The sequence below is a fragment of the Balaenoptera physalus genome (genome assembly GCF_965194825.1).
Source record: "Balaenoptera physalus genome assembly, chromosome: 19".
Taxonomy (NCBI): Eukaryota; Metazoa; Chordata; class Mammalia; order Artiodactyla; family Balaenopteridae; genus Balaenoptera; species Balaenoptera physalus.
Genome location: NC_138900.1, coordinates 40,995,037 through 41,283,394, shown reverse-complemented (window position 1 = coordinate 41,283,394; position 288,358 = coordinate 40,995,037). Strand labels below are relative to the sequence as shown.

Here is a 288,358-nt window from a genome sequence, read left to right as displayed (position 1 = left end):
CATGAATTGGAAAAAAGATCAGTAGAAAATAACCAGACTAAATCATGGAGAGAAAATACAGAAAAGAGCCTAAGAGGCATATGGAATATGGTTAAAAAAAAAAAAAAAAGTCTAACATACATGTAATTTGAATCCCAGAAGGGGAGGAGGGATAGATTGAGGCAAAAGAAATATCTGGAGATAATGGCCACGAATTTTCCAAAATTAAAAGGAATATAAAATCACAGATTCAAGGAACATTATGAATACCAAGAAGAATAAATATTAATAAGACCTCAACGAGGCACATCTTACTCAAATTGCTGAAAGACAAAGACAGACAAAAGCAGCTGTTAGTGGAGGTGAGGAATATATTGCCTTTAAAGAAGAAACAATAAGAGTTAAAGCCGACTACAAAGTGCTGACAGAAAATAACTGCTTACTGAAATTCTATATAGAGTGAAAATATCCTTTAAAAGCAAAGGTGAGGGGCTTCCCTGGTGGCGCAGTGGTTGAGAGTCTGCCTGCTGATGCAGGGGACACGGGTTCGAGCCCTGGTCTGGGAAGATTCCACATGCCGCGGAGCAACTAGGCCCGTGCGCCACAACTACTGAGTCTGCGTGTCTGGAGCCTGTGCTCCGCAACAAGAGAGGCCGCGATAGTGAAGAGGCCCGCGCACCGCGATGAAGAGTGGCCCCCGCTTGCCGCAGCTGGAGAAAGCCCTCGCACAGAGGCGAAGACCCAACACAGCCAAAAATAAATATAAAAATAAAATAAATAAATAAAAGATTACTATATTAAAAAAAAAAAGCAAAGGGGAAATAAAGGCATTTCCAGACAGAAAGTGTGCACTAAAAAGTTAACACAGCAGCCTGAGACTGCTCTCCTTAGAAAGGCCTGCTTGTAAAGATGACCCTTGGTTGGTATCTGGGAATTTGCGTTTCAGGAGAGTTCCCACCATTCCTGGAACTGCGAAGAGTGCCTCAATGCGCCTACACTGTTTGTACAAACAATGTGGCTTATGCTGAACACCTGCTTTCCTTCTTGGAGTCTGGAATCTTTGTATGCGCTAGGTAGAGAGTGCCTATGTAAACTGCCCCCAGTAAAAACTTGGGTACTGAGTCTCTAATGAGCTTCCCTGGTAGCCAGTATTTCACACATGTTGTCACAGTTCATTATTGGAATTAAGTGTGTCCTGCATGACTCCACTGGGACCGGACTCTTGGAAACTTGTGTCTAGTTTCCTGCAAACTTCATCTCATGAACCCTTTCCCTTTGCTGATTTTGCTCTTATCCTTTTACTGTATTAAAATTTAAACATAAGCATGACTATCTGATGAGTCCTGTGGGTCCTCTTAGTGAATCATCGAACCCGGCGTTGGTCTTTAGGACCCCTTGTACAGACAGAAATGGAGAATCTATCACTAGAAGACCCAGAGTAAAGAAATCAAGAAGGGAGAATGAAAATGACCCCAGCAAGAAATATGGAAATGTAGGAAGGAAAAAAAAAGAGTAATAGAAAGAGTAAATAAGTGTGTAAATATAAAAATAACAATAAATGACAATAATGTTTTATAGGATTTAAAACGAGTCAAATTAAAATACATGACAACAATAACATAAAAGAAAGGAGGGAGAAAATGGAGTTAAAATGTTCTTAGATTCTAGCATGATTGTGAAGTGGTGAAAGTAGTAATTCATATAACATTCTTGGTAGTCAAAAATGATTGTGTAATATTTAAGGTAGCCACTAAAATAACAGAAAAATAAATAATAAAAAGGAAAATGGATAACAAAAATTTGATTAATACACAAGAAGTCAAAAAAGAAAAAGGAAACTAAAACAGATGGAACACAAAGAAAATAGTAGGAAGGTAAAAATAAACACAAATAAATCAATAATTAAATAAATGTAAATACATTAAATATACCAATTAAAAAATTGTCAAACCAAACAAAAAAACCCCAACTATATGCCACTTAAAAGAGTCATACCGTAAATATAAATATAAAGACATATAAAGGTTGAAAATAGAAGGATGGAAAAAAGTTATGCAAACAGTAATCAAAAGAAAGACGCATTACTAGAGATAAAGAGGGACATGTGACAATAATAAAAAGGTCATTAAACCCACAAGAAGAATACAAATACTATCTAAATTAACAGAATTAAAAAGAGCAACTGACAAACCTATAATCATTGTGGGAGATACTAACATATCTATTTAGATAAATGAGAAATAGCAAACACAAAAAAATCTGTAAGAATATAGACGATCTCAACAAAACAAATAACAAACTTGACCTAATTTACAGATATAAATTATGTATTGCAGACCATGACTTCACAATATAGAGCTTTTCAAGCATATATAGAAGGGTTAAATTGATTTAATGCTGGGGTTTAAAGCAAGCGTTAACTTCCAAAAAACTGAAATCATTCAGACTGTGTTCTCTGCCACTGTGGAACTAAGCCAGAAATCAAAACCCAAAAGTGTACATAGTAAAATCCCCAAATGTTTGGACCTAAGCACCGGTCTTATAAATAATCCATGAGTCAAAGAAGAATTCACAATGGAAATCAGAAAATCAAATTAAAACTTGTGAAATCTAGTTAAAGCTAGAGGAAATGCACAGCTAAAAATGTAAAAAGGAAAGTTGAAAAATCAATGACCTAGGTACCCATCTCAAAATGTGACTGGGTGGAAGAGAACAAAGAAAATCAAGTCTGAAGAAAGTAGAAGGAAAGAACCAGTTAAGATAAGAATTTAACGACCTAAAAAAAAAAGTACAAATGAGAAAGTTGACAGAGCCATTACTTAGTTCTTTGAAAAGACTAACACAAGTGATAAACTCCTAGTAAGACTAATTAAGAAAGAGATCATAATTTCTTGATATCAAGAATAAAAATCAGGGGACTTCCCTGGTGGCACAGTGGTTAAGAATCCGCCTGCCAATGCAGGGGACACGGGGTCGAGTCCTGGTCCGGTAAGATCCCACATGCCGTGAAGCAACTAAGCCCGTGCACCACAACTACTGAGCCTGCACACCACAGCTACTGAACCCTGCGCACCTAGAGCCTGCGCTCCTCAACAAGAGAAGCCACCGCAATAAGAAGCTCATGCACTGCAATGAGGAGTAGCCTCCACTCACCACAACTAGAGAAAGCTGGCGCGCAGCAACAAAGACCCAACACAGCCAAAATAAATAAATAAATTTACTTAAAAAAAAATAAAAGAATAAAAATCAGGACACAGCTATAATTGTAAAGAGGTTTAAAAGATAGTAAAAGGATATTTGAACAACATTATAACACTATATTTGAAAATTTAGATGAAATAGTCAAATTCCTAGGGGAAAAAAACAAGGTACCAAGAGTAAAACAAGAAAAGAAAATCTGATAGTCCTGTGTCTATGAATGAAATTAAATGTCATTAAAGACCTTCCTACACAAATCTCCCATGCAGAAGAATCCCAAATAATTTATGCAGACACTGTGCCCCCAAAGAAGTGGAGCACACCTCACCGCTCCGTAAGTATGGCTGCACATAGTGACTTCCTTCCAGAGAGAACAGTTTGGAAAGGTGGAAAAAAAGAGTAACTTTACAGAGAAAAATCCTGACAAACCCCACCTCGATCAAGTGATCAAGGTATCTATCAACATGATAAGTCATGCTGATGGCATGTACCCTTGATACGATGTGGTAAAAACGGCACTTTTACCTCTGTGGTCTTCCTCCTCAAAACACAGTCTAATCATAAGAAAACCATCAGACAAATCCCAAATGAGGAACATTCTCAACAAAGTACCTGGCCAGCACTCCACAAAATTCATGGTCATTAAAAACAAGGAAAGTCTGATGAACTGTCAAAGCCAAGAGGAGCCTAAGGACACATGATTACTCAATGCAATTTGGTGTCCTGGGTGGGATCCTGGAACAGAAAAAGGACATTAAGTAAAAACGAAGGAAATATGAATAAAATATGGACGATACCTCTGTATATCACTGTGTAAGAGAACTAAATCCTTAACTACTATAATGGAAAGTCAATAAATAATGTCTAAATTTGTTTTTAAATCAAGATAAATTTAAGAACATTATTTAGAAATACGGAGGTGAATTTTGAAGAAACTATGAAAAAGTAGACAGACCATGTGGAAATGGAAAGGGGCATGAGGGAAGCAAGGCAGGGCCTGCTACTTTTTGTTATAAATCTTTCGGTACCATTTGAGTTTTTAAACTCTGCATATGCCTTACTTTGATAAAAATTAACTCAAAACAGACCAAACAAAAGCACCCTTCTAAACAAAACTTAGGTTAAATAGGAAATCAAAAATAACCATTACAAGCCATGTTCCTGGGACAAACTCGAATTTGAAGTCCTGCAGTCCTAGGTTCGAATCCCAGCTCACCACTTACAATGAGACCCTGGCCCAAACTTTCTGGGCTTCAATTTCCTTATATGTAACAACACCTAACTATAGGGTTGTTGAAGGACTAAAGGGGTAATAGATGGAAAAGGATACTCCCCCCCCATCCCATCCGTGCCGGCACTAAAGCCCTCAGGAAATGGTTGCTGATACCGTCTTCATTACGCAGGAATGAATCTAGCAATTTGCGGTTCCCAGACATCATCTACTCTATACAACCCAAAACTGTTGTGTTCTAAGGCAAAAGTGATCAGAACCCTGGTCCTCAAGTATTCCGTAGGCGCCAATCCTTAAGCATCAACACACGTAGGGGTGAAAACACACTGCTGAATATGGATAGTTTCAAAAATGAAATCCGTGTTGCACGGAGCCTGACGACCCAGTATAAATTTAGTTTCCGTAGGGGTGGCGAAGGCTAGGTCGGCGGGGGACCAGCGGACAAGACTCCTTCACGCACGGCCTTGCCTCCCCATAAAACTACAGATCCCAGAGGGCAGCGCGCCCGGCCACGCGGCGCCCCAAGCCCGCAAGGCCTATCGGGAGTTATAGTCTTTCCGGGCCGGATCGCTTACCTGAGGGATCGCGTTGTCAGTCTCGGCCCCTCCGCTCCGGTCTAGGAAGAAAGTGCCGAGGCGCGGCATAGGGATCTCTGTGCGCACCGGGAGCTTCTCGTGGGACATCAGGATGTCGTCCAAGGAAAGAAAGTTCTCCTCAGGCCCCAGCGCACCCGACTCCACCCGGAAATAAGCCTCGGACATCGCGGCGGCTTGAGCTTCTCCGTTTCCACTCTTGTGCTTCGGGAGAGTCAGGGATGTAAAAGAAAGAGGAGGCGGCTGAGGCTGGTCAGGATTGTGAGGGTTGAGGATGTCGCTGCGGCCACCAGCCTGGATTCAAACGCTTTTACCGCGCCCGGGGACGGGCCAGGCAGGAGCAGTCGATCCAGGCGGGTCTGCCCAGGCAGAAGCAATCGACAAAGTCTGCGGATTTGGTTCAGCGCTACCCAGGGGAGGGGGAGCAGTAGGTGGATCCGCCCGAAGATTTTGTGCAGCTCTGTAGCCCAGTGTGAGAGCTTTAAAAAGCAGCTGGAAATGCCTTTGAAACTGCAAGATGCATTTGCTCTGGATTGTCTTTATGTGGTCCTTTAAACGTTTATATGAAATTGAAAACACTTTGCAACACGTTTGGGGGCTTAAAAAAAGATATCATTGCGCCCTCTCTCCCAGGCTTGACCCGTTCTAACCTGTTTACTACAGTTTGTCAATCTCTGTGAATATCTGTTAATCTTGGTACTTGAAAGAAACATTCAAAACAAAACAAAACTCTCGCACTAGCTCCAGATACTTATTATGGACTATTTGTAGTATTCTGGAGGAGGTGTAGAGTGGCAGGAAGGGTGGAGCACGAGCACACATGGCTTGCAAAGGTCCTGAGTCTACTTCAGGGCCTCCCAGTTCACCTTAACATCAAGTGGCAATCTCCTTTTGTGGCTTTTATTTTAAATCCTTAAAAGAGGAAATCTGATCGGCCCCGTTCATCTCTTTGAGGCAGGCACATTGGTCATAGGTGGCCAGCCACTCTGTAGATTGGGTGCCTGTGTCAGTGCCACAGGGACAGGGAAGGGGTCATGTTACAGGTACCAGACTTGGGGGCTCAGGGGCATGGGTGGTGGCAGAGTGTTGAGAGGCACTACAGAACTTATTTCATGAAGAAGGACATTTTCTGGGGCGACTAGAGCTGTGAGCAGAGGGTTCCTAGGAAAGGAATGTGTGTTAACCATGTTTTTTATTTTGTGTATTTTATGATGCTTTGACATCTTGGGGCCTTGCAGCCCCGGGGGAACTGTTCCTCCCAGGGTGAGCTAATTCCTAGAGTAACAAACAACTTGCTTATGAACCTGCCTGCCATGTACAAAGCAACTGATCCAAAGCCCGTATCCCAATCACTTCCTTTATCTAACTCCCACATACCAAGCCAATATTTCCCCTGCCCTAAATCACCCCAGGGCCAAGAACTGGACAACTAAGAGACCAACCTTATTCAAACTATCCAATCCTAAGTCTGTTCAGACTTGCCTACTCTGCCTCACCCATTTCTTCCCACAGAAACCACAGTAAAGGTTCTGGGCCATATTCTCCCCTTGCTCCTTGTGCCTCCTGACTGACCCTGGTACTTCCCTGTGTGGCCCTGCATGGCATGATGTGCCCCCTTCCCTTGGGAACTGTGAGCAATAAAGCTTCTTTCAGTGGCACTGACCACTCTGTGTCATCACTCAGTGACCAATATAAGTTAAATCCTGTGCATCGTCAAAACCAGAAGCAGTGGGGGAGTGGGCCACGTTATGGAAAGCCTTGGGTGCTATTCTAGGGAGTTAGACTATTCCATAGGAAATGGGAGAAAAAGTGTAAGGTTCTTGAGCAAGTAGTAACACATATCTGAGCTTTAAGAAGAGAATTCTGGCAGTGGGGTGAAGAAGGGAGAGATTAGATGCAGGGAAGTCGGTCTGGAAGCTGTTCCGTGGGCAGTACCTGGCAAGCAGTCGGATATAGGAAGGAAAGGACAGAGCGGGTCAGAGATGACTCAGGTTTTTAACTTGGTTGGCTAGGGGGATGGAGGTGTCACTAATTGCTGTACAGAGCACAGGAATATGGGCGGTTTGAGGCAAAATACATGTTCGATTTGGCACTCATGGAGTCCAGGAGCCGCTGAACAGGCAGGTGTGCCGCCCAGTGGAGAAACCAGCCCTGAACTTTCAGTTACCTATTTTGTGGTAGTTACATGAGAGTCTTTTTCTTTATCTTTTTTTTTTTTTTTCCCTGCAATGCTCGACTTGCGGGATCTTAGTTCCCCGACCAGGAACTGAACCCTCACCCTCGTAGTGAAAGCACAGAGTCCTAAGCATTGGACCGCCAGGGTTATCTATTTGTGGTAGTTACATGAGAGTCCTTTTCTTTATCATATTTTAAATGTTCAGTTTGCTACACAATCCAATACAAAAATAAACATAATTCATATCCAAAACTTACGATTTCTAGGATGAATGGATGTAGGGTACTGGATATAGTTTGGGATAAAAATATAAGTTAATTTGTCTAATTGAAGGCAATACAGGTTATTTGCTGACAAAGAGAGTAAGCTATTTTTTATGTTGAGACTGTTGAGGTGGATGCTTAATGATCTATCAGTGCCAAAGAAAGGCATTATTTTTGTACAGAGACTAGAATATTGGCTCTAAACTCAAATACCACAGTTATTTTGATACTAAGGTAACAATCCAGTGTTTAAGATGAAATCAGAGTACCTTGGTTTTCTTATTTAACGTCCTGGCTTATCCATGAAACTATTATTCATTTCTTGTATGTTTTTTCTCTATTTAGTCTGTTTTCTCCTTGAACTAGTAAGTGAATAAGCCAGAAAAAGTGAAATGAGTGAACGTTTGAGCTTATGATGCTAAACAATTACATTAATTCATTGACAAAAGGGGCACATAGTTTATCAAGTATAGATTTGTTTATAGCCTAAAGAGCCAGCAATGCTTTTTTTTTAAGAAAGCTTGTGTCCCTTAGTCCCCAGCCAACCAATCTACATACCAGAATTACACTGAACAGAATTTCAGTATATTTATAATATTCAGAGTATATTCAATATATTTACAATATATGGAATTTCTGTCTTCTGAAAGGTATCTGCTGGATCCCTGAAAAACAGAGTAATTTTCCCACTGTAATCATTTCAAGATTGCAGAATTGTAGAACTGTGTAGCATATACAGACTTTAGATAAAGCAAAACTACAAGCAGCATTAAATCTGTGTTTTTTTGAATACCAGTGCTTTCTAAATTTCTTCCATTGAGTGGGGAGGCTGTGATGCAAGTGACAGAAATCCAAATCCAGGGGTGGGGGCAGCGGAAGACCTACTGGGGGGCGGGGTAAGGAAAGAAACAAAGACATATATTGGACACCATCCTTCCAGTTGCTTGCTTAGCCAGAAGTTTTAGGATGTTCCTTGATTCCTCTTCCCTTACACCCTTAACTGGTCCATCAGCAAATGTTGGCTCTGCCTTCATAATATTTCCAGAATCTGACCATTGCTCATCACTCTGGTCCAGGCCACCATCATCCCTTGCCTGGATTTTTCAGTAGCTTCCTATTTAGTCTTGCTTCTGCCTATGACGTCCTTATTTATTATTATTATTTAAACATCTTTATTGGAGTATAATTGCTTTACAATGGTGTGTTAGTTTCTGCTTTATAACAAGTGAATCAGTTATACATATACATATGTTCCCATATCTCTTCCCTCTTGCATCTCCCTCCCTCCCACCCTCCCCATCCCACCCCTCTAGGTGTTCACAAAGCACCGAGCTGATCTCCCTGTGCTATGCGGCTGCTTCCCACTAGCTATCTATTTTACATTTGGTAGTGTATATATGTCCATGCCACTCTCTCACCCTGTCACATCTTACCCCTCCCACTCCCCATATCCTCAAGTCCATTCTCTAGTAGTTCTGTGTCTTTATTCCCGTCTTACCCTTAGGTTCTTCATGACCTTTTTTTTTTTCTTAGATTCCATATATATGTGTTAGCATACTGTATTTGTTTTTCTCTTTCTGACTTACTTCACTCTGTATGACAGACTCTAACTCCATCCACCTCACTACAAATACCTCCATTTCATTTCTTTTTATGGCTGAGTAATATTCCATTGTATACATGTGCCACATCTTCTTTATCCATTCATCTGTCGATGGACACTTAGGTTGCTTCCATGTCCTAGCTATTGTAAATAGAGCTGCAATGAACATTGTGGTACATGACTCTTTCTGAATTATGGTTTTCTCAGGGTATATGCCCAGTAGTGGGATTGCTGGGTCATATGGTAGTTCTATTTTTAGTTTTTTAAGGAACCTCCATACTGTTCTCCATAGTGGCTGTATCAATTTACATTCCCACCAACAGTGCAGGAGTGTTCCCTTTTCTCCACACCCTCTCCAGCATTTATTGTTTCTAGATTTTTTGATGATGGCCATTCTGACCGGTGTGAGATGATACCTCATTGTAGTTTTGATTTGCATTTCTCTAATGATTAATGATGTTGAGCATTCTTTCATGTGTCTGTTGGCCATCTGTATATCTTATTTGGAGAAATGTCTATTTAGGTCTTCTGCCCATTTTTGGATTGGGTGGTTTGTTTTTTTGTTATTGAGCTGCATGAGCTGCTTGTAAATCTTGGAGATTAATCCTTTGTCAGTTGCTTCATTTGCAAATATTTTCTCCCATTCTGAGGGTTGTCTTTTGGTCTTGTTTATGGTTTCCTTTGCTGTGCAAAAGCTTTTAAGTTTCATTAGGTCCCATTTGTTTATTTTTGTTTTGATATCCATTTCTCTAGGAGCTGGGTCAAAAAGGATCTTGCTGTGATTTATGTCATAGAGTGTTCTGCCTATGTTTTCCTCTAAGAGTTTGATAGTGTATGACGTCCTTATTGTTCCTTGAAAACCCCGGGCACACTCATTCCTCAGGGCTTGGCACTGTCTGTTCCTGCTCCCTAGATTGCCTTTCTCTTGGATTTCCACATGGCTGGTCCTGTTTAGTGTTTCCTCCAAAGTCACCTTGAGTAAATGAAGCTTTCTCAATGAGACCTTCCCTAGCCCCTCTATCTACAGTTTTAACTCTCCCCCACTGGCACCAAGTATGCCCTCCCCTTTTTCCCTCAGCCCTGACCATTCTCTAATGTCCTATGTATTTTACTTATTTATCTTGCTGATTGTCACCCCTACTGGAACATTAGCTCCGTGAGGGCAGGGATTCTTTTTGGTGTATCTTTCACTGCTGTATCCCCACTGCTTAGTGCATGGTAGCACTTCATAAATATTTATTGAATGAATTTGTGGTTCTTTATTTATAGTAATTATATTATTTTCCTTTAAAATGTGAAGTAAAAACAATGAATCAGTTTTAAGTAAATAATAGTACAAATGATGTACAGATATTACAACAGGCACAAAGGGTAACAGTGAAACATTGAAAACACTGGATTTAAGTGATTAAAAATACTTTGCCAAGGTACAGGTTCAGTCACATCTAACTTTCTACATCCATAAGCTCCAGTCAATAATAATGCCGTGATGAAAGCTCATTGACTGGACCCTGCTTAGTTAAATTTGTTAAAAGTTTGGTGCAACAGTATTGAATCTGACTTTTATACCAACTGTGAAAATGGAATGCTTAAGAGTCGACAAGATTTAAAATGGCTTAGTCTCCTACCTATGAAACATTTCCAGCAGCCATTTATACTCAATTGCTGTGTTACTTCTGGGATCTGACAGGCCTGGGTAGAGTCCAACTTCCAACACTTCAGGTGGCTCTGAGACCTCGGGTGAGTTATTGATTGGAAGCTTCTTCTCCTTTCTTTTTTTAAATTTGTTTTTGGCTACGTTGGGTCTTCGTTGCTGCGTGTGGGCTTTCTCTAGTTGCAGCGAGCGGGGGCTACTCTTCGTTGTGGTGCGTGGGCTTCTCATTGCGGTGGCTTCTCTTATTGCAGAGCACCGGCTCTAGGCGCGCAGGCTTCAGTAGTTGTGGCACACAGGCTCAGCAGTTGTGGCTCACGGGCTTCAGAGCACAGTCTCAGTAGCTGTGGCGCACGGGCTTAGTTGCTCCACGGCATGCGGGATCTTCCCAGACCAGGGCTTGAACCCGTGTCCCCTGCATTGGCAGGCGGATTCTTAACCACTGCGCCACCAGGGAAGTCCCAGGAAGCTTATTTTCTGCAACTGTAAAATGGGGATTATATGATAGTAGCTCAAGAGTTTTGGTGGAAGTGGAATGAATGAACCAGTCTACGCAGAGCGCTTAGCTCAGGGCCTGGCCTATAGTAAGGGCTCAATGAACATCCTCAGTATCATCATTATTCATACGCATTTGTTCACTGCTGTATCCTCAGCGTTCCAAATGATACTTGGCACGTAGCAAGCACTCAATAAACATTTGTTAAATAACTATCGTCATTCATTACTGTCATCATTGATAAAGGCTTGGCTACACTTGCCCGCCCCCCCCCCATTCAAGTTTCTAAATATACTCGAAGATGATAAATGATTATTCTTCAACTTTTCCCTGCAAACATTGTTAGAATTTATCTCTTATGAGTTCAAACTCTTAAAATTTTTTAATTTTGAAATTACAGTACTATGTTTGAAACCTTATTATGTAAGGTTAATGGATTTAAATCACTGGAGTTCATTTTTACATAATTTAAATGTTCTTTTGGTTGAGCTATTTCTTGAGCACTGCTTCAAAACGCCTTCAATGAGATCAAAATAAACTGATGGGCATTGCAACCTCATGTGTGGGTAGTGCCAATTTTAGATTCTTCCCACAGTCTTCAGCAGAAATTGTAAATCCATCTTATATATTCAGAGACTTTGTGTGTCACCCTCATAACTTGGCAAAGGAGCAGATATCGCATCAGCATAACAGAGGTAACTCATTTAATCCAACTTTTCTTTTTCTGTGTTCCCAGCCCATAAAAATACCCTTTCCTCCCATTCTTATATTTTTATCTTTTTCTGGTAATTTATTATATAATTGAATCCATGGTCTGAGAGCCAGAGTTTTTCTCAGTCCAAAGGAAGTGGAGTGGCAAGTAAATCCATTAGTTTGAGGAGAATATGGGGGAAGAACAAGCTGTCGCTTATTTATCAAGTTATTCAGATGGATCTGGCCGTCCAGGGGTTAAGACTCCGTGCTTCCACTGCAGGGGGCACGGGTTCAATCCCTGGTCAGGGAACTAAGATCCCACATGCCACATGCTACATGGTGTGGCCAAAAAAAAAAAGAGATGTTCAGACACCTATTAGACACCCTGGGGCTGCTGATGTGAATGTGTAGAACAATATGACGTGTTCTGGGCTATTGAGGAGATTGGTGCCCAGTGAAGGAAATAGTAACATGAGGTGATAAAAGCTATGACAGAGCCATGTCCAAAATGTTGTGGAAGTTCAGAAGGAGTGGGGAATTCTGACCTGGACAGCAGAGGGGTTTACAAAGTCTTTACAGAGGAAGGGGCATCAGAATGGTGCCTTCGAGAGTGAGTAGGACTTTTCCAGCAGGCCCACGAATGGGAGGAGGGGTCATCCCAGCCCCAAGGATCAACTTCAAGCAAAGATGTGGGATCATGGAAGTTCAGAACCAAACTTCTTGCCTTTCACACCAGTCCCTCCTTTTGCCTTGCATCTGCTGGTTAATGGCTTCTCCATCTGCCTGATTACCTGTATCTTCATATGGCAAGTAACAGGAGAATCCAACTCAAACCAGCTTAAGTGACAAGGGATTCTAGACTCCAAAACTTGAGTCCAAGGCTTCATGGTTGGTTAGTGCAACAGCCACCCAAGGCTGTCACTAGGAATGTAATCTTTGCTTTGCTCTGCACATAGTCATGTCCAGTTATGGCTCATTCCCCTGGGGGTCACAAGATGTTTGCCAATTAAGTCAGGTCTACAAGCATCTTTATTCTTGTCCAAACAAGGAGATCATTCGGTCCCAATAGAGAGTTCTAACGTTCATGCTCACTGACAGGTTTAGATCACATGCTCACTTCTGCACCCAAAGCTAGAGCCAGAGCAATGGAATGAGCTAATTAGTGTAAGTCACTCAAGGCCCACCTTGAAAGCTGGGATGGGGTCAGTTTCCCTAAAGCACATGGGCTGCACAACAGGGGAGATTGGAAGCCAATTCCTGCGTGACAACCTAGGTGCTTTTAGGAAAGCAGAAGCTGGGTAGAAAACAAATAAATGTCTACTGCAATCACTATCCAATTCAGGACCCTGGGAAGAATTCAATATTACTTCCTCTCTCACCTCCCCATATCCAACCTTTCAATAGATTCTGCTAATTCTACCTTTTTTTCATTCTTTTGTCCATAAAATTGCCTTTGTTCAAGCCCTCATCACTTCTCACCTGTACTCTCAAAATGCCTCCTGACCGGTTTTTCTCTGCCTCTGCTCTCTCCTTCTTCCAAAGTTCCCTTGCACTATTCCCATAGTGACCTTTCTGCCCCAAAGATCTGATCTTATTACTACCTGGCTTACAACCCAAATGGCTCCCCATGGGTTACAGAATAAATTCTAAACTCCTCGGTAAGTCATACATGTTTTCCGTGATCTGTGTATTAGTTTGCTAAGGCCACCATAACAAAATACTGCAGACTGGGTGACTTAAACAACAGAAAAGTTCTCACAGTTCTGGAGGCTGAAAGTCCAAGATCAAGGTGTCGGCAGGGTTTGTTTCTCCTGAGGCCTCTCTCCTTGGTTGCAGATGGCGCCTTCTTGCTGTGTTGTCACATGGCCTTTCCTCTGTGCGTGCACATCTCTGGTATTTCTTTCTTATAAGGACACCAGTCATATTGGAGTAGGGTCTCACCCTTATGAACTCATTTTTACCTTAATTACCTTTTTAAAGGCGCTAATTCCAAATATAGTCTTGTTGGAGGTTAGGGTTTCAATATATGAATTAGGGGGAGGGGCACAATCCAGTCTGTAATAATCTGGTTTCTATCTTCAGCCTCTGATAATTACTCATTGTTACCCAACAATACGGTTTCCCAAGAGCAAAGATTAGCTAGAGATGTCTGATTGAACACAACCACACACACACCGCCCTTCCCACTTCCTGCCTCACATGTCCTGAAACGACACCTTCTGTCTCTTTGTAGGTATTTTTGTCTATACATGAAACTCATAAAAACACAGGAAAGCAATAAAGAGTGCCACCAGAAGAGCAGATTATTCATGAATTCCTGTAAGATAGAAAGCAGATGGGATCAGATTGACAGAAAAACTGGAGCAAAGAAAAACACAGTTTAAACATGGATAGAAAAAAAAAAAAACCTACTACCTAGGAAACTAGAACAGTTTGGGGATATTCTAAGCTCAGTCAACAGACACCTAGAGCAGGAGGAGGTGCTGGGGCAAGAGATGGGATATCTGTATACATGAGAGCCAGGTCAGGGCTTGCTTCCACAGCACAGAGTAAAACTGGAAGAATGTCAGAAAAATTAGCATGGCCCCTGGCTCAAGGATGATGTGAACTTGTGAAGCATTCCATATTTTTGATAGTATCACCCCACAGATTACATGCTAATCACAAAGAAGAAAATGTACTTTTACAATGCAAGGATCTGATGGTCACCACCCAAAAGAAGTGATCCAACCTAACATATCAATGATGGGAAAACTTGATATTATGTGTCTATAGATGTCAGGCAGTATAATGTATGCTGAATCACCTATGAAGAATTCTTGCCAAAATAGTTAACCTGATTCCAGTCAAGCCTCTTGACTCAACTCTACAAGAAATGTGGGAGTGAGTGAGGGGGGTTTAAGAAAACGTTAAACGACACCAAGAAGAAACAAGTAGAAGAAATCAGAACGTGGAGCCTCCTAAGAGGGCCCCTAGTAAAATACTGTCTCAGGGAATCTGGTGTGTTGATTGTAAGACAGAAGTTCCTGACCTCAGAACGGCTTAAGATGATGCTTCATAACCCTCTCGGGTATACAGAAATCTCTCTAAGAATCAAGGGCCTGCCTCATTGCTCCTCTCAGCTAGACAGTAATGCTTCTAAGACTTCTAAGGGAGTGGTCTGATAGCAGCTTCACAGGGAACTCAAGATAAAAAAAAAAGACATCTCTCAAGATAAAAAAAAAGACATCAGCCTGATCCTGATGTCATAATGGGATGAGACTTTGGAGGACTCTTGGAAATGGTGTGTGTATTTTGCATGTGAGAGAAAGGCGAATGCAGACGGTCTTCAACTTGTGATGGTTCTACTTACAACTCTTCAACTTCACAATGGTGCAAAAGTGATAAGCATTCAATAGAAACCACACTTCAAATTTCAAATTTTGATCTTCTCCTGGGCTGGTGGTATGTGGTACAATACTCCCTCGTGATGCTGGCCAGTGGCAGCAAGCCCGCAGCTCTTGGTCAGCCAGGTGATCATGAGGGTAAACAATCAATACACTTACAAACACCCTGTACCCAGACAACCACTCTGTTTTTCACTTTCAGTACAGTATTCAATAAATTACATGAGACATTCAACACTTTGTTATAAAATAGGCTTTGTGTTAGATCATTTTGTCCAGCTGTAGGCTAATGTAAGTGTCCTGAGCATGTTTAAGGCAGGCAAGGGGAAGCTATGATGTTGGGTAGGTTAGGTGTATTTCATGCATTTTAAACTTGTGATATTTTCACTTTATGTTGGTTTATCAGGATGTACCCTCATCATCAATTGAGGAAGATCTGTAATTTGTGGCCAGAAGGCAGACCATGGCAGTTTTTAAAACATAGCTTCAAATTCTCTGAAACTGGGTGGGCTTTGTGACTACTTCAAACAATAGGGTATGATGGAAGGGATGCAGTGTGACTTCTGAGGCTAGGTCAGAAAAGGAATGCAAGTCCTATTCACCGAAACATTCCTTCTCAGAGCCATGAGCCATTATATAAGAAAACTGACTACTCTGAGGCCACCATGCTAGAGAAGCTCCACGCATATGCTCTGGTGGGCATTCCTAGCTGAGCCAGCCTTTCAGCCATCACAGCCAAGGTGTCAGACATGAGAGCAAAGGCATCTTGGATGCCCCAGCCAGTCCATCTGCCAACTGAATAGCACCACTGACTTTTTTCAATGTCGTGTGAAACAAAGAATCACTTGAATTTGTGGTCCACAAAATCGTGAGATATGAGATAGTTGTTTTAAGCCACTGAAGTTAAAATGTTCTTTATATAGACAACCAGGGCATAATTTGGCTCTTCAAAAAGTCAGTGTCATGGGGGTGGGGGAAGATGGTGTGTCAGTTTAAAGGGCTATGGCACCCAAATACAGTAAGTCAGCCTTGATTGGCTCCTGGTTCAAAAAACTAGATGACAAATACTTTGGGGACAAGTAGAGAGACTTGAACACAGACTAGTAGATAATATTTTTCAGGAAATTCTTGTAAATTTTGTTAGATATGAACATAGTAGTATGGTTGTACAGAAAAAATGTCTATTTCTAGGAGATACTTCCTGAAGTAATTATAGAGCAAGTGTCATTGTGATCACAACTTACTTTGCAATGGATCAGCAAAACGATCTCACACACACATGCACACATAAAGTAAATAGAGCAAAAGGTTACAGTTGTTTGAATCTAGGTACTAGGTATATGAGAGTCCATTATACAATTCTTTTAACTTTTCTGAATGTGAAAATTTTTGTAATAAAAAGTTGAGGGGAAAAAAAGATCAGGGAAAATTATGAAAACATTCCCAACTTCATTAGTCATCAAGGAAATGCAAATTAGAACCAAAATGCAATACCACCCACCGGAATGGCTAAAATGAAAAGGACAGAAAGTGTTGGCAAGACTGTGAAGCAAGTGGAATTCCTTCATAGACCACTGGTGGAAGCATAAATGGTACAACAATTTTGGAACACTGTTGGCAGTATCTACTAAAGCCCACGTATATCTACCCTATGATTCAGCAACGCCTCTCCCAAAAGAAATCCATATTCATGTTCATCAAAAGATATGTACAAACTCTATTGATAGAGGTCTCAAACTGAAAACTACCCAAATATACATCAACAGGAGAATGAGTAGATAAATATACATTCATAAACTGGAATGCTATACACCCACAAGAATGAACAAACCACAACCACACATGATACTGTGGACAAATCACACAAACGTGCTAAGTAAAAGAAGACAGACACCAAAGAGTACACACTATATGATTCCATTGCTTTCATAAAGATTGATTCTAACATTTTAATAAAGATAACACAAATCTACAGCAATAGAAGTCAGGATAGTTACCCTTGGAGGTGTAGTGACTGGAAGGGGACACAAGGGTCCAGGATGTTGGTAACATTCTCTTTCTTGATCTGGGTGCTGATTACAAGGGTGTGTTAACTTTGAGCAATTTCCTGTGTCCTCTGCCTGTCTCTCTAGAAATGCTGGGTTTCTGGTATGCTCCTCACTCTTCAAGTTCCCTCATGCCTCAATGTCTCTGCCATGCTGTTCCCTCTGCTTGCACCGCCTTTTCCACCTGTCTTCGCCTGGCTAGTCTCTACTCCTCCTTTACTTCTCAGCTCAGAAGTTCTCTCCTCCACAAAGCCTTCTCTAACCTCCAGATTCAGCTAAATTCCTTTTTTCCATCTGTCCTATACAGTAGTATCCACTCTAGACAGTTATACTAATACTGTATTACAGTGAAATTCTTTGGACTCCTCTGCTAGACCACAAGCTCCTTGAAGGCAGTAGTTTTATTCACTGACATAAACCCGTATTTGGTGACTGTTTGCTAAAGTGCCTCAACTAAATCTCCCTCAATATACGTGAAAGAAATGTGTCATGAGCCCTATATTGTTCTTATTTATTTATTTATTTTTAATAAATTTATTTATTTATTTATTTTCGACTGCATTGGGTCTTCGTTGCTGCACGTGGGCTTTCTCCAGTTGCTGTGAGCGGCGGCTACTCTTTGTTGCGGTGCGTGGGTTTCTCACTGTGGTGGCTTCTCTTGTTGCGGAGCACAGGCTCTAGGTGCATGGGCTTCAGTAGTTGTGGCACGTGGGCTCAGTAGTTGTGGCTCACGGGTTCTGGAGCGCAGGCTCGGTAGTTGTGGCGCATGGGCTTAGTTGCTCCATGGCATGTGAGATCTTCCCGGATCGTGGCTTGAACCTGTGTCCCCTGCACTGGCAGGCGGATTCTTAACCACTGCGCCACCAGGGAAGTCCCCCTATATTGTTTTCAAAATACAGCCTGGAGACCCGGATTGAATAAAAAATAGTGATATTATCCAACTTTGATATATGAAAAGATAATATAATACTTTTCTAATTTTTAGAGAGTCACTTTTTAGTTTTATAAATTTGATTTCATTTTAAGCAAAGTTTAAACTCCTCATCTTAAAATTCAGCAGCTGTAACAAAAGATACCCTTTTTTTCACCTATCAGATTGGCAAAGATTTTAAAAAATTGAGAACACACTGTATTAGACAGGACTATATATTGGTTTGACCTCTTTGGAGGGCAATTCAGCTACTATCAAAATATAAAGTGAACATATTTTTTATGTAGTAATCCTACTTCTAGAATTTTTCTATAATATCCTACACATGTGTGAAAAGATACATACAAGGACATTCACTGAAGCACTGTTCCTCATAGCAAAAGATTAGAATCAACTAAAGGCCTATCAATTGGATGCTGGTAAAACAAGGCCATTTTACTATGGAACACTACAAAGCCATTAAAAAGAAGGAGGCTGGACTTCCCTGGGGGCACAGTGGTTGAGCATCTGCCTGCCAATGCAGGGGACACAGGTTCCAGCCCTGGTCCAGGAAGATCCCGCATGCTGCAGAGCAACTAAGCCAGTGTGCCACAACTACTGAGCCTGAGCTCTAGAGCCCATGAGCCACAACTACTGAGCCCACGTGCTGCAACTACTGAAGCCTGAGCACGTAGAGCCCATGCTCCGCAACAAGAGAAGCCACCGCAATGAGAAGCCCTCGCACCGCATCGAAGAGTAGCCCCCGCTCGCTGCAACTAGAGAAAGCCTGCGCGCAGCAATGGAGACCCAACACAGCCAAAAATAAATAGATAAATATATTTTTTTTTAAAAAGAAAAGAGGCTGATTCATATTACTGATCTGATCTGATATCCGAGTTATATTCTTTTTTAAAAAAACTGTTGATTTTATTGATGAAGATAATTGATAAAGAATGCAAGTCAAAGGTACACATCTGAAAATATCAACTTTAAATCTGATTTACTCAGTATTAATTTTAGGTGATAGATTAAGTAAAATTAATGATACAAGCCAAATGATGCCTGCATCAAATTCAATGTGCATAATGCTCTTGACAGCATCAAAGGAATTAAATTGTTTGAGGAAAACCTGCGATTATGTTTATCAAACATCTGTCACTGATGCTAAACAAATTGCAGAATCTCGTGATTTTGACACCAATTTTTTCGCCCTTTAAAATAAACATGTAAAAGAGGGAGAAGATCTTCACTTGAAAATCTTATGATCAGAAAGTTACATTCTGTTTTTTTTAACATCTTTTTTTTTCCAACATCTTAAGTGGAGTATAATTGCTCTACAATGGTGTGTTAGCTTCTGCTGTATAACAAAGTGAATCAGCCATACGTATACACGTATCCCCATATCCCCTCCCGCTTGTGTCTCCCTCCCACCCTCCCCACCCCACCCCTCTAGGTGGTCACAAAGCACCAAGCTGTTCTCCCTGTGCTATGCGGCTGCTTCCCACTAGGTATCTATTTTACATTTGGTAGTGTATATATGTCCATGCCACTCTCTCACCTCATCCCAGCCCACTCCTCCCCCTTCCCGTGTCCTCAAGTCCACTCTCCATGTCTGCATCTTTATTCCTGTCCTGCCCCTAGGTTTTTTTTTTTTAGATTCCATATATATGCATTAGCATATGGTATTTGTTTTTCTCTTTCTGACTTACTTCACTCTGTATGACAGTCTCTAAGTCCATCCAACCTCACTACAAATAACTCAATTTCGTTTCCTTTTATGGCTGAGTAATATTCCATTGTATATATGTGCCACATCTTCTTTATCCATTCATCTGTCGATGGACACTTAGGTTGTTTCCATGTCCTGGCTATTGTAAATAGAGCTGCAATGAACATTGTGGTACATGACTCTTTTTGAATTATGGTTTTCTCAGGGTATATGCCCAGTAGTGGGATTGCTGGGTCATATGGTAGTTCTATTTTTAGCTTTTTAAGGAACCTCCATACTGTTTTCCATAGTGGTTGTATCAATTTACTTTCCCACCAACAGTGCAAGAGGGTTCCCTTTTCTCCACACCCTCTCCAGCATTTATTGTTTGTAGATTTTTTGATGATGGCCATTCTGACTGGTGTGAGGTGATACCCCACTGTAGTTTTGATTTGCATTTCTCTAATGATTAGTGATGTTGAGCATCCTTTCATGTGTTTGTTGGCAATCTGTATATCTTCTTTGGAGAAATGTCTATTTAGGTCTTCTGCCCATTTTTGGACTGGGTTGTTTGATTTTTTGATATGGAGCTGCATGAGCTGCTTGTAAATTTTGGAGATTAATCCTTTGTCAGTTGCTTCATTTGCAAATATTTTCTCCCATTCTGAGGGTTGTCTTTTGGTCTTGTTTATGGTTTCCTTTGCTGTGCAAAAGCTTTTAAGTTTCATTAGGTCCCATTTGTTTATTTGTGTTTTTATTTCCATTTCTCTAGGAGGTGGGTCAAAAAAGATCTTGCTGTGATTTATGTCATAGAGTGTTCTGCCTATGTTTTCCTCTAAGAGTTTTATAGTGTCTGGGCTTACATTTAGGTCTTTAATCCATTTTGTGTTTATTTTTGTGTATGGTGTTAGGAAGTGTTCTAATTTCATTCTTTTACATGTAGCTGTCCAGTTTTCCCAGAACCACTTATTGAAGAGGCTGTCTTTTCTCCATTGTATGTTCTTGCCTCCTTTGTCATAAATTAGGTGCCCTTATGTGCATGGGTTTATCTCTGGGCATTCTATCCTGTACCATTGATCTATATTTCTGTTTTTGTGCCAGTACCATACTGTCTTGATTACTGTAGCTTTGTGGTATAGTTTGAAGTCAGGGAGCCTGATTCCTCCAACTCTGTTTTTCTTTCTCAAAATTGCTTTGGCTATTCGGGGTCTTTTGTGTTTCCATATGAATTGTAAAATTTTTGTTCTAATTCTGTGAAGAATGCCATTGGTAGTTTCATAAGGATTGCATTGAATCTGTAGATTGCTTTGGGTAGTATAGTCATTTTCAAAATATTGATTCTTCCAATCCAAGAACATGGTATATTTCTCCACCTGTTTATGTCATCTTCGATTTCTTTCATCAGTGTTTTATAGTTTTCTGAGTACAAGTCTTTCACCTCCTTAGGCAGGTTTATTCCTAGGTATTTTATTCTTTGTGCTGCAGTGGTAAGTGGGAGTGTTTCCTTAATTTCTCTTTCTGATTTTTCAATGTTGGTCTATAGGAATGCCAGAGATTTCTGTGCATTAATTTTGTATCCTGCAACCTTACCAAATTCATTGATTAGTTCTAGCAGTTTTCTGGTGGCCTCTTTAGGATTTTCTATGTATAGTAGCATGTCGTCGGCAAACAGTGACAGTTTTACTTCTTCTTTTCCAGTTTGTATTCCTTTTATTTCTTTTTCTTCTCTGATTGCTGTGGCTAGGACTTCCAAAACTATGTTGAATAAGAGTGGTGAGAGTGGACATCCTTGTCTTGTTCCTGATCTTAGTGGAAATGCTTTCAGTTTTTCACCATTGAGTATGATGCTTGCTGTGGGTTTGTCATATATGGCCTTTATTATGTTGAGGTAGGTTCCCTCTATGCCCATTTTCTGGAGAGTTTTTACCGTAAATGGGTGTTGAAGTTTGTCAAAAGCTTTTTGTGCATCTATTGAGATGATCATATGGTTTTTATTCCTTAATTTGTTAATGTGGTGTATCACATTGATTGATTTGCGTATATTGAAGAATCCTTGCATCCCTGGGATAAATCTCACTTGATCATGGTGTATGATCCTTTTAATGTGCTGTTGGATTCTGTTTGCTAGTATTTTGTTCAGCATTTTTGCATCTATGTTCATCAGTGATATTGGTCCATAATTTTCTTTTTTTGTGATATCTTTTTCTGGTTTTGGTATCAGGGTGATGGTGGCTTCGTAGAATGAATTTGGGAGTGTTTCTCCCTCTGCAATTTTTTGGAAGAGTTTGAGAAAGGTCGGTGTTAGCTCTTCTCTAAATGTTTGATAGAATTTGCCTGTGAAGCCATCTGGTCCTGGACTTTTGTTTGTTGGAAGATTTTTAATTACGGTTTCAATTTCATTACTTGTGATAGGTCTGTTTATATTTTCTAACTCCTCCTGGTTCAGTCTTGGAAAATAGTACATTTCCAAGAATTTGTTCATTTCTTCGTGGTTGTCCATTTTATTGGCATATAGTTGTTTGTAGTAGTCTCTTATAATTCTTTGTATTTCTGCAGTGTCAGTTGTGACTTCTCCATTTTCCTTTCTAATTTTATTGATTGTGTCCTCTCCTTTTTTTTCTTGATGAGTCTGGTTAAGGGTTTATCAATTTTGTTTATCTTCTCAAAGAACCAGCTTTTAGTTTTATTGATCTTTGCTATTGTTTTCTTTGTTTCTATTTCATTTATTTCTGCTCTGATCTTTATGATTTCTTTCCTTCTACTGACTTTGGGTTTTCTTTGTTCTTCATTCTCTAGTTGTTTTAACTGTAGGGTTAGATTGTTTACTTGAGACTTTTCTTTTTTCTTGAGGTGAGATTGTATTGCTAAAAACTTCCCTCTTAGAACTGCTTTTGCTGCGTCCCATAGGTTTTGGGTCATCATGTTTTCATTGTCATTTGTTTCTATGTATTTTTTTATTTCTTCTTTGATTTCTTCAGTGATCTCTTGGTTATTTAGGAGCACACTGTTTAGCCTCCATATATTTGTATTTTTTACAGTTTTTTTCCTGTAATTGATTTCCAGTCTCATAGCGTTGTGGTCAGAAAAGATGCTTGATATGATTTCAATTTTCTTAAATTTTCCGAAGCTTGATTTTTGACCCAAGATGTGATCTATCCTGTAGAATGTTCCATGTGCACTTGAGAAGAAAGTGTATTCTGCCACTTTTCTCTGTATTATTTCTTGTAATTGCATGTGAACCTACAATTATCTTAAAAAGTTTAATTAAAAAAGCAAGATGCAGAACAATGTATGTAGCATGATACTATTTTTATAAAAAGTAGGACTATATTTATAGATATGCTTGTCTTAGCATATTAATAAAATATGCATATTAATGAAAATGATGACTGTTTTCCTCTAGGAAGGAGAACTAGGAGACTGAAGGAAGGAGGAGGGAGACTTACTTTCCATCATATAACCTTTTGCATGGTTTGATATTTTAAACCTGTGAATGTATACTTTCACATTAAAAACCCCAAGAAATTTAAAAACAAAGCAAATGTGAAATTTGAATAAATATTTTTTTAAGGAAAGTAAAGATGAGCACTTATAAACCATCACTTTATATACTATAAATATCCTATGCCCCTTTTAGTGGGGAAAATCAGGACTTTTACTGGGAGGAGGGGAAATGGATGCTTGGCAAGTGCCAGCAACCTGCACCCCCTTTGGAAGGCCACCTGTGCCTCCTAACTTATAAATCCTGGGTGGGGAAGGGTGTCACTGCACCCCATTTACCAACAGGGCACCATTTGCCAACATTCTGCTGCTGGCTGTGTAGACAGCCGTGACTCCACTCCAAGCCACCATAGCTCAGCCCCAGGGGAGGCTTTTATCTTCTGAAATATCATTACACATAATTTAAAATTTAAAATCAACGCTCAGACCCAGCCACGTAGGTGTTCTTATGTATTAACATGTTGCGTGCTGAAGATAAAGAAGGCCCACACTCCTGCTGGATCGGGAAATGCCCCCCCCAATTCTGATCCCTTGTGGTAAAGCTATTTACTTGGGGCTGTTGGACCTTTAGAAACAGACCCAGTTTATTTAGTTTAACACGATCAATATCATGTCATCATTACTGAGTTCTTTTAACTCGCTGACAGATGATCATGTTTCCCTAATATCTGTTGATGAAACCTCTTCTTAGGAGATAAAGAATTTTATTTAACAAAAAATAGAAAAATTAACTGAAGCACCTATAAAAATACACTTTAAAAATCCTGCATCCCACTCTAGCAGTAGACAAAAGACAGTATCACACAGTTGAAATTTAAAATGTGAGATTTAAAGTACAAAAAGTATAACTTGATTCCATGTTGAACAGATCAAGAACTTATTTTTTAAAAAATCTCTTTCCCTCCCCCATCTCCAATCAAAGATCTAAAATATTTCAGACCTGAAAGATGCTCAAATCTGTCAGTGCTTAGCAGTTGGGAAACCAATGCAAATAGAATATTACACTTCCCCAAAACTACTGTTCCTGTTCTTTCCACACAACAAGCCACGTTACAGACCGTGAAAAACATAAGCCTTGCTGGTTATACTGACAGTGATACCAAAAAACACGCTTAATGCCAGAAACTGAGCATTCAGTTTTCTTGCAAGCAATGCAGTGTGAAAAAATATATATAGAAAAGTGATAACTTTGGCAGCTAGCATGTTTAAGAAATAATGCACAAAAACACAAGGGAAGAAATGGATCTCAGATTTACGAAAATTCATGATCTTTAATGCTTGTAGGGGTTAGATCTTTGATACACTTTGGAAGGCCAGGCTTAGGCAAAGCCCAAGTATGTGAGAGATATCTTCAGTGCCCCCTTTGGGCATGGATTCTGTCACTGGGACTGGGCACTCCACTGGAGACCTCTGAGAGCCACCTCTCTTTAACCTGCTCAGTCCTCAGAGCCTGTGCAGGAAGGGCCACCTTTCCTGGAACACCAAAATCATGCATCACTGGTGGTAATGGCTTTGCCTGCTTGTGCTGGTGTTCTGGCTTCTAGTGCACTAGCTGACATGTCTAGGGTGATCAACTATCCTGGTTTGTCCGGGACAGAGGCGTTTCTTGGGACACAGGACTTTTAGTGTTAAAACTGACTTGATCCCAGATTAAAGACTTAAAACTATAAAACTCTTTGAAGAAAACATAAGGGAAAAGCTTCATGACACTGGGCTTGGCAATAATTTCATGGATATGACACCCAAAACTCGAGCAACAAAAGCAAAAAAAAAAAAAAGGTGCTCAACATTGCTAAACATCAGGGAAATGCAAATGAAAACCACAAATGAGATATCACATCACACCTATTAGAATGGCTATTATCAGAAAAACAAAGATAACAAGTGTTGGCAAGGATGTGGAGAAACTGAAACCATGTACACTGTTGGTGGGAATACAAAACGGTGCAGCCATTGCATGTATGTAGGTTCTTCAAAAAATTAAAAATAGAACTACATATGATCTAGAAATCCCACTCCTGGGTACATATCCAAAAGTACTGAAATCAGGATTTTGAAGAGATAATCTGCATCCCCATGTTCACTGAAGCATTATTTACAATTGCCAAGATATGGAAACAACCCAACCGTCCATCAACAGATGAATGGACAAAGAAAATATGGTGTATACATACAATGGAATATCATTCAGCCTTAAGAAAAGAAGGAAATCCTACCATTTGCAACAACATTTGTGGACCTGGAAGACATTATGCTAATGAAATAAGTCAGTCACAGAAGGACAACTACTGCATGATTCCACTTATATGAAGTATCTAAAATAGTCAAACTTATAGAAGTAGAAAATAGAATGGTGGTTGCCAGGGGATGGGGGAGAGGAGCATAGGGAATTGTTCAATGGGTATAAAGTTACAGCTATACAAGATGAATATGTTCTAGAGATCTACTGTATGACATAGTGCCTATAATTAACAATATGGTGTTTTGCACTTAAACCTCAAGAGGATAAATATGTTAAATGCTCTTAACACACACGCACGCACACACACACACACACACAAAGCAAAGGGGTACAAGGGAACTTCTGGAGGTGGTAGATATGTTTATTTCTTTATAGTGGTGATGAATCATGGATGTATGCATATATCCACACTCATCAAAATGTATACATCAGATATGTACAGTTTTTGTCTATCATTTATACTTCAATAAAGCTGTAAAATAAAAGAGGTAAGATACATAATTTTATGAATGTTTGGTCAGTGCCCTGCAGCAGATCTGAATAATCTTGATGATTTTGTCATGGCAATCTCAATTTAATGCTAAAATATAAATTCAAATTTGAAATGTTTAGTCCCCCATTTTAAGATTAAAATATTAGACTTTCTTAAAAATAAAAACAAGGACTTCCCTGGCGGTCCAGTGGTTAAGACTTCACCCTTCAATGCAGGGGGGGTGAGGGTTCGATCCCTGGTCGGGAGCTAAGATCCCATATGCCTAGTGGACAAAAAAACCAAAAAATAAAAATTTATTGTAACAAATTCAATAAAGACTTTAAAAATGGTCCACGTCAAAAAAAATCTTAAAAAAAATAAAAACAAACCCAACTGAGCCAGTCCCATCCTCAATAGCCAAAAGGTGGAAGCAACCCAAGCGTCCACTGACGAATAAATGGATAAACAAAATGGGGTCAACCCACACAATGGAATATTATTCAGCCTTCAAAAGGAAGGGAATTCTGACACATGCTGCCACATGGATGAAACTAGAGGACATTATGGGGAGTGAAATAAGCCAGTCACAAAAGGACAAATACCGTATGATCCACTTATATGTGGTCCCTAGAGTAGTCAGATTTAGGGACAGAAAGGAGAATGGTGACTGCCAGGAAATGGGGGGCAGGGGTGTTGTTTAATGGGTGCAGAGTTTCAGTTGGGGAAGATGAAAGTGTTCTTGAGATGGATGGTGGTGATGGTTGCACAACAATGTGAATGTACTTAATGCCATAGTATGTACTTAAGGTACACACTGTATACAGAATGTATGTAATGCCCCTGTGCACCTAAACTGGTTAAAATGGCAAATTTTGTTATATATTTTTTTACCACGATACCATTTTCGTAAATTTAAAAATTAAAAAATAAAACTGAGTCAGTGCTAGGCAAACCATGTCTTATACCTTGGTACTTTTTCCTCTCCTCCCTTTCATCACATGGTAGATGTTTTTTGATTCACCTGCTCATTCAAACCGAGGTCCCATAGGTGGAGAATTCCCTGTCACAGCCCCTGTTGTTGGAAATACAGGTTCTGAAGCACAGGATCTTACTTTCCCTCCAGCCCGGGATACAGCTGATTGGATGGGTAGACCCCTGATCCAAGCAGAGCATGACTCATGGGCTGGACCAATCAGATTCTTCCCTTGACTATTGCACTAATTGACACAAAGCGCAGCTACTGTCTGCACTGGACACCAGAGTGGAGAAACAGAGAAACCGAGCAAGAGGGAGAGGGGCTGAGAGGGACCCCTTCTTGGAGGCTTGCAGATTCAGCCTTCTTTGGATTACGTGAGGACTCTATTCTTACGATACCCTCCTTTCACTCAAGCTACTTGGACGGGGTTTTTCCCCCAGCTCCCCAAAGGCCAGTTGTACTCACTGAGAAACCTTCTGTAGTTAGAACCACTTGATAAAATTGGATTATATCTGCATGAATGTAATAAAAATAAACCCGGGGAAATCACATAGGCTATAGCAATGATTCTCAACAGGGGGCGACTTTGCTTCCCAAGGGATATTTGCTAACTTTTAGAGACATCTCTGGTTGTCAGAATAGGAAGGAGGAAGTAGGTAGGTCTACTGGCTTCTAGTGGGTAGAGGCCAGGGATGTCAGCCACAACAAGGAATTGTCTGTCTCAAAATGTGAGTAGTGACAAGCTTGAAAAACTCTGCTGCAGAGGATTGGAGCCTTGAAAAAAATATGCACAAGAATTTATTCAGACCCTTAATTTTCTATAAATTGAAAACATTTAAAAGTATTTTCAACCTCTGACACAGAGGCGATGGAGGACGTGAGTTGTTTTCGCTGGCTCAGAATCTGTTCACTGTTGATTTGTCCTTAGGAAACTGCCCTTCCCCACTCTCAGTCCATGTGGTTTCTGCCAAGTTGACCTGGGTGGTCATGGAACTCAGGCTGGCCAGTCAGAATATCAACACCTCCCTCCCTCCTATTCTCAATAGTGATGGGGTAAAGAGATGGGTATGTGACCAAACCAGACCCATCCTGGGATCAGGAGCATGCTCTTTGGGTAGGGGATGCTGTGAAGGTAACTCTGGCCACCTGGAGGGGAGCACCTAGCTAACCTGGCAGCCCGCAGAGACAGGTGAGCAGAGAGATGGGGCGAGTGAGACTGGGTCCTCTTTCAGGCATTGGATCTAGCTATGCCAGAGGCACCCCCTTCAGCTCTCATTGACATGAGCAGGTACCTTCCAATTTTGACTTAAGCCACCTGAAGTTGGGTTTCTGTCAATACTGAGAAGTGGAGTAGGTCAGATAATATCTCTGTCATAGGTTTAGCAAAGCACGGAAAGACACCTATGGTAACACGTGGTGTGTGTGTGTGTGTGTGTGTGTGTGTGTGTAAAATATCAATACTATGGAGTCTTGCTTTATTGTCTTTCCCAACATAAGATCCATACACCTTGCTCCCACCCTACCTACCTCGTTCCCTGTTGGTTTCCTCCCAATACTCTCTCCTCTGCCAGCCGAGTCACACAGTCCTTATTGCCTTCAGCCCTTTGTGCCTACACTTCTCTTTGTACCAGTGTCTACCTGCTGGTCCCAGAGAACTGAATGTCAGCTCATGCTTACTGAGCACCTACTAGGTGCCATACACTGTGCAAATACTGCATATGCATGGCCTTATTTGACCTGCAAAACCACTCTCTGTGTAGGAACTATAATTGTTCTCATTTTACAAATTAGGAATTTGCTCAAGATCTCTCAGCTCTCCAGAGGCTGACCTGGAATTCAAACTCAAGTTCATTGGGTTCCATTGCCTGCGATCTTAACCACTATACCACACTGCCATCTATTTTTTTTTAAAGACTAATTACTTGAGTCAGAAAAAAGTGTCTATGGAATTGAATCAATACATTTCTGAGTCATTTTTTTCCCTAAAGAGGCTTAAATATGAAGAAAGTTGCAACTTTTCAGTATTTATGGCTTAGCTTTCATAATCTCAAGGCATTTTTTAATAGAATACAGATTACCAAAGTTTCCACAAAAGGAAATGTAACTTCAATAGTTCTGGGCTGGTCTGCCAGCTGCACACCACTATGTAAACTTTTAAATCACTGTTTGACAATGCACAGGCAATGCTTAGTAATATATGATGCCACGTGGCTCTGTGTCAGCATTCCTGAGTCATGGCTGGGTACCTATAACAGCCAAGTGACATATGCTTTAACGGGGTCTGACTCACTTATGTAAGCCTCATTAACTTGACAGAGTTTGTTTTATAAAATTTAAGAGGATTCTCTGAACTTTGATTTTTTTCATCTCTCTATATAACAATGATATGAGTTCAAAATTATCCCCATAGCCTCGTGTGACTTCATCTTAGTCATTGCTCTCCTTTCATTTTGAGTGAAATTTCTTTAAAGCATAGTATTATCCTTGCTGTGCCCACCTTTTGCTCCATACTCACTTCTACACCTCTTACAGGCTGGCTCTCTGGCTTCTGCTCCCTCCATGTCACTGAACTTCTCCACAACCTCCTAGATCCAGTGGACCCTTTGCTGATCTTACCTGGTTTGGCTTCTCTGCAGCATACTATCTGCCACTCCATTCTTCCTGGTATTTTTTCCTCCTCTTGCATTTCAGGATAGAATTCTTCCTTGGTACTTCTCTTGTCTTTCAACACTAACTTTTAGCCTCTCTTGCTGGCTGCATTTTTTCTTCTTCTCTTTCCATTGAGATATTCTGTGTTTACTCCCTTTTTCCTTTCTAGTCTAAACGTTATTTTCCATGAATCTATCCTCCACCCCAACTGTCTTGAGGATCTCTCTCATGTAACCTGAATAAATCTTCGGGTTCCCAGTGCCCATCTCAGCTTGGTGTGACATTCAAAGAAACAAACCCTAGTGACCAAAGTTAATTAAAAATACTTCCAACATTCACTTCTACATCTTAAAGAACATCAAAAGGAGTCCTATTCTTAACCCTAGACACTACCTCCCCAAATCCTCTTTCCTTATTACGCAGTCATTTAAAAGAATAAAGTAAATTTACATGCACTGGCCTGAAAGCTAAAATGATTAGCATACTCTTCAGTAAAAAAACACAAGTTGCAAACAAAGATGTATACCACAATTCCATTCATGTTTTTCAAAGGGTATATGTGAAAGGTGGGGTGGAAGGGATGGACTGGGAGTTTAGGATTAACAGAGGCCAACGATTATATATAGAATGTAAACAACAAGGTCCTACTGTATAGCACAGGGAACCACATTCAGTATCCTGTAATAAACCATAACAGAAAAGAATATTAATATCTCTATCTGAATCACTTTGCTGTACACCAGAAACTAATACAACATTGTAAATCAACTAATTTTCAATAAAATAAATGTTTCAAAAGTATATGTGAGAATACAAAAATAAACTCAAAATGGATTAAATTCCTAAATGTAAGGTCAGACACTATCAAACTCTTAGAGGAAAACATAGGCAGAACACTCTATGACATAAATCACAGCAAGATCCTTTTTGACCCACCTCCTAGAGAAATGGAAATCAAAACAAAAATAAACAAATGGGACCTAATGAAACTTAAAAGCTTTTGCACAGCAAAGGAAACCATAAACAAGACGAAAAGACAGTCCTCAGAATGGGAGAAAATATTTGCAAATGAAGCAACTGACAAAGGATTAACCTCCAAAATTAACAAGCAGCTCATGCAGCTCAATATAAAAAAACAAACAACCCAATCCAAAAATGGCCAGAAGACCTAAACAGACATTTCTCCAAAGAAGATATACAGATAGCCAACAAACACATGAAAGGATGCTCAACATCACTAACCATTAGAGAAATGCAAATCAAAACTACAGTGGGGTATCACCTCACACCAGTCAGAATGGCCATCATCAAAAAGTCTACAAACAATAAATGCTGGAGAAGGTGTGGAGAAAAGGGAACACTCTTGCACTGTTGGTGGGCATGTAAAGTGATACAACCACTATGGAGAACAGTATGGAAGTTCCTTAAAAAACTAAAAATAGAACTACCATATGACCCAGCAATCCCACTACTGGGCATATACCCTGAGAAAACCATAATTCAGAAAGAGTCATGTACCACAATGTTCATTGCAGCTCTATTTACAATAGCTAGGACATGGAAGCAACCTAAGTGTCCATCGACAGATGAATGGATAAAGAAGATGTGGCACATGTATACAATGGAATATTACATCAGCCATAAAAAGAAACGAAATTGAGTTATTTGTAGTGAGGCGGATGGACCTAGAGTCTGTCATACAGAGTGAAGTAAGTCAGAAAGAGAAAAACAAACACTGTATGCTAACACATATATATGGAATCTAAAAAAAAAAAGCTTCTGAAGAACCTAGGGGCAGGACAGGAATAAAAACGCAGATGTAGAGAATGGACTTGAGGACACAGGGAGGGGGAAGGTTAAGCTGGGACGAAGTGAGAGACTGGCATTGACATATATACACTACCAAGTGTAAACTAGATAGCTAGTGGGAAGCAGCCGCATAGCACAGGGAGATCAGCTCGGTGTTTTGTGACCACCTAGAGGGGTGGGGTAGGGAGGGTGGGAGGGAGACGCAAGAGGGAGGAGATATGGGGATATATGTATATGTATAGCTGATTTACTTTGTCATAAAGCAGAAACTAACACACCATTGTAAAGCAATTATACTTCAATAAAGATGTTTTAAAAAAGTATATGTGAGCATATACAGGAAAAATTTAAGCATGAAACACACAAAGTTATTAACAGGTGGTGATCTCAGGGCAAGGTGATGGTGGAGGGAGAGAGAGATTAGAGGAATGGAGGGTTTTTATAGACAAACACACACATACACACACACAGGTATTATGGGTCATTTTAACTTTTTGTGTTGTTTAATATTTTCAAAGAAAAAAATTTTCTGAGAAACTAGAAGCTTTCCCACAAGGAACAGATGTCCCCTCTCACCACTCCTTTTCAGCATCATACTGGAAAGCCTAGCTAATGCAATAAGACAAAAGAAGTAAATAAAAGGTATACTAACTGGGAAGCAAGAAGTAAAACTGTCTCTGTTTGCACATGACATGACTTTCTATGTAGAGAATCCAAAAGAATGTATAAAAGAATCCTGGAACTAATAAGCAATTATCACAGGCTGTAGGATAAAGGCTAATATACAAAAGCCAATTGCTTTCTTATACACCAGCAATGAACAAGTAGAATCCAAAATTAAAAACACAATATCATTTATATTAGCATCTCTAAAAATTAAATACTTAGGTATAAATCTAACAAAATATGTATAAGATCTACATGAGAAAAACTACAAAACTCTGATGAAAGGAATCAAAGGAGATCTAAATAAATGGAGAGATATTTAATGTTCATGGTTAGGGAGCTCAATATTTTCAAGATGTCAGTTATTCCCAACTTGATCTATAGATTCAACACAATATCAATCAAAATGCCAGCAAGTGATTTTGTAGATCTCAACTGATCCTAAAGTTTGTATGGAGAGACAAAAGACCCAGAATAGCAAACACAATATTGAAGGAAAGGAATAAAGTCAGAAAACTGACATTACCTGATTTCAAGACTTACTATAAAGTTACAGTTATCAAGACAGTGTGGTGTTGGCAAAAGAATAGACAGATCAGTGGAACAGAATAGAGAATCTAGAAATAAATCCATATAAAGATAATCTACTGGTCTTTGACAAAGGAGCAAAGACAATACAATGGAGCAAAGATAGACTTTTTAACAAATGGTACTGGACTAACTGGACATTCACATGCAAAAAAACATGATGCTAGACACAGATCTGGCACCCTTCACAAAAATTAACTCAAAATGGATCACAGACCTAAATGCAAAACGTAAAACTACAAAACTCCTAGAAGATAATATAGGAGAAAAAATAAATGACCTTGGATATGGTGATAATTTTGGGAGATATAACAACAAGGGCATGATCCATGAAAGAAAGAATTGATAAGCTGGATTAATTAAAATAAAAACTTCTATTCTGTGAAAGACATGAGAATTAGAAGACAAACCACAGACTGGGAGAAGATATTTTCAAAAGACATATCTAATAAAGGTCTGTTATCCAAAATAAATAAAGAACTCTTAAAAATCAACAATAAAAAATAAACAACCCAATTAAAAATGGGCCAAAGACCTTATATCTCACCAAAGGAGATATGTGAATGGCAAACAAGTATATGAAAAGATGTTCAACATCATATATGATTAGGGAAATGCAAATTAAAACAAAAATGAGATACTACTACACTCCTGTTAGAATGGCCAAGATCCAGAACACTGACAACACCAAATGCTGGAGAGGATGTTGAGTGACAGGAACTCACATTCATTGCTCATGGGAATACAAAATGGTACAGTTGCTTTGGAAGACAGTTTGACAGTTTCTTCTAAAACTAAACATACTCTACCATATGACCCAGCAATTGCACTCTTTGGTATTTACCAGAAGGATTTGAAAACTTATGTCCACGTCAAAACCAGCACACAGGTGTTTATCACAACTTTTTTCATAATTGCCAAAACTTGGAAGCAACCAGATGCCCTTCAGTAGGTGAATGGATAAACCATGTTACATCCGGACAATGAAATACTACTGAGTGCTAAAAAGAAATTATCTATGAAGCCATGAAAAGATATGGAGGGAATTTAAATGCATGTTACTACGTGAAAGAAGCCAATCTGAAAAGGCCACACACTGTATAATTCCAACTCTACGACATTCTGGAAAAGGCAAAACTATGGAAACAGTAAAATGATCAGTGGTTGGTAGGGGTTCAAGGGAGGGAAGGATGAATAGACAAAGCACAGAGGATTTTTAGGTCAGTGAAACTACTCTGTATGATACTATAATGATGGGTACATGTCATTATACATTTGTCCAGACCTACAAAATATACAACACCAAGAATAAGCCCTAATGTAAATTATGCGCTTTGGGTGATAATAATGAGTCAACGTAGGTTCATCAATTATGACAAATGTACCATTATGGTGTAGGATTTTGATAGTTCGGGAGGTTATGCATGTGTGGGGCGAGTGGTATGGGGAATAACTGTACCTCCCGTTCAATTTTGCTATGAACATAAAACTGCTCTAAAAGTCAATTTTAAAAAACTCCCTGTGTACCATTCGTATCGTTCTCCACCAAAAATTTCCCCCTGCATCCCACTTGTAGGAGCTCCTCTCCAGTCTTCTCTTTCCACTTCTATTCTTTTGTTCTTTGTAAGTAAATTCCACATCTGTAAATCTCACCACTCTAATACTCTGATCTGGAGCATCAGCCCAGGAATGGGGTGAGGGAATGGGAAGGGAGCTGGGAACATTCCCACATCAACATTGCTGTCCTGGTTATACCAAAATATTGCTCCCTGATTTAAAGCCCTCCAGTGGCCACAGGAAAACACTCATGACATTCAAGGCCATCCTTGATCTCACCCCTCACCATCTAACTTTTTCTTTGGACCATGCTGCCATTATGCCAGGGTCCCAGAGCGTCTCTTCCCACCTTCTATATCCCATATGAAACTTTAACTTATGTGCCTCCTTCACTCAATGGTGAGCTCAGGGAGGGAGGGATTTCATCTTTCCATCTCTGCGCCATTGGTACCCAACACAGTGGCTGGAACACAGTACTTGGATGTTCTAAGGATAAGAGCTAACACGTGTTGAGGGCCTTCTGTATATGTGGGCTTTGAACTAGGTCAAGATGATACCTGTCGTAATTGCAGTCCTCCTCTCCTAAGACACAACTCTGCCCTAGTCCTGTGCAGAGGAAGCAGCCACAGGTGGCCACTTTCAACGCCATGAAACTCCATTCCTGGACCACAGGAATGCCCAAACCGGGCATAAGGAGTTGGCTCAGACCAGCCCACCCAAAGAGGATGGCAGCCTGTGAAGGGCCCAATTGAAAAGCTCTACCCAGTCACGATGATAGCGATTAGCTTTGCCCATCAGATTCTCTCCTGGGAATTTCAGCTGGGAACTACAAAGGGAGACTTGGTTAGCAGCAAGAGCAGAAGTTGAAAAGATGCATGGCAAGAGACCAACAGGCACTGATCCTGATGAATAAAGAGAAGCAACAGGTAGAGAAAAGGTGCAGAGTAAGGGCCTGGTGGTGGACTTGGGGCGGTGGAGTGACCTGATCAAGGGCACGGAGAGGGAGGAGCAGGTGATGCTGAGATGAAGGAACACCCACAGCAGAGGGGAGGCAAAATCATCTGGTGCCCAGAGCTGGGCTGTGTTCTTCCTACCATGAGCTACCTCGGTCTCCATCAGGCTGGCTGGTGGCTGTTTCTGTGGGGCACTGCAGCGGGGCAGTGCCTGGGTGAGAGTCTGATCTTCTCTGCTGCCAATGCCTTCATGATATGTCCCAATTACCTGCCTGCATCTGTGTTCTTCCAAAGCCTGCCTGATATGGATGCTCTACGTTGCTGCCTAGGGTAACTTTCACAAGGACACGGGGGCTCCTAGAGATGAACCAACTCCCCCCGCCCCCTTCAAGTGGTGGAGCTGAGTTATAAATTCAGGTCTGTGGACTTAAAGCTCATGGAGGTGCAGCTCTGTCCCGGGCATTCTAATGCCTGATGCCTTAACTGATAAGGCAATGAAGAAAGCCAACCATGTCAACCCCAGCCTCTTCCCAGGCTATGCAGTGCAGGCTCTTACTCAACATAGGCTTAGTTTTTATAAATCATGTTTCCCACTGCAGAAGCCCGCAACTCTTCATTAATCTTCATAATGACTGTACCAGATGGTATTCCAAGCCCTATGTGTAGGTAACCAGCTCGGTTTCAACTTGGTGACAGGGATAACAGGAGGGAACTAGGACAGAAAACACTAGATCATAGCTATGGTGGTTGAATATTGGACTCTTATTCAACAACCCAAGACCTTTGAACCTCCCTCCCCACCTTTTTCTGGAACTCGCTTCTCTGCCCACTCAGCCATATGGTTTGGATTAAAGGTGGCCACGAAAGATTCCACACCCTGGCTAGAGTTAATTGGGTCAGGGATGGATATCTGTTCTTTCCTGCTCTTCTACAGCCTGGGAAAATCATGTGCCCCCATCCTGTCATCCTTTGATTGGTCCGCACATGGGCATTTCCAAAGTCAGGCCGATCAAAGCCCTTCTGTGGGTTTATTAACCTGGGAAAACTATGAGGGAAGTTTAAAGTGTGGAGCATGTTCGCTCTCTCTCCACTACCAATGTGGTGAACTCTATAATTTTTTTTATTATGGTAAAATACACATAACAAACTTCACCATCTTAACCATTTTAGGTGTACAGTTCTGTGATGTTAAGTACATTCACATTGCTGTGTAACTCATCTCCAGAACTCTTTTCATCTTGCAAAAGGGAAACTCCTGTACTCATTAAACAATAACTCCCCATTTCCCCCTTCCCTCCGCCCCTGGCAACCACCCTCTGCTTCCTGTCTCTAGGTATTTGACTATTCTAGGTACCTCATATAAGTGGAATCATACAAACCCTATAGTTTTGTAGTTGTTGTTTACACTAAAATAATGATTTAAAGGAACTTCACTGAACTGAAATTGCTTACAGTTTATAAACACTCTATTATAGTTTCATTATTTAACCACTGTAAGACTATCAGCCCACATTTTACTTTTTGGAATTTCCCAAGTGGGCCACAGTAGGCGGCATCTTCATTAATCTTCATAATGACCATACCAGATGGTATCCCAAGCCTGCGTGTATGTAACCAGCTCAGTTTCAACCTGGTGACAGTTCTGCTTCAGTGGTTGAACCTGTATACCAGGGGTCCTACACCGGGGGTAGTTCATCCTCCCCCTAGACCATCTGGCAATGCCTGGAGACATTTTTGGTTGTCACACTGTGGGACAGGTACCCCTGCTATCTGGTGGGTAAAGGCCAGGGAGGCTGCTAAACATCCTCCAATGCACAGGACAGTCCTCCACGATACACCCACAATTATTGGCCCAAAATATCTGTAGTGTGGGAGTTGAGAAATCCTGATCTACACAGTGCTGGCATTTCCCTGCTCCACACAGATCACAATTTTCCAGTCAAGGAATCATAGTAGATGTAATGGAATGGAAAAATGCCTCCTTTCCCTGAAAGGAGTTCTAGGGAGGTCCTAACACTGTCAGTGTACTACCAGCAAAAATATTTCTGAAAAGTTATGTTAAATAAAGTTTCCCCTGTTTAGTGATTCCAAAACTTGACCTTATATGATGCTTTTCTTACCTCTTCCTATATCTTACTTTACACTTTTGGCTTTTTACAGTGAAAACCAAAAATTGTACCAATAGTCCAGCTTTTTGGAGAGGTGATGGTCAGGACCCCTTCTTTTAGATATTGTGCAAGAGCACGTTCAACTTTCAAGTGATTGAGAAAATGGATGTGATCCACAAATTTATTTCTATGCAGAAATGATTTCCACACTAATTCCATCATGCAGCAATTATTCTGAAATACATAAGGACTTACATAATTCTCTCCCCTTAGCAGCCAATATCCTATGATAGAAATTCTCCCAATCCGAAGTAATGGTATTTGCCTGATTGCTTGAGAGCATAAGAGGAAGTGAAACGAGGCACTTTAGACATTATTTACGAGTTCTAACTTGGAAGTAATCAAGACTAGCCCCAGAATCCATAGGCTAGTCGGTGAGTAAATGAATCTCTCAGTTTAAGTGTGTGATGTAGTTAACTTCCCCATGTGATGCTGTAAGGTACCAAGTTGTGTGTGAGCGTCTTACCGTGTGAGTGTCTCGTCAGTTAGAATTCTCGTTATTGTTTCAGAAGACCCAGCCCCAACTGGCTTCAACAAAATGAATGCACTGACATAACTGAGCAGCCCCTGGGGAGCTGGCTTTGGGACCTTCAAGTGAGGCACTCGGGCCTCCGTCTCTTGGTCGATTGGCTCTGTGCTCCTCTGGAACTGGCTTCCTTCTCAGGCTTCACGTTGAGGTGAGGTGGCCACAGCTCTCCCTCCCCCCATCCTTCCAGGTTCAAGTCCAGCAAGAAAAGAGAAGAAAGGACACTCATCTCTCCCCTAGAGCCCAGCCACAGCCACAGCACCCCTCACTGGGGCTTATGCCATCCCTTGGTGGGGAGGGTGGATCCAGTGCACCCAAGCGCAGGACTGAGAGTAATGAGGGGGCGGCTGGAGGGGCAAATTTGCTGTTAGGAGCAGAAGGGGAAGTTGATACGGGGCCACCAAAATAGCAAATGACCATCGCTAGTGTAAAAAATACATAACCAATAATGAAAGAAAGAAAAAGAAACCCTTGGGCCAGCTAACTTTAGCATTTAAAATTTTTCAAAGTGTGTTTATGATTGTTTCCTTGGCTGTCCCTAGCAATAGTCCCGTGACTTAGTTAAGGCAAGTACAGCCATACTCCCTCTCCCTGGGGGAGGAAACTAAAGCCCCACGTGGCTTGCATGATGTCCTTGGTCGCCCTGGGACAGTAGCCTGACTAGAAGCCAGGTTTTGGGCTCCTAAAAAGACTTTCTATTTATCCTGAGGACAGAAGTGCTCAGTTTAAGATTAATTTGTGTGATTTTTTTTAAATAAAAAAAGTGTTACAGTAGCATTGGCTAAGTTTCTACTTGAGGTAGGTGAAAGACTCTACCACCCAGGTACCTAGACGTGTTCATCGTCCTCATGATGCAACTAGAGTGCTCTAGGGAATCACTTTATTTCCAGAGTCTGGGCTGGAAGAGCTCAAAGAGTATGATGAAGATGTAAGTAACAGGGACTGGACTTTCAGGTTGCAAAGTCATAAAAGTCTCAGCAAATTGTAGAAAATATAAAAGTCTTTAAAAAGATGTGTACTCTCTCTGTCCTTGGTTTTAATCTGAGCTGTCATCCAAGGGCAGCCCTCTGTAGAGAAATGGCTTTGGACTCAGAGCATGGAGGTTGGGGGAAGTGAACAGCCACCAAGTCATCACTCTGGAAGTAGCTGTTTTCCTTGTATTCTTTTAGGGGTTAAAACCTTTCTGAAAGGTGCTGGGTGGATTGAGCCTTTGTGATTTGTTTGGTGGTGCTCTGAAAATTTCTTGTCTCTGTTCCTAATTTTAGAGCTAGCAGCTGTCACTGCTTTGTTCTAACAAGTCGGTAATTTTCCATCCCCCTTGCTTACTTGTATTCCCTTTTTATATCTAATCATTCACCCTGCAAAAACTTCTAACTTGGTCTTGTCCCTTTTTTCACCCCCAGGGAGGATGAGCACGTCATATAGTCTATCAATTAGTGTTTTGTCATTTCTGTAACTTAGTAATCACTTTTTTAAAAAATTAAAAGCTTTCCTCCTTCAAAGTATCACCTTTTATTTCACCTGCATACACTCTATGCATAATATAATGGAAACATTCTTACCTTATTTGACAGAGTTTTAGCCTGCCATGTTTTATAGGATATGACATTCAATGCTTTTCATCTTCCTAACAAGAAGGTTGCTTTTTGTTTGTTTCTTATTTGCCCACTTATTTTTTAGGATTTCATGGGTGTTAGTACAATTTCTTGGAAGTGTTTGACAGGTGGTATTATAACTTTATTTTTCTATTTTAATTTCATATGATCCAGGATTTGCTTCAAAATAATCCAGATGGTGGGGTAAGGGAATAGGGGCTCATGAAACAAGACTGGCCATGGTAATGGTTGAAGGGGTTGGTGGGAACATGGTGGTTCATTATACTACTCTCTCTACTTTTATGTATGCTTGAAATTCTCCAAAATAAAAAGTTTTAAAATTTTTTGCAAAAATATTACTTCTAATAATTTTCCTTTAATAAAGATGATGCTGATAGTACAGATACTGCCACCTATAGGTGGAAAATATATTACACTTATTTTTCTCTGATGGCTAGGTAGCAACATCACAAAGAAACATTTATTATAATCTTCATCTCCAACCTAGTAAGCAATAACTCTAAAATGTTATTGCCATTATTATTTTCTCAGAACTCTCCATAAATGTGAATTGCTAGGTACAACACACATAAATTTTATTTTCTTACAATCTCTCTTCTCAGTTAAACTAGTGTTTGAAAACGGTCAACTTACATTTCAATATTAAGACTCATGATTTTTAAAAATTTGAAAATACCAAACCAGAATATAATAAAAATGTGTTTTTGGCACTTCAAATGTTTTTGGTGACTTGAGAATAGTTTATATTTTAAGTTCTCATGTTCACGTGAACTCTTCATTTTCATGTGAGCCCACAAAAAAAAGTGCTTGCTTTCAAATTTGGGGAAAATGTAAGAGAAACTTCTCTAAATTATATAGAGTGGACATAAGTAACTTTATGGATACCATAAATGAGTGACAAAAATAAACACTTTTGGGGTTAAGCAGGATGTTTTGGAAATTGTGCTTGAAGCTTATGATAGTTCTGATATCAGGATAAGCACAAAGTTGCCATCAGCGCATATTTCAAGCCTCTCTCCCTCCTTCCTTTCTCCTGTGATTAGAGTTACATGTTCACTAATACTCCTTTGTTTTCTGAGGTATAATTTTATTCTATGTGGTTGTCTTGTATATGCCTTTCAGATAAAATTTATAATACCATTTGGCCTATAAAAATTTCAAGAGTAAAAATATTTCCTGAGATGGTCTTGCCTAACATTTTTCCTTTGTTAATTGTTTCTGTAGGACCATGTCTACATCCTTCTGCCCCTTACAAAGTATTCTGAGGACAGAGTTTCACCCAGTAATGAAAATATGTTACACTGATCCTGTAGACCAACAATCTCCCAAGATTTCTATTCCTTCCTAAGGAAGAAATAGAAAATATGAACAGGCCAATCACCAGTAATGAAATTGAATCAGTAATTAAAAAAAAAAAAAACTCCCAACAAACTAAAGTCCAAGACTAGACAGCTTCACAGATGAATTCTACCAAACATTTAGAGAAGAGTTAACACCTATCCTTCTCAAACTATTCCAAAAAATTGCAGAGGAAGGAATGCTTCTGAACTCATTCTACAAGGCCAGCATCATCCTGATACCAAAACCAAAGATATCACACAAAAAAATAAAAGTATAGGCCAATATCACTAATGAACATAGAGGCAAAATCCACAACAAAATATTAGCAATCCAAATTCAACAGTACATTAAAAGACTCATACACCACGATCAAGTGGGATTTATCCCAGGGATGCAAGGATGGTTCGATATCTGCAAATCAATCAATGTAATATATCACATAAACAAATCAAAGAATAAAAAACATATGATCATCTCAACAGATGCAGGAAAAGCTTTTGACAAAATTCAACATCCATTTATGATAAAAACTCTCAACAAAATGGGTAGAGAGGAAATATACTTCAACATAAAAAAGGCCATATATGACAAGGCCACAGCTAACATCATACTCAACGGTAAAAAGCTGAAAGCATTTCCTCTAAGGTTAGAAACAAGACAAGGATGCCCACTCTCATCACTTTTATTCAACATAGTATTGGAAGTCTTAGCCACAGCAATCAGACAAGAAATAAAAGGAATCCAAATTGTAAAAGAAAAAGTAAAACTGTCACTGTTTGCAGATCACATGATACTATTCATAGAAAATCCTAAAGACACCACCAAAAAACTACTAGAACTAATCAATGAATTTGGTAAATTTGCAGCTTACAAAATTAATATACAAATATCTGTTTTGTTTCTATATACTAACAATGAATTATCAGAAAGAGAAGTTAAGAAAACAATCCCATTTATAATTACATCAAAAAGAATAAAATACCTAGGACTAAATCTAACTAAGGAGGTAAAAGACATATACTTGAAAAACTATAGGACACTGATAAAAGAAATTGAAGACAACTCAAGCAAATGGAAAGATATTATGTACTCATGGTTTAGAAGAATTTATATTGTTAAAATATCCATACAACCCAAGGCAATCTACAGATTCAGTGCAATCCATATCAAAATACCAATGGCATTTTTCATACAACTAGAACAAATAATTCTAAAATCTGTATGGAAACACAAAAGATCCCAAATAGCCAAAACAATTTGAGAAAGAAGGACAAAGCTGGTGGTATCATGTTCCCTGATTTCAAACTACACTACAAAGCTACAGTAATGAAAAAGTATGGTACTGGCACAAAAACAAACACATAGATCAATGGAAAACAATAGAAAGACCATAAATAAACCCACGCTTACATGGTCAATTAATCTATGAAAAAAGGGCAAGAATATACAATGGGGAAAAGACAGCCTCTTCAATAAATGGTGTTGGGAAAACTGGACAGCTACACGCAAAAGAATCAAACTAGACAACTTACACCATACACAAAAATAAACTCAAAATAGATTAAAGATTTAAATATAAGACCTGAAACCATAAAACTTCTAGAAGAAGAAAACATAGGCAGTACACTTTTTGGCATCAGTCTCAGCAATATCTTTTTGGATTTGTCTCCTCAGACAAGGGAAACAAAAGCAAAAATAAACAAATGGGACTACATCAAATTAAAAAGTTTAAATTAGGAATTTGGGATTAACATATACACACTACTATATATGAAATAGATAAACAATGAGGGCCTACTGTATAGCACAGGGAACTATACTCAATATTTTGTAATAACCTATGTGGGAAAAGAATCTGAAAAAGAAAAAAAGAAAAAAATATATATAAATAACTGAATCACTTTGCTGTGCACCTGAAACTAACACAACATTGTAAATCAACTATACCTCCATAAAAATTTAAAAAAAATTTTTTTTAAAAAGCTTTTGCACGTAAAGGAAACTATCAATGTAACAAAAAGGCCACCTACTGAATGGGAAAATATATTTGCAAATGATATATCCAATAAAGGGTTATATCCAAAATACACAAAGAACTCATTTAACTCAACATCAAAAAAGCAAACAACTCAATTAAAAAATGGGCAGAGGACCTGAATAGACATTTTTCCAAAGGAGACAAACAGATGGCTAATAGGTAGATGAAAAGATACTCAACATTACTAATTATCAGGGAAATGTAAACCAAAACCACAATGAGATATCATCAATCTCACACCTGTCAGAATGGCTATTATAAAAAAGACAACAAATAACAAGTGTTGGCAAGGATGTGGAGAAAAGGAAAACTTCTCCACACTGTTGGTGGGAATGTAAATTGGTGCAGCCACTATGGAAAACAGTATTCCTCAAAAAATTAAAAATAAAACTACCATATAATCCAGCAATTTTCCAGGGTATTTATCTGAAGAAAATGAAAATACTTATTAAAAAAGATATATCCAACCCTATGTTCATTGCAACATTATTTACAACAGTCAAAGATGTGGAAGCAACCTAAATGCCTACTGACAGATGAATGGATAAAGAAGCTGTGGCATATATACACAATGAAATATTAACTCACCACAAAAAGAAGGAAATCTTGCCATTTGCGACAAAATGGGTGGACCTGGAGGGTATTATGCTAAGTGAAATAAGTCAGAGAAAGACAAATACAATATGATTTCACTTACATGTGGAATCTAAAAAACAAATGAACAAACATAACAAAATAGAAACCAAGTCATAGATACAGAGAACAAACATGTGGTTGCCAATGAGGAGGGGAGTGAAGGGAGAAGACGAATAGATGAGGGAGATTAAGTGGTACAAGCTCTCAGTTACAAAATAAATGAGTCACAGGTATTAAATATACAGTGTGGGGAATATAGTCAATAATTATGTGATATCTTTGTATGTGAGAGATGATAACTAGACTTACGGTGATCATTTTGAAATGTACAGAAATATTGAATCACTATGTTATATACCAGGAACTAACATGGTGTTGTAGGTTAATTATATTTCAAAAACAAACAAACTCATAGAAAAAGAGATCAGGTTTGTGGTTACCAGAGGTGGGGGGTGAAGGAAGGTAGAATTGAATGAACGTAGTCAAAAGGTACAAACTTTCAAAAAAAAAAAAAGTACAAACTTTCACTTATAAGATAAATAAGTACTAGCGATGTAATATACAACAGGATAAATATAATTAGCATTACTGTACATTATATATGAAAGTTGTGAAATCCTAAGAGTTCTCATCACAAGGGAAAACATTTTCTATTTAATTTTGTATCTATATGAGAAGGTGGATGTTCAGTAAACTTATTGTGGTCATCATTTTATGATGTATGTAAGTTAAAACATTATGCTGTGCACCTTAAACTTATACAGTGCTGTATGTCAACTATATCTCAGTAAAACTGGAAGGAAAAAAATGAGGAAGGATTAAAAAATAAAATAAAAAATAAAGAACTCCTACAGCTCAACAATAAAAAAAAATAACCCAATTAAAAGAATGGACAAAGGGGGCTTCCCTGGTGGCGCAGTGGTTAAGAATCCGCCTGCCAATTCAGAGGACACAGGTTCGAGTCCTGGTCCAGGAAGATCCCACATACCGCAGAGCAACTAAGCCTGTGCACCACAACTACTGAGCCTGCGCTCTAGAGCCCATGAGCCACAACTACTGAAGCCCGCATGCCTAGAGCCCGTGCTCCGCAACAAGAGAAGCCACTGCAATAAGCCCGCACACCGCAACGAAGAGTAGCCCCCACTCGTCGCAACTAGAGAAAGCCCGTGTGCAGCAACAAAGGCCCAACACAGCCATAAATAAATACATTTTTTAAAAAATGGGCAAAGGACTTGAATAAACATTTCTCCAAAGAAGATATAGAAATGACAGGTTAATACACAAAGATATGCTCAACATCACTAATCAGTAGGGAAATGCAAATCAAAAGCACAATGAGATACTACACACTCATTAGGATTGCCAATATACAAAACAAACAAACAAAAAACAACAGAAAATACAAGTGTTGGTGAGGATGTGAACTAATTAGGACCCTTGGGTACTGCTGGTGGGAATGTAAAATGGTGCAGCTGCTATGGAAAACAGTATGGTGGTTCCTTACAAAATTAAACATGGAATTACCGTATCATTCAGCAATTGCACTTCTGGGTATATAACCAAAAGAATTAAGAGCAGGGACTGGAACAGATATTTGTATACCTGTGTTCATGGTAGTATTAATCACAATAGCCAAGAGGTAGAAGCAATCCAAGTGTTCATCAACAGATAAATGGATAAACAAAATGCAGTACATACATACACCAGAATATTATTCAGCCTTAAAAAGGAAGGAAATTCTGACATATGTTACAACATGGATTAACCTTGAAGACGTTGCTAAGTGAAATAAACCAGTCCCCAAAAGAAAAACACTCTTCGATTCCACTAATATAAGGTAACTAGACTAGTCAAATTTGTAGAGACACAGAAAGTAGAAAGATGGTAGCCAGGAACTGGGAGAAGGGAGGGATGTGGAAATATTGTTTAATGGGGACAGAGTTTAGTTTTGCAAGATGAGAAAAGTTCTGGAGATGGAAGGTGGTGATGATTGCACAGCTGTTTGAATGTACTTAATGCCATCGTGCACTTAAAAATGGTTTAAATGGTAAATTTTATGTTATTTAAATTTTACCATGATGAAAAATAAAAATTTGAACAGAAGCTGCAAATTTTAAAAATTGTTAGGTTGTCAAAAAAGAATAATTTTTGAAAGAAATAGCTTTAAAAAATGCTATTTAAAAGCATCATGTTATTCTTACCATTTCTGAAACTGTTCTCTTCAATAGTGTTTTCAGAATTTCTCTCTGGACCCGGAACTGTACCAGATACTGACTGGATATTTCGCACACATAAAACATTAGCCTAGCCTTTGAGGAGAGGACAACATTGGTGGGAAAATAAAACGTATAAAGCAAGTAACAGGAAAAGACTGTATGAGATTAAACTTCAAATGAGTGATCCAGTGAATAAATTTAAGAGAGAAGAAAAAAATTTCAGGAGGCCTGGTCTAAGGGGGAAAAAAAGGCCTAAAAATGAGAAGTTTGAAAATCTTGACATTGCTGTGAATTTATGAATTGACATCTTCGCTTTGGAACCATCTCTATTCAATCAAGTAAAAAATACTTATTAAACACCAACTTTGAGTAAAAGAGGGGATTGCAGAATTTATTTTTATTTTATTTTCATTTATTTATTTATGGCTGTGTTGGGTCTTCGTTGCTGCATGTGGGCTTTCTCTAGTTGCGGTGAGCAGGGGCTACTCTTCCTTGCGGAGTACGGGCTCTAGGTGCGTGGGCTTCAGTAGTTGTGGCGTGTGGGCTCAGCAGCTGTGGCACACAGGCTTAGTTGCTCCGCGGCATGTGGGATCTTTCCAGACCAGGGATCGAACCCGTGTCCCCTGCATTGGCAGGCAGATTCTTAACCACTGTGCCACCAGGGAAGTCCAGAATTTATTTTTTTTAAAGCTCTTTTAATAAAACAAACAAACAAACCAGAATCTTCTGAAAACTCACCATTCCTTTGGTTTTCACATCATAGGAACTAAGTTCTATCAGTGGCCGAAAGAGAACTCTCTAGGGACTTGGTCATGAGACATTCCAAGGCAATTTCCGATGTACACAGTCCCACGGAGTTGGTCTGAGTCATTTGGGATGCAGTGGAAAAAACTCCTAACCGAACATCAGATCTGCTGCCTCTAGATCAGCTGTGCTACCCAAGGTGACCCAGGCAAGTCGCTAACTCCCACTTCTGTAAATTGAGGGAGCTGGCAATCTGAGTTCTGTCCTTTCCAATTCCAGCATTACCCATCATGGTCCTTTACCATTTGTCATCAGGGATAGAACAAAGAGTTTGTGGATTTCCTTGAGGCAACAACATGGAGCTCAATCAATGACTGAGGAAGACAGGGCAGGAAAGCAGGAGGCCCCCAGCAGTGGGGAGTTGCCCCCCCCTGCCAGCCAGGTGAGAACAGACTCTATCCCAGGAGAGAGGTCTGAACGAGACAAGCAGACGCTCCATCCACGAGTTTCCTCTTGCCCCTAACCTCATGGATGTTATACAATCCCATTTTCAGGTGTGCTCCTGGAAAATCTCCTCTGTGCTCTATGCAGGGATGCCCATTTCCATCTTCCCAAACAAAAGAGTTTAGAATACTTCTAACTTGTGCAAATCCAAAGGGATTATGTATTAGTCATCTTTTAAAAAATAATTTTGATTACAGCTTTCTGAAGCTTGAGTTTCTTGAACTTTCACTTACAATTCAAGCATACAAACACTGATTTTTGAGAATCTGTTCAAACTGACCATAACACAGTTTAAACATCATTTCTGTTGGGGTCTGTGTCTTTGCCAACCTCATTTATTTTTTGAGTCAAGAGAGTCAGAATGTAATCCCCAGCTGTCTCTCCATGCCACTTGACACCCCTGGGCCTTTGGGAAATGGTGGGTTTTGAGGGTGTTTTGTTGGTTGGTTTGTTTTGACAGCAACAGGGAATTTCATCAAATGGAGTCTTACCTTTTATCTCAATCACAAAAACAGGCGCTCCCATGAAGAGGTCCCTTCTCAGCTTCCTGGTTCATGGCGTGTCCCTAAGATGCTGCAAGGGAAATTGAGGAGCAACTGGAACCCCAAGTTTCTTTTTTTTTAATTTATTTAATTTATTTTATTTTTGGCTGCGTTGGGTCTTCATTGCTGCACGCAGGCTTTTCTCTGGTTGCGGCGAGCGGGAGCTACTCTTCGTTGTGGTGTGCAGGCTTCTCATTGTGGTGGTTTCTCTTGTTGTGGAGTGCGGGCTCTAGGCACGCGGGCTTCAGTAGTTGTGGCACACGGGCTCAGTAGTTGTGGCTCGTGGGCTCTAGAGCACAGGCTCAGTAGTTGTGGCGCACGGACTTAGCTGTTCTGCCGCACGTGGGATCTTCCCAGACCAGGGCTCGAACCCGTGTCTCCTGCATTGGCAGGCGGATTCTTAACCACTGCGCCACCAGGGAAGCCCCCTAAGTTTCTTTTGTTGAAGAAATAGCACTCTAACCACTGCCACCCAGGGCTGCAGACACTTTCCTGCAGCGCCAGTCAGCCTGGTCAGCCTCTGCTTTGAGTTCGTTTAAAAGAAAGTCCAGGTGCTAAGCAGCCTTGGAAAATGAGGCAAATGAAAAAGCCACCTGACACCAATGAAGAAAAAGAAAACACCAAAATTTAATTACAGTTTTAACACTTCCAATAAGTTGACAAAAGTAGGCAGCTTCCTTCCTTCCTTCCTTCCCTTCCTTCCTTCTTTCCTCCCTCCCTCCCTTCCTTCCTCCCTCCCTCCCACCCTTCCTCCCTCCCTTTTATTTTTCTTTTTAAAGCAGTTCCTTCTAAGACCAGTGATTAGACACCAGGTTTCCCGGTTTACTTTTGAGCACTTTTCTCTTGCTGTTTGCAAATAGCAGCTTCGCTGCCAAAGAATCCGCTTTACTCGTTTCTACAAGCATAGAAACCTCTTTACTCGTTAATTTTACTCGTTAATTTTCTTCCGTGCCACGTCTGGCTGCCCTTTTGAGAAACGTGAATGTATAATGTTGTGAGCAAGATCGCCCCCTAAGGGCCGGAATGATCATCGCCCGTAAGCGTGGGTGTGGCGTTTGGTTGGCGGCGCGACTTGGGGGATGAACACGAGTTCGCTGGCGGGACTTTTTTGGACAACGGATGGGTATAATGTTTATGTGAAAATAAATGTGAGCTCAAAACTTACCCAGTTGAGGAAAAAAAATGTTCCCATTTTTGTTGCAACTCTCCTGGAATCCACTAAGCCTCTGGAACAATTTGTGTTTCCCAAAATGAATAATGTTTTACAAACTCATTTTGTCAAAGAGAAGCTAAAAATATGGAATTTTATTGATTTATGAATTTTACATTTTCAAGATCAATCTAACCCATAAGTTCTTCACAAAACACGTTTGCTTTGAGGTCCATAGGAATAACTAGAACCCTCATTGTAAGTGGGGGGTAAGCAGTGACCAGTTTTCACCCAGCACTGCTGACACCCAGTACCGAAAAAGAATGTTCACCAGGTCCCTTGCCTCAGACTGCACAGCCTGGCAGCTCACATCATGTTCTGTTTTCCGAACATGCCCAGTGAATATCCTTTTTAGGTCCCTCTTACCACTCTGAGTGCAGGCAGCATCGGTGCAGATCAGTAGGTCATTCCTTTTCTGAAATGCGTTTTTCAAGCAAATATTTGTAATTTAGAGCACACACGTTGAGGTCAAACAGATCTGGGTCTGCATCCCAGCTCTACTACTTATACTGGCTGTGTGACCTTGGGCAAGTTGTGTAGCCTCTCTGGGCCTCAGTCACCTCACCTTTAAAATGTGGATAAGAAATCCTACCTCATATAGTTGTTGTAAAGATAAAATGAGATAATATGTGCTAACACCTTGAGGAGAGAGTTTGGCCTGTAGCAAAAATAAATGTTATCAGTATTTCTGTGTGTAGATTAAATGTATTAAACTGGCTTTGCTCCCTAACTTCTGGAGGCAAGAGTATTTCCAAAAGTTTCGCCTTTTACTGATTCAGCTTTTTGGAGCCACTTCGACCCCTCCTACTGAGGCCAACAAGTCTTATGCTTCCCTGGTTTTCCAGTTCTCAGGTGAGCAAAGAGGCTGCTGCACCCCTGAAAGAGGGCACACCACGGTGTCCTTGAATTTGACACTGGCGCCAGAGTCTATACAATTTTGGTTTATCTAAATAACTAGTGTTCATGAACTTTAATTGCTTTGAAACTGAGGAAGTGCCATTTGAAAACTGTTCGTGGTTTTCTATCTCTGGGGTTGAGTGATCACTTTTGGAACAGTTTCCTTCGCTGGGGGAAAATCACCAGGATGGGCCTTTTAGTCACACAAATATAAAAAGTTCGTGGTGGCAACCATGTGGTCGTTTGTAACTGAAATACCAATGCTTTAGACCAGGATGTGCTGTGGAGCCATGTGAATGGTGAATGCAGCTACAGCCCAACTATGTGCTTACATAGTTAGAGGGCATTGGGCCTTAAAGATCGATTCAGACTGCATCATCTCCACATGATTTGTTCCTGAGGGATATGAGAGCCCGAGAATCACCCACAGGAGATGGGGAGCAAAAGCCGGGCCAGGCAGGCAGGATCAGGAGCATCTTGGCCTCCCCTGGGGGGCACTCATAACGTCAGGTTATGAGGGCACTGGGGGACCCTGAGCTGGGGGAGTGAGGGACCTCTCTCGAGGGGAGGGGGCTGTTCCTGGGCTTGATGAGGGGTACACTGTCAGAGGCTCCTGAGGCTGACAGGAAGGCTGACCTGCCAACACAAAGGAAGCAGCACCGAGACAGAGAGGGGGCCATGGAGAGAGAGATTCCTCGAGCCACTAAATTAGATTGTCCAGAACCAAGGCCTGAAAATCTATTAAACCAGAACCACAGTTTGGGGACCATTGTTCCAGTTCAGCGGTTGGCAACCTTGGCTGCATGTGAGAATCACTGGGGGAGAGTTTAAAAATATATAGATGTCTAGTACATACCCAAAATAATTGAAAGCAGATGTTAAACAGACTACTGGTACTATTGTGACTACTGTACTAGTCACAATAACCCAAAGGTGGAAACAACCCACATGTCTATTGATGGATGATGAGTAAACACACTGAGGTATATCCATGTCATGGAGTATCATTCAGCCTTAAAGAGGAAGGAAGTACTGATACAGGCTCCAACATGGATGGACCTTGAAAACATTATGCTAAGTGAAAGGAGGCAGACACAAAAGGTCTCATCTCGTGTGATTCCTTTTTATATGAAATATCCTTTTAAATGAAATATCTAGTTAAATCTATAGAGATAGAAAGTAGATTTGCGGTTGCCAGGGGCTGGGGGAAGGGGAGCACGGGGAGCGACTGCTTAATGCATACAGGCTTTTATTCTAGGGCGATGAAGATGTTCTGGAACAAGAGATGGTGGCTGCAAGACACTGTGAATGTACTAAGTGCCACTTAATTGTTCACTTTAACATGGTTAATTTTATGTGATGTGCATTTCACCACAATAAAAAATAATGATATTTTAAAATATATATTATATAAATGCCCAGGCCCCATCGAAGACTAATTAAACCTGAGCCTCTGGGGTGTGACCAGACACGGACATGTTTAGAAGCTCCCAGGCCATTCCAGGGTGCAGCCCAGGCTGAAAACCACATCCACAGGGGACTCACTGCTGATTTTTCAAGAGTGCAGCACTTACCTCACACCTGGTCCTGCTCCAGATCTCAAGCAGGTGTCCTCTCCTTAGGAAGATGTCTTCAAAGGTGCTTCCTCCTCCGGTCCCTTCCCCTGAATGCTCCAGGACACACAGGATGTGCTTCTTCCCAAGCACTTCCTGCTCTCAGCTGCCAGACCGCGAGCTTCCTGGGGGCGGGCACCAGGCCTTGCTTCGTGCTCAGTTTCCCCAGGGCCCAGCCCAGGGTCTGGCACAGAGGGGAGCCTCAGAAATGTTGAGTGAATGCATGAGGGAGTGAGCAAAGGGAGGTGGGTGGGTGAGTGAATGAATGAACCATAGTTCACCTGTCCCTTGTGTGTCTTCCATCCACTCAGTTTGCCCCGAGCTTTCAGAAGAGAACCTCTGAAGGCTCCTTTGGGAGCGGGACTTTCATTCCTCCTACAGGCTTATTCCAGGAAAGTTGAGTAGCTTCAGTGCTGGCAGCTGGAAGGCGTTTCAAACTTCTTAACTGTCAAGCTTCTAACGCCATTACATCCAGCCTCCTCTGCAGGCTGTAATCACCTGGACAGCATTAAAGCACTGCTCGGGCTGGAGTCCCACGCCCAGCATCTGATTCAATTGGTCTGGGGGTGGGAGCAGGGTATAGAGGTTTTTAAAAGCCCCCAGGTGATTCTAATGTGCCAATATCACAAACTACTGTATGCATGCTTGGGTGCAGTATTCTTGACTCATTTGGTTTCTAAAAGTCCCTAACCATTCAGAAACGGACCTGAGTTTCCCTCACGTGGAAGCAGAAGGACGTTTAGCACAAACATGGTAGATGCTTTGAATATGCTCTAGAATTTGATGCCATTTCTTTGCGATCACCTTCAGGATCAGACGGCCTCTGGGGGAGATGATTTGCTCCCCTGTCCACAGGCTGAACCAGGCAGTCTCGAGGGGAGAGGGAAGGGCTTGGGCAGTGGTCAATGAAGAAATAGTCTGGGGACTTCCCTGGCGGTCCAGTGGTTAAGACTCCGCGCTTCCACTGCAGGGGGCACGGGTTCGATCCCTGGTTGGGGAACTGAGATCCTGCATGCTGTGTGGCACAGCCCAAAAAAAAAAAAAGTTCTGTGGATGTAGCCTAATGCTGTTCAAGAGAGAAATCTTTAGGGACTTGAAAAAGCTGGAGGGTTATATCTTTCTTTCCTGTAAATAAAGAGAAAGAGCAAGGTGAAGCCAGCCTCACCCTGACACTCCAAGGCTTTCACATTTACATGCATCATATTATCTATTAAAATGTAGCAACAGAGCATTTCATATTTTCAGTTAAAATGAAAGTCCATATATTTGTTTTGTTAAAATTATTATACCTTGCTGTTGAAGAAACAAAATGCCTACACCCCTTGTTTTTTTTTTTTTTTTTTTTTTTTTTTTTTTTAAAGGAATTCCTTTATTTTTATTATTTATTTATTTATTTTTGGCTGTGTTGGGTCTTCGTTTCTGTGCGAGGGCTTTCTCTAGTTGCGGCAAGCGGGTGCCACTCTTCATCGCGGTGCGCGGGCCTCTCACTATCGCGGCCTCTCTTGTTGCGGAGCACAAGCTCCAGATGCGCAGGCTCAGTAGTTGTGGCTCACGGGCCCAGTTGCTCCTTGGCATGTGGGATCTTCCCAGACCAGGGCTCGAACCCGTGTCCCCTGCATTAGCAGGCAGATTCTCAACCACTGCGCCACCAGGGAAGCCCCACCCCTTGTTTTAATTAAATAAGCTTAAATATTTGTTGTGTTGGGTGATATCTCACTGGTAATGTTTGTTGTTTTTCTTAATACAATGTGACAAAAATATTCACTTAAATGTTCATGACTAATTCTTAAGTTAGATATGATCCTGTCCAATGACTTCACAAATACTGGCTTCCCTTAGTTTGGATTTTTAAAAATTATTATGGTAAAGTACACATAATACAAAATTGACCATTTTAAGCATTTTAAAGTGTACACTGGCATTCAATAGATTTACAAGGCTGTCAACCATCTAGTTCCAGAATTTTTTCATCACTGCCAAATCCATTAAGCAGTCATTCTCTGTTCCCTCTCTCCCCATATATTTATTGTATGATTCCATTTTAATGAAATATCCAGAATAGACAAATCCACAGAGACAGAAAGCAGATTATTGGTTGCCTGGGGCTAGAGAGGAGTTGTTGGGGAGAAATAGGGAGTGACTGTCAATGGGCATGGATTTTTTTTTTTAGTGGTCATGAAAATGTTCTAAAATTGATTACAGTGGTGGGTGCATGAATTTGTGACTATACTAAAAGCCACTGAATTTTAAACTTTAGGTGGGTGAGTTGTATGGTATGTGAATTATATCTCAATATATGTTTTTAAGTAAACAACAAAACACTTAATATCTGAGCTCAGAATAAGCCTCAGAGTTGTGATAGTTACTGTTTAGAATTTTTTTAATTAAAAAAATTTTTTTATCGATATGCAATTGACATATAACATTGTGTAAGTTTGAAGTGTTCAACATGTTGGTTTGACCCTTGAACAACTCGGGGGTCAGTGGCTCCAATCCCGGCCCCACCACTCCCCACTTGCAATTGAAAATCCACAAATCCAAGTATAACTTTACAGTCGGCCCTTTGTATCCATGATTCTGTCCTTGGATTCAACCAACCTCGGATCCGAAGTATTTATTGAAAAAAATCCACATATAAAGGGACCTACGCAGTTCAAGCTCGTGTTGTTCAAGGGTCACCTGTACTAAGTTTATTCTTATGCTAACGGTGGGGAGTGGATACAGCATAGATACACTGGACAAGGGAATGCTTCACGCCCCGGGTGGGACGAGATTTCATCACGCTGCTCAGAATGGCGTCCAATTAAAAACTTAAGAATTGTTTATTTCCGGAATTTTCCATTTTCCAACCATGGTTGACCGAGGGTAACTGAAACCATGGAAAGCAAAACTGCAGATAAAGGGGGGGGGGGCGACTGTATTGTTTTCTTATTTAATCATTATTTTTATGATTAGGAAGAAAACAATTTTTTTTTTAAAGATAATTCAAATGCCCAAGTAATCACCTTCTTATGCTACCTTAGATCTCCAACTTTAGACCAATACATAAATGAAAAGCAATTGATTTGGGGGTGATCCTCCTCTTGCACCAGGCCCCAGAGGAGGCTGGGGCAGGTGACCTGGCTTCATTAACCGGCAGTTTTAACAGCAGGTTCTATTGCTTGTTTTCTCAGTAAATGGCTGAAATATCCCAAGAGGATGTGTTAAATTCACCTACTTTCTCGAATATTTATTTGGGGCTGTTGCTGGGACTAATGCAGTAGTTCTAGTTTGATGTTTAATCACAGCTCAGAAATTCCGTTGCCACAGATACAGAGGACCAGGATGATGTCATTGTTGCCATGTGCCTCATAAGCTGGTTAAAACTGACCTTTAAAACTTAAGCTTAATTATCTTTACTGTCAGAACAGGCCCGTAGGGAATATGCCTTAATGAATTCATATTTTGACAATCATTTCCTTCTTTCCTCATCATTAAAACTGATTTTCTGGGTCTGCCTCTGAATCCACACGGGGCCTCTCTGAACTGCACATTTTCCAAATCCACATTAAGGTAAAAATGCTTATGTGCACCTGCCTTCTCCCTGGAGAGGAAGGAGTGAAAGGAGATCCCAGGAGGAAGGTGACCTAATTCCTTCTCTTGGTCCCTCCATTCTCTCCTTCAATGGGATCACCTTTCAGGAGCAAAAGAATGGGGTGGGGTGGAGAGTGTGATGATCCAAGGCACCCCCCCTTCTTCCTGTCTCCCTCACTCAACACAGTGATATCTTGTTTTATAAACGCTCTAGAAAATAAATTCTATATTGAAACTCACTGTGATTTGCTTTAAAAAGAAGTATCCTCACAAATCGTGTGACGCATCAGCCATGCTCCCGCGCTGCATGCCCACGTGCGTGGCTGCCAGGCCCACAGCCCACGGCTTCGGCTGGTCCCACGCAGATGAACACACAGACATCTTCCTTCATTCGTTCTTTGAACAAATGTCCTAGAAATTGAGGAACCAGCAGTGAACAAAAGAGACAAGGAAATAGCCTCATGGAGCTACTTTAGGTGGGGAAGACTGAAATGAAACAAATACTCTGAGAAGGCACTCTAAAATCCCCTGGTGTCGGGTGCTGGGAGGGTGCTATGAGTGCCTATTTCTGATCTGTGGGGTGGGATGGGAGAGGGGAGGTTCAGGCAGAGTGTCCCCGAGGAAGTGACATTTAAACTAAGACCTAAACAACGGCACTCCAGATTTTCTGCATAGGGGGTGATTCAGGACAGTATTCAGCTTAGTGAAAACGACAACTGCTCATGTCAGAGAAGGGGAGGAGGTGATGGATTAGTCTCCTCTAAACACCCCTTTATCACCAATACTGGACATGATGAATGAGGGAGTCAGAGGGAGCAACTGCAAAGGCCCTGAGGTCAGTCTCCTCATGGGATAATCAGGTAAAAGATCTAAATACAAATTATCATTGTAAACAAGTGGTTCTCCAACTTTTTGGTCTCAGAAACCCTTTACTCTATAAAAATTATTGGAGAGTCCAAAGAGCTTTTGTTTATGCAGAATATAGCTACCAAAATAAATTATTAGAAATTAAAACATATAAAACTATTATTCAATTTTTAATTCTTTAAAAAATAATAAACCAATTACATGTTGACACAATACATTTTTTGTGAAAAATAACTATATTTTTCAGGACAAAGACAATTAGAAGAAGAGTTGCATTATTGTACATATTTGTAAATCTCTTTCCTATCTGTCTTGACAGAAGGCAGCTGAATTCTCATGTCTGCTTCTGCATTCAGTCTGTTGCAATATTATTTTAGTTGAAGTATACGAAGAAAATTTGGCCTCCTACAGATAGGTAGTTGAAAAAGTTAGGCTATTTTAATGGCCTTTTTAGATAGTTGTAGGTATCCTTCTTTGATACCATGTCAAAACTTGACAATTGATAGTTTTTCCTTAAAGGTTAGTTGCAGTGTGGAATCTGAAACTATAGCAATAAATTTTTTGTACTCGGTTATATTGAAATTCATTGGTTTGCCTTTGAATGGATCTCTTACCCATGCATAGATTTTTTAACATCATGTTTTGGTCATTTGGAAAATATTAGTTGTGTAGATTTTCCACATGTTTTCATTATGTAAAATTTTAAAATCATGTTTGTTAATATCACCACCAATCCCATCAGAAAAATATGTAAGTGTTGGAAAGCTCTCAAGTTCACAGTGGTCAATACAATTTTTCCAAATGCTAATTTTCACTTGAAAGCTCAAATTTCATCATTGCCAACAAATATTTCAGTTGTTTTCCTTGAAATGACAGTTTCACTTCATTTATTTTCAAGAAAATGCCTGCCAAATACTCAAGTCTGAATGACCATAGTTTGTAAGTCATACTTTCAAGTAAAAACGATGTTCCATAATAAATGGGGCTAGTTTTTCTGGCAACTCAATCACAAAGTGCTTTTCCTTGAGATAACCATTGTCCTTCAGTTTGCAGAAGAAATGTTTCATGCTTACTTCTGTTTCATTATGCAGAATACTTAAAAAGTATGTACTCAAAGGTCATGGTTTAATATAATTACCGATTTTAATGGCTTCATCAAAGACGTTATTAAGTGAAAATGGTTTTTTCCCCCTATGAGTGTGTGACAGTGAGGAACCAAGTCAAGTTCATTTCTAGAACTGTAAAGGCAAATGACACATACTCTCTCCCTTTGGAAATCTCACATTTCCATGCAGATGACACACATGTCCACAAACAATTCTCATGTGGCTCAGTGGATAAGAGCCCAGGACTTGGAGTGACAGAGACCTGGGTTCAGAGCCTCAGTCTTAAGCTTTCTGAGCCTCAGTTTCCTTGCCTGTAAAATGGCGATAATATTACCTACCCTCAAGTTTGTTGTGAGAATTAAATGAGCTAATAATACAATAATATGTCTCACATATTAATAGTAGCTGTTTTAAGTGGGGAAGGTGGACTTGAGTCTTAAGGACTATATGTATATAAAATGCAGAATTGATCAGAGTCAGGGACAGGGGGTGGGGACAGGGGGAGGGAGACCTTCCAGGAGGAGGGTAGATGGGACCATGCCTGGGGCACTGCTGACGTGGTGAGGTTTGGTGAGCTGGGTGCTCGAGAAGAGGGGGGTGAAGGGGTGAGGCTCAGGGGTTGGCAGTAGCCAGATGGCAGAGGGGTTTGTGGCCATGCTGGGGCTTCTTGTCTGTGGGAGAAGAGATCTAGGCAAAGCTGCCTGGAGTAAGGTGATTGGCAACAGGATGGGGTGGTGGATTAGAGGAGGCAGGGAGAGCAGGGAGGGGGCAGGACTCATAGGAGGCAGGGGAGGGGGGAGCAGCGGTTCGGAGCAGAGAAGGAGCCTGGGGAGAAGCCTGCCCTGGGGAGGACATCAAGGGCCATGCTGAGCACGTGGGCTACAGTCATGACACTCTTCTCGCTTTTTTTCCCATCTCACGCAACTGTCAGCTGTTTTTTTGCCCCAAATTTCCTGTCCCTCCTCTCTGTCTCAGTAAGCTGATGTGGATGAATCTAGGCTGTCTATTTCTGCAATGAGGCTGAATATCTTAACTGCCAGTCTGACAGATGGACCACCAGTCTCTTCAATTGTTATCTTATAGGGAGGAACACCTGGAATCCTTCCCTAATTAGCTGGCTGGTTTAGACACATCACATTTTATTCTAAAAAAAGAACTTCTCATTTTAACTCTTGCTCAACAAGTGCTTGTTGGCCGATAAATGTTAAAGATACGATGTATTTTTTGAAGTACAATAATCTTTGTTAATTATTTATAACAAAATGTTTTAAAGATTAACTCTGCTCCTTTGAGCTCCACAGGAGCGCCAGGACTGCAGCCTGCATCGGGTAGATGTTCCTTCCTATGTAACAGTGACAGGTGCTTATTCAAGAGAAGGTACACACAAGCCCAAAGCAAAAGATCCCCACCCTCTCCCCACCACCCTCACACTCTTAATCTATTCCTCCGGGGTGTCGATATGGTCTGTCACATGCTTTCTATGTCTATCTTTTCATAATGTACTTCAAACAAAAACAAAAACAAAAAACAAAGCCAGAGGTGAACTCACAGTCCACAGTCCGTTTTATAGCTTGCTTTTCTCCTTCAATAATAGACGACCAAGGCCTTGTGGAGGTCCCGGCATTGAGTGGCACCCCCTTCTATGCACTGGCTGAAGAGTCCTATCCACGCAGGATTTGTTCTTAAAGGCATCGGTAGCCTTGAGCACGGCCTTCTTCACTAGAAAATGCAGACTTGGAAGCCTCCAATGCAATCTGCAAGGGGATCCTTGGGAAAAGCGCAGCTTTTGTCCTTGAATAGTGCCAGCCTGTGGCTGGATGCCATGGCCTCAGAAACTCCAAACCTCCCAGACAGCAAGAGGGTCTTGGGTGGAACTGGGCAACGGCCAGACCTACAGAGAGCAGGAGGCGGAGGTAACACATGCGGGTTTGCTCCTGGAGCAGACTCTTGCTGTAAGGGACACCAGAGCCCCAACAAAACATGTTTAGGTCACATTTTCCATTTCCTTCAAGACTTTGGTCATTGACATTGAGAAATACAATGACAAGTTGATTTGTTTTGTGTCCAGGATAAGTTCCTCCCAGGAAAACTAATTGTTACATTGACTCAGCACAGTCAAGCAATGATGTTTCTTTAGTGCAATGGGTTACACAAAAAATCCTTTATACTTCCATATGGAGACCTGTACAAAAACACTTTCGGCAGGATTATTAATATTTTAAAAATTGGAAACAATTCAAATGCCCATCAGCATGAGAATGAATAAATAAATTGAGAAACATATTCATAGGATGGAATACTTGACAGCAAGTAAACTGAATGGAGTAGATCTTAAAGTTGAGTGAAAAAGCAAGCAGCAGAATAGTATATGTGGTGTGAGACTGTTTTAAAAACACACAAAATGCTGTGTTTTGTTTATGGATACGTGTGTGATTTGTAGTAACATGGTAGTGATGACCTTGGAAGGAAAGTCATCCCAAGGTCAGCGACCTTGGGAGGGAGGGGAAGAGACTGCCCAGTTGGGCCACATCAGGGACTTCCCTGGCCCCTGTAATGTTAATTTCTTTCTTTTTTATTGTAAAAAACATACCAAAGTTTACCATCTTAACCACTTCTAAGTGTACAGCTCAGAAGTGTTGTGTTAACATATTCACAACTTTGTGAAATAGACCTCCAGAACTTTTTCCTTTTGCAAAACTGAAACTCCCCATCTCCTCTCCCCAGCTCCTGGCAGCCACCCACTTTCTACTTAGATGAATGTGACTACTCTAGACACCTCATACAAGTGGAATCACACAGTAATTATTATTTTTTTGTGACTGGCTTATTTCACTTAACATAATGTACTCAAGTTTCATCCATGTTGTACCATGGGACAGGATTTCTTTTTAAGGCTGAATAATATTCCATTGCGTGGTGCAGTGGTTAAGAATCCGCCTGCCAATGCAGGCGACACGGGTTCAAGCCCTGGTCCGGGAAGATCCCACATGCTGCGGAGCAACTAAGCCCGTGCGCCACAACTACTGAGCCTGTGCTCTAGAGCCCGTGAGCCACAGCTACTGAAGCCTGCACGCCTAGAGCCCGTGCTCCGCAACAACAGAAGCCACCGCAATGAGAAGCCCGCGCACCACAACGAAGAGTAGCCCCCGCTCACCGCAACTAAAGAAAGCCCGTGCGCAGCAACGAAGACCCAACGCAGCCAAAAATAAATAAAATTTAAAAAATACTTAAAAAAAATAAAGCTTACTGTTTAAAAAAAAAAAAGTTGGTGGGAAGGCTTGAAAGTCAGACAGGTCTGGGTTAAAAGTCTGGGCACAAGGTACTTATCTCCTGAGTCTGTTTCCTCATTTATAAAATGGAGATAATAAAACTCACCTGGCAGGAGTGTTTCAAGAATTAAAATAATAGCCGGACAGCGACGGGCCTCGGGGAGGGCCCAGGGGCGCCACCGGCTGGGCCTCGAGTGGGCCTCGCAAAGGTCTCCGTGAGGGCCGGGCGCCCTGGGCCTCAGGCAGCTTCGGGCAGCCCAGGGTGAGCCCCAGGCGGCGGCGGGGCGTGGTGTGCGTCGCGAGGCGGCGGCGGGGCGGGGCGTGCGTCGCGAGGCCCGCCCGCCCGGATGCGAGGCATGCCGGGAACCGCGCTTCCTCCTGGCGGGGGTGGGGCCCGAGAAAAGTACAGGGCTCCGGGCCAGGGCCTGCTGCCCCTGCGGAGCTGGCAGGATGGCTGAGGGCAGGGCGAGCGGCGCCGCCGGCCTCTTCGCCAAGCAGGTGCAGAAGAAGTTCAGCAGGGCCCAGGAGAAGGTACTGCAGAAGTTGGGGAAAACTGTGGAAACCAAAGATGAACGGTTTGAACAAAATGCCAATAACTTCTACCAACAACAGGCGGAAGGCCACAAGCTACACAAGGACCTGAAGAACTTCCTCAGTGCAGTCAAAGTGATGCGTGAAAGTTCAAAGAGAGTGTCAGAAACCCTGCAGGAGATCTACAGCAGCAAGTGGGATGGTCCTGAGGAGCTGAAGGCCATCGTATCGAATAATGATCTCCTTTGGGAAGACTATGAAGAGAAACCAGCTGACCAGGCTTTGAGGATCATGGAAAACTGTGTAGCCCAATTCAGCGAGATTAAGGAAAGAATTGCCAAATGGGGCCGGAAACTTGTAGACTATGACAGTGCCCGACACCACCTGGAGGCGGTACAGAATGCCAAGAAGAAAGGTGAGGCCAAGACTGCCAAGGCAGAGGAAGAGTTCAACAAAGCCCAGGTTGTATTTGAAGATCTGAACCAGGAACTACTAGAGGAGCTGCCTGTTCTTTATAATAGTCGTATTGGCTGTTATGTGACCATCTTCCAAAACATTTCCAACTTGAGAGACGTCTTCTACAGGGAAATGAGCAAGCTGAACCACGATCTGTACGAGGTGATGAGCAAACTGGAGAAGCGACGTTCCGACCAAGTCTTTGTGGTGAAGGGACTCTCAAGCAGCAACAGACACTCTCTAGTCATCTCTCCCCCAGTTCAAACATCTACAGTCTCCAGCCCTCTTACCTCACCCACCAGTCCCTCTGGTGGAGGTGGTCCCTCCACCTCAGCAAGGGAGGAAGAGCTGGCATCTGATCCAGCCCAGGGAGAAGACAACTCCGAGATTAAAAAAGAGCCCTTAAAAGACAAGGAAATAGAGGAGGAGGCTGAAGCAAGCTCCTCTGAGGGGGAAGAGCCTCTGCTAGCCTTCAATGGCCCCTCCCAGGCCCAGCCCTCACCCACCGTTGAGGGTGGAGAGTCCCAGGAGGAAGTTCTCCCTTGCTCCCCAGCTCCATCACCAGGCAGAGCTCTGATCCCTTCAGAGCAGGCTTCATCTTTCCCAGAAGTAGTCCTCCGAACCTGCACCTCAAGTGAAGGATCTGAACAGCCAAAGAGAGCCTCTATGCAGAGGGCCTCGGCACCGCCTGATAGGCCTCCTCCACCCAGAGCCACTCCCAGCCCCAGGTCCTTCTTAGGGAACATGCCCTCCAGCCCTCCAGCCTCTGAACGGAGTTCACCCACCAGCCCTAGGGCCTCCCTGGGGGCTGAGACTCCAAGTCCTAGGGCCTCCTTAGAGGCCTCTCCTGATCCACAGCCACCAGAGAAGCCAGCAAGAACTCCTGAGGTCAGAGAAAAGGAAAACACTGGTAATCTGAACCCAGAAGAACTTTGTGCTGCCCCAACCTTGATGATCTGTCAGAACCAAGGTCTTCAGCTTCATGTCTCTGCGGTTCCAGAAGAGACCAGCGTCATAGCACCCAAGCCTCAAGAAGAGGTGTCTACCATTCAAAATGCACAACTCTGAAGAGGAACTGCCAAGACCTCCCCACACACACCTCCCCAGAAAAGCCCCTCAGCTAGAGGATATAAGTCAGAGGGACTTAAGATCCAGCATTAATTTCTGGTTTCTCAAACTATGAATGCTGGCGGTCTCTAAAGACCTAGCATTAATGGAGGCTGAGGAGCAGACTTCGGGGAGGGAGGGAGGCAGTCTTGGGAGAAGAGACTGTTAGACTCGGAATATTTAATTCAGGTTTTAGCATTGTTAGAATAATAAGACTTTATATACTAATGAAGTGGGGCTAAAATGACTATAAAAAGCAAAAGCATCTGTAGACATAGACATTTGTCCACCCACAGGCATATAACCACACATACTCAGAGAATAGTGAACAGATCTTTGATTTACCACTCATTTTGCAAGACTTAAAACCAAAAGAACAGATTTTCAGATTGTTAAAGTATTATTCTGATGAAAAAAAAGTTAAAATAATATACGTAACCACCAGAAAATACGTATAGCCCTGCTGTTCAATAAATGGTGATCATGATTTCATCAGTCATGATGATGGTTGGCAGACAGAGGAAGTCTTCTTAAGTCACTTGCTACCCTCCTGTAATACTGAAGCATCCATCCTACCTTACTCTTCTTCTTTTCCTCTCTTCTATTCCTCTTCTGCTTCCAGCCTCTGCCCCCATCTTCTCTTCCTGTTCCCCTTTGCTCCAAGGTCTGCCCACAGGCCTACCATAACATGGCAGGCTGGTGTAAGATAATAGGGAGTGGTGGGGCCTGTGGCAGTCTGAGAGCACAGCTGGTATGGAGGGGGCAGCCACCTCTGAGCTCTAAGTTGCTATGCTGGAATGTGGGCCCAATGTTACCAGATATTTTGGGTTGGTTTTTTTCTTTTTTTCTTTTGAGAGAAGTCAGAAATCCACTATTTTATGGGAAATCTTTGGATTTTTTTATTTGTTGGAAATAATTCCAGTTTTATTCACTACTACGGGGTCCAAACTGAATTCTCAGATGGGCCAGTTCCAATCTGCAGAGTTCCAGCCAGTCACCTCTGAGTGACAAAGAGGCCGTGTGCATGGTGGGAGGCGGTAGGAATGGGAGCTCTTCACGTGTGTACAGATGTGCAGGCCTGCATGTATGTGTGTGCATGTGCATTTTATGGTTGTCTCCAGTCCTAAGCAATGAGAGAAGAGTGGGTTTCCCTGGAACATTTGGTTTTCATCCTTCCCCTCCTCAGTGGCTGCTGAGGCATTGGTTATATGGGATCTGGACCACTAAAGATCTGTCACATGGGGTCACTGCCTCTGCTTTTGGCTGCTCAAAGCTGCATCGGAGACCCTGGTCTGGGAGGTCTCTAGGCCCAAAATTCCAAGATGAAGTCCAAACCTCCTAGTTCCCTCTGACCTACAAATCTTTGATGCCTGTGTGCACACAAACTCATGCCTCCCTTGGACTTTTCTGTCCTTCTAAATAGTAGGCAAGATTTTCTTTCTCATACAGACTGCAAACTGGTGGTTGCTGATGGAATCTGGCCATGGCTACCCCCTTAAAATAGGGTCCCTGTTCTCCAGCCCCACAGTTCCCACTGCTCCCGATTCAACTCCACTACAACTACAACGCTGACAAATATCAGTGGTGTTTTAGCATCACACCTGTCTTGTTGTTTTCTCATAGTCGTATAAGGAGGAACACGAAATAGTTTTTGTACCTAAGTCTCTATCAAAAATTAGGAAATGGAAGATCAATGGACAAGTTTGCATGTTTCATGAAAAGTGTGAGGGTGTTATTTCTTTGTGGAAGTGGTGAATATTCCTTTCTGTTTAATATGCAAATAAAATGTGTTTGTATCAGGAAAATGCAACTTATGATTGCATTACAAAGTAGGCCATAGTAAGAAGTACGATTGGCATCTATAGAAGATCAGTGATGAATTGATGAAAATAAAAGGGATTAAAATTTCAAAAAGGTTTGATGTTGAATGGAATGTGATATTGAATGGAATGGAAGTGATGCCGCGGTGCAACTGTTTTATAATGTGTGTCACCCAGTTATGGACTGCAGTGGGAGAATATCACTGCTTGTCAGTGACTGCTGTTGTTCTTACTGGGGCTTTTTGTTTGTTTTTTTGGCCCCGCTATGCAGCACGTGGGATCTTAGTTCCCCGACCAGGGATCAAACCTGCGCCCTGCATTGGAAGCACAGAGTCTTAACCACTGGACCACCAGGGAACTCCTCTGTTGTTCTATTGTTAAAGAGACCTTATTAGGCAATAGTCATTTACCAGACATGTAATAAAAATTCTTAGGCATAAAAGATACTCCTCCAAGCACAAGACCAGTAGATCAGTCAAGTTTTCTTTGGTCAGAAGCAACAGAAACTGCCTCTGAGTCTTACTCAGTAAAGAAGATTGCTGGTGGGATCTGAGTTAGTTTACAGAAGATCCGGATGTCCGGGAGGAACCCTCCATGTGGCAGCCGAGCCAGCAGGGCCTGCCCTTGGCCTGGCCCAGTGGCTCCAGCTGTTTTGGTCTTTCTGCCCTTTGGCTCAAGACTTGAGTTCCAGGGAGGGGAGGATCTGAGGGGCTTGCGTGGGGCCACAGATCCACCCCTGGGCCTGTGAGGATACCAGGCCTGTGTGGTGTTATAGCCCCAATTCACAAAAATGAGGGGATGGCTAAAAGAGGTTCTGTGAAGTATAAAAACAGTGATGAAAAATAGAAGTGTAAATACTGTAATTCAGAAAAGGAGTGGCTGGAACCCAAGTGTGATTACTTCTGCTGGGATAAATAATCTGAGAACATGATGAGTTTGAGAAAGCAGCCAAAAATCGAAGTGAAGAAAACCAAACAACAGCAACAAATAAATCCAAAAGCGAAATAGGAAGTACCACGATGACTACCTGGAAGTTACATTTTGCTCTACTAGGAGTCCGTGGGGCCAGTTTCTAACCTGTGGTCTGTGGTAAAGCTCAGGCCTTTTCGGTTTTGAGCATCACTGCTGATTGGGTGGTCTGAGGAGCCTCTCATTGCAAAACAGCGCAGAGGACACACCCTGTGACTGATCTTTGCTCCTACAAGCTTTAGGAGAAGATTTCAAGAAAAGTGAGAGTTCTCAGAGCTCCTGGTACGAGCTTCTTCCCTTGGGTGGATTCTTGGCTTTTCTCCCAGCATGGCCCCCAAACACCAGTCTTCACTTCCACCCCAAGCAAAGAAACCGAAGAAACCAAGACGGACTCCTGCCTCCAGGCCAGAGGAAACGTCTGCCTCTCCGAACTTGCCGAAGGAAGCAAAAGAACAGCAAGAAGCAATTGAACATATTGATGAAGTACAAAATGAAATAGACAGACTTAATGAACAAGCCAGTGAGGAGATTTTGAAAGTAGAACAGAAATATAACAAACTCCGCCAACCATTTTTTCAGAAGAGGTCAGAATTGATCGCCAAAATCCCAAATTTTTGGGTAACAACATTTGTTAACCATCCACAAGTGTCTGCACTGCTTGGGGAGGAGGATGAAGAGGTGCTGCATTATTTGACAAGAGTCGAAGTGACAGAATTTGAAGATATTAAATCCGGTTACAGAATAGATTTTTATTTTGATGAAAACCCTTACTTTGAAAATAAAGTTCTCTCCAAAGAATTTCATCTCAATGAGAGTGGTGATCCATCTTCAAAGTCCACTGAAATCAAATGGAAATCCGGAAAGGATTTGACAAAACGTTCAAGTCAAACGCAGAATAAAGCCAGCAGGAAGAGACAGCATGAGGAACCAGAAAGCTTCTTCACCTGGTTTACTGATCATTCTGATGCAGGTGCAGATGAGTTAGGAGAGGTCATCAAAGATGATATTTGGCCAAATCCATTACAGTACTACTTGGTTCCGGACATGGATGATGAGGAAGGGGAAGGAGAAGATGATGATGATGATGAAGAGGAAGAAGGGTTGGAAGATATTGATGAAGAAGGGGATGAGGATGAAGGTGAAGAAGATGAAGATGATGATGAGGGGGAGGAAGGAGAGGAAGATGAAGGAGAAGATGACTAATGGAACACTGATGGATTCCAACCATCCTTTTTAAATTTTCTCCAGTCCCTGGGAGCAAGTTGCAGTCTTTTTTTTTTTTTTTTCTCCTTCTCCTCTTGTGCTCAGTTGCCCTGTTTTTGAGGTCTCTTTTCTCCTTTATACCATGGCTCACAACTTATTTTGGGGGGAAATACCTTGAGCAGAATTCAGTGGGAAAAGAATCTCTACCCCTTTCTGTTCCAGATTCATTTTTATCCCTTCCTGTCTCAACAAAAACTTTATGGAATCAACACCACCATGCTCTGTGGGAAAAAAGAAAAACCTTCTGCTCCCTTAGCTCTGCTGGAAGCTGGAGGGTGCTAGGCCCCTGTGTAGTAGTGCATAGAATTCTAGCTTTTTTCCTCCTTTCTCTGTATATTGGGCTCAGAGATTACACTGTGTCTCTATGTGAATATGGACAGTTAGCATTTACCAACATGTATCTGTCTACTTTCTCTTGTTTAAAAAAAGAAAAAAAAAACTTAAAAAAATGGGGTTATAGAAGGTCAGCAAAGGGTGGGTTTGAGATGTTTGGGTGGGTTAAGTGGGCATTTTGACAACATGGCTTCTCCTTTGGCATGTTTAATTGTGATGTTTAATGGACATCCTTGCAGTTTAAGATGACACTTTTAAAATAAAATTGTTTCCTAATGATGACTTGAGCCCTGCCACTCGATGGGAGAATCAGCAGAACCTGTAGGATCTTATTTGCAATTGACATTCTCTATTGTAATTTTGTTCCTGTTTATTTTTAAATTTTTCTTTTTGTTTCACTGGAAAGGAAAGATGATGCTCAGTTTTAAACGTTAAAAGTGTACAAGTTGCTTTGTTACAATAAAACTAAATGTGTACACAAAGAAAAAAAAAAAGTGAGCTGAGGCCTGAGCTGTTAACGCAGTTGCTTTAGAGGCAGATGCTCTCAGCAGCACAGCTGTTAAAATACTTAACTGGCAGAGAGGGTGGGAAGCCAAGCCACAGTCCCTGGTAGTGGCGCCCTCTGGTGGCCAGAGGCAGAAAGAAACTCTCTGGAAGAAAGGGTCTCCAGTTTAGATCCAGAGGACACCCATAGATGATGAAGAAACTAACTCCCATCATTAGGAAGGCACTGGGAAGGCAAGCCACTTTGTCCAAGAGTTAGCTGATAACACAGAAAACATATTTAGAGTTCCTCCACCTCTCAAATAGCAGATCCTGGAATTGTCAGATACCAAATATAGAACAGATATACACGAAATGATTAAAGAAATAAAGGATGCAAATGACAAAGATGAGGACCAACAAGGTACAATGAGAAACAGAGACCTTAAAAATGGGTATGCACAGAACTAGAACAAAAAATTTCACAATTTGTATGGAAACACAAAAGACCCCGAATAGCCAAAGCAATTTTGAGAAAGAAAAACGGAGCTGGAGGAATCAGGCTCCCTGACTTCAGACTATACTACAAAGCTACAGTAATCAAGACAGTATGGTACTGGCACAAAACAGAAATATAGATCAATGGAAGAGGATAGAAAGCCCAGAGATAAACCCATGCACATATGGTCACCTTATCTTTGATAAAGGAGGCAAGAATATACAGTGGAGAAAAGACAGCCTCTTCAATAAGTGGTGCTGGGAAAACTGGACAGCTACATGTAAAAGAATGAAATTAGAACACTCCCTAACACCATACACAAAAATAAACTCAAAATGGATTAAAGACCTAAATGTAAGGCCAGACCATATAAAACTCTTAGAGGAAAACATAGGAAGAACACTCTATGACATAAATCACAGCAAGATCCTTTTTGACCCACCTCCTAGAGAAATGGAAATAAAAACAAAAATAAACAAATGGGACCTAATGAAACTTAAAAGCTTTTGTACAGCAAAGGAAACCATAAACAAGATGAAAAGACAACCCTCAGAATGGGAGAAAATATTTGCAAATGAAGCAACTGACAAAGGATTAATCTCCAAAATATACAAGCAGCCCATGCAGCTCAATATAAAAATAACAAACAACCCAATCCAAAAATGGGCAGAAGACCTAAATAGACATTTCTCCAAAGAAGATATACAGATTGCCAACAAACACATGAAAGAATGCTCAACATCATTAATCATTAGAGAAATGCAAATCAAAACTACAATGAGATATCATCTCACACCAGTCAGAATGGCCATCATCAAAAAATCTACAAACAATAAATGCTGGAGAGGGTGTGGAGAAAAGGGAACCGTCTTGCACTGTTGGTGGGAATGTAAATTGATACAGCCACTATGGAGAACAGTATGGAGGTTCCTTAAAAAACTAAAAATAGAACTACCATATGACCCAGCAATCCCACTACTGGGCATATATCCTGAGAAAACCATAATTCAAAGAGTCATGTATCAAAATGTTCATTGCTGCTCTATTTACAATAGCCAGGACATGGAAGCAACCTAAGTGTCCATCAACAGATGAATGGATAAAGAAGATGTGGCACATATATACAATGGAATATTACTCAGCCATAAAAAGAAACGAAATTGAGTTATTTGTAGTGAGGTGGATGGACCTAGAGTCTGTCATACAGAGTGAAGTAAGTCAGAAAGAGAAAAACAAATACTGTATGCTAACACATATATATGGAATCTAAGAAAAAAAAAAAAAGGTCATGAAGAACCTAGGGGCAAGATGGGAATAAAGACATAGACCTACTAGAGAATGGACTTGAGGATAAGGGGAGGGGGAAGGGTAAGCTGTGACAAAGTGAGAGAGTGGCATGGACATATATACACTACCAAACGTAAAATAGATAGCTAGTGGAAAGCAGCTGCATAGCACAGGGAGATCAGCTCGGTGGTTTGTGACCATCTAGAGGGGTGGGATAGGGAGGGTGGAGGGAGGGAGACGCAAGAGGGAAGAGATATGGGAACATATGTATATGTATAACTGATTCACTTTGTTATAAAGCAGAAACTAACATACCATTGTAAAGCAATTATACTCCAATAAAGATGTTTAAAAAAAATGGGTATTCAAAAAATAAAAATGTTTCTTTGTTGAACTGAAAAAACCTCAAGAGGATGGTTGAATAGTAAATTAGACACAGGTGAAGAGGGAATTAGTAAACTAGGATGTGTATCCACAGTAGTCACCCAGAATGCAGCACAGTGACCAAAAGATACAAATATAAACAAAGTGATAATAAGAGATGTGAAGGACAGAATAAGAAAGTCTAACATATGTCTACTTAGAGTCCCAGAAGTAAAGAATAGAGAGCCTGAAGAAGAGGCAATATTTGAAAAGATAATAGCTGAGCTCATTCCAGAATCTATAAGAAAACATAAAAACACAAAGCCAGGAAGTACAACATACGTCAAAAAGCATAAATAAAAAGAAATTCATGCTTCAACTCACCTTAGTGAAAGCATAGTACACTCAAAACAAGAAGGTCTTAAACAGGGCCAGAGGGCTTCCGTGGTGGCGCAGTGGTTGAGAATCTGCCTGCTAATGCAGGGGACACGGGTTCGAGCCCCGGTCTGGGAAGATCCCACATGTCGCAGAGCAATTAGGCCCGTGAGCCACAACTACTGATCCTGCGCGTCTGGAGCCTGTGCTCCGCAACAAGAGAGGCCACGATAGTGAGAGGCCTGCGCACCACGATGAAGAGTGGCCCCCGCTTGCCGCAACTAGAGAAAGCCCTCACACAGAAACGAAGACCCAACACAGCCAAAAATAAATAAATTAATTAATTAATTAAAGTTAATGGGTTATTAAAAAAAAAAAAAAAGGGCCAGAGAGAAAGGACAGATAATTTATAAAGAAACAACAATTAGGTTGAGGGGACCCTTCTCAAAGCAATGGAATCTAGAAAACAGGGAAAAAACACCTTCTGAGGGTCAAGGGAAATAACTCTCAACCTAGAATTGTGTGCCACCAAAACTGTTTTTCAAGAAAACAGATGTTTTCCTGAAATGCGCATTAAGAGACATTTACAGACCAGCAAAACCTGATAAATTTTTGTCATTAAGAAATCTGTACTAAAGAAACTTCTAAAAGATGTTCTTTGGGGAAGAGATACAAGATGTAGATATAAAGTCTAAGATACAAAAAGGAATAGTGAGCAAATAATATAATAAATATTACTTAAATGCAAACAATCATTGAATAAAATCACAATCATAATCATAATAATTTAAAAAGTATAATGTATGGGATTAAAGAAAAAGCTAAAATATAGAATGAGAATAGCATGTAAATCATAAGGGGGAGATTAAAATGGAAGCATTTTAAGGTGGCAGTATTATCATGGGGGAGCTAATATAAAAATTGTTAGAGGTGATGAAGGTAAATGTGCATGGTGAGGTAACTTGAGTGGTAGCCTCTACAAGATTAGAAATAGAGTGTAAAAATTTCAAACCAGTAGCAAGGAAATGTGGAATAGACAAAACAAAACATAAGCCAAAAAGGCAAGAAAGAAGGGGGGAAAGCACAGAAAAAGCAGAACAAACAAATTTTTTTAAAAAGGAAGATAGTAAAAAAATTCCAAATATATCAATAATCCCAATCAATATAAAAGGAGTATACATGCCAGTTAAAAAGATAGAGATTGCCAGATTGGATTCTTTTTTTAAAAAAATCCAACAATGTACCATTTATAAGGGATATATCTGAAGCATAAGGTTACAGAAAGTTTGAAAGTAAAAAAGTAAAAGCATGGAAAAAGAAACATCAACAGATAAAAAGCAGGCATAGTTATACTCATGTCAGATAAAATAAACTTTAAGATTAAAGGTATTGTTAGGGATAGAGATCATAAATATAGTCAAACATATTATTCATGAATTCTATATTTGCAAATTTACCTACTCATTGATCTTTATTTTAACCCTAAAATAAATACTTGCAGTGCTTTGCAGTCATTTTCAGGCAGGCACAGAGTGACAAAAAATTTGAGTCACTCAACACACACATTCCCAGCTGAGGGTGAACAAGGTCATGCTCTGCCCTCCTGTCTTAGCTCATACTGTAAACAAGTATCTTTTTTGTTGTCTATTTAGTGCCATGGTTTTTGTATTTTTGTGCTTTTTGTTGGTGATTTTGCTGTTTAAAATGGTCCCCAAGCATAATGCTGGTGTCTAGTGTTCCTCTGTGCAAGAAGGCTGTGGTGTGCCTTATTGAGAAAATGCATGGATTAGATAAGCTTCATTCAGGCATGAGTTATAGTGCTGTTGGCCACAAGTTCAATGTGGCCACAAGTTCAATGTTAATGAATAAACAATATATATTAAATAAGGTGCCTTTAGACAGAAGCACACATAAAACAAGATTAAGTATTGATTAGTTGATGAAAATGTTATAATGAGAGGTTCGCAGGAACCTAGCCTTATATTTCCCCTAAGAGCAATGGTTCAATATTCATTAATTCAGTGTTTACCGCAACTTTACAGACTATAGCTACAGAGAATAATGATAGAGAACTGTAGTTCAATTCACCAGGAAAATATGACAATTCTAAATGTGTATATCTAATAAAATAGCCTCAAAACGTATAAAGCAAAAACTGCTATAACTATAGGAAGAAATTGATAAAGTCACCATAACAGGAGGCACCTTTCTTAATTATTGATAGGTCAAGCAGACAGAAAATCAGAGATACAGAGGATTTGAAGAGAGCAATCAACAAGCTGAAGGTGAATTGATGGGTATAGACAGTTTACATTTTCCTCAAATAAACATGGAACAGTTAAAAAAAGTTTCTTGCTATATACTAGGCCACAGAGCAAGCCTCAGAGATTTTGAAGAATCGTTATTACACAGATATTCTCCAACCAATTGGGTTAGAAGTGGACGGTAAAAGTTAAATAAAACCAGTCATACATTTGGAAATTTGAAAACACACTTGGGCTTCCCTGGTGGCGCAGTGGTTAAGAATCTGCCTGCCAATGCAGGGAACACAGGTTCGCACCCTGGTCCGGGAAGATCCCACATGCTGCGGAGCAACTGAGCCTGTGTGCCACAGCTACTGAGCCTGTGCTCTAGAGCCCGCGAGCCACAACTACTGAAGCCCGTGCACCTAGAGCCCATGCTCTGCAACAAGAGAAGCCACCGCAATGAGAAGTCCATGCACCACAACAAGGAGTAGCCCCCGCTCGCTGCAACTAGAGAATGTCCACAAGCAGCAACGAAGACCCAACGCAGCCAAAAATATATAAATAAAATAAATTTTTAAAAATAAAAAAATAAAAAAACCCACACTTCTAAGTAGTTCAAGAGTCAAAAAAGAATCATAATGGAAATATAAAAATACTTAGAGATGAATGATAAGGAAAGCACAAGGTATCAAAACTTAAAACTTAAGAGATGCTAAGAAAGTAGAACTTAAAGGGAAATACGAAGTCTTAAATGCTTATTTTAGAGAATAGGGCAAAAAATTCATGAGCTGAATGTCCAGCCTGAAATTTTAGAAAAAGAAAACAAAATAAACCTAAGGAAGGTAGAAGAAAACAAATAATAAGTCTAAGGGTAGAGAATAATAAACTAGAAAACAAAGATACAAAGTAATAAACCAGTGCTAGTACTAAAAAAAGATGTTAGCAATAAGCTAAAAAACAAAGATACAAAGATACCAAAAAAAAAAGCAAAAAAACTCCAAAAACGAAAGACAAAGAGATCAACAAAGACAAAAATTTAGTCTGAAAACACAGGTAAACTGGAACTCTGGAGAAACTGATAAAGAATAGACAGAGGCATGAATAAACAATATTAGGAATGAAAAAAGAATGTTAACTTTTACAACAGAGATTTTAAAAGATAGTGAGTACTATAGTCCTTATGCCAATAATTTGAAAACTAACAAAATGGAAAAGTTCCTAGAAAAACATAACTTACCAAAGCTACGTCAAGATGTATAGTCCTAAGAGCACTAAAAAAAATTAATCAGCTTTAAAAATTTCCCTGCAAACACCAGAACGAGGTAGTTTTCAAACGAGTTCTGCAAAATTTCAGAGAACAGACCATTTCTATCTCCCAACTAATTCCACAGGGCCTTAAAACTGAGACAACAACAAGAAAGGAAAATTATAAGCCAATCTAACTCTCAAACACAGATGCCAGAAGTCCTGTATAAAACATTGGCAAATAGTAGTGTATAAAAAGAAAACATTAATCCTTGAAATTCAAGAGTGGTTTAATTTGAGAGATTCTGTACACTTTATTAATCACACTAACCAATTCAAGAAGAAAAACCATATGATTATCTTAATTGACACCAAAAAATTATTTGACAAAATTCAATCCCAGATTTTGATTAAAACAAAACAAAACCTAGAAATAAAAGGGGAGTTCCTTAACTAATTAAGTAAATCTATTTAGCAATCTATTATCATATATTATTCTAAACGAGGAAGTGTTAGAAACCTTCCCTTTGACCAAGACAAGGATGCCCGCTATTACTGATTCTATTCAACTTTGTACTGGAGGTCTTAGGCTGTAAGACAAGAAATGAAAGGCATAACAACTGTAAAGGAAGAAACAAAACTGTCATTATTTGCAGGTGATAAAATTCTTTACATGGAAAATCCGAAAGAATCTAAAGGTAAATTATTAGAAATAATGATGGTTTAGAGGGAAATGGTTAAAAAGAATAATAAAAGAAGACATCATTTAATTGCAACCAAAAAGTGTAAGATACCTAGGAATAAATTCTATCCAAAGATGTGCAAGACCTTTTTGCAGAAAATCATAAAATTGTACCTAAAAATCTTAAAGGAGATCTAATTAGATTGAGTGATACATTGTGCTCATGGATAAGAAGACTCAATATTGTAAAGATGTTATATTAGCCACAGATTGATCTATTGATGGAATGCAATTCTAATCCAAATCTTAGAAGGTGTTTTTTGTTTTCGTTTTTGCTTGTGTGTGTGGAAGTTGCCAAGTTGATTCTAAAAATACAAAAAGCCAAGAATAGTCAGGACATTCCTAAAGAAAAAGAACTAGGTGAGAGCACTTGCCTTACTAGATATAGGACTTGTACAAAGCTATATATATAGCTTTGTACAAAAATATATAATATATATTTTTTGGCCACGCCACGAGGCTTGCAGGATCTTAGTTCCCTGACCAGCAATCGAACCCGGGTCCTCGGCAGTGAGAGCTCAGAGTCCCAACTGCTGAACCGCCAGGGAATTCCCTATAATATTTCAATACTATAACACTATAATATGATATAATACTATAATAAAATTGTGTGGAATTGACACAGGGACATAGACAAAACGACCAGTGTAACAAAAGAGAGAGCTCAGAAACAGACCCAGGCACAAATGAAACGCTGATATATGTCTGAGGTCACACTGGAGACCTGTGGAGAAATAATGCTGGCACAACTGAGTATCCATGTGAGAAAAAGTGAATCTATACCATGCACAAAAAAATTCCAGACAGACTGAGGACTTAACGTGTGAAGAACAAAACTCGAAAGATTTGAGAAGATGATATAGTAGAATAGATCTCTGATGTTGACCTACGGAAGGGTTTCTTAAACAAGACAAAAGAGCCCTAACTGTAAATGTTCATACATTTGACTTTATTAAAACTAAAATTGAGACCTCTGTTTATTCAAAACACCACAAAGAAATCAAAAGTGAAAACAAAGGCCACAACTGGTAGAAGATATTCACCATACATACAGTGAACAATATTCAGAATGTATTAAGAATTCTTACATAGCAATAAGAACCCAACAGAAGGCAACCCAACAGAAAAAAAGGGCAGAAGACACAAGCATTAACTTGTGGAGGCAATAAACATGTGGGAAAGTATCCTCAACATTATAATTAGGGAAGTGCAAATTAGCAAGGAGGTATCATTTATACCTATTGGATTGGCCAAAAATTAAGGCTGACAGTGGCAAGTGTTGGAAAGGACATGGATTGGCAGGGACCCATATACACTGCTTGTACGAGTATAAATTGGTACAACCACCCTGGAAAACAGTCTAGCATTGTCTTCTAAAAACAGGTATATCCTAACATATCATCCTCTGACCTAGCAACCCTACGTCCAGTATACACAGCCTAGAGAAACTCTTGCCCATGTACTCAATATATAGTTTAAGCATATATACACATGGATAAACTTATTATAAAACAAAGAGCAAGAGAATGAAAGAGAGGGCAAATACAAGATAATGGTAATGTCCTAGCTCTTGTGTTGTGTGGTAAGTTTGACTTAAAGAAATATATCTGTTAAATGTTCCTTTTAAATTAAATGACTTAAAATTGAAGGTTTTCATTAGGGAAATTTACACTGACACAGCTACATGTGGTACAAATGTTCATTATCAGTCTGTCTCAAAGATTGTTGATTGGGTAATTTGATTTTCAGGGGCCAGTGGCTAATGAAATGTGTTTCATTTTGATAAAAATTGAAAGTCTTGCATACAAGTTCTCTATTTAGGAGTTAAGGACATGGTAAACCTGATATTCTATTTTAAACCTTTCTAGGAAGATTTAAAACATTCTATGGATGATCTCTTTCGTGAAAAACTTGCAAATCCAATACAGATATCTGAAAATAAAATTTCCAAATCATGGCATGACACCATTAAAATATTTTTGTCATTTTCAAACAAGCACAATGACCTCTTTGGTATATAAGTTATAGATTTTTTTTTTTCTAGAATGAGAGCATTATAATGCTTTCTTGAATTTAAAATTCCTGCTTTTTTTTTTTTTTCCTAAGCAGAGAAGATATCTAAATGGCCAAAGCCTGATTCAAAGTTATGCTCTTCATAGCAGACATCATACCATGATTGGGAAGCCTTCAGTGAGCGACATTAATGAAAAATAACTCAAAAAGAAGGCAGCATGAGCTAGCAACAAAATTCCTGTTCAAGAGACCTTGTAGGATGTTCTCTCGGTATAGTAGAAAAGTCACCCCAAGCAGGTGAGCAATAACTATGACATATTTGGGTGAGTAGATATTTTGCTTAACAATCCAACAAACCAGGGATGAGTAGGAAGCAATGCTTGGAAAATGGGTGGTACATAAATGAAGAAATGCTTGATATTTTTTGTCCTGTCAATTTCACAAGAGATTTCTGAAGTGTGGTGAAGCTCTTATTGGCATGTTTAAAAAACATTTTCCAAAGCTGCAATGGGACATGAAGAAATATCTTCCAGAGGGAAAAGAAACCAAGCGGACTAGAAATCCAACCATCACTATCTCTCAGAATGAAACTTTCAACTTTCCAGAAGAAAATTTCAACTCCCCAGGTTTTGAGCATGGTGGGCAGGCCCCTGAGCACCAGAGAACAGTCATCAGTGAAAAAAATCTCTCCGTGATTTTAGAGTCCACGTTCAATCTGAATACACTGAACTGAATAGCTGACGGAGCCCCCAGAACATGCTGCGATTTCAGACGTCCTTTGAGAGTTAGGATTTTCTAACTTAATGTAAATAAAGAGTAAAAATAGAAAGTGACAGGTTGAAAAACTACATATGTTTCATGCTGTCACTGTCCTGGATATGGAGCCCTTGGTGTAAGAGCGAAAATGAATTTCCTCTCAAAGATATAAAATAAAAATTTTATTATTATTAACCTTAAAGAATTAAATAATTATTTAAAACGTTGTGATGAAGTTTTTAAAAATTTACCTAAAGTTGGCAGTCTGTACTAAGTGGCCCAGAGAGGATGAAAATTTGAGGCCCACCGTCTGTAAGGTCTGCTGGGTCCCTGCAGGATTCTGAGCCTTTCTTATCGTGGGTTATGCTAGATCCTTCCTGTGAGGAGACAGAGTGTTTCTGGTGGTTTGCGCATGACATCTTTTCATGAAGAAATTTAAAGAGGAATCTGGAGAGAGTCAGGGTCTTGGGCACTAACCTCAGCATCTCCATTCTTAAAGAGCGGACTTTGACTTGGCCCCAATCACTGTTTCTACTTCCGTCCCCTATAAAGGTAGCACGTGGTCCAGGCTGAGAAATGCAGACTTGGAGATCGGTGACCCTGGAGTTGGAAGGATCTGGGTTGGAAACCTGCCCACGTTTTCCAGGTGTTCGGCTTTAGGGAAGTGACTTTCCCACCCTGAGGCACTCTGTTTCCAACTGGAAACTTGGGTAATTCCCTCATCCTGGCACAGTGATTGTGAATCCTGAATGAGAAAATGTGAAAGCTCTTTGAGACCTGCAATGTGGAGCATACTGAAGGATCAACAGCTCCCATCTCTCCCACTGCCAAAAATCTTACCGATTCCATTCTCCCAGCAGAAGCCAAGCCCTGCTCCGTGCTGGAGGTGATAGAGGCTGGCGAGGCACACACGGGATGGGCGTCAGGGAAACCGTGAGGGGAAGGAGATAGTGGCTCCTCTCGAGTCAGGCTTCGCTCTCAATCCAGCCATCCTTCACCCATCAGCCATTCATCTGTCTGTCCAATAAGTGCCATTTACGCACCTGCGCCAGCAGCCTGCGAGCCCTCTGGTTCCGTGGAGTTACATCTCACCACAACGTTCTCAACACTTTCCTAAAGTCCTGGCATTTGTGCTGAAGCCAGAGCTGTTCGTAGTGGCCAGAGTGCACATCCATCTGGCCTGGTGGTCTGGCAGGGCCCTTCTGGTAGCTCCACGTGGACCCACAAGCTGTGGCAGCTGAAGAAAACTGGGCTGAGCCTCCAGGAAACCACAGAGGGAGTGTAAGAATGTTGTCGGGGATTGGAAAAACCAAACCCACCCAAGTCGTGGGCTTCCTCCGTCCAGTCAGACAAACTCATGTAGACACAGGGCAGGTGCTGAGGAGGCAGACAGACCACGGCCACGACTGGACCGGGCTCTGTGATCTAGCGAAAGGGATGCCATCTCAGCCAGACTCGGGGAGAGCCAGGCTTCCAGAGTAGCCCTGCCAAGTTTAGGAAACAGGCAGGCTTTTCATCCCGGCTCCTCCCGCGTCCCCATGTCCAGACATTTGCTTGGTGACACCATGGTAACTATGATGCCACAATGGAACATTCTTCCCAAGGTGGTAGCAGGATCCCTCTGTTGAGCTCTGCGGTGTAAGGTCAGGGTGAGTTCGTTTCTCCTTTAGCAGGAGCAGTTCATGGAAGAACTCTGAGAACCATCCTGACGACAAGAAACACTTGGTGTCATGAGCAGAACATGGTGACTGAGGACGGCATGCACGGGTTCCTTGGGCTCTTGTGCATTGTCTGAGGCAAGGGTAGGCCTGGTGGTGGGGCTGGTGGAGGAGCGCGCCTGGGCTTTGAATTCCAGCTCCACCACTCGGCAGCTGTGTGACCTTGGGTGGGATTCTCAATGTCTCTGAGTATCAGTTTCTGAATCTGTAAAATGGGAATGATGATAGTGTCCACCTCACAGGGTGACTGTGTGAATGAACTGGGTGACATGCTGGGGCAGTTACTATGTAAAAGGATGAGCTGCCACCAATTAGAAGAAATTCTAGTAGAGTTTAGCAGGAGGGGCAAAATCAGGGAAGGCTTTCACGGAACACCTGCTTTTTGCTTTCAGCAGCATTTTATGGCTACAGAGTTAAGGCTAGGGTTGAATTCCACGAGTCAAAAGATGACCCTTTTCTGAGACCCGGCTCTGTGGGAAAGCCGGAGACCCTGGATTGTGGAGAAAACTGACCGGCGTGGCCACCTTCTTTCGCTGGGCCGTCTTACACGTTGCCGGCTGAATAGCGGGGCTGGGCAGCTGGTCCTTGCGTCTTTACTGCAGGGACCCAAAAAACAGGGATGTGACAGGTCTGTTTCCCATGTCCTGGAAGTTTTGTCAGTGGAAAGGAAAAGAGGCAGCGACTCTGATGCTGCAGTGAAATCACCACCCTGGGGAGGAGAGGAAAAGCCCATGCGTTTGCTGTTCTGTGTTCACAGCTGCCCATGGTGTCTGCTGCGGCTCTCTCTGGGGATGGCAGCGATGAGAGGGACGCTCTTGGTGCTGTTCTACGTCTCCCATGCTTCTGCCAGTGAGTGTGCTTCTCTCTTCCTTCCCAACTTTAGCTGATCGTGTGACATGGCAGGGGGAATCATCCCGGAAGAGGAAATGGTCCTTAATGTGCAGAGAGGGACTCAGGGGGGGTAGGTGACTCACGGCATTTTGCTCTGGGCAGCTTGCGTTGGTGGTGGGAACCAGGAAGAGAGTGGGACGTGGGGCGTGGACGTAGGAAACTGTGGCTTCAGCAGCCTGGTGTCAGGCCTAGTCCTTGGTGAGAGTACAGTTAGGGAGACAAGCCTTAGGCTATGGAGAGGCCCCCTGCGCAGACGGGGTTGGCGTGATGCCTGCCTCCCCACTCACAGCCCTGCCCTGCTCTTCCGGGGGCACATTCCCCGCGCTCCGTCAGGTGGCGGACATCCTTCCTGAGACGGGGTGGGGCCCCCGAGATGCGTCTTATGCACTTGGGAACCGGGCCTTCCCTGTGTTTCTACTTCAGTATTGTTCCGATGAAGCCCTTTATCCTTAAACCTTATTGTTACCTCTAAACTGACTCCCAATTGCAGGGCCCGGCCCAGGAACAGGGAGGTGCCTGAGAGGCTGCCTGGCCTCAGTTGGCAGAAGTGGCAGCTGCAGTCCCCTCCCCGACCCCCAGGTTGTCCAGGACTAAAATTCTGGCCTGGAAAGGGGAGATGGAGGGGGGCACCTGACTAAAGCAGGCTCTGCCCCACCTTCTGCCACCCCAGCTGGCTCTCTCCTGTCTTCCTGGAGTTAGATGGGGGACAGGAGAGAGCTTCCCATGCACGCACACACACACATGCACACGCCAAGAGGACCGCCCCACCTTCCAGGTCTCCTCCGTCTCCTTGCAGCCCAAGGAGACAAAACACAGATAGGGCCTCTCTCCACTCTTAAAAAGCCTCAGGCAAGGGACCCGGGGCAAACATTTCATCTCTGAGGCAGATTTCCTCATTATATCCTGGCTGTTCAAGAGTTTTATAAGGACAAATGAATCAGCCAGCTAGAGCTTTGAAAAAGCAAAAGTCATCACAAACCTGTAGGTTCTTCGTGGGGTAGGAAGAGTTGGTTAGTGCCTCGTTCACCACAGATTGCCAATGTCCTGTGAAAAAAAAATGGAATTCTTGTCTTTGGTGACCCTGAAGCACTTGGTGGCCTTACAGACATCATCTTGCTAACAACCAGCTCTTGTCACTGTTTCAGCAAAGACTCCAAGTGTCAACTCATAGAGATGTTTGATCACATGATGCCCTAGCATGGCGAGGTCTGCTGTGGTCCTTTAATGACTATACTGAATGTTCAGTCAACTTCAGCATCATGGTTTGGAAACTCTCTGTCACTGATGCTCACCTCAGAGGTCACCTCCTGGGGGAAGCCCTCCCAGACTTCATGTTCTGGGCAGAATCCATGCCCCCTCCTCTGTATACTCTGGGCACTGTCCCTTGTGTCACAAGTCTCTCTGAATGCTGCCACTCTCCAATGTGTCTGTCTCCCCTGTGCACTGTGACCTCCCCTGGGGCGGGGACAGGATCCTGAAATCCTTCCCTGCCAGCCCAGCCCCTAACTCAGCAGGGCTGCATGTGCAGTTGGATGAATGGCTGAAAAAGAAGCCACCAATGACCTGACTTTTTCAGCTGGTGCTACCCACCATGTGACACACAGAACCCAGGACCACCGATTTAGGAAAAAAGCACTGGGTACTCATGCAGTGGCTACCAGAGCAGTGGTTTACATGGGGAAAAAATGGAATTGTCCACTGGGCTTAGCATTATCAGTCATGGGGACACAACACTCCTCTTGTGACAGGCGTGTGTTACCCCACCTCTCATAAAAGGAAACTGAGGCCCAGACAGAGGAGTGGCTCTCCCCAAGTCTCAACACATAGGGGCCAACTGGACTTGGGACACTGTGTCCAGGGACTTCCTGAAACACTAGTGGTTCTCAACACCAAGTACACATTGGAATCTACCCTGGGGAGCTTTTGGAAAACATCAATGCCCAGGCCTCATCTCCAGGGGTCCGGGAGGGGCCGGGCAGCCGGCGGATGAAATGTTCAGTCAGCTTGAGAATCCCTATACTCCACTCTGCATAGGCGAGGATGAGAAGGGCACCCCTGGTCCACTAAGGAGGCCGGGCACGGGGACTCATCGGGACAGGGCTCATGGACTAGGGAGGGAGACCCACCAAGGGTCTTTTATGGGGAAGAAGACCCACTAGGAAAATAAACGTGGGTGGTAGAGTTAGTGGTGACCAAGACAGAGAGCCAGAAAAAGCGGGGAACCAGCAGAAGAGCGAGCGGGTCCTGGGGTCTGGTGCGGCGGCGGCAGCCCCAGGCCTCCAGCTCCTTGCCCCTGCACAACCCCCTGCAGCTTGCGGCATCCAGAAAAGCAACCCTGTGGAAACTTCCGAGGAGGGTCTGGTGGAAGACGAGGAGTTCCCGTGGGTGGTGTCGCTGCAGGATGTCCAGTACACACACCTGGCCTTCGGCAGCGTCCTCAGTGAGTTCTGGGTCCTCAGCATCGCATCCGCCTTTCAAAACAGGCCAGTACCCCTCCTTCGGAGTCTACGCGGCCCACCGAGGTGGAGTGGGGGGGTCCCTGTTTCCTGCTCAGCTTGGGGAGGCCTGGAAGGTCGATGCCCAGTGACAGGGTAACAGGGCTTTTTACCAGCGCAGCACTCGCTGTGAGTTTGGGGCTCCTGTGGTCACCAGTCGCCAAGGTTGGCGCAGTCTGTGTCTCCTCTGCTGTGAGGACTGCCAGCTGCACAAGTGCAAAGTGAAACGCTTGTTTCTCCATCTTCTACAGGAAGGATATTTGTTCCCATTTTATTACAATCAGAAAGGCACTAACTCTTTTTTTTTTTTTGACACTTTTTTTTTTTTTAATTTTTTTAAACATCTTTACTGGAGAGGCACTGACTCTTGATACTAGAGGTCCCTATTGCTTATCTTGTTAAGTGAATTGATAGGAGCCCTTACCTTAACACACTTACCTCGGGCCTTAACAATGTGACTGCCACAAATACATGCACGTAGAGAAAAGACTTGAAGGAAATACGCGAACACTTGAGGAGTGCCCATCTCTGGATGCTCAGAATGCATGTGATTTGTTTTCTTCTTTGAACTTCTCTGTATTCTCCAAATTTTTTACAATAAATGGGCATTCTCTTAAACCAGAAAAAGAAAAAAAACCTATACATGCTATTAAAGGAATAACTTTTTTTGGTAAAACATCTCACTTTCTGACCCAACGATTTCACTTTTGGGTATCAACATTAAGGAAATAATTTCAACCACTGGAAAAGTTTTATGCACAAAGTTGTTCATAGGATGATTAATTACACACAAAACACTGGAAGTGTAATGTCTGATTATCATGGATAAGTAAATTATGATATAGTTACTATTTTATAGTTTATAATACGTTATATATGATACATAGTATATAACTTCTATATATAATTACATATAGATCTATCTATTCAATATATTATATAGATATATATTATATGTGACATATACTATATATAGTATATATTATACAGTATATAATATATACTATATATAGTATACATACTATATTATATTATAATTTATAATTATAATTTATAAATATATAGTATATTATATAATTTATAGTATATATACTATATATTATATACTATTTATACATTATATATTATATATACACATATAGCGTATGGGGGGAGAGAATATAATTACTATAACTGGCCAAATACATTATAGTGTAAGCCCTTGATGAGATATTGTGCAATTGCTGAATTTTTTAACATATGACTTGTATTTTTTAATTAAAAATACATGTATTTAAATGAAAATACATGTAATACTGTGATGTTCATGAGGAACCAAAGGGTGTATAATGAAAATCAGCTCCTCCCCTTCCCTGCCCTTCAGTCATCATTTCCCTCCCTTGAGCCATTTCTGTCACCAGTTTCTTGGGTGTTCTTCCTGAAACACTCCATGCAGTCATGGATATCTATATACCTATAGGTCTATCTATATTGACTCATATCTATTGACAGAGAGAGAATTTTCTTTCTCCCCTGTATTAATCTGCTGGGGCTGCCACAATGAAATACTACAGACAGGGTGGCTTAGACAATAGAAATTTATTTCTTACCGTTCCAGAGGCCTGGAAGTCCAAGATCAAGGTGTCAGCAGGGTTGGTTTCTCCCGAGGACTCACCCCTTGGCGTGTGGGTGGCCACCTTCTCCTTGTGTTCTCCCATGGCCTTTCCTCTGTGTGCACACATTCTTGCTGTCTCTTCTTCTTATAAGGACACCAGTCCTGTTGGATTAGGGCCCCACCCTATGGACTCATTTAACCTTAATTACCTCCTTAAAGGCCCTATCTCCAAACACATTCACATTGGGGGTTAGGGCTTCACCTATGAATATGGGGGGACACAATTCAGTCCATACACCCGCCAATACAACTAGTAACACACCATATACATTATTCCACTCTTAGCTTTTTTCACTCTGTCATGAATGTTGGGTGATCCTTTCTTATCAATACATAGAAAGTTACCTCATTATATGCATCAGTTAGCTGCCCAGTATCCCATATGGATGTACCATAACTACACAGTCCTCTAATAATGGAAATTTGGGTTGTTTCCAATCTTCACTAGTAGCAAAAAATGCTGCAGTAGATACACTTGTACACACATTATTTCACATACATGGAAGTATATTGTTGCACGAATAACCTAAGAGTGGAAAAACTGGACTAAATCTTGATAGCTGTTGCCAACCAGCCCTCCAGAGAGGTTCTGTTTTCTATGTAGTGTTTTCATTACTGCTATTTTCTATCTGGTCTGCTGTTTTGGTTTTGATTTCCTCTCTGACTCTGGGTTTTATTAAAGACCATTTAAAAATATCCAGGTGATAGGGTGTTTTGTTTTGTATTTTAACATGATTTAAGTTTGAGTTAGACTGCATGGTGATCTATTAAGGAATTTGTTGATGTTATCTTTGTGGTCTACTATGTGGTCCATATGAATATTTTCCACAGGTAAATTAAAGAGCTCATTTTCTGTCCTTGGAGTACAATTTAATATATAAAATTGGGGCAGGGAGTCTACTTGATCTATCCTAGGCTGACTGAGGTGAATTACAAACTTCTGGCTTTTCCTCCTCCTATTTCCTGGAATTTAATTCATGAACATTGTATCACTTGCTGCAGATATTTATAAATGAACTCTTCACTGTAGACTGAATTCCTTATCATCACGAAAAGCCTTTCTTTGTCTTGTTGCACGCTCTTCTGCTCTGGTGTTCAGAATGAAGCTCCTGCTTTTTGTTTTTATTTTAGACTGTTCTGTTTTTATTGCTTCCTGTTCTTCTTTTCATTATATGGCTTTGTTTTGTATGTCTCTTCTGACAAATTTGGAAAGTTTGAACTTGTGTTCTCGTGGTCATCTTAGAATTATAATTTCATGGAAGACACACAAATCTTCTGTTTCTCTCTGGATAGTCCTCTCTAGATTCTACTGTGGCTGATGCCAGAATTCCTGTCTTTTCACTTCTTCCCTCATTCTTCATGACCACCCAATTTTAATAGGTTATTTATGTACTTTAATGTTTACCTTGATTCTTATATATATTTGTACACCCTTGTTATTTCATATATTAGCTATAAATAAATAATAGTTTAGACTCCCATAAAAGATGAGAAAATTGGTGTATACACCTACCTCTGCTGGTTTACACCACTATTCCAATCTATAACTTTAAAAGTTTCTCTTTTAATTTTAGACCCATATAATGAATTCCACACTTACTGATGGTCCCTTTGCTGGATTTTTTCCATTCAACACTGGAATTGGCTAAAATTTGTCTTCAAGTAGTTTCTTTTCTTTTTTTTTTTTTTTTTTTGGCCACGTTGCACAGCATGCGGGCTCTTAGTTCCCCGACCAGGAATCGACTGTGTGCCCCCTGCAGTGGAAGTGCAGAGTCCTAACTACTGGACTGCCAGGGAAGTCCCTCCAAGTAGTTTCTTAAAGGGCTCCCAAGAACCATATTTCCTTGAGTTTCACATATTCAGAAATGCTGTGCTGCCCTTAAACCTGAACGACCACTTAAGTGTAGAAGTCATGGATCATGCCTGCTGCCATTTGAAGACTTAACAGGCATTCTCACCCCCACCGCACCTCGGCTTCTGGTATTAAATCTTGCTGTGGAGAAGTCTGAAGCCATTCTGATTTTTTCCTCTATAGGTGGGAGATCACACATCCTAGTATTGCCCGGGAGAGGCCTGGTTTACACCTGTTATCCTATTGTTAGCATCTCCTTTCACTCTCACAAGTTCCCCAGCTTAGGCAATAAATTAGAGGACAAACTTAAGATGACTTAATCTGTTTTGTGTGGATGCCCAAGGATTCCTTCTTTGTCACTGAAGTCCAGCAACTTTACTAGCCATGCTGGATCTCTCCCATTTGCCCCTCCAGACCCACTCGCTACTCTTTTCCACTCTGCTGGGTCCCAGGAGGCTGACTTGTGTGGGTTACACCAATGGGCGCTCTTGCCTTCTGGGTTCCAGCTGGGTTTGGCCAAAGGGAGCACTGGCAAGAGATGAGAGGGAGGAAGGAAGTGAGGTCAGGTATTCCCCTGACAGGTACTGCAGACTGGATGCCTCCTCCAGCCAAGGGACCCACTCCCCATAGCTCTGTCTGACCACTCTCTCCCACCAACACCCTGTTGTTGCCTCAGCAGAAAGCTGCATATGCCACCCGGAACCCAGCATACTGCACTAGTCTCTGTGGTTTCCCTACATCCTGCGAGACCTTTGTAAAGAGTCCCTTTATTAAACTTTCCTCAGTTTACCTTATTTGAGTGTGTCATCTGTTTCCGGCTGGGAGCTGACAAGGGTACGTCTCAGTGTTGATCATTCTGTATTGATTTTTCCCTAGGATATGGAGTACGCTTCCACACTGTAGACACACGAGTCTTATTTCTGGAAAACTTTCTTGGCTTCTCAAGATTCCCTTGCTCTCTCTCCAGGAAGGACGCTGTTGCTATAGTTGGTATAGCTAAGATGGATGCAAAACTGATTGCTCACAAAGAATATCCAGTCAACACCATCATCATCCATGAGGACTTTGATAATAAAACAATGAAAAATAACATAGCCCTCCTGAAGACAGACACGGCGATGCAGTTCAACAACCTGGTCCGGCCCATCTGCTTCCTCGGCAGAAAGTTGCAGATGCCACCAGCCTTGCAGAACTGCTGGGTGGCAGGATGGAATCCCACATCTGCAGTTAATGCCTTCCTTCTCCTAGAGGGGGCTGTGTGTGTGCTAGCAGTGGGGGTCACTGGGATGAACCATTCTAGGGCTTAGCTCAGTAATTCAGGTGGCCTGAGGTTCTAGAGTTGGGCTGGAACCCTCACTTGATCCGTCAAGATTCCCAGCGCTTGCCCTCTTGAGACCATTCTTCATCTGGTCCTTTTTCTTCTATTCCTACACCAAAATTGGAAGTACATGGGCAGCAGGCAGCCTGAAATGAGTGCAAGGTTATCGAGGGGCCAGGGGACATTATTCCCTGAACCAGAGCTGACAGTCCTCTTGTCTGAGCCATCCTTGTTTTCTTTTATTTTTGGGAAACAAACAAGGAAATGCATTCATTCTCTGTAGATGTGGAGGACGGGTGAACATTTTCTCTGCCTATTTTCACATTCAAGTTCAAAGCAAAGGTAGTTTTCAGTAAAAACTGAGACACAGGTTCGGATTTCTGTGAGGAAAAGGGGGTTTATCAGAACATTTCCTACTCACTCCCATCTGGATATGTGAGTTGTAGTTGCGTTGACTCGGGGGATGTCTTCTTGTGAATAATTCTCGGGCTCTCTGTTGTCCAGACAGGAAATCACATGACGATGAGTATCCTGAGGAAAATCTCCGTGAAGGACATCGACTTGTGTCCCTTAAAAAAAATCGAGAAAACAGGATGTGGCAATCACATAGAGATGGAAACTGATGCCGTCTGCTTGGTAAGAACGTGCTGGAACAGAAGCTACAGGCTGAGAGTAAGCAGTGGTCACTTCATGGGGGGCCTCAGGACTCCCCCTCGCTGGATTGTGCGCTCCGTGAGGGCAGGGACTGTCACCTGGGATTCATGGACGTCTCCAGGGCGAACAGCACTTGGCAGGTAGCAAATGGTCGATAACAATCTGCCGAATGGACTAACCAGTCACCGTTTTCAGTGTGACATGACTAAGCATGGCTAAGTCACATGTTTTTTCATTAGCTAAAAGTTTGAAAGAGTGAGTCCAAACCACACCTGCAGATATACGCTGAGCACGCCTACAGCACAGGCTCGCTGTATTCGGCTTCTTTGGAACCCAGCCTGATGCTATTGTTCATCAGTTACCGGGTTTCTTTTTCCCTGTAAGAAGCCCTGCCCTCTACCTGAATGCGGGCTGTCCAGATGTGGCTGTCCTACTGCCTCAGGAAAATGTGCAGAATTCACAAACACCTGCTCAGGCCCCCTCATATCTGTATCTGGAAAAAGTGTGGCTTACCAGGGCCACACAGTTAATAAATCTTGAAGGCGAGAACTCAGGTCTGCCAGATTTCCAGGCAGAGTTTCCCTCCTCTACTCTAAAATTGTCTAAGACACTGATCAACCACTTTTGTCGAAGTAACCTTCAGGATTCCCTGATGGGGAAATTTTTTTTCCCAGAGGATCTAGGGAAAGTTTTTTAGAGAAAAGGGAAAAAATACATATGTGCGGACAATTCTTTCTCAAAGTCATTTTATTGCAAAAGCATGAGGGACTGCCTTTCATCAGGAAATAAGTTTGCCCTTCTAAAGCTGGTTCAACGTTTATCAAGTGTCTACATTGTACTGGCCTCTCTGCCAGGTGGAGGATTGTAGAAGCTTCTTAAATTACAGAATGTGTTAAAATACAGTAGAAGACGTAGCTACTTAACAAAATCCTGCCATCAGCCACTCCATCAACCTAGTGCCACACTTCATCAAACCCAGGATGCTGTCAGGTGCAGAATGCACCATTATTTTATGTAACACTGAGAAAGAAAAAATGCTGCCACTGAAACTCTGGAATCCACTGATTAAAAGACACATCCCATTTCAAAGATGCTAATTTTTAAGAGCATCTTAAATTCATTGGAATATGAATTTAATATAAATAGAATATCATTTACCCTCTAAATGATCACCTCTTTAAACCATCCACAAAGGTCAGATTGGTTTTTAACTGTAGCACTCCTGTAGACAGTCCTTTGTTTTTTAAGAGAATTGTGCTTGCAAAAAAAGAAAAAAAGGTGCCTTGTCTACCTAGGATCCTTCCTAGGAAATGTGTTCTAGTGTCCAGAGGCCCTCAAAGCCACACTTCTCACATGTAGAATAAGCTACCCAGGTTCAGTGTCTGCCCTAACGGGTCCTCAGAAACCCAACAAAATTAGAATCGCTCTGAACTCACCCCTCCTTTTTTCCCACAACTGTTAGGGCTTTTGCTGGATGTCAAGGTTGAGGATCACGCAATGAAAGGGGGTCGCTCCCCTGGGAGATGAGGTGGGGCTGGAGCGCCTGGTACTTTTTGTCTCCATTGCTTGAGCTTCAGAAGTCTCGGCCTTACACGTCATGGGGAAGAGAAACAGCAACTTGCAAAACCACACAATAGCCAGGGATGTTGACCGCACAGTCATTTGTCAAAACTATTTGTCCTGAATGGCATTCTTTTTCTTCCTCAAGCTGTAAAAGCACAGTTAAAACAAATTGGGAGTGGGACTGGTGAACGGAGGGGAGACCACTCCATCCTCAGCCAGAGAACCTCTGTGCCCCAGGCAGACACAATGAGGTGCAGATAAGAGCCTGTTCACCAGTCCTAGGAGGACCAGCCAGAGCTCAGGGATGAAATCTCCACCCTCTGCTGTTTGGCAGCATGGGATGCAAACAGTAGAATGTGAAAAACTGAAAACATCAAGAGTTCCACACTCAAGCACCCGCTTCCATCTAATGAGAAGCACACACAGAGCGAAGTCTGGAATGTCATCCTCGTGTGTGTGCAGCTGTGGGACAACCAGGGCATTATGGCAACCTTGCAGAGCATGCCTCCCGTGGCCCTGCTTGCAGAAGTGTTCTTTGCTTTTCCCATTTGCCTGCATTTCTGTTCTGGTGTGGCCTCCTCAGAAAAAGGAGGGTTCAGTGAAAGAGGTTGCATGTGTGTAGAAACCCAAGAAAGCTCAAACACCCAGGACTGGGAATGGGCAGGGGCTGAGGTGACCACTGTTTTGCCTCTTGAATTCTCACTGTTGGGTCTGTTCAGATTGTTTCCCATTGTCAGCTGCAAGCCCCCTCCCTCCATGCCTCAGTCCACACAGTGAGAGCAAACTGTGATCACCCAGCCTGTCTCGCCTGGCAGGTCACATAGATCAAAGGTAGCTGGCCAGCCTTTGATGATAAACTCCCTCTTGGACCAAGATGGACCACAGGCTGGTGCTGGGGGGCAGGTGTTCCTTTAAGAGGAGGCCTGGGGGCGGGGGGTAGGGTGGAGGACAGGTAAGGTAAATTATACCTAGTAGCTATCTTGTTGCTTTTCCCACATTTCTCAGTTTTTCACATAAAAATGATGGTCTTTTCTCCACACCAGGGTAATAGCAGCTAATTGTTTACTGAGGGCATCCCGTATGTCAGGCACTGTGCCAGGAGATCTGCCGGTGTTACAGGCACTAACCGTGTCCCCACATTAGCTCAGAGAATTAGCTAACCTGCTAGGGTCACATGTCCAGCCAAGTGTGCCGGGCTTCAACCCACTCACCTGAAGGGAGATAAGGTCTGTGTGGCAGAACTCCCGAGGCCCAGAGGACTGCTCCTGAGAGCCTGGGCCGGGGATGGGGGGCAGGGTACACTGGCAGGCAGCTGCCAGGATGGAAAAGCTGTGAACCCAGCCCGGCAGCGTGTGCTTCCTGGAAGTCTGACTGACCCTAGCAGGACTGTGGGTAGGTGCAAGCAGCTTAAATGAAGGATGGAAACAAAATAGGGAAGAGAAGGAACAACGGGAGCATTCCAGGCCAGAAAGGAACAAAATAACATTTGAGGAGTGAGAAACCAAAAGAGAGGGAGGATTTATTCAAAGTACTGGAAAGGGGCAAGAAAATGAAATGGGATCCAGGAAGCTACAGGCAAACTGCAGGAGCCTACAAATAATTTGTATAATGAAAGGAAAAGTCATCTTGTTGGAATTTGTGGTGGAGGTGGCCTAGATTGGAAATATTATCCTATAACTTACCCCATTTCCAGTGAGAGCCAGTGTAAGACTTTTCTAGAACAGATAGTAAGTTGCACAGGGACATATTAACAAAGAAAACAAGTTTTTCTAAGACCTGAAGCTTTCTGTCCTTTGTCACAGGGGGACCCAGGAAACCCAGTGATGTGTGAGCTGAAGGAACTGAGTCTGTGGGTACTGAGAGGAATCCTGTCTCAAGGTGGTGAGAAATGCCCTGGCCTGTTCCTCTACATCAAGGTGGAAGACTACAGCAACTGGATCACGTCCAAGACCAAGAAGACCAGCCCTCCCCTGTCTGCCTTCCACCACTGGGAAGACCCGATTCCTTTCCCCAGCCACTCATCACGTGATGTTGTGACACAGAAAAAACATGCTGGGCTGAGCCAGGTTGGACGGTCCCAACCACACTTCCAAGGACAAAAAAGGGCCACCGTGCATTCATGGTCACAAATGGCAAATGGCACTCCAGTGAGTCTAGACTTTAGGGAGAAGGGTCTGAGGGAGTCAGACAAGTCTGAGGTGGCCATCCAACCCATGTACTATGACTACTACGGTGGGGAGGTTGGGGAGGGCGGGTCTCTATCAGGCCAGAACAGGTTACATCAGCCCCAAGAAATTATCTTATTTTTCTCTGTGCTTGTTTTCTTTGGTAATGGTGTCTTAGTCTAGGAGCTAACCTTCCAAACGGAAGAGAAAGCTCAGAATGCTGAGTGCCAGGCATTCACCACGCTGTTTTGGTGTCTCTTTTTGAGAATTGCACAGCTGGGCTGCCACGGACAGGCCCACAGTACAGACTGGGCTGGCTCTCCCTCCTCTGTCCCACTCCCACATGCGGGAAGGTCATTTTCATGTGTGCTTGTGAACTAAATGTGGGCTAACAAGTGTCAAACCATTAGAGTGCCCTGTGGTTCTTTCAGTGTTTATGGTTCCCAGAGCCAGGCTGTGAAAACACTCCCCAGGGGGCCGATGTGGCCTGGGAGGTGACCAGCAGCCTGGCTGGAGAAGTGGGGACACCAGCCAGCACAGGGAACAGTGAGAGGACCCCATGACTAGAGAGGAGCTGATTACTTTAATGGATCACTTTTTGGTCGGCAGCCGTCGCCTCCCTCTGGCTATTTCCCAGCGGGGCAAATTGCCTGCAACTGCTCATTGGTGATTTTCATTTTATTCCAAGCCTTGCGGTAGCCTTTTAAGGACATCTGCAAAAAGGAGAAAGGGGGAGGAGGGAGAAGGTCATTTGGGACAAACGGATTGTGCCTATTCTACCTGCATCGAGCCCTGTGATGGTATGGATGACCTCGTATGTGGGGCAGTGTCTGCCTGCATGTGGTGGACACAGGCCACCTGGGGGCATCCGGAAGATTCTTCTAAAGAGCTTGTCTCTGTTCCATGAAGTGAGAAGTTGCAGGTTCCTTCTGTACTTCTTTGCCACTTCTTAGCCCCAGATGTGATGGGCCCAAGTATGGATCCTAATTTACTTTCCTGCTGCCGAGTGACCACTGGAAGGGCAGGTAAAAGCACTGTGGAAAATGAAGCTGGGGTCTAGATGTGAGAATGCCAAGCTTCCCAAGTGACCTGACTGGGTTTTTAAGCTACCCTAAGGATGTCTTAAGTGCTCTCAGTGTGCAACCTGGCCTGTGGCAGTCTTGGTGCTTTCCTTTTTTTTTTTTTTTAATGCCAGCATACCATTTGCACTTTTCCTTTTTCTCCTCCATGGCTTACAAGGGGCAAGGGTGCTTCTGTGCACACTGTACCGTATGAAAAGGCTACGGGGTTAGTCAGCATCGAAAAGACCCATGGCAAATATGTAAATGCATGGAATCAGGTTCTGAGTGATATTAAAATCCATTATTATCTCAATTTTTAAAAACCTGGCTTCTCCATGTATAAAATAGCAATCACTAAATTATCAATGGTGGGGGGAGGGATTCAGAAGCTTCCAGAGATCAATAAGAAAACAAGCAACTAAAAACACACCATTACTAGAGTCTCTTCCTGATAACCTGAAAAGACTGTCCCTAACAAGAAAAAGGAACTTTAAGGAAAAAAAAAAAAAAGCCATCCTTTATTTTGGTGTAAGAGTCGAAGCAACGGCTGAGATTTCTCACAGGTATTACGTGTCTAAAATCCTGTATTCTTACCTCAGAAAACAAAATCCTAAACAAAAATGTGAGGAGCATAAGATATCGCAGGTCTCGGGACTTCCTGTAACTCACCTCTGCAATCTCCACTTTCCTCTCCCACAACCTGATGGTCTTCTCCAGGTCCCTGTTTCGGATCTTCTCCCGGACGTACATCATCACCTGTGGCGCTCGGAACTCAGACAGCTGCTTCCGGAGCTGCTTGTTCAGAGCCATGGCCTTCGCCCGGTCCTGGGTTGGGAAGGACCAATTAAACATGGGGTTCCCTGGCAGTTCTAGCCTCCTGGGACTTACTGGCCCTGGCATCTCTCCCCAGTTTCAATGTAGTTCTAAAAATAACGTTTACATTTTCAAAGGAGTGGGTGAAATCACAAGATTCTTTTTCTTTACAGATCGTGACATTTTCGTCCAGTTTAGAAACATTAAGTACAGTCTAAAACAGTCTTTTCCCCTCCCTTCCTTCCTTTCTTCCTTCCTCCCTTCCTTCCTCTATTAAGGAATATGCTTTACTTTTGATTGCTTAGGGGCTTTTTTTGCTTTGGAAAAATTATGTATTTAAGTATACTTTGATTAGATCAATTTCAATTCATTTTCCTGTCTTTTTTTTTTTGGCAGAATACACATAACATAAATTTTCCCATTTTAACCGTTTTTAAGTGTATAGTTCTGTGGCATTCACAGAACAATTCACATTGTTTTGCAACCTTTATCACCAGCCATCTCCAGAATTTTTTCATCTGCCCCAACTGAACCTCTGTACCCATTAAACACTAACTCCCCAAACCCCCTCCCCACAGGCCCTGGCAACTACCATTCTATTTTCAGTCTCCATGAATGTGACTACTCTAGGTACCTCATATAAGTGGAATCATACAATATTTGTCCTTTTGTGACTGGCTAATTTCACTTAGCATAAATGTCTTCAGGGTTCATCCATGTTGTAGCATGTCAAAATTTCTTTCCTTTTTAAGGATGAATAATATTCATCCTTAAAATAATATAAATAAAATAATATATTCTATTATATGCATATACAGCTCACTTTGGTTATTCACTCATCTGTCGATGGACACTTGAGTTGCTTCTACATTTTGGCTATTGTAAATAATGCTGCTACAAACATGTGTGTACGAATACCTGTTGTTCAAGTTCATGCTTTCAATTATTTTGGGTATATACCTGGAAGACAACTTGCTGGATCATATGATTATTCAAATTTTTGAGGACTCTGTCTTTTTACATTTCATTTTTAAAAATTATTATACAGTAAAATTAACTAGTCTTTTTCTTTTGAGTGGCTTTTTGAATTAGCATTGTCCTTTTAACAATTGTTTTGAATAGGCAATACATTCAATTCAAATGGTATAAAAGTACACAGTGACAAGCTCCCAACCCACCCCTGTCCCCAGCCACACAGGTCCCCTTCCAAGAAGCATACACTATTTTTAGGTTTCATGCATCCTTCTAGAAATCTATATCCATACAAACATATATGTTTACTTTTTTGACCCAAAGAGTAGCCAATTCTATTCACTTTCATTCATCCAACTTTTTTTTCCACTCAATAAATCTTGAAGATTCTTCTGTACCAACACATAAAGAATTCACTCATTCTTTTTAACAGCTTCATAATTTTCCATTGTATGGATGTACCATACTTTAACAGGTCCCCACCAACAGTCACTTAGCTTCTCCATCTCTTGCTATTACAACAAGCAGTGCTGTGATTACAAATTTTCTGCGTATACATCATTTTGTAAAAATGCAAGTACAGTATATCAGTAGGATAAGCTACTGAAAGTGAAATTGCTTATTCTAAGGCAGTGGTTCTCAACCAGAAGCTATTTTGCCCCCAGGAGACATTTGGCAATGTCCGGAGACATTTTTGTTTGTCACAATTAGGGGAGTGCTACTGGCATAGGGTAGGTGGAGGCCAGGACGCTGCTAAACACCCTGCAATGCACAGGACGGCTCCCACAACGAAGAGTTATCTGACCCGAAATGTCAGTAGGGTCTAGGTTGAGAAACCCTGCCCTAAGCATATGTGTATGTACGGTAAATGGTGCTAACGTGCCTTCTATTATAATGATGAAGCCAATTATACTTCTGCAACAATGTTTGAGACTGCCTGTTTTCTCCATTCTCACGACACAATCTTACTTTTTCATCTTTGTCAATCTAACAGAGGGAAAATGGTACTTCATTATAGCTTTATTTTCTGTTCCTTATGAGCAAAGAGGAACATTTTTCATATGTTTGAGACTTTTTAGCTTTTCTGTAACTGTTTAAATCTTTGGCCCAGTTTTTTCCTATTTTTTGTTAGATTTTTCTTGTTGATTTATAAGACATTTATCTTTTAAGAAAATTAGCTCCTTGTGACATTAAATACAATATTTTTCCAGTTACTTACCTTTGGGCTTCGCTTATGATGGTTTTTGCCATGCAGAAAATTTTTTATTTTTATATAGCTGACGTTATTGATTTCATGGTTTATAGGTTTCACATTTTAAATGTCTTCCACATTCCAAGATTACAATAAAAATGTTCCCACTATATAAGTTCAGGACTTTAATGGTTTTATTGTTAACATTTAAATCTCTGATACGCCTGGATTAATTTTGCTATTACATATAGTTCCAAATTAATTTTTTCCTAAATGGCTACCCAGTCATTGCAAATCACTTATTGAATAATCTGTTGTCTCTCATTGCAATGTCACCTTTATCATAAACTAAATGTATCAATATCAAAACTATCAGAAACTTGATCATATACATATCATATATGGTCTGTATTGGAGTTCATCATATGGCTTACATTTTTTTCTTTTATCTTCCCGTCTATTCATGGACTTGTTTTAAATACTGTAACTTCATAACATGTTTCAGTATCTAGTAAGGCTAGTGTCCTCCTTATTAAGAATTTTGTGGATATTCTTATTTATTTTTCCAAAAGAATTTTTGAGTCAGTTTATTTAAGCCTTTAAAAAAATCTCCTTGTGGGACTTCCCTGTTGGTCCAGTGGGTAGGACTCCACGCTCCCAATGCAGGAGGCCTGGGTTCAATCCCTGGTCAGGGAACTAGATCCCACGTGCATTCTGCAACTAGGTGTTTGCGTGCCGCAACTGAGAGTCCACGTGCCGCAACCAAAAAGTCTGCATGCCGCAGCTAAGAAGTCCATGTGCCATGACTAAAAAGATCCCGCATGCCATGACTGAGGATCTCGCATGCTGCAACTAAGACCCGGTACAGCCAAAATAAGTAATAAACAAACAAATATTTTAAAAAAAATCTCCTTGTTATTTTAATTGGAATACTATTATTTCACAGATCAACTTAAACAGAACTAATGTTTTTTATGATGTTGAATCTTCCTAACCTAGTATTGTATTTTGATTCCTTGCTGTGACACTGGCATCACCTGGGAATTGGGTGAAAATGCAAAGCCTCAGGCCACCCATACATATCCAATCAGAATCTGCTTTTAACAATATCCCCAGGTGACTGGTTGTCACCTTCTGGTTTGAGAAATGCTGTTTTAATTCAGTTTGAAGCAACACAGTAAAATTATTTTTTTATCAACTTGTTTTCAGAATACAACAAAAATTTGTCAGGAAGTGTTCAGTGCATATCTATTATCGGTCTAGCATGACATACAACTGTGGGGAGACCTAAAAATGTACCTGGAACCATCAGTGGACACTCTTGTGAGAATGATGATTACAGAATACCTAAGATAAAATATAATGAAGTAGTAAGAATTAAAGCATTAAAAAATAGGTACTAGCTACGAGGGATATGCTGAAAAGACCCGGGACTGCAGTCCCTATGCAGCACCCCACTAGTAGAGCAGGGGTTAAACTACAGGAAAGACAGGCCACTGTTCTCACACCCAGCTCTAGTGCAATGGTGCAGAAATTTTGCCCAAGGGGAGAGGCTGTAAAATAGAAAGCTCTGGAATGCTGCCTAAGAAGGTGAACTTTATTTGGATCAGAGTGTGGGGAGTTCATGCTAAGGACTTTGTGGAAAACAATGGAGATCTTTGGGGTGAGCAATTAAGATCAATCTGACAGTTCCATATTAGTAGCAACAAGCAAAAAGTAGATTAGCTAGATGTTTAACTTAACCAGAGAAAGAGACAATTAAGAAGAGCCTTATGGGGTTGGAGCAAGCCTCAATGACTGGCAACACTTTGCCCCTGTGACAGGGCCTGACTGTAATTAGTTCAGAATGCGGAACAATTCACGTCTCAGGGTGTTAAAGCAATAGAAAAATTAGCTAGTAATTAATAGAGGCTAACAGCTAGGTGTGATACCAATAGAGGTAGACTGGCCAGAAGTTTAGCTGGAAGATGGAGGAGTCAAAGAGAACTAAGCTAAAATCACCCTGGTTGTCAGGGAGGTTGTGTCCATGATCAAGGCTGTACCCTCTGGGGAGCCACATCAGAGGCTACTAACAGCAGGAGAAATAGACTTTACTGAATTAGTCCAGCCAAATTACTACACAACAAGCAAAAACAATGACAAGACCAAGATCAGTATCTGGTGATGCTAAAGTATATTATCTAAAAAGTCCAGTTTTCAACAAAAATTATGAGATAGGAAAGAAACAAGGAAGTGTGACCCACACAAGGAAAAAAGCAGGCAACATAAACTGCCTTTCGGAGAATCCAGATGGTGGACTTAGCGAAGTCTTCAAAGCAACTGTTATAAAGATGTTCAAAAAACTAAAGGAAACCATGTTTAAAGAATTAAAAGAATATATGATGATGGTGTCTTATCAGAGAATATCAATAAAGAGGTAGAAATTATTTAAAAAATAAAAAGAAGAACCAAATAGAAAATCTGGAGTCTTTCCAACTGGAATGAAAAATTCACTAGAGGGGATCAACAGTACATTTAAGCCAAGAGAAGAAATAATCAGTTAACTTAAGGTAAGTTGATAGAGATTATGCAATATGAAGAACACAGAGAAAAAAGAAGAAAAGTCTTGGAGAAATGTGGAACACCCCTAAGTGCACCAACACACATTAAAACTTCCCACATTTGATGAAAAACATTTACACATCCACAAACTTCAACAAACTCCAAGAGGATTAGTGCAAAGAAATCCATGACCAGATACTTCGTACCCAAAATGTTGACTGACAAGGCAAAGAGAATATATTGAAAGCAGCAAGAGAAAACAATTCATCACATACAAGGGAAGCTCAATAAGAATAATAGCTGACTTCTCATCAGAAACAAAATGGAGGCCCAAAGGCAGTGGGATGACATATTCTAAGTGCTGAAAGGAAAACAAAAACTGTCAACAAAGAATCTTACATCTAGCAAAACTATCTTTCAAAAATGCAAGAAAGCAATGAGCAAGCACACCCAGATCTTGGTTTCCAATATTAATCAAATAAAAAGACCCGGGACTCCTTGGAGAAATGGTTAATTCTAGGACTGGGGTAGGAAATATACAAGAAGAGCCTGGAGCATCTTCTAGTTCCAGAAAGGAAAGAGGTGCTCAAAACAAAACACACACACATACAACAACAACAACAACCACCCACAAAAATGGGGATATACCAAAGGAACACAGAACCTGACTGAAAGAGCTCTCAATTGCCAACTGGAGCAATGGAAGCAACAAAATAAATGTTAGATTATAAACCAATATATAAAATTAATATTCATGAATTGATGCTGATATAAATAAATAATTTTTAAAATAAACAAATGGGGTAGAATTGACAAATCTCTCACAGAGAAGAATTCCAAAAAAATTTATAACCCCTACTTTTTAAGTGTGGCCTGCACACAGGACCTTCCTTCCAAAGAGTAAAGTCTGAAAAGTGGGAAAGAGTAACTTTGCAGTGGAGAAACCTGTGGAACACCATCTCAGCCAGGTGATCAAGGTTAACATCAGCAATGAAAAGTCTTGTTGACAGGATGCTCCCTTGATATGATGTGATGAAAATAGCACTTTACTTCTGTAGAAGAAGGCTAAATGCAAGAAAACAAATAGCACAAAGGTAATTATGTAGGTAATTATAAAAAAACAGCATAATTGCATATTTTCCTTCTCTTAACTGATTTAAAAAGCATTTTCATAAAACAATATGTATATAATTTTATATTGGACCTATAACATATAAAATGTAATATATTTGACAATAATAGCACAAAGGCAGGCTGAAATGAAGCTGTATTTGAGTAGGAAAATAACACCAGATGGTAACTCAAATATACAGGAAGAAGTGAAGAGAACCACACAAGTGGTAAAGGAAGGTTAATGTAGCAAATTCTATGAACATACTGCATCTCCTTTCTTCTTTCAGCTTTTGGACCCCTTCCTCACACCATTTACAAAGTAACTCACAATGGATCATAACCTAAATTTAAGACCTATAAAAGTCTTAAGAAAAGACATAAGAGGGACTTCCCTGGTGGCACAGTGGTTAAGAATCCACCTGCCAATGCAGGGGACATGGGTTCGAGCACTAGGCTGGGAAGATCCCACATGCTGTGGAGCAACTAAGCCTGTGAGCCACAGCTACTGAGCCTGTGCTCTAGAGCCTGTGAGCCACAACTACTGAGCCTGCACGCCACAACTACTGAAGCCCGTGTACCTAGAGCCTGTGCTCCTCAACAAGGGAAGCCACTGCAATGAGAAGCCCACGCACCACAACGAAGAGTATCCTCTGCTCGCCACAACTAGAGAAAGCCCTCACGCAGCAACAAAAACCCAACTCAGCCAAAAATAAATAAATAAAATAAATAAATTTATTTAGAAAAAAACCTGGGCAAAAGCCTTGAATAGACATTTCTGCAAAAAAGACAGACATGTGGCCAAAAAGCATATGAAAAGATGCTTGATGTTATCAGTCATCAAGGAAATTCAAATCGAAACCACAATGAAATACCACTTCACACCCACTAGGACAGCATTAAAAAAAACACCTGAAAATAACAAGTGTTGGTGAAGATGTACAGAAATTGAAACCCTCACACGTACATTTTTTTTTTAAGTTCTAGGAATTTTCTTTATATTTCCACTCAACTTTTATGCATTTTTTTCTTATTAGTCATCCATTTTATACACATCAGTGTATACATGTCAATCCCAATCGCCCAATTCATCACACCACAACCCCCACCCCCTGCTGCTTTCCCCCCTTGGTGTCCATACGTTTTTTCTCTACTTCTGTGTCTCAATTTCTGCTCTGCAAACCGGTTCATCTGTACCATTTTCTAGGTTCCACATATATGTGTTAATATATGATATTTGTTTTTCTCTTTCTGACTTACTTCACTCTGTATGACAGTCTCTAGAGGCATCCACGTCTCTACAAATGACCCAATTTCGTTCCTTTTTATGGCTGAGTAACATTCCATTGTATATATGTACCACAACTTCTTTATCCATTCGTCTGTCGATGGGCATTTAGGTTGCTTCCATGACCTGGCTATTGTAAATAGTGCTGCAATGAACATTGGGGTGCATATGTCTTTTTGAATTATGGTTTTCTCTGGGTATATGCCCAGTAGTGGGATTGCTGGGTCATATGGTAATTCTGTGTTTAGTTCTTTAAGGAACTTCCATACTGTTCTCCATAGTGGCTGTATCAATTTACATTCCCACCAACAGTGCAAGAGGGTTCCCTTTTCTCCACACCCTCTCCAGCATTTGTTGTTTGTAGATTTTCTGATGATGCCAATTCTAACTGGTGTGAGGTGATACCTCACTGTAGTTTTGATTTGCATTTCTCTAATGATTAGTGATGTTGAGCATCCTTTCATGTGTTTGTTGGCAATCTGTATATCTTCTTTGGAGACATGTCTATTTAGGTCTTCTGCCCATTTTTGGATTGGGTTGTTTGATTTTTTGATATTGAGCTGCATGAGCTGCTTGTATGTTTTGGAGATTAATCCTTTGTCAGTTGCTTCATTTGCAAATATTTTCTCCCATTCTGAGGGTTGTCTTTTCATCTTGTTTATGGTTTCTTTTGGTGTACAAAAGCTTTTAAGCTTCATTAGGTCCCATTTGTTTATTTTAATTTTTATTTCCATTACTCTAGGAGGTGGATCAAAAAATATCTTGCTGTGATTTATGTCAAAGAGTGTTCTTCCTATGTTTTCCTCTAAGAGTTTTATAGTGCCCAGTCTTACATTTACGTCTCTAATCCATTTTGAGTTTATTTTTGTGTATGGTGTTAGGGAGTGTTCTAATTTCAATCTTTTACATGGAGCTGGCCAGTTTTCCCAGCACCACTTATTGAAGAGACGGCCTTTTCTCCACTGTATATCCTTGCTTCCTTTGTCATAGATTAGTTGACCATAGGTGCGTGGGTTTATCTCTGGGCTTTCTATCCTGTTCCACTGATCTATGTTTCTGTTTTTGTGCCAGTACCATACTGTCTTGATTACTGTAGCTTTGTAGTATAGTCTGAAGTCAGGGAGTCTGATTCCTCCAGCTCCGTTTTTTTCCCTCAAGACTGCTTTGGCTATTCGGGGTCTTTTGTGTTTCCATACAAATTTTAAGACTTTTTGTTCTAGTTCTGTATAAAATGCCATTGGTAATTTGATAGGGATTGCATTGAATCTGTAGATTGCTTTGGGTAGTACAGTCATTTTCACAATATTGATTCTTCCAATCCAAGAATATGGTATATCTCTCCATCTGTTGGTATCATCTTTAATTTCTTTCATCGGTGCCTTATAGTTTTCTGCATACAGGTCTTTTGTCTCCCTAGGTAGGTTTATTCCTAGGTGTTTTATTCTTTTTGTTGCAATAGTAAATGGGAGTGTTTCCTTAATTTCTCTTTCAGATTTTTCATCATTAGTGTATAGGAATGCAAGAGATTTCTGTGCATTAATTTTGTATCCTGCAACTTTACCAGATTCATTGATTAGCTCTAGTAGTTTTCTGGTGGCATTTTTAGGATTCTCTATGTATAGTATCATGTCATCTGCAAACAGGGAGAGTTTTACTTCTTCTTTTCCAATTTGGATTCCTTTTATTTCCTTTTCTTCTCTGATTGCCGTGGCTAGGACTTCCAAAACTATGTTGAATAATAGTGGGGAGAGTGGACATCCTTGTCTTGTTCCTGATCTTAGAGGAAATGCTTTCAGTTTTTCACCATTGAGAATGATGTTTGCTGTGGGTTTGTCGTATATGGCCTTTATTATGTTGAGGTAGGTTCCCTCTATGCCCACTTTCTGGAGAGTTTTTATCATAAATGGGTGTTGAATTTTGTAAAAAGTTTTTTCTGCATCCATTGAGATGATCATATGGTTTTTCTTCTTCAATCTGTTAATAAGGTGTATCACATTGATTGATTTGCGTATATTGAAGAATCCTTGCATCCCTGGGATAAATCCCACTTGATCATGGTGTATGATCCTTTTAATGTGTAGTTGGAGTCTGTTTGCTAGTATTTTGTTGAGGATTTTTGCATCTATGTTCGTCAGTGATATTGGTCTCTAATTTTCTTTTTCTGTAGTATCTTTGTCTGGTTTTGGTATCAGGGTGATGGTGGCCTCATAGAATGAGTTTGGGAGTGTTCCCTCCTCTGCAGTTTTTTGGAAGAGTTTGAGAAGGATGGGTGTTAGCTCTTCTCTAAATGTTTGATAGAATTCACCTGTGAAGCCATCTGGTCCTGGACTTTTGTTTGCTGGAAGATTTCTAATCACAGTTTCAATTTCATTACTTGTGATTGGTCTGTTCATATTTTCTATTTCTTCCTGGTTCAGTCTTGGAAGGCTATACCTTTCTAAGAATTTGTCCATTTCTTCCAGGTTGTCCATTTTATTGGCATGGAGTTGCTTGTAGTAGTCTCTTAGGATGCTTTGTATTTCTGCGGTGTCTGTTGTAACTTCTCCTTTTTCATTTCTAGTTTTATTGATTTGAGTCCTCTCCCTCTTTTTCTTGATGAGTCTGGCTAATGGCTTATCAATTTTGTTTATCTTCTCAAAGAACCAGCTTTTAGTTTTATTGATCTTTGCTATTGTTTTCTTTGTTTCTATTTCATTTATTTCTGCTCTGATCTTTATGATTTCTTTCCATCTGCTAACTTTGGGTTTTGTTTGTTCTTCTTTCTCTAGTTCCTTTAGGTGTAACGTTAGATTGTTTATTTGAGATTTTTCTTGTTTCTTGAGGTAGGCTTGTATAGCTCTAAACTTCCCTCTTAGAACTGCTTTTGCTGCATCCCATAGTTTTGGATCATTGTGTTTTCATTGTCATTTGTGTCTAGGTATTTTTTGATTTCCTCTTTGATTTCTTCAGTGATCTCTTGGTTATTTAGTAACATATTGTTTAGCCTCCATGTGTTTGTGTTATTCTTTATTTTAAAGTCTATTTTATCTGATATGAGTATTGCTACTCCAGCTTTCTTTTGATTTCCATTCGCAGGGAATATCTTTTTCCATCCCCTCACTTTCAGTCTGTATGTGTTCCTAGGTCTGAAGTGGGTCTCTTGTAGACAGCATATGTATGTGTCTTGTTTTTGTATACATTCAGCAAGCCTGTGTCTTTTGGTTGGAGCATTTAATCCATTCACGTTTAAGGTAATTATCGATATGTATATTCCTATGACCATTTTCTTAATTGTTTTGGGTTTGTTTTTGTAGGTCCTTTTCTTCTCTTGTGTTTCCCACTTAGAGAAGTTCCTTTAGCATTTGTTGTAGAGCTGGTTTGGTGGTGCTGAGTTCTCTTAGCTTTTGCTTGTCTGTAAAGCTTTTGATTTCTCCATCGAATCTGAATGAGATCCTTGCTGGGTAGAGTAATCTTGGTTGTAGGTTCTTCCCTTTCATCACTTTAAGTATATCATGCCACTCCCTTCTGGCTTGTAGAGTTTCTGCTGAGAAATGAGCTCTTAACCTTATGGGAGTTCCCTTGTATGTTATTTATTGTTTTTCCCTTGCTGCTTTCAATAATTTTTCTTTGTCTTTAATTTTTGCCAATTTGATTACTATGTGTCTCGGCGTGTTTCTCCTTGGCTTTATCCTGTATGGGACTCTCTGTGATTCCTGGACTTGGGTGGCTATTTCTTTTCCCATGTTAGGGAATTTTTCGACTATAATCTCTTCAAATATTTTCTTGGGTCCTTTCTCTCTCTCTTCTCCTTTTGGGACCCCTATAATGCAAATGTTGTCATGTTTAATGTTGTCCCAGAGGTCTCTTAGGCTGTCTTCATTTCTTTTCATTCTTTTTTCTTTATTCTGTTCTGCAGCAGTGAATTCCACCATTCTGTCTTCCAGGTCACTTATGCGTTCTTCTGCCTCAGTTATTCTGCTACTGATTCCTTCTAGTTTATTTTTCATTTCAGTTATTGTATTGCTCATCTCTGTTTGTCTGTTCTTTAATTCTTCTAGATCTTTGTTAAACATTTCTTGCATCTTCTCAATCTTTGCCTCCGTTCTTTTTCCAAGGTCCTGGATCAACTTCACTATCATTATTCTGAATTTTTTTTCTGGAAGATTGCCTATCTCCATTTCATTTAGTTGTTTTTCTGGGGTTTTATCTTGTTCTTTCATCTGGTACACAGCCCTCTGCCTTTTCATCTTGTCTATCTTACTGTGAATGTCACACACGTACATTTTTGATGGGAATGTAAAATGGTGCAGCCACTTCGCAAAAGAGTTTGGCAGTTCTGTAAATGTTAAACCTAGAGGTACCATATATATAACCCACAACTCCACTGTTACCTATATGTCCAAGAGAAAAGAAAACATATATTCACACAAAAACTTGTACATGAATGTTCACAGCAGCATTATTCAAAATAGCCAAAAAACGAAAACAATACAAATATCGATCAAACTGATGAATGGATTAAACAAAATGTGGTACATGCAAGGAAACATTATTCAGCCATAAAAAGAAACAAGTACTGATACATGCTACTACATGAATCTTGAAAATATTATTAAAGTTAAAGGGTCACACTGTATGATCCCTTTTATATGAAAGGTTGACAAAAGGCAAATTCACAGAGACAGAAAGCTGATTAGTAGTCACCTATGGCTGGAGGGTGGGAATGAGGTGAAATGGAGGATTTCTAATTGGTCCGGGGTTTCTTTCTGAGGTGATGAAAATGTTCTAAAATAATTATGCTGATTGTTACACAACTCTATGAATATACTATAAACCACTGAAACGTACACTTTAAATTGGTAAATTGTTTGATATATGAATTATATCCCAATAAAGCTGTTTTTTAAAAAGTTAAGAAAATGAAAATATACTAAGTAGTGAATGCTGGGCTTTTAAAAATTGATTTCATGTTTTACTTGTAATCTAATAAATATCAACCCAAACAAAGAAGTACCACAGGAATTCTGCATGGAGAGAGCACACAGACTTTTGCTTCACCTTTGTTAACGGCCACTCTGCAGCGAGACTGACTTTTTTGCAAAGGGTACTGGTTCTCCTTCAAGGATATGATGTGGATGCCATGGCAAAACTGAGTCAGATGTAGTAAACCTGTGGCTTTTGGCCCACTGTAGGCAGATTTGGGGCCACACACGCTGCTGGGGACACTTCAGGCTCATTCAAGGCAATGATAGTAATAACTGAAATAATGGCTTTAAGAGGTTGACAAAGCATCGTCCTATCTGATTACCACAACAAGGGCTGTGACGTCTTTTTCACAGACGTGGAAACAGTTCTGTCTAATTCAAAGGCTTGCTCAAGGCTAGAGACTGGCAACACAAACCTGATGCCAGGCCTTCTGAATGCAAGTCCAGGGCTCATTTTCCATCACCTTGCCCCCAAAGTCTCCTTTGAGTCATATCCTAGGTGCGTGTAACTGGTGGAAGTTCAACTCTATGTGTTCAACAAAATAATGATAGCACTCAATCCCAATGAAGATGTCGGGAGTTCAGATGATACCACAGATTTTCACATGGTGACCACAGGCCCTGGAGTGGGCCTGGGACAGAGGTCACAGGTCTGCCATCTGAGCATCTGCCGTACCGAGTGAGAGCTCCATGTTTAAAGAGCTTTCTCTCCTTTACACAGAAAGTTATATTTTGCCATGTGTTCTTTTTCTCATATCAGTTACATTATTACATGCATCATACATTTTTTTTGCCAGATTGAATACACTACACTTTGAATTTGCTACCTTATGGGTCACTTAAGGAATTCTTGAGAGTCATTTGGACTCTGTAGTTTCTAGATGATTTCATGATTTCTGACACTAGATTCTAACCCGGCAGTAAAATGCAACACCATGGACTGGAGCCTCCAGGGGCCACTTTCTCATCTGATGGCCCAGAGCTATTTTGGTTTTTATGATCTAGGCTTTTCTAGACAAAAATCAAGGTGGCCTAGATCTTGGTGAATGCTGACCCGAGCCCTTGTAAGACAGAAGGAGGAAAACACCAGAAACAGTATGTTTTACCCTCTCCTACCTCCTCTACTTGCAGGGTTTCTTTTTCAACTTTTTCGAGTAACTCTTTTCTCAGCAAGAACTCTTTGTCCAGATTGAGGGACATTTCCATGGCTCGGTGTAGCTTGCTCTGAAATATAACAACACAGCAAGTCTTGAGCAAAGATGATTGCTTAGAACTATAGGAAGGATAGACAGACAAACAGCTCTTTATTAAGCAGGAGAAGAGCAGGATCAACCAGGAACTTGGGCCTGCCCTTCTCGTGACTGCCCAGATTTTCAGAATCCTGGTGTCTAAGTGGCAGGGGAGGAGAGGACCTCGGGAGGCTTGTCCTCACCTGCAAAGTAGCCAGATACACCTGGACCCAAATCCCACCCCACCACTTATTAAGAGAACCTCTCTAAACTAGGGCTAGTTGCCTTGTAGGGTTGTAGAAACGCTTAAGGGAGGCAAACCTGGTAAAGTGTTGAGCACAGTGCCTGATACATGGAGAACCCACGGCAGACGGTCGCCATCACTACCTCACTTGGATGAAGAGCTGGATGCTACTGTGAGCCCACGGTACAGGTGAGGAAGCTGACTTTCAGGGAGGTGAAACAACTTCCCCAGGGTCACAGAGGCAAGGGGGAGCCAGGTTTGATCCCAGGCAGCGTGATTTCACAGCGCATGGACTGCACCACTGTCTCCAAAGCCTATCAGGGCTGGGCCTGCTGGTGCTGGAGAGGTCCTGCAGGAGCTGCTCCACAGCTTCCTGCTGCATCTTTTGCTGCCGCCCCTCAACAGCTCCTCCCTGGCCCCTGCTTCTTAGGTTTGCCCCCTTTGGACCTCCATCTCCTAGTGGTGAAGAGTCAACCTGGAGGAGCTAGGATGTGCTCTGCTTGGCTGAGGAGGAGGGGGCCGAGGGACAGAAGCCAGTGGCTCCAGGGGGCTGGCCAACCAACCCTGAGAACCCACCCAGGCGCTGGTCGGCCAAACAACCTAGGCCCGGCCACCAAGAGGCCGGCTCACAGCCCTGACGGAGGTGCAAGAAGAAATGCCAAACTGCAACTGTGCCAAGCACCAAGAATGCATGGGCACTGGGGGAAGGGATGCTGGAAAAAGAGAGGTGAAGTCAAGTATGTCTAGGTAAGAGGGGTGGGAAGAACATTTCAAGCTAAGGAAAGAGCCTTGGGAGAGAAGGGTCCAAAAGGAGCCGGGGAGAGGAGGGTACTGGGGCAATGCCCGAAGGTATCAAATCTTAGACCTGGCAGAAAAGCCTGGAGCCACCTGCCTGGGGGAACTTAGAGCACCTGGGACCACCTCGCCTCCTCCCCATTCCTCTCCTCTCCAATCCTTTCTTCAAGGCTCATTTCCTGTTCCACATCTTGTATGAAGTTGCTCTTCTGAGGAAAGCAAAAGTGGATAAGAGGCCAGGCTGAGGGGGTCAGCTGTGGGGAAGGGAAGGCAGGACAGGACTTCACTGCACACCAGCCAGTCAGGTGGGAGAAAAGGAGAGCAGAGGGAAAACAGTCATTCACCCGACAACTTAGAGAGACAGTTAGAGACACAGGGCAGGAAAGAACGGAAGCTTGAGGCAGCCCCTGGCTCTGCTGGGGCGGGGCTGTCAAGGAGGTGTAATGAGAGTAATTTGGGATCCTGAGCAGGACGATGGTCATTGAGGCAGCTACTTCGGAGAAGGCATGTTAGCTTTCTGTTGCTGTGTAACAAATTATCACAAATTTTGTGGCTTAAAGTAACACACATTTATTATCTCACAGTTTCTATAGATCAGAAGTTCAAGCACAGTGTGGCTGGATTCTCTGCCCAGGGAGCGACCCACTGTGTTGGCCAAGGCTGGGTCTTATCTGGACCTGGGGTCCTTGCCAAGCTCACAGGTTGTTGGTGGGAAGCATTTCCTTGAAGTTGTAAGACCGAGCTCTCCATTTTCTTTCTGGCTGTCAGCAGGAGGTGGCCCTCAGCTCCTGGAGGCCGCCCTCAGACCCCTTCCATGTGGTCCCTCTATCTTTGAGCCAGCAATGGAGAACTTCTCATCCAGAGAATTCCCTTCATGCTTCAAATCTCTGACTTCCTCATCCAGAGAAAACTCTCTACTTTCAAAGGGCTCATGTGATTAGGTCAGACCCACTGGGATAATATCCTCATCTCAAGGTCAAGGGTGCCCTCTAATCTAACCTAATCATAGAGCAGAATGGAACCTAATAACAGAATCCATCATATCCAGAGCCCTGGGCATTGTGCAGGGTGAATATACAAGGGGGCGGGGCGCCTTGGGGGACATCTTGGAATTCTATCTACCACAAGGCACCACTAGTTTATACACAAATCACTAGTTTACCGTCAGTTAAGAGCGACACCTCAAAGCTGTAGTCACGTGCTTATATTCTATCAGCCTCCATCAGGCAGGGCTTGAAGGCACAGCAGAGAAAAAGGGGCCCCCTTGACTGAGACCCACTCATAAAACTCATAGAAGAGAAGAGATCATGTCTGTCTCCTTCACAGCTGTACCCTCAGCACTTAGCCCTGTGCCTGGCATGTCGTAGGTACTCAGTACATTTGGTAATAGAGGAAAATTATTCTGTATATTTTTAATGAGGTCTCATACTTGGGTGTTTGACATTTATATGTAAGTGATCCCTCCTGCCACCCTTCCATCCCCTAGACATACACCTGAATTTTTAGCAGTTTTTGACAATACATGCAGAGCACCTGCTTTGGCCAGGCACTGTCCTCAGGGCTGGGGACACATCACAGACCAGCCGGAGGTCTGTCCTGGTGGTAAGTCACAAAAACCTGCTTCTGAGAGGTGACGCATCGGCCCATAGTCCCCAGTAGAGTCCCCATTCAAACCCAGGTGAGGCCGGACTCTACAACCCACAGGTGTTGGGCCCCGTTTCCCCCAGGAGGCCTGAGAACTGAGACACGGAAATGTGAGCCTGCTTCTCTCTCAGCCCCTCGCTTGTGTCACCTTAGGACTCCAGAAGGCATCTCCTCCCAGCTCCACCATCTGCTTGCTATTATTCTAAACAGGCCTACAGGCACCCTGGCCCCTGGGATTCTGACCAGAATGGCTCCCATTCTGCCCACCGTGGCCTGTGTTGCCACTGCTTGGGTGTCACAATCAATAGGCACTGTGCATTTAGATGTCCTAAGGAGCTCGAGACCTGGACCTAGCTGTTGCATTTTATAAACCAGTAGCTCCACTGCAAAGCCCTGGCTTTTCCCCACAAGACCAGACTGGCCCTGTGCCACTCAGTTGATTTCTCAGGGTAAGATCAAGGTCCAATGTGATGTAACCACGTACCTCGAGGCTCTCCAGTTGGACACATGAATTTCAGAATGTGAGCACAGCCTTGTCTACACACGTTATGCCAGGGGAAGGCAGTTGGGTGAGGTGGGACACGCACTGGACTAGGAGTCCAAGCTCTGTCACAAACATGTTGCTTGAATCCAGCAATTACTCTGCCTCTTTCAGCCTCAGGTTTTTCATTTGTAAAAGGAAAACGCTGGACAAATATAAACCTAGTCTAAACACATTCCAATTCACATTTTTAAAAGACACTGTGTGGGCCAAATGAAGCTTACCTGTGAGCTACCTAAGCCCGTGGCCGCTCTTGCCACCTAGACACTAGGCCAGGGGTCAGCAACCTTGCTCTGTAAAAGGCCAGATAGTAAATACTTTAGGCTTTGCAGGCCAAGGGGCAAAATTGAGCATATTGTGTAATTACCTACACTAACAAGAGAAAAAACAAATTTCCACAAATGTTTTATTGATAAAATTCAAAATAAAATAATTAAGTATAATATTTTGGAATGCAGGTCTACTATTGAGAAGAATGAAATTTCTCGGGGAGAAATCAATTTTGCTTAATTGGGTTTCAAAGGGAGTGTTCTCTATCAAATCAGTTGCAAATGTTCTTCTGTAAAAACCGTCCTTAGCTCCCAGACCAGTGGGCAGGATACACGGGCCCACAGTTAGCTGACTATTGCATCAGACAGTTGCCAGCAGGGTGACCAGGCAGCCTGGTCTGCCGAGGACAGGCCATGTTCATGCCCACAGTTTCTGCTTAATTATCAATAGTGCCTCTTTCTCTACAAAAAGGGTTCTGTGTGGATGAGGAATTATTTAGTAGTTTTCTGATTTATAGCTAAGATGATTTCCTTTGCAGGGTTTTAAGCAAGGAAGTGTTTATTACACACTAAATTAAACAGGGCCCTAAATGTGGCTGGTTACCAAAACTCACTGTGCATAAAAATCATCTGGGAGTTAAGAAAAAAAAAAAAAAAAGATGCACGGCCCTCACCCCCTAATTCAATTGGTCAGGGTTGGACTAGAGTGTCTGTCTAATCTTTAAAAAAACAAAAGGCTCCTTGGATGGTTCTAATGCGCAGCCAGGATTGTGGGGACATGTGGAGTATTTTAGGAGACATGGCTTCGTCAGGAGAAATCAGAGAGCAACAGGGGAGTGAAGGACGCCTAGGCTCTCAGTGAAACCACAGTGGTGCCCTAGTACCTCTCTGTGGCCGGAAAGGTAGGCACAGGAAGCCCCGGGGACCGGCGCGGACCTTACTTTGTATGCGTTAAGGATCTGCAGGGTGTTTCCGGATACCAGCTTCAGCTGGATCAGTTCTTGATTCCTTGTTTCAATTGTCTCTAAAAACTGAGCATTCTCGATCTTCAGCTGCTGAAAGTCAACATCGTGGAGGGCCTCTCCCACCTCTTCCTTCTACAGCTCAGAGAGAAGAAACGATGTGAGGTTGTGACTTCTGAATGTATGGCTCGTACCTTGCAATTCCTGGCGAGCTTTTGGAAGTCAGTCATCATTCAGTCATTCAACAAACTTGGATTGGGGATCTGCTTGGTGCCAGGCATGGTGTTAGGCACCAGGGATAGAGATCTGAGTAAATATGATACTCCCATACTCAATGACCGTTCACAGACAGGTCATAGTATGGTGTAGTGGGACACACAGGGGCAGAGGGCAAACAGAAGCCCCTCAGCCAGGCCAGAAGAGAATGGAAGGCTGGGTCAGGGGAGGCTTTCCCCAGGAAGTGGTGCCTAAACAGGGCTGTGTAGGAAGAAAGGCCATTTAAAAGTTGTTTTTAACCTGGAAAACCCAGGACAAGCAGCCCATAAACACCCTTTCTTTGAACCCATGACATTTCTGCATGGGGGGTGTATCAGTGCACTGGGTTCGCTCGCCAGCCCTGGTCCCACCTTACCTGCCCCACCAGGTCTGTGCCATCTTACATTTGTGGTACACAAGAGCCAAACTCGGGACTGTTCCCCATCCCCACGTGCTACTCATGCTGTACTACCTCTTAGAAGGCATCTTCTTCCCTTTCCCCCAAAACAACAGAACAATTTCCTTAAGCCCCAACTGACCCACCCTCTAGCTCAAATGTTCCCAACCCACCTTCCACACCAGAGGGTAATCCCTCCCTCCACGCAGCCTCCTGAGGCGGTGGCTCCTGGTCCCTGTAGCTGTTTCCTTTGTATGGCAGTTATGCGTCCATGCCTTTTCTCACCATCACCACTCCCTGCTAGCCTGTGAGCCTGCGAGGGCAGGACCACATCAGTGTCATCTCTGTGTAGCAATGGCTTTTAGGTTAAAGGTCATCCATCTGCTTCCCCTCTCACGCTTCGGGATGCCTGCGCTTGCATGAAGCCCAGAGAACTAGGAACTCAGTATCAGGAGGCAGCTCAGCTGGGGCCACGTTCTTTCTTAAGCTGAACTCAACTCTCCTTGGCTGACACTTTCACCCCAACCCAGCTCCACCCTGGGAGCCCTCCCAAGCAGTATGTTCTCTTCCCCGCAGCAACCAGAGCACTTGGAGACAGCAGCCATGGCTCTTGTGGGCTCCTCCTCCTTGGCCCCGTCAGTTGCAGGTCCTCTGATGTGCTTTCTCTCCTCTTGCTCTCCATTCCCTCTCCTACGTGGACTCTAGTTTACAGATTCTTTCAAGTGTGGCACTCTCCCTGAGACACAGTGCTCCAGGAGTGCAGTGAGACCACCCTTTTTTGGAGGGCACTGTGGAGTGCAGCCTAGGCTGCAGCACCGCCCCCAGCTGAGCGGACTTTATCAGCTTCTCCATGACTAAGCCACCCAGCACCTGTGCAGATATTTGGGGGGATCAAAGTGGAGGACCTTACGTTTGTCCTTAGTCACTTCGTGTGTTAAAGTTGTCCCAGCCTGTTGAGCCTTTGGGATCCCAAGTCAATCAAGCAATAATTCCCAGACATCTTAATTCTCCTGCCCAACTCTGTGTCACTGTCAGTGGCCACCTCTGATGCACATGCCATCAGCGCCCATATAATGAGTTAATAACAAAAATATTGAGCTAAAAGAGGATGGAGCTATGTAACCACATTCTAGAGGCCCTGTGCCATGTCTGCCTTACCGCCTTTTATCAGGAGCCTTTAAGGTCAGCTGTTCAAAGACTTACCAAGGCATACTACTAACTGTGCCACCCAGGCCACATTCCCCAAAAGGGTTAATAAGTATGTCATGAGGGTCTTTTAAATTCAAGCCAACTCCATCTACAGATTTGCCAGCACAGAAACTGTATTAGTTTCTTGTTGCTGCTGTAACAAATGACCACAAATTCAAGGGTTTAAAACAACATAAATGTATTATCTTATAGCTCATGAGGTCAGAAGTCCGAAATGGTTCTTTGGACTAAGATCAAGGTGTTGGCAGGGCTGCATTCCTTCTGGAGCCTCAAGAGGAGAATCTGTTTCCTTGCCCTTTCCAGCTTCTGCAGGTAGCCTGCATCCTTTGTTCATAATCCCTTCCTCTATCTTAAAAGTGCATCACTCTGATCTCTGCTTCCATTACCACATCTTCTCTGACTCTCATTCTCCTGCCTCCCTCTCATCAGGACCCTTGTGATTACATTGGACCCACTCAGATAATGTATGATAATCTCCCCATCTCAAGATCCTTGACTTAATCACACCTGCACGATCTTTATGCCACATAAGGTAACAGACTCCAGGAATTAGGACGTGGACATCTTTGGGAAGACGTTGTTCTACCCACCACAGTAACCTTAAAAAAAAGAAAGACAAAGCCACATACCTGCCTCAATTGTAAAAGCATTTTTTTCCTCTGGACTTTGAGAAAGACATTTTTCAAACATAATTTATCCTTCATATTATCCTAAAAAATAAAAGCAAATTTTAATCCATTGCTCTTCTTCTTCCCTGTTGGTTTGAAAAGTTGGCAGGTCTGGAGCTGCAAAACTAAACCTTGAGCCCTAACATTCAGTCACCTATTTTTAAGTCTTTTATGGCTACTCAAGCTGGTGTTGCTATGGTATTTTACTCATGACCAAGAAGCAGAGGAAACTGGGTCTGCTCCATACAAATTTTCTATTGATTTTAAATTCAAGATAACTTGGGTATATCTTTAGGTATAGGGGCCTTTACTGACAAAATGATTTATGATTCTTTGGTCTATTATTCTCTTGGTAATTTACATAATTTTTATTACATATAACATGTTACAGTTAGTGACTCTACCTATCTCCAGGATCCAAAGTTTGATATGCTACAAAACCTTTGGAAAAGAAGGAGCATTTTATGTCACATTCTTACAATAATGGAACTCAAAGAAATTAAGATTTACTTGTCACATGCCATGTAGTCACCTGACTAGATAGACTCACACCTTTCTCAAGATAACATCAGATCTTGAAACAAACAGCAAAATACAGTAAGTCCCCTACATACGAACGAGTTTCATTCTGAGAGCGAGGTCATAAGTCCAATCTGTTTGTAAGTCCAACAAAGTTAGCCTAGGTACCCAACCAACACAATCAGCTGTATAGTACTGTACTGTAGGTTTATAACGCATGTTCACATCTTTGAAAGTTCGCAACTTGGAGGTTCGTATGTAGGGGACTTACATACGGTCTGAGATACTATGAATATTCATCCTGCCTGATTGATTTTAGACTCGATAAACTTGCATTTTAAGACACACATGCTGTGAGGGACACAAAAAAATCTGCATATGTGGGCAGCATTTACGGTGGACCAAATGGAGTGGGGCTGCCTCACGTGGGCCACTTCTGTGTCATCGTTCTATGAATCTATTTCCCCTTCTAAGCTCTAACCTCCTGCCCACTCACCCTCCGGCGGTTCATGTCCTCAATGTACTTCATCACTTTCTGAGTGGCCAAAATACTCCCTTTCTTCTTGGATATGGTCTTTAGAATATCTTTTTCAAACTCATGTACTTCTCTCTGAACTTCGGTGCACCGAATTTCAGCTTCCTCAACGATAGCCTGGGGGAGCCAGCACAAAGAGAGAACAGTTTACAAAATTTCTCAAGGATATAGCCATCTAAGGAAACCTAGACGTATTGGGTGACCTATTTTTGTCCCAATGCATAACGTTTCTTCTTAGTCTTAGAAAGATATCCTTAAGATACAAATTGGACAATACGAATATTATTATTTAAAAGTGTGCCTCAAAAAAGTTATAGTCTCGATATAAACGGGAAGAACAAACAAAAACAGGGCCTTGGGACTTCCCTGCTGGTGCAGTGGTTGAGAATCCGCCTGCCAATGCAGGGGACACGGGTACGAGCCCTGGCTCAGGAAGATCCCACATGCCGCGGAGCAACTAAGCCCATGTGCCACAACCACTGAGCCTGCGCTCTAGAGCCCGCAAGCCACAACTACTGAAGCCCGCACACCTAGAGCCCATGCTCCGCAACAGGAGAAGTCACCGCAATGAGAAGCCCGCGCACCGCAACGAAGAGTAGCCCCCGCTCGCCGCAACTAGAGAAAGCCCGCGAGCAGCAACGAAGACCCAATGTAGCCAGACATAAATAAATTAAAAAAAAAAAAAAAGAGGTGATGAGGGTGGATTTAAAAAAACAAAAAACAAAAAAAAACAGGGCCTTGAGTATCTCCAGAAATATGTATTTCCATATCTGAAACATTATTTATCCATTAAAAATTATAACATTAATATCATATCATATATATAAAAAATATCTGGAAGGCTATATGCCAAAACATTAATCAGTCATATCTGGAAAGATGGATTAGTGGGGAGGCGAAGAAGCACTCTGTAATTTTAAAAAAGATGCTATAAATGAATCTATGTATTGATATGGAAAGACATTATTAAGTGAAAAGTATAGTTTACAAAATAATATGATACCTTTTTATAAAGAAATTCATACACACATAGAAAATAATATAAACTCTAGGAGAAAAATACAAGAGCCAAATACATGTCTTAGGTGGTAAGACTGTGGATGTTTTCAAATGTTCCCCTTTTAGCTTACCTGTATGTTTAAATTTTGCTACAACAGAGACTGTCTTTAAATAAGAAAACACAAACACACATACGTTATTTTAAAGAACGAAGTGAGTAGCTGCAGAGCAAATCATCCTTGTTCAGGCTTTTTCACTGGGCACCAAGGAGCAAAAGCAGCTTCCTTCTCCGGCCGGCGTGTGGCCCCAGCCTCCTCCCTCCCCATCATCTTCACAGGCCAGAACATGCATCCGCCTTAAATGCTGCTTCCTATGCGTCGCTCTTCTGCTCAGTTATCCTCACTGGGGTCCTGATCTCTAAGACATCAAAGAGAAGCCCCTCTGCTTGGTTTTCAAGGTCTCACAGCCCTACTCGACCTGATTTCCTACCATAGCCCCCAAAGCGCCCTCTTCTCTAATCACACCAGCCTCCTCAAGGTCCTGACTTGCCATGTTCATTCCTACCGCCACTTCCTTGTTCATGTCATTCACCTTACCTAGGGTGCCCTTGTCTTCCTATTCCTTAAACAAATGCCACCATTCTTCAAGGCCACGCCAAGTCCTATGTCCAGCCCCACCTCCTCAACACAGTCTTCTTTGACCACTCTAGCCCACACCGTGATGTTTAATCACACAGTCTAGCATGTCAGGACAAAGCTACCACATCCTGACCTCCTTTAACATGTTAGAATTCAACGATGCATGTTTGGGAAGAGAAAGAAGGAGAGAGGGGAAAGGGCAGGAGGGAGGGAGAGAGGGAGAGAGGGAAAGAAGGATAGGTTTATGCAGTACAGATGATTCTATCAATGGAGACATGAGTCCACTGATCCACCTCTTTCAAGGAAATGAGTGTGATTCTGTGTGTGCCTCCGTTTAGAAATGGAAAAATTTAGAAATAGAACAGAAATATCTATTTTTCATACAACACGGCTATCAAATGCAAGCCAACAACTTCATCCCATGGGCAACCAAGTTAACAGCGATGTTTCTTCTCTGGAGGAAAACTGATTGCAGTGGTCTCCAACAAGACATGAACCATGGTCATGGACGCTGCATATGGAGGGTGACAAGGGATTTTTCACCCAACTCACTGACTTAAACCTCCAGCCCCTTGTATTAGTAAGGAATTATTATAAATTTTTAAGGGCATTTATGGTTATTATGGTTATGGGTTTTTTTTTTAAAGAATCCATATCTTAGAGACATATATTGAAATATTTACAGATAAATGATATGTTTAAGATTCACTTCATAATAGCCCAGTGGCCTATTACGAGGGGGAAGTTGGTAGGGATATGGAGGGAACAACAGTGGCCACGCATTGATGACTGTTACGTGTGGGTGTTGAATACATAAGGGTTCGCTGTGCTAGCTTCTCTACATTTGTGTATTTTGAAATTTTTCATCTTAAAGAGTTTAAAATTTGATATCTCCTCAAGCAGGTGGTAAGTTCCTTAAAGGTAGGTCCTCAATTTATCTTATCCTACTTGTGTTTCTCTCAAAGCACCAACACTTATATGAACATATTACAGGTACTTCTTGCTGAGGCGGAAACGGGGAGCCCAGGGAGGACAGCCTACGGGAAGGTATACCTCGTGATGCTGCAGGTCCCTCTCGGCGTTTGCCCTTATGTGCCTTATTTCACTCTTCGTGTCGTCCAGCTCTTTTTGCACAAGCTTGAATTTTTGGTCCACGCTGAGGCCTGTTACACGTTCCAGACTTATGCGGGATTTGGATCTACGCCTGCCTCGTAACTGTAACACAAGAATAACAAAGCCATTGTCAAATAGGAATTGGCAATAAAGCAGCCTAAGGTGGGCATCAAAACGACCACTCAGGCCTGCTAGAAAACGCTCTGAATGACATCCAGAGAGAACCAATTCAACGTGAAAGGATTCTGGATATTAGGCCTGAGGTGATGTTCATTTCACAAGTCAACCTAAGCCACCGTGCCAAATACTTCAAAGGCCTATGCTTGACAATGAACTGAAAATAAATGAGGGAAAGTGTCTTGAGGGTGGGAAAACCGTGAACCTGCTATAGACTAGCACTCAAGTCAGTGTCAGGGAAAGCCTGGAGCTCAGTGCTGCCCAAACTGAACACAGAAGAGAAATTGCATCAGGGGCCACGGTGTTCAGCAAAAACCAAAAAGACAAGAATTTTGGATTTCCTAGGCATTGAAGCCAAAGGTCAAAAGCAGGGGGCCCAGGGAATGTGTGGACCTGAAGATGACATTGTTTGGCCCTCAAAAAAATAGACCTATACACAGTTTTAAATTAAAAAGAAATTAATTACCCACATTTGAAAATCAGAGGCTTCTACCAAAATAATCCAGATTTCCAGCTTCTCTTGAAAAATCAGCTGCTCTGGCAATACCAGGTTGTCTGGCTGGCCCTTTTAGATGAGGGAGGAACTCTCCAGTGCCCACACCAGGCCCATCTTCACTCCTGTATGTGGCTGGCCAGGCCTTGTACACGTTTGAAATAACTCCCCAAAATGAAGGGAGTTATTTCAAATTAACTAAGATATTCTGTGAGAGTCAATCCACTGTGAGTTGAACCTGGTTCCCTTCATACTCATTTGAAAGAGAAACCTTGGAGGGGAAGGAAGAATCAAAAGTAGAACAGTGAGAAAGTCATATGCCACTTGGCCAAGAGGGAACACCAAAAATGGATAACAAACACCACTTGCATCTAAAGGGACAAACAGAATAAAAGAATTCTTAGATCTCTCTTGCGTACCTGTGCAATTTCTGCTCCTGATATTTTCATTTCTGATAATCGTGGAGGTCGCTGGTCCCTGGGCTCCAATTTATTGTAATATTTTTCAAACATCTCTGTCTCAGTTTTGAGAGCAGAGTTGCCGTAGCTGCAAGACAGAGGGTGCCTAAGTAAGTTCCACCAATAGGAGTTTAAACCCCAAATAACTAGTATTTAACACTTACTAGCTTTGTATGACCTTCTGTAAGATAATTAACCTCTTGGTGCCTCACTTTCCTCATCTGTAAAATGGGAATAATAACAGCACCTATCATTGAGGGTTGTGATAAGAAATGCAAAGACTTTGGGACAGTGTCTGGCACACAGTAAATGCAATTTAAGTATTCTATATATTTTTTAAATACATCTAAGGAGCCACAAAATTCAGAGCACTGGGATTACAGGCATACCTTAGGGATATTCCAGGTTCAGTTCCAGACCACCTCAACAAAGCAAATATTGCAATAAAGTGAGTCATATAAAGTTTTTGGTTTTCCAGTGCATATAAAGTTATGTTTATATTATACTGTAGTTTACTAAGTGTGCAATAGCATTATGTCTAAAAAAAATACATACCTTACTTTAAAAATACTTTATTGCTAAAAAAATGCTAACCATCATCTGAGCCTTCAGTGAGTCATAATCCTTTTGCAATAGTAACATCAAAAATCACTGATCACACATCACCATAGCAAATATAATAATAATGAAAAAGTTTGAAATATTGCAAGAATTACCAAAATGTGACAGAGACACGAAGTGAGCAAATGCTGTTGGAAAAAGTGGCATAAATAGACTTGCTCAATGCAGGGATGCCACAAACCTTCATTTTGTAAAAAACACAGTATCTGCAAAGTGCAGTAAAGCAAAATGCAATAAAATGAGACATGCCTATATATTTTAAATTGCTACAAGTTTCTTCTTCAAGTATCTTCTAACCCATTTGTGAGTTTCCTTCTGAATTACTACTGAATTTTTGAAATTACACACATCCACAATCTTCAGAGGTTTTTCCTTTGGTTTATATTTCTCAGCTCTTTCATTTCCAGCACGCAGTGGATGAAGTATCCACTAGAAGTCTATTATAAATGGTGGAAAAGCTTTGAATAGATGGTTTTTAAACAACTAGAGATAATAAACCTAGCTTATTCTGTATATGCCAAGACTATGACCCTTTTAACTTATATAACATACATGTATGTTCTATATGAGTGTGTATAATACACACATATGTATGTAAATGTATATATGAGAGAGAACAGCTCTGATATTTGCATACATTATTGAGCTGAATATCTGTTTATTGAGCTGAAAATCCTGTTTGGCTGAATTTTAAGATTAGTGGGAAAGGCTCAACAGAAAAGCCCAATATATCAAAGCATCTTTCTTTTTCAGCATATGTCATGTCCCAGTGTAGGCTGGGGAGTTACACCTGAGTCTTAATCTTAGCACTACCACTGACTAGCTGTGTGACTGTAGGAAAGTGACTTAACTTTTGGGTCTGTTTCCTCACCAACTTTCTAGGGTTATGTGCCATTCTATAAGGTCATATATGCAAAATACTTGGCACATAATAAGCACTCAAAAGATTGTAGCTATTTTAGCAATAATACCTCAATTCTGCCCTAAACTATTTAAAAATATATTGAAGTAACACCTATTCAGCTGCCAGGCCAGGATATTCTGTATGAGACCAGTAAGTTGTACAATTAACCTCAACTACATCATGGAATCTTGACATCCAATTTACTTGCTATAGTAGATATTAAAACAGACTGCTAAAAATACAGAATATTGAGCTAGTCCTTCTTTGCTGTCCACCTCCATGCTTACACTCAGGTTCAGATATAAGCTGCTTCATACTAAAAACATCTCAATAGCCTCCTTTCTATCTGCTGCCACATTAATTTTAGCATAGAATCTTAGCATTGGAAAGGGGCTTAGAGGTCACCTGGTCCAAGCTGCCGCCGCACAGTAGAGGAGCGGCTAAGCACACAGTGTGGCACCAGACAGACCCACCAGGCTGAAGCTCTGGCTTCACCAATTACCCTCTGGGCTTCGCACCACCTTCTTTTTTTGGCTCCATCAGTGGCTTGTTAGCGCCACGGCAGTGGAAACACGGGAATAAAGAGCAAAGGTAAGCGCCTTCCCCACTTTGGGGGTCTGTTTCCTCAGTGTTCAAGGCGGACTTGGAGCATTCCGTGCTGGACCAAGCTCCGAGCCCACACGCTGAGGAGGGACCGCCCCCAGAAGCCGGCAGGCTGGTACCTGAGCTCTTCCACCAGCCCACACAGCTGGATAACAGGCAGCTCGCTCTCATCCTGGGCTTGCGCCTCGCTGGCAGAAGTCTCAGAGTCCTCGTCCGTCATCACTGCCGAAGCTACCCTTGTCAAAGCCCCTCGTCAATGCCGAGAGTGGCCGAGAGCGCCGTGGGGCTAGCGGCCACGCGTCACTCTGGCTGCGACCTAGCAGTGCGTTGCCACGGCGACCTGACGCGTGCGTGGAGGGGCGGGGCTTCGGAGGCCCCGCCCAGCGCTCCCGCCCAGCGCCGCGCTGACCAGAGCGAGTTTACTGGCTTCGGCTAGACGCGTAAGTGCATTCACCGTTCACTTTTTCAACAATAATTCTTAAAATGATGATAATAACAGCTACTGTTTGCTCAGCACTTACTATGCCCTTGGCACCGTGTTAAGCATGGTTTATGAAAATCCTTGCAGCAACCTTGTAATAGTATCTATTCTTCTCTTTTTCCAAACTGGGAAACTAAGACCCAGAAAGTTCATTCGATTTGTCAGAGTGTCTTGCTTCTTGCACCTCACTGTGAGGCCTCTACTCTGTTCGACACCTGGCACTTCATACATACTCACTGCAGTTTCTCTCGGATACTAATAACCTGCATTCCTGGAAGGAAAAAACTTGGCTGATTATTAAATGGGTATAAATTCAAGAGACATTTCTAAATAGTGATAATGTATTATTTCCTGAGTATCCTGGGGTACTGTATGGAGCAGACCATTTCCGGCCCTCAAGGGGCTTCTAGTTAAATGAGGAGATAGCCCCTAAACCAGCTGTTGCAACCTGGAGTGATGATGGTGGCAAGCGTTGTGCCTCACACCGTTTTATAGTCATCAACTCATTTCATTCTCAAAACAGTCTCATGAAATTGGTACTATTGTCTTCCTCTTACAGATCAGGAAACTGAGGAATATAGTAGCTTAGATGAGTGGCCACCCAGGAATGGAGTCACCCTCCAGCTAAACTCGAGTCCATGCTGTTGACTCCTACACCCATGTGCCTCCAGACAAGGATCTGCCAGGCAGCAGGGTTGCTGTCTGTCTGCTCCCAACAGGATGGAAGAGGACAGAGGGCAGGATGGGCAGACTTCTTTGAGGGAGGGTGGGCCTGGATGCGGTTAGAAAGCAAGCTGTGATAAAATGCTTAGAATGAGGGTCAGCCACTCCCTGACCCCCACCACCCCGCAAGAGACATGTGTTAGCATCAACACATAGTCACTGAAGTCCAAAGAAGGACTTTTGTTTTGCTGCTTAGGATGCACAATTTTAGGGCCAGAGTAGACTTACTAGAGAGGATAGCAGAGAGACTGAGCCCTGCCACCAGCTTCTCTCTGCTGGTAGGCCTCTTGGGATGGGCTCAGGGAGCGATGCTTAATATGCTCATATACCATGTGGTACAAATGGGTGCCAGCCCCAAGAGGGCTCAAAGCAAGAAAGGGCTCTGCAGCAGGTCCGGCTATGGTGCCAACAGCCCTGTCAGTTGGGCTATGTGATACAGCAGGCCTTATGGTGTTGGAGGTATTAGTGGTGGGAAAAGGGTGAAGCTTAAAGCAAGATCCAGTGGGAGAATAACAGTGCAGGACCTGGGATTTTGGAGCAAGACCGACCATGCAATCCACGGCAGGAATTTTCACACCTTCTGAGAAACAGCTCCTGGCCTGCTACTAGACCCTGGTAGAGACAGAATACTTGACTATGTATCCAGTCCTGCCCACCATGAGCTGGGTTCTGTTGGAACCACCAAGTCATAAAGTTGGACAAGCCCAGGGAGGTAGTGCCAGGTATCTAAAAGAAGTGGGGGAAAGGGTGCCTTAGAGGTGGGAGAGCGAGGAGCACAGAGTGTTTTAGTGGCCCAGAGTTCCAGCCCTGACTTGGCTACTGGCCGCTTGACTTGGATAAGTCACGCAATGCTTTTGCCCCTCCATTTCTACCTCTGTGAAATGAGGATGACACATTTTAAGTGACTGCCCTGTGCGTCTTGCAAGCTTCCTCTCGGGCTCAAGTGGGATGGAGTAAGAGAAAGAAGGAGTTTGGAAAGTAGGACGCCAAGATGGGAAACCCAGCACCTCCTCCATCTTTAAGAGCCACTGCCCGGGTTTCCCATCAGTCCATAGATTTTGATGAGAAAAACTGACTCAGCTTGCAAATGGTAAATAATAATGATAATGATCATTGCCATTGTTATTTCTTAATATATTTATTACCCATTAGGTAATATTAGTATTGCTTAATAAAAACACAACAATTACTCTTTCAGTTACTGTTTATTGAGCGTTCGCTAAGGGCTGGACGCCGTGCTAAGCACCTTCGACATATTCCCTCATTGCCTCAGCATGACCCCGTGCCCCCTGCAGTGGAAGCAAGGAGCCCTAAACACTGGACCACCAGGGAATTCCCAAGAGAAGGGAAATTAAATAAAGCAGCTATCACAATTATAAAGCAACAAGAGAATGCTTTGAAAAATGAAAAAAATGAAAACTAGCCACTGGACCGCCAAGGAAGTCCCCCAAGTACCTTTTTAACTCCCATTTTACTCATGCGGAGACTGAGGTTCAGAGATGTTTAGCAACTTTCCCAAGGTCATGTAGCTCTTCTGGGTGGGGCTGAAATTTAAACCCAGGTTCATCCCACTTTGCTCAGTCCTCTCATCATTTTTGCCCCATTAGAGCAGTGGTTCTCAACAAGGGGTAGAGAGGGGACTATTTTGCTCCCTCAACCAGGAGACATTCTGCAATGTCTGGAGACATTTTTGTTTGTTATAACTGAGAAGGGTACTCTTGACTTCTAGAGGGTAGAAGCCAGAGACAGTGCTTGTATGCAATATTAGTTTCCCAAGGCTGCCATAACAAAACACCACAAACAAATGGCTTAAGACAACAGAAATTTGTTGTCTCACAATTTTGGAGGCTAGAAGTCAAAAATCAAGGTGCTGGCAAGGCTACACTCCCTCCAAAGGCTCTAGGGAAGAATTCTTCCCATCTTCTGATGGCTCCCAGCAATCCTTAGCATTCCTTGCCCTGTAGCTCTATCACGCCAATCTCCTTCTCCATCTTCACATGGCCTTCTTCCCTGGGTCTTGTGTGGCCTGTCGTCTTTCTATAAGGACACTAGTCATTAGATTCAAGGTCAACCCTAAATCCAAGATGATTTCATCTCAAGATCCTTAACTATTTACATCTGCAAAGATCCTTATTTCAAACAAGGTCACATTCTGAGGTTCCAGATGGACATGAATTTTCAGGGATGCTTTTCAACCCACTACATTGTTAAACACCCTTCAAAGCACAGGACAATTTCCCACAACAAATATTTATATCAAAATATCAATAGTGGTGAGGTTGGGAAACCCTGCTTCAGAGGGAGGCATTTCTTCTCTGGGAAGCAAGGAGAATGTGTCTCTGCTAATCCAGACAGCTACAAACAAAAAGGGTCTCAGAGCGGCTTAAAGTCCAGAGGCCACCCTCACCTTCCATTTTTCTGGGACCACGTCTTCTGACAGCCTCGAGTATCTCCATGTGGATGCTGCCCCCTGCCTGGCATTTTTGTAGCACTCTGCATTTTGACTTAAGAATCACATGATCAGATCCACCCAAAGTATAAGCTTCAACCATAAATGAAAAGTGTCTGGCCTCTCCTTCCCCAAAAAGAAAGATGCTCAAAAAGCAAACAAAGGAACTTGGGCTCACAGGCAAGCGATATTTGCACGTTATGGAAAAGGGACCAGCCCTTCAAGGTGGACCATCATCCGATGACTGCCAGAGCACTTTCCTCCATTCTTTCAACAAATATTTGTCAGGCACCTACTATGAGCTTGGCCCTGGGGATGCAACAGCAAGCAGCAAGGCTGGTGTGTCTGATCACGTGGAGCTGCCAGTCTGATGTAAACAATTACAGTCCAGTGGGGGAGTGCTATAACAGGGAAGTACAAGGTGCCCAGGTTGCAAGGGGTCATGGAACACTTCCTGGAACAAGTGAGGCCTAATCTGAGATTGGAAGACTGAGTAGGATTCAAATCCAGGTGAGTCAGACTCATAAGTCCAAACTCAAGCACAACTTTAGCCCCTAAGTGAAGACCAAAAGAAGAGTAGTTTTGGGAGAATCGAAAGCTTGTGCAAAGGCCCAAAGAGGAGAGCGAGCACCTTTGGGGAATTGAAGGATGGTCATCTATGCTTCACCCCTTTAGAAGAAAGCAGGGAAGATCGTTACTAACATCCACCTTCTGGTTTTCCTGCAGAAAATCAGAATCAGAGGTGTGCAGTTAAGGGCTAGGAGCCATAGTCAACATCACTTGTGTCTCCTGCTTCCTCTGGATAATAGAGGAGCAAAGGGGTTAAGATCCTGGGCTCTGGGGCCAACACAACCTGAGTTCCAATCTTGCCCCAACCAGTTACTAGTTGTGTGGCTTGGAGCCGGTCAGCTCACTGAGCCTCGTTCCTCATAACCATAGTGCTACCCCCTAGAGGTGTGTGTGTGTGTGCACGTGCGCAACTGATGGGGCCATGAGACCACTCCTGTAAGAGCTTAGCACGTGGCTTGGCACCCAAAAAGACCCCAGGCCTCGGGCTTGTTTCTTTCTCATCTTTGGCTGTGAACCCAGGCCCAGCATCCTCCTGCATCCAGTTTCCAGGGAAGCTCTCTGGACTGAGATGAGGGATGCAGGAAGTGGGATAAGTAAACAGGCCCTCTCTTAGGGTATTCTTTTTTTTTTTTAAGGTAAACATAATTAAAGAATAACATAGAAAAATGTGTGCAAATCATAAATGTATAGCTTAACAAAATTTCAAAGACTGAGTACACTCATGTAACCAACACATGGCTGAAGAAACAGAACATTACCCAGAAGGCCCCTCCCAAATACTCCTTTACTGTCACCATCACCACCAAGGGCGACCACGACTCTGACTTCTGAAGCAGACATTAGTATTGCTTGTTTTTCTATTTATACAAATGGAATCATGCAGCACATACTCCTTTGTGTCTGGCTTCCTTCCCTTGCCATCCTGTTGACAAGTCATCCACATTGATGTGGGTGGTTATAGATCATTCATTACCGTGGCTGTACAGTATTCCATTGTGTTTATCCATTTCACTGTTGATGAGCTTTTGGGGAGTTTCCAGTATGAGGCTATTGTAATAAGCAACACTACAAACATTCCAGTAAATGTCTTCTGGTGAACATATGTACACATTTATGTTAGGTACACGCTTAGGAGTGCAATTGCTAGGTCATAGTGTGTTCAACATTAGTAAATATTACCAGTTTTCCAGAGTGATTATACCAGGTGTTCACTTTTTAAAACAATCAGTGACATAGGGCACTGTGCCTTCCTGCCCCAATGGTCAATCATTTGTTCACACATGTTTATGAAGCCTGGGTCTGTGCCAGGCACTGGATGAGCTATTGGAATGCCAAGGTGGAAAGGCCATGGGCTAGTCTTAGCCCCTGTGCCCTGAGATCTATTCCTTCCCCTTCTTCATCCGTGTGGGGAGGGGGGCGGTAGGGGGGTGGCAATGAGCCTTTCAGGCTGCACCCCCCAGGCTCCTGGGTCAGCTGGAGGGCACTGGCTGGAGCCCAGGGGGCAGGTGAAAGGAAGAAGCTTGTGGCACCGGGGGAGGGCATGGGGGTGGGAGGATGGAGTTCTCCTCTCTCTCTGCCTTGGGCAACACTTCTAGTTGTGGCCGCATCTTTTCCACGGCTCCCAGAGGACAGGCCAGTCATGGTTACAGCTTCTGCAGGTGACCCTGGCCCCGGGCTCCAGTGACATCATCTGCCCCCTTGCCCCTCCAGCTGAGGGGTGGCAGTAACTTTCTCAATGGCTCTTTGGCTTCCCCACCCTTCTACCACATGTGTATCTAATTCTCTGTAATCAGGCCCTCTTCAGATGCTTGGAGTGGTTTCTCTTTTTCTGATTGGATCCTGACTGATCCTGACAGGGACCTCCAGGGCCAGTGGGGAAATCTCCAGGCAAAAGGACAAGTCTCAGTCACCCAGACCTGTACTGGCGGTGACAGATGAGACCTCTTGTGGGTTGGGGGGTTCTGTTAGACATATGCTAACTTGCCTGGGGAGTCACCACGAGGACTACTGCCAAATAAAGGCAGTTGCTTCTCCCAGACCAAGTAGCGATGTTGGGATGCCTATCTCAGTGTCCTGCTGGCCGAGCCCTCTCCCTCCAAGGCATCCGTCTGTCTGGTTCTCTGGAGCAGAGATCCGCAGGTTGGTCCTCAACGTGAGTTGCATGCAGTGGCTGTTTATCTTTGTGGAGAGTAGCCCGAAGTGGAGAATAGCATCTTTGGTGATCTCAGTGCCTCATGCACAGTAGGTAATAATAACAATTCACACCTGAGCATTTACTGTGTGTAGGAACTGTTCTGAGCACTTGACGTGTCTTAACTCGATAAACGTGTTACTATGATCCCATTTTACAGATGAGGAAACTGAGGAGTGGGGAGCTAAAGTAGCTGGTACTCAATTGATGTTTGTTGATGACAATAGCATCAATAATTTGTGTATCAGAGTGCTTAAAAACACTGGCTTTGGAATTCAAAATACAGTGCTTTGAATCTGGATCCTGCCCCTTGCTAGTGTGTGACCTTCCTCAGTTTCCTTCTCTGTAAACTGAAGGTAATGATGCCCACCTGGCCAGGGTCCTGAGAGGATTAAATAATGGGTGAATATCAGTGGTAGTAGAACTTGCAAAATTTACATGTATATATAAAATGTAAAATTGTACTTTACTGCATGTATACTACATCTCAATTTTTTTGATCATGTACTTCTTTATTTATGATTAGTAATGGCCTGAAAATAAATTATAACCTTCAGATTTAACAAACCAACAATTATTTTATTTAATAAAATAATATTTTTGATGAATTTGCCTATGTTATCCCAGACACTAGCCTCAAATCATGTTACCCATTTGGGGATCACATTAAGAATCCCACTCTATGAGGTATATTTTTAACACTGCACTATTTTTTTTTTTTAATTTTTTTTTTTTAATTAATTAATTAATTTATGGCTGTGTTGGGTCTTCGCCTCTGTGCGAGGGCTTTCCCCAGTTGCGGCAAGCGGGAGCCACTCTTCATCGCGGTGCGCGGGCCCCTCACTATCGCGGCCTCTCTTGTTGCGGAGCACAGGCTCCAGACGCGCAGGCTCAGTAGTCGTGGCCCACGGGCCCAGCTGCTCTGCGGCATGTGGGATCTTCCCAGACCAGGGCTCGAACCCGTGTCCCCTGCATTGGCAGGCAGATTCTCAACCACTGCGCCACCAGGGAAGCCCAACACTGCACTATTTTTAATTTTTAATTTTGAAATTATTTCAGTTGCAAAATATAATAAAAAATTGTCATACAACTTTTACCCAGAGTTTCCACATTCCCCAAATATTAACTTTTTACTACATTTTCTTTACCATTCTCCCTCTCTCTCTTCATATATATATATATATGACAAAGTAGATGTTCATCTATATTTTCCTTACCCAAACATTTCTTTTTCTTGAAACATTTGAGAGTGGTTGCAGACCTGATGTGCCCCTTCATCCCTAAATATTTCAGTGTGTGTTTCCTAAAAGCAAGGACATTATCTTATAATGTTAATCAAGACATTAACATTGATTTCATATTGTTATCTAATATATAGATCTTATTTAAATTTTGTCAATTTTCTCACTAATGTTTTATTTATTTATTTATTTATGTTTGGCTGCGTTGGGTCTTCGTTGCTGCGCGCGGGCTTTCTCTAGTTGCGGCAAGCGAGGGCAACTCTTCGATGCGGTGCGAGGGCTTCTCATTGCAGTGGCTTCTCTTGTTGCAGAGCACGGGCTCTACGTGCACGGGCTTCAGTAGTTGTAGCACTCAGGCTCAGTAATTGTGGCTCACGGGCCCTAGAGCGCAGCCTCAGTAGTTGTGGCACACGGGCTTAGTTGCTCTGAGGCATGTGGGATCTTCCTGGACCAGGGCTCGAACCCGTGTCCCCTGCATTGGCAGGCAGATTCTTAACCACTGCGCCACCAGGTAATTTCTTTTGTAGTAAAATAAATACATGAATTCTTCTGGTCCAGAACTGCATTTAGTGGTAATGTGCCTTCAGTTTCCTTTGATCTGGAACAGTTCCTTAGTGTTTGTGTTTGGGACCTCGACATTTGTAAAAGAGTCAAGGCCAGTTGTTTTGAACTGTGTTCCTCAATTTGGGCTTGTCTGCTGTTTCCCCATGATTAGATTCAGGTTCTATATCTTGGGCAGGAAAACCACAGAAATGATATGTCATTCTCAGTGCAACGTGTCCGGAGGCGTTTGATATCATGTGATTTTAACTTTGATCACTTGGTTAAGGTGGTGCCTGCCAGGTTTCTCTGCTGTAAGGTTACTGGTTTTCTCTTTGCCCTTAAGAAGTATCTTGTGGAGAGATACTTTAAGTCTGTAAATATTCAGTTTCTCATCATACTCTCACCCACCATCACTGGTGATTCTTGCTTGAATAAATTATTATGGTGACAGCTGCCAAATGGTGATTTTTCTAATTTCAGGATTCCTTTTACATTTATTAGTCGAGATTCTACTTTGTTTATATCTGTATGGACTCATGAATTCTTAGTTTATTCTATGATTTGTAATCCCTTACTATCATTATTTAATTTAATGCTCAAATTATCCCAAATTTGGCCAGTGGGAGCCCCTTCAAGCTGGTTCCTTCATCCTTTTGACGTGTCCCCACCATTTTCTGTGTGTGCTTGCTTAGTTTCTGGAAAACTAGATGTTCATCTACATTTCCCTTACCCAAATCTAGAATTAGCCATTTCTCCAAACAGCCCTAGTTTCCTTTAGAAGAGAATTTATCCTTCAGTTTTTCAAAGGAGGAAGGAGAAGAACAAGGAAAAGGAGGAGGAGGGGAAATGCCCAAAAAGTGGGGGATAGGGGCTTGCACATACTGTAGTATGTGTTTAAGTGTTTACATTTAACAAATCAATAGATTTTCAAAAAAAGATATGATACAAATATAATTGTACTCCACATAAGATGGTTACACCAAAAGTCTACATTTGAGGCCCTTCCTGAATATGGGTCCAAATCTGCTCCCCAGCTCACTCCCTCATAGCCCTCTACTGTGGTGCTAAAATGAGAAGGAAAAGGGAATTCCACAGTGCGATGATGAATCTCAGAGAGCTCAGCTCTGGCTTCTCTGAACCCTGACCTTGACCCCCACCCTCAGAGCAGCTTTGCTAATATCTGTTTATATCTTGATTTTACTCAGTTTTTTTTTTTTTTAAAGATAGTAGTCATCTTTTCTTTTTAAAATTTATTTATTTATTTATTTTTGGCTGTGTTGGGTCTTCGTTTCTGTGCGAGGGCTTTCTCTAGTTGCGGCAAGCAGGGGCCACTCTTCATCGCGGTGTGCGGGCCTCTCACTATCGCGGCCTCTCGTTGCGGAGCACAGGCTCCAGACGTGCAGGCTCAGTAGTTGTGGCTCACGGGCCCAGTTGCTCCACGGCATGTGGGATCCTCCCAGACCAGGGCTCGAACCCGTGTCCCCTGCATTGGCAGGCAGATTCTCAACCACTGCGCCACCAGGGAAGCCCCTACTCAGTTTTATTTGAGGAAGTTTTAGGAAAGTGGAGGGGGGAAGGTGGTTAAGAAGAGCCAGAAGAGCCAGACTGGTCCAGTGGTTAGGACTCTGTGCTCCCAATGCAGGGGGCATGGGTTCGAGATATGATCGGGGAACTAAGATCCCGGATGCCGCACCAGCACAGCCAAAAAAAAAAAAGAAAGAAAAAAAGAGCCAGACTACCTGATTTCAAATCCTGGCTCTGTAAGTGACTTGATAGCTCTATGCCTCAGTTTCCTCATCTGTAAAATGGGCATGTACCACCCCCAGAAGATTTTGGAGAGGGTGGCACCATTTGATGTATGTCAAGCACAGGGAGATGCAGCTGGCAGATGACAGTATTATTACACATGATTTTGGTGGTTGTCATGACTTCACACAGAGACTTCTGCCTTTAGAGACACCTTCCCATTTTTATACTCCCTGCCCTCAAGGATTGGTGCTCACAAACTATCCCTCATGGCCCAGGACTGGAAGATCTCCACTCTGACCTGTCTTCATCCCTGGACACCTGCAGGCAGCTGTGCGTCAGTCAGGACCCTTTCCGGTGCAAGTGGCAGAATCCCAGCTCCTACCAGGTTACACTAAACAAAATCCATTGGCTCTGAGGGTGTTTCCTCAACCTTCAGGCATGGCTGGATCCAGGGACACAATTATGCCATCAGGATACCAACCCCCTCCATCTCTTCTGGCCTCACTTTTTCTCTATGTTGGCTTTACTCTGAAGCTTCACTCTTCTTATGTGCAGCAAGATGATCAGTGGCATCAGGTTCACATCCTACCAGCTGAGCAATCCCAGCAGAGAGAGAGAGAGCCTTTACCCAGTAGCTCCATCTAAGGTAGTCAGGCTGATGGCTATTGATCCGCTTGCATCACATGCTGTGCTAGATCTTTTCTATTTGCCCCTCCATAGCTACTCCCCACCCTTTCCATCCCCCTCTGTGCCTTGGGGGTGCTGACCCATGTAGCCTATAGAATCAGGCTCCCCTGCCTTCTGGGTTTGGGTTGGGCTCAGCAAATCGAAGGCACAGGCAGGAGACTGGAGGGCACGGAGAGGGTACAGTCAGGGTGTGTATTTTCCAGCTCCTTCCCTTCCAGGTTAGCATGGGCTGTCTGTGTGTCTCCACTGAAGGTCCCAGCTCCTGCCAGGGTGCCTTCTTCATAGGACCACCAGGAGCACCACTCCTCCTGGGCCCAGTAATCACTCCCTCTCCTTGCCCCTCAAGCTAGGGGAGATGACGGCTCCCTGCCGATGCAGGTCCGGCACTAGGTCTTGTTGGTTTCCCTATATCCTGACTTCACCTTTATAAAGAGAACTTTGATTACACTGTCCTCAGTGACCCAGTTGAAAGTGTCACCTGTGTTCTGCTGATGCACACGTGAAGTCTGTCCTAATCAACCATAAAAGAAGGGACAGACAGTGTAACAAAGACGTGAGTGTCATAATGCTTTGTAAACCTCAAAGCCTCAGACCACGTTGGGGGTGTCAATCTGTAAGTCAGGATCCTCTTAGTCTTGGTTTCACCCTCCATCTTCTGAGTTCCACTGAGCAACGGGATGAGGAGGGGAACTGAATTTGGAGTCCAAAGCCAACCACCCGCCTCCCTCTTATATCTCCCACTAGCTGTGTGACCTGAACCATTTACTCAGTTTCTCTGAGCCTCCCTTGAAGTGAAGAGACATTGCCTGCCTCCCCCAAGCGTTGCTAGTAGAACTGTTGGCTGTGGGAAGGGATTGCTGACATCTGGAGTTCTCCACTCTGTGTGTTGTGGCGCCTCAGGACTTCTGGGGTACCCACAGCTGCCTCCTTCCTTCTCGCTTGTGGTTCTATTCGTTTCCATTTTGGCCATAGAGGATCTCAGTCCTCTGCCAGCCACTCTCTGCATGACCTCAGAGGTAACCTCCTGTACCATTCGTCCCCTCCCCTACCCTGTGGCCAGGATGCTATGAGGATCAAAGTGATAACATCCTTTTATGGTCTCTCTGTGCCACTCCCACCACAGGAGACCGTAAGCTTCTTGAGGGCAGGGATACCATCTGTTCTGTCCACTGTTGTATGCTCGTGTCTACGAGAGACCAGCACAGACCAAGTGCTCAACAAACATGCGTTCCATGAACAGAGGCAAACAGGAATCGAGGATGTGTTAAAAAACAAAATGAAGAATTGTAACACAACGTTACCCAAATTGCCCACATGGCCAGCCTGGTGATAATAATGTCTCCTACATTATAGGCTTGTTGTGAGACTGACATGAGATCATGTATGTGAAGCACTCAGCACAGTGCCCGGGCAGGAGCAAGTGCCCCATCAACGTTGGGTGGATTCATGAGCAACAACCTGCTCAGAGACCAGCATTGTCTGATGGTCCCTCTGCTCCTGCCAGCCTGGCATCATTGGATTCCAAGGAGGTGGACCATTGTCTTGGGGACAGAGATGTCTTTCTGTTTCCTTCTCAAGGAGGGACACAGTGGTAGATAAAAAGGCAAAGAGAAGCTATGGGCCAGGCTGAGAGGACACTGCACTCAGCTATTAACCTGCCCCTCAGATAAGTGGTCTAATCTCTTCAGGCCTCAGTCTCCTCATCTGGAAAAAGGGCATATTTCCACCAGTTTCTTCTACCTCACAGGTGGTCCTGAAGGCCAAATAAGAAAATGACCATACTTAAAAGCTCTTTTAAATTCAAAGTCACTAATGAACCTCAGTGGATGACAAAAACCTTTCACTATCCCAAACTCACCTCTCACAGCCCCAAGGGGTCCCCAGATCCCCATTTTAAGGCTCTTTCCCAGCTCCCCCCCATCCTTTGCTCTAATCAATGAACCTTTGCTGTAATCAGTGAACCTTGGACTCTTCATCCTTTGCTCTAATCAATGAACCTTGGACAACCCCTACCCTCCCTCCCCAGGCTGGCTCCAAAAGAACTTTGTGCAAAGGCCCAGATTGAAATGGTACCTTGTTTCTATTGATTTGAAAAGGACTCCTCCTTTTAGGATGGCTGAAACAGGGAGCTCTGTAGGCTCTAGCCCCCGGGGCAGCTCACAGGGAAGGAGAGGAGGGAGTCATCTCCACCCCTCCTGAAAAGTGAGTCACTCTGTCAACATCCCTGTCTGATGTCACAGCTGGTTCTACCAGACACCCCTGGAGCTGGGCCCCGCCCTTGCCAAGCCGAACCCTCACCCTCCTCCTGGGTCCAAAGCCGGAGACACACACCAGCCAGAACTACCAGGACCCCAGAACCCCATTCTACTCAAAAGTCTTTCAGACTATCACAGTCAAACTATAAATGCTGAATAACATGGAGGAAAAAGAGAAAGTTTTCTCTCCCTCCCTGCCCTCCACCTTAATCCACGCCCCAAAGGAAACCACTATTAATAGCTTGGTATAGAACATCCAAGATGCTATATAAGGCATATTCAATTTTATTCATTAGGACTTCTTAAAAATTTTACAATGTGTGTTAGTTGCTGATGTAGAGCAAAGTGATTCAGTTATACATATACATATATATTCTTTTTCATATTCTTTTCCGTTATAGTTTATTATAAGATATTGAATATAGTTCCATGTGCTATATAGTAGGACCTTATTGTTTATCTATTTTATATCATTAGGACTTTATTTTTTGGAGCAGTTTTAGGTTCACAGCAAAATTGAGGGGAAGGTATAGAGATTTCCCACATGCCCCCGGCCCTTACATGTGCACATCCTCACCCCCCACCAACATCCCCTACCTGATGGTACATTTGTTACAATGGACGAACCTACACTGACGCATCATAATCACTCAAAGTCTGTAGTTTACGTTATGGTTTACTTTTGGTGTTGTACGTTCTATGAGTTTGGACAAAATGTACAATGACATGTATCCATCATGATAGTATCATACAGAGTATTTTCACAGCCCTAAAAGTCCTCTGTGCTCTGCTTATTCACCCCTCTCTCCACCTCCAACCCCTGGCAACCACTCCTTTTACTGTCTCCATAGTTTTGCCTCTTCCAGAACGTCTTATAGGTGGAATCCTATTGTATGCAGCCTTTTCAGATTGGTTTCTTTCACTTAGTAACATACATTTAAAGTTCCTCCATATCTTTTCATGGCTTGATCGCTTACTTCTTTTTAACACTGAATAATATTCCATTGTCTAGATGTACCACAGTTTATTTCTCCATTCACCCACTGAAGGACATATTGGTTGCTTCCAAGTTTTGTTAATTATGGATAAAGCTGCTAGAAACATCTGTGTGCGGGTTTTGGTGTGTGATTGCTGGATCATATGGTAAGAGTATGTTTAGTTTTGTAAGAAACCACCAAACTGTATTCCAAAGTGGCTGGACCATTTTGCAATCCCATCAGCAATGAATGAGAGTTTCCTATTGCCCCACATTTTCTCCAGCATTTGGTATTGTCAGTCTTCCCAATTTGGGCCATTCCAATAGGTGTGTAATGGTATCTAAGTGTTGTTTTAATTTGCATTTCCCTGATGACATATGATGTGGAGCATCTTTTCATATGTTTGCTTGTCATCTGTATGTCTCCTTTGGTGAGATGCCTGTTAGGGTCTTTGGCCCATTTTTCAATTGCATTGTTTGTTTTCTTATTGTTGAGTTTTAAGAGTTCTTTGCAGATTTTGGATAACAGTGCTTTATCAGATGTGTCATTTGTAAATATTTTATCCCAATCTGTGGCTTGTCTTCTCAGTCTCTCGATGTATATTCAACTTTTAAGATTTAATTTAATTTTACAGGTAATACAAAATCTTACCTTCTTTGGGGGAAAAAAAAAGACACAGAACAAAATCTGCCTTGACTTTTACCCCCCATCTGAGCCCACTCTCGCCATGACCCATGTGTTATGCCTGTTACCTCTCCCAAGTGTATTCTTCCCCACTTTTCTCTTTGTGCTTTTATTTGTACATATTTCTATTCCTATGGGAAATATATAGCTCTATTTTGTGTGCATGTGGTTTACATAAATGCTAGCATATCATACTTATTCTTTGCCAGTCACAGCCATGCTGTGTCTTGAAGATCCAGCCATGTCAGGACCTACACAGCTATCTTGTTCTAAGCATAGCATTGTACTCCGTTAAATGGTATATCACAATTCATTTAGCCTTTTCTTGTTGATGGATACTTGGGTTGCTCCCAATTTTTTCTTTCGTCTCTTTATAAAAATTATTTTTTAAAATTTTGATCAAATTCATGTACATTCATGATATTAAAAATTAAATAATATTATGATGTTTATAGCAAAAGTCAGTGATGCATTCCCCCACCCCACTCCCCAACATGCATATATACACACACCCATCCCTCTGGAGTCCTGCTCCTCCAAGAAAATGCCTTACTTCTCTTTCAGCTGTTTCTTCTGGTATTTACCTCCATATGTCTGAAAGAGATGTTTATGTGCTATTTCTTGATTTATCAACCTGAGGCATGATCTGCTGCCTTCCTCTTGTAGTAGATGCAAATTTCTTGCCACCCACCTACTTGCCTCCCCTCTTTTTGTCCTTCTTATATAGTTACATACAACTTTCTGGTTAAATCGTATTCTCTGTTTACATTATTGTGACTGTGGAAGTATTTTTTTCCTGCTGAGCTGTGGTTCTCAATGCTAACTGTACTCAGAGAGCTTTAAAATCACCCAGGGAGATTTAAATAATCCTGAAGCCCAACCTGCACCCCAGATCGATTAAGTCAGGCTACCTTCAACTTTTTCCTTCTCAACCTTCCATCAAATATTTTATTTCTGCTCTTATGTTTTCGTTTTTAAATTTTATTTATTTATTTTTGGCTGCATTGGGTCTTTGTTGCTGCACGTGGGCTTTCTCTAGTTGCAGCAAGCGGGGGCTACTCGGGGGCTACTCTTCGTTGCGGTGCGTGGGGTTTCTCATTGAGCCTGGAGCACGGGCTCTAGGTACACGGGCTTCAATAGTTGTGGCTCACGGGCTCTAGAGTGCAGGCTCAGTAGTTGTGGCGCATGGGCTTAGTTGCTCCCCAGCATGTGGAATCTTCCCAGACCAGGGCTCGAACCCCTGTCCCCTGCATTGGCAGGCGGATTCTTAACCACTGCGCCACCAGGGAAGTCCTGGTCTCATGCTTTTAATTTGCAAGAACTCTTTCTTGTTTTCTGATTGCTTCTTGTAGCAGACACTGCTGCCATAAGCCCTTGGCATTCAGCCCTGTGTGCTGCCCAAAGCTGTTTGCTGCAAATATCTATGACGCCTGCCCAAGGGCTGTTTTTTTCCAAGTAGCATCCTCAGCCTGAGTGCAGGACAAGTTAGAAGTAATGAAGGTCACTTCCCTTGGAAGCAGTGTGTTCTTATGCACTTGTTGAGATACTTCTGAGGGATGTTCTACACCATCTCCAATAGGTCCCAGCAAGATGCCCACAGTAGTAACTGGCTGGAATAACACACCTTTTATTGTCTTCCTTTCTCTTCCTGTCTCACTTCCCAACTCCTCAACCAGTTTTTTCTGGGATTACCTGCCAAAAATCACTTGCACTGGAATCATTGTCTCAGATTCTGCTTCTAGGGAAATCCAACCAAGACACTCCTTCTTTTCAATTTAATAGAATCTTATTCATGTTTCATGGATGCAATACCTTATTGTCTCTCTGAGGATATTAATTATAAGTGAGATATAACATTTGTTTAAAAAATTTCACTCTTGCTGCTACATAGAGACTTAGCTTGGCCCGTAGTATCTGCAGGTTGATTTTCTTGGGTTTCTCCAGAGATAACACTCCAGATTCCCACTGTGATGAGGATGTGTGCCCTGCTAGCAGCATCCTTAGAGCCAAGTGGCAGGAGGGACCAGGGTTCTTCCTAGTCAGCATCTGGACTTTCCTATTACATTCCCGTTTGTAGTAGAGTGATTCTCCCTACCTTCCGCTGTGTCTGGTGTCCTTAGGTCTGGAGCCTCCCTGGTTCCATTTTTCTGTAGAATGAACTTCTGTCAAGGATGGGAAGGGGTAGTTGCCTGGCTGTATCAGATCTGAAAGGGACCCTAGGTGGTTATTATTCCAGTTACAATTGCTAAGTAAAAAGTCACCCAAAAGTAATCAAAACAATAGGTATTTTAACCTCTGTCATAGTTTCTGTGACTAAAGAATTTGGGAAAGGCCTTCTGGCTTGAGATCTCTCACGAGGTTACAACCAGAAGGTGACTGAGGCTGGAATAGCAGGGGGCCAGGCATATCTCTCTCTCTGTCTCTCTCTGTCTCTGTCTCTGTCTGTTTTTCCTTCTCTCTCTCCTTAGTCTCAGGTCCACTCCATGGGGTTTGGAGGCTACTTTGAGCTTCCTCACAGCATGGTGGTCTCAGGACAGTCACAGTGCTTACATGGGGGCTTAGGATTCCAGCACCAGAGTTCCAGCTTCGGAAATTACACAGCATCACTTCCACTGCATTCTGCTGTTACAAGCCTGTCCCAATTCAATGCGAGGGGACAGACCTTGGTCACATTGCGGAATCCATGTGAAATGAGAGATACCGCTGTGACCATCTTTGGAAAATACAATGTGCCACCGTGGTCTCACTGCTTCTCATACACGGTTCCGAGCCATACTTCTGTTGGTAATCCCTCTCCACCTCTGACACATCGTTCTGACTCAGTTCCTGGCATTTTTGGATTTAGTCCATAAATCTTTCTGCTTCTCATGGGGGGGGCCCCCCATGTACATATTTGCAAGCTGGGCAGCACACAGTGGAACCACACCTTACGGGTGCCATTCACCTTGTAAACACTGCCGCTTTGTCTATTAAGATCATTTTCCAGCAGATGGCAGTAAAGGGGGGCGGGGGTGGGAAAGAGCATATTCTGTTAATTTCCCACAGATGGAAGTCAGGTATCTAGCGCTACTTCCTCTTCAAACAAAGAGGCTGTAAGGCTAGCAGGTAGCCTGGCTGCTTATTGGCACCCCCTTCGGCAGGTGTTTTCTGCTTTAACTCACCTGCTCTCCACCTCCTCAAAATGCAGCCCCTCTCGTCCGCTACTGTCCTCTCGCCTGTTCTTTTTGGTTCTTTTTTGGGTTGATACCTTTCGGTTAGATACTCTGATTTTGGTAGGGCTTTGGGAGTGGGCAAATACACGTCCTCAATCTAGTAACTGAAACGCTTCCAACTTTTCCCTAATATAAATTGCTGCAGTAACACCTCATTGTGCACATAAGCAAATGTTAATATCTCTTTGTTTACTTTTACAAAAATGGATCATGCGCTACACATCGTTGGGCAATTTGCTGTTTTCACTTAATATATTCTGGGCATCTTTCAAGGTCAGTTTATGTAGTTCAACATTTTTCATTATGATAGCCGTGTAATGTTCCATGGTAGGGACAGGAACTTTATTTCAGAGGAGAGCAAAGGAAGGAAAAACACCTTTTCATCACTCCTTATACCCCAGGTGGAGGGACGACTCCCCAGAGGAGAGCCCCCAGGTCAGGCAGAGGGTCTGGTGGGTGGGGATGGGGTGTACATAGTTTTAACTATATCCTTGACTCTATGTGCATAATCATAACCATAGTGTGGACACTTCAGATCCTGTTTTTTCCTCCCTTGGCTTTTTGTTAAAAACCAGGATTTCTCAACTTTGGCACAATTCACATTGTGACCGGAGAATTCTTTGTTGTGGGCGGGTCTGTGCACTGGAGGATGTGTCACAGCATCCTTGGGCTCCACCCACTAGATGCCAGTAGCATTTCTCCACCCCCACCCACCCAGTTGTGACAAACAAAAATGTCTCCAGGCTTTGCCTCATGTTCTCTGCAGCAAAATCACTCTCAGTTGAAAACTGATCTGAAGTTCTGTTAGCAACAAGTGACCCAGTTAGCTGTTTTTGCTTCCTTTGTTTCTGGTAAAACTAGGTATTTATGATTTTCTAGGACAGGACGTATATTCCCACCATACCATTCCCCTGTGTGCCCAAATAGGGGGTGAATTTCTCTTAATTTACTCTCAGATTTTTTATCAAGTTCATCTGCTGGTTTTCTTTTAAATAACTTGGAGGAACTTTCAAATGTAATGCATATTTATGGTTAAAAGTTGAAAAATACAAAAAAGAACAGGAAAGAAAATTAAAATTTTCCCTTTAGGCTCCTGCCAGAGAATCACTGATAATATAATTTTGGTGATTACTCTTAGAGCCTTCCACTCTTTTTTCTCTCTCTACCTCTGTGTAGAATGTGTGTATGTATATACGCACATAGATGTATATATACATGTATGTATAACATTTTGGGCAAACCCCTCTTTTTCATATAACATTGTAATATCTCTTCTTGCTTTAAGCCCCAGAGTCCTTTGCAATCACCCTCTTGCATCTGGAGAGCTACTCCTTACTGTTCAAGTTCTAATTGTTTATACTGATTAAGGTGATCACTTGTCCATACCATTTTTGAAATACAGCAAATGACCTCTGTTCCCTGTTAAAGTACAACTTTAGGAACATTAAAAACATGACTGGGACAGGAACCAAGATGGCGGAGTAGAAGGACGTGCTCTCACTCCCTCTTGTGAGAACACCAGAATCTCAACTAGCTGCTGGACAATCATTGACAGGAAGACACTGGAACTCGCCAAAAAAGATACCCCACATCAAAAGACAAAGGAGAAGCCACAATGAGACGGTAGGAGGGGCGCAATCACAGTAAAATCAAATCCCATAACTGCTGGGTGGGTGACTCACAGACCAGAGAACGCTTATACCACGGAAGTCCACCCACTGGAGTGAAGGTTCTAAGCCCCACGTCAGGCTTGCCAACCTGGGGGTCCGGCAACGGGAGGAGGAATTCCTAGAGAATCAGACTTTGAAGCCTAGTGGGATTTGATTGCAGGACTTCGACAGGACTGGGGGAAACAGAGACCCCACTCTTGGAGGGCACACACAAAGGAGTGTGCGCATCGGGACCCAGAGGAAGGAGCAATGATCCCAGGGGAGACTGAACCAGACTTACTTGCTAGTGTTGGAGGGTCTCCTGCAGAGGCGGGGCGGGGAGTGGCTGTGGCTCACCATGGGGACAAGGACACTGGCAGCAGAAGTTCTGGGAAGTACTCCTTGGCGTGAGCCCTCCCAGAGTCTGTCATTAGCCCCACCAAAGAGCGCAGGTAGGCTCCAGTGTTGGGTTGCCTCAGGCCAAACAACCAGCAGGGAGGGAACCCAGCCCCACCCATCAACAGTCAAGCGGATTAAAGTTTTACTGAGCTCTGCCCACCAGAGCAACAGTCAGCTCTACCCACCAGCAGTCCCTTCCATCAGGATACTTACACAAGCCTCTTAAATAGCCTCATCCACCAGAGGGCAGACAGCAGAAGCAAGAAGAACTACAATCCTGCAGCCTGTGGAACAAAAACCACATTCACAGAAAGATAGACAAGATGAAAAGGCAGAGGGCTATGTACCAGATGAAGGAACAAGATAAAACCCCAGAAAGACAACTAAATGAAGTGCAGATAGGCAACCTTCCAGAAAAAGAATTCAGAATAATGATAGTGAAGATGATCTAGGACCTCGGAAAAACAATGGCGGCAAAGATCGAGAAGATGCAAGAAACGTTTAACAAAGACCTAGAAGAATTTAAGAACAAACAAACAGAGATGAATAATACAATAACTGAAATGAAAACTACACTAGAAGGAATCAATAGCAGAGTAACTGAGGCAGAAGAACAGATAAGTGACCTGGAAGACAGAGTGGTGGAATTCACTGCTGCAGAACAGAATAAAGAAAAAAGAATGAAAAGAAATGAAGACAGCCTAAGAGACCTCTGGGACAACATTAAACACAACAACATTCACACTATAGGTGTCCCAGAAGGAGAAGAGAGAGAGAAAGGACCCGAGAAAATATTTGAAGAGATTATAGTTGAAAACTTCCCTAGCATGGGAAAGGAAATAGCCACCCAAGTCCAGGAAGCACAGAGTGTCCCGTACAGGATAAACCCAAGGAGAAACACGCCGAGAAACATAGTAATCAAATTGGCAAAAATTAAAGACAAAGAAAAATTATTGAAAGCAGCAAGGGAAAAACGACAAATAACATACAAGGGAACTCCCATAAGGTTAACAGTTGATTTCTCAGCAGAAACGCTACAAGCCAGAAGGGAGTGGCATGATATACTTAAAGTGATGAAAGGGAAGAACGTACAACCAAGATTACTCTACCCAGCAAGGATCTCATTCAGATTCGATGGAGAAATCAAGAGCTTTACAGAGAAGCAAAAGCTAAGAGAATTCAGCACCACCAAACCAGCTCTACAACAAATGCTAAAGGAACTTCTCTAAGTGGGAAACACAAGAGAAGAAAAGGACCTACAAAAACAAACCCAAAACAATTAAGAAAATGGTCATAGGAACATACATATCGATAATTACCTTAAACGTGAATGGATTAAATGCTCCAACCAAAAGACACAGGCTTGCTGAATGGATACAAAAACAAAACCATCTATATGCTGTCTACAAGAGACCCACTTCAGACCTAGGGACACATACATATTGAAAGTGAGGGGATGGAAAAAGATATTCCATGCAAATGGAAATCAAAAGAAAGCTGGAGTAGCAATACTCATATCAGATAAAATAGACTGTAAAATAAAGAATGTTACAAGAGACAAGGAAGGACACTACATAATGATCAAGGCATCAATCCAAGAAGAAGATATAACAATTATAAATATTTATGAACCCAACATAGGAGCACCTCAGTACATAAGGCAACTGCTAACAGCTATAAAAGAGGAAATTGACAGTAACACAATAATAGTGGGGGACTTTAACACCTCACTTACACCAATGGACAGATCATCCAAAATGAAAATAAATAAGGAAACAGAAGCTTTAAATGACACAATAGACCAGATAGATTTAATGGATATTTATAGGACATTCCATCCAAAAACAGCAGATTACACTTTCTTCTCAAGTGCGCATGGAACATTCTCCAGGATAGATCACATCTTGGGTCACAAATCAAGCCTCAGTAAATTTAAGAAAATTGAAATCATATCAAGCATCTTTTCTGACCACAACGCTACAAGATTAGAAATCAATTACAGGGAAAAAAACGTAAAAAACACAAACACATGGAGGCTAAACAATACGTTTCTAAATAACCAAGAGATCAGTGAAGAAATCAAAGAGGAAATCAAAAAATACCTAGAGACAAATGACAATGAAAACACGACCATCCAAAACCTATGGGATGCAGCAAAAGCAGTTCTAAGAGGGAAGTTTATAGCTATACGAGCCTACTGCAAGAAACAAGAAAAATCTCAAATAAACAATCTAAACTTACACCTAAAGGAACTAGAGAAAGAAGAACAAACAAAACCCAAAGTTAGCAGAAGGAAAGAAATCATAAAGATCAGAGCAGAAATAAATGAAATAGAAACAAAGAAAACAATAGCAAAGATCAATAAAACTAAAAGTTGGTTCTTTGAGAAGATAAACAAAATTGATAAACCATTAGCCAGACTCATCAAGAAAAAGAGGGAGATGACTCAAATCAATAAAACTAGAAATGAAAAAGGAGAAGTTACAACAGACACCGCAGAAATACAAAGCATCCTAAGAGACTACTACAAGCAACTCTATGCCAATAAAATGGACAACCTGGAAGAAATGGACAAATTCTTAGAAAGGTATAACCTTCCAAGACTGACCAGGAAGAAACAGAAAATATGAACAGACCAATCACAAGTAATGAAATTGAAACTGTGATTAAATATCTTCCACCAAACAAAAGTCCAGGACCAGATGGCTTCACAAGTGAATTATATCAAACATTTAGAGAAGAGCTAACACCCATCCTTCTCAAACTCTTCCAAAAAATTGCAGAGGAAGGAACACTCCCAAACTCATTCTATGATGCCACCATCACCCTGATACCAAAACCAGACAAAGATACTACAGAAAAAGAAAATTACGGACCAATATCACTGATGAATATAGATGCAAAAATCCTCAACAAAATACTAGCAGTCAGAATCCAACAACACATTAAAAGTATCATACACCATGATCGAGTGGCATTTATCCCAGGGATGCAAGGATTCTTCAATATATGCAAATCAATCAATGTGATACACCATATTAACAAATTGAAGAATAAAAACCATATGATCATCTCAACAGATGCAGAAAAAGCTTTTGACAAAATTCAACACCCATTTATGATAAAAACTCTCCAGAAAGTGGGCATAGCGGAAACCTACCTCAACATAATAAAGGCCATATATGACAAACCCACAGCAAACATCATTCTCAATGGTGAAAAACTGAAAGCATTTCCTCTAAGATCAGGAACAAGACAAGGATGTCCACTCTCACCACTATTATTCAACATAGTTTTGGAAGTCCTAGCCACGGCAATCAGAGAAGAAAAAGAAATAAAAGGAATCCAAATTGGAAAAGAAGAAGTAAAACTCTCCCTGTTTGCAGATGACATGATACTATACATAGAGAATCCTAAAAATGCCACCAGAAAACTACTAGAGCTAATCAATGAATCTGGTAAAGTTGCAGGACACAAAATTAATGCACAGAAATCTCTTGCATTCCTATACACTAATGATGAAAAATCAGAAAGAGAAATTGAGGAAACACTCCCATTTAGCACTGCAACAAAAAGAATAAAATACCTAGGAATAAACCTACCTAGGGAGACAAAAGACCTGTACGCAGAAAACTATAAGACACTGATGAAAGAAATTAAAGATGATACCAACAGATGGAGAGATATACCATATTATTGGATTGGAAGAATCAATATTGTGAAAATGACTGTACTACCCAAAGCAATCTACGGATTCAATGCAATCCCTATCAAATTACCAATGGCATTTTTTACAGAACTAGAACAAAAAATCTTAAAATTTGTATGGAGACACAAAAGACCCCGAATAGCCAAAGCAGTCTTGAGGGAAAAAAGCAGAGCTGGAGGAATCAGACTCCCTGACTTCAGACTATACTACAAAGCTACAGTAATCAAGACAATATGGTACTGGCACAAAAACAGAAACATAGATCAATGGAACAAGATAGAAAGCCCAGAGATAAACCCACGCACCTATGGTCAACTACTCTACGACAAAGGAGGCAAGGATATACAATGGAGAAAAGACAGTCTCCTCAATAAGTGGTGCTGGGAAAACTGGACAAGTGCATTTCAAAGAATGAAATTAGAACACTCCCTAACACCATACACAAAAATAAACTCAAAATGGATTCAAGACCTAAATGTAAGACTGGACACTATAAAACTCTTAGAGGAAAACATAGGAACAACACTCCTTGACATAAATCACAGCAAGATATTTTTTGATCCACCTCCTAGAGTAATGGAAATAAAAACAAAAATAAACAAATGGGACCTAATGAAACTTAAAAGCTTTTGCACAGCAAAGGAAACCATAAACAAGACGAAAAGACAACCCTCAGAATGGGAGAAAATATTTGCAAACGGATCAACAGACAAAGCATTAATCTCCAAAATATATAAACAGCTCATGCAGCTCAATATTAAAGAAACAAACAACCCAATCCAAAAATGGGCAGAAGACCTAAATAGACATTTCTCCAAAGAAGACTTACAGATGGCCAAGAAACACATGAAAAGCTGCTCAACATCACTAATTATTAGAGAAATGCAAATCAAAACTACAATGAGGTATCACCTCACACCAGTTAGAATGGGCATCATCAGAAAATCTACAAACAACAAATGCTGGAGAGGGTGTGGAGAAAAGGGAACCCTCTTGCACTGTTGGTGGGAATGTAAATTGATACAGCCACTATGGAGAACAGTATGGAGGTTCCTTAAAAAACTAAAAATAGAATTACCATATGATCCAGCAATCCCACTACTGGGCATATACCCAGAGAAAAACATAATTCAAAAAGACACATGCACCCGAATGTTCATTGCAGCGCTATTTACAATAGCCAGGTCATGGAAGCAACCTAAATGCCCATTGACAGACGAATGGATAAAGAGTTGTGGTACATATATACAATGGAATATTACTCAGCCATAAAAAGGAACGAAATTGGGTCATTTGTTGAGACGTGGATGGATCTAGAGACTGTCATACAGAGTGAAGTAAGTCAGAAAGAGAAAAACAAATATCGTATATTAACACATGTATGTGGAACCTAGAAAAATGGTACAGATGAACCAGTATGCAGAGCAGAAGTTGAGACACAGATGTAGAGAACAAACGTATGGACATCAAAGGGGAAAGCCGCGGTGGGGGGGGGATGGTGGTGTGATGAATTGGGCGATTGGGATTGACATGTATACACTGATGTGTATAAAATTGATGACTAATAAGAACCTGCTGTATAAAATTAAATTTAAAAATTTAAAAAAAAACATGACTCTCATACAAATGAGAACGCACCCAAGATATATTTAATTTGTTAATGAGGGAACCAGCAGGACAGTGAAAGATGGTGCAAAGGAGAATTAGAGGAAAAGGGATTATATAGTCCATCAGAAAAGACATGCTTAAATCAGTTTGCTAGTTTAGAGACAACACTAATTACTATTCTACAGGGCAATAAAGCTGTAACCTTTGGGGTTATCTTTTCTATCAGACAAAAATCATTTGCATCTATACCGAGCAAAGTTCTACAAGCTAACACACAACTCTACAGAATCTGGGACCCAAGCAATAGGAAGGTTTAAGTCGAACAAAGGTACATCCCCCAGATAATGAAATAATAATTCAGAGGTGGTCTGTTAGACAATGCTCCAGCATAAGCTGAAAGGAGATGCAGTCCTCCTTTTGCTTTATTTCCAAGTTTGGGATAATTTTTCTTAATATCCCTATTCTTTACTCTGGTTCCCCGAGCAAGTTCTGCACAGTATTTCCCTAAGGGAAAGTGGCCATGGTTTCTGTGGTCCCCTTGGAATCTCTCATCTTCTCATCTTCCTTCCCTCTACCCACATTCTAGGAAGGTGAGATCAGTCCCCAGGGACCTGGGTATTTCCAATGAGCTGCTATATCTGGCAAGGTCTCCTATTCAATATGGCCCTGCTCCTTCCTTTCTCTCTCTCTCTCCCCTTCCTTTCTTTTTTTTAAAACATATCATCCTATACTTTGATTTAATATGCTGCTTTTTTTTTTTTAGGCTGCGCTGCATGGCATGTGGGATCTTAGTTCCCCAACCAGGGATTGAACCCAGGCTCTGGCAGTGAAAGCGTGGAGTCCTAACCACTGGTCCACCAAGGAATTCCCTCTTCTTCCTTTCTTACTTACTTTCATTTTAAAAAATATATAACTGCTTTACTGAGATGTAACTCACTTACCATACACTCATTTAAAGTGTACAATTCCATGTTTTTTGGTTTATTCACAGAGTTGTGAACTAAGTTTTAAAACATTTTCATCACCCCAAAAAGAAACCCTATACCCATTAGCAGTCACTCCCTATTACCTCCCAGCTTCTGGCAAACAGTAACCTACATTCTATCTCTATGTATTTGCCTATTCTTGACGTTTTCTATAAATGGAATCATACAACATGTGAATCTTTTGTGTCTGGTTTCTTTCATTTAGCATAATATTTTCAAGGTCCATCCATGTTGTACCATGTATCAGAACTTCATTCCTTTTTATTGCCAAATTGCATTCCCTTGGATAGACATATCACATTTTAATCAGTTGATGAACATATGAGTTGTTTCCACTTTTTGGATCTTATGAAAAATGCTGCTATAAACATTAGTTACAAGTTTTGTGTGGACATATGTTTCGGTTTCTCTTGGGTATATGCCTGGAAGTGGAATTTCTGGAGCATATGGTAACTTTATATCTGACTTTTTAGGAGCTGCCAAGCTGTTTTCTAAAGTGGCTGCACCATTTTACATTCCCACCAGCAGGGTAGGAGGGTTCTGATTTCTCCACATCCTTGTCAACACTTGTTATTATCTGTCTTTTTGATTAAAGCCATCCTAGTATTACCTAACCAAGTTCATTGAAAGCCATCCTAATATTACCTAACCAAGTTCATTTGCCCGACGTGCAAAACACTGAGACGCCGAGTTTTGCAGCAAAGAAAGGGTTTATTTAAGAGGCAGCCAAGTGAGGAGATGGGAGAACAAGTCTCAAATCTGCCTCCTCGAAGTCGAGGGGCTTGGGATATTTATAGGATAAGGAAGTAGGTTGGTCTTAGGAATGGGGAAAGGAGGTAGGGAAAAGGTGAGGTAATCGGTATTCTGCTCAGGCATATCTGAGTTACATGCCTCCTCATGGGAGGCATGTTCAAAAATGGAGGCGCTTAGAGGGGGTGGAAGAGGATTGGATCGGGAGTTTGGGATTAGCAGATGCAAACTATTATATATAGGATGGATAAACAACAAGATCCTATTGTATAGCACAGGGAACTATATTCGATATCCTGTAATAAACCATAATGGAAAAGAAAAAAAGAAAAGAAAAAGAAAAAATGGAGGCATTTAACATGACCTGAGGGTGGAGTTTTCGGCCGTCTGATATCAAAAGGTCACCAAGCGGACACTCGCGCATGCCCAGTTGGAGGGTCAGTGATCCTATCCAGTCTTAACCTGCTCAGCTCTAATTAGACATAGCTGAGTCCGAGTTCCTGGGCAACAGCTCTGGCAAACTTCCTATTGTTTAGGCTATGTGCAACTCGAAGGATATGTAAGGTTTTTTGCAGCAACAGTTAAAACTACCTTGATTAGTGAAGGCAGGTTACAGGTGTAATGGATTTAACTCCTGATTACCCACAGTTTCACCAGTGGGTGTGAAACGGTATCTCATTGTGCTTTTGTGGCTTTGCTTCTTAAACCAGTCTTTCACAGAAACGAATTTTGCACACAGTCAAGGTCCTCAGCCCAGTGGCCTCAAGGTTTAAGTCTCTCTGGGTGAGTTGAGCCTGATGGATGAGTGAAGACTGCCCAGCTGAGCCTCCCACAGGTGGGGGCTCCCAGAGGGGCAGGGCAGCTAAACCAAGCCCTGCCCATCTTGGGGAAAGCATCTAGAATGCGTGCTTTTCTGGCCAAGTGCGGATCATTTAAATACCCAGGTTGTGTGAGGCAAGGGAGGGGAGGAATGCAGCCTGGCCCTGGGCTGGACCCCTTCCAGGAGGTCCCAGACTTCTGTAAGCTGCCTTTTGACTACTGGCCAGAACAAAATGACCTCCTTCAACACCCTGCCACACCGTCAAGAGATTCCACCACTTTCCCAGAGCTAAGTAAATAAGTTGCTGCCTTTTCAAAAATGTGAATGCTTCTGGGAGGAGTAGGCATCTTGCAAGAAGTCAATACCTTATTGTGAATTAGCTTATCAGATGGTCACCCACATCCTGCAGAGACAGGGCAGAGACAGAGGAAGTGGGAGTTTTGACTCACTGGGAAGGATGGGGGAGGGATGGATTGAAAAGGGGTAGCTCTTACTGAGCCTGCGCGTCTGGAGCCTGTGCTCTGCAACAAGAGAGGCCGCGATAGTGAGAGGCCCGCACACCGCTATGAAGAGTGGCCCCCACTTGCCGCAACTAGAGAAAGCCCTCGCACAGAAAGGAAGACCCAACACAGCCAAAAATAAATAAATAAATAAATAAAAAAGAAAAGGGGTAGCTCTGCTCAAGGGGTAACATTGCAGGAGGCTAGGACAGGGCCAGAGTTGGGATAAGGAGCCTGCTGGGAAAGGTTTCACCTCCATTCATCAACTGATAAACAGTGATCATGATTAGTGTATTATATGCCCCATGTCGTGCACGACATAAGTATTCTATTTTATTTATTTATTCATTTATTAACAAACACTTATGTAGCACTGTGTGCCACCACGGATCTCTCACACTCCACCGGCTACCTCTAATTTATTACCGATTCCATTGGCTCTCCCTGAAAAATGATTTTGGAATCTGACCCTTTCTCACCACCTTCCTAGCCGGGATGCTCACCCACTGGTTTACTGTAGGTCTCTCCCGCTGGTCTCCCAGCTTCCATACTTGCAGTCAGAGCAACCCTTTTAAAACGATGTCTCTCCTGTATTCGAAATGCTCCAGTGGCTTCCTATCTCGGTCACTATAAAAGCCGAAGTCTTTACAATGCAAGGCGCTACCTGAACTAGCCCCTCTTACCTGGCTGACGCCATCTGCCTCCTGGCTCAGCCACAGGACTCCTGCTGTTCCTCAGACACACCTGCGCGCCTCTGCTGGGGCCACTGCAAGGACTGCAGCGTTCTGCCTAGAGCACTCTTCTCCCAGAATCTGCACGGCGCATGCCCTCACTGGCTTCAAGTCTCAGCTTAAAGGTCACCTCCTCAGAGAGGCCTTTCTTACCACTCCCTCCGCCATCTAAAAGAGCCTGCGTGTGCCAGATTGCCCACTGTCAGAAAAGAGGGTTACAAAGAGAGGGAGAAAACTAGAATGAATTCTATGGTGTGAGATTGGAATTGGAGATATGCAGTGAACTCACGGTTTCCAATAAACACAGATAGAGAGAGAAACAAATATAGAAGGAAAATGAAGTGTGTGTGTGTGTGTGTATGTGTGTCTGTACATACGTATATACATATTCTCTAGCTCAGTCGACTGGAGAAGGCTTGGGGACAGCAATAGTCCAGAAAGAGTGAGCATACCTTGTGTTCAGATCTTGGTTTCTAAATACTCTTCTCCACTAAAAGGAATCAGGACACTTTGGAGAAATGGTTGATTCCAGGCCTGCGGAAGCGAAAGTACAAGACGAACTAGGAACATTTTTTTTGTGCCAAAAAATAAAGTGCTCGAAGGATGATGGAACATTGAGAGGATACAGGAGCCAGCATGAAGGAGCTCCCGCTAGCCACATAAGGGACAGTTTGAACATCAAAATAACTAATGACAAGAATTGATTATAACTCATTGAATAAAATAGGAATCTATGAGTTCATACCAACATAAAGAAATAAACAGAAAATTTGATGAAGACCGGGATAAGTACACAGTTTTCAGAACACTTCTCCATAAAATACATATTCCTTAAAAAGGTAAAAGAGTGACTTTACAGTGGAGAAATCTGGCAGACACTACCTTGATAATCAAGTGATTGAAGTTAATATCAAAACCTCAGGTAACAGGATGATAGAAATTGTATGTCACCTGACAGGATGCTACGAGAACATGGAATTATTTCTGTAATATTTCTGCCAAGGATACATAATCTGAATCAAATCATGAAGAGACATGAGGTAACCTCAAACTGAGGGTTAGGCTACAAAAGTACTGGCCTATAATTTTCTAAAAGAAACTGAGGAACTGTTCTAAACTGAGAGAGAGAGTAAAGAGGCACAACTAGCTCTGTGCGGCGATGGGTGCTGCCGAGACTCAGTGTGGTGATCATTTCACAACATATACATGTATGGAATCATTATGTTGTACGCCTGAAACTAACATATGTCAATTATATCTCAATTTAAAAAAAAAATGAAACGTGACAACTAAATGCCACTTGTGGTTCTGGAGGGGATCCTTTGGCTCTAAAGGACATTACTGGGGCAAATGGCAAAATTAGAACAGGGTCTAAGGATTACGGTGTCAGCAGAATGACACGATTCTTGCGCTAATTAGGGTGAGTCCAGCAATGCCACCGGTGTCTACTGTGCTTGCCACCAGGGCTATCTTCTCCCAACCATGTCTCTCACTGTGGTCCATGTCTCCTCCTCCATTTTCTCAGTGAAGGGATTGGTCCCCACTTAGGGTTGTGGAGTTTTGATTTTCTTCTTGGGCTTAGATTGTGCTTTCTGGGGCTGGCAGGTCATCCACAGGAAGTTCTGTTGTACTTTGTGCTCTTGTGAGCAGCGGAGCTGGCAGGCCCCTGCAGTCATAGGGCCGACCATCGCTAGCACTTGGGCTTTCCATGTCATCTTCCAGTCAAACAGGAAGACTTCTGCAAGCATCCAGAAATGATGCACTTCCTAAAACAAAAAGAGCTTCCAAGTGCAACATCTTTTAGTTTAGTTGGTTCTTTGTTGTTATTTTGTATGTTTTTTTTTTGTTATTCCTCCGGGTATATCCCCTAGTATCTGTTCGGGGAAATAAAAAGTATCAAATGTCAGCCTCACAGCCTTCTAAACAGATGCCTTACGAAGAGGAAGAGGGCGGGGCTGGAATCCAGGGGGAAAGCCCAAGGTCCGGAGGAGGGACAGTCCCACTGTATCGTTTTGCCTCCGGCAATCAGAGCAGCTGATCCTTCTGGACAGCAATGGCTTTTAGTATAGTACGGAACATTTTTCCTTTTGTGCACTGGCATCCTTCTGATGTATTGAGATGAACTCCAAAGTTCTGACGAAAACTGAGACCTCCAGGAAAATCTACAGACAAGGTTTGGAACTATCTTATGAATCAGTTGGATCTTTGCTGGTCAACCATCATCTATCATGAGCCTAACTAACTAGAAAGCTCATCGGAAGTGACCCAAAGAAGCAGATCTAAAACAACATCTTAATATTTGGGTTTGTGCTGAAATTCTTCAGGATCACTAACAATAAGAACTAACATTAATTGAATATTTATCATGTGCCAGGAATATACTGAGGCAAAGTGAGATTAAGCAATTTATAATCAGAAACACAGCTAGTAAGTTTGAACAAGGGTTTAACCTGGCTGGGAAATGGACCAAGCAGAAAGATCTGGCTGCCAGGCTTTCACATTTGACCACATGCTCCAGTCTACAGCCTCATGAACTGAATGACCAACACCAAATGCCACCTTATGCTTCTATCAACCATTTTCTTCAATTCTGAGAGGATCCATTACAATCTAGTTAAGGATTAAATCTTACTTGTCAAGACTGCAGTGATGATATTTTTCCCTTTTAAATGTTTATGAAGATATGGCAATAAAACATGAGAATCTGAAAGAAAAAAAAAACCAACACCAGGGACTTCCCTGGCAGTCCAGTGGTTAAGACTTCACCTGCCAATGCAGGGGGTGCAGGTTCGATCCCTGGTCAGGGAACTAAGATCCCACATGCCTCGGGGCCATAAAACCAAAACATAAAACAGAAGCACTATTGTAACAAATTCAGTAAAGACTTTTAAAAAAATGGTCCACATCAAAAAAACAAAAAAATCTTAAAAAAAAAACAACAAAACACCAACTGTAAAGTGACAAGCAAATATCTGGGATTTCTACTAGTGACATACTTGCAGGGGCCGCTAATACTACTGGCCTTTGTTTGTTTTCATTTTTATTTATTTATTTATCTATTTACTACATCCATAAAGGAAGGAAATGCTCAATTTTATTTAGAGGTTAGTGAATAAAGATGTAATTTTTTTTCACCCAAGGTTATGAACCCAATGAGTTCTAGCCACTGACCCAGGTTAAGGACCCTTGGGTTAGTACGTGGTGAGTCTGAGAGCCCAGAAATGGCTGCAGAAAAGGACCCGCAGAAAAGCCAAGGAGGAAATGATTCAGGCTTAAGTCAGGGCCAACTCTATGGGCATCAAGACAGGAGGGTGGAAGTGAGCTGCCAGCTGGACAGAAAACCAGCTGGACTTGGTGATGGATGGGAAGTGGGATTTGATGGTGATTGTGGACAATTTGGAAGAGCGATTGGTCTGCCCAGAAGAGGATAAATGTTTGCGAAGTACAGTGGTCTTGCCAGGGGCTGTGGTGCCTGTTACTGTAGAGTTCAGCCCACGCCCCTCCAAATGCCCACCTCAGTCTCTCGAGGTGGGTGCAGCTCTCAGGGAGATACTGCCTGCCCTTCAAAATAACCCCTCCACCTACCACTCACAACTCCGTGATGAAGGATCCATTCTGCAGGACTTCTGAGTACAGACCTTCCTTCAAATGCAAATCCCCATTAGAGAGCTGTTATTGACATTTTAGTCTGAATGAGTTTATCTCTTTCCCTGAGAATAATAGGAGAGTTTGAGTTCACTGAGTTTCTCAGAAAAGATGGGTGATGGGGGACAGGGGTGAAAAGTGTGCCCCCTTTTCCAGTCAAACAAGGCTGAATAAAAGAGGACCCCACTGGAACACCAGCAGAAAATTTCTGTTTCTAGTCTGGGCAGGCTGTGCCACATCTGCTCCTGCCCCTCTATGGGGACACCTGCTGGGTGGAGTGGGTCACACTTTAGGGATGATTAAGAAAAAAAGAAAGCGTGTTATCCCTAAGCAAGTTGTGGGAATGGACCCAGGTGGAGTGCTGCCAGTGCGGCCCTAATGAACACACTTTATTCACCTGTCTGGAGCCTCAAAGACACACAGAAATGAGAGCCCAGCACTCCCTCTGGATTCCTCTGATTACAGAGAGAATTTAAGACCTTACTCCCCAACCCTCTACAACCTCCCAACTGGTGAAAAGCCCCCACTAACCCATAGGTTGTTGGGAGAAGGGCCAAGATAGTCAACAGCATCTAAACATTGGTTATTTTTTCTGACTACAAAAGAAAAATCAAGTGATTCCCAGACTCAAAGGCACTTAATGTATCTCCTTGCAGTTCTTTTTCTATGCATTTGTTACAAGCCTGAGAACTTATCTACTGAGTATGTATATACACTTTGGTGCAAAGCAAAGCAAAGCAAAAGAACATACATTGTATTATATGTTATTGTATTATATGTTCTTATTGCAGAGGAAAAGGCCTGGAAGGATACACACCAAACTGTGGGAATGTGGAAGGGAAAGAAGAACACTCTTCACTTTTAACCTCACTGACTTGAGTTTCTTGAAGAATGTTTAGTAACTATATTCTACTGTATGAGTTTCTTGTTGCTGTTATAACAAATTACCACAAACTTGGTGGCTTAAAACAACACAGGTTTATTATCTTATAGTTCAAGAGGTCAGAATTTCAAAATGGGTGTCACTGGACTAAAATCAAGGTGTTGGCAGGGCTGCATTCCTTCTGGAGTTGCTAGGTGAGAATGTTTCCTTACCTTTTCCAGTTTCTGGAGGCTGACTACAATTCTTGGCTCATGGCCCCCTTCCACCTGTAGAGCCAGCAATTGCATCACGCTGACCTCTGCTTCCATCTTCACATCTACTTCATTGGCTCTCCTGCCTCTCTTTCCTTTATCAGGACCCTTGTGATTATATTAAGCCCACTTGGCTAATCCTGGATAATCTCCCCATCTCAAAATCCTTAATTTAATCGCATCTGCAAAGCCTCTTTTTCCATGTAAAGTAATATATTCACATATTCACAGGTCACAGAGATTAGAAAGTAGAGATCTCTGGGGAACAGGGCGGAGACTGTGGCATTATTCTGCTTACCACAATGACTTGTGTAATTTTTTAAAAACCTATTAAAAAACCTCATATAATAAAATTTTTCTCATCACTAAAAATTCCTGATAATCATAATTTCTAATGATGCCTAATATTTCACTGTAGGGATACACGATTTATTTAACTGGTCCCCCAATTGGGGATATTTAGGTTGTTTAACATTTTCATGATTTTAAAGATGATGATTTTCATGATGAACATCTTTAGGTCTTTGGGGGGATATACTGAATCAGAAACGGGTTAAGGAAATGGACTTGGTGGTCAGAAAGACCAGAGTTCAAATCCAGGCTCTGCCTCAATTATCCATGTCATTGGAGTCTTGGTTTCCACAACTGCAAAAAGGAGATCCTTACAACAGCTCCAAGCTCACTGGATTTTTAAACAGCTTTCTTGAGATATAATTCACATACTATACAATCCACCCAGTTAAGGGGTAAATTCAATGGTTTTTAGCCTCTGGGTTTTTGCAGGATTCAATGATATTGAACACACAAATTGTCACTACCATTAATAATTCTTTGATCATAATTGCCATCATTTTCTTGGGCTAGGTTCTAAGGATCAGCAATATAGCATAAAAGCCTGTAAACCTCTCAAATGTTTTGGACATAGGCCTTGAAGATAGAAGGTGTTCTTGTGAGGGTTTTTAAATTATGGGAGGGGGGTTGGGGGTTATTTTTTAGTATCTGGATAGAATTTGGGGGCATAGGAGGAGCTGGTATTAAATTCTTGGGCCAGTTGACTCAAGATGCCCTCTTTCATTCTCCCTTGTGTAACCCTGAATTATGCTCCTCCCCAAACCCACACACACAGAGTAATTAGGGGAGGTTGATTCTGGTTCACTGAATGTGTCCCTACCCTGTCTGCCATCCCTGCAGAGCCACTGGCCTGTCCTTCTGCATATCCAAGTGAATCTTACTCCTTCAGTGTAAGCTGCATTGGTACCATCTCCAGTCGCCCATCTTAATTCACACCAAGCACACTGCATGGCAAACTGGCAGGAAGGAGAGGAGGTGGGTCTCTACCAAATCCATGGAGTGCCTAACCTACCTACCAAGAAACGGCAAAAGAATACTCCATGTGGCCGTGGGAGGACCGACTGCAGGTTTCAGGGCTGAGTTAGCCAAGTGTCAGCCAAATCCAAGGGCATTTTGCACCAGAGTGATGTGTGGGCAAATCCTCAGGCATCCCGGCAGGTGTGGGAGCAGGTTATGTGAGATGGGTGTGGTTTAGGTGGTGAGGGATGAGAGAAAGGTGCAGGGAGGGTAGGTGGGGTCAGAGATGGGTGGGGGTGGAGGTAAGGAATGGGACCCCAGCTGGGACTGGACCTAGTAGTTAGACCAGCAGTTTGGAACCCTTTTTGGGCCATGGCCTCCTTTGAGAATCTGATGGATGCTAAGGACAGAATGCACACACACCCACATGCATAAACACACACACATACACACACACACACACATACACACACACACTGACCCACAAATTTGCACAGTGTCAAGGTTTCCTTGAACCTAGGAAGCTCATCCAAGGGCTCAGAATTGAAAACCTCTGGTCTAGACTAGTTCACAGGGACTTGTCAGAAAGAAATCCTAAGGCTGCATTAAGAATTTGAGAACGGGGCTTCCCTGGTGGCGCAGTGGTTGAGAATCTGCCTGCCAATGCAGGGGACACGGGTTCGAGCCCTGGTCCGGGAGGATCCCACATGCCGCGGAGCAACTTGGCCCGTGAGCCACAACTACTGAGCCTGCGCGTCTGGAGCCTGTGTTCCGCAACAAGAGAGGCCGCGATAGTGAGAGGCCCGCGCACCGCGATGAAGAGTGGCCCCTGCTTGCCACAACTAGAGAAAGCCCTAGCACAGAAACGAAGACCCAACACAGCCATAAATAAATAAATAAATAAATTTTAAAAAATTAAAAAATAAAAATTAAAAAAAATAAAAAAAAAGAGAATTTGAGAACGTTTGTGTCTTCTCATGCAACAGAGATTTAGGGAGGTCTGCAGGTTTGGGAATTAAATTCCAAAGCCCACTTATTCCATAAATGCTTTATTTATTTTCTTCCAGTTTTTATTTTGAAAATTTTCAAAGTACCAAAAAATTGCAAGCTCATGTAGTCCAATCACATTCTCCAACTGTCAACATTTCTCTCTAATCTCTCCCCTCTCCCTTGCATGCTTGTGCTCTCAGGAACCCATGTTTTTCTGGAGAAGCATTTGAGAGTAAGTTGCAGATATTATGATACTTCATCCCTAAACACTTGGCATATAACTCCTAAGATCAAGCGAGTCTCCTGCCTAACCACAACATAATCCTCACACTCATAAAATTTAACATTGATATAATACTTTTATGTAGTATACATCCTATATGCAAATTTCCCCAGTAGTCCCAATACATAGTATCCTTTTAGCTGTATTCTTTCTCCTTCCCTTCCTCCCTCCGTCTTTCTTTCCTTTCCTTCCTACCTTTTCATTCAGGATAGAATCCAGAATGATACACTTCATTTTGTTATATCTCTCAGGCTCTTTAATCAAGAGCACTACTCCAGAGTTTTAGTTTTTTGTTTTGTTTTCTCTTGTGACACATCTTTTTGAAGAGTCCAGGCTAGTTGTTTTGCAGAATGCTCCCCAGTTTGGATTTGTCTGATTAAAGTTAAAATCTGGGGGCAAATGTTGTGTCCCTTCTTGATGCATGACATCAGAGGGTCAGTTGGTCCCTTACTGATGATGTTAAGTTTGATTCATGATTAGCGTGATGACCTCCAGGTTGCCCTTTGTTATTAATACATGCTCTGTAGGGTAACACTGTATTCATTGAAAGCCTTGAGCTGTGGCAGATGCTGGGTGAGACCGCGGTGAGCATCCAGACTCAGTTTTTGTTCTCATGCTGTTTCTACAGTGGGGGAAACAGACAATAACCTAGGAAACAAATAATTAGAAAATATGCAGTTTTCTGAAGAATGTGGGTGGGTGCTGGGATAGAGCAGTATCAACTCTAACATTTAACGTGAACTTAAAGGTGAGCCTTGAAGAGGAAAAAGGAGTCAGGCATAGGAAGACGGGAGTGGAGGGGGTGGAGGTGGCCCTGGCCAAGCTTGGAGGGTAGAAAAGAACCGAAAGATGGGCATGTGGTGATCTCAAGGAGAGAAAAGTGATAGGAGAAAGGCCCTGGTCTGATAATAATAATATTGAGCATGTAGTATCTGCTATCTAAGTGTATTACATGGCTTACCTTGTCTAATTTTCCCCATAGCCCTGTGAAGTAGGTGCCATTACTATTTTTATGCTGTAAAATCTACAGCACAGAGAGATTAAGTTATCGGCCCAAGGTCACACAGCTTGTAAGTAGCAGGGCTGGGATTCAGACCTGGGATGGATCTGACTCCACAGTCTGTGCCCTTAACTATATCAAAAAGGAGGAAACACGGTCTCACCTAGAAAACAGAATATGAAAAAGGACTGGAGTCAGAGCAACCTGGGCTGAGTGAGGAAGTTCTGTTGACAAAAAAAAATGTGGGATGGGAAAGCAAGACAAAAGAAAGGCCCAGAAGATCAAAGAGAGAAGAGCGTTCAGGGCTAGAAGACAACATAATAAAATAGGCCAAAGTTTGGTTGGCCACCCCACCCTCAGTCCATGCCCCTAGCCTGTCCCTGCCGGCAGGACTCTCACAATTCTTCCCCTGCTCTCTGTGGTCCCAAACAAAACCAGGGTACTTACATGGTCTCAAAGTATCTCCCCACAAATTGCTTATTAATTACAAAGGGAAAAATAGGAACTTCACAGTGAGCAACCCGGCTGACTCCAACTTAACCAAGTGACAGAAGTGAACATACAGAGGGTTCTTAGGGAAGGTTCTGGAAGGAAATTTGGGGGAAAGCGTAAAAGAAGGGTTTCGTGAGGAAGGCTCTGGATGAGGAGAGAAGGGGAAGTCTGGAGGTTCAAGAGTCTCTGGGTGACAGGGCAGGGTCCACTGGGGGAAGACGGGGTGTCTCTGGGAGGGATGGGGAACTCTCTTGAGTAGGAGAGGTTCTGAGAGGTAAGAGCGAGTCATTAGGGAGGGACTCGATGGGAACTTTGGGTGACAAAAAGGTCACAACAGGGTCCGTTTGGGAGGTTGGGCTGGGTAAACTCTGGATGACGAGAGGGTAGAGAGCTTTGGGTAAGGGTCTCTAGGAGAGTCCTAAAAGGGTATACGAGGGGTAAGCCTCTAGGGCAGTAGCCTGTGGGTGGACGAGGCTCCGTGATGAGGGCATTAGGCCAGACCGAGGATGGGGAGACTTGGAAGGTAGCCTTGGTGGGCGGGGCCGGGGGCGGGGCCGGACCGCCGGGAGGGTCCCCCCGCGCAGCAGGGGGCGCTGTGAGCCCGGGAGGCCTCGGGCCGGGCGACGGCCGCTCCTAGTGAGCGCGGTCCCTTTTCCGGGTATCCTCCTCCTCCTCCTCCTTCTTCGCCACCGCCGCCGCCGCTACCCTTTTCCCGGCCGGCGGCTGCCGCTGCTGCTGCAGCCATCGCCGCCGCCGACGCCGCCGCCGCCGCCGCGGGGCCGCGAGCCAAGCGGAGGCCACCGCGGAGCGCGAGAGCCTCCCGCCCCGCCGCCCCGCCGGCCGCTCCAGGGCCGGGCCGGCTCGGCCGGCGCCCCCCGCGCCCCCAGCCCGCCCGCCCCCGCGGGCCCGGCCTGGCGCGGACGCCCGCAGCCGCGCTCCTCCTCCTCCTCCGGCGGCCCGCTGCCCGCCGCCTCCTCCGCCCGCCGCCCCGCGACCCCCGCCGCGCCGCCGCCGCCTTCGGCGCCCCGCGGCGCCCCCCGGTCCCGCCCGCCATGCCCGGCCCGGCCGCGGGCAGCAGGGCCCGGGTCTACGCCGAGGTGAACAGCCTGAGGAGCCGCGAGTACTGGGACTATGAGGCTCACGTCCCGAGCTGGGGGTAAAGCCGCCGCCGTCCCCCGCCGGGCCTTCTCACCCCCACCCCCGCCCGGCCGCCCCCCGATGCAGACCGCACTCGCTCCCCGCGATCTGTCCCCCAGCGATCTGTCTCCCCGCTGGGCCCGTGCTTCCTCGGGTCTGGGGTGGGCGGCAGACCCCCCCACACACAATGTTCTCGTCTCTCTCTCCCCCTTCTCGTTCCTTCCTCTCCGCCGTGCGCACCCCTCTCTCCCGCTCACCCCAGGGAATGCTTTCTTACTGACAAGTGTAGGGGTCCAGAGACCAGAGCCTGGTGCAAGTGAGGGAGCGGCCCTTCTCACGCTTTGGGGTTTCTATTGGGGTGGGAAGTCAGCAGCTATATTCTTGAGCTATTAAAATTCTCTGCCTTTTTAGTTTTTTGAAATGAGGCTGGGTGCGAGGAAATTTTTTAAAGACGTCCAGATTCTCAAAGGAGGAGCTGCCTACCTTTGGCGTGTGAAGTATAAGGCAGGTGCTGTGGGCAGAGGGGCACTTCGGAGCCTCCAGCATGGTGATTCTTTGCTCACCTCTCTAGATTGGCTCAGACCCGTGCCTTCCTACCTCATCTCCCCCAAGTTAATGAGGGACCAGTTAGGTTCGGATCTGCGTCCAGTGAAGGGAGCCAAGTTTACGTTGTGGCTTTCATTTAGGTAATGAGTCGTGGCATGATGCATATAGACAGTTCCAAGTGCTTGATTAATGGAAGCGGCTGGATGGGGGTGTGTAGTGGGCATAGGCTCAGTTAATCCCAAATGCTGGCATTTATGTGTCCCTCTTTCTTGCCTTTCACAGTAATCAAGATGATTACCAGCTGGTTCGAAAACTCGGTCGGGGAAAGTATAGTGAAGTATTTGAGGCCATTAACATCACCAACAATGAGAGAGTGGTTGTAAAAATTCTCAAGGTGAGTGTCTTATGAGTGGCATTAAAATTTCTTTTTCACAGGTCAGGAGGATATAAACTACGCCAGCCACATTCTAGAATGAGTAGTACAAGCTCTCATTTTGCATATCTTCTGCCTGATGTCTGTCTGCTACTCCTCCCACTCCGTTTTCCTGTGAACTTTCAAGAAAATACGCAGACCTGTTCCAAATCTAAGCATGATAGTTCAGGAATGTTCTTGTTCTGAAATGTAATTACGGGGTCCCAAAGTGAAAATTCCAAAGGGGCTCCATTTGTTACAAAGTAAACAGATATTCAGGAGCAAGAAGAGCCTTTTCATGAAGATCCCCTCAATCCAGGAGCTCCTTGAGTACTGAGTTTATTATTCCAGAGAGAAAGTTGGAAACAGAGTAGCTTCAAAGATGAGCTTGAAGCCTGAGTGGAGGGAAACACCTCAGTGGATAATCACTTGTTTTTTCTCCTTTGGTGATAAAAGTTTCAGGTGGGGTGGATATAGTGAGTCAATTGTGTCAGGAAGGTTCATTGTTGCTTATCAGCTAGTAAAAGTGAAGTTGGGAGCAGTGGAGAATACACTTAAAATCACTAGAATAATAATGGGAACAAAACAGCCTGAATCTGGTTTAGCAGCCTAAGTTTGTTAAAGATACACCTTTGTCATCTCTTGAATGAAGGCATGATCTTAATGAGCATGAAGAGTTGGCTAAATTATCTTCAGGTAACTGTGTAGCTTTGATAATGTTTTATAGGGTGTACTAAAAAGTAATTCTTAGAATCTGTGAAGGGTATTCATCATTGCCAGATTATTTAATATGTGTGCATGTCATTTAGTGAAATCTTGAGATGACCAAAGAGTTAGTTAATATAAGCACTTTTACACATACAAGAGTTACATTGTGGCCATTTTGAAGAGGCTTTGTGAATAAGAATGTGGGATTGAAAAGCTGTTTTTGTATCTTAAGTAGAGTTAGGGCACCTGTGTCCCTATTTAGAAAGAGGGGTCAGGCTTAGACTGTCTGAAAATCACCTTTCCAAAAAGTGATCATCTCTATTATGCAGTACCATCCTGGCCTAGTGATGAAGAGGCAGGATTGCAGTTGAGAGAAATAGGCAAATTATTTGTGCTGTCAGAAACACGGGGGTAAGAAGTGAGGAACTGATTTTAAAGACGTGGAGTTTTTGACTCTTCTCTTCCCTAAATATGAATTGCACCTACAGAGTCACATGATCTTTTTTGTTTATTTTTCTTCACAAGCATAAATATTGAAAGAAATGTTCTCTTCAGAGAAATCACCTGGCAAAGGCATACAATTTTTTTCTTTATACATTAGCATAAATGTTTTTAATATAAGCTGCTTAAAATTTCTTTAGGAAATTTTAAGCAAGGCATAAATTGAAATTAGGAATATCCACATTCCATTGCTGTACATTCAGAAGAATGAACTGCTGACTCTAAAGCAATTCCAGAAAAATGTCTAAACATTTGTGTGACGGTAGCATTTTTAGAGTAAGTGTGCAACTTCCTGTAGTGTCTTTTTTGAAAAGGAACAACATTCAGGTGTACATGTAAATAACAGTACATTCATTTAGGGAAGCATCACGTTGCCCTTTAGTCATCCTTGTAGAGAGCTTCATAGCCTCAGTTGCTGGATAGCTTTTCTCCTGCTCTAAAGATTCGGAGGATATGTTTAGGGAACCCAATATGGAAGCTGAAGGTTATTTTTAACCGACAAGAAATGTAGGCACAAAGAAACATATCTCACATCACTATGTTGAAATAACCCTTAGCCAGAACTCCTGTTTGCTATTTCTTCCTGTCTCTTACTGCTCATTTTAGTACTGGGTTATAAGATCTTAACGTTGAGCACAGAGTAAGTTCCAGTGTTCTCGAATAAGACTTGGGAGGCCCCCTTGATGCTCTAGCTAATGAAGTGTTGTTTCTTGTATCTTTTCCACAAAAGTTCTTCTCAGAGTGCAGCCTGAACCACCTTGTTTCCACTGGTGAAAACTACACTCACTTTCTGTTTTTCAAAGCCCTGTGACATTTCTGTCCAGATTTTGTTCTGTCTGATGGATGGAGTAAGAAACTATTAATGGTATTGTTGGGTTTTCTCGTTCTGACAGGCTGAATTAAAGTAGATTAAAAGTATTGTTTTTTAAAAAGAATAGGGTCTTTACTCAGTAAAGTGCCCCTATTCAGATAAGTCAAAGTTATGACTAATACCTACTGTTGCGGTGCTTGGCCACAGGAAATTAGTTCCTTAACAGAGTGCCGGTTGCTCATAATTTGAAGGAATCCAGAAAAAGCTTCCTTTTCATCTAGGCATACTGTATTTCAACTTCAAGAAGGAATTATATATTGATGTGCACATTGTGACTGAGACAGAGGGTACATTCCTTGAGGACAGGGGCTGCCTGCTTTTTTGGCGAACATTCCATCCAGTCCTTTTCAATATATGACAATGGTTGGATGATGAATGACCACAGAGGGATTTTATATCATTTAATTTACATCAGTAGATTTCTCAGTATTTTTGTGATGAGAAGATATTGGGGCTATTAAGAGGTTTTAGGAATTTAGAAATTGGTGAGCAAAATGTTTCTGTCTATGCTGAAGTGAGATCCTCAGTCTGAAATCTTCAAAGAAAACTTTCCAATCAATAGGGAGGTTATATCTTTTTTGACAGAAATTGTTTTGAGGAGAAAAGGCCGAGGATGGGGGGCGGGGGTGGTAAGGGTTAATATAGCAGGGTAGAAAACCACTTTTGTGCCTGAGGTTTCATCTTGATTTTGAAAAGTCAACTTTTCAGTTCCTTTGTAGACCTCTTAGGAAGGTATAGACAGAAATAAAAACATTTGGCCATTTTGGACAACTTATAGTGCTTTGTGAGTATCACCTATGTATGGATTTCATCTCTTCTTAGAGTCCTTGGGATCCTTCAAATTCAACTGCTATTTTCTAAGTAGAAGTTAAGAGCAATACCAGTTTTTAAAAAACAGATGTGCAGGCTTTTGGACCCATGCTGCAAGGACTGGAAATCCTCATATTAGGCTTCCTGTTGGTAGTCTTATATTTTTATTTATTTTTTATTTTTAAAAATTATTTATTTATTTATTTATTTTTGGCTGTGTTGGGTCTTCGTTTCTGTGTGAGGGCTTTCTCCAGTTGTGGCAAGCGGGGGCCGCTCTTCATCGCGGTGCGCAGGCCTCTCACTATCGCGGCCTCTCTTGTTGCGGAGCACAAGCTCCAGACGCGCAGGCTCAGTAGTTGTGGCTCACGGGCCTAGTTGCTCCGCGGCATGTGGGATCTTCCCAGACCAGGGCTCGAACCCGTGTCCCCTGCATTGGCAGGCAGATTCTCAACCACTGCGCCACCAGGGAAGCCCGGTAGTCTTATTTTATACAAAGAGCTTGGCTGTCCATTTTTTCCCCCCAGAAATAATTATCAAGCTTCAAACAAAGAATGATGGTAATACAAGTTTATCTTTTCAGCATGTTTAGCCTACTTGTTTGTAGGTATATTTAAATTTTTGTACTTGCAGGAGGTAGTGTTAAAAGAAGGATGAGATGACTGTTGATTACAGATTTTTTTAGTTACTTCATAGTGGGCTTCCTAGTGGGCGGGTGGCTGTTTAAGTTATATCAAAATGATGTTTGCTCTGTGCTTTCTCCTTTATTTCTACTTCATCAGCTGCTAGGTTTTTTACCCTCCTTTTACTTTATTAGGCAAGTGTGCCAAGACATCATTGTCCTGAAACAAGACATTAATACTAATTTATCTAAATTTTTTGGTGATTTCTAGTTTCTACACACGTCTCGTGGTATAAAAAGTGTTAAAAAGAGTATTATTAAAGTATTAAAAATAAAAATTTGGGGACTTCCCTGGTGGTCCAGTGGCTAAGACTCCACGATCCCAATGCAGGGGGTCTGGGTTCGATCCCTGGTCAGGGAACTAGATCCTGCCTACAGCAACAAAGATCCCACGTGCTGCAACTAAGACCCGGCACAACCAAATAAATAAATGAATAAATATTAAAAAAACAAAAAGTTAAAAATTGTGAACTAGTCAGTGCTGTTTCTAATATTGTGGTTGTGGGGTCAGACATTGAGAGTGTGGTTAACCTGTGAAACAGAGTCACAGGATAGGGGAGTGCAGGTATTATTAGAACCCAGCCTCTTTTTTACAGACCCAGGGGAACCTGCAGTTTGCTCAGGGTTCCATGGCTGGTGGGGGGCAGAAGCACTAGGTTCACGACCTTCGGTCCCTGCCATGGAGTCTTGGTAGATGTGAGGGGCACAAGTAGGACATTTGCTGGATGTTCTGAACTGTATTGGAAAGATGGCCAAACACTCACTGGAAGTCAAATGGAATTAATTTGTTTCCAATGATTTTGGGAGTTATTCTTCTGAAGGGAAATATTTGACATCAGAGGGTTGCTGGTTGAAGTGTGGGATAGATGAAAGCCCAGAGAGCCATAGGGACCCAGACTTGGGTTCTCTGGTTTGTATCCACAGCAGCATGTTTAATGCGTAAGTGAAATGTTACTTTCCTTTCTTGTTTGACACCACAAGAACAAGTGTTTTTATACTTTTTTAACCCATACAGTTCTTCCAAGTCTCATCCTGATCGCTTGCTCAGGGAGCAGAACCAGTAGTAGAAAGGACTGTACCATCCTCTCCATGAGATTCAGAAGGCCTGCTATGTGCCTCACATTTTTAAATAAAAAATGTTCTTATAATCTAGAATAAACAGTTCAAGACGTTGATAATGTAATTGAGAAGACGAGAGCTGAAAGATTAGGGGCAAATTTGCTGTGAAGAAATAAACACTGCTCTGCTCAGATAATGTTTATATTTAGGTCAGTCGTAATGGATTTTAGAGATGCTACCAGGGTAATAAAATAAAAGCCATCATCCAGACTGAGCTTTCTTTCTTCTCTATCCTACATTCCTGACAACCATTGTTCATTGTAATTGTTTATTGCAGGTGATGAAATTAATCTTAGTGGGGCAGTTGTTGCTTTGGTAGTGGAATAAAAGTAATCCCAGATTTGAAAGTTCTGAGCTATATTCCTGCCTTCCTTGAATTTATCAGTTCAGTTATGCCTGGAAAGAAATTAAAACAGGACTTTGCCTATTAACATTTGCTGGCATTTATTGAGGTCATAATTCTTACGCCTTTGGTAGACATTACTTTGCAAATTCAGTCACAATTAAATGCTGGTAATTGAAATCATTCTCAGATCTGGCTTTTTAAAAATCTGCTGTGAGTAAATAGGACAGATTACTGGCCTTATCAACTTTTGTCTTTCTAAGCAGCCAATACTAAATTGGTCTTTTGTTTTAAAATGTTTAATGTTGGTGAATAGGGAAAGAGAAAAAGGACCTTACTCTTGGATTACATTGAACAGGGTTCTCCTGAATAGCTGGGACTCTTCGCCTGTGAGCAGAAACGTTCTGAAAAAAATCTGTTTTTCTTTCTTTTCAGAGCTCATGCACAGAACATTTTAAATGAGTTTTTCCCCTTTAAATATTCTCTCTAGGTGTGTGCCAAAATTAATTTATTATTGAAACTTGATTTAATACTTTAATTTCTTTTTTAGCTTTTTGCCATTTTATCTACTAGACTTTGAGTTTAAATTTTTTTGTTTTGTTAAACAGCTAAACTGATTCAGTTAGAACCAGATATTCTCTGAATTGGAATAAATGAACCTTAGGTGAGACAGAGACTTTTTCTAGCATGCAGGATGAAATGTGAAATGATGTGATTGTGATGGAAATGTATTCTCCGCTTTAGTGACGGTGAATGAATGCAGACAATGGGCTAGAGGGTCAGAGCATCCTTATTTCTATAAAAATTCATGGTCTATTTTCCTTCGGATGCAAGGATCCTCCCTTATAAATCCTAACTTTTTCTCTTCAATTCTTTTTATAGACTTTAAATCTTTGCTTTCACTCCCTAGGAGCTCATTGGTTTTTCAGCTTCTGGAGCATCTCTTAGGTTCAGAGGAGTGAGCTTGAGGCTAAAGGGAGTTACCCGTAGCCTGGGTCCTGTAGAGACTTGGTGCCCTTGCTTTGGAGGGGAGTGTCCTGAGCTGTACATCACTCTCCTTTTTCTTACAGTCTCTTTGTCTTTTGTCAGTATGTGAGAACTCGAGCTGCAGTGTGACTCCATTGTGCCACTTCAGAATTGTCCTGCTGTCCCCAGTCTCTAGTTTGGCAAGTTATTGGACAGGTGACAATTGGGCAAAAAAATATGCTTCACGTGCTCTATAAGTTACCTTAGACATAATGAAAAATATGTTCATCTTAACTGGGTTGTCCAGGAACTGGGTACCTGCCTGATCTGTTGCTGAATAACGGGAGAACAAAGCAAGGCTTTATGTGGGGCATTGTCATAGGAGCAACTTATTTAATGGGTTACCCCTGTACTAATTTACTGTTAGAGGGAGAAGAGGGATTTTGGTGAACACAGGCTTCTTCTGGCTGTTGTGTTTTTCTCCCTCTGTTGCCACTCCCACAGATGTGTAACTGCTTTCCAGTAGTGACTCTAGAATTCTAGACTATTGACTCTAGAATTTTCTTACATTGAATATACTGGTATCGTTGGCTAAATTTTTAGATATGATAGCCAGCTTTTATTTTTCTTTTAACTTACTAACAAAATTTCAGACTTACAGAAAAATTGCAAAAATTCCCGTATCTCTCACCCAGATTTCTCAAATATTGACATTTGTTTTATTCTTCTCTCTCACTCTCTCATATATATACACATAGATGTGTATGTGTGTGCATATAAATAATTATATTTCTTTTACATGTCTTAAGTGCCTGAGAGGAAATTGCAGTCATCCCTAATTTCCTGTTTCCTAAAAACAAGAACAATTGCTTACATAACCCACAATGCCATGATCAAAAATCAGAAATTAACACTGATGCAGTGCTGTTAATCTACAGCTCTCATTCTCATTTGCCAGTTGTCCTTATAATGTTCTTTATAGCAAAGGAAAATTCCAGACCATGTGTTATATTCAGTTGTCATCTTTTTAAACTGGAATAGTTGTTCAGTCTGTGTGTTTCATGACATTGACATTTTTTTTTTTTAATATTTCAGCTTACTTCTTTTTTTTTAAACTTTGGGTTTGTTTAATTAATTAATTAATTTATTTATTTATAGCTGTGTTGGGTCTTAGTCTCTGTGCGAGGGCTTTCTCCAGTCGTGGCAAGTGGGGGCCACTCCTCATCGCGGTGCGCGGGCCTCTCACCATCGCGGCCTCTCTCGTTGCGGAGCACAGGCTCCAGACGCGCAGGCTCAGCAGTTGTGGCTCACGGGCCCAGCCGCTCCGCGGCACGCGGGATCTTCCCAGACCAGGGCTCGAACCCGCGTCCCCTGCACCGGCAGGCAGACTCTCAACCACTGCACCACCAGGGAAGCCCCGACATTGACATTTTTGAAGCTTATAGGCTGCTTATTTTGTAGTATATCCTTCTCTGGCTGTTTTCTGACCAAGTTGTACTTCATATTCAAGTGCTTCATTTTCCCAAAATATTGAGCTCTGTAATTATGAAAAAGGGAAGTAAGGAGTAAAATTCCTAAGTGGACGTGAGGAAGAACCACAGTAGCCAGATCTATTCTACTGAAAACCCTGACCAAGTGGAGTGGCCATGATTGTGGCAGCTGGCTTGGAAGAATGCAGCCAGATTCCCGTCTCTCAGTTGAGCACCCTCTTAGAGGTGATGCAGTTGTGCTGTATTTCATAATCTCTCTGTTCTGTTGTGTGCTGAAAGCTGTAGCTTGGTGACCAACAAGAGGTTTCTCTGGCATGTGTGTATATTACATCTCCCCCCATCCCACCACCACCACCACATACACACAAGGCTTTTTCAGTCTTGTTTCGTGGCTAATCCATTGGACTCTCTTTGCCTGTGCTTTTATAACAGTGTCTCAGTGGTGGAATACTCCTTTTCCTCAGTTATGTTTCTTCCATAGCCACACTTGGGAAATGAAAGCTCAGTGGCTAAGAGTGAGGCCTACAGTCAGACTGTCTAGATTTGAATCCTGCCCCCACTTGTTAGAATTAGCTGTGCGACCTTGGGCAAATAGCTCAACTTGCCTGAGTCTACTGCATAGGAATTTTGTGAGGATGAAATATGATTTATTACTAACTGAAATTTTGAAAATAATAAAGCTCACATTTATTGACTGCTTCCTATATGCCAGTCACTGTTTAAGTACTTTATAAGTACTTTATAAAGCATGATTGATTATGATAATGCTTATTTTTCCAGAACTACTTTTATTCTTCTTCAAACTCTTTAGCCCATTTAAGACAAGAAATAACATGTATAATGCTAGTATTTCTGATTAAGGTTTTTGATTTTTCTGTCCAACAGATTGAAAGGTTAGTAGGTAGCGGGAGTTTTCAGTCACTGCTGTGTCAGAGGTCAGTTTTCTCCTTTGCTGATCCATCATCTCTTTCTTTAGGAATGGGATCTCTTGGGAAGTTTTACTAGCTCTGAACTGATTTCAGATTCTAGATATTAAGGAAATGGGAGTGCAGACAGGACATGGGAGCCAGCAGCTGGGAAACAAGTTTGTAACTTGATGTCAGTGAACTGGTCTTCGCTCCTAGAAGACAAAATTACATGCAACCCGTTGGAAGAGCAGGTGTCTCACCATTTTGTTTCAGTTTTTCCATTTGTGAGTGCATGATAGACAGCTGTTCAGAGCTATAACATTTTCCATTTGGCAGTTAGTTATCTAGTAAGCATTTTATTTTTAAAGTATGACATGGGTATTCAAAATTTTATATGCCCTAAATGTAACTACTTAAAGATTTGACACATAAGCTATATGAGTCCATGAATTATTTGATTCTTATGAGCAGGCCCATTTTATCTCTTTTTTTTCTTTTATTTTCTTCTAATTTAGACATGGCCTTTAGCATAACACAGTGTGCAAGATAGTACAATATCCATTTGATATAAACATTGTTTTAAAGTTTTATTTATTAACTTCAAAGGAGTCTTACTTCTGATTACTCTTGTGTATTTAAGCCAGTGAAGAAAAAGAAGATAAAACGAGAGGTTAAGATTCTGGAGAACCTTCGTGGTGGAACAAATATCATTAAGCTGATTGACACTGTGAAGGACCCTGTGGTAGGTGCCTGGTGGTTGCAGGAGAGAGTTTGTGTGTGTGTGTATGCCAATGTCACAAAACCTGAAAATAATGGGAAACATCATTATAATATAGTGGGAATGATTGTGTTTGTCTTTACTACTAACTGATTTTGAAAACCAGAAAAAATCATGGTGGCCCAATGATAAAATAGCCACCGCCACTTTTATGGAATCTAAAAGTTTATGTAGAAAAAAATCCCTGTCCCAGGTTTATTACCTCGTTATTTTGATTTGGCCCACAAACATTTGCTGAATATTTCCTTATGGCCCTGCTTTTCTCCCAACTTTGAAAGCTCGTTACTGCCAATTAACATTATTTTACCTCACTTAAGTAAGCCTGACATTTGAAAATCTGGGTTTATAGAAGGAAATAGGAAGTGTCTCCATGTGGACACTTGCCATAGAGAGCTGAACAGATCACAGCCCCACAGACTCCTTGAGGTCACTATCTTGCTGTTTCTCATACTGGTCTTTAATTCAGCATCCACCATCGGGGCTCACATTGTATATGCAGATGCAATTTAAATATTTTTGTTAAAATGCTTAATTTTTAGCCATTTTAAATGTGCTGTTTAATTTTGTTTTCTCTCCCCCTCGGGAGTAACTTAACCTTAAGTGTTTATGATTAGCCAAGCTTCCCATTCAATTTCTGTTCTTTACCTGTTCTACCTCAACTATTTCCCTGTTCTCCCATGATAGCTTTTTAAGAAGTAGGTCTTTGCTTCTGTCTGCTAAAGACATCCTCATAATAATGTAGCTAACATGCATTGAATGCTTACTGTGTGCCAGGCACTGTTCTGAGTGTTTAACGGTATCATGTCGTTTAATCCCCACAACAATTCAGTGGGGGTGGGTAACATTATTGTCCACATTGTCCCATTGTATAGATAAGAAAACTGAAGTCTGCAGAGGTTAAGTAATTTGCCCAAGATTACACAGTATCATTGAATTGAAAAAAAGAAAATTTTTCCTTTTGGACCCTGAAAAGATCGAGAAGGATGGTTGTATGCTGGATTCTATCCGAGGCATTAAAAATGTATCCCAACCTTATCAGCTCAGATTGATTTTACAGTGACTAACTCTGGACTACATAATCCTTGAAAATGGCCTGCAGTGTGGGCCAGTATGTAGTTTTATACCTAGAGCATCTTCATTTTGCTTTTTTTTTTTTTTTTTAAGTTAACAGAACTTAATGATTCCTGTCTTACTATTTTTGTAATTTGTTACTTAAAGCATGTATGTGTTTTACATGGTACGTAACGCAAGTAAATCAAGGTGAATGAAAACCAATAGGGAACCCTCATCCCCTAACTTGTAGGGGGACAGGCTTGCTCCCAGCCTATAGAGAGATCTGGTGGTCTTATTGAAACTTTCAGCATTGGGCTAGTGAGGAATCCTTGCACCAGGTCTGCTGCTTGCTCAAAGACTTGCATGCATGCACTGTGGCCTATTTCCTAGGTAACTTTTACTTGCTTCCTTGAGCAAAACTTCACAGCCGTAAAGATTTCCAAGATGATTTTATTTCTTCCTATAATCCTTTAAGCCCCTGCTTTTCTCTCAATTTTGAAAGCTTGTTACTGCCATTTAGCATTATTTTACCTTACTTAGGTAAACCTGACTTTTGAATATCTGTATTTACACAAGGAAATATTGAACATTTTGTACTCATTGCATTAAAGATTATAGTACTCAAAAATACTGGATTTTATATGATTTGTGGGGGAAACACATGTTTGTAACGTGAGACATTCTCTAATTGTCCCTAGCCAAGGCAATAATTTCACATTCTACCTTATTGATAATTATAGACTTTTTTGGATCCTAAAAAGACCAGTAATAAATTCCCAAGACCCATGATAATTCTGTAAAATGCATCTGGCTCATTAACCCAAGATGAAAACTAACACTCCTTTTGTAGTTGGCAACCTGGAACACTGAAGAGTATAAATCTTCACATAATGTGCCAGGCCCACTGACAGGTTGGTCAGAGAATACAACTCTTCTTAAAAAACAAAAAGAAAACCTTTATTATGAAATTTTGCAACCATTTGCAAAATAAAATGAATAGTATAATGAACCTCCCTGCACACATCACCCAACTTCAGCTCACGTTAATCAGCTTGTGGCCAACTTTGTTTCATCTATACCCCACCCACTTCCCACCAACCACCATCCCCAGTTGTTTTGAAGCAAATTCCAAACTTAAAATTTCAAGAGGATTCTTTCTTAATAGGCTCTCCCTGATGAGTGAATCTCTTTCATCTAAGTGAGATTTGGGGGTAGGCCAGTACAACAGAAGCAAATTACATTTATTGTTTGAAACTTACAAAGCATTAATATTCTCTCTTGCAGTCAAAGACACCAGCTTTGGTATTTGAATATATCAATAATACAGATTTTAAGGTGCGTATATACTTTTTCTTTCTGGCATGGGGTTAATGGAGAGTGGGGAGGTGGCGATAAGTACTCTTGATACTCGAGAACACAAGGGGGCCGGGAAAGGTCATTGGTGAGAGCAGGAAATAACATTGGATTCCTTAAAGCATTAGTACAGAATGCAGAAAGTGGTTAGGTTCTTGCACAGGTGAAATTACTCATCACTCTTTGCCTTGCTTACTCTGGGGAGAGCTGCTGGGCTGGGTCTAAGTTAATGCCTCATTTATAATGCTCCTGTTGTAGACAGCGTAGTTTTAGGTAGGTGTTAACTTTAATTTTCATACAGATCTTATATTACTGATAGGAAGTGATAAATGGATACAGGACTTGTGTGGAAAACAAGTCAGTATAGTACCTTGGATTCAAGCTGTCAGATGGCATGTGTATTCATGCACACTGTGTACAAAGCAGATGACACAGAGTCACTGTGCTTTAGAAAAGCCCTATTTTGGGTTATTTACATTTCTTATGTTTATAATGCATGTTAATTTAGACTTTAAAGTGTTCCAAAAGCGTGGTTTTTCGTGAATTTGTTTTTATTTTTGTTCAAACACTGCAACCTTCTGATAAGGAGCCAGGCATACTGGACATGGTAGAGCATAATATGAAAACCAATATAAAAGCAAATAGTGGTGTTGATTTTTAGGGGCATTTAGAGAACTTTTAGGTGAATATAATTCTCTGTCAGTGTATGAAAGGCTTGTGATTTTGTTGTGATGGAAGTTAGGACAAAACCAAATCAGCAGTTGAAAGTTGATGCTATGGGGAGTGATGCTTTTGGGTGAAAATAAAAGAATCTTATCCTCACATTTACTTTTTCTTTGGTAATCACTCTAAAATAATTAGTGAAAATAAGCAAAAATGGATATTATGACTTACAAAACAATAAGCAAGTTTTATATTCAGTACAGTCATCCCTTGGTATCCATAGGGGATTGGTGATTGGTGATTGGTGATTGGTTCTAGGAGCCCCAGGAATACCAAAACCCGAGGACACTCAAGTCCCTTGTATATCAATAAAAATGGCATAGTATTTGCATGTAACGTATGCACGTCATCCTGTATACTTTAAATCATCTCTACTACTTGTAATACCTAATACAATGTAAATGGTATGTAAATAGTTGGTGGAGCACAGCAAATTCAACTTTATGGAATTTTTTTTTTTTTTTTCAATCCGCAGTTGGTTGAATCCTCAAATATGGAGGGACAATTGGATGGCTTTTCCCACTTGTAACAAGTTTCCTTGTTGATGTGACTCCTTAAAGGTGAACTCTAAAAAGTGGGATGTAAATTTTTTCATTAACTAGCAGAGCAGTGCTTAGCTGGTAGAGTACTGTGCTGATATATGTAACTGATCACACTTTTGCTATGAACAACTGAGGTTTATCAAGATGTCCATGATTGGAAATGTGTTTCTTAAGAAATAAGCTTTAGTGAAACCAAACATTTTCCTAATGCAAAAGTTTAAAAGCTGGTCTTAATGGAACTTCATAGTGAAATCCCTCAGGTTTCAGTGCTTCTGCTTCCTTAATGAATTTTTACCAGTTATCTAGCCACAGATGTAAAAATTTCACTTCAGTATTTTTTATTTTTTAATTTTTATTTATTTATTTGTTTTTGGCTGCATTTGGTCTTCGTTGCTGTGCATGGGCTTTTCTCTCCAGTTGTGGCAAACGGGGGCTACTCTTCATTGCGGCGCGCAGGCTTCTTATTGTGGTGGCTTCTCTTGTTGCGGAGCACGGGCTCTAGGTGCACGGGCTTCAGTAGTTGTGGCATGTGGGCTCAGTAGTTGTGGCTCGTGGGCTCTAGAGCACAGGCTCAGTAGTTGTGGCGCATGGGCTTAGTTGCTCCGCGGCATGTGGAATCTTCCTGGACCAGGGCTGGAACCCGTGTCCCCTGTATTAGCAGGCGGATTCTTAACCACTGCGCCACCAGGGAAGTCCCTCACTTCAGTATTTTTGTGTTTCTTAAATTGACAGCTGTTCTGTTGATTTAATAACATACAGAGGATCAGTTTTTAATTCCTAGAGAAATCTTACTTCTTACAAAGAGGATGTTTTGATGGCATATATTCTCTAGGAGCTTCCTTTAAAAGGGTCATGGGAAATTGATGTTTTTTGAGGCTTGCATATCTGAAAACATCTTTATTTTATCCTCCCAATTAATACATTTGCCATGATATAGAATTCTAGGTTGTAATTAATAATTTCCTCAGAATTTTGAAGAGATTGTTACCACTATTACCACTGAAGCCATTCTGGTTTCATCTTATATGTAATCTGGGTTTTTTGTTTTTTTCTTCTGAAAGCTTTTAGTATTTTCTCTTTATTCTCAGTCTCTGAAATTTCACAGTGATGTGCTTTCATACAGGTTGCTTTCATCCTTTGTTCTGGGGACTTACTGGGCTTTTTCAGTCTAGAAACCGATGTCCTTCCATTTTGAAAAAATATTTTTAATGTTCTTTTATTTTTTTCCCTTTCTTCTTTGTTCTCACTTTCTAGAACTCATTCGAATGTTAGACTTCATATATTGGCACTCTATTTTCTTCTCTGAATTTTAAAAATAGTATCCTGTTCTTTTATGTAATATCTTCTATTTTCTCACTGAGAATATGTGGGGTTTTTTTCCCATTATGTTTTCTTCTTCATCTCCTTTTCTGTTTTCCTTCCAAATTCCTTTTGGGGGGGGTGTTTTTGGGTTTTGTCTCTGCTACAGTTGTCTGAAATGTCACAGTTTTTGAATGTCTGCTCCCTCTGTAGAGTAATGAAATTACTGATTACTGATTGTCAGCTCCTGTCTCAAGAATGCAAGCCTGGCTGCCGGCAGCCCTAGTAGCCTCAAGTTGAGGAGAGCTATAGGGAGTGCCATGTGGACTTTCACTTAATTCCCCCTTTTCAGTGTCGTGTTTTTAAACTCATTTTCCTGTTTTCAGCTCAATCTCTTTGCCCTTTTTTAGTGATACCTGGGGTCACCAATTCTTGAGCCTTTCTGTAGTTTTTCATTGTGAAGTGTTTGCTACTGGGCCCCCTCCACTGGCAGAACGTTGGGAGAATTCTCAGCTTTTTTGGTCTGCTAAGTCAACTGAACATCTGTTTTATAGCTTCAAAGTTTGTTGTCTCTTCCATTCTCTTAGCATTGTGAGTAAATCCCCCTGTTCCTCTTAACGGTTTTTTTAAAATATTTATTTATTTATTTGGCTGCGTCAGGTCTTAGTTGTGGCATGTGGGATCTTTCGTTGTAGCGCCTGGGCTTCTCTCTAGTTGTGGCGCGCGGGCTCAGTAGTTGCAGCACGTGGGCTTAGTTGCCCTTGGCATGTGGGATCTTAGTTCCCCAACCAGAGATCAAACCTGCTTCCCCTGCATTGGAAGGCAGATTCTTAACCACTGGACCACCAGGGAAGTCCGTCTTACAGTTATTTTAGAGGAGCTTTGGGAAGAAACAGAGGTAGGATGGGTTGGTTCTGCCATGTTATTAAACTGTAGGTCCCCTTTGAATGTTCAAACGATGCCATTTTAGTCAACTTAAAATATCTGAAATATCAGGAAGAGCAAATCATAACAGGAAAATTACTTTTTTTTCCAGATAGTATGACAGGCCATAAGTGGGGAAATCAGTTGATTTATTGTCCAGTGTCCTTCAGGCTTATTATTTTGTCCTGTGTCCATCTTATTAGGAAAGGATGTTTTTATTTATTTTTTAAATTTTACTGTTAAGTGTATTAATAACTGGTTTTAAGGTATCATCCAGAGAAGGTTTGTCCCTGGTTTAAATATCAGGGATGAATCGACAGTGACACAGCCTGTTCTTTTCAGTATTTTTTATTGATACAATGGATAATCAATTTTTATCTGTAATTTCTTTTTATTGTAGAGTCTTTCTGATTTTGGTATCAAGGTTATACTGACTTCATAACATAAGTTAGATAGCTTTTCCTTTCTATTCTCTGAAAGTTTATATAAAATAGGGATGATCTAGGTAGTAGGTATCTTCTGAGGTGGGGAGGGGAGACTTTGAACTACACTTTCCTTTTTAAAACATACTGTTGGTTAAAGTTTTATCCTGGTTTTCTAACTCTTCCTGAGTCTATTTGGATAATTATTCCTAAAGTTGTCTACTTTAAATTATACTTGCATAAAGCTGTTGATAGAATTCTCTTAGGACTTAAAAACCTAATATGTCTGTAATTATGCTTTCCTTTACATTTGTAATATTATTTGTACCTTTACTCTCTTTTCTCTTTTTTTTTTTTTTAAGAAATCAGTGTTGCTAGAGATCTCTTATTAATGCTTTCAAAGAATTGCCTTTTGGTTTTGTGCTCAGAGAGTTTATGTTAGGTTTTCGATTTCATTCTGTTTCTGCTCCTGTCTTAATTATTTTGTTCCAACTTTTCTTCTTTCTTCCTTAATTATTTTCTTTCTTGGGTTTTCACTGTTTTTTCCTGTTAACTTCTTGAGTTGAAATCAGCTCATTTGATTTGTTTCTGTCTTTCTTGATTGGTAGTAAGTGTGCTTTAAGTCTATACAACCCCAAGCATCATTGTAGCTACATTCCATGGTTATGTAACTCACTTCTATATAGTTTTCAGATTACAAGTACAGATTCCAAACTTGTGGATTTGGGTTTTTCTCCCCAAATCTTTTACTTTGAAAAATTTAAAATCTACTGAAAATTGGAAAGAGTAGCACAGTTAATACCCTTACATTATCTAGATTTACTAGCTGTTATTATTTTGCCACATTTGTAGTTATTTCTCACCCCTTCCCAACCCTCCCCTCTTTGTCTTTCTTTTTGTTGAAGTCATCTTAAAGTAAGTTGTAGTCATCATGATACTTCACTTTTAAATATGCCATCACTGGAACTAGGTAGGACATTTTCCTGTATAACCACAATACTGTTAGTACACTTAAGAAATTTAATATTTATATTATAATGCCATCTAATATATAGTATAGAGTTTATATTCAAAAGTTTCCCAGTAATTATTGTCCTGGGAATGTCCATTCCGGATCCACTTGGTATTTTTTTGTTTATTTTTTTTTTAATGATTCTTTTAGTTGGTTCCTAATTTGATTGCACTGTGTCCAGAAAACATCTGTATAATGTTGATTATTTGGAATTTGTTGATGGTTGCTTTGTGGCTTTGGTACACAGTCATTTTTTTATATCAAGCTTGTTAATTTAAATCTTTTTCAGATCTTCTATGGCCTTGATAATTTTTTCCCTTGATATTTTATTTTGTGGTAGTGGTACTGGTTTGGTCAGTTTCTCCTTAAAATCATCAGTTATGCTTCGTATATGTCAAAGTGATAATAAAAGATACATGGTGATACTTGGAACAAAAGACAAAATTTGAAAGCAAATGAATAGGAAAAGCCAGTTTCTAAAAGTTGGAATGAATAGTTATAGAAAACTCCCAAACTCAGAATTGTCTCAAGGAAGCTAAGGTACTGTTTTAAGGTAGAAAGAGTTTTTTGTTGAGACATGCTTCTCAGTTTTCTATGCCTTTGGAAAAGTATCAGTAAAAATAAGTATACATTTTAAGTAAAATATATATCATTTGGGCATTTAAAAATTGTTTAAGACATCCCAAATGGGCTCCATCTTGAGAAGATGGTAGACCCATATTAATCTTTGGAAAATTTCATATCATTCACATAGAATTAGGCCTTGACTACCTGATTATCTTGAGGCCTTGTTAATGCTGTTAGGGTCTGATGTGGAGATGGTGCATTCACAGACTAAATAAAGTTTCCTTAATTGGGGGAACAAAATTTACTTTTACTATAAATCACTGACATTATTTTGTCATTTCTTTGTAAGACATTTTCGGGTGATTTGTAGTAACTTTGATGTTCTTGATTAATGATTTTTTCTGCTTCCTTAAGTTTCTAAAAATGTTGCCCTTGGTTTCATTCTGGATCTTGGGGTTATGTGTGAACAGTGCTATAAAATGGGTGCCTCCTGCATTCAGCACCTTTCACTTTTACTTTATTTCGCACTCGCCCCACTTTTTCTTCTCCCTACGTGGGGACCACTGGTTTCTGGACATAGACCAAGCTGTGTATGGCAGGGAAAATGCAAGCTGTGTGTGCAGCGTGAGAGTTTGCTGTGCTGGTGATTCCCACATCTGGCTGGGAACCTTCTTGAAGTGAGAAGTCCTCCTGAATGACAGTCGTTAGGGATGGGGCCTTGGAATCTAGCTGCACCACGACTGGAGCCTAAAGAACTATCTGTGTGTAGACAGCATGAGTGAGGCCCACTTGTGGCCATTCCTTTCTGGATGTTGGTTTTAGACCAAGAAGGCACTGATTCTTTTGGTCAAATTGCATTTTTCCCATTCTTCTTCTCGGACCTTCTGAGGTTAATTAAAAGTCCCAGGAGAGGGGGCTTCCCTGGTGGCGCAGTGGTTGAGAATCTGCCTGCCAATGCAGGGGACACGGGTTCGAGCCCTGGTCTGGGAAGATCCCACATGCCGCGGAGCAACTAGGCCCGTGAGCCACAACTACTGGGCCTGCGCGTCTGGAGCTTGTGCTCCGCAACAAGAGAGGCCACGATAGTGAGAGGCCCGTGCACTGCGATGAAGAGTGGCCCCCGCTCGCCGCAACTAGAGAAAGCCCTTGCACAGAAACGAAGACCCAACACAGCCATAAATGAATGAATGAATAAACAAACAAACCCAAAGTTAAAAAAAAAAAAAAAATCCCAGGAGATTTCTACCTTGGGCCCTTTGAATAGTCCTGGAGTATAACTGACTTCTAGGGAAATGCCAGTGTGTTTGAGACTTAGAAACTATTCACCAATCCTAGTTTGGTTCCATTCTCAGCACCTTTGTAATCTTCCGGGAAGTATAGGCTTGTTTTGTTTTTGGTAAGTCACTTACTTTATGAAAACGTAAATAAAACTAACTTCCTGACAACATTTTGCAGTTGGTCGGTTAAGGATGTTCTCCACGTAGCTGACTAAGAAGAATGGAGGAGAAGTGTGCTTCTTGTGAAATTTCCCTTCCTAATTTGTCATGGAATCTTAAGTACTTCTGTTTCTTGAGGACAGTTTTAATTTTGTCCCATTGACTAGTGAGCATCGTCAAAGACATTTATTGACTGCCTTCTGTGTACAAGCACAGAATTGCCACACGTGTTATGGGCTATATAAAACATGTTATTCTGCTGTGCAAGGACAGAGTTGCTGTCCACAGACAGAGTTGTACGGTGGACCCTTGACATGCCTGAGGGAAGGAAAGTTCAGAGATCTTTAATCACCAAATCGGTGACTGCCAGCAGCTGTGGCATCCGTTCCTCCCCAGCATGCATATGCCTCGATATGCAGGGGCGGTGGCCTGGGGCTCTTGGCGTGTGGGCAAGGTGAAGAAGCCTCTTGTTGTTCACAGCAGAGTGAGAAAGTATCCTGAGAACTTCACCACCAGTACCCAAGTGCAGAACATTAACTCTGGGGATGCTGCTGCTGTCAGTGTCCTGTGAGCGCCCCAGAGAACGGTGAATAGCCTGGGGGTTCAGAGAAGGAAGAGACCACTGTGGGCTCTGTGGCACCCGGATGGGATGGTTATGACTTTACCAGCTAAGGGGGAGGGGCAGGCATTCTAGATTTGGGGAAGGGAAGAACAGAGGTGGCAAAGACAGGTTTCTTTGGTCAGAGTGGGGAACTCCTGGGGGCTGCAGTGAAGAAAGAGCTACAAAGGTTGGAGGAAGCTACTCCCTGGACTCTGGTGAGTCCTGAATTTCAGGCCCGGGTGGTAAAATGTTACAGGTGTAGTTTGGTCTCCTCCTTCCCAGAGCTCCTGAAAAATGAAAGTGAGTATCATCCTGTCACTCAGGACTTTGTAACGTATTAGGCCTAAACGCTATAGTCAGCTAGTGTTTTTTGTGTTACGTAAAATTGATATTGGTTAGAGTAGCTATAAATACTGTGTTGGCAGTCCAAGGACATTTGTTTTTATGCCTTAATACTCACGTGGATGCTTGGGATAGATACCGCATGGTATGAGAGGAAAGCCTTCTGCAGATAAAGGTCCAAATAATAAAATAGCCCAAGTTTGTTTTCTGGAAATAGAATATTCTAGCCCTCTGAGGGTTACTAGAAAATGCCCTTTTCACTTTCATTGTCTGTTTATTGCCTTGAGGTTCAACTTGGCACAGTCTCTGGGAGTGATCTCCTTAACTCTCAGAGGAAGAGCTGATTTGGCACCCGAAGAGATGTTATCTTCGGCCTGTGTCTGTACATACAGACTGTCAGTGTGCTGCTGAGAAGCCTTTCTTGCTATGCAGAGCTGGGGGAGAACAAAACACTTGGGTGTTAAGCTGTTATGCAGTTGAGTCTCTCAGGAGCCGAAGTGGTGGCACGTTCATGCCATTGGGCCTAAACGCGGTTCAATCCCAAGCAGGGTCAGCCTCCAGTAGTGGAGCAGCTCCAAGCCACCACCAGTATACTGGAAAGTATGTGTTCATTTTCTACAGTGCCATGAGTGAAATCAGACACTCTTACTAAGTTGGAGGGATAATTACTCTTACTGAAAAGGGGAAATTTGAGAAAGAGGCTAAGAGTCCTGGTGTTCGAAAATGTTGGATTGGATTCTTGGTAAATCTGTTGTTTTTCGTAAAAAAAATTTTTTGAACAGGTAGTATGTTTACATGGATCTAAAATATAAAGCGGTACACAGTGAAAAGTCATTCTTGCAGATACAAATATGCATGTGTAGTTTTAGTTTCCCCTCCTTTTTTACACAAACACATTGTATACGCTGTTCTGTGCTCCTTGGAGAGATTCCCTACATGGCTTGAGTCTTCCAGTAAAGAGAGAAACAAAATAGGTTTAATAAAGGTGTACTGATTAATTTTACAGAAGGTGCTGCTTGGACTGATGGGGAAAGAGATTTACTTGGAATTGATTGTCTAAAATAATAATATAGTTTCTGATGGGGGTTTGTGATGATTTAAATGAACCTGGCTGTGTAAATTCTACTCCGTCTCTTAGAAATTGAAATCAAACAAACAAAACTCCCGGTGAGTGGGTCTTTGGATTACCAATTATGAAAACTTACATTGGTATGTCATTTAGGCCTGTAATCATTTTCAGAACTGGTATCCATCCATTCCTCCCTCCCTCCCTTCCTTTTTTCCTTCCTTCCTTCCTTTTTTTTAAACATCTCACTCCACCACTCCTTTTTTTCCCCCCTAAACATTTTACGTCTTTAGCTTCCATCAGTTTTTGCCAATGAAGTGTTCTTTTTTCCAGCCTGGAATTGGTTTTGAGGGAGTGGAGGTTATAGATTTTTTTTTGAAGTCTCTTGCCGTCTCCAAATGCTATAGCAGTTCATTTTCCTTGGGTTTCATGAACAGACTGTCTTGCCATCATTTTACCATGTGGGCTGATGAGTTTTTCAGATTCTGCTATCTGCTCAGAACTTGGTTCTCTAAAGTAAACTGTGGTGCTGCAGTGGGGTTAGTTTGTTTGAAGTTCAGTAAGAATATGAGGACAATTTGGACTTCATAATAATGTAATTGTGGGTGTTGTAATCATGGAGCATTACACAGGTTTTTAAAAGATCCAAGTTGGTGTAAATGGTTTTTTTCTTCTCCCCTTGGAATTCCTTTCGTTTTTTCTTCTGAAGACCGAAGTGTTAGACCCTTGTCTTTAGTCTTTGTCCTCATTTGTTCCAGATCAGGTAGTAAAAAGTTCTGGGATTCTTCAGTGACTAAGTTTACAGAGAATAATGACCAACTTTGGATAACAAAATGCAATAAGACTAAATTAACTTAATGTTTTCTGAAATCTGTTTCAGCAACTCTACCAGATCCTGACAGACTTTGATATCCGGTTTTATATGTATGAACTACTTAAAGTAAGTGACAGTCATAAACCGTGAAATTTTTCAGGATTATTCATTAAAGAAGTTTTCGAGAGGACACAGAGACCTCAAGAATATTTCTTGATACCCAGAGAATTTAGTGGTGTTTTTTGGTTTGGGGTGGGGGGTTAACTTACATTGAGGCCTCCATTGTGGAATCTTTACATAGAAACTTCAGTGGAACTGAGAAAAATGGCTAAGTTAGTGGTACTGGGGACATTATACCAGAGATTAGAACATAACTCTGGTTGGTCCTTGTTTTTTTGTTTACTGTTTTTCGTTTTGTTGTGTTTTTGCTGCTTAATTAATACTTACCACTAGTTTTCATTACATAACAAATCACCCCAAACTTAGTGACTTTTTAAAAATGATTTATTATTTCCCATAATTCAGTGGGTTGGCTGAGTGAGTCTTTTGGTCTGGGTCAACTTGACTAGGGCAAGATGGTCCAGGATGGCCTCATTCACATATCTGGGATGGCAGCTGGAATAGCTGAGGTCTCATTCTCCAGAAGGATGGTCTGGGCTGCTTCCCATGGTGGTCTCATCAGGTCCTAAGAGCAATAGAGGGCAAACCTTGATATATGTAAGCACTTTTCAAGCCTCTGCTTGTGTCACATTTGCTGATGCCCTATTGTCCAAAGCAAGTCACGTGGCCAAACCTAGAATCAAAGGTTGGAGAAGTAGACTCCACTTTTCATGGGCAGAGCATTGAAGTCACATCGTGGAAGGACATGCATACAGGGATGGTGGGCATTTTACGGCCGTCCTTTTCTTGGCATTTCTCATAGTCCCCTTCTTGTATGAGATAACCCACCCGTTTAGCCCCGGCTGGTTAACCTTAACATGCAAGGAGAGGTGATGGGTGGACCTTCTAGGAGACTGAAATTTTCAAGTGTTATTGATTGACAGAGGAGTGATCTTTTCTAATTTGGTTAGATAAACGCTTAAGTAAAGAATTCTAAAAAGGTTTTTAAAATGGAATACAGTGTTTTTTAGGGTCATGGATCACTAAGAATCTAATGAAAGCTATGAACCCCACCCCTCGCCCCACGCTGCCAATGCATGTAAAAATATACATACAGCATTACATAAAGTTATAGGGTGGAATGGATGGGTCTCAATTTAAGAACTTCTAAGAGAATATAGATGTGTCTAAGGTATTGGTATTATTGAAGAAAATTGTCAGGATGGAGTTTTGATGGGATTATGAACAGCTGCTCGAAGAAAATACAAGTTAAATCAAGGCTTAGGCTTTAAGGAATGGGAATTTGAAGGACTAGCTTTATGTGAAGTCAGTGTGTTTTCTTACAAGCACTTACACAAACTACTTATCATTCAAGCCAAGGTGGTGGATTCACTCTTATGGCGAATGGGTCTTTCTTTGTCATTAAGATCAGAAAGATGAAGAAAGTAGAGCTTGGTTTATCACACCTTTCTACCTTTCTTCATATCCCCTCCGGGCTAGAATGGAAGGCCTTGTTGGGCAGAGGTTTGCAGTGCTGTGAACTGTCAGGCTAGTCTTTTTCCTAGGGCTTCTCAGAAAATCCCAGGCATTCACTCCGTGAGAGCAGCAATCCAAATCTCACAGTTGGTTATTTTTTTTTAAGTAAGGTATTAAGATTTTGTGGTTAGCTAGCACACCAAAGGTAAGATATATAACCTAGGGCAGTTGTCCTTAGATCAGGTAACAGCATCGCAGTGATACAGGCTGGTCATTCCGATGGCAGTGTCTGATGTCCTCTCTGCCTTCTGGGGGTAGCAGCTATGCGGTGGGGCATACTTTGTGCTAATGAGGCAGAGCCCCAGATGAAAGTTGAAAAACCTCTTTCATGCTTAATGGTCAGAAACAATCAGATTTTTAAATTGAAATAATTCCCCCAAGGAATTTAAAAGCAGTCAGTAACTCCACAGGGAATCTGACTAGTGGCAAAAGAATTTACTCCCTTACTGTATTTGTCCAGCCTCTGCTTTCGTCAGGTATTTTTCACACCTCAGGTACTGTGGTCCTAATTAGTTTATTCCTTTGGACAAAGACCAGGCAAAATAACAGAATCAACACTTGCTAAATATTCTCATAGAAAAGAAAAAAAAAAAAAAAACAGGGATGGGAGAGAGGAAATGTAGGTGGAATGTAGAAAATGCAGAAGGAACTAGGCTGAGGGCTGCAGCGTGATTGCTCAGTGACTCGCTGAGGCTTCCCACCAAGTCTGAGCTCCTGATTCAGATTTAGGGAGGTGTGTCCTCAGGAGCCGTGGTTCTCTACAGCACTGCCACAGAGCCACTGTGGAATCTTGCTACAACTGTTGGTATAAAACAAGACAAAGAGAAAAATTAAATTGAAGTAGAACCTACATAGATGAAATGAATAAATCCTAAGGGTATAGTTTTTTGATTTTAAGTGTGAAACCTTCACCCACATTGACACAGAACTATGCTGTCCAATACAGTAGCTACTTTCCGGAGGTAGCTATTTAAGTTAAGTAAAATAAAAAATTCAGTTCCTTAGTCACACTAGTCACATTTCAAGCATTCGATGGCCTCATGTGGCTGGTGGCTGCCATATAGGACAGTGCAAATATAGACTGTTTCTCTCCTTGCATAGATTATATTCTCACCTCTACCACCGTAGTTTAGTTTTGCCTGTTCTTGACCTTCATATGAAAAGCATTGTACACTGTATACTCTTTTGTGTCTGGGGAAAGCAAAATTTGCTTATTCTTGGAATGCTGGTTCTATGGATCATTCTCTGGCTTATATATTCCCTCCCACTTAAAGATGCCTGGTACAGTGCCCTTGCTAGTCTAGTCCAGTGATTCTCCACCAGGTTAACTTTGTCCCTCAGAGGACATTTGGCAATGTCTGGAACCATTTTTGGTTGTCACAGTTGGAGGGGCACTACTGGCATCTCATGGGTGGAGGCCCGGGATTCTGCTAAACATCCTATAATACACAGGACCACTCCCCCAACAGAGAATTATCTGGTCCCAGATGTCAACAGTGCTGACATCGAGAAACCCTAATCTTGTCCCATGGAAAACTCCACCTTGCAAGAGCTCTCAGTGTCAAGCACATAGTAGGTACCATACGATTATGGGTTGCTGTCATTATTCAAGGAGTATATTATGGGCCTCATGTAGGCTTCAAGTGCTTTTTAAGACAAGCCAAAGGGCCCAACATTGAAATTTATGAAAATAGTTACTGTGTTAGAAAAGGGAGATTTAGGAGCAAAGTTTTATATTGTTTAAAACAAAAAACAAACTTAACCCAAATAAGAAATGGGTGAAAGATCTGAATCAACATTTGTTCAAAGAAGATATGGGATGGCCCATTAGTATATGAAAAGATGTGCAACTTGATCACTCATTAGGGAAATACAAATCAAAACCACAATGATACTCCTCATCAAACCCACTAGAACAGCTGTAATCAGAAAGATAATAACAAGTGTTAACAAGAATGTAGAGAAACTGGAACCCTTTCATGGTGCTGATGGGAATGTAAAATGGTGCAGCCAGTTTGGAAAACAATTAGGCAGATTCTTTAAAAGTGTAATGTAAACGTACAGTACATACAACGTAGCACTTCACCCGTAGGAATCTACCCAAGAGAAATGAAAATGTGTGTCCTCTTAAAGACTTGTACATGAATGTTCATAAGTAGCATGAGTCACAATAGCCAGAAAGTTAAAACAAACCAAATGTCTATCAACTAGTATACTTATACAATGGAATACTACTCAGCAAGGAAAAAAGCAACATGGATGAATCTTAGAAACAGTATGCTGCGTGAAAGAAGATAAAATACTGTGTATTGTATTATTTCATTTGATGACTGTCCAGAAGAGGCAAATCTGTAGCAACAGGTGGTAGAGCAGTGGTTGGGAGGAGAGGGGAAGGAAGGAAGGAAGGAGGTAGGAGGTAGATGGGATTGGGGGCTGACTGCAGGCAGGCTTAAGCTTAGGAAATTCTTGGGATGATGAAGAAGTTCTAAAAATGAATTGTGGTAATGGTGGCACAGCTTGAGGAATTTACTAAAAAATCATTGACTTGTAGAGTCATAACATAATTCTTAAAGACCAACTGGCTCGGGGATTATTTTTAAGGAAAATACTAATATTAGAATATATGTTAATCTAGAAAACCCACATAGGACACTTACCTAAAAGACAAGTCATATTGCAGATATATTTGGATGTCATTCTTCATGTCCACATGTACTCTTTTCATGTCGTTGAACTCATATGAGAAGTGACTCCAGTGTGGTTCCTAGATCTGGTTTTAAACACATCAAATTAGACAACAGATTAATGTATGATTTCTAAATCCAGGTGGCTGATGTATTGCTACCAGCTACAAGTAGAGGAGTGCCTAAAGAAGTATATCATTCCCCCTTTTTAAGAAACCTTCATCATAGCCCTTGGTGTCCTCTCCACAGCCCCCTTTCTACCAGCTGCCAGCATAGTGTGCTCAGAGAGCAAGGGGTGCCTTCTGAAGCATGTTTTTTCTCTTTTGTTACAGATAGTAAGGCTGCCCCTTGAGAGGCTGTATTCAGATCAAGCTGTCACAAACAAATAAGAATATGCTTGCAGATGCTGAAAATCAAATCTTGCAGTAATACAATATGCCAATTCTTAAAATGTTAACAGAATTCTCAGTTTAACAGTTTCAAAGATGATATTAAGGGCAAGAATTTCACATCTATGGTAGCACTTACAGAAGGGCATTTATAAATATGATGTCCATCCCTATGAAGCTTACAAATTTGACAGTGCTCAATAAAAGCTTTCAGAGTCAAAAAAATAAAAATAAAAAGAATATGCTTGCATTGGGGGGTGGTAGAGGGTTTGCTTACTTTTCTCTGTGCTTTCTTATCTAATAGGCTCTGGATTACTGCCACAGCAAGGGAATCATGCACAGGGATGTGAAACCTCACAATGTCATGATAGATCACCAACAGAAAAAGGTACCATTACAGCCAGGCAGTGAAAAGCCTTTCATTGGAAGGCTTAGGGCCAGTCAAAACTCTGGCCAGTACCTAGGTAGTTTCTGAAGACCCATGCTGTTTTCTTTGGCAGACTTGTGATATTGTTATTTCTCTAGTCTCCAGTGTTGGTTTCTACTTCGCATAAGCATAGTATACAAGAAGAGTAGACAGCTGACCCTGACTGTAGTCACTTGTTTACTTTGGTCATGATTTTCTGGAGGGCCTCAAGACAGAAACTACAGCTGGTGATTTTTACTTCCTTTCTTAATGACCCTCAGACCAATCTGCCTGGCCTTAAAAGTATACCTGGGTCCCTCCAATTTTCTATTTTCAGTTCTGATTGTCCCTGACTGGTGAGTAAATGAATCAGCTAGTGTTAGATTAATGAAAAGCTAGAGCAATGCTTGAATCCTGGAGTGGGACACATGTCCCCAACCTTTTCTGTTATGACTAGAGCTTATAATGAAAGCTATCAGTAATGAGGGGGTATGTTAACACATGCAGCTGGTATGGAGGCAGAAGACAAGCTTAAGCTTTATTGATCTAGAGAGAATGATAAGCCAGGATAATTTAAATTTTAAAAAAGAAAAAGTAAATAAGATTCCAAGTGCTCTGCTCTAGAAATGACCTCTTAGCAGTTGCTGAAAAGTGTATCTTTTTAGCCAGTGCACTTGCTAACATTTTTTATGTGGCCGAATAATTGTTATCTAATTAGATGTGGCCTTGTTGTAAGACACAGGCATCTGGAGACACTCCTTTCACATGTTTTATTTCTGTCGTTCTTATAGCTGCGACTGATAGACTGGGGTCTGGCGGAATTCTATCATCCTGCCCAGGAGTACAATGTCCGCGTAGCCTCCAGGTACTTCAAGGGACCAGAGCTCCTTGTGGACTATCAGGTAAAATGTTAGTGAAGCACCTCTGGGTTCTTTTTACCTTTGCTTAGGGCTTTTCCTGGCTTTTTCTTTTTCCTGGTTTTTGTTTAGTCAATTTGGATACATTTAAAATCCAGCCTTTGATACAAAAGGTATCCAGGATCATTGTAGATGATCTTGGTTCCTGGGGAGACAATTTAGAAAAAAACAGCTACAGAACTGGGCCTACATACCATCCACGACCTCACTACTTTTTGGGAAAAGGTTTGCCACCTTTTGGGTACCATTCCCAGGAATCTGTCGCCTGGCTCAAGAAGTTAGACTCTGGACTTCCCTGGTGGCGCAGTGGTTAAGAATCCACCTGCCAATGCAGGGGACAAGGGTTCCATCCCTGGTCCGTGAAGATCCCACATGCCGCGAAGCAACTAAGCCCGTGTGCCACAACCACTGAGCCTGCGCTCTAGAGCTCATGAGCCACAGCTACTGAGCCCACGTGCCACAACTACTGAGCCCGTGTGCCACAACCACTGAGCCTGCGCTCTAGAGCTCATGAGCCACAGCTACTGAGCCCACGTGCCACAACTACTGAGCCCGTGTGCCTAGAGCCTGTGCTCCGCAACGAGAGAAGCCACCACAGTGTGAGGCCCGCATACGAAAACGAAGAGTAGCCCCCACTCGCCGCAACTAGAGAAAGCCCGCGCACAGCAACGAAGACCCAGTGCAGCCAATAAATAAATAAAATAAAATAAAATCCAGTCTTTATTCTGCCCCAAAATGATAATTATGGACTTTTCTCAGCTACTTTTTTTTTTGGCTTTGAATTTTAAAATATCTGAAGAGGTCAACTGAAGACTAGAAACCTAGAAACTCAGATCAGAAAAATGACATTTGTAACACCCTTGACTGACTGGTTGTCTTTATTTCCTCAGATGTATGATTATAGCCTGGATATGTGGAGTTTGGGCTGTATGTTAGCGAGCATGATCTTTCGAAAGGAGCCCTTCTTTCATGGACAGGATAACTATGACCAGGTAAGCAAACATCATCTGGCTCCTATCCATCTGGGGGCAGATGCCAAGAAAATAGCATCTTGATAGGGATGCTATTGTTGAGCCACTAAATATCATCCAGTATCTGCATATAAGCTTTTCTTCAGGGTAAAGAGTTTCACAAAATCTTGTCTGTGGTCCCCAAAGATAGAGACAGATAGTGCTGCGTTATGCCCAACTTCCAAATTGTGTCTATGAGGAAGTCAGGTACCTCCTTGTCTAATAAAACAAGATTCTAGTCATTAAGGACTTCACTGGTGGTGCAGTGGTTAAGAATCCGCCTGCCAATACAGGGTACACGGGTTTGAGCCCTGGTCCGGGAAGATCCCACATGCTGTGGAGCAACTAAGCCTGTGCACCACAACTACTGAGCCTGCGCTCTAGAGCCTGAGAGCCACAACTACTGAAGCCCATGTGCCTAGAGCCCATGCTCCGCAACAAGAGAAGCCACCGCAATGAGAAGCTCTTGCACTGCAATGAAGAGTAGCCCCCGCTCGCCGCAACTAGAGAAAGCCCGCGCGCAGCAACAAAGACCCAACGCAGCCATAAATAAATAATAAATAAATAAATAAATTTATTTAAAAAAAAAAAAAAAAGATTCTAGTCATTAGGTTTTTTGTCCCCATAATCATCAGCCTGTAGAATATTATTGTCATAATATTATTATCATTTTAAAGGCATTTTGGAAATTTGCATTCATGTGAACTTCATATCTGTGAGTCTGCTGCCTGCCCGCCCCGGGCTCAGATCTGTATCTGTTCCCTGGAAATTTAGTGATGTGGAAGTCTCCTAATTCTTTGGTCCAGCATCCCCACGGGCTTGCAGTGAGTTCTGTGCTCAGTAATTTGGTCAGTTTGTTTTGTGTTTCAGCTTGTTCGCATTGCCAAGGTTCTGGGTACAGATGAGCTGTATGGGTATCTGAAGAAGTATCACATAGACCTAGATCCACACTTCAACGATATCCTGGGACAGTAAGTAAGAGAGAGAAAGAAAGAGGGTCTTAATTTACCCCATTTCAGAAGTGAAAAGGTTAGCTGAAATCACTTTCTAAAGCTCTTTCTCCTTTCTAATTATATCAAAATTGAAATATTCTTTTTTTTCCCCATATATATTTTTTAACTTGAGAAATTTGGGCATTGTTTACATGTGTCTTCTAATCATTTTACTTCTCTAAGAGATAACCTGTTTATCAATAGAAAATGGAAGACAAAATCATGCTACAGAAAAAAGCTTTCTGGAACAGCATATGGCTTATTTTAATGGAAAATCTTAGAAAGCTGTGATTCTTCTTTGAATAAGAGATTTGTAGTTTCTTGTTCTGTGTAATGGATTTTCTGTAAGGGAGCAAATTTTAAAGCATATTCTCAGATACAGTACAGTAGTGTTGAAAAGTAGATGTGTTGACAATTTTCAGACAGTAATTTTTATGGAACCTCCATGTTTCTGAGGCTAGCTCTTTAAATATATCTGCTGAACAATAAAGATTACTTAGCTACCTCCGTGCCTCACCCAGAATTGACTAAAAGCCTGGGGCGTAAAAAATTATCTAGAAAGGTTCTACAAATTTTAAATCAGATGCAGACATTTTAATTAATTCTACGTATCAGTCACAGAGCACTGTTTTGTTTGAGGATGCTGTGATCATAACTATGGGGCCGGGCTGGGGGGACAAGTAACAATAAGAATGAGATTTAATGAGCTTGTAATCAGCGCAGTGTTCTAAGACTTTGTTGGCTTTTAGCCTAATATGTAAGGATTCTTGTTGAATTTAATCTCAGAATACCAATGCTTTCCTTTTCTTCTCAGACATTCACGGAAACGCTGGGAAAATTTTATCCATAGTGAGAACAGACACCTCGTCAGCCCTGAGGCCCTAGATCTTCTGGACAAACTTCTGCGATACGACCATCAACAGAGACTGACTGCCAAAGAGGCCATGGAGCACCCATACTTCTGTGAGTTTCCAGGGGCCTGATTTGTCAAAGGGAAATTCTTCTACTCTTTATCTTTGAGGCCAGACAAGAGGATTCTGGGTATTTGGATGAATCATGCTTGGGATTTGGCCTCATTAGTTCGACTCTTGAAACAGCTCTGCAGATCTGTTTCTAGATGCCCAAAGGTGTTTGCTTGTTCACTGCTGTATTTCCCTTGAGTCTGGTCTGTTTGACCATTGCCCATGACCCTGAGTTGATAGATGACAAGTATCTAAAGTTTTGTTTTCAAATATATACGTTTGTGTGGAAACCTAATCAAAGATTTTTTTTCCCCCCCTCAAAAAAAAAAGTGATTTGTTGAAAGTAGTAAGGTGACCATAGCATATTTTTAAAGAAGGAAATAAGATAAATAAATACAAGGAATTTGAGGAAAGGAAAGCAGGTATGGAAGGACCTCACTAAAATCCTATCTGAATTACAGACTTCTTAGGTCTCACTTTAAAGTATGTGTGTATATTCATTCAGTTTATGTGGTTGCTTATCGGTCTGCATGCATATGGTTCTCCCCACTGATAAAGTATGTCCCAGACTTTCCTCTCATTATAGGCAGTGTGAGGTCATTTAGTCCAGTCACAGAGGAGACTGAGAGTGAGGGAGGTTAAGTGATCTGTCTCAATTTTCTGTCTGAAGTGAGATGAGAACTTTTAGCCTATCTCTTGCTTGACCAATACGCTTTTTCCTTCTCCTTTTTTTCCTCTCTGGAGATTAACTAAATCTTGCCTGAAGAATACATTGCTCTGTGGTCTTGAGCCTGGTAACCCATAAGCATTAGTAGACAGCAGATTTAAAAGGTGTTACCCTTCATTCTTCCAGACCTCAGACAAGTGTAAATGGATGTCTTTCTGTCACAGAAGGCTATTTTTACATTCTGAACACTGATGTTTATATTATGCAAATCATGATCTGTCTACTTTTCCGAATACATATTATACTTCTATAAAAAAATTTTTATACTGTTGCTTAAAATCGATAGTTCTTCTAATAGCTCCTTTTATTCACCCTTTCCTCCGAAGTGTTTATTATCTATCGCACATACTTTGAAGAAATGGGAGTTGGATATGTTGTTATTATTCAAGGAAAAACAACACATAAGAAAATCAGTAGAAATTTTGAACAGTGGGAAATGGGTGTTTCTCTGCCTCTCTTTTCCCTTAGTCTTAGCAGTTGAACTTGTACTCTGAAGAGGTATACGAGTTGATTGTGAGAGCATTTCCCCCTGATCATTTCTCAGTGTCTGTAATTTCTGTTGCCCTCCTGACCCTGACTTCCTGGTAGCCTGTGTCTCTACCTCACTGTGGAAGAAGGTTGGGTCTGTTAGGGTGTTCTCCCCTGGCACTGGCCAGCCCTGCCTCTGCTGACTGTCCTCCTGTTTTCTTGCAGACCCCGTGGTGAAGGAGCAGTCCCAGCCTTGTGCAGATAATGCTGTACTTTCCAGTGGTCTCACGGCGGCCCGATGAAGACTGGAAAGCGACGGGTAATGCGGCATTGATGCTTGCCAATAAAACCAACCAACCAAACACAAACCTTGAAGGAAAACTACAGTGTGATAAAAAGAAATTCTAGCCATTCCTTCTAAACGCAAAGAAGAGTAAAGACCTAAAAGTCTGTCAAAAAGAAAGAAACTCCCCAGCACTAGTCTACAGGGAACTGCTGTTCGGCAGCCTGACGATGCACATAGTTGGGTATCTGAGGGGACTTTCCCTTTGGAATGCATGGGAGATGAGAGACTCGGAGTTGTTGTACATTTACCTTTATTTAACAGGAGACCACTGTTGAATTAACCTGTTCAAGTCAACAAGCTCTGAATATCTGACTTCCTATCTATTCCACTGTGGTCTGGGTTTCCTTTGGTGAGATTCAGGCTCAAGTTTTAGCAAAATGTCATCAGTCTGTAGTGACACACCAGCCTCATTCACGAAAAGGAGATACTAAAACAGTGGCAGTATTTTTTTTCTAAGCTCTTTTACAAATTCATGTTTTATGTATTTTTTTTTTTTAATGACATGAGCTCTCTGGGAAATGTACCTCATCCCTGCAGTTTTCTTCTAAGTGTATTCATTTGGGAGCAAACTGCAGTCACTCTCACAGGAGTCCCCTTTGATGTCAGGAGGCATCACTTTAAACCTTCTGATGCCATGGACAGGTCCATCTGTCTCATCAAAAGTTGGATGCTAAGTGCATAACTTGGAGCTCAGTGTAACCTTCGTTGATTTGCCTAACCATAAAATCTTGTTGCTATTTTTTTCATGTAGCTTTTTTTTTCCAGCCTCTTAAGGAAAACTTCATTTCCCAGCACATCCCTGTGTGTGCACCTATTTTAACGCACGTCTCTGAAACAAAGACTTTTTGTTCACAACCATAACTAAAGCTGGAAAGTCAGCCTTCAGGGAGGTCAAGGAGGGAGAAAAAAAAGCGTCCTTATTAGAATTTATTCAGGAAAGACGGATTGGGTGGGAAAAAAACAAGTACTCCCCTCCCATGCTTTACCCCTTTTTATCCCCATGAGAAACAGTTTCCCTCTGTAATCAGGGTAATCTGCATTTTTAAGCTCTGATAGGTAATACATGAATGTGTTGGCAGAGATAAGTCTTTCTCACGTGCAGGGACTGGAGTTGTGTGGGCAGGGCCACCCACCGATAACCCAGGCGACCGGAGAGAGTAGCATACAAGCGACTTGGGGAAAGGAGTGGAGCTGCTGGGGCAAGTATCAAAGCTTGGGATCCATTGTGCTAGCCTTCACGTTAGCAAAGGAAGCTATATTTTGTTTAAGAAAATTTTAAAAAAATAGAGCTGATGTCACTCTGGGGACTTGTCATCAACATAGTTTGCAAGCAGTCCCCTGACCCCAGCTGCAGGGCCGTGCTACAGCTGTGGGGACCTCTCACACTAGGCTGGCGCTCAAGGTGTCTACCACCACATCACACTTTAGGATTTCTTTATTACTATTTAATAATGCCATACATTTTTATAAGGTTAGGTTGTTTGAAAACATCTGTTTACATTCCATATCCCAATAAAATCGTATTGGTATTGGTAGCAGGTCCTATCTCTAAATGTAGATGCTATTTTTGTCGTTTGGTCAGTGGGAACTTCAAATAAAACAAGATCCCAAAGCCAGGAAATGCATTCAGTTAAGGTTCTCATACCAATGCTACCTGCCTTCATTGCACATTCTGTATATTAATGTATACATTTGTTCTACCTGAAAATCAAAAACAAGACAGGAGCTCTTGGGTGAACCTATATTGATATGTCAGGCAGTAAAACTCAGTGTTTTGGATTATCAGAAGCCTTCTAATGTGCCCTTCTAGGCAACACGGAACTGTTGGTTATTATTTATCAGGGAAATGTGCCACTGTGTGTCTTTCCTGCCCCACCCATCTCCTCCTTTGTCACCCATTCCCTCCCCCAACCCTTCTTTTTTTTTTTTTTTTTAAATTGCCGGTCTGGACCAGGCAGAGGAAGCCTACTGGAGGTGGAGGGTCTTGGTGAAGTAGTAACCCCGTTTCTTTCTCTTGGGTCCCCACAGAGGCAGTAGAAGCAGCAGAGAAGAGTCAGGTGACTTGACTACTGTCTCTCCTTTGGTCATGATGTAGTAGATGCAAACACAGCTCACCTGCCTGTCCTTGGGTTTTGTGACTGCAGCTTGGCAAAGGAGTAATTCTTCCATTTTATGTGTACAGTTTACTTTTCCACCACCTATACTTTTTACCTCTCTTCATGCCTTAGACATATAGCATAACTGAGTTTAAAATGCTCACTCCTTTCTGAGTCTGGTCTTGACACCCAACTTCTGGCTGACTGACTGTGGGTGGTTCTTTGCCAAACTGAACTGAGTCTCATCCAGACCTTTCCTCTTTTACCTATCTCCAGAACCATTTTGTGTCCAGATGGACCTAGCTCCCCTGAGATTATAGAGTATTTACCTGGGTTAGGAGGCAGTCTTGGAGAGTTCCAAAAGAGGGATGAGAGCGTGCGTGTGTGTGAGTGAGTCTAATCTTACATTTAGACAAAGCTGTGGTAGATTTACCCACCCAATATCCTTTTCGGTTAGCATATTATTTCTTAAATTCATCTCAGTAATTTTCATTAGACATTTTGTTTGCTTCATTACCTTGTAACAGGTTAAAAGTGCCTATGATAAGGACCTATTATTTCCTAAAGAAAAGCAAAAAAATGTGGGGAACAGGGTAGTGTTACACTGTCATCTCAGGTACTGCCTGTGTTCAAGAACATAGACCCGGTATGGTGAGAACGGAAGGTTCCCGTGCCAAATACAGATCGGTGTATCAGAGGTTGTTGGCCACAGGTGAGCATAACTGCAAGGTTTTGCTTCAGCTGAGAAATCCCATGGCGAGAGCAGAACTGATGAAGTGCAAATACTTTCATCAGGTTTGCTTGCAGTTCACTCTCCCCGTGATCCTATCAGCTGGCCTGCCCCTGTCCTATCCTAGCCCCGTGGTAAGTGACCAGGTGGGAGCAGCCAATGAGTGTATAATGCAGACCAAGCATTCCCGGGTCATCTTACCACTTAGAGGAGTGCCAGAGCCAGTTCTGTGAGGCACGTGAACCTCAGTCACTCTGCTGGGTCTCCTCACAGGCTTTCTCCGGCACGTTGGTACTCACGAGGCTCAAAGCATATGTATTCCCGTGCAGAGAAGGAAGGTGCTCTCCAACTGATTGATTAGAGGAGACGGAAGAGCTTATAATCCTTGGGGGCAGGGAGAGAGGACAGGAGAGGGGGCTGTTAAAAGAAGAAAGGGAATCAGTAAAAACAGTTGAAAGGTAGATCTTGAGGTGGCGGGACATGACTTCTTGAGGGAAGAAAGCAAGGGAGCACAAAGTTCAAGTTCTGGAACGTGCCCTGAGTTCTGGAACGCCCCCAGGATTGGTTCCGGTGGGACTGCAAGGTGGTGCTCTTGAGGCAGATGCTGAGTCCCAGAGAGAGCCATCCCATGGCTGTGGGTCTCAGTCTGCGTCTACTCAGGGAAATGACTTAGCCTCTCCCAGGTGCTGCTTTGATGAGGATGGAAGCAAAATTATTTTGGGACACAAACAATCGGAAGAATTTTTATATATGCATTGAAATGGATCTGAGAGAGCCCCGTTGACAGTCTCCTTTAATGCCAGTTCAGATTAATGATTCGTTTAGGAATCTGTGTTACTGCATGAGCACTCACAGGAAAAAGCAATCTTCCCTCCTACAAATTAACAGGAGTGGATAGTAACTGATCAGAGTCAAGGCCATTGAGATATAAACCTGAAAGCAAAAGCAGGGTCCATATGAGCACACAAGAAGCCAGAGTTTGTCAGTGAGCTTAATAAATCTAAGACTGAGTGACATCTTGCCATTAAAACTAACCCCAAGGTAGGGATGAGGGGAGGGGAGGTGGCGAGGAAACATCTGGCTTAAGAAAACCAGTAATAACATATGCTTTGGAGCTACGTGAATGTGTCAGTGAAAATGACCCCAACCAGGTATTGTAGAGGCGGGGGGAAGTGATGTTATGGGATTATACAGGTGATGCATACTTTTGTGTAGAGAATCAACAATGTGCTACAAATGTGATACTTAATCCTGAACTGCATGTATTGGGGATTGTTTTTTTTTTTTTTAATTCATTGAATCAATAAATTAACAGTTTTTCACTTGCTGGCTTTTCTTGCTGTAAATGGTGACTAAGAGGTTGGGACAGAAATCTTGACACCCAGTGGAAAGCTTGGATAAATCTTCAAGAAGCATGGAGCCGACTATTTTCTTCTGTTTGCAGAAAAGCAACACTGCCTGGGTTGTGATCCTTTACTAATGACTACTTCAGACACAATTGACCACCTCTTTGTATCACTGGATGACTGATGTATGATTTATGTGCTGCTGCCCTTTAGAGGAAAGAAAAATGCCATGTTAAATCCTGTTTTCATAAATAAAAATGTTGATAATCACCAGCATGTTGAGAATCACCAGCCTTCCCAAGTGGGAGACAAGCCACTGCTATGAGGACCTTAAACTTGTATTTCCTGTCTCTTGGGGGAGAGGAAGAATAAACCTTGAACTGTGAAGTTTTGTGGGTGGGTGGCTGCAGTTAATCACCTTGGTGTGAAGACTTGACTTGAGCAGAAGTGGTGGGACTAGGGTGGTGTGGGGGTTGTTTCTTGGTACTTGTTTCTGAATTGTACCACTCAGAACCTGTCAATCCTGCTTGGGATTGACCATTTCATTGCACAACTTTACCTTGTGGCAGAGTGTTCTGCATTTAGGAAAACCTCTCCCCAGCCCCGTTTCTTGCAACACAGGCGGGCACACGCCATTGTTTGGCAGATGGTGGAGTCTTTCATCAGTGAGCTTGCTTCTCACTGATCCCTCTGTGGAGTGGGATGCTTGAAAATCATCTGCTGAAGAGTCATTTCTTAACCTTATGCACCATGCAGCCTTTCTCAGATACTAAGCAGTAGAACCCTTCCTGTACCCAAAGAAAGTTTGGGTCATGAAATGTTTCTGTGTGACCGCTTCCCAGATACATTGTCCTTTCTGTCGGTACCCTGCTGTGGCACCATTATGAGCTGCTGCTTCTAGAGTTCTGCTGGCATCTCACGACCCACTCCACTGTGCTGGACATGGAAGGAGGAATGAGGTTTTCAGGCCATGCCAGACAGCTCCTTCCAGGGGGGAGTTAAAAATATTTGAGCTCTGTTTTTGCTCTTTATTAGTGAACTGGGCCCTTTCCCTCTAAATACAGTCATCTGATTCTTGGTCCCAAGACATAAGTAAGTTGGTCAGGTCTGATGGATATCTGGAGCTGGGCTGCTGAGCCTGTAGCTTGGCTTACACAGAATAGACAAGAGGCTTTGGTGCTTCTAGATCAGCGTCCTGGACCTGAGAAAAGGGGAGGGACTCGGTCCAGTAAGGCTGGGACCAAGACTGCCTCTGTAAGTGGTGATAAGAAGAGGAAGAAAGAGGGTACTATTTGAAACCTGAAACCAGTCAGTTCTTACCTGGTTTTCCACAAAGTGCCATGGGAAAGTCAGGCTTGTATACCATTCCCAGTGCTCCCCAAGAGAAGGGAGCCACAGGCCAGTGGAGGCCTGTCCTCACTCCAGGTCAGAATGATTAATGCCATCTTTCCCCTCCTCCCATCTCTCTCCCCAGGTCTGTTGCGGTTCCTCCCACTTTTCCATAAGCAGAACAAGAACCAAATCAAACGTCTTAACGTGTGTAGAGAGATCACGTTCCGTGAGCAGACACAAAACGGTGGCAGGTTTGGCGAGCACGAACTAGACCAACCGAAGGGCGGCCCACCACCGTATATCAAACCTCACTTCTGAATGTAAAAGGGTCACACGCCTTTGGCTTCCTGTTGACTTCCTCCTGACCCAGAAAGCATGGGAAATGTGAAGGGTATGCGAAATGGTTGTTGGTTACTGTTGCTCCCCCGCGCCCCTGGCTCGTCCCCGTGGCCGCCTGTTTTTTCCAGCAGACCATGTTAACTAGCTGACCACAGACTCCAGTGGGGGCACGGGGCGTATATGGCATGATGGGCGGTTACATATTATAATTTTAAAAGTATATATTATTGAATAAAAGGTTTTAAAAGAAATGTATGGAGAGTTTTCAGTGCGGAAGGGGCCATTAAACGAGACCTGTGGCCACAGAGGACAGAGAGAAGAGCATTTGAGCCAGGTTCTAGCCAGAGGGAAGAGGGCCAGTCCCAGAGGTGAGGAGGGCCGTTTCCAGGACGCTCTTGACAGAGATGAGAAGTTGAAGAGGTATGTGAACCAGCCCTGGCAATGGGGGACCGCAGGTGATTCCAGCAGACTTGGCGAGCCAGGAGAGCCAGGCCTCGGCCTCGCCTTGAACGCGTTCGTCTCCCTGGACCCCTCCTTCCAAAGCAGGTGAGTCAACCAACCATTTAGGCGGCAGGTAAATGTCACCTCTAGCGAACTCAGGAAGCTGCCTTAGCCCATTCTTTGCTTTCCCTTTGCGCATCACCGTGTTCCATTCCACCTCCCAATCCTGCCCACCACCCCGCCACGCCCCCTTCCAAAAAGCATCTTACCTTGGAGGCTGGTTGAGTCTGCTGCCCAGAGGCAGGGGAAGGGGTTGGGTCTGGGGTTCAGATTATCCCGAAGCTCCCGTGAATGGGAGGAGAAGCAGCCCAGTCACAGGTGAAGGAAGGTGGAATAGAAGCACCAGGTGTGTCTGTTAAGTGAGAAAACGAAACCTGTTTTACAAATGAGATTCCCTGGCGCCCTCAGTCCTCTCCCAGGACATCTGTGCCACGGGGAGGTGAAAGCAACAACCTGGTGGCTGCCCAGCCTTGTGTCTGGCTGAGGCCTGCGTCCTCCCACCGCCTGTAAAGCAGAAGCGGCGGGCAGACCCGACACCTGGGCAGCTAGATGGGGCGCCCGCTAGTTCTCCACAAAAGCCACTGGTCTGCCCAACATCCCTTCTCCTGTCTTCTCTGCTGCTTGTCCTGAACAGGTGACTATGGGAACCCAGGTGTGGACGCTCACAGTTTTTGAAGCAATTACAGGGGGAAAGCAAAGAGGTCCCTCAGGGCCACCATGGCGTCAGTGTCCCTTGGACCAGCTCCTGTTGTATCCAAGCCATTCCTCAGGTGTGGGAGCTCAAGACTGTGCCTGCCCCCAGACACCAGCGAGTGAGGGCCCGCAGGCCCCCAACCAGCTGACAGGACACCGAACGCTGGACTTGGTCCTTTCCAGCTCCATCACCGGCCTCGTATTCTCAAGCGGTCTCTCTCATGAGGCCCTTTTAGACTCAAGGCTCTGTAAACTTCTTTTGGTCTCCCACGTGTCTGAGACAGCATCTCAATACCTTGTTTTAATGAGCATGTCCCTGAAACTCTTATGAACATGGTACTTCATATGTGTGTGTTACTCTACATAGCATGTTACCACCATGTTGACTCGCTGGCGTTCGAGGGCCTTCCCTGACAGGGAGGGTCTCTTCAGAGCACATACACGGTCGATTGGCTTGGGAGTTCTTTAGATGCCATGCAGAACTGAAACGCTAGCTTTATCCAATTTCCCTTCTCAACCAGTGGGAAAGTCTTATTTTCCAGAAACCTCTCAACCAAGATAAACTTGGGTTTTGTGGATGATAATTGTTGGGTAGGAGAGTGCTCAGTTGTAGGAAGAAGGTGAAGGAGGAGTTTTTGCTTAGGTTGTTTTGGCCTTGAGAGGAGACAAGGAACCCACTAACCCAAGAACAGTCTGAAGCTCATCCACAATGTGCTTGGAAATTCAGAACATCAATTCACATCTTTCAGTAGTCCTGCTTGTATTGCGGTTGTTTAAAGTAATATTTATTGACTTTTCCTGATTACCAAAGTAATATATATGTTCATGGCAAAAAATTCAAATGTTACATAAAAGTAAATAATGACAGCCTCACCCTAACCACATACCCACACATCCAAAAACTTTCCTCCCTTGGAGAAAACCAGAGTTAAATTTGGCATGTATTTTTCGACTATTTTCTATGCATTTACTAACATTTTAAAATTATAATGATTTTTATTTGACAGAAAGGTAGTCAGATTTTGCATTCTTTTTCTGCAACTTGTGCTTTCACTTAGTTGGGAAAATTTTACTGTTATCATGTATAGATCTACCCCACCCCTTTTTCATGGCTGTATAGCATTCCATTGTGTAATGTACCACAGTTGAAGCAATCCCTTATGGATAGACGCTTACCAGTATTGTTGCAATAAACAAATTTGCACATACATTCTTACACAGTCTGTACGTTTGTGAGATAAAATCTTTTCAAAAAAAGAATTACTGTGCCATATGCTTTTTTTCTTTTTTCCTTTTTTTAGGAAGGGCATTGTAATTCAGAGAAAGTAGTCTTCCATTGCTTTCTCTCACTGGTGTAGGTTGGCACCATGATGCCTTTAGCTATGGAATTCTTGTGGGGCTCTGTCAGGCACTTGGGGCATGGTGTCCAAGGTCTATGAGCTTTCCAGGGACCTACAGAATATTTGAGACTTGAAAGAAGGGTGTTGGCTCTAACATAAGAAAGTTGCAAAATAAAAATTTAATAAATGTAAGTAAATGTCTCTCCAATCCTGTGAACTGAGAATTCCAAAAAAATTACGGGGAAAAAAAGTTATCTTGAATATGAAAAATGGCTGCCTTTTAATGTTTGAAATGCTATGGGGATGCCTTCAAAAGTAACCATGCAAAGGGCTGGTAAATGTTTTAAAATATCCCTGGCCTGAATGGTCTGGGTGGTGGAATGGATGAGCAACTCATTGCAGAATATTCTACAAACTTTTAAAATAACGTGCATCTCAAATGCATTGTGCTAAGTGAAGAAGCCAGTCTCAAAAGGCTGGATGATTCTATTTATATAACATTCAGGAAAAGGCAAAGCTGTGGGGATGGAGAACAGACCCGTAGTTGTCAAGGGTTAAGGTTGGGGGCTGGGGGGTTTGACTACAAAGGATAGCATAAGGGAATTTGGGGGTGATGGAGCTGTTCTGCGTCCTAAATGTGGCAATGGTTATATGACTTCGTACCTTTCTCAAAACTATACCAAAGGGACTTCCCTAGTGGCGCAGTGGTTAAGAATCCGCCTGCCAATGTAGGGAACACGGGTTCGAGCCCTGGTCTGGGAAGATCCCACATGCCGTGGAGCAACTAAGCCCGTGCGCCACAACTACTGATGCTGCACTCTAGAGCCTGCGAGCCACAACTACTGAGCCTGAGTGCCACAACTACTGAGCCCGCGTGCCACAACTACTGAAGCCCAAGCGCCTAGAGCCCGTGCTCTGCAACAAGAGAAGCCACCGCCATGAGAAGCCTGCACACCGCAGCAAAGAGTAGCCCCTGCTCGCCGCAACTATAGAAAGCCGGAGTGCAGCAATGAAGACCCAACACAGCCAAAAATTAAAAATAAATAAATTTATTTAAAAAAAAATTATACCAAAAGGAGTATATTTTACTGTATTTAAGTTTAAAAATAAATTTTAAAAATAACAATAACATGCAGGGTCCCAACACAGTCCCCTTTGAACTTCACTCTCAGATTAGCAGGAGCTTCATCTGCCCGCCACTGGCTCTTTTAACGATGTCTTTGGATATAACCACTGAGCTGGGATTCAGCGGTGCTCCGTCTGCTAGCTGAGCACCGCAGTCATTTGGGCAGTCTTCCATCTTTGTTCCCAGCTAAGGGTGATTCTCTAGGCACAACCCCTCACCTCATTCCTATATCTCCCCATTCCCATCAGCAGGGAGGGGTGAAGAATAATCTCTGCCTTACAGTGTGTGGCAAGTCCCTTGTGTCCTTTAGTGGCCAGGTGCTTGGAGTTTCTGGTCTCAGACTGACATAAACAGATGCTGTCCACTGGATTTTAGCAAGTAACCAGGGCTTTTGTGCTCTAAAAGTGATTCTTGGAGTTCTGGGTGTTTTATATACTATCTTAGTTATTAAAGCTGTACGTTTTGGGATTTCCCTGGTGGCACAGTGGTTAAGAATCTGCCTGCCAATGCAGGGGACACGGCTTCGAGCACTGGTCCAGGAAGATCCCACATGCCACGGAGCAACTAAGCCCTTGAGCCACAACTACTTAGCCCGTGTGCCTAGAGCCCATGCTCTGCAACGAGAAGCCACCGCAATGAGAAACCCACGCACCACAACGAAGAGTAGCCCCCACTCACTGCAACTAGAGAAAGCCTGCACGCAGCAACGAAGACCCAAAGCAGCCATAAATAAATAAATAAATAAATAAATAAATTTATTTATTTTTAAAAAAAGAAAGAAGCTGTACGTTTAAAAATCTAATTTGTCTTGTGTCTACAAACCTTGTTATAACTACAAACTGGTTGGTTTTGTACGTAAATTTGAACATTTATTTTGGTTAATCTTTGATGCCCACTTAATTCAAAACTTAATGGGTTAAACCATAAACATTGCTCACATACTTAATCTAGTTTCCTTAGACAATTTCAAAGTAAACCACATTTTTAGTCTGTTTGATTTGCTCAAACACTTCCAATAGCTAATATGAAAGACCTAAAATCTGCTGAAATCTTCCTAAGCATTCATATACTAACATATCTAAGTCTAAACTCATAGATTTAATCAATCAAACGTTGTTTACAAACTTAATTAAATTTTCTTAGCACTTTAAAACTAAAATTGCAGACCTAATTTCAAATTCCTTTAAGCATTTCAAATTAAATTCAAAGTACCATATCCTCTAATCCTCTAAATGAGTTAACTATTTTAAATATCTTAAATAACAAAATATCACAATAATCAAACTTATTCCTCTGTTTGACATGGATTACTGATATTATGAATTTGATTTACTTCCCATAGTCTCTGTGTGTATTTTGACACTTATCCCACCAAGGTGAGATATTCTATCTAAACGCAGGACTGTGATTCGTTCATGGTCAGAGATTCTGGGCCAGGCACAGAATTGCTTGCTGCTTCTGCAATGGTTCTACCCAAACTGCAGGTTAACAAACTAAGCCCCTTCTTTTTTTTTTTTTCTTGGCTGTGTTGGGTCTTTGCGCGCGGGCTTTCTAGTTGTGTCACGCAGGGGCTATTCTTCGTTGCGGTGCGGTGGCTTCTTTTATTGTGGAGCATGGGCTCTAGGCGCTCAGGCTTCTGTAGTTGCAGCACGCAGGCTCAGTAGTTGCAGCACGCGGGCCCTAGAATGCGCAGGCTCAGTAGTTGTGGCACACGGGCTTAGTTGCTCTGCAGCATGTGGGATCTTCCCAGACCAGGGCTCGAACCCGTGTCCCCTGCATTGGCAGGTGGATTCTTAACCGCTGCGCCACCCGGAAAGTCCCCATCTATTGTTGATGGACATTTGAGTTGTTTCTAGTTTAGGGCTATTATAAATGACATTGCTAAGAACATTTCTGTACATGTCTTTTATGGACATAAACAAGCATTTCTGTTTGGTACCCAGCATTAGAATTTCTCAGTCACAGAGTATATATATGTCTAGATTCAGTAGACATTATCAAACAGTTTTCCAAAGTGGCTGAACCAATTTATACTTCCATCAAGAAGGTATGAATGTGGGCTTCCCTGGTGGTGCAGCGGTTGAGAATCCGCCTGCCAATGCAGGGGACACGGGTTCGATCCCTGGTCTGGGAAGATCTCACATGCCGCGGAGCGACTAAGCCCGTGAGCCACAACTACTGAGCCTGCACACCACAACTACTGAGCCTGCGTGCTGCAACTACTGAAGTCCGCGCGCCTAGAGACCGTGCTCCACAACAAGAGAAGCCACTGCAATGAGAAGCCCACTCACTGCAACGAAGAGCAACCCCTGCTCGCTGCAACCAGAGGAAGCCCGCGCGCAGCAACAAAGACCCAACGCAGCCAGAAATAAATAAATTTATATAAAAAAAAAAAAGTATGAATGTTCCAGTTGCTCCAAATCCTCCCTATCAGTGGGTATTGTCAGTCCTTTTAATTTTAGCCATTCTGGTTGATCTGCAGCAGTGTCTCATGATTTAAAGTTGCATTTTCCTGATGACAAGATATGGTGAGCATCTTTCCATATGCTTATCGGTCATTTGAATATTTTCTTTTGTTTTTCAAAATTGGGTTTTCTGTCTTTTTCTTATTAATTTGTGGGAGTTCTTTATATATTCTGGATAAAAGATTTTTTTTGTCTGGTGTATGTATTGCACATACGTCCTCCCAGATCGTGATATGCCTTTTCACTTTCTTAATCTTGTCTTTTAATTAACAGACTTTTAAAATTATAATGACATTCAACTTATTAATATTTTCTTTTATGTTAGTACATTTTGTGTCCTATTTAAGAAATCTTTGTCTACCTCAAGGTCTTGAAGATAGTTCTAAGGTTGTTGTTTTTAAATTAAGACCTTATTTTTGGAGCAGTTTTAGGTTCACAGTAAAATTGCGGGGAAGGTACACATTTTCTATATATTTCCTGCCCCCACACATGCATGGCCTCCATTATCAACATCCCCTACTAGAGTGGTACATTTGTCACAATTAATGAGCCTACACTGACACATAATAATCACCCAAAGTCCATAGTTTATATTAGAGTTCACTCTTTGTGTTTTACATTCTATGGGTTTGGACAAATGTATAGTGACATGTATCCATCATTATGGTATCATACAGAATGTTTTCACTGCCCTAAAAATCCTCTGTGCTCTGACTATTCATCGTTCCCCACCCCCCTACCCCTGGAAAGCACTGATGTTTTTATTGACTCCATGCCTTTTCTAGAATGTCATATAATAGAAATTATACAGTATGTAGCCTTTTCGTATTGGCTTCTCTCACTTAGTAACATGCATTTAAGTTTCCTCCATGTCTTTTCATGGCTCGATAGCTCATTTCTTTTATAGTGGTGAATAATATTCCACTGTCTGGGTGTACCAGTTTATTTAGCTGTTCACCTACTGAAGGATGTCTTGGTCACTTACAAGTTTTGGCAATTTTGACTAATCCGCTATAAACATCTGTGTACTGGTGTTGATATGGACATAAGTTTTCAACTCCTTTGGGTAAATACCAAGGAGTGACGTTGCTGAATCCTATTAAGAGTATATTTAGTTTTGTAATAAATCTCCAAGCTGTCTTCCAAAGTGACTGTACAATTTGCATTCCCACCAGCAATGAATTCCTGTTCCTGTTGTTCCACATCCTAACCAGCATTTGGTGTTGTCTGTGTTCAAGAGAGCAGAATTTTAAAATCCTGCAATAGACTCAGGTGCACATGAAAATCTAATGTACAGTAATTATGTTTCCCCCTAGGATATTTTGAAAAATTTAATAACCTTAAGGGATAAATTGTTCACTGACCTGAATTATACAGAGTCCTCAGAAATCATCCAAAAATAACAGCTTTGTATAAACATTTTTGACTTTCTGCTGTAATAAGATCCATATTTTTCCTTCTGTCTGGAAATTCTGGTTGGACTGTTCACGGCATTGCCATGAGGATTAAATGATTTAATAAAGGCTAAGGCACTCTATTATATGCCTGACACAAAATAAATGCTCAATTGATGTTAGGAATTATTAGTTATTACAATGACGACATTAGTTGTTACAGTGAAGTTAGCTGCAAACTCCTTTTCTGTCAGCCACAATACCCAACACAGGCCTGAACACAGAGTAATATCCAGGTAAATGCTCAGTGAGTGACTGGTTTCCAACATTTGGGATTTCTTCCACACTTGAAATACCATAGCTTATTTTATATCTTTTAAAAAATGTTCTAGGGCTTCCCTGGTGGCGCAGTGGTTAAGAATCGGCCTGCTGGGGCTTCCCTGGTGGCGCAGTGGTTGAGAATCTGCCTGCCAATGCAGGGGACACGGGTTCGAGCCCTGGTCTGGGAAGATCCCACATGCCGCAGAGCAGCTGGGCCCGTGAGCCACAATTACTGAGCCTGCGCGTCTGGAGCCTGTGCTCCGCAACAAGAGAGGCCGCGATAATGAGGCCCGCGCACCTTGATGAAGAGTGGCCCCCGCTCGCCGCAACTAGAGAAAGCCCTCACACAGAAACGAAGACCCAACACAGCCATAAATAAATAAATAAAAATTAAAAAAAAATTAAAAAAAAAAAAAAAGAATCGGCCTGCCAACGCCGGAGACATGGGTTCGAGCCCTGGTCTGGGAAGATCCCACATGCCACGGAGCAACTAAGACTGTGTGCCACAACTACTGAGCCTGCGCTCTAGAGCCTATGAGCCACAACTACTGAGCCCACGTGCCACAGCTAGTGAGCCTGTGCGCCTACAGCCCGTGCTCCACAACTGGAGAAGCCACCACAAGGAGAAGTCCGTGCACCGGGACGAAGAAGATTAGCCCCTGCTTGCCGTAACTAGAGAAAGCCCGTGAGCAGCAATGAAGACCCAACTCAGCCAAAAATAAAAATAAATTTATAAAAAAAAAATTCTAAGAATTGATTTTTTAAAAAAACCAGCTGTTTATTCAACTCAACCAACTCAACTTTATTTTAATTGCATTACTTTCTGCTTTTATCCTAATGTTCAGGCCTTGTTTTCTAATCATGCATTTAAGGCGATAAATTTTCCTCCAAGTATTGCTTTGACTTCATCCCACAAGTTATGTGGAGTATTCATAACGATCCTGTCAATAATTAAAGCAATGATGCCTATAAGGCATTTAGCACAGTGCGCAATACTGGTTAGCTGCTTTAACCTTATCCAGTACTCGGCCAACAAGTATTTATTTGTCATTCGCAGGACACCAGGTAAGCTTATCCGAGCCACCTTCCGTGCCCTTCCTCACTTTTCTTTTGCCTTTGTAACTCCTCCTAGCCCCTTAGGGGGCGGGGCCTGGTCTTCACGCGCTTTGACCCCACCCCCGCCAGGTTTCCATGACACCACGTAGCTGCTAACAACATATTCTATAATCCTGTCTCCTTCCGCTTTCTAAAAGCAGCTATGGGACAACGATGGGAAAATAGTCCCTTGGCAAAGGAGTTCTTTTCACGAGGAGGCGGAACCAGGGCGGGGCTTAAGAGCGGAAGGAACAGGAAGTCTGTGAGCCCTGTGGCGGGATTGGGCTCAGCGCTCTCAGGGGGCGGGCTCAAGTGGGCGGAGGGATCCATCGCAGGCGGCGGGAGGCCGCCGCCTCCATTTAAGGAGGGGAGAACGGCGCGGGCGGCAGTTGCTGTGGTTTCTGGGTTTAGGTGGCGTAGTTCTTCTAGGAGCTGAAGTTCACGGACGCAGCGTCCCGCGTCCAACTCCAGCTGTCTGTGGCTACCGATCGAGAGGTCAGGAGCGCAGCGTCCCTTCTTCGGACCAGGGCCGGCCCCCTGTTTTGCCTTCGCCACTTGGTGCCCATATTTAGGTCGGCTTCGGCGCGGCTGAGGAGAAGGCCGCGGGCGAGATGTTCAAGAACACGTTCCAGAGCGGCTTCCTTTCTATCCTCTACAGCATTGGCAGCAAGCCCCTGCAAATCTGGGACAAAAAGGTCAGGGGCTGGGGGCGGCGGCGGGGCGGGGGCCCGGGGCTGGGCCCGGGGTAGCGGGTAGTTGTGTCGAACTAGGGCCTGGGGGAGGCCGGGCGGTCTCTGCTATCCCCTGTCCCCAGCCTGGCGTGACTGAGGCGCCATGTGGGGGCGTCGTGTAAGCAGCGGGGGATGCATTGTGGGGTGGGCGTGCCTGGGGTTTAAGTGTCCTGCGGCAGTAGTGTGGTTAGGATAGTGGTTCCTCGCCGCAGACTTGACTGGGCCAGTCGGTTCTTCAGCCTCAGTGTCCGCATCTATATGGTGGGGTCGATAGTGCCCGTCTCACGGCATGAAAAGCGTAAACTCACGTGAGGTTGCTTCGGGAACGCGCAGATGAAAGGAACCGCTGTTCACTGATTTCACAAATATTTACTGATATCCTGTGTTGTACCAGGCACTGTGCTGGGCACTAGACACAGAGCCTTTGTTCCAGGCCCCCTTATAGAGGCACAGCCAGAACTCAGTTATGTTTGGGTTTCATTCATTTGCTCCCTTCCTCCCACTGATCCCAACCAAGCCAGAATTCGGTGGCCTTTGGCACCTGCTCCACACTCACTGTGACTTGGGGTCTGTACTCTGCCTTCAGTGGCTGATGATCTCCATCAGGGAAATTGCAAAATGGTGATAAAGTGTTGTCTGTGTTAACAAGCTGAACGCCAAGTACAAGCCTCATCATCTTTATTCAGGCATCCACTCGATGATAACTTTCACTGACTGGGAGATGGTGACCCTGTCCACTTTTTGGAGATGTTGATTGGGGGCATGTGTGCCTAGCAATCTATGAGTTGGTCTGCATTTAATTACTTTGATATTTCCTTTCTCATGCAAATTCCCAGTCATCTGTACCCTTTTTTGAATATAAGTTAATATAAAGCACTCCACATTGAGAAGACAGGTGATTTAGGGTATAACCTTAGTACTTCAGTCCTTCGGGGAAAATGGAGAGAGGTGGTATGTTGAATGCTGTTTTTATAGAGAAGAATGTAGGATAATCTAAATAAGCAGTTCATTGGTAATGAGGCCAAGAATTTTGGATATCATCTCAGAACAATTCCCTGTCTTCCCTTATCCACAGATGAAGGTTTGGGGCCACATAGAGAGATTAGGAGAGAACATGGACAGCCTTCTGCCTGTTGCCACTAGGGAATTCTGCTTTCTGAGAGCAGCTTTGGGGATGGTGTGTTCACAATGTCATTTTTATAAGATAGTTGAAAGATCTGAATTTAATGAGTTTGGCCTTACGCATGTGTGAGAAATCTGACCAGCTCTCCTCTTTCACAGTGATTCTGTCCACAAACTAGAGCTAATGCCAGGAGTTACTTATTACCCAAGAGAGCAGCTCCTTAACTGTTTTCCTACATTTTACTGAGTTTTTCAGTTCCATGGTTTTGTTCAAATTGGAATAAAAAACACTTTAAACTCCGAAATTGTACCTCTACAAAGAGAACCCGGAATGAGTGTACCTGGGAACTTTGTAAAGATGATGGCTTCTCAGCTGTGGCTTGACTTAATTTTGGACTGTCCAAAGACAAGGAGAGAGTGGATTGTATGCCAGTTGAACTTGGGATTGTAACCAAAGTGTCGATATGAGGCAATTGATATAGAGAATGGGGCTTGATCTAGGAGGAGAGGTTTTTCAGAGCAGGTCAGAGAACTTACCAACACAAAGAATTCCAGTGGTAGAGAGGCCTCAGCATTTCTATCAGGTGAAATTTTTATCAGAGTTGCCCCATTTTAACCCTTCCGGGCTTGATCTTTTGTAGTGTGTTTTATTTTTCAAATGCAGCTTTTTGAGTAGTCAACATGTTTGCACACGGAATATAAAAGCAAAGTAACCATGGTGCACTGTGTCCCTTAACAACGCCACTAGAGGTCGGATGGTACCCTAATGACATAAACCTGTGTGAAAACATTGTTAGATCAACTGGCGGGGTTACATGGAGTAAATTAAGTGGACATTTTGGCAAAGAAAACCTTTAGAGGAACATTCATTTTAAGCAAAATTCTCATAATAGTAAAAGTGAATTATATGTTTCTACTCTTCTTGTTTAGACTAGATTGAAAAGTGTTTATCTGTGAATTTTTCCCCCTTGAGGCAAGAGAAGGAAAGGGAGGAAAAAAGGGAAAGTTTGGGGCCAGATCCATAGGCTTTGGTGTATGTGTTCCTTTACTCATTTGTATTATAAAGTCCTCAGAAAGTGTTGGGAATCCAGTCCAGAAGGGGAAACACTGGGAACTGATATTCTTATCAAAGATTTATTGAGCAACAGCTAAGTGACAGGCATTGTGTAGATTTGGGGAGATACAAAGTTAGGGAAGAGAAGACATTTTCCCCACTCCCATGATTCCAAATAAGGAGAAGTTGTAATAAGGGCAAAGTTTGATGGAGGGAGGGAAGGACTGTCCACATTTATCTAGAAATGACCCTGCCCTCTGCTAGTAGATACATATTGGCTATAAGTGCCTGTTTTTAGTTGTTACATATTTTGATTTCACAAAATTTTACTATTCTCCTTCCTTAGTTTATGGAGAGAGAATTTCTGTTATTTGTTTACGGTGAAGAGCAGTCTTGGAAAACTTAGGTTTGGCTTCATTTAGGCTCTGTGTCTCCTTATGAATATGAGGAGTGAATGCCATATTCATAATAACATTTAATTTGCAAATTCATTTTGGGGGTGTGGCTACATTTGCAATACCTGCATTTATCTGACACTCTGAAGTTCTCAGCACCTCCCCCCATCTCATCCTTCAAATCTCAGCTTAAGTTCCCAATGAAATAATGTTTATGTCTCCTTTGTGCTCCTGTGGCGCTCTATATCACGCTGAATGGCAGTTGCCTATTTATTGTATATCTCCCACTAGACTACAGGTTCCTTAGGGGGAAGAATAGTATCTTACCTTGAAACCCCAGTGCCAGAGTGTGGTCAGACACCTTGGATTTGTGTCCTGGCTCTGTCATATGTCCTGTGCTGTGTAACCGTGGGCAAGTACTCAACTACTCAGTTCTCTCATCTTGTAATCCACCTTCTCATGGTTATGGAGATTAAATGAAGATGTATATAAATGCTTAGCAACAGTTATGGCACACAGTATTAAGTAGGGCAGGGAACTGAGGCATTTGCTCAAGAGTAAGTGAAAAATTTATAACTGAGCCCGATATTCAGATGCCTAGGAATAGGAAGTACAGTAACTCCAGACTTCTGAAATGAGAATAATTTAGTCAGTGTACCATGGCTTTCCCAATCCAAAACCTTAACATGGCTCTAAGGCCACACAGACTGTGGTCTGGTACCTGCTTAACTAGTTCTCCAGGCTGACGTCCCACAGGATCCCCCTTCTAGTATTGACCTCCTACTGAACTGAAAGAAGTCTGTTCTCTCCCCGCTTTAGGCTTTTGTACTTGCCGGCCCCTCTCCTGGGACCCACTCCTACCCCTCTTCGTTAGTCTCTACGTCTCAGCGCAAAGGTACTTCCTCAGGTTAAGTTAATTTATATCCACTTATAGAACCTCTACTTCCTTCTCATCATACTTGAAATTAGCTTCTCAAGATCTGTATTCCTGGCTGGACGGTAAGCTTCCTGATAGAGACCTTTGTAATTTTTCAAACCAAGAGTTTAGCAGAAATTAGGGATTTCTTAATGCTCCCTTAACTTCTGGGATCAGCAAATACTACATTATTAAAGGACTTTTTATGTTTAATGTAAACATTACTTCTGGTTTGTAAAGAAAATACCAGGAGGTTCTTTTCCCACTTATCCTGTGTAAAACATGTGACTTTCAGACTTTACTGGTAATACCCTAAAAGTCTACTACATGAGACTGTTAATTCATACAAGCTTCTCTTTCTTTCTGCTGCTGATCCTCCCCATTCCCAAACGAAATATTAGAACCAGAGTTTTTGTGGTTGTTGCTGGAAAATATTAGATTCCCATTCCCAGTTCCTAATTTTAAAAATGAACAAAGTCTCTCTCCAGAAAAAAAGTTCCCACACCCTAACTTTTAATTAGCAAACCTTGTTGGTATATGTTAAATTTCTAGTAGTAGAATTGAGAGCATTTGGACATGAAAGTACTAAAACTATTTTTTTCAGATTATCCCTGGGTCAATCTGAGGATGTTATTCATTTTTCCAAAAAATAGCTTTTACTATAATTGGGCAAAGGCCTGGGTTTTAGTTACACTTGCCCTTTCAAGGCACTCTTAGGAAGAGCCTGGTTAGCAATGCATATTATTGTCCTCACTTTAACTAAAGGGCTGTTTGTAAATGTCCAAAGTTGCCTGTCTGCTGTTTGGATAGTCCCTGTTAAGTGCCGCAAAGGGTGAGAAGCCTTTAACCCACTGGAGCCTGTAAGGCCCAGGCCTTGAGACAGAGCTATGCCCAGCTCTCCCCACAGAGGTCTCCCTCTGCCTGTTTTCTGACTTAGAGCCCAGCCCCTAGCTCAGGGCAGAAACTTTCCTGCTGAAATGGACAGCTCTAAAGGCTTAATGTAAATTGGAACATGTGTCATTAAGACTAGGATGCCAGATGGCTGAGGGCTCAGCTGTCTGCCAGGATAAGTGGGTGGAGCCACAAAAAAGAAAGGTGGGAGTAGGGAACGGATACAACTCGTGTTATTTTTAAAGCACTTGATGAAATATAGAGCATTGGCCAGCTTCCTCCCTATCCCAGTAGTATTTCCCCCCTCAGCTTTGACCCTCCTCCCTGGGGCTTACATTGGGGGAAAAAAAAAATCAGTGTTCTTTATTAGTTGTCCCAGCAACCATGGAAAGCCTGGGAGAGTGATTGCAAAAAAGGGCTTGAAGATTCCCTTCTTGGTGCCTGCAGGGGCTGAGAACCATTCTGATTCTTAATTGCCAGTAGCCTGGGTTCTGAAGCTTCTAAATTAACTCCACCTCATAGTTGGGGCCGGTGGGGGGTGGGGGGAGGAGTTCATGAAATTAAAAATTGTAAGATTGGCTTTATTTATTATCATTATTTTGGAGGAATAAAACACTCATAGGCCACACTACAGGAATGTGTCATGAAATTTAAAAAATTAGCAAGTCAAAAACAATAGGCACTTTCTAATTTAGAGAGGGAAGTAAAATAAAACCTACTTCCACCATGTGCAATAAATGCTGACCAGTTCATCTTATCTTCATTTCAAAGCCAGGCCTGCCTAGTGGCCTCTGAACTGGAAGAAGCTAAGGAAAGGAAGTTGATGCTTTCTGAGTCCATGTGTCTTGTTATACATGTTTGTCAGAAGCTGGACTGGGGAGGGGCTTGCTTCCTGGAAGACCCTTACAACTTAAGGCAGTGACAGCCAGATTGCCAGGGTGGTTGGGAGGCCTTGCCCCAAATTGTCCACCTGTCTTTCTCCTTTGATCGTAGTTTTAGAGCCTAGAGAGAGGTTTGGGGACATTTCCCACCCATATCTCTGGTTAATTGCACTCCCGGCCTCACTCCACTCTTCTTCCAGTGAATTTGTATTTACAGCCCTTTGAACTTAATAAAGAAGAAAAATCATAATTCACTAAGAAATCAACTTAATTTGATTTTAAAGCTCTGGCAGCTTGTGATATGAGAATACTTTTCTTCTTTGAGGACTGAACTTTCTCCTTGGGCAAAGCTCTATTTAGACTGTTCTCACCACTAGGCAGGTTAAAACTCTAGAGAGACTGTTGGGCATTCCTTTGAAAAAGCTGCCTTTTCCCCCTCTGGGTTCTCGTGTTTTACGGGCTACCTTAATTAATTTTGTAAGAATTAAGTTTGTGAGTGTGGTAGTTTGTTGTGAAAGAAATTTCTCTTAAGAAGTTACTGACAGTCCAACTGAAAGTTAGTTTGCCCCTGGGACAGAAGTGTAAGAATACACAAAGTCTGTTTTGGCTTTTAGTCTGTTGGCTTCTGTGTGCAGTGTAAGGCATTGTTTTCTTCTGTAAAGACCTGAGTAGTCACATTTACTGGAGTGCTATAAACTTTGAGATGGGCAGAAGGCAAATGTCCTAACATTTCCTCCCTGTGAAATCTGGCTGGGTTTTCTAGAGCTGAGGGAGGCTTCCTGTGACTGTGGTCAGAGAGACCTTCCAGGATGTAAGATCTGAGGTCCCACTTACAATGTTGGATAAATTGCAACGTGTTGCCTTTTAGCAATAGTAGTCTTTGGACCCTAATTACTTAATCCTTTAAATTTAACCATCTGGTTTGTTGCATTTGGTACCTTTTTAAGAAAGAATGAAGTTATAGAGAATAATTAGTGGTATGTTATAAAATTAGTGTTTGCGTCTTGTTGGGATACTGTCAGCTCTTATCAATGTGCCTGCAACATATTACATGGAAAAATTTCTTGATGAATTCCTCCTTTACCAAGAAGTCTGCATGATTTTCCACAGCAGCTGTGGGCTAGCAAATAGAGGAGGAATATTGCCACTTTGGGAGCATTTATATGGGGAATGAGGTGGGCAGTGTTGGCATGTGCTACAAGTCTTTGTGATCCAAGTCTTTGTGCTTTTAATCTCCCTTGGAAAGAGGCCCAGAATTCAAAGCAGGAGGGCATTGGATGTCGCCAGCTTTGTTTGAGAAGCACTTCAGTGTGATGTTTGTGACTTGAGAATCCAGAAATGCTACACTGGCAGAGATCTGGGGCCCATCCACCCAGCATTCTGTCTCTGACAATGGGTACCAAAGGATGATTTGTGGGAAGGCATTCTTTATGCTGGTAACCTCACTGGCTTTGTGATACACCCTAGGATCTCTGGCTTCCCATAATAGCCCATGGTGGATATGTTATCCAGGAATTTTAAAAAAATCCTTGAATCTCTTCATATGTGCCAACTCTTAAGGTGACAAATTCCAGAAGTCAGCAAATATTTGAATGCTTAGTTTATGCCTAGCAGAGTACTAAGCATTATAGAACATATAAATGATGTTTAATACTTGGTCCTTATCCTTCAGCTTATACTTTTTTGAGGAGACAAGACTCAGTTGCATCTGGCAGAAAAAGATGGGCAGTGATATCAGGTGTTACCTGGGGAATACCACGCACACCACAAGTGGATCAAATTAACAGGAACAGAGCACACAGAGGCTGATGTCTAAAGACAGAATGCCATATTATTAATAATTGTGTTGAACAATACAACTATCAGACTCAACGCTGTATTCTCTCCCCATATGCAAGTCTCATGGAAAGCCACATGATGAGTTGTTGAATATGACAGCACAGGCAGCCCTTTTCACTATACCTAGAAAAAGACCACATGCTTGTCATTCTGATGCATCTGGTTCTAAACCTGGTTGATCTTTTTCATGTGTTAATACATTCAGCCCTAAGAGTCCAGCCCTGTCTCAGAAGTGCCTTTGCATGTCTCTGCTCTGTCCATATAAGGTGCTTGGGTGTAATGCTTCAAGATAATTGTGCTTTCCTAAATATGTTTTGAGAGGAGGAATCCGTATCGAATATTGATTCCTCTCCATCATATTCCTCCTACATATTGCGGCAAACAATGCAAGACAATGTAGGATGAAGTGCTAAATTATATAGTCTAGGCTGCATGAGCAAGAAAAATGAATCAGAGAGAAGAGAGGTCAGTGTAGACTGAAAATGCTAAAGAAGGCTACTGTGTGTGGCACAGATGGGGCTTGAATTCATACTTGAAAAAGTAGAAACTTGGGGAAAAGAAGATAAGGAAGCATGAAGTAGGAGTAAACCTGGGGTAGTGATACGTTCGTTTTTTGGTTGCTACCCTCCCTCTCAGTGACACTCAGCATTTGGCCTTTCTGGCCAGAGAACTACGTGAGGCAGTGTAGGGCAGTGGAAAGCCTGGTCGTTAATCCTGCCCCTCTTACTTAGGGTGTGTCATCTGCACTCCCTGAGTGTCAGTGTCCACATCTGTAAAGTGGAAACAACACCAACGACCTTGCAATTTTTGTTGTCGTTATTAGGACTGAGCTCGTTGTTGTTAGGAATGTTCCTAGTGTATAGTAGACACTTGGTAAACGTTGGCTGAATCTAAATTGAGTTGATTTCTTTGGGAAGAAATTTGTCCTGATTTATAGATTGCCAAATTGCCTGCAATTCCTGTGGTGGTTGATTGGGCCCTGTATAGAGGTAATAGCATGGCTTACTTTCACATAAGCTTTAACATATGGTGTCACAGACTTCTGTGTTATGCCCCTTGGGCTACTGTGGTTTTCTTTAAAGCAGGGCTCCCCAACCCCCGGGCCACAGACCGGTACTGGTCCGCTGCCTGTTTGGAACCGGGCCGCACAGCAGGAGTTAAGTGGCGGGCGAGCCGGCGAAGCTTCATCTGCCACTCTGCATCGCTCGCATTATCGCCTGAGCCGTCATATCCCACCCCACCCCCAACCCCAGTCCGTGGAAAAATTGTCTTCCACACAACCGGTCCCTGGTGCTAAAGAGGTTGGGGACCGCTGCTTTAAATAGTCCTATTCAGCCTTCAAAATCTTAACAGAGTTATTTGTCGATATTTCAGTACTAACCAGTTTAATTTCCTCCCTTGTAGGTACGGAATGGCCACATCAAAAGAATCACTGATAATGACATCCAGTCCCTGGTGCTAGAGATTGAAGGAACAAATGTCAGGTAGGTTGCCACTGTGTTCTCCCAGAGACACGGAATGCCAGGAGGTAGTACATCATAGAGGTTAATGGCATGGACTGCAGAGTCAGACTGCCTGGTGTGAATCCAGCTCTGCTACTTAGAGCTCACCTTGGGCAAGTTACTTAATCCCCCAGGCTTTAGTTTCCTCACCTGTGAAATAGGGATAATAACAGTACATCTTCCTTGTAGAATTATTGTGAAGATTAAATAAGTGAATGTGTATAAAACACTTAAAACCTGCTTAGCACTTAGTCAGTGCTGTATAAGTCTTAGTTATTACTATTTAACTCAGATGTGTTTATGTGGAGGTATGGGTTTACAGTAATCATCCAGTGGGTGGCCAGGGTAGTTTTCAGTGTTACAATGGTCTTAGTTTTGGTTTTCTATCATTTGATAGTTTCTTAGACCAGAATTAAATCTTTTTTCACTGGAAGAACTTCCAGATCCACGGGTCTGGCTTTGTTTTTCAGATATTTTATTGTTGATGTCTAGTGCTATGTTAAGCTTTTGTTTCAGAGTCCAGCATTTTTTTTAACGCATTAGCTTAACTTAAGGGTTGAGGGATCATTGGATGACATATCTGGATCTTTTAGATCTGCCTTCCAATTTATCCTCTTGGACTGAGTGTTATTGCTGTGCATACCACAAAGGAAAAGACAAGTAGTGTGTTTATTGGTGTTTCCTCTTTCTACAGCACCACATATATCACATGTCCTGCAGACCCAAAGAAAACATTGGGAATTAAACTTCCCTTCCTTGTCATGATTATCAAAAACCTGAAGAAATATTTTACCTTTGAAGTACAGGTAAGTATGTGCACATGAATCTCTACACTCTTGGCTGTACCAAAGAGGTGTCCTGTCAATTTATAGGAAAAAAGTGGCCGCAGGAAAGTATCTTTATCCTTTTGTATGTATTCTTTTCTGCCTCTGCTGTACACTTGATGCAACCATTATTATTATGGCATAATTTTGGTATTATTAATCAAAGTTTAATGCCAAGTTTTAAAAGAAGCAGTAAGCATCTAGAAAATCTAATCAGTAGCTACAGGAGTTCAAAGCTTGAGGGTTAGAGTAGTGTCCATTTGGGAAGTTACTATTTAACACTGGGCTATTGTTGGTCTCAAGTCTAGCTTTTTTAATTTTTCAAAGGGAAGAATGTTTATGGAATCATGCTATGGTCTGGGGGCCTGATGCATGTGTCATATGTCATAAGCAGCTGGTGTTGTCTTGGCAACAGACAAGATAAACTAGCTACTTCCGGGCCGTCTGCATCCAATGTGACCTGTATCTGGTTTGTTTATTCTCCCTTGGGTCTCAGCCTTGGGAAACCAGGCTGTGGGAGTTTCAGGTCCTTGTCTTATCAGGGTTGTTTGCTTCTTCCAAGATGGAGTTAATGTGATTCTTCTCTATATTTCATAGGTACTAGATGACAAGAATGTGCGTCGGCGGTTTCGGGCAAGTAACTACCAGAGCACCACCAGGGTCAAACCCTTCATCTGTACCATGCCCATGCGGCTGGATGACGGCTGGAACCAGATTCAGTTCAACCTGTCAGACTTCACTCGGCGGGCATATGGCACAAATTACATTGAGACCCTCAGGGTGCAGGTACTGGCTCCTTTTCCAGATGGAGCCCCAAATGGGAGAGGGGTCTAGGCTCTGTTTGTTACTGGCTTGTGACCCAGGTGACAGAACAGTGTGGGTTTCAGGCTGAAGTTCCCAAGTCACTGTCCAGGGGGCTTTCACCTCAGAGAGGCCCAGGACCTACTCAGGAATCTGCTCAGATACAGTGGGAGAATACAGCAAGTAAAATCTCCCTCTTGTCAGAATCTACCTCTAAGCCACGCTGAGGAGATGCCAAAGAGGTGAAGCTTTGACAACACCATGCGGGGGGCTCGAGGAAAATCAGGAAAAGAGGAAGGACAATCATATTTTGTGTCTTATTTTAAGAGACTTATTTTAAGTCTTGCATCCACAGATCCATGCAAACTGTCGCATCCGACGGGTTTACTTCTCAGACAGACTCTACTCAGAAGACGAACTGCCAGCAGAGTTCAAACTGTATCTCCCAGTTCAGAATAAGGCAAAGGTAAGCCAGCTTTCCTCAGAGGAAGGCCAGACAGTGAGTTGGAGAAGCTGTGTCCCTGGAAAGTGCTCTGTTCTACAAGTTCAGCTGCAGAGCCTCTCTCTGTTGACATGGAGTATGGAGGACTTTTACATCATAAGGTCTTAGGTCTTCCACCACCATCACTGAATCAGGAATGATCCCATGAAATGTTCTGTTACTGCTGTCTCACCTCCATGAAGTGATACTGTCCCTCCTGGGGGGCATCCTGCTGCTTCCTGCTCCCAGGCCTTCCTTGCAGAGTATCTTCATCTGGACCTCTTCATCAGCCCCAAATTACTATCAGCTGATCTGTCCCCTCTGACACGACGATGGGTGCTTACATGCCTGCCCACTGGTGACACATATGCATCTCCCCACAGTCCAGCATCCCCTTGAGTGTCACTAGAGGTAGGGGGTCAGTGGCACTGACCGTCGGTTTTCTAATAACTTAAACTGATGCCTTTATTCTACTTTTTTTTCTTTCCCCTCCAGCAATAACTCGAATGCAACTCAAGGGATAGACCCTGGATGTGACTCTTAGTTTAAAAAGGAAACTATCTGGAGGACAATGCAAAAAAACAAATATTTATATTAGTTCACTGTGCTGCGGTTCTTTTACCTACTCCTTGGCGTCCCTGGTCGTGGCTACCAGTGACCGTGCCGTGCGTTGTAAGTACAGTGGGGGATAAGCTGTCCTTTGATACATGAATGCCAGAGTTTATCTTGCTGCCTGCCTCGGTGTGTGGGGAGATACATTTACCATGAACTTACAGAATTAAAGATGTCCCGTAAAGGCAATTTCAGACCGATATTTCTTCCTATGGTTTGTTCTTTGTTTTATATATTATCTAAATATATGTATATGCTGTGTAATACTCATAATCCGGAAATGAATAAAATGTTATATTCTTGGTTTGTAAATTTGTTCTTAGTTTGTGTCTTTTTTAATGGTGACATTTCTCTTTCTTTATGGTATGAAAATAGAACTCTTTCCAAAGAACATCCCATACATTCATGCTGTGAAATAGCTTACCATAAGCACTTGAAGAACAAGACATCTATAGATACTGATTTAGAACAACTTCCAAGATAAACTAAATGGAAAGAAACGGAATAGTGTATCACCAGTAGAATCATCTTACTGAGGGGTGGGTCCCAAGTGGAGTTAGATAAAATGGCATATATTCCAGATTACTCTTAGACACCTTAGGAAGACACCTTATAGACACCTTAGGAAGGTGTCTTGTTGGAGCCTCACTTGCCCTTTTGTAACGATCAGCACATCTAGTGTTCCTCAGCATTGGAACAGATCACCATCTCCCTATTTGAGCTCCAGATGAAGTACATGCCTTGAATTTAGGGACTTGAAGGAAAAATGTTTCTTTAAACACTGGACTCGCTTGAGAGAACTGAAATCTTGCACCACTCTCCCTGCTCATGCTTATTCTGGGGCATGTGCTTGGTTAGTGAAATGACCCTGGCACAAATAGTTAAATTTACAAAAGTTAAACACTTACATGATACAATTCTATGTAATATTTCTGGAGGGAAAACAATTTGGGGGCGGATAAGAGCATATGTAGATACACCTAGATGATCTCATAGGACACATAAGATTACTTCTGGAGAGGATGGTTGTATCATTTACATACTTTTTTTGTACTAGAGACGTTTTCTTTGAAAGGTAATATTTATGTGATAAGAATTTCAAAGTCAAAAAAGAACAAAAGGCCATCCTGGATACTGTGCTCTCCCCGACTCTCCCTCTGGATTTGGTTTCATCCCACAGGATGAGGCTGGAATTGTGGGCACTGGCTGTTTTGACTTTGACTAGAGGTAAAAACACAGTGCTGAATTCGTCATTGCTGTTGCTGCCTCCTGAGAAGTTCAGTGGCAAGGAGCACTGTTCTCCCGCATCCTTATCCTCCAGAGTGTGCTCTGGGTAACCCTGACGGAATCTCTGAGGAGGGCAGGGCTGCAGCGGGCGGAGGGCTGGAGGGAAAGCCGCTCCACTGCTGCCTTAGACACTCACTGAGTTCTCATTTCTCCTCACAGTCGTCGGGACCTGGCACTTAGGTGGGTTCAGTCAAGACGACTTTGCCTTTCTCTTCCTGCTAACAGCTGGACTGGAGCCGCCTTCGCCATGGGTGCCGCCCCTCTCCTTGGAGAGTCACCATCGTTCAGCATCGCAGAGCACCCACCAGCCCAGGTGACAGCCTGCCCTCTCGGGGCCAACTCCAGTCACATCTGAATATTGGCCCGCTTCTCCATCCTGAAACACATTAGCATTCCCGTTGTGAGACTCCGTGTGTCTGTCTCCCGAGCTTTCTGGGTTACAGAGGGGTCCTCAGAAATGGGTGGGGGTGGGTGGTCAGGGACTTCGACAGAGCTTCTTGTCTCTGGCCACTGTGTGGTGAAATCTTCCCTCCAATCTGGAGTCTGTTGTGGGATGAAAGATGCTTTTGTGGAGGCGAGAAAACCCGGTTAACTTTTCATCTCTCTCCGGTGCCAGGACATCAGTGGAGTGCTCCTGGAAGTCCAGAGCAATACAGTAATGCGCTCTCCTCCACACAGAGCCCCTTTCACCCCGCGGCACTTGTCAGACTATGTATGGGGATTACCTCACCACCCTCTTTGGGGTATAAGGCGGCAGCTGTTGACTTCCCAGATGCTTCACATATCCATCCGAGAGGAAGTGAGGGGGCGTTGAGGGTGGTGGGATGTATTATCTAAGCTGGACCCAGGCCAATGTGAATTGTGGTACCAACGACTGCATGGCCCCTGCCCTCAGCTTTCCAGCTCACCAGGAAGATGACGACGACTAATTATGAGGCCAAGGGAAGGAGGAAGGAAAGGTCAGGCTGCAGGGCCTGGAGGCCTCCTCCTTCATGGAGCTGGAGCCAGAGTGACCTTAGATTGAGGAAATTGCAGCAGGCAGAGTTGGTTACCCAGCTCCTCAGAAGTCACGGTGTGTTTTAGGAGGCGTTGTCTTCCAAGTGAGAGTGTTAGTTAATTGGCATGAACTTGAGGGGACATGGCATGCAGTCATTCTCAGCAGGGCCCATCTTGGGGGAGAGCAGGTCCACTATGGCCCTTATTTGCAACCAGCACATTGATTGCTTCCCCTGCAACCAAGCCAATAAGACTGACCGTGCCAGTCCAGCCCCCTCCCGGGGCATTTCTTAAGGAGGCAAGAATGCCAGAGAACAACCCCCAAGCTGATTTCCCTAGATCCTTGGCAGCTTTAGCCAAAAGCCTCAAGTGTCAGGAATTCACTGGAAAAGATCTTGGAGCCCTTCTTGTCTGAGCCCTCCTTTCTTCCATTTTACTGATGAGGCCACTATAGCCCAGAGAGACTCGGGCCAGCCCCTGTCAGAGTGGCAGGAGTAGAACAAGGATGAGGACCACCTGATGGGAGTCATATGCCATCCCTGTCCTCCCTTGTGCTGACGTCCCCCTGCTTCCTATGTGGTGGCTGTTTCCTTTTTGTAGAGGCATTGACAGGTCAGATAATGTCTGCCTGGGAGGCTGGGCCAGGCCAGACGTGGCTGCTCAAGACGACTAGACTCAGCTCTGCCTCTGCAGCGAGGGCTTGCCTGGTTTGTCCCTTCATGGTTGCACATTAGCTGAACTTCAGGGCCTGAGGCTGAGGATAGAAAGCTGTGGGGCAAAGATTTGTGTTTAACTAATGGATCATAAAAGTAACATAGGCTCATGGGAAATTCAAACTGTACAAAGAATGTAAAGTAAGATAAAGCCCCTGTTCCCATTCCTGAACTGAAAGTATTTGAATGGGCCAGGCCAAGTTTGTTTTGTTTTGTTTTTAAATTTATTTTTATATAGCAGGTTCTTGTTAGTCATCCATTTTATACACATCAGTGTATACATGTCAATCCCAATCTCCCAATTCATCACACCACCCCCCCACCACCCCCGCTTTCCCCCCTTGGTGTCCATATGTTTGTTCTCTACATCTGTGTCTCTATTTCTGCCTTGCAAACCGGTTCATCTGTACCATTTTTCTAGATTCCACATATATGCGTTAATATACGATATTTGTTTTTCTCTTTCTGACTTACTGCACTCTGTATGACAGTCTCTCGGTCCATCCACGTCTCTACAGATAACCCAATTTCGTTCCTTTTTATGGCTGAATAATATTCCATTGTATATATGTACCACATCTTTATCCATTCGTCTGTTGATGGGCATTTAGGTTGCTTCCATGACCTGGCTATTGTAAATAGTGCTGCAATGAACATTGTGGTACATGACTCTTCTTGAATTATGGTTTTCTCAGGGTATATGCCCAATAGTGGGATTGCTGGGTCATATGGTAATTCTATTTTTAGTTTCCCCAGGCCAGGTTTTAACTACTTTACATGTATTTGTTTTACTGAATTACCACAACACTGAAACAAGAACTATTATTGTCATTTTACTGATGAGAAAACCAAGGCACAGAGATTAATGTGCCCAAGCTCACACAGTGGTGGTAGAAGCAGGTTTCAAACTCAGGCTGTTTAACTCCTGTGCTAGGCTCTTAAATCACGTGACTTCTTTGACCCGCTGTTTCCTCCTCGACAAAATTAGCCTCATGATAAAACACAAGAAACTTACCACAGAGCTGGGCTGGAAGAAATGTCCGTCTGTGAATGATAGATTAGATCATTTGTATTATCTTCACCCAGTGGAATACTGTACAGTGATGAAAAAGGGACAAATTACAGCCAGGTGCAAGAAAAGAGGAACCACACAACCATAATGCAGTGAAAACAGCAAAAGGCGTCATACAGTAGAGATGATTCCACTTCTGTACAGTTTTTAAATAGACAAAACAATCTATTGTTTAGGATGCATTTAAAAACGACAGTCTATACAGTAGTCCCCCTTTATCTGCAGTTTTGCTTTTCCTGGTTTCAGTTCCCTGTAGTCAGCTGCAGTCCAATAATTTTAAATGGAAAATTCCAGAAATAATTCATGAGTTTAAAATTGTGCTGCATTCTGAGTAGCATGATGAAATCTCGTGCTGCCCTACCTGGGATCCCCAACCATCAACATGGTTTGCTCTTAACACCCCACCATTGACATTGTCATGGCTCGATGACGCAAGATCACCTGATGCAGATGATCTCCACCTGACATTGTCAGAAGTTCAGTAGTAGCCTAATGCTATGTCACCCACCTCACTTCATCTCATCATGTAGGCATTTTATCATCTCACATTGCGAGAAGAAGGGTGAGTATAGTACAATAAGATATTTTGAGAGAGACCACATTCACATAAATTTTATTACAGTGTATCATTATAATTGTTCTATTTTATTATTAGTTACTGTTGTTAATCTCTTACTGTGCCTAATTTATAAATTACACTTTATCATAGGCATGTATATATCGGAAAAAAGTAGTATATATAGGGTTTGGTACTATCTGCGGTTTCAGGCATCCACCGGGGGTCTTGGAACGTATCCCTTTGGGGACTACTCTAGTGACAGGCGGAGGGCGGAGTAACTGAAAACTCAGGAGTGCGCTTTTGCCTAGAGGTGGGGTTGGGGATGGGGATACAAGTGTTGGGAGAGGCACTTTGGGGGCGTCCAAGGACCATCAGTGCTTTATTTCTTAACCTGGGCAGTGTTTACACATGGACGTTTGCTTCATTACTATTTGAATTGCACACACGGTTGAATATATTCTTCCGATTATGTTTCTCAATTAAAAAAAAAAAGTCAAATTTAGATTACTTAGCCCTGATCTATTAAAATGCAGGCTCTTGGGGCCCAGCTCATTAAAATGCAGATTCTCTTTCAGGAGATCTAAATCTGGCCCAGAAATCTGCATGTTAACATCGTCCCCTGGTGATTTTTGGTGTTTCTGTCACTTGAAGCTGCTCCAAGTTGGAGCGAGCGAGAGTTGATGTGATACCTCTTGAGTGCTGAGAAGCCAGATGCCGGGAGGGAAGGAGAGTGTAAAGCAACCCACCCTGGCACGTTTGCTGATAGCAACCCCACTACCTCTGAAATCCTTAAGTTCCCTTTATACAAAATTCTAGTGTGTAACTTACATCTCTGTACCTTTTCCATAACCTGAAAATATGGAGTCCTGTAATGCAAATCATGAGCACCCCTGGGCTGCAATAGAGGCCCTCCAAATTGTAAATCCATAAGTCATTGAGCATCTGGACGGACCATGAGCCTTGGAAAAATTGTGCTTCTTGGTATCCATGGTGTCTGAAGCAAAGCAAAACAGTGTGCAAGGGTGGGATATGGAAACACATTGGACAGAACCCCTTAGCAAAGGGTGTAAAATGTCACTGAGAGCCTCTGCTGTTTTATTGCATGAGGGTAATAAATATTAATAAGGGCTTTCATAAATTCTCTCATCCCATGGGTTTCCCCCAACCCTTTTTTCCATAAAGTCTTAAGTTGTGAATCCTCCTGGTATTTGGGAGGAAATACAGTAAAATCAGGAAATACAGTAGAATCACTACACACACACACACACACACACACACATACACACACACACACTAGCCTTTGGGTTCCAAGTCACCCTCAAAGCCGCCTCCCCTCCTCCAGGGCTGTCCTCATGTTCACTTGAAGCCTAAAGCATCCTTGCAAGCCTGGGGCCTCTCTTCTTGGTGTTGGAAACTGACCTAAGCCAACATGTCAGTCCTGGTGACTCTCGGGAGCCTGTATCAGAGGTAGTGGAAAGCTGAGTTCTCTCCCCTCCAAGCTGGCTACCCCGTGGTGTGCTATGAAAGCACGTCTCAGGACACAAGTACAAAACTGACAAGTGAGCATGCAAAAAAGACTCCTGGCACCCGTTCCTAAAGCTCGGTGAAGTGTCCGCTTGCTCTCCCTTGGTGCACTTCTGTGGGGAACGTGAGGATATGTGGACAGTAGGATCACATGGGGATTCTCTGCTAAGTGTGTGGGCAGGAGGAGGGATGAGCTGCCGGTCCTGAGTTCCAGACTATACCGTTCTGAAGGTCTTAGGTGGCTGGGCTTGCCAAGTTCTTATGCCCCATTTTATTTTATTTTTTAATTTTATTATTATTTATTTATTTATTTATTTATTTATTTTTTATTTTTGGTTGCGTTGAGTCTTCATTTCTGTGCGAGGGCTTTCTCTAGCTGCGGCAAGTGGGGGCCACTCTTCATCGCGGTGCGTGGGCCTCTCACTATCGCGGCCTCTCTTGTTGTGGAGCACAGGCTCCAGACGCACAGGCTCAGTAATTGTGGCTCACGGGCCTAGTTGCTCCGCGGCATATGGGATCTTCCCAAACCAGGGCTTGAACCCGTGTCCCCTGCATTGGCAGGCAGATTCTCAACCACTGCGCCACCAGGGAAGCCTTTATGCCCCATTTTAATGGGGACAGAGATACCTGTAAAATGTTCAGTCGCATATTTTGGAATTGACTCATTTCTCCAGTGGAAAGATATTTCTTTTTTTTTTTTTTTTTTTTGGCCATGTGTGGATCTTATTTATTTCTTATGGAATGGTATTTCTGATATCCCTGCACTACTTGTAGGGAGTAAATATTCATTCCCAAGGGTTGTGCTCACTTTGGTCCGTGTGCTGGCAGTTGAGTGGGGGAGGGGAGATGCTCTACACCCAAAGCTCTACACCAGTCCTCACGCCCAGGAAATCCCAGCAACCTCAAGTAAGAGAAATGGAGAAGCTGGAGCTTCCTTAGGCAGCTGAGCCTCAGAGGGGCCACTGGCCTTCCCTGTGGGATTTGGACATTAGCTTTGTCCCATTCTACTCCCCTTGCCCGAGGAAACTGTTGAGGCCTGAAGGGTGCTTCAGGGCATCACCCATTCCCCAGGAGGCTGAGCTCAGCTGGTGTAGGGACCCATGGTGGCTGCCACCCTCCCCTCCCGTTGGTGGCTCCACGGGCCTCAGAGGCACCAGTTTCCTGCCTTATTTGTGAAACCATATAAAAGAAAAAATTTGTTTCTTTCTCTACTCACACAATACTTCTGACACCAACCAATTTTCCAACACCAGTTGGGTGTCCTACCATTCAGTTCTGATACTATCTACCTGGCGTTAGCATCAGATTCCACAGGTTAAGGGCTCAGTTCCACAAGACTTCCCACCCCGCGACTCAGAGGGCAATTGCAAGTAGTGGGTCCTCAGGTTACCCACACTTCTGTCTGACTGAGCTACAAATTGGGAATTCTCCTGACCCACTCCTCAGGTTTGATAATTTGCTGTGATGGCTCACCCCTGTGGAGTTGGGGTGCACCACCTTCCCAGTACACTGGATGTATTCACCAGTCTAAAAGCTCCCCAAACCCTGTACTTCAGGGATTTTTATGGAGGCTTCATCATGTAGGCGTGATTCATGATTAACTCAGTCTCTACCCCCTCTCTCCTCCCCAGAGGATGGGGAGGGGGGCTGAAAGTTCCGAGCTTCTGATTATGGCTTGGTCTTTCAGGTAACAGCTCCCATCCAGGAACCCACCAAGAGTCACTTCATTAGAACAAAAGACATTCCTATCACCCAGAAAATTCCAGGGAGTTTAGACCTCTGTGTCAGGAACTGAGGTCAAAGACCAAATATCAGAACAAAAGGTGTTCCTGGCACCCTTATTGCTTAGGAAATTACAAAGGTTTTAGGAGCTCTGGCCAGGAGCTGGGGATAAAGACCAAAATAGGTATTTCTTCCTATATCGCAATATCGCACTGTAACAAGGAAGGAGTTCAGGGCTGTGCGAATCCTCGTGGAGACGGAGAAGGGAGCCAGGCTGCAGTTTCCTAGGTTGGCAGACCTGTAGAAAGTGAAGTGGATTGAAAATTCGTGCTAATATGGTAACCACTAGCCACCTGTGTCTATTTAAATTAAATGTTAATTAATTTTAAATAAATTTAAAGTTCGGTTCTTCTGTCATACTAGCCACGTTTCAAGTGCTCTGTAGCTACATGTGGCTAATGGCCACCATGTTGGGCAGTGCAGATACAGGAAGTTTTGATTGGACAGTGCTGTCTTAAATGCTTGCATTAAACAAAATAAGATTTTATCACCACTACCAAAAAATGTTTAATGTAATATAATCACTTCCTTAAAAATGGATCTGAGCAGGCTTTTCAGACATTAATGTGCATAGGAGTCATCTAGGGATTTTGTTAAAATGCAGGTTCTGATCCAGCAGATCTGGTATGAGGCCCTAAGTTCAGCATTTCTAATAAGGTCACAGGTTGTGCTAATGCTTCCGATCCATGGACCACCCTTTGACCTGCAAGGGATTGTAGGATTAGTTACAAACACTTAGGGTGCGTTTTAGGTGATGAGCCTCGGGAGTGGGATGCAAGTTCAGAATTATATGAGTGATGAGCATCATTTCACTCCTGACCTTGGTCCCTGACCTTAGCCACTGTGTAACCTCATTCAGACATGAAAGGCTGAGGGTGGGAGAGGGTGGGAGGGCGTGGGAGGGCGAAGTGCCACCTGCCAGACGAAGGTGTATTGACACGCCAGCTCTCTCTCTCTCTCGAGTTTGCTTAGGGAGGGGCTAGCCTGAAAGCGTGGCTTTGAGAGCCCTTGTGACCAAGACCTGCAGGGAGAAAGCAACGATCCGTCAGGCTGCCTCAGGAAAGGGACGCAGGGACAATGGGGTGTCTGCAGAGGGAGGAGGAGCCGCAGGTGGGAGTGGGGGGCCGAGGTGAACTTCGAGTGGCCCCAGGGCAGAGTGGCACAGGTACAGAGGGGCCGTCCAGAGAGAGAAGCAGCAGCCCCAAAAGTAGTGGGGAAATGTGCACTGAGGCTGGCGCTCATGTGACACAGCCCTGCCTTGGGGACTCAGAGCTCTCTCGGGGCCCTCCCCAGCCCAGTCACACCTCCCCTTGTCCTTTGTCTGAGCTGGGCTTGGCTGAGGTGTCACTGCTCAGAGTGAGGCCTATCCAGCTCAGTTCAACTTCGGGGTCCAAGAGAGCCCCCCATCTCCTCCAGCTGAGGGTGGCTCTGCCCTCTCACTGAGTCGCCCTCACCAGGGGGTCTGTTCCTGGGAGAAGTACCGTTAGAGGTGGTTGTGTGAGCAGGTAAAAGGTGTAACTTCCAGTCTCTGCGTTTTGTTGGAGGCGCGGGGCGGGGAGGGGATCGAGGAAGGCTCTGTGGAGGAGGACTTTGTGTGGCCAGGAGGCCAAAGGAGGAAAGGCGGTCCAGGCGGAGGGAACAGTGGGAGCAAAGGCCCAGAAGTGGGAACTCCAGCTTCCTGCTGCAATGAGAGCATGCAGTTCCTTTACGCCTGACTTGCAAGCAGCAACCTCAGGCTGGGGGCCCAGTCCTGGCCACAGGTGGGCTGGGCTGGGGGAGGCAGCCATCCTTCAGCTCCCTTCTTTCACCTCCTGCTCCTGGGGAAGAGGACTTCACTCCGGGGGGAAGGCGACCCTGGATGCTGGATGCCGGGGTGGGGCAGGCCCCTCACACCACGCCCCCGGCCCCGGCCTCCAGCTCGGTGGGTGGAGTTCCATTCCCCACGCCTAATCCCTTGCAGCTGTTGTCCCCCCCAGGAAAGACAGTTGTGCTGGAGGGAAGGGAAATAGTTATTTTGAGTTGGTCACTGGCTTCTGACCAGGAGAGGTAGATGGCCCTGTCCGGGCCTGGCAGTGGGGTGGGTGAGCAGGACCAGAGCCACGATTAATTACAGGGGGTGTTGGGGAGGAGGACATGGTCCCCACCAAGATGGGGGCCATAGAGGAGAGTGATGGACCAGGGAGGAAGCAGGCCCCAGACGGGGGATGCAAAAACGGAGCCCATGTCCTGAGTGTACTCTGGATTTGGCTGGAGAGGATGGGGAAGGTGGACACAGCCTCCCCAAAATAGGCCCCTGTGCCACAGGAGTCCCTGTGACCGAGACTGGGGCTGTGGGGGGAGAGGTCTCCCACTGAATGAGCTTTCTGTAAGGGACTGGGCTGGCTGGTCACCGTCCCCTCTCTTCCAGGCAGGCCCTCTCCAGCACTGCCCTCCCAGCAGAAAGCAAGTCTGGTGGAGACCAGATGCTCTGGGGCATCTGCCCTACCCGCCTGCGGGGTCATTGTAGGGCAGTGAGATGAATGGATGTGCCCACTCTGGGCCTGGAAAAGCTAAGTGGCCAGTGATTAAGCCCTCCCCTGTAGCGTGTGCCAGCGTGGGCTTGAATCCTGGCTCTATTGCTTACCGGCCCTGCAAACTCAGCTACAGTTCACCTCACTGGGCCTTCCCATTTTACAGCAACAGGAATTACAGTAGCGATGTGCACCTCATAGTGCTGTGGCTGGGGTTCGCTGAGAGAATGAGGGGACCGTGCTTAGGGCAAGACCCAGCACTCCGGGCGGGAGTTGTCAGGGTGACGGTCTTGTCCTCGGTTCATCAGCCTCATGGGTGTCATTGTGGCTGGCCTCCTTCTGGCCCAGGTGTGTCTGCCTGCTTAGAGAGGTTCCATGGAGAGGAGAAACTAAAACATCTTCATCAGGGAGGAAGACGGAGGCTTCCAGAAATGTGGGGAGGAGAGAGGAGCCCATTCGACTGTGTGCCCGAGAGGCCAGAGCCCACATCCGTTTTCTTCCCTGCCGTATCCTCAGCACCTAGGATAGTGCCCGGCACAGGTTTAGTGCTCAGAGCAAATTTTTTGCATAAAGGAATGAACAGATTTTTTAGTGAATTATTGGCTGCCTGGGATGTGGACCCTGGGCCCCTGGCTGAAGGCAACTGGATGATGAATTCTTGGGCTGGCCAGTGACCCAGGACATGGCCATCAGGTCCCTCTGTCTGGAATCTGAACAGGGAAATAGAGCCCCTGTTAGCAGTAGGGGCTCGGGAAATGGAAGTGAGAAGTGGGCCCAACAGAGCAGGGGTGGAGTCGGCCCTTCCAAGAGGGAGGCGACCCTTGGGGAGAGAGTGGTACCTCCTCCCTCTGCCAGGTATTCCTCCATCTCCTCAGCCACCTTAAGTGGCCAGAGTGGGGAAGTTCGAAAGAGAAGAAGGCAGTGCTCCCTGGGGACTACCCCCCATCCTAGAGACCCTCCATCATGAGGAGCTCATTCCCCTCATTCACAGTCCCCTTCACTGAGCAAACACTGAGCTCCTGCTGTGTACTGGCCATAGTGCTGGGATCTGGGGCTGAACCACAGCCCTACAGAGTGGCTTCTACGATGGGTAGAAACACAGAGAGGGCCTCATAGCCCCGGCTTCATGGGGGCAGAAGGAGAGGGAGCACTTCTTGGAGGAAGCTGTGTCTACTGTTTGTACAGAGAGCTGAGGGATGGGCACAGGTTGGCCAGGAAAGAGAAAGGGGAGATGACCTTCCAGGCAGAAGGGACAGCATGGGCGAAGACTGGATAGAGCCTGGCCAGTTTGAGGAACTGCGAGAAGTTCCACGTGGCTGGGGTGGGGTGAGAGATGGGGCAAGAGGGCGCACTGGATGGGGTCTCCACTCCGGGATCCGAGCCTGCCTGTGCCAGAGCATCCGACCCGGCACTGTGATGGACAGCTGCACCTGAGCGGCTTGTCCTCGAAGCAGAGCCAAGTGCGAGGCTGGGGTGGGAAGAGCTGGGCCCCGTCTCTTTCTGCCCCAGGCCTTCACTGCTCCTCCCTGGGACGATTTCCCCATCTGCACAGTGAAGGACCCAGCTTGCTGTCCCCTAAGGCCCTGTCTCTGGCTCGGAGGGGCCTTGGGGGACACTGTTGGCTCATGGGGATGGAGTGGTAAGATGAAGGGGGGCATGAAGGCAGTCTGGAGGGGTTAGGCAGCCCCACGTTTGGCCTTTATAAGGAAGTCCCTTTTTCAGGGACCACTGTTAGCATCACTCAGGTCCTTGGATCAGGATTGAAAGAGATGGATTCCAATGGCTCCTGGCCTGAAAGGCTTTGCTCTTCACTGGGGAGACTGTCCCCATCCACAGAGCAGGCCCCAGGCCCCAGGCCCCCTGGCCCTCCACTCCCTGCCGGGCCCTGGGCTGCCTGGCTTTTCAGGGATGGCTGACTCATGGCTTTGGCAGCCCCGAGCTCAGCCTTTTCCTCCAGCCGGGGACTGAGGGAACCAAGCCTTTCTCTGGAGTCCTTCCCACCCCTAGCTTCCTGCCAGCTTCAGGCCTTTGCAGAAGGGTCTGTGGCTTTACAGTCCGGTCCCAGGAGCCCTTTCTGCACATTTTCACCTGTGGTCCTCACAGACACACCTGCTGAGCAGGTGTTACTGCCCCACTTTACACAGGGTGGGAGAGGTGGGGGGGCACTAAATTTCCAGAAGCAGTAGGAGCCCTGCCTAATGATGCACAGCTGGGCAGGGTCAGACTTGCAGGGGTGAGGTGCAGGGGAGTGGTGGAGCTGCTCCCCTGTTCTCACAGGCACAGAGCTCTGCTTGAGGACCTGGCATTGGGCCCCCGTTGGACCTGTAAGGGAGGGATTGGGCCGTCCGAACATTCTCTGAGGGCTGAGCCCTTCTCTCTGCCCTTCTTTCCTTGGGGTCCCTCCAGGCAGGGTCCCAGTGCGTGAGGATGGCTGTCACAGGGAGATAGGGAACTATGAGTTAAAGGCATGGCTTTAGGGGTCAGATAGCCTTGAATCTGAATCCCAGTTCCACTTTTTAAAAAAATATTATTTATTTATTTGTATTGGCTGCACCGTGTCTTAGTTGCAGCATGCTGACTCAGCTGCGTCATGTGGACTTCTTAGTTGCCGTACGTGGGCTCTTAGTTGTGGCATGCGGGATCTAGTTCCCTGACCAGGGATCGAACCTGGGGCCCCTGCATTGGGAGCGTGGAGTCTTACCCACTGGACCACCAGGGAAGTCCCTCAGTTCCACTTCTTTTTCACTACATAACTTGAGAAGTATCCCTCAGTTCCGGATCGAGAACCATTGTGCCTCCCTCTCAGGGTAGGAGAAAGGGGAAGTGAAATGATCTATACCTTCATTCAAAGAAATATTCATTGAGCACTTACTGTGTGTCAGGCACTGGGACAAGAGATAAATGAAAAATGAATGTAAGTTTCCTCACCAAACTCACATTCCAGCTGGGGAGACTGACAAAAAAAAAAAAAATACAGACATAACAAATGACGTGGTAGGCTGGAAGGTGAGGAGGTGGGATAAGGGGAAGTAGAGCTAGCCCAGAGGGGCAGAGGAGGAGAGGTCAAAGTGGGCGTCTCTGAGGTGATGAGCAGTGCAGACGCAGGGAACAGTGTTCTAGGTGGAAGGAACAGCATTGCAAAGTTCCTGCCTGGGCTGTGCAAAGTGACTCAAGAAGCAGTGAAAGCAGAGTGGGTGAGAGGTAGAGTAGGTGAGAATGTGGTCAGTGAGACTGGGTGGCAGGGGAGCTGCCCCTCCTCTGTGACCAATTCCACAGGAATTCACTCCTCCGCAGCTGCGAAAGGTCAGGGCCTATGTGGACACAGGACACGACAACTCTAACCTCGCTTCCGCATGCTGCAGTTTGAGTGTCTCCTCTCTTTTCCTGCCATCACATGGCTTCTTCCTCAGGTCCTTGGGCCCAGAGGCCTCCCCCAGTATGGCCTGTGACCCTCCTCCCCGCAGGACAGAGAGCCCCCCGGCTGCCTGTTACTGCCTCCTGTTTGGGGAGGGCACTGTGTCTGCTCTGGCCAGTCTCAGGGAGCATCACAAAGACTCCTTTCACCAGAGGGCATTGTAGGGGGACTGGGAGGGGATGCGGTGCCCTCCTGCCCGTGGGCATAAAGACCCCCTTTCTCTTCTGCTGCGTCAGCCCTCTCTCGGCTGGCAGGCAGGGGGGCCGCGTGCAGGGAGATTCTTGTCTTCCTTTTAAAGTACAGGCGAGACTGGGGCCAGGCCAGACAATGGTGGTGATTTACAGTCTGCTGGGCTGCTGGGCTGCAGGGCTGCCTGCTGGGGTGGCACTGACCAGCCAGGAGTGCCTGGCATAGGGAGCCCTGCCCTGCTGAGTCTGGGCCTGCCCGCTTAGGACCCCACAGTGGGAGCCCCGACTTACAAGCTGTAAAGTGCAGGGGTTGTGCTGGTAATTTCAGAGCCCCCGAGCTCTGCTGTTCTGGGGTGCTGCCTCAACTGGCCTCGTCTTGGGTCTGTTAGCTCCTGGCTAGTCTTTACCTCGATTTCTCAGCCCTAACCCATGTCAGGTCCCTCGCACTGCAGCTCCGACATTCTGTGCTGGACAGAGGGCTCCCTTTGGAGGGAGACAGGCAGGAAGTGGGGAGCATGCAGGGGCTGCACAGGTATGGTGAGAGCCTGGGGGAGCACTGGGGGAGGAGGGGCAGGCTGAGGAGCTGGTGGAACAGCTTGGGGAGATGCCTGCAGGACAGCTGGATCTGTGGCAGGGGAGTGCTGGAAAGTCAAGGGGAGAGAGGGACGGGGAGGGGGGAGCAAAGGAGGGAGAGAGGAGAAGAGAGAGGGGAAGAAGCAGCAAAGGAGAAAGCCAAGGAAAGTGAAAGTGAGATAGCGCCCAGGACAGAGAGGGAGAGACACGCACACACAAGAGAGAAAAGAGAGAACAAGAAGTGATTCAGAGGAAGAGAGAGGGAGGACACACAGGAGGGGGGAAAGCGGGGGTGGGGGAGGGGGAGAGTAGGGAGGAAAGAAAGGATGAGGGAGAGCTAGGCCAGAGCCACGCGGAGCAGAGAGCAGAGCAGGTGAAAAGCCAGAGAACTTCTCCCCAGTGCTCACCGGCCTCGCCTTCTCACTGCCCGGCCCACGCCCTGCACCCTCACCCCAGGCCTTGCTGGCCAGGGAGGGAGGCAGGGGCATGGCAGTTGCTAGTCTGTCCTCCACCGGGGATGATGCGGCTGGACATAAGCAGGAACTTTTTGATGAAGGGCAGAACAGGCCCCCAAGGGAAGTGCCCCCCTCATTGGAGTCCTGGCCTTTCTGAGGCAGAGGACTGACCATCATGACCCCTCAAAGGGTGTGGGCTGCACCGTTTTATTCTGACTTGACAGGACCCAATGTGGAGGAAGGTGGTTTTCTGACCGTCTGCCTCGGTTTCCCTCTATGAGGCAGAGAGGTGGTCAGGGGTCTGGGCTCCCGGATGGGGTTGGGGCCAGGCTCTGGGGCCAAGCTGGGCTGGTGAAGTCACAATGCATCTGTCCAGGTGGGTCTTGGGACCGTCTCCTTTCCACCCCCAGCCTTTGTTCCAGGAAAAGGCAGCTGGGGGAGGGGGTGGAAGGCAGAAGTGTTTCCAGGGAAATATGGATCCTTCCATGGAACAGGCAGCCACTTCACCCCTCCATCCCCATCCTATCCCCCTCCTGCCACCAGCGCCATTCCTTCCTTCCTCCCGTCCTGGCAGGAGGAGCCCAGCAGTGGGAAACACCATGCTCTGCTCCCGTCTCCCACCTCAGCAGTGCTGAGCCCAGGGTGGCCTTGCAGAGGGGGCAGGGGTGCATGTGAGTGTGTGCGCGTGTGAGTGTGCACGTGTGCACACACGCACGGCCTGGCCAGCATCGCCTGCAGCCATGGAGGTGGGAGAGGCAGGGTGCATCAAAGGGCGAGGCAGCCTGAACTGAGCACCTGGAGCCTCAGTTTTGTCTTCTGAAGTATGGGCACTAGCCTTGTCCTGCTTCCCTAATAGGGCTGATGTAGGGATGACAGAGCCACGGTGGGGTAGCGGGAACATGTCCCTGAGGGCCCTGGGTACCCGTTGCCCTCATGCCGACCCTTGAGGCAGGTGCTGATATTACTGTCCCCCTTTCCCAGTGAGGAGCCTGAGGCTCGGAGATGTAAATGGCCCACAGGGGGCAAGTGGCTGCCCTGAGACTGGAGCCCAGGTCTGACTGATGCAGCTATTGACAAGGTCCCTGTGTGCCTCTTCCTCCATCCTGGGCTTTGAGGCTCCTTGTCCCACCCCTTGAAGAGCTGCCTCTCCCCAGGGACCGGGGGCCCTTCCTGACTTAGGGACTTTCGGCAGGTTGTTCCAGCCCAAAGAATCCCCGCATGCCACCTGGTCCAACTCGTTGTCATTAATTTGAGGAGCCTGAGGCCCAGGGGCCCAGAGCTTCAGGTTGCAAAGCACAGGGGACAGAGCTGGGATTCCAGCTTCCTGCCTGGTGGTCCCCACTGTGGGCTGTTTTTCTCTCTTCCTTCCTTTAAGCATGAACCGGTTCCTGGAGGGGTTATCAACACAGGCGCACTCCCCTTCCTCACTCTCTTCTGCCTGGCCCAAACCCCACCACATTTCCCTGCCCTCCCCAAACACAGGGCTCAGCAGGGTAGGGATGCTGAGTGAAGCTTCTGGACACCCTTCCTGGTCCCACCCCTTTCCAGCACGTGAACTCCTCCTCCCGCAGGCTGCTCAAAGGGAGCCAGCTCTTCTCCAGACCCCAGCTCTGTACCCTGACCCCCTCGTCATGGCCTAAACACCATGGCCTTTGGTTGGATGACTGAGGCCCCTGAGACCAGCTCCTTGGTTGGTCAGCCTGGGGACCACCCTCACCACCGCCACTACCACCATCAAGGGACAGGAAGCAGCCAGAACCGTGCCCCTTCCCCAGTATCACCTTTTTCCTGAGTCCAAGTCTGGGGAGGCTTCCAAGAGGAGGAGGGATTTAGGGAGCTGCTTACCCATCTAGAAGTGACTTGTGTAGGAATGGTGCCCAAGGCAGAGAGAGGAGTGGAAGGTGGACAGGGCTGGGGAGAGGTCCAGAACATCCTTGGCACAGAGGCCTGCGGCCCTCCTAGAGCCTGCTGGACGCACAGCCGGGCCGACCAACACGACCCAGGGGAGGGAGGTGGGACGCAGCCAGAGGAGATGAGGCCCAGGGGCACAGACACCAGGCCTGCTGGGAAGGCACTGGGGCAGGGGGTGACCCCCACATACCCGGGCTCAGGCCACAGAGTCAGTACCAGCCCTGAAGCTGCTGCCCTCCCTGAGTTCAGCAGTATGTCACCTGTCACGTCTGTCTTTGGGTGCCCAGTTCTGGGCTCTGGGGTGCCTCAGATGCCACACCTGCTGTGGGCAGCTCCCACTTGGTGGGATACTCCCTGCTGCAGGCGCTGTTCACGTCCGCCCAGATCCCCGGGCTGGTGCTCCCATCCCTGAGCTGCTGTGCTGTTGGCTGCTCTCAGCTCACCCCCTCCAGAGGCTGCCCTTGGCTGACGGGAGCCGCATCACCTGGAGATGCTCGGGAGGTTATGAGCAGTGACTGACCAACGTGGGCGGTTAGCAGCCAGGTCCCTTGGCCTCTGGAGTCCACAATGTCTTTGGTACCGTTCACAATCTGGAGTCCTCGGGGATCAGGCTGAGGCAAGATTTCTCCTGAAACCACACCCTGTTTGGCGTCTTTCTCTGCCCTATTCTCTGCTTCCCTCACTTTCACGTGGATTGAGGATCTCAGTAAACCACTTGCATAAAAATTGCATCTCAGGCTCTGCTTCTAGAGAACTTGATCTCAGATACCCACAAAATTGACCTGGTGGCCTCTCCTATAGAATGGTACCAGGGCTGGGGAAGGGGAATATGGGGGGCCAGTCTTAGGGGCACAGGAAAGCCTCCCTGAAGAGGTGACATTAGAATCAGGGCCTTGAAGGTTGAGTAAGAATTGTTGAGCTGAACAGTGTCTACTTCATTTGATAAATCTTGCCTGATTAAATTGCTCAGGACATGAGAGGCCAGAGGCACAACAAAAGCAAAGGCCCTGGGGCAGGAAAAGGCAGGTCATGTTCAAAGGAGAGAGTGGACCTGTGGCTGGAGGGGTGGGGCGTGGCAGCGAGGTAGGAGATGAGACAAGAAAGGAAGTTAGGGCCTGGGCAGAGGGCTGCCGTCACCATGCTGTACACTCACGTCACCCAGCCCCACACAGCACTCACGGCTGATGGACTGTCAGACTCTTGCTGAGCCCAGATAGAGCCTCAGAAGCCTCACGCTGTGCCTGGCAGGCTCTATCAATCTACTGAATTAGCACGTGAGGTGACACCCATTTACTGTCCCTACCCCAGAGAAAGGCCAGGCTGGGCCATCATGGGATGTGTGGGCCAAGCCCAGAGGCCTGTGGAGAATGGCCCGAGTACAGTAGGGACCTCTCCAGGGAAGCGGCCATTGTGGCCCATAAATAGGTTAGGTGGCCAGGAAACAGGAAATCCTGACAATACAATGAAGCCTGGGGCACAGGGGTTTCCTCCAGGCTGAGGGCTGGACCGAGGATGCTTCTTAGGCCAAAGGCCTTGCTGAAGCAAGACACCCTGGCCACTGGCCTCAAATGCCTGACTTTTCCCACAGTCCTCAGGGGGACTCTGGGAACCATCCTCCCCCGACCCGGCCCAGCCAAGGGCAGCTCAGGACAGGCTAGCACATGTCAGGACTGGCAGTGGAACCCCGAGGGAAGAGGGGTGACCAGCTCGCTCCCAGCTGAGCTTGGAACCAGGTGGTGATGGGAGCAGCTGGGGCAGCCAGACCAGGGGCCAGAGGCCAGGCCAGGGGGACTCGCTCAGGATCAGAAGGTACTTCTGCCAGGCGCTCTGACCCAAGGAGCCGGCACGTCTCTAAGCCGGTGTCGGTGGGCCTGTCTCTGCCCTGGGCTCCGCAAGGGCATAGCAAGCACCAGGCTGACCCTACCTGGACCCCAACAATGGAGGAAAATGAGTCCCTCATTAGAGAACCAGGCAGCCTATAAAACCACATCCCAGAAGAATTTTATTAAGAAAAGCAAATAACAAAACATGATGTCCTATAGGATCCCTATTTTGTTAAAATGCACACAAACGTAAAAATCTGTGTGTGTGTGCGTGTGTATGTTTGCGCGCCCGTGCATGTGCACAGAGGAGACAGGAAAGAGGACCAACAGAATGTCAACGGGTGTCAGGGGATTTTTATTTCTTCCTTCTTCTTTTCTGAACATTCTAATTTTTCTACAATGAACTTTGTGACCCTAAAAAAAAAATCAAAACAAAACACTCAAATCCTGCAATACCTGTTTTCTTTTAAGTAAAACGTTTACTAAGAGTTTTTAGAGAAGTGGGGAAATGTTGATAATCCAAGCTGAGGGGAAAACAGGATACAACATTGTATACAATGTATGTAAAGGACAAGAAGCTCAGGGCAGGAAGGGAACAGGAAGGAAGCACGCGGGGTGTCAGGGCCGATGGCTTTGCAGGGGCACCACCGTGGGTCCACCCACCTGCAGTGTGAGAAACCCCACACTTTTGTGCCCACTGTATCCCTAGTCTTTAACATTTTTGGCAATCCAGAGTGTGGAAGATAGAGTCTTGTAATTTGATCCCAGGGGTGGAAGATAGAATCTCATAATTTACACATCCCTGATTATTGAGCCTCTTTCCGCCAAAAAACATTTTATTATGAAAATTTTCAACATACAGAAAAGTAGAAAGAGTTGTAGAGTGAACACCCATTTACCCAGCATGTAGGTTCTGCAATTTACATTTTACTGGACTTGCTTTAGCACATATCAATCTATCCATCCATCCATCAGTCTTTATTTTTTGATACATTTCAGAGCAAGTTACAGGCGTCACTATACTTCATCCTAAACACTCAAGCATGTATATCATTAACTAGAGTTCAATCTTTGTCTATCGCTCTCCCCTCTCACCTCTATGTAAAATTTACACATGGTGATGCAAAACTCTTAAGTGTATCATTTGATTGGTTATGACAAATGCATACACTTGTGTAACCCAGACCTTATATTATGATATATTGTAGAACGTGACCCCCAGAAAACTCTCTCTTGTCCCTACCTAGTCAATCTCTGCTCTGACTCCTCAGAGGCAATCACCATTCTTATGTTTTCATCAGAGATTAATTTTGGCTGTTCTGGAACTTCCTATAAATGGGATCATAGAGCCCATACTAGTTTGTGTTTGGCTTCTTTCATTCAACATTATGTCTTGTGAGATTCATCTATGTCATTGCAATAGTTAGTTACTTTTTATTGTTGAATACTGTTCCACTGTATGGACATGCAAATACCCATACGATATTCATTGAATATATATTGTATGGATAGACAAATGGATAGCCAGTTGTATGGATACATTTCATACATGGATAAGGATACACTGTATGGATAGTTCTCTTGTTGATGGATACCTGGGCTGCTTAAACTTTTCCTTATTATAAATTAAGCTGCTATGAACATTCATATGCAAATATTTTGTGAACACATGCTTTCATTGCTCTTGGATAAATTCCTAGGAATGCAATTGATCCGGTTGCTTTTCATGTTTGTTAAACACTTGAATTTTTCTTTTGCCTATTTTTTGGTCTTTTTCTCATTGATTTGTAGGAACTCTTAAATTATTAGTGATGGACCCTAGGGATGCAAAAAAATTTACTATAGTCCCTTGCCCTCAAACTGCTCAGAGTTTAGCAGTCATGGACACAGTTAGGATGTGATATGGTAGCTGCTATGCATTCATTTATGTCTTTGTAAGTCTGATCATGCCACTTCTCTGCTCAAAACCCGGCCATGGCTCCACTTCACTCAGGGTCAAAGCCAGCAAGACCCTACATGGTCTCACATGATCTGGTTCCCTAGGCTCTGACCTCACTCCTACCACTTTCCCTGTGCAGTCTGCTTCAGCAGCTCCAGCTCCTTGGCGGTCCATAAGCCACCAAATCCCCACCCCAGGGCTTTTGTCCTTGAGAGTCTCTCTCCCTGGAACATTCTTCCCCACCCCAGATTTCCACAAGATTTGCTTCCTGTATTAGTTTCCTAGGGCTTCCATAACAAATTACCCCAAATTTGGTTACTTAACATAAATTCATTCTCTAACAGCTCTGCAAAAACCTTTTTCCCCATTAAGCTTCCATTCAGAGGTTCTGGAGACTAGGACGTAGACATATCTTTTTGGGGCTACCATTCAACCTACTGCACTTCCTAATCTTCTTCAGGTCCTTGCTCAAATTTTACTTTCTCCGAAAGACTTTCCCTGGACATTTAATTAATTAATTAATTTATTTATTTATTGCCACACCATGTGGCTTGCAGGATCTTAATTCCCCAACCAGGGATCGAACCCCGGCCCCGGCAGTGAAAACACCGAGTCCTAACTGCCAGGAAATTCCCATCCCTGGACACATTATTTAAAGTTACACACACACACACACACACACCATTCCAGCTCTCCTAATCCTCCTTCTCTGCTTGATTTTTCTCTCTAGTCCTTACTTGCAGGTATACCATGTGTAGTTTACTTTACATGTAGATCTTTATTGTCTGTTCCCCTATTAGAATGTAAGCTCCATGAAGACAGAGTTTGCTCTGCTCTGTTCCTAATGCACAAAACAGTGCTGGGAACACAGAAGATGCTCAGTAAATAACTGTTAAATGAATGAATGAATGATCATATTGAGCACCAAGCTCTGCTTTAAATAGAAAGTTATAAACAGTAGGAGCACAGGAGGAGGGAATAAATCATTCTGTTTGGAGTCTTATCCAAGCAGGATTCACAAAAAGGGTATATTTGATCTGGACCAGGTGGGAATGGGAAGGTGTGGGATTCCCCAGAGGCAGACAGAACAGGATCTGAGAAAAATCTTTTTGGCTGCCTGTGTGGAGGGTGGTATGAAGGAAATGAGACTGAGGAGGGGGTCTCATCTGGGACATGCAACAGGGCTCTGTGTGTGGGTGACTGCTGTGGCCCAGAAGGAAGGGTGGAGGGACCTCATTCCACAGTAGAACCAGAGGCACTAGGAGATGCATTAGCGAATGGAAGTATTGATCATGTGTTGCGATGACTCGGGTGTGGGGAAACGGGCGCTCTGACACACTGTTGGTGGCATTGTGAATTGGGGCAACCTCAGTGGGGGCAATTTGATGACTTTAAAATGCACATGGACTTCCCTGGTGGCGCAGTGGTTAAGAATCTGCCTGCCAATGCAGGGGAAAACGCGTTCGAGCCCTGGTCTGGGAAGATCCCACATGCTGTGGAGCAACTAAGCCTGTGCACCACAACTACTGAGCCTGCGTGCCACAACTACTGAAGCCTTCGCGCCTAGAGCCCGTGCTCCACAACAAGAGAAGCCACCGCAATGAGAAGGCTGCACACCACAATGAAGACCCAACGCAGCCAAAAATAAAAAATGTAAATACAATAAATGAATTTATTTTTAAGAATTAATAAATAAAATAAAATGCACACATCCTTTGTGCCAGGAATTTCATTTCTAGGGAGTTATTCCACACATATGCATACTTGCGCATATATGTTAGAAAGTAGCATATTGCTCAAATATATGACAATTTTCTACTTCCCAAAGAGATCAAAACCAAAAACAGCATCGCACCTATTAGGAGGACTACTGTCAAAAACCAGAAAACAATGAGTTTTGACAAGGATGTGGAGAAATTGGAACCTTGTGCACTGTTGGTGGGAATAGAAAGTGGTGTCACCACTGTGGAAAACAGTATGGTGGTTCCTCAAAATATTAAAAATAGAATTACCATATAATCCAGTAACTTCACTTCTAGCTATATACACAAAAGAATTGAAAGCAGGGTCTCAAAGAGGTATTTGTACACCCATGCTCATAGCAGCATTATTCACAGTAACCAAAATGTTGAAGAAACCCAAGTGTCCACTGATGGATGGATGGATATATGAACGAAATGTGGTCTATACATACAACGGAATATTATTCAGCCTGAAAAAAGGAAGGAAAATTTGACATATGCTGTAATGTAGATGAACCTTGAGGACATTATACTATGTGAAATAAGCCAGTCACAAAAAGACAAATACTGTATGATCCACTTTTACATAAATAGTCAAAATCATAGAGACAGAGAGTAAAATGGTGATTGGGAGGAACTAGAGAATGAGGAGTTATTGTTTTGGGGGGACAGAATTTTAGTTTTGCAAGATCAAAAGTTATGGAGATGGATGGTGGTGATGTTTGCACAATAGTGTGAATGTATTTAATATCACTGAACTGTAAACTTGAAAATGGTTAAGACAGTAAATTTTATGTTATGTGTATTTTACCACAACTGAAAATAATAATAATTTTTAAAAAACCAACAACACATTCGTGGACCAGCTTGTATTTATAACTTTTAGGTATGTATGTTAAGTAGTCAAATACTTAAAATATTTAGTGTATTAATTTTTATACATATATTTTTTAATTAATTAATTAATTAATTAATTAATTTTTATGGCTGTGTTGGGTCTTCGTTTCTGTGCGAGGGCTTTCTCCAATTGCGGCAAGCGGTGGCCACTCTTCGTCACGGTGCGCGGGGCTCTCACTATCGCGGCCTCTCTTGTTGCGGAGCACAGGCTCCAGACATGCAGGCTCAGTAATTGTGGCTCACGGGCCTAGTTGCTCCGCGGCATGTGGGATCTTCCCAGACCAGGGCTTGAACCCACGTCCCCTGCATTGGCAGGCAGATTCTCAACCACTGCGCCACCAGGGAAACCCTATACATATATTTTTAAAATCACATATTAGATAAAACATCACTTTAGAAATACAGCTTTGTCCCCTCTATCACATTAAACAATTATGTTCTACTTTTGCATTACACTTCTGCTGATGCATCTCTGTTACCTTTTTGTCATTGTCACATGAAAAGATGCTCAACGTCACTAATCGTCAGGGAAATGCAAATCAAAACCACAATGAGATATCACCTCACACCTGTCAGAATGGCTATTATCAAAAAGACAACGAGTAATAAGTGTTGACGAGGATGTGGAGAAAAGCGAACACTTACGCATTGTTAGTAGGAATGTAAGTTGGTGCAGCCACTATGGAAAACATTATGAAGGTTCTTCAAAAAGTTAAAAATAGAACTACTGAAGGATCCAGCAATTCCACTCCTGGGTATTTATCCAAAGAAAACGAAAACACTAATTAGAAAAGATGTATGCACCTCTATGTTCACTGCAACATTATTTACAATAGCCAAGATATGGAAGCAACTTCCGTGCCCATCAATGGATGAATGGATAAAGAAGGTGTGGTGTATATATGCAATGGAATATTACTCAGCCATAAAAAAGAATGAAACTTTGCCCTTTGCAACAACATGGCTGGACCCAGAGGGTATTTTGCTAAGTGAAATAAGTCAGACAAAGACAAATATGGTATGATTTCACTTATATGTGGAATCTAAAAAACAAAACAAATGAACAAACATAACAAAACAGAAACAGAGTCATAGATTCAGATAACAAATAAGTGATTGCCAGAGGTTGGGGGGAATGAGAAAAATAGGTGAGGGAGATTAAAAGGTACAAACTTCCTGTTGCAAAATAAATTAGTCATGGGTATGAAATGTACGGTGTGGGGAATATAGTCAGTAATTATGTAATATCTTTGTATGGTAACAGATGGTTTCTAGATTTATCATGGTGATCATTTTTAAATGTATAGAAATATGGAATCACTATGCTGTATAATAGGAACTAATGTGTTGTAGGTCAATTATACTTCAAAAACAAACAATAGAAAAAGAGATCAGATTTGTGGTTACCAGAAGCAGGGAGTGGGGAGAAGGGGAATTGGATGAAGGTGGTCAAAAGGTACAAACTTCCAATTATAAGATAAATAAGTTCTAGGGATGTGATGTACAACATGATAAATATAATTAACACGGCTGTACGTTATAGATGAAAATTATTAAGAGAGTAAATCCTGAGTTCTCATCACAAGAAAAAAACATTTATTTCTTTAATTTTGTATCTACATGATATGATGGATGTTCACTAAACTTACTGTGGTACTTGCTTCATGATGTATGTAAGTCAAATCATTATGTTGTACACCTTAAACTTATACAGTGCTGTAGGTCAACTATATCTCAATAAAACTGGGAGGGAAGAAAGCTTCCATTTAAACCAATTTTAGGTGTGAATTCAGTAATATTAATTACCTCCACATTGTTGTGTGACCATCACTGCTATCTGTTTCCAAAGCTTTTTCATCACCCCAGACTCTAAGCACAAAGCAATAACTCCTTATTTCTCCATTACCCCAGCCCCTGGTAACCTCTACTTCCTATTTCTATGAATTTGCCTCTTCTAGATATTTCTTACAAATGCAATCATACAATCTTTGTACTTTTGTGTCTGGCTTATTACACTTAGCGTAGTGTTTTCAAGGTTCATCCATGTTGTTGCCGAATCATATTGCATTGTATGGATATACCAATTTTGTTTATCTGTTCATCTGTCTATGGACACTTAGGTTTTTTCTACCTCGTGGCTAGCTTGCCTATTTTTGAATTTTATATAACTGGAATCATACAGCCTATACTCCTTTATGTATACCTTCCTTCACTCATGTTTCTGAGATTCTTCCAAGCCGTTACATGCTATTATAATTTGTTCATTTTCAATGCTCTCTAGTATTTGTATGTATATACCACAATCTATCCATTCTACTGTTGATGACAATCTTTGGCTATTACAAATTCTGACACCAATTCTGATGTGCGTTTTTCAACATTACCAAGCAGTCAACTCAATTCTGACACTACCTGGAGATATCATTAGATCCCACAGGTTAAGGACCCAGTCCTACAAGACGCCTCCCCTAACCCACCCCACTCCCTGGCCAACTTCCAGATGCCAATCAAAAGTCCAGGTTGTCTCCTGTGCTTTTGACTGACCAACTGTAGATCAGAGGTTCTAACGTCCCCCCAACTTGGGTTCAATTAATTTGCTAGAGTGGCTCACAGAACTCAGAGAAACAGTTTACTTTCCAGATTACCAGCTTATTATAAAAGGATATAACTCAGGAACAGCCAGATGGAAATGATGCATAGGGCAAGGTATGTGGGAAGGGACTCGGAGTGTCTATGCCCTCTCTGAGTACACCACTCTCTCTGCATCTATATGTGTTCACCAGCCTGGAAGTTCTGCAAACCCCACCCTTTGGGGTTTTTATGGAGGCTTCGTTACATAGGCTTGATAGATCAAATCATTGGCTATTGGTGATTGACCTTAATCACTAGCTCCTCTTTCCTCCCCAGAAGTTGGGGTGGGACTGAAAACTCCAAGCCTCCAATCATGTGGTTGGTTCCCTTAGCAACCTGTCCCCAATCTTACCTTACCTAGGGGCTTTCCAAAAGTCACTTCAATAGCATAACAACATACCTTTATCGCTCTCATCACTTAGGAAATTCCAAGGAATTTAGGAGCTATGTGCCAGGAACTCAGAGGAAGACCAAAGGTATGTTTTTTATTATCGATCACACAATATCGTACTACTGCTTTGAATTTTCTTATACATGACTTTTTATGAATATGTGTGAGCATTTTTGTTGAGTATATTTCTAGGAGCCAAGCTGCTGGATCAGAGAATATACATATGTCCAGCTTTCACAGATGATGCCAAACATTCTTCCAAAGTTGTACAATTTGTATTCCTACCAACAGGGTATGAGAGTTCTGATTGCTCCACATCCTTGTCAACACTTGATATTGTCTTCTGTTTTCATTCTGGCCATTCTGGTGGGTAGATAGTAGTATTGCATTGTTGTTTTAATTTGCATTTCCCTGATGGCTGATGAAGTTAAGCGTGTTTTCATGTTTATTGGTCATTGGGATATCCTTTTTTAATAAAGTGCTGACCGAGTCTTTTATGTGTTTTTCTTTTGTATCATCTGCTTTTTTTTCCTTATTGTTTTGTAGAATTTCTTTTTTTTAAAATTTTTATTTATTTATTTATTTATTTATTTATTTATTTATTTATTTTTGGCTTGTTGGGTCTTCATTTCTTTTTTTTTTTTTTTAATTTACTTTATTTATTTATTTATGGCTGTGTTGGGTCTTCGTTTCTGTGTGAGGGCTTTCTCTAGTTGTGGCAAGCGGGGGCCACTCTTCATCGCGGTGCACGGGCCTCTCACCACCGCGGCCTCACTTTGTTGCGGACCACAGGCTCCAGACGCGCAGGCTCAGTAACTGTGGCTCACGGGCCCAGCTGTTCTGCGGCATGTGGGACCTTCCCAGACCAGGGCTCGAACTCGTGTCCCCTGCATTGGCAGGCAGACTCTCAACCACTGCGCCACCAGGGAAGCCCAAGGGTCTTCATTTCTGTGTGAGGGCTTTCTCTATTTGTGGCGAGCAGAGGCCACTCTTTTTTTTTTAAATTTTATTTATTTATTTATTATTTTTGGCTGTGTTGGGTCTTCATTTCTGTGTGAGGGCTTTCTCTAGTTGCGGCAAGCGGGGGCCACTCTTCATCGCGGTGTGCGGGCCTCTCACTATCGCGGCCTCTCCTGTTGCGGAGCACAGGCTCCAGACGTGCAGGCTCAGTAGTTGTGGCTCACAGGCCTAGTTGCTCCGTGGCATGTGGGATCTTCCCAGACCAGGGCTCGAACCCGTGTCCGCTGCATTAGCAGGCAGATTCTCAACCATTGCACCACCAGGGAAGCCCGGGGGCCACTCTTCATCGTGGTGCGCGGGCCTCTCACTATCGCGGCCTCTCTTGTTGCGGAGCACAGGCTCCGGACGCGCAGGCTCAGTAGTTGTGGCTCACGGGTGTAGTTGCTCCGCGGCATGTGGGATCTTCCCAGACCAGGGCTCGAACCTGTGTCCCCTGCATTGGCAGGCAGATTCTCAACTACTGCGCCACCAGAGAAGCCCCCAGAAGTTCTTTATATAGTTTGCATACAAGTCTTCTGCTGGCCATACAGATTGCAAGTATCTTTTCCTGATCTGTGGCTTCCTCTTCGTTTTCTTAATGGTGTATGATGAAGGGACATTCTTAATTTTAAAGCATTGCTTTCTAAAGTGATCTTTAAAAGGTTTGTTTACAGTGTTATTTTAACACTTGCAATTGTGAAGTCATATCCCCAGGAAAAATTATGGCACTTGTGTTAAATGCCTTTGCCTCCTTTTCCCCCTCTAACCAATTCTGTTGGGTGTCCGCCATAAACATCCCAAATTAGAATTCACTGAGGTCATTTCAGGCTATTGTATCTTCCGCAAGTAGTACTTCCTTGTTTAAAATAAAGGAATCAGAAAGCATCAGGTAATGGGAATTTGTATATACAGTAAAGGGGACCCCCTCTTTTCTGAGAGATTTTTTTGGAGGCAAAAAAAAGTTGCCTAATATCCAGGCATAGCCAGTCTGTATAGAAGTAATCTCTGTTCCAATGCTGTAATAGAAAAATATTGGAAATACCCGCACATCCTAATTGTGGTATATTCATTCAGTGGAATACTAAAGAGCTATTCAACAAAGACAGGATGAATATATGCATAAGAATGTAGACTTAAGACGCAAAAAAAAGGCAGGAGTGGAACAGCATGTGCATTAAACTGTGTGCGCACATCTCTTCTTGAATATGCAGTCTGCATGGAAGGAATTGCACTAGTGGTAGGAAGGGGATGGGGGTGCAGGAGTGGAAGGGAGCGTTATATTCTTTTGCAAATCATTTGGGTCATTCAAAATATTTTTAACCCGTGTGCATTTATTATTTATCCCCCAAAAGTAATTTAAAAATTGAAAAATACAAAATATAAGAATTTGAAAAGGAATAAAATTTTTCATCCTAAGAAATGTATGCAATCACTTTGAGTCCTGAATGGTTCCCTTCAAAGCTGTCAAAACTCCCTGCAACCTCTACTGTTGGGGTAAGGACCGAGGTGAGCGCTAAACATTGGGGTGTCTCCTTTTGGGGCTCTACTCTCAGCAGTATGGGACCCACCTGTGGCCAACCCTCAGGGCTGACTTCTCTGTGAGACGTAGCAGGTGCAGTGCCTGAGGTCCACAAGAGTTCTAGTGGCTCATAGAAATGTTGGAATTGATTTAAAACAGTAGAAAAAGGATACAGTCATGCCTGGATTATATTTGTCTTTATACCAATGAAGTCATAAAATATAATTATATATATATAGCTATATCTATAATTTTATGTGTATGTAACTGAGCAAGGACTCGTGTACCCACGGTGCAGAAAGCCAAACTCTGACAGCCGGTGTCTGCAGCAAAGTAAGGGTTTATTTGCAGGGCAGCAAGCAAGGGAGTGGGAGACAAGTCTCAGATCCACCCCATCTTGGTCTTCAAGTTAAGGATGTTTTAAAGGTTAAGGACAAAGGAACTGGAATTAGTCATCATATTGTGACGTTTCTGTGACATTTCTTAATTGTATTTTTGGGAGTCAGGATGTCTCTGGCTTACCATTCTCTAGCCAGGTGGTCCATGGCTGAGGCGGGTGGCGGGAGGTGGTCTGTGAGCTCATCTTGCCCCGGAGAAAGAACCCGAGTTTGTACATTAATGATGAATCTCTAACAGCAGTTTTAGGACATTAACGATGTTTTGGACAACAGCAATCTTAGTCATCTGACGCTGGTTGATTAGGGTTCAGTTAGCATAGGACTGAGATCAGGGGGGACAGCAGGGAAATCAAGTTTTGGATAGAGAGATTAATCATAAACTCAGTAAGGGAATTTGGTTTTAGGGGGACTCGGATTCATATATATATATATAAGCATACATATAGTTTTTTATAAGGAAGGGTTCATGAAGGTGCAGAAGTACCTAGAAAGTCATAATGTGGCCCTGGGCACATTTTTTCTGTAAAGGGCCCCATAGTAAATATATTAAGCTTGGGGGCCAGATGGTCTCTGTTTTGACTGAACTCTGCCTGTAGCAGAAAGGAGCCGTAGACAACATACACAGATGGATGGGAGTGGCTGTGTTCCAACAAAATTTTATTTACAAAAACAGGAGGTGGGCGGGGTTTGGTCCAGGGCCAACCCTCTGCAGTTGGTGCCCGGGAAGTTTCAGTATTTGTCAAATGAATGGACGGACTGGAGAGTGGGGATTGCTACCAGGCCTGATCCTTGTCTGGTGGTTGAGTTTTGAGTTTGGGTTTGGGGGTGGGGAGTGGATACTGGGCTGGGGGTCAGTTTTCACGTTCTCAGCCCCTAACTTGCTGTGTGACCTTGGGCAAGCTGCCTTCCCTTGCTGGGCCTCAGCTCCCTGTCTGTAAGGTGGAGGCTATACCTCCCATTTGCTGAACTGTGATGAGAGAACGAAATGTAACAGAGGATATGGAAGTGCCTGGAATAGGAAAAGGAGATTCCCACTGGGCAGCTCAGGGCAGGAACTGCCAGCTTCCTGGAGGCCTGGCAGCCCAGGGAGTGTCACTTTGGCAGAGGAAAGAAGGGGGTGGGGCAGCCAACAGCGTGACCCGAAACACAAACAGTCCCCAAAGAGGGGCCGAAACTCTCACGCTGGTGAAAACACGCCTGTCAGGTTTCTGTCCTGCCTCTGGACAGGAGAGGGGAAGGCGCTCCAGGCTGGTCTCAATTGGCAGTGGCCGCTAGTGGCTGGCGGGGCCTGGGCCCCTCACGTGCTCTTGGGCACGTGTCCAGCCAGAGGTGGCCGCGGGTGCCCCAGTGTACAACTGTTCATCAGCCAGGACACTCGCTCCAGAACCCAAGGTTGCACCTCAGGGGCAGGTGCCTGGACCCATGGGGGGAGCCCCACATCCGCATCTCTCCGCAAGGTTACCCAGTGGCCCAGTCAGGCAAGCTGTCGTGCGACCTGGAAGGGCAACGTGGAAGCAAGTATTAAAATAGACAACACACATGTCCAGGGATCTGGGAATTTCAGCTTCTCTCCTGCTGTATTAGTTCGAGCCCAGGCAGGATACAGAATTCACTTCACACAGGACCAAGAAAATGTAGTTTTAGTGACTTACAGAGGTGTGGTCAGGACCACTGGATTCTACAGTGCAAGTTGAGGCACAAGACTAGCCCAGTGGGGTGCTATTGCCACCCTAGACACAGACCCAAACTCTGCTTGATTTGTTTATGAAAACAAACAAGATCACTTGTTTACAAAGCCTTTTGTTAACTTGTGAATTCGCAAGGAAGTGAGGGAGAGTGACGGGGCTGTACATCCTGACCAGGCCAGCAGGGGAATGTGGCTGAGGAGGAGTGCATCTGGGCTTCCAGAGCTCTCACTCTACAGCGAAGTGGTATATGACCTGGGACAAATCTATTCTTATTGAGCCCCAGGCTTTGGTGACGAAGGACTGAATTAAGTGACAATTGTGTTTGGTTGTATTTTTTTTTGAGTTACAAATCACAGAAATTCCAACTCAAGCTGGATTGACCAAAGAGAGTATTTATTGGCGCTCACAAGAGTAAGGGGGATGGCTGTCGGGTCTGGCTGTATCCAGGGGTTCAAACAATACCATCTTTCTGTCTTGCGTCTCTGTTTCCTTGTGTGCTGCTCATTTTCACACAGGTAGTTCTATGTGTGAACAAAGGCCAGAGATGACTTGGACATAGCCCATCCCTGGTAGGGATGGAGGAGGGGATAGGGGACTGCCTCCACCTGGGTCTCACCTGTCCCTGAAGTTGTGGGGGGAGGAGCAGCCTTTCTGCAATTCATGAACTCAGAGTGGGAGAGGGGTGGCTCCCTAGAGGAGCCAAGAGATGGGAAGATGGGTGCTGGGCAGGCAAAAGCACTGATGCCACCACAGTAAGCACAGCTTCATGTTTGCACATTTTTAAGTCCATCATTCCACCGATTCTTAGCACCAACTCTGGAAACAACCCCCATCTCATGGCAAAGGCTGAGAGCTCAAAGAGTTGCCCAGATAGAGCTGGTCTCCGACCCAGGATTTCTGAGCCATGATCTAGGACTTTCTCTGGTTCACCCCACTGCCCTTCTCTGATGCCCCTTTCATGTTTCATGCTCCTGCAGTTCCGCACTGCCCAGGGAAGACTGCTGGGGCAGGGTGTGTATGCAACCTGTCTCCCAATCAAACTCTTTGGCCCCTCCTGGTAACTGGGGACAAGGGGAGGACAGGGGCACCATTCCCTCACCCTCACCGGCACCCCGCCCAGGAAACTAAGCTCTGTTCTCTGGGACCCACTCCCCCATCAGTGACATCATCTGCACACACAGCCATTGTCCGCAGAATGTCTTCCTCTCCACCAGGAACCCTTAAGAGGCTCTGGTGGGGAGTTGGGGATGAAGCAGGGAAAGACCAGGAGGGGCCAGCGGGAGGGGAGGGGATCTCTCTAGGCAATGAACACAGCTGGCAGAGGCATCTTCCCAGAACGAGCAGGGCCCCAGAGAGCTGAGAGCGTGGACTAGAACCAGTACCCATGCTTGTCCTGGCCTCAGTTTACCCGTTTGTGGAACTTCCTGGCTCTAAAACTCACTGATTGACAAAGGGTCAATTTTGTCACACTGTAAAAGGTTCCCACAAATCAATGAGAAGAAACGCCCCCAAAGAAAACTGGGCAATGGGCATAAGCAGGCCTTCCTCCCCTCGCCTAAAAAAACCCCTCTAAACAGTTAACAACTAACATGAGAAAAATGTTCAAACTCAGCAGCAATCAAAGAACTGCAGGTAAAACCAACAAAACAATATTGCTTCCACCAATCATGTTGATAAAGATGATCTCATTCCAGGTGTGTGAGGGGTGGGGGGATGGGCACTCAGCCACTTGCGGGAGGAGTAGAAACAGGTGCTACTCTCCTTCTGGAGGGTAATTTGTCAGTATGTAATAAAAGCTTAGAACATTGTGGGCTGGTGATTCCACTTTATTTTCATATCTAGAACTTTCTCTAAAGGCAAGAATCATGGATGTTTGCAAAGGTAGTTTAGCAAAGCATACAGTAGGCAGAGGAATATTCTAAAATCATAGATCCCACCTCCTCCCTCCCCATTCCTTAAAATACTCCAAAGTCTTCTTGTCAAGCTTAGAATAAATCCAACTCCTGACCCCGTGGCCTGGCCTTGCTCTCTTTCTCTCTCCTTTTCACCCTCCTTATCTCCTTTCTGTTCCTCAAATTTGTCAGGCTTGGTCCACCCTCAGGATCTTTGCACTGGGTACTTCCTCTGCCTGGGATGCTCATCTCCCTCGAAAGTGAGCCCCATGAGGGAGGGTCTCTGTGTTAGTTCCCTGCTGGATCCTTGGCCCGCCCCCTGACAGCAGTAGATGTTCATTGTACAAATGAACAATTGAGAGCAGGTGCGGCTTCAGTTCAGGCCCCGCCACTGATTAGCTGTGTGACCTTGAGCAAGTTCCTTCACCTCTCTGAGCCTTGGGCTCCTCTGGTGTGAAGTACAAATAGAAGAACTGCCCTGTGGGGTTCTTATTAGGATTAATGTCAGTAAAGCATATAAAGTCTGGTGCAGTTATGAGCCCTCAAAAACTATTTGCGATAATTATGGATGTTTCCAAAATATTATCTGTAACTGTCCAGACGTGGGTTGAGGAATCTCCTCCGGGGTGTCCGCAGAATGTATCCACCAAAAGCATGTTGTAGAAATCAACCTGTGGACATGAAAGGGGTTAAAGATATACTGTTTACTCACTTATTTCATCATGATGGGCATACAATGCATCCTCAGAAAAATTCAAGCAACAAATAAAGTGAAAGTCTCCTGCAGGTCAAGTTTCTCATCCAAATTTCATGCTATATTAAATGAAAAAGGCAGGTTAAAAAAACCAACATGCCTGGTATGAGCTTACTTTTAGAAAATAAAATATATTAATATGTACTCATAAGGGAAAGCCTGTAGGATTTACATTTAAATTGTTAAGGTTGGGGACTTCCCTGGTGGTCCGGTGGCTAAGACCCAGCACGGGTTTGATCCCTGGTCGGGGAACTAAGATCCCGCAAGCCGCATGGCTCAGCCAAAAAAACAAAACATTTTTGTTAAAGTTGTTTGGTGAAAGAGTAGATATTGATGACATTTTTCATAGACAGCTTTGGCTTTTCTGTGGTTTTCTCATTATCTGTTACCTTATGCAATCTGAAAAAGCCCATGTAACAGTTAAGTGAGCCTCCCCACTACCCTCACCTGCTACCATTTGGCTACGTGATTCCCAGGGCCTCTTGTGAAGACTCAGGTGTCCTATGTTGTCTTAGGCAGCATTACTGAGGCTGGGAGTTGTGCCAGGGACCCCAGTAAACATTCTCAGTAAACATTCAAGTGTTGAAGAGATGGGTGGCTTGTGGTCCTGGGGTTTGGCACTTTCTTGAGAAGAGTCCTAGATTTGCAAGAAGAATGTGTTAAGCTAAGCACAAATTTGGAACTCAGGGCACCCTGGGCATCAGTGAGGACAAACAAACAAACAAAATAATAACACAATGACTTAAGAAATAAAAGTTTATTGGTACATGTAACTGAAAGAGCTTCAGGCACAGCTGGATCCAGGTGCTCAAGTGGTGCCTTCCAGAACCTTCAAGGCTCTATATTCCTCTGCTGGCTCTGCTTTGAGGCAGGCTCTCTTTGTGTGGTGGCGAGATGACCCATCAGCAGCTCCAGAGTCACGCTCCAGGAGCTCAGCAATCCCAGCAGACACAGGGCTTCTCTCTCCTCGGGGCTCCAGAAAAAGTCGCAGGGAGTCCCTGATTGGCCAGGCTTGGGTTTTCTACCCACCCTTGGATCATGCACTGGGGTTCTGATTGGCTGGATTCTGGGTCACAAGATCATCTGGCCACCAAGGCAATAGGGCCAGCTCTACCAGAATCCACGGACTGGGAGGAAGCAGGGTCTTTTTCTCACGGGACAATGGGGGGCTATTTGCAGAGGGCAGATCTCCTCTCCACTAGCTGTGTTGAAGGCTGTGCTTCATGTACGCATGAAGCACAGAAATGCCCTTTATCAGGAAAGCTGGATTAACCACAACACCCTGCCCTCAGTTCTTCCAAAGTGCAGAAGAGGGAGGCCCCATGAGGGGTGGGGAGGTGGCGTGGGGTGCATGGTGAGAGAGGGTGTGGGTGGAGGAGTCCTGCCTGGGCACCAGTTTAAAGACTCAGTGAGTGACTGTGGTCAAATCAGCCCCCTGTCCAGGCTTCAGTGTCCCCATCTGTAAAGGAACCTTAATCTGGCTGAAGTCGACAGGTTTTAGGATGGTGCTGTGTAATTTTCTGATGAAATTATTGGGGTATAGCCACCCCTCCCTTTCCACTGACTCAATTTCTTAATGGAATCCAGTTTATTGCTGTGATCCATGCTGGCAGGGGAATGATATAGTTTTTCCAGGAGGGGCCTGTTAGATTGGCTGCAAGAGAAGGGGAGTTTGGAAGCTATTTCTGGCAAAGAGTGAGGTGGGTGAAAAATGTAGGGGTGGGAGGTGACAGGAGCACTTGGGGAGAAAACCTGAGCCGGGGCCTCATGCTCAAGATCTGGAAAGAAGTGCTGGCGCTGTGGGTGAGGAGGGGCTGGGCCGCCAGGGTCGGCAGGGCGAGGCCACAGCAGCTGAGGGGGGGAGCTGGTGGGAGAGGAATGTCCCTCTTTCTGGCACCTGTCCTTGGGCTTGTCAGCCTTTGACCCCATCCCACAAATACTCCTGGAGAGGAAGGCAAGGAGGGATGCCTCCTTAGTGCCCATCAGGTACCTGCACCTAAAACAGAGATATGAGTAACAAACTATTGAGAGCCTGCTGTGGGCTGTTCTAAGTGTTCACATGGATCAGCTCAATCAAGCCTCACAGCTGAATGAAATAGGCATGGCTATTAGCCGCATTCTACAGATGGGCTCAGAAAGGTGAAGTGACTTGCCCAAGGACACACAGCCTGTGAGTGATGGAGTCACACTCAGCATCTGGGTGCCTGTTAGGATGGGCAGACTGGAGTCAGAGGCAAGGAATGGTTAGGATACAAGTGCTGGTTGAGCCAGGGGTGGAAGGAAACAATCATCTTGAGGAGGGAGGGTGGAAATCTGGAAAAGGCAAGCCTTAACCTGTGCCTTAAAGGATCTGTGCAATTTGAATAGGATAAAATGTGCAGGGAAAGGTTTTCCAGCAGGAGGGAACAACACAAGCAAAGGCATAGAGGCAAGCAAGTGCCAGGACATTTGGGACAGAGCAAGCACCCTGGCAGGGGCTCTGCCAGCGCTTTGTGGGTCATGAGGCCACTTGAACAGTGGGCCGAGGGTGTTACTGCTGTGTTCTGAGAGTGCCTTGAGGCCTGGAATCCCCAGCATTCGCCAGGAAAGGTGAGAGGAGGTTGTGTCCAACCCCCTTGTGTGGTTTCACGGATCGAGGGGCAAAGTCCGGCAGCCTCGGGCCCCTGAGGCAGAACTAGAGGACCTGGAGGGGCAGGAAGCCCTGCTCCTCTTGAATGTACATGGAGGAGTCCACTGCCGCCTGGGCGGCTGTGGATGGACAGGAAGCTGGCCATTTCTTCCCGTGAGCCGGAGGAGAATGGCCTCTATGTGAGCCACAACAAAAAGGCTTTTCTGCCAAGTCGGAGGGGGAGGAAGCGGCCAGCTCAGCCCTGCCCCAGCCTGAAAGGAGGCTCTGTTGGTGGCCCTGGGGTCTTCGATGTCTAGAACGTGTGAGGAGGGAAGGCCAGGGTGGTCAGGGGCCTCCTCATCCCTGCTGGATTCTCCAGCAGCGTGGGGGTGGGGGTGGGGGCGCTGGGCTGCTGTGCAAGTCATTCTGTCTGGGTTCTAATCGTCCACTTCCCGGCTGTGTGACCTTGGCCAAGTCACTTCACCTCTCTGAGCCCTGCTCGTCTCGGGAGTGAAACGTGAGCAAGGGAGCATGCAAGACGACTGGAGTCGTGATCACACACTGAGCACTCGCCAGCACTTGACAGTCAGCGTCCTCCGATCATCCTCCCAGCAGCCAGTGGGGTAGGTCATGTGATCCCCTCCACTGAGGTTTAAGTACCGGTAGCACCAGGGCTGAAGCCCAGGACGTTTTGGACTCTAAAACCCCAAGCTGTGCAGAAGCAGAGGAAAAGAGGCTAGAAGGAAATACACCAAGCTGTCCACACTGGCTGGGGAAGTGATGGCAACTTATCTTTTTCTTCTTTTTGTTTATCTGTAATGTCTTGCCTGTTTTACTTGGGAATTAGCAAAATATAAAGAAACAAAAGATGCTGAGGGAATGGAGGGCTGGGAGGAGCCCAAGGTGAGCTTAGGTTACAGCTTGATTTAAAAAAACAAGCCACGTTAAAGATGTGGGCTTCTGTTTAATCCTGGGGAGGAGGGGGTCACTGGGGCTGCCGGGCTGTCTGGGGCTGGGGAGAAAGGGCCCAGGTGCTCCCCCACCCCTTGTGCCTCAGAGACTTCCACACACCTGGGCCCCTGAGCAAGCATAAACTGGGCTCGCGAGATGGGCTGTTCCTTGAGCCGCCGGGTTTCTTTGAGCTTCTAGCCTGAGCTTCTAGCCGGGAGCTGGGGCTGGAAGGCTCCTCGGGCGGTTTCCTGAGGAGGTGAGGCCTCTGCTAAGTCTCCCCTCCGGCGGCTGCGGAAGAGCTGGGCGAGAAGGCCTTTCATCCTGTCCTCTCTCGTCCCCGTGCCCCACACCGCCCTCCTCCTGCCTGGTGACCTCTGGGCTTCTGGGTGACCCTAAGGCTTCAGGCAGAAGGCAGACCTGGTGGGGCCCCGCGGCTGCTGCCACAGGAAGGCTGACGAGGCAGCGTCTACCCGCACCCCCGTGCCGCCCACCGAGGCCCCTGGGCTGGGGGAAGCACACAGGCGTTTCCTAGCTGAGCCTGAGTGGCCTCTGGGGCTTCCGAGGGCCAGCGTTTCCTACTCTCCTCAGCCAGTTTTCAACACAAAGAGAGGAAAGGGCGGGATGAAGGGGGCACGCAGCTGCGGGGGAGGGTGGGCCTGGAGCAGGCTGGAGGACCTTGCCTAAGGAGCTCTGGGGGCCTGGCCTGCTCCGTGGCTGAGCGTCGCGGTCCTGGGCGCACAGGCTGGCGCCCAACAGGCTGGGCCCAGAGGTCGGACATGGAGCGCAAGGCTCACCAGCCAAGCTCAGACCCGAGGGCAGCGACGCCCGTCTCCTGCACTCCTGGGCATCGGCTGCCCCCTGCCCGGGGCGAGGTTTTCTGCTTCTTCAAAGAGGGCAGATCCTGGGTGGCCCCTCACCTTCTGGGCAGAGCATGTGGATGAGGGGAACTTTTGGAATCCACAGTGGCATCGTTTCTCATCTCTTCTCGTCCAAGCTGGGTCTTCAGGCTGCCTAGAACCAGTCCGGATGGGTGGGAAGGCTGGGTGGCCTGGACTGGTTATCCCACCCTTCGTAGACGTGCAGGGTGTGCGGGAAGCTGGGTGCCCTTTCTCACCATGAAGGAATGGCCAGTAAATTCCCCACCCCTTCTCTGCCCGACCCCAGCAGGGCCACCCCTGGTCCCCTGCCTCACCCTCTTCTGGTCTATTGAGGGCAGCCGCCTCCCACTCTTCCCCAGAGCTCTGCCCCTTCCAGGGCCATCAGGAAGGAGCCCCCGCAGAACTGGGAACGAGGTCTCTTTGGCGTGGTGGGGGGCAAGTCCCCTAATCCCAGCCTGGACCACGCCCTCCCCACCCTAGTCACCTGCAGCCCCTCCAGCTGTAAGCTCCAGCCCAAGGCCTCTTACAAAGGAGGCACACTCGCCGGCCGTACAATTTAATCAGTGCAGATTATTTACAGAAAGAAACGTATGGGGGTGGACACTGACCCCCTCCCTCCCCACCCCCCTTGGCTGGCTCACCGGTGGTTCTGAGGATGGAGGGGGGAGGAAGCTGCTGGACCCGCACTGGGGCCAGCCCATGAGGAGCCCCTCCCCGCAGGGGCCCCAGGGATTCTGGGCGGCAGACCTGCTTGCTCAGGGCTGCAGGGAAGCAGAGGGGACAGAGCCGGCTGTACAGTACCATTTCCCACAGCAGCCTCGCCTCCTGCTTACTTTGGGAAGGAAAAGAGGGAGGAATCATCTCCACGCTCAGGGCTGAGCCCAGGACGGGGAGGATCTCCAGGCTACCACTAGTGGGCTCTTCTGGGGGCTCCACAGCCCTGTCCCACAGCCTGGGTGAGGGGATGAGCTGCTGGCCTCTCCCTACCAGTGCGCCTGGGGGACAGGGAGCTGGCAGGGAGGAACACCCCCAGGCTGGTGGGCGCGCGTCTGTGGACACCTCCCGTGCCAGCCGGGGCGCCCATCCGCCCCTCTCTCCCCGGGACAGCCAGGACGCTGGCAGCTGAGCCTGAGGCTGCTGGGGTTCTGAGACCTCTGAGGATGGTGGTGTGGGTGAGAGAGGGAGGGAGGACGCTCACGGAAAGAGCCCAGTTGGGTCATGACTCAGAGAGGAGAAAGTGGGCGGGGGTGGAGACCCAGCCCAGGGCCGAGGCTGGTGCTACCCTTGGGGGAGGGGCCTCGGCGGACCCCCTTTGGTCCTTGGTAAGGCAGGCCCAGGGCCCCTTCTCCAGAGAGGGAAGGAGGTGCGGGCTCAAGGGGTACAGGGCAGCTGGGGGCTGTTGGCCCTGTGCTGGCCAGGGGCAGGGTAGGTTCTTAGGCACAAGGAACCAGGCTGCTGGAGTTGTCAGAGGTGGGTGGGAAGGAACCAGACCTCAACAGGACTCTCTCGATCAGCAGGCCACCTCCCCCTCTGCCCCCTCTGGCCCCTCTGGCCGGGGGCTGCCACCGGGTGAAAGCTCTTTCTAAGACCACAGAGACTCAGAGGGCTGAGACCAGTTAGGCCCCACCAAGCTCCAAAGCCAGCAGAGCCCTCGGTTCTGGCCCTGGTGCTCAGGCTGAAGCACAGCCCAACAGTCCTTTGGCCACTCTTCCAGCCGGGCCTTCTGACCCTCTGCTCCTCTGGCTAAGCCAGAAGTGGGTGGGAGCCTAATTCCCTGTCTGGTGCAGAACTACATTTAGAAAACTCTAACCCCCTGCCCTGAGGGACCGCCCTGGTCAGGAAAGTAGGAAGAAATGCTCAATTAGTGTGCAAAAAAAAAAAAAAAAAAAAAAAGATACCTGGGCATAAATAAACAAGGGGGCAGGCCTGGCAGGGATGTTAGAGGGCCTGGAGGGGCCCCCACCCAGGGGCTGAGGGAACCACTGAAGGCTCTGGATGAAAGGCCCCAGGAGCTGTCTCAGAACCACAGGTGCAGCCAGCCTGGCCCCTTAGCACCGTGAGGAGCAGGAGGGGCTGGTGCGGAGGGTCAGACCCACTCCTGCAGGGAGCGCTTGCAGTAGAGGAGCATGCGGGGCGCGCCCTTGCGCTGCATCTGCACCAGGGCGTAGGTGAGGCCCAGGATGCAGAGCAGCAGCAGCATCGGGGGCACCAGCACCATCACCATGTTCACCGTCCGAGTGACCTCCTCCATCTGCACCACCACGCGGCTGCCCCCGTCCTCGTCTGTCCCCTCCCCGAAGTCCCCCTCTTTGCCGCCGGGGCCCGCCTCGTGGCCCTCCTCACTGTCACCGCCCGCCCCGGGCTCTGCACCCCCGTCAGGGTTGAAGGGCGGACGGGCCACGTCAGGCCATCGGGGCCCCGGCTCCACGTGCTCTTGGCAGCCCATGAAGTCCCGCAGGATGGACTTGGGGTAGCCGGGCTCCATTCGCAGGCGCTCGTTGTCAAACTTCCAGTATTTGGTGCCCTTGTAGAAGTAGGTGTAGGCTGCGAGGGCAAGCAGACCGGAGGGGTGTCAGGCCGGGGCCCACCCACTGGCCAGAGACCTCAAAGAAGACCAGGGCGAGCTGAAGGGGCCCCAGCTTTAAAACACCATCCTTCTCACTGGCTTCCCTGGGCATTTTCAAATCTGTCCCTTACCAACTTATAGGAGCCAGACCATGCTCAGAGAAGAACAGGGTTTAGGTCAGGGGCACGACTAGAATCCTGTGCTTCCTGGCTGGGCTGACACTGACTAGGGCAGCGCAAAGAAGGGTCCGGTAGCCTGCTGGGTTGTGGGCTACAGTCAGGGGACCCAGGCCTGGCTTCTCCCTGCACCAGAGAGGCCAGTGTCTTGCTCAAGGCCACACAGTCAGCCTGCATCAGACCTGGAGAGGGGACTGATGCTGCCTCGGACCAGATCTCTGGTCTTGGGCACTCCACCCACATCCCTTTAACTCCAGGAAGGGCCAGGTTTGAACCACCAGGTGCGTCTATACTCAGCTGAGCACAAGGAGGTCAGAGCAGCTGCAGAGTGAAACCATCACGCATGGAAGCCGCGTGACACGCACGGGGGAGGTAGTTGTCCAGGACCCGGTTGTGCCGGACCCGCCAGAACCAGCTGTGTGACCCACCCGAGCATTAGCAAGGCCAGCCGGGTCTCCCCTGAGACCCGGAGGCTCAGAACCAGGGCTGATGGGTTTTCTTAAACTCACCAGAGACCCTGCTGGAGAAATAAAAGCCACAGCTCCCTGTTGCTCAGTTATAACGACAGAGATCATGCTTCCCTGCCAAGCGGGTAAGGGGGCACCCCGGGAGGACTCCTGCTCCCGTCGCTCTGAGCCAAGCTCACCGCCCACCCCCGCCAGGCTCAAGGCTCTGTGGGGATCGGGGCAGCTCTGAGCACCAGCTCTGGACACAGGCAGGTCTGGCTGGACTCTTGACTCCGTAACTTCCTCACTGCGGGATTTGGGGCCCTTTACGCAAGCTCCCTTTGGCCTCTGTAAATGGGGTAAATGGTAGCCTGGGGTAACAGCTGTGTCCCCCACGCATGCCATCTCGATGCTGGTGACCTCAGGCAAGCTCTGTTCCTGTGTATGGAGGAGGGGGAATGGTGAGTGCTGGGTAGACTGGGAGGGGGCTGGCCCTGGTACCTGCATCGTTGCTCAGGAAGGCCCCTTTAGGGGAGGCGGGGATCCCCTGCCACACGCTGATGGGCTTGGGATAGCCGGGGTCTCCACGCTGCGTGTCCTCATTGAAACGCCAATACCTGTGACCAAAAGCACCGGGCTGCGGGCCAGCTGGGGCCTGGAGCCCGGTCCGCACGGGCCGTGGGTCCTTTCTGGTCAGGCCTGAGGGTGGGGGCCCAGTGCGGGCCTTTTCCCGTTCGAGGAGGGGTGCTCACCTGTCCTCTTGGAAGAAGAAGGTGTGACCCGTGGGCTCCCACCAGACGGCTGTGTCAATGCGGTCGTAGGGGATACCCAGGCCGTAGCTGGTCAGTGGCTGCGGGTAGCCAGGCTCCAGGTTCGCTTCTCGGAAGAGCCAGTAGCGGTCACCTGTGGGAGGGGCCAGGGGGGTGAGGACAGGCCTGGGGCCGGTGGTGGGTGTGCAGGAAGGGGGCACCGGGAGGGATATTCTGGGCTCCCAAATCTGTTCACATCCATTACCACGCTCACACACACACACACACACACACACACACACACACATCCTCGTACACAGGGCAGGCACTGACACCTACACACCCATGACAACATACAGCGCAACTCACCCTCGCATCACACACAGTGGACACTCATGGACACCTGCGACACACCCATTTACACACATACACATTGCCGGGTCACACCTGTACACACACCACACACAGTCGCACCGTATACGGGCCTCCATTCCCACTTGAACATCCACCCACCCCCCCACAGTTCCTGTACAGAGAGAGGAAAGAGGGGGAGACCTGCCTGGCCTCTGGGTCTGGGGGCTGCATCCCTGGGGCACCCCAGTGCATGGCCCAGGGCTCCTTACTTTTAGTGTGGACCCAGCCCTGTCCTCGGGGAGTTCCTGCCTGGCTGAGGCTCGGGCCAGCGGGGCTGGGGACACAGCTGGTCCATCAGGGGTGCTTCCCTTGAGGCCCTCCCCAGGAAGGCAGGCCCCAGAGGGAGGGCTGAGGGGAGAGAGCTCCACTGTTTCCATAGACAGACTCAGGAATCCTGCCCCAGAGTGGGCTCGGGGACCCATTCTTATGAGGAAGGGGCAAGGAAGGGGCACAGGATGCAAGGAAGGAGGGCGATGGGGCGGAGCCCCTGTGCTGCAGAAGATGGACACTTGCCTCCAATCAGAGCAGCCTCTGCCGCCCAGTCCTCTGGTCTCTGTCTACGTCCCCAACCCCTGCCTTGCTGCCAGGAGGACTCGTCTCCCCCGAGTAAGCCCACAGTGGGCAACAAGACGAGATGTGCACGGTCCTTCCCTCTCCTCCTCCCTCAGTCCCGGCTGGGTCAGAGGTCAGGCCAGAGGTAAGGGCAGGAAGGCCGCCCAGTCCCCTCCCTCCTACCTGCCCCAGCTCACCTTTGAAAAAGACAAAACGCCCATCTTGGCGCTCGTAGGCGGCACTGATGTCACTGGGCAGACCACGCCAGAAGTGCCCGATGGGCATGGGGTAGTTGTCCAGGACCCGGTTGTGCCGGACCCGCCAGAACCAGCGGCCCTGGGGAGGGCGTGGGTGTGAGCGAGCATGGCAGGCTTGCTGCCTTGGCCTGGGGGAGGACCCCCTCGACCCACCCCTTCCCGGGTCAGGGAGGGTCCAGGGGGAGGTGGCTTAGGAAGCCAGGGCAGCACCAGGGAGAGAGTCCGGGTGGGGTGCGGACTCCTAGGCTTATTGTACGATCCCGGGCAATTCTCTTGTCCCTCAGGCTGGTTTCTTCTTGGTCTAGGGTCTGATGGCTCCACAGGGGCTGCTCAGTGAAGCGGGGGTGGAGGCGGGGCAAGGGTCCGGGGGAGAGGTGGGAGGGCGCTCTCGGCTCTGAGCCTGGGCCCAGGGGCTGGGGAGGCACAGGCAGGGCCAGACCTTGAACACGAACATCTCCCCGCGCAGCACGGCCACCGTGTCAAAGTCCCCGTCGCAGATGTTGGGGCCATACTGGTCGGGCCGCTCCGTGGCTCGAGGCTGGGCCGGGGGGCCTGGCTTTGGGGGCTGCTCCGGCTTCCCGCCTGGGGGAGGTGGCTGAGGGGGTCTGGGGGGCCGGTGGTCTGGCCGGCCTGGCCGCCGGGGGGTCACGGTGGGAAGAGGCCGGGTGGGCTGTGGCTGGCCATCTGGGGTGCCTGCGGAGGGCGGCAGGGGGAAGTGAGGGGGTAGGCCTGGAACTCAGCCAGGATGCCAGGGTCTCCTACTTAGAACCCTGGGAGCCTGGGGTCCCCAGCCTGGGGAGACCTGTGCTCCATGGGCAGCCCACCCAGGCGAAAGGCCCTATCTGGCCACGGCAGACCCCTCCCCCGCACGGCCGTCAGCCCTGGGAGGACCTCCATCCTCCTCCACACAGCCCCTTCCCTGACCTCCCCACACTGGGCTTGGGTCACTGCGCCCCTGAGGCTGCCACTGGCTCCACCCCCCCCTTGGTGATGTTCCCCTCAGGATGCCAGCCTGCTCCAGTGGAGGCTCCAGGAAACAGTGGACACAAACAGAGGGAAGAACTTGGTTCCCAGGTGGCCAGGAACACACTGAGGGCTCAGGGTGGGCACTGAGTGTGGCCCTGACCCACCGAACTGGCCCCCAGGACACCTCCCCACTGGAGGCCTTCTCTGGTGGGGCCTAGTTGCAGTGGGGCGGCAGGGATGCCACCTGCCTCAAAGGCACTGGGAAGTGATAAACCAGCAACACTCAGTGGAGAGCCTGGGACAGGCACGGGCTGGGAGTGACAGTGGGAGGAATGGGGTCCTGGGACCCCAGGGACACCCTCGGTCTAATAAGAGTATCACTCAGGCTGAGGAGGAAAGGGGGGCAGTGAGGGGCCCTGGGGCCATCATGAAAGCTCTGGGTGAGGACCTTGAGGGAGGGCCAGGTCCTGGAGTCGGCCAGCCCTGGGTTTGATTTCTAGCACCACCATTTACTCACTGAATGATGCGGACAACCACTAATCCTCTCTGGGCCTCAGTTTCCTCGTCTACAGAATGGGGGTAGCAGTAGTACCTACGCCTCGTAGGGCTGGGAGTTGAGAGCCGCGTGCAGAGAACACGGCCACACCCGTGCCGCCCGCTCACCGTACAGCTGCTGGATGCCCCGGAGGTCGTCCTCGGGCAGCTGGAAGTTGTCAATGTCCATCCACTGGTAGAATGGTGCCATGATGGCACTGGGGTTGCTTGAGTGCTCCAGCCCCAGCGCATGGCCCAGCTCATGCACTGCTACCAGGAAGAGGCTGTTCCCTGTAGTGGGGGCAGGCAGCACAGTCAGCTCTGACCTGGCCCAGGTCCTGGACACCCCAGACAGGGCTGGGGTGGGCTGAGGGGGCCAGAGAGCCTGGCCATGCTTTACTCTTAGAAGAAGCTAAACTGCTCTGACTTCTGGGCCTCTAGCTTCCCCATCTGGAAAATGGGTACGATGATCCCTTCCCTTCCCTACCACCCCCCTTTGGAAATGATGGGCAGGAGACTGAGACCAAGCGTCACTGCTCCCAAGGACTGCACGGGGGATGCTCTCTCCTCTGAGCCCTGAGGCTCCAGCTCGCCTCCCCTGTTGTCACCCTGACCAGCTGTTCTCACCATGCAGGTCAGTGCTGGAGAAGGTCCAGGGCTCATCTGCATCGAAATGGGTGTCCCCGCCCAGTCCAGGGCCAGGGAAATAGGCGTGGGCCAGAAAGCCACCTGTGCCGTCAAACGGTGAGCTGTCGCCGTGGAAGCCAGAGGCAAAGAGTACCATGATGTCGGCCTCCTTCTGCCGCCGCAGCCGGATGTCCTCATAGGGTACCTCCTGGAAGACCAAGGGCGTGGCCTGCTCCCACACGCGGAAGGCCCGACGCACCGCCTCCAGCGAGTGGTACCAGCCCAGCTTCTCCGTGTAGTTCTGGATGCTGCAGGTGGGCAGAGAGATGTGTGAGTGAACACAGGGCCTGGGGCTGCTGTCCACTGCTAGCACTCACTGGGTTGGGGGCGGGGACACATGGTCTGAAGGAAAGGGCATAAGATCTGAGCTGGTTCATGGACAATGCTCATCAATATCAACTGTTAGTTTACTTTGACGTGAATTTGAAAAAAAAAAAAGGAACTAACGTGAAGCCAAGGAATTCATTAGGATATCACTGAATAAGGTTGCATTGTGCCCAATAAGCTTATTTTAAGAAAGAAAAACATTAAGTAATTAAAAGTATAGGTGATACATAGCCAAGAGAAAGACCTAGCAAGTGGGATGCAAATGGCTGCGGTTTGGGAAACACAGGCCAAGAGGTTCTGAATGTTGGGCTCCAGGGTCAGGGTGACCTGAGTTCAAGGCTCGGCTCTAACATTTTCTGTGGAACCTTGGGCAACTGACTTAGTTTCTCTGAATTTTAGTTTCATCATCTGTAAAATGGGAAAAGGAGGGCAGCGCTTTCATCACGGAGTGCCTGGGAGGATTAAATGACTTAACTCAGGTAGAACATAGGCACATATGAGCCTGAACATGATAAAAGCATGATGAAGCCTGTTCAAACTCAGGACTGCTGGCTTCCAGAACATACCTCTTTCCAACATGCCATGCTGCTTCTCTACTACCAATGTTCTGCAATTTAGTAGGTTAAATCTATGTATAATTCTAAAAGAGCTCTTTCTCTCTTTATATTTTACCCTACTATCCATATTCTCCTAAAAACAATTCTATCATTATTGCAGATAAATATTAAACAAATATACCAGCCCCTAATAATAAATATCTGTCCTTCTAGATTTCCATTGCCTTGAAGAGTACAGACTAAAGGCAACTCTGCCTCACACTTGACCCAAACAAAACTGTGATGCCTATAAAGGGTACATATTCTGATTTTTTTCTTTCTTACATAATTTCATTCTGAGAACATGTAAATGTTAAGCATTAACAAGCATCACACACACACACACACACACACACACGCACACACAAAGCATGATGAAGCCTGTTATCTCCCACATAAAGCAGATTAAGAGTCCATGTGCTGGACAGATCTCCATCAAAGATCATGAATCAATTCATGGATCATGAATTCACTCTGGCGGCCTGGGTCTATGTGACCTTGTGGGCTGCTCTTCCTCAGGAGATGGAGCTGCGGGTGGGGTCATGGCTGGATTGGAACAGGAAGGGGGAACCCTTGGGGACTGCCACAGAGCTCAAGGCTCAGGGGGGTTTCTTGCCAAAGGACTCAGTGGAAAGGAGGAGGGTGCTTGAACCAGGGTCTGTGCAGGTGACTTGCTGCTTGCCTGCCTGCATCTGCCTGGATTCAGGCACCCCAGTCCTCCCTTACCCTTCAGACACCTGAAGCCCCCAGTTTGCACCGGTGCAGGAGCCCATATGGGCAGGTGAGGCCAGCCCTAGGTTGCTGGTGGGTCAGGGGATGGAGGGAAGGAGGACAGAGCAGAAGCAGTTCAAAGTTCCTGCCCTTCTCTGGAGGGAGACTGCCTGGGGTGGGTGGGTGAGTGGGGTGACTGATCTAATCAGCATGGGAGCGGGATTGGCAGGATTGGACGGCTAGGCCGGACACCCTGCAGTGGGCTGCTGGGAAAGGAAGCCTTCCAGAGGAGCCCACTGGGAAGCCTGAGGCCTCAGCCCAGGCAGAGAGGGGCCAGCTGCTTCTGGAGGGTGCCCTGGGGGGACGCCACCCTGGGCAGCCAGGGTCCCTACCTGAAGGTCAGGTGGTGGTTGTTCCACTTCCTCCCGGTGAGGGCGTAGCGCTTCCGCCGCCGCCGCAGATTGGCTTTCACGCGTACCCCGAACTGGTCTGGCACTCCACAGCGGGGCCGCTTCATCCACCTGGGTGCACAGAGCCTCCCCTCAACACGCCTGCCTGCTGGGCTCTGCCTCTTCCAGGCAGTCCACCGTCTCCCACCCTCCCCCCACTGGCCTCCAGCTGCCCCTTATATGGGTGTGGAGGGGGTGAGAGACTCTCTCAGCTTCGAGCTCCTCATCAGGAAAACGGTACAGTGATCTTGTACTGGAAGACTGGGTGCCCAGCAGTGGCTCTGCAAAGGTGAGCCCCTTTTCAGCAGTATCACCCAGGAATGGGAGGAGAGTTATCCTGAGGCTTCTTATCCCTGATACCTTATGCTCTGTGCGTGCTCATCAAGGATGTGGCTTTGGGTCACATCACCTCTGCCAGATTCAGAGCAAGGCCTAGCTAGGCAACCACATGTGCGCATGTGTGCTGCACCTCCCCATTCCCGTGCCCGTGGCAGACATCACTAATCAATCCTATGCTCCTTGCTGCTGAGCTGGGCTTTGGCCTCAGGAGCTTTTTCAACACTAGGCAGCAGGCAGCCACTCCCAACCAATCAGAGCTAGCACGGAGGATCAAGCCATATGCCATCTCTTATCTAGGCCACTCTTTTCTGGAAACTCCACATGCCAAGCCTTCATCAGAGCTGGCCAGAAGGAGGGCAGGTGCCAGTGGGGTCTGGGAATGGCCCGACCGAGGGACTCACGCCTTGGTCTCTTCGTCCAGCACACCCGTGATGGGGATCCCGTAGAAGCGCTGCATCTCGGCGAGGGCCGAGGCCAGGATCTGGGCGGAGCGCATGGTGGACATGTGGCGGCTGGGCTGGGGCAGGTAGCCATAGAGCCGCAGCCAGTTCTGCAAAGGAGAGGCCATGACCTGGTCAGCAGGTTCTGGCACCGCTACCTCCAAACATGCATGGCCTGCATCCCACCACCTCTCACCTCCACCACCATCACCTCCCGCCACCACCTCCCGCCGGGTGACCATGTGAGCTTCTGTACGCTCTCCGTGCTTCCACTTCCTACGGTCTGTTCTCACACAAGAGCCGGAACAAAAGGCCTTTACAAGTCAGGTCTGGTCAGTCTTCTGTCCAGAACCCTCCAAAGACTTCCCATCTCAGAGGAAAAGCCAATTCTCACAGGAGCACCTGTGAGGCCTCAGGGCCTTTGTGCTTGCTGTTCCTGCTGCCTGGAGTGTTCTCCCCACACAAATCTGCATGGCTCACGCCCTCATTTTCTTCAGGTCTCTGCTTCATCACCTTATCGGAGGGGTGTTCTCTGACAAATGTAAAAAAGACACCCATCCGCTGTACTCCCTCTCCTGCTTCCCTGCACTTGTCTCCATCTGACACACTGTATGTTTCACTTAGGTGTCTATCATTTGCCGTCCCCCATTAGGACAGAAGCTGTGTCTCTGAGGACCGTCCGCAGTTGCCGTCCTTATTACTGTGCTGGCCCCTCCAGGGTGGGGCCTTCTACCATTCCAGGCAGACCACTGCGGACCCTGCAGGGTTCAGAACCTCTTGAGTTCTCACCAAGTAGGAAAACCAGCCCCTTGGTGCTGCTCCCCAACAGACCCTGAACCTTCCGGAGGGAAAGCACGTGGGTTCAGGCAGCCCAGCCCACCCAGGCCCAGGAGGGTCGGACAGGAGACCTGAAGTCCAGTCTCTGCTCTGCCACAAACTCTGTTCTCTCTGGGCCTGAGTGTCCTCGTGTGCAAGATGGGAGCCATGGGGTTGTCAGGGGGTGGGGTGAGAGAGATGGACCTGGGAAAAGCAGCTGGGACACAGTGGGGGTGGCCGTCCCCTTCAAGACTTGCTGGGCAAGTCTTCTCATCCATCTACCCATCTGTCTGTCTGTGTGTCCACCCACCCAGCCAGCCATCCTGCCAAGTGTTTCTGAGCACCCTCTCTGTGCCAGGTACCATGCCAGCTGGAGGCCGTGGAGGAGGCGGCTGAGGTGTCCTGACCTCCAGGGGTTTATGATCTCCTTGGGGAGACCTGGTGCACCCGCAGAGCGAGGAATTCACGCCCGCTAGTCTGTGAGCAGACAGGACCATTGCAGTCAAAACCGGTGGACGGGATCCCCAGTGAGCCAAGCTGAGTGGTGGTAAGGAAGGGAACTCTGCCCTGCCCACCTGGTGCCCCCAAGGCCACGAGAACATGGTGACCACTGTGGGAGGCTGGTGAGCAGAGGCCAGGGACTGCTGTGGGCCTTGGCTACATGGAAGCATGTCCTTTGAACCCTTCCTTGTCTATCTTTGGTCTCTGGGAACCCCCAGAGTGAGGGGGCCTAAAGGCCTGCTCTCTGAGACGCTCTGGAAGGTGAGGGCTGCACATCAAGGGCCCACGGGGCAGGATGGCAGCTGGACATGGTAGCTGCTCTGGGCCGACAGCCGTGTGTCAGCTGGCCTGGGCCACACTCTCATCTGTCTGCCACCAGGGTCACATCCAGCTCCTCAGGTACTGGCTTCCCTCAGTGCCACTCGCCAGCCCAGCCCTGGCACCTGCCCAGGCCCCTGGTGTGGATGGGGTGCCCACACAGCCGGGCTCAGCAACGCCCAGGCTGCCGCTGGAGGGGGTGGGGGCTGAGCCAACAAGGGCGGTGCAGGGAGACTGCCAGAGCCTGAGGATGCCCAGCCACAGCTTCCAGGCCTCGCAGAACAATGTGGCAGACACCGCGCTGAGAAACGACCACGGCTCTGGGGACAGATCCTGGCCCAGCCACTTTGCTCCCTGTGCCTCAGTCCGTAAAAGGGGGTTGAATCAAGACCTGCCTCATCTCATGGATTTCTGTGAGGATGAAATGGGCAAGTCCACAGGAGCCCTTGGCACTGTGCTGGGCAGGGGAAAGTGCTCAGTCAACGTGGTATTAATGGCAGAGGCTGGTGGGGGCAGGGGCGCTGCCCAGTTGTTCCTAGAGTGGCAGCCCGTTGCGTCGGCCGACAGGGTTGAAGGATCCAGGCTCCGACACGGCAGCCTTGGGTGGGGGCAGGGCAGCTGGGGGAGGCAGGAGCGCCCTGTGGCATCCACCACAGACCCCCCTCACCCCTCCTGCCCGGGGCCCCCTTCCTTCAGGTCCACCAGACACTGGCAATGTTACGGGCGCCCTCCCCATTCTTCCCAAGCATGGACACCTTTCCTGAGGCTCCTGTGTGTCTGTAAAGGGGATGTCCACCACCCTTAATGGACACGGTTTGCCTGAAGAAGCCTGGAAAGATCTAGAAGGCGAGGCTGTGATGCTCGGCCAGCTCTGACAGTGAAAGGAATCCAGCTGGAGGTGGGGGGAGAACTGGGGCTGCTGCTGACAGATGAGGGCACCTCTATATCACCTATTTGCATAAGGTAAAAATATCCCGGGGAGCGCAATCACAGGCCACCAAGGGGCTGATTAGCGGTGTCTGGCGAGTGACAGGAGGAGGGCAGGGCAGGGGAGGCTCAGGCTGGGGCCCTGGGGAGGGGAGGGAGCTGGCCCTGTCTGCAGTGAAGAGCTCCAGAGCCCGGCGGGGGATGGGGCAGAGGGGCCCCTTCAATACTGGGCACAGTTCGGGGGGCTGACGGGAAAGGCCCAAGGGTGCCTGTGGACCCTCCTTCACACAGGCAAACACCCTTTGAGTCCCAGGGAAGCCAGGAACTTCCATCTCGGTATCAGCCAAGGCTTCCTGATGACAAATGTCTCTCGGCCACTGCTGGGTCAAAAGCTGAGGCTGAGGACTGGTGACATGAGTGGGCTAAGCTGAAATACAGCCTTGGCCCAGAGCAGCTGAGTCCCCGGAAGACAAGGTGAAGGAGCTGACGGAGCCCGCCTGACTGGCAATGCACCAGTCAGTCTACACCGCCCGCAGGGCTGGGGCTTTTCCCTCCCCCAGTGTCCAGGACAAGTTTCTCATCACCTTACTGCTCTGCTAAGTTCGACAAGCCCTGGGGGTGGAGGGGAAAGACCATGGGGGGCACAGGTGCATGGCAGGTGCTGCCCTAACTCCAGCCTCCTGAGGGGCTCTACGGCCCTGGGACAAAAGCGGGAAGCAATTCCCAAGGTCATGACTGACCCCTGGTCTCAAAGTCAGGGAAGGGCTGTGCTCAAGCCCCTGCTGCTCCTACCGGTAAAGACTGTCCCTTCCATAAGGTGTCTCCTTTTCCGTCCGGTCACCTCGACTCTCACAGGTGGGGTGAGCCAAGCAGTGAAGCTTTGTTGCTCAGCTGGGGAAACTGAGGCTCAGGGAGGTCAGTAAGCAGCAGAGTGGTGGGCCCTCCTCCATGAGGACCACTGTCCAGTGGGAGGCAGGTAAGGGTTCTGCAGAGAGAGCTCTGGGCCACGAGGCCTCCTCCTGCCTGCAGCCCAGGGAGGGAGGCTGCTGCAGGAGACCCCACCCACCCTGGTTCTTTCAGCCATTTCTTTCTCAAGCTCCAGACCCCATCCAATAAGTGTGTGCAGAGGCTTCAGGTGAGTGGTTGCCCCAGGGAAAGAGATGTACAGCCATCAAGAGTCTGAGGGGGAATTCCTGGCCCCCTGGCCCCTAGGAGAGGCCATAAATGCAGCAGCCAGGGGCCGAGAATCTGCTGGAGGCCAGACTGTCCACTCTCATCACCCCATTCAATGCTCACAAGTGCCCCATCCCCATTACACAGACAACGAGTTTCAGAGAGGGTGCGGGGCCCAGCCAGGGTCACGCAGCTGCTCTGTGGCTAGCACCGGAGCCCGTGGGCAGTGCTACCGGACCAGGCTGTTTGTGAAGCAGCAGCAGCTCCTCTGGGCCTGAGGCAGGGCACACTGGGCCCTGGCCCTTCTCGGGAACAGCGCCCAGCCCTCCCCACACTCCACATCTCCGGCTGGGTCTGGGCGCTGGGCCACGTCAGCAGGGCTGCCCCCCAGGACTGCCGAGACAGCGGCGAGGCAGGCCCTCCCCACAGGGCGGGCGTGTCTGGCAAGGAGCTGCCCGATCAATACTGTGCATGAAGCAGCAGTGGGGGCAGGGTGAGCGCGCTGCTGCTGCCACCGCATCCAGCTCCCGGGGCTCAGACGGCCGAGCCGCCTCCCACCCGGCCTTATCAGACCCTGTGCGATAAGGAAAACCTCTCCTGGCTCTGCTTTGCTTCACTCACCCACAGCTCTCTCTGCAGGCCAAGCAGACCCTAGCGGGGCTGCCCAGACAGGCACAAAAGGCGTCTTGTCAGGCCCGCCAGCGACGGACGGACGCAGACCTTTCATGGCGTCCTGAGGTCCTCACTGTGCCCGCAGAAGGCATAACTAGTCCAAGGCCGGGGAAGAAGGGGGGCGCCAAGCCAGACCACCCTGTCCTTAGTGGATCATTTACTCCCTTTAGAGGCAGCACAGTCCATATTTAAGCAGTTCTAGAAGAACAAACTTGCTCATTTGGGGCTCAAATCTAACCCCCCAAGATGGGAAAGTTGCAGGTGGGGAAGGGGCTCTGGGTGGTGGGGAGAGCAGGCGGGGTGGGGGACGTCCAGCCAGGGAAGCAGAAAGGAAGTGGACGCCACTTCTTTACCCTGTGGCCTCCCAGCCTGCCCCGCACTCCTTAACCCGGAGGGAAAAGCAGCCGGGTCCTTCGGCCAGTGGGCGGGCAGGGGTGGGGAAAAGGGCCCTCTTTGCTAGTGGTTTCGGGCTGGCTGAGGGCCAGGCCTGGGGCCTCACCTGGAAACCCCCTGTAGGTGTTGCCTCTTACATGGGGCTGCCTTCCAGGCAGAGCCTGGGTGGCTGGACAGGCAGGGGTAGGGCTCCAGGCTCACGTGCTTGAGGGCGGGCCCTGGCTCCACCTCCACACCCTCCTTCCCACCTGGCTCAGGCCCAGTAGGCTCCTGCCTGGCGGCACTTCCAAAGGATGACACCCCGGGCTCTGACCTGTAGCCTTTAACCCAGCCTGGGGGCTGGGAGCTCAGGCTCCTCTGCCACCACCCAGGCTGGGGAATCAGGGGTAATGTCTCTCACCTCAAGGTCTCAGCTTCCTCTTCTGTACAATGGGGTCATGATTGCACCTAAGCTTACAGAGTTAATACAGGATTAAATGTAAAAATGCTTACAAAACACACCTAGGCCCTGCCCAGGATAGCACCAAGTATGTTGAAGGTGCTCAAAAATAACACTTGATCCTCCACGGGCCCCACGTGAAGGACACCGTACATCGCATTCGGCATTTTACACATAAACGCACTGAATTTCCCCAGTAACTCCATCCAGTAGATACTATTACTAGTCTCATTTTGTAGACAAGGAAACTGAGGCTCAGATGGGGTCAATGACTTGCTCACAACAGCAAATGCCACGTGCTTCTCACTGTCACTGTATTTTGCCACCATTTTGTAAGCGCTTCCTATGTACCAGGCGCCAGGCCCATGTGTGGTGGACACGAAGCTGGGCTCTCACCCCTGGGGGGGGCGGGCAGCTGCTTCTGGGAGAAGGACCAGGTGGTGTCCAGGGCTAAGGGCGAATCCTAGAGAGCAGTTCTAGACCCTGACCTCCAGGCTCCGTGGCTGTGGGGCATCTTTGAGGGCTGGCTGATGGCTGGGACTCAGGTCCCCATCTGTCTGTCCAGATACTGGAGGTTGAGTTGGGTCTTCTTGCTCATTTCCTGCTATTCCCACAAGGGAAATGGGATCTGGTTAAGAGGCATCCCTCTTTGTCTCTCTGATCCAGGACCATCTCATACATCTCTGCTGTTCCTGCCCGGGGCTGCAAAATCTGTACTACCTCCCCTAAAGGGCTCAGGCATCCCCAGAACCACTGTTCTTCTGGGGAACGGCCTCATATGAGCTCTAACTCAGCGGGGTCTTGTCCAGTCAGAAGGCACCTACTGTGTGCCTCAGGCCTGTAGTGTTCAGCCACCTGCAGGGTCCCAGGTCCTCACATTCATCTGTGGACTCCTCCCTGGGCCCTCTTTGAGCTGGAGAAGGATCTAAGCAGAGAACTCCCAAGCCCTCTCTGCTTCTGCTGACTCAGAGAACACATCTCCACGCCCAGGGCAGAGCTGGCCATGGGGCTTGACCCCTGCCCGAGTGGTCAGCTGTGTGAACTACATAAATGTTGGGACGATATTGAAGATGCCAACTGCCTTAGTCCACCCTGGCTGCTATAACGAAAATACCATGAGCTGGGTGGCTCATAACAGTATTTCTCACAGTTCTGGAGGTAAGAAGTTCAAGATCAGAGAGACAACACGGTCAGGTTTGGTGAGGGCTCTCTTCCTGGCTGCTAACTTTTTGCTGTGTCCCCACATGGTGGAAGGGGCAAGGGAGCTTTCTCAGGCAGTTTTAATTATCTTTTTTTAAAAAAATTTATTTATTTAATTTATTTCTGGTTGCGTTGGGTTCCACATAGCTGCGCGTGGGCTCTCCCTAGTTGCAGTGAGCAGGGGCCCCTCTTTGTTGCGGTGCGCGGGCGTCTCACCGCGGCGACCCCATGCACTGCGGAGCACGGGCTCCAGGCGCATGGGCTTCAGTAGTTGCGGCTCGCAGGCTCTAGCGAGCGCAGGCTCAGTAGTTGTGGCACACGGGCTTAGTTGCTCTGCGGCACGTGGGATCCTCCTGGACCAGGGCTCGAACCCGTGTCCCCTGCATTGGCAGGCAGATTCTTAACCACTGTGCCACCAGGGAAGCCCTCTCAGGCAGTTCTTATAAGAGCACTAATCCCACTCACGAGGGCTCTGCCCTCATGACCTAATCACCTCCCAAAGGCCTACAGCACCAACTTTAATTGGAGGTGGGAAGCAGTGGCCACCACTACGACCACCTCAAGCTGGCCTCAGGCAGAAGTCAAACCTCCAGCTGGGCAGAGGCTTCGATGGCAGGGGACATCTGGACCAAGCAACAAAGGGGGCATGGAGGGGTTACCAGAACCAAGTGCTTGGCAGGGAGAGGATTTTCCTTGCTGGGCAGCGTTGCTATTCTGAGTTGGCATCAGAGAACATGGGTAGTATTTGGAGGGATTTGCAGGAAGTCTTCTAAGGGGGCGTCTGGGTGTGTTTCTAGGTTGCTTCCTCTCCACCCTCCTTGGGCTGGGGCAAAGGAAGGCGTCTGAGTCCAGGGGTCAGAATGGGCAGGCCAGGTGATGCACACACATGGAGCGCACACTGGGCTGTTCTCTGCAAGGAGGAAGCTGACTGACTGCACCCCAGGGCAGACCTAACACAGGGCCCTGGCAAAGGGTTGGGCATGAAGGGCACAGCCCAGTCGGATCCCGAGTGCCTGGCAGCACCAGTCAGCCCAGTTCTCTCTGGGTTTTGAAATAAAGTATAGAGAGCAGTAGCTTGTTAGTGATAAGAGGAGAACAGATTAAAAAGCAGAGAGGGAGAAAGAAGGCGAGAAGATTCAGCTTCTGTAGGTTCCCAAAGACAAGCCCTCACATTAACCCCTTCTCCTCGAGGGTGGGCACGGGGGCCCCTGCCGCTTCTGCTCCGCAGTTAGGAAAGGGCACTGACAGGAGCACACAGTGGGGCCCCAGGGGCCAGCATGGAGGTGTGGACAGAGACTGGAACCCAGGAAGCCTGGGGCTGCGGCTCAAGTTAGACCTGAAGGTCAAAAGCAGAATTCCAGCTGACTCCTACCCCTTTTTTTGCTCTCCTGCTAAGCTGCCATGTAGGGGCAAGGAGGTGGGTGTGTCCATGTTTTAGTGGCAGTGGCACCACACCTTTGAACTCTAGCGGCCTGAGTCACCTCCATGCGGAGGGGTGGGTGGGCTGAGGGCCTAGATGTGTGTCTGGGGGGGAGGGGGAGGTGGGGAGAGCCAAAGCTTCTCTGGTGAAAAATCAAAGGCACTTAAGCGGAGTATGCGCTATAGCCAGAAAGAGCAAGACAGAAATCTAAAGGAGGGCCTGGACTCTCAGGTCAGGGAGGCCAGGAGCTACAGCTGGCACCTCAGTCAGGTGGGGCCTGGGTCTATGTGGGCCAGAATGGCTGGAGACTGGGACCTGACAGCCAAGGGAGGGAGTGGGACAGGGCAGAGTAGCTCAGTGGTGGCTTCCCCAAGGAAGACAGCCTTTTCCAGGCTGAGGCCTGGCAGGTTGCCGGTGTCTACTGGCTCCTAGCACACGTCTGATTCCTTAGTCTGATGAGATGCCTCTGGTTTCTGCCCTGGGAGGGAGAGAGAGGGAGAGGGGCTGGCCTTGCCTCAGTTTCTAAGCTGCTCAGAGACAGTCCCAGCCATGACCTGACTGGAGGTCTGGAGCTGTGGTCAAGGACCAAAGCCCTGCTCCAAGGGACGGAAGCTCTGGACACAGGGTACAGCCAGGCCCAGGAATCTCTGATGCTGGTTCTTGGTTAGCACGGACCTGGGGACAGTTTTCACAGCCTCCGGGCAAATGGGCTGGCTGCTGAAGCCATTTGACTCTTTGGGCCCAGATCCGGCCAGACTTGATGGGACTCCATGGAACAGCCTGTACTCCAAAGCCAACTCTAGGATCTGGGATAGCCCACCGGTCTCTAGTCCTGCATCTACCTTGGCTTCCAGCATTCAAGGGTGCCCTGTACTTTCCAGAGTTTCTTCCCAAAATAGCCCAACCCAAGTTTCTCCCGAGGGGAGGGGCTGCAGGTCAGTCACAGAATCCCTAGTCAGTGCCACACAGGCATAGGGCCATGGTCTGTGGCCCCAGTGCAGGCCCTGGGCTATGGGTACTCCCGCAGCTGGGAGAGGAGGAGGTGATGGAGGAGCAGAAGCAAAGGAAAGAGAGAACGAAGGCCCTCAGACCACAGGTCCCAGTGCCCCAGCTCCTGGCCATCTAAAATGCCAAATCACAATGCCTGGCTACCAAATTCCAGTTTGGTCTGCAATTGCTTTCTGTGTGGAGATGCCGTTTCTAAGTATAGATTATAAACTCCTCGGGGGTGGGTCTATGACTTGCAATTCTTTGGTATTCAACTCCAGAGAGTGGCAGGTGGGCCCAAACAGCACTCTCTGCCCAGTACCTGGATGCAGGCTGGGGGGCAATCCCCACCAGCAGGAGTCCCCAATAAGCCCCTGCCTGCCTGCCTGTGTGAATCAGGGGTGGGGTGGTGGAGCTGGACTGGGCATGGCCTGGGGTCCCACTCTGCCTCCTGCCTGGGCCTGGCTCCCCGTAGCTTTCCCTGGCCGGGCCGAAGAGGGAGGGCAGAGCAGGTGGGGAACTGGCTGGGAGGTGTAACTTGAGCTGGGAGGAATTCCCTGCCCTTCCTCAGTGCTTTTATTAAAGTAGGGCGGGGAAGGGCAGGCTTCCATCGGAAAAATCTCCCAGGCAGCCGGGGAGGTGGGGAAGCCGCTGAAAGCTGGGAGGGAGCACCGGCCTGGCTGCAAATAGAAACGGCACTCAGGGCAGCAGCCCGGGCGGCAGGAGGCTCCAGGCCGGCGCAAGGGCACCGAGGCCCGAGCCTACAGGGGACGCGCTGAGGGGGGTGTCTCCCCACCATGCCAAACCTCTCCCCTTCTCCTGGGCGGGGAGCAGGGTCTTAGAAGTCGTGAAGGAACGTCTACGCTTTTGCTCTGGGTCAACGGAGCTAGTGCCCTCACTGTCCCTAATCCGGAGGACGGCGCTCAGCGACCCCATGGAGCCGGGGACGCTGGCTGGACGCAGCTCTGCGCCAGGAGGCGGCGCCTAATCACCCACGGGACCGCTCCAGAGATGGGCCCCGGTAGGGACGTCTGCCGGGCTCCTGGTGAAAAAATGTTCGGGGTCCACCCTCTCGGGCCCGGGCCTTGGCGTAGGGGCGCTGGTGGAGGAAGCGCCGGCTGAGACCGGGCTTCCCTCTTAGATGCCATCTGGCCCTGGTGCGGCTTGCGCGCAAGAGTCTGAGAAAGTCGCCAAAGCGCCCCCTCAACCCGAATGGGCTGCCTCGGAGGTTCGCACCCCCTACCCCTACCCCAGCCTGCCGCGCGAGGCTCAGTGTCACCCAAACTAGAGTCTATCTAGGTGGGAGCGCTGCCTGCTGTGCCCAAGACCCCCCCCCCCCCCACACACACAGAGCAGCCCCCTTCCCATTCGCAAAGAACGTCACCGTGCGTCCGCAGAGCTCTCGAGGAATCAGGAGTCTGGTAGGGAGGGAAGGAGAGGAGCAAGGGCTGGGGGCGGCAGAAGTGGCTCCCGGGACGCGGGCTGGGAAGGATCAGTGCCCAGGGCGGGGCTATAGGGGTAGAGAGTGGGCGCAAGCCCTACGCCCTCCAGGGTTTGGGAAAAGGTGCACCGCCAAGGGCCAGCTGGGGAGGGGCAGCTTGCCGGGTCCCCTTTCTTCCCCGCCCCCAACTCCGGGACTGGGGTTCATCTCCGCGCCCTTCCTCTCCACGCTTCAGGCTGCGGGCGTGGCTTCCTTCCCACCCCAAGTCCCCCAGCCCCAAGTCCTCCAACCCGTGGCAAAGGGACTGGGCGAGGGTCCTTACCTCGGCATTGACTTCTGCGTCCTCCGCCGCTGCGCCGCGGCCCAGGCAGCCCAGAAGCACCAGCAGCAGCGGCAGCAGTCGCGGCCGCGCAGCCGCCTCCCGGCCGCTAAGGAGACTGCCCACCCAGCCCGGCCGTCCGGGCGCGCTCCGGTCGCTGCCCATGCTTCCGGCGACCGGCCTGGCCCGGGGCGCTGCTGCACGCGCGGCTCGCCCGCTCGCCGGGTCCCCGCACGCGGCTCGGAAACTTGCGACGCTCCCTGGCTCCCCGCCCGGCGGGCGCGAGGCAGACCTCTCGGTCCCGGCCACCGCGGAGCTGCTTAGGTCTCCTCGGCAAATTCCCACGCCCGAGGAAAAGCGGGCCGGGCAGGGCCGGGCGCGCGGAGCCTGCCCACGGGGGAGAGGGCGGGCCGGAGCCGCCCGCCGCGGGGTCCTGCAGCCTCGGCGCCCGGGGCCCGGCTCTCGAGAGCAAGCGCAACTCCTGAGCCTTTGTCTGGCTCAGCGCTCCGGCCGCCCGGTCCCGCGGCGCCCCCTGCGCGCCCAGCTCCTTCTGTCCATGTCCGGGGCCAGGCGCTGCCCAGAGCGCGCGCCTCCCGCCCGTGGATCCTGCTCGCCCCGCGCCCGACCGGGCCCGGGTCCCCGCGCAGCCCAGGGATGAGGCGCAGGGAGCCGGTCGGAGCGAGTGAGCGAGCCAGAGAGCCGGCGCCAGACGTTCCCGGAGAATTCCGCGCAGCCCCGAGCGCTCCCGGCCCTCCTCCCCGCGATGCACTACCGCCGCTCTTAAAGGGCCAGTGCTCTCGTGGCGGGCGGACCCGGGCGGGGGCCGGGGGCGGTACCTCAGCCAGAGGCTTTTTGGTAGCAGGTGCCGGCGGTGGAGCCGGACAGGCGACCCTTTAACTCTTCCCAGACGTAGGGAATCCTCCCCAGTCCGCCCCCGTCACTCGCCTCCTTGTTTTGGGGGAGCTGGGTTGACCCCCAAGAGGCCCGCCCCACAGAGGGAGGGGCAAAAAGGAATGAAGACGCCTCTTTCTCCCGCCTAGTGGGTGGGTGGGGACACTGAGGCAGCGGTGAGCAGGGAGAGCCGAGAAGGAGAGACCCAAGTGTCTGGTCTTAGGCTAAAAAAAAAAAAAAAAGAAAAAGAAAAAGATAAACAAAAATCTAGAGATTTGTTGGCCTGAGGTCTCTTTTCAAGAGCCTCAGGGTGTCTTTGGCCCTTCAGGACTTTTCTCAGTTGCCAAGTGAAGCGTTGGGTACCTTGGATGGGCAGTGCCAAGCGACAGAGACGCGGTTGCAGTCCTGGGTTGCCACATACTTGCTGTATGGAGGTGGGCAAGTTACTTAACTTTTCTGAACCTCCAAGTCCTTATCTGGAACGCAGGGCAAAGGGCTGGGGTGGGGGGTTAGATATACTTCTGGCTGCTGGCCTAGCACACATTAGGTGTCCGAGCAAAGAACACTATTTTGTGCAAATGAAATGTGACAATGCAGCCCCACAGGGTGCTGGGCGGGTGGGCAAAACTCCCCGCAGAGCGGAGCTTAAAGTGCTAGTTTAATTCTTTTCCAAGAGCGGCTTGAGATCCGGTCGGTTTGGATGCTGAAGGCTTGAGGTGGGAGGCCTGTGTCTAAGGTCCACAGAGGCTGCGCATCCAGACCAAGGGAAGTCCGGGAGGGGCAGAGTCTTGAGGTGAAGGCCCCCGCGGGAGGGCAGGAGGGCGGAGACCGTCCCTCTCCAATGCCACCTCCCAGCCCCGGAAATGGGAGCTTTCCTTACCTGAGGGAGGGTTTCCCTAATGTAAGCCCTCAGGTCGCCCGGCAGGCCTCACGTCCTGGAAATCCACAGAGATCTGGCAGAGCTTCAGAAATGGCCTGTTCACCGACCTGCCAGGTGAAGAAAAAGAGCACTGTTAAAGAGAACAGGCAGTAAAGTGACGAAGATAGATTTTATTTTTTAAAAAAAGCTATTGCAATAGAGACTCCGATATAGAACTGGGCCTGATTCAAAATACAACTGGAACAAGTGGGGATTTACTGCCAAGGAGCAAGTGGGGGGCGGGGTGGCATTGGTGGATGGAAAATTACTAAGGGGAGACATCAAGTCTGGGGGATTCTGGCTGAAGGTAGGTGAGGGTGATCAGATATCCCCTGGGGCATAGTGGGGATGCTGCGTTTGATCAGATATCAAGGGTGGGGCATTCAGCTAAACTGACTTAGCAAGATTCTTGCTAAAACTGGATTCTGGAAGGAAGTACAGGGATGAGTCTTGTTAGGGAGAAGGTTCAAGGGAGCCTGACTAAAGTTTGGTTAAGCAAAGGGTCTTTGTCACTTCCCCCTTTTGTTCAAGGGAAGGAGAGGCATTCTTTCCTCTGATCAATATACATTCATTTCTCATTTTATTGCCTTTTATTCATTTAGAACCAGCTGAATCATCTGTTGAGAATTGATGGTTGCTAATTGCTGTACTGTAGGATCCACAGACATTTGATGAGAGGAATACCTTGAAGATAAATGGAAAGATGAAGGTTAGAGGCTGAATTGGTCCTTGTGCCCAACTTTGTAGACCTTCAGGGATCTACCAGAAGTCCCAGGACCTGTTGTCCTTCCTCAGGGGGTGGTGTCAGCGCGATGGCAGTGATGCACACACTTCTTCGTTCACAGCTCGAACCTTCCTGGTTACGGCAGAGATGTCAGGTAGGTTGCTGAGGACAAAGGTGCAGCAGTTGTTTCCAACCACTGTACACGTGCCCCCTTTTTGGGTCGTATCAAGGGCAATGCAGTTATGGAGAATAGCACACTGGGTTTCTCACTGTTGGTGAGTCACTGATTTCAGGCCAGTGGTGATGTTATCTGGGGACAGGGTGAATTGCTTCAGCAATGAGTAGATGATTCTGTCGTTGAGTCTAGCTTCTTTTGTTTTTATTAATCTTTAAAAAAAAAAATTAATTAATTAATTATTTTTGGCTGCACACGGGCTTTCTCTAGTTGTGGTGAGTGGGGGCTACTCTTCATTGTGGTGCGCGGGCTTCTCATTGCGGTGGCTTCTCTTGTTGCAGAGCATGGGCTCTAGGTATGTGGGCTTCAGTAGTTGTGGCACGTGGGCTTCAGTAGTTGTGGCATGTGGGCTTCAGTAGTTGTGGCACACGGGCTCAGTAGTTGTGGCTCGTGGGCTCTAGAGCACAGGCTCTAGAGCACAGGCTAAGTAGCTGTGGCACACAGGCTTAGTTGCTCCGCGGCATGTGGGATCTTCCCGGACCAGGGCTCGAACCCGTGTCCCCTGCATTGGCAGGCGGATTCTTAACCACTGCGCCACCAGGGAAGTCCCGAGTCTAACTTCTTGAGCCAGGCTATAGATTCCTGGGAATGGTACCCAAAAGGTGGCAAACCGTTCCCCCAAAAGTAGTGAGGTCGTGGACGGAATGTAGACCCAGTTCTGTAGCTGTTTTTTTCTAAATTGTCTCCCCGGGAACCAAGATCATCTACAATGATCCTGGATACCTTTTGCTCCTACAGTGAGAGGAGATGAACCTGAGGGAGTGGGTGATTGTTTTAGAGACAGTTTAAGAGAGGAAGGAGTTTGTGGGGAATAGAGTAAGATGAAGGGATTGGTAAAATTGGCAAGGTAGGAAGATCTGGCCCAGTTGGCAAGTAACAGCCAATAAACTTGGGTTCCATGGACAAAATAAGAATCATCTGGACTTAGCGAGGGGCCATAGAGATAGTTATCTGATGGCTGAGGGTAACCAAAGGATGCTAAATTGAGGGTGGGGAAAGGATTTGTTTGAAGGTGGTCCCTGTGTGGTTGGTCTGGGTCCCAGAAATTAGGCTGGGAGGGGCAGTGGGATCATTTCCACTCATGTGAGGGATATCCAGGGTTCCTATAGTGGCTTGGGGGTTTTATGTTTGATCTAGTGGCAGCTAAGTAAGTGTAATGGTGAATGCTCATTCTCAGAAGGGAGCCTGTGGTAAAATGACGATGGCAACAGACTTGACCCTTGTGAGGATAGACTGGAATAGGTGCAGGGGTTTCTTACAGTATAAAATGGTGGAGGGGTGACTTCCCTGGCGGCCCAGGGGTTAAGACTCCGCACTTCCATTACAAGGGACACGGGTTCCATCCCTGGTCGGGCAGGGAACTAAGATCCCGCATGCCACACGGAGCAGCCAAAAAAAAAAAAAAAATGGTGGAGGGAAAGAGAGGGAGGGTTTTAGCAAAATAGATATCCTGATTGATCAAGGGATCTGGGAAATGCCAGATCAGATGTGCGCACAGGAAAGGGAGGACAGTGCCAATAGTCTGTGGTGTTAATGGAAGTGGCAACTAGTTTACCCAAGCTTACAGGTTCTGTGGGCAAAATAGTCTTGCTGAGAGAGGGAAAAGCAGGGCGTGGAAGAGGAGCAGGAACTCATAAATTTAGAAGTGAAGGTGGAGACTCATCTCAGGTGAGGAAAAGTCATAGTTAAGGCAGAAGGTTATTGTGGGAAGAGCAGGAGGGTCTCCACGCAAATGGTAAGGATAAGAAGCAGAGGAGAAAGGGGAGGGACCCAGGTGGGTCTTGTTCTGTGGTCTTGAGTGGAAATTGACTCCCTCCTGACCTCATTTACTGTTCCAAGGTTCTTGGGGCAACTCTCTGCTCTGGCTGTTATCTGCTTATGGAGGTTCTCAATAGAGACCCAGTTTGAAGTCCCACTTGGAATACTTCCACGGTCTGAATAGCTCTTGTATTTCTTTTTTAAAAATTTTAATTTTATTTTATTTTTATTGAAGTTTAGTCGATGTACAGTAATATTATGTAAGTTACGGGTGTATAGTATAGTGATTCACAATGTTTAAAGGTTACACTCCATTTATGATTATTATAAAATATTGGCTATATTCCCCATGTTGTACAATATATCCTTGTAGCTTATTTTATACCTAATAGTTTATACCTCTTAATCCCCTACCTGTATATTACCTCTCCCCCTCCCCCCTCCCCACTGGTAACCACTAATTTGTATTCTATACTTGTGTGTCAGCTTCTTTTTTTTTTTAAGAAAACACTTTTATTATTTATTTATTTATTATTTTTTTTTGGCTGTGTTGGGTCTTCGTTTCTGTGCGAGGGCTTTCTCCAGTTGTGGCAAGCGAGGGCCACTCTTCATCGCGGTGCGTGGGCCTCTCACCATCACGACCTCTCTCGTTGCAGAGCACAGGCTCCAGTTGCGCAGGCTCAGTAGTTGTGGCTCACGGGCCCAGCTGCTCCGCGGCATATGGGATCTTCCCAAACCAGGGCTTGAACCCGTGTCCCCTGCATTGGCAGGCAGATTCTCAACCACTGTGCCACAGGGAAGCCCTCGGCTTCTTTTTTGTTATATTCACTAGTTTGTTGTATTTTTTAGATTCCACATATGAGCATACAGTATTTGTCTTTCTCTGTCTGATTTATTTCACTTAGCATAATGTCCTCCAAGTCCATCCATGTTGCTGCAAATGAGAAAATTTCATTCTTTCTTATGGCTGAGTAGTATTCCATTATATATATATATATATATATATATATATATATATATATATATACCACGTCTTCTTTATCCATTCATCTGTTGATGGACACTTAGGTTGCTTCCATATCTTGGCTATTGTAAATAGTGCTGCTATGAACACTGGGGTGCACATATCTTTTCAAATTAGTGTTTTGGTTTTTTTCAGCTATATACCCAGGAGTGGAATTGCTGGGTCACATGATAGTTCTATTTTTAGTTTTTTGAGAAACTTCCATACCATTTTTCACAGTGGCTGCACCAATTTACATTTCCCTCAACAATGTGCAAGGGTCCCCTTTTCTCCACATCCTCTCCAGCATTTTTTATTTGTGTTCTTTTTGATGATAGCCATTCTGACAGGCGTAAGGTGATATCTCATTGTGGTTTTGATTTGCATTTCCCTAATGATTAGTGATGTTGAGCATCTTTACATGTGCCTATTGGCCATCTGTATTTCCTCTTTGGAAAAATGTCTATTCAGTTCTACTCATTTTTTTAAACTGGGTTGTTTGTTTTTTTTGACATTGAGTTGTATGAGTTATTTGTATGACTCTTGTGTTTCTTTAGTTGTGAAACATGAGCCCAAGGTTGAACACCCTGTGATTTGACAGCAGTGTTAGCAACCAGTAAAACAGTATAAGGTCCCTTTTGGGCTCAAGATTGGTTTTCTAATGGTGGCATTTCTAGAATACCAGATGGCCTACTTGTAAAGCACATGAGGGATCAGGAAGTTCTAAAGGGAAGGCAATCAAGGGAAGTCTTGACTTGATTATAGGATTGAGTATATTTTGTTAATCCTTGACAGTATCTAAGGATGTTGCATTGAATTAAGTTAGAATCTTCCACTAGACAAGATGAATAAGGCGTCTTTGTGGGCTTTCCTGTGATCATTTCAAAAGGGGATAGCTTGCCTGGAGATAGGGGTGATGATCTGAGAGTCTTAAGAGCAAGGGGCAGTGCTTGTGGCCATGTAAGTCCAGTCCTTCAGACAGTGGAGCCAGTTTGGTCTTGAGGATGCTGTTTCTGTGCTCTTTCTATGGCACCTGATGGCTGAGGATGGTAAGGATGGTGGAGTCTTTGACTAAATGTGTTGCCTTTTCAATTTCCTGTATAATTTTTCCAATGAAATGTGATCTTCTGTCACTAGAGATGGCAGAGGGGATGCCCCAAGTGGGGAAGATTTGTTGCAGGAACACTTTGGCCTCTGATGCTGCTGAGGCATTTGGGCAGGGGAAAGCCTCTAACCATTTAGAAAACAGGCAGACGACAGTGAGAACATGTTGGTAGCCTTGTGCTTTTGGTAACTGGATAAAATCTATTTGCTAGTGAAGGAAGATCTGAGGGGGAGGTGCCTCCCTTCTTGCCCCACCTTTACAGGTTTTCCAGGGTCATGTTACTGGCAATCGAGGCAAGTGAACTGCTTGATCCAAATAAAAGCCAAAGGGTCCAAACTACTGTTTGTGTAACGCATCCTGCATCTTGTCCTTTGCATGTGAGTCATGTCATATAAACCACACACAGTGACTCAAGAGAGATACTTAAGAGCTACCAAGCAGCTGTCTCGGTGCTTGCAAAGTCCACCTGAATGGCTTGAACAGCCAGCTTTTCCCCATCCAGTTCTTTCTGAGCCTGAAGCTGTTATTTAGGCCATGTGGACCCCTTTTAAGACTTCCTTAGGAGTCATCCTAAATGAGTGCTCTCCCTCAAGAAAAGGTGAATAATCCCATTGGGGTCTAGGGCCTTGAAGCAGGATGCAGGGGGCATGGTCCCAAGGCTTAGAAACCGCTTGGATTTCTTGGGTGGTTGGGGAAGACGCTGCTAATGTATCGTATTTATCGGGCCTCATCTGAATGTTTTTGTGCTATGTCCTTCAGTTTTAGCTGTCATGATCTGCTAGGGCGATAACAGTGCCTCTAGAAGTTCTGCTGTTTGGGGCCCATTTTTGACTGGGGTACCAGCTGCTGTCATGGATCCTGTCTGTTTCTATCATGTACCAAAAATCATGCACTAACCCAAAGGTGTAGCAGCTATCAGCATAGATGTTCACCTTCATTCCTTATGCTCTTAGGCAAGCCCAAGTAAGGTAAGAGCAATTAACTCGGCTACGTGGGCTGATCTGACATTTGGCAAGGCTCGATATTCTAGAGGTTTATATTGATCAGTGATGGCACATGCAGCCTGGAAGGCCCCATCTTCCTTCCGGAGGTAGGAGCTTTTAACATGAAGAGTGAGGTCAACTTGGGGGAGGGGTTTTTCTGCTAAATCTAGCCTAGGACAGGATAATGATCTAGTGTTAATGACACAGTCATGGGATGTCCCATCAGTGGGTAAAGGAAGCAAGATAGCAGGGTTAAGGTTTTGACAGTGACGTATTGTGATGTGAGAGGGAAAGAGTAGTAAGATTTCATAAGAGGTGAGTCGAGATGCAGAAAAGTACTGTGTGTTTTCATTAGGCAATAGGGTCTGTGCGGCATGAGGGACGTGTATGTTAAGCAGATGACCTAATACTCAGTCAGAGGTAGCTTGGACAAGTTTGGTGGTTGTAGCCATGGCTCACAGGCAAGGGGGATGTGCCTTAGCTGCTGGGTCAAAGGCCAAACTATAATATCCCAGAGGTCTTTGGTGTCCATTATGCTTCTAGGATAACACTGAGGGCATGACCCTCTCATTCGTGCACAAACAAGGAAAAAGACAGGGAGTCGTTGGAAAGTTCAAGGGTGGGAGGTGAAAGCAGAGAGCCCTTAAGGTTCTTGAAAGCATCTTTGGATAGGGGGTCCCAGACTACTGGGTCTGGGGGGTGCCTCCCCAGTCACGGCATAGAGGGGTGAGGCAATCATAGAGAATTAGGTATCCACGGCCTACAATATACCACAAGACCCCAAAACCCTGTCCGTTGCCCTTCTCTTTCAGGGAGAGGAAAATGTTGAATAGCAGAGGCTCAGTCTGTGATCATTTTCCCTGCAGCTGAAATATCATGACCCAGATATCCGACACACAGAGAGCATATCTGAATTTCGTCTCTAGCCACCTCACGGCTCTTTCTTGCGAATGCCTTAAAAAGGTATTCAGTGTCCAAAAGGAGTTGTCCTAACTGCCAGAACATAGAAGGAGGTCATCTGCATATGGGATTAAAGTGGAGTCTCCTGGGAATTTAAGTCCCTCGAACTGGCATTCAGGGTGTGTGAGAAGGAAGTAGGAGCCTCAGTAAATCCCTGGGGCATAACAGTCCAGGTATATTACTGGTTATCCCAGGAGAAGGCAAACAAGTACTGAATTCCTTATAAAGGGGAATCCTAAACAACGCGCAACACAAATTGAGGGCTGGGAAATATTGGGTGTTGGGAGGAATAGCAGACAGGATAGTGCCAGGATTGGGCACCAGGGCAAATCTGAGTTTCACGATTTTGATAAATCTCAGATCTGGACCGACGAACATCCTTGCCCATTGGGGGCTTTGATGGTCCAAATGGGAGTTGTGCATGGACTACAAGTGGGAGCTCGACGTTTCCCGTCTGATTAATCTTGGATTATCGGGCAGGGCCTCTCAAGGCCTTCTGGCCTTCAGTGCTATTGGGGAATCCTGCGGAGGGGCATGGAAAGATCGACTTCTATCTTAAGGGGTAGGCTTCCCCCTCCTCTCAAGGTCTGGCCACTCCTAGACCCATGTCTTTTTTTCTTACAGTTTCAGCAAGGGGCTTGATCCATAGGAGACCATGATTTTGGAGCTTGCCATAGATTAAAATTTTCAGGTCCTTCTAGCTGTTTTAACTGCAATGCCATAAGCTTGTGTTGTGTATTTTCCAATTTTCTGGAAATAACATCTTCATAATGCTGGGCTAACGTCTGGAGCTCAGACATGTTTGCATTTTGCCAGTTAATATTATTTCTCTGTAATGTGTCACGAAGCTCTGGTCTGAGGCCATGTACAAAGCTTGTGGCCAGAGCAGAGGCTGTTAGGGAGGTCAGGTCCAGCCCCAGATGCTCTTTCCGTGTTGTTTCTAATTGATGGTGATGGTCAGCCACAGTTCATCTCTTTGCTGTTTACAATTCTGAATACACAACCGACCAGTTTTGGTGAGAGGGACCCGGGGGATGGCTCCTGGTAACTTTCCTCTTACTTCCCTCGTTCTCCAATGAGAATCAGGGTCATCTGAGACCCTTGAGGGTCTTCAGGGCCTTTCCAAGCCAAAGGGAGGTATCCCCAGGGCCAACCAATAGGTGGATAAGTTGACATAAATTGGGGAATCTGGAGAGTATGCTCCCAGAACAGTCTTCAATTGAAGACTGAATAAATCTTCAGTAAATCTTTCCTTTTTCATTCGGGAGTCAGGAAAATTCTTTTTTTTAAAAAATTAACTAACTAATTAATTAATTTGGCTGCATCGGGTCTTAGTTGCGGCACGCAGGATCATTCCTTGAGGTACGCGGGTTCTTCGTGGTGGCGCCTGGGCTTCTCTCTAGTTGTGGGCTTCTCTCTACAGGTTCAGTAGTTGCAGCGTGCGGGCTCCAGAACACATGGGCTCGGTAGTTGCGGCACACAGGCTCTCTAGTTGTGGCACACGGGCTCTAGAGCACATGGGCTTAGTTGTCCTGCGGCATGTGGGATCTTAGTTCCCCAACCAGGGATCGAACCCACATCCCCTGCAATGGAAGGTGGATTCTTAACCACTGGACCACCAGGGAAGTCCAGGAAATTTCTTGATGATGGCATGTAATTCTGACAGAGACCAAGGTTTAAATGTTCTCTTTTCTGTTTGCCTCCCTTGAGAATGGGTAACAGCCACACCCTGAGCTTCATCTACAAGAGGTGGGGATCTGGAGAACCTTACAGTTTCAGGGAGTTGAGGGGCTGGGGTGCCGCTGGTGAAGGACGTTCTGGGAGAGAGGGACAGATATCATGGAGAGCTGGGAGGGGAACTCTGGGGTACTGTGAAGGTGTTTAGGGGGTTTCCTGGGTCAGAAAACATTTTCTTTCTTTTTTTTTTTTTAATATTTATTTATTTGGTTGCGCTGGGTCTCAGTTGCGGCAGGCGGGCTTCTTTAGTTGCGGCTTGCAGGGTCCTTAGTTGTGGCAGGCAGGTGGGCTCCTTAGTTGTGGCATGTAAACTTTTAGTTGCGCCATGCATGTGGGATCTAGTTCCCCGACCAGGGATC

At 44.6% G+C, this 288,358-nt stretch overlaps 6 protein-coding genes and 2 pseudogenes across 14 annotated transcripts in view; 5 read left to right on the top strand and 3 right to left on the bottom strand.

Moving 5' to 3' along the window:
• Window positions 1–8,584, bottom strand: part of GINS3 (GINS complex subunit 3) — a 12,936-nt gene extending 4,352 nt beyond the window's left edge. For both annotated transcript variants that reach the window (XM_082439525.1, XM_082439526.1), the window contains exon 1: window positions 4,984–8,584. In XM_082439525.1, coding sequence (XP_082295651.1) covers window positions 4,984–5,169 — 186 coding nt within the window. In that variant the 5' untranslated portion in view covers window positions 5,170–8,584. The remainder of the gene's footprint in view (window positions 1–4,983) is intronic.
• A 52,026-nt stretch (window positions 8,585–60,610) lies between these two features.
• Window positions 60,611–65,035, top strand: LOC309649452 (bridging integrator 2 pseudogene; annotated as a pseudogene). Its single transcript has one exon. The product of its transcript is annotated as a bridging integrator 2 pseudogene (transcript).
• Window positions 65,036–65,364: 329 nt separating this feature from the next.
• On the top strand, window positions 65,365–67,184 carry LOC309649462 (protein SET pseudogene; annotated as a pseudogene). The gene has a single exon. The product of its transcript is annotated as a protein SET pseudogene (transcript).
• A 3,930-nt stretch (window positions 67,185–71,114) lies between these two features.
• On the top strand, window positions 71,115–91,205 carry PRSS54 (serine protease 54). Its single transcript, XM_082437099.1, is given in 8 exon segments — window positions 71,115–71,585; window positions 72,036–79,216; window positions 79,218–79,266; window positions 79,411–79,517; window positions 81,421–81,795; window positions 86,281–86,535; window positions 87,132–87,263; window positions 90,647–91,205. Coding segments are annotated over 7 exon segments (1,500 nt in total). The 5' UTR covers window positions 71,115–71,585; window positions 72,036–79,180; the 3' UTR covers window positions 91,193–91,205.
• CFAP263 (cilia and flagella associated protein 263) lies at window positions 87,451–122,499 on the bottom strand. Of its 3 annotated transcripts, XM_082439509.1 has the most exons (10): window positions 120,343–122,499; window positions 118,057–118,183; window positions 116,908–117,069; window positions 114,179–114,334; window positions 113,125–113,205; window positions 110,614–110,769; window positions 106,067–106,174; window positions 92,740–92,895; window positions 91,592–91,722; window positions 87,451–88,989 (listed from the first exon to the last, which is right to left on the bottom strand). In XM_082439509.1, the coding sequence occupies exons 1-9, from the start codon at window positions 120,441–120,443 to the stop codon at window positions 91,636–91,638; spliced, it is 1,134 nt and encodes a 377-aa protein (XP_082295635.1). In that variant the 5' UTR covers window positions 120,444–122,499; the 3' UTR covers window positions 87,451–88,989; window positions 91,592–91,635. The 3 variants fall into 3 exon arrangements, with proteins under 3 accessions (XP_082295635.1, XP_082295634.1, XP_082295636.1); XM_082439508.1 differs by lacking the exon at window positions 87,451–88,989 and having other exon boundaries at window positions 91,249–91,722; XM_082439510.1 differs by lacking the exons at window positions 87,451–88,989; window positions 91,592–91,722; window positions 92,740–92,895 and adding an exon at window positions 95,950–98,653.
• Window positions 122,500–158,682: 36,183 nt separating this feature from the next.
• Window positions 158,683–198,041, top strand: CSNK2A2 (casein kinase 2 alpha 2). 4 transcript variants are annotated; one of them, XM_082439513.1, is made up of 12 exons: window positions 158,683–159,086; window positions 159,955–160,066; window positions 169,120–169,221; window positions 171,595–171,645; window positions 181,478–181,537; window positions 186,424–186,507; window positions 187,317–187,427; window positions 188,333–188,434; window positions 189,323–189,423; window positions 190,259–190,407; window positions 191,827–191,920; window positions 197,594–198,041. In XM_082439513.1, the coding sequence occupies exons 5-11, from the start codon at window positions 181,520–181,522 to the stop codon at window positions 191,901–191,903; spliced, it is 642 nt and encodes a 213-aa protein (XP_082295639.1). In that variant the 5' UTR covers window positions 158,683–159,086; window positions 159,955–160,066; window positions 169,120–169,221; window positions 171,595–171,645; window positions 181,478–181,519; the 3' UTR covers window positions 191,904–191,920; window positions 197,594–198,041. The 4 variants fall into 4 exon arrangements, with proteins under 4 accessions (XP_082295639.1, XP_082295640.1, XP_082295638.1 ...); XM_082439512.1 differs by lacking the exon at window positions 197,594–198,041 and adding an exon at window positions 193,976–196,095 and having other exon boundaries at window positions 158,937–159,145; XM_082439511.1 differs by having other exon boundaries at window positions 158,938–159,145.
• Window positions 198,042–207,087: 9,046 nt separating this feature from the next.
• CFAP20 (cilia and flagella associated protein 20) lies at window positions 207,088–219,086 on the top strand. The gene is made up of 6 exons (XM_082439527.1): window positions 207,088–207,420; window positions 215,959–216,038; window positions 216,751–216,862; window positions 217,478–217,666; window positions 218,037–218,147; window positions 218,658–219,086. Exons 1-6 carry the CDS (start codon window positions 207,337–207,339, stop codon window positions 218,661–218,663), a joined length of 582 nt encoding a protein of 193 aa, XP_082295653.1. The 5' UTR covers window positions 207,088–207,336; the 3' UTR covers window positions 218,664–219,086.
• A 38,323-nt stretch (window positions 219,087–257,409) lies between these two features.
• Window positions 257,410–278,149, bottom strand: MMP15 (matrix metallopeptidase 15). Its single transcript, XM_082439490.1, has 10 exons — window positions 277,688–278,149; window positions 267,040–267,188; window positions 266,243–266,371; window positions 264,157–264,464; window positions 263,659–263,820; window positions 262,469–262,722; window positions 261,970–262,108; window positions 260,810–260,960; window positions 260,559–260,674; window positions 257,410–259,413 (listed from the first exon to the last, which is right to left on the bottom strand). Exons 1-10 carry the CDS (start codon window positions 277,847–277,849, stop codon window positions 258,956–258,958), a joined length of 2,028 nt encoding a protein of 675 aa, XP_082295616.1. The 5' UTR covers window positions 277,850–278,149; the 3' UTR covers window positions 257,410–258,955.
• Between the last annotated feature and the right edge of the window lie 10,209 nt (window positions 278,150–288,358).

Coding starts and splice junctions, on each gene's coding strand:
- CFAP263 (XM_082439509.1), bottom strand. CDS start 120,443: ATGACGGACGAGGACTCTGAGACTTCTGCCAGCGAGGCGCAAGCCCAG. Junction 118,184..120,342: donor GGGCTGGTGGAAGAGCTCAG/GTACCAGCCTGC, acceptor TCTGTCTTGCAG/CTACGGCAACTCTGCTCTCA. Junction 92,896..106,066: donor AAACCCTGCAAGTAGAGGAG/GTAGGAGAGGGT, acceptor TTCCCAACCCAG/GACCGGGCGAAGGCCATGGC.
- CSNK2A2 (XM_082439511.1), top strand. CDS start 159,042: ATGCCCGGCCCGGCCGCGGGCAGCAGGGCCCGGGTCTACGCCGAGGTG. Junction 169,222..171,594: donor ACACTGTGAAGGACCCTGTG/GTAGGTGCCTGG, acceptor TCTCTCTTGCAG/TCAAAGACACCAGCTTTGGT. Junction 187,428..188,332: donor AGCTCCTTGTGGACTATCAG/GTAAAATGTTAG, acceptor TTATTTCCTCAG/ATGTATGATTATAGCCTGGA.
- CFAP20 (XM_082439527.1), top strand. CDS start 207,337: ATGTTCAAGAACACGTTCCAGAGCGGCTTCCTTTCTATCCTCTACAGC. Junction 216,039..216,750: donor ATTGAAGGAACAAATGTCAG/GTAGGTTGCCAC, acceptor CTCTTTCTACAG/CACCACATATATCACATGTC. Junction 216,863..217,477: donor ATTTTACCTTTGAAGTACAG/GTAAGTATGTGC, acceptor TATATTTCATAG/GTACTAGATGACAAGAATGT.
- MMP15 (XM_082439490.1), bottom strand. CDS start 277,849: ATGGGCAGCGACCGGAGCGCGCCCGGACGGCCGGGCTGGGTGGGCAGT. Junction 263,821..264,156: donor CTCCAGCACTGACCTGCATG/GTGAGAACAGCT, acceptor CCCCCACTACAG/GGAACAGCCTCTTCCTGGTA. Junction 259,414..260,558: donor CTTCCTGAGCAACGATGCAG/GTACCAGGGCCA, acceptor TTGCCCTCGCAG/CCTACACCTACTTCTACAAG.